The sequence below is a fragment of the Rhipicephalus microplus genome, chromosome 2 (assembly GCF_043290135.1).
Source record: "Rhipicephalus microplus isolate Deutch F79 chromosome 2, USDA_Rmic, whole genome shotgun sequence".
NCBI lineage: Eukaryota > Metazoa > Arthropoda > Arachnida > Ixodida > Ixodidae > Rhipicephalus > Rhipicephalus microplus.
Window position 1 is genome coordinate 66646117 of NC_134701.1, and position 256885 is coordinate 66903001.

Genomic DNA, 256885 nt, shown 5'->3' on the forward strand with positions numbered 1-256885 from the left:
GGTGTATTCCCGTGAGCCCCTAAGGCAAGTATACCTATTTTACGTTGCTTAATTTCTAATCTTGCTTGAACTTCTGATCTCATGCACAAGACCGCATTGCCGAACGTCAAACCAGGAACCATGACCCCTTTCTATATTACTCTCACAACATCATACCTATTGTAATTCCACAGTACCCTATTTTTCATCACTGCTGCATTCCTGTTACCCTTATTCGTTACGTGTTTCGTGTTCCCTTAGGTACTCGCTCCCATTGCTTATCCATACGCCCAGATATTTGAATATATTTGTTACCTCTGGCGTGACCTCCTGTATTCTACCTCACTACCTTCATTATCATTAAAAATCATGACTGCTGATTTGCTTACTGAATCTGAAATCGGAATTATCTCCCTCATTACCGCAGTTGTCCATCAATCTCTGCATATCTTCCTCGTTGTCGGCCATTAGCACTATATCATCTGCGCACATGAATGCTGGTAGTGCCTGTTCAAAGAGTTTTCCTTGTTTGACGAAAGAGAGGTTGAAGCCAAGTCCACTTTCCTCTACTTCAGCCTCTAATCCTTGTAGGTATGAAATGGATAACAAGGGTGACAGAGGACACCCCTGCATAAGCCCCAGTTTTACCTCTGTGGGCTTAGATACCTGTTTTTTTTTTCCTTTCTAACTACCTTGTTACCTGTAGAGATACTCTTTAAAAGATCAGTGACTCCATCTTCCACACCTACTGTGTCCAGTACTCCCCACATGTCCTCTTGAACCACGCTATCGTACGTTCCCTTGATATCCAAAAATGCTAGCCACAGGAGCCTGTGTTTCTTTTCTGCTATTTCGATGCACTGCGTCAGTGAGAACAGATTGTCTTCCAACCTCCTGTGTTTCCGAAACCCATTCTGCAGTTCCCCCAGCACCCCCTCATCTTCTATCCATGCCTGCAGTCTTACCTTTATAATCTGCATCGCCAGCCTGTAGACCACTGATGTCACTGTTATAGGACGGTAGTTGTTTATGTCGGCTTTGTCCCCATTTCCTTCATAGATCATGCTAGTCCTGCTAAGTGTCCATCCATCGGGGACTTCACCATCGATTATTGTTTTGCTCACTGCCTTTCTCAAATTCTGCTTAGACGTCGGACCCATTGTCTTTATCAGCATAATTAGAATGCCATCTGGGCATGTTGATGTACCACTAAGAACCCTTTTCTCACCCTTTGCACTCTCCTTGTGAAAATGGAGCCATTGCGCCACTTGATCCATCTTTTTGTGGTGCATAGGGCACTTCTTCGATGAAATTTTTGTGTCACCCTTGTTCTCATATATGCTATATTGTCACGGGGTCGTGATGTGGCCAAAGACAGGATACTTTGTGTTGGGATTTAACTGTTTATTTCAGCGAACCTGTGACCGGTAAACGGAAAGTCCGATTACAATAGCAGTCTTGCACAGATAGCAGTGAACGGAGCGTCAGCCGACGATCAACTACTGACAAGCGGCGAAGTGCGTCGGCATTTATACTCTTGTCAATCGAATGTTATAACGTTATCGCTGGCGGTGGCGTAGGCTCCAGAATAATCTGTACAGTTCGCAGAATGGGCGTGATCTTATCGAAATGATCTACTACAGTCCCGAAGCTTCTCGAAAACTGCACTTTGCGCTGAGAATTGTGTAGTGTTTTGGGGCAATATCAAAACTTGGGAAACGGAACGTGGCATTGCCCCCTCTGAAAAAAAGGCCTCATCCCGATGCTTTAACTAAAGATGAAGGTACAACGATGATGCAAGAAAGTACAATGAATAAATTACGATACAATAATAATACAAAAAACACTGTTTCAATTTGTTAACGCGCATGAAACGGCTTGAGGCACGCGACATGGACGACTTCAGGTCGCGATCAGCGTCGTTGAGAGTTTGTGATGCCGTCGGGAACAACCTCGTAATCAAATGGGCCGAGACGTCAAACCACCCTGTACGGTCCGAAGTACCGTCGCAAAAGCCTTTCACTTAGTCCACGTCGGCGTATCGGCGTCCACACCCAAACACGTTCACCGGGCTGGTATTCCACGAAGCGTCGTCGAAGATTGTAACGGCGGCTGTCCGTCATCTGTTGATTCTTGATACGGAGACGCCCGAGTTCTCAGGCTTCTTCGGCTCGTTGAAGGTACTCACTCACATCGAGGTTTTCTCCGTCGATGACGTTGGGTAACATGGCATCGAGCGTCGTTGCCGGGCTCCTTCCGTAGACCAATTTGTAAGAAGATATCTGCGTCGTCTCCTGCACCACCGTGTTGTATGCGAAGGTCACGTACGGAATAATGGCGTCCCACGTCTTGTGTTCGACATCGAAGTACGTTGCCAGCATGTCGGCGATCGTCTTGTTTAGCCGCTTGGTGAGGCCATTGGTCTGTGGGTGGTACGCTGTCGTCTGGCGGTGGTTTGTCTGGCTGTATGCCAAGATCGCTTGAGTTAGGTCCGCAGTAAATGCCGTTCCTCTGTCGGTGATAAAGACCTCCGGGGCGCCGTGATGTAGGACAATATTTTCGACGAAGAACTTAGCTACCTCGGATGCACTGCGTTTTGGCAGGGTTTTGGTCTCGGCGTAGCGGGTGAGGTAGTCGGTAGCTACCACGATCCATCTGTTTCCGAAAGCCGACGTCGGGAACGGCACCAGAAGGTCCTTACCAATCTGCTGGAAAGGTCGGTGAGGTGGTTCAATTGGCTGCAGAAGTCCCGCTGGCCTTGTCGGTGGTGTCATGCGTCGCCGACAGTCCCGACATGTCCTCACATAACGAGTGGCGTCGGTGGTAAGACGTGGCCAATAGTACCTTTCTTGTATCCTCGCGAGCATGCAAGAAACACCGAGGTGCCCTGCTGCCGGATCGTCGTGCAGGGCCTGCAGGAGTTCTGGTCGCAGAGCTGAAGGCACCACAAGGAGGTATTTGGCTCGAAGCGGTGAAAAGTTTTTCTTTTGGAGAAGACCGTTTCGCAGGAAGAACGACGCAAGTGCGCACTTGAATACCTTCGGAACTTCGGCAGTCCTACCTTCGAGATATTCTATTAGCGCCTTAAGTTCCGGGTTGGGCCATTGTCGTTCAGAGAAGTCGTCGGTAGTTATCGTTCCCAAAAAGTAGTCGTCATCCGGGTCGTCGGGTGGTGGTTGGTCGACAGGCGCATGAGAGACACAGTCGGCGTCGTGCCGGACTTGTAAACGACGCTAATGTCATATTCTTGAAGTCTCAGGCTCTATCGTGCGAGGCGACCTGAAGGGTCCTTCAAGGTGGCTAGCCAAGACAAGGCGTGGTGGTCGCTCTCAACTTTGAAGGGCCTGCCGTAGAGGTAGGGGCGAAATTTCGACGCAGCCCAGATGATGGTGAAGCACTCTTTTTCTGTTGTGTAATAATTGGCTTCTGCTTTGGATAGCGATAGGCTGGCGTACCTCATAACCCTTTCAAGTCCATCAGCCCTCTGCACAAGAACGGCGCCAAGACCTACGCTGCTTGCGTCAGTGTGTATTTCTGTCTCGGCGAATTCGTCGAAATGAGCAAGTAACGGAGGCGTCTGGAGGCGATGTTTAAGCTCCTGGAAAGCGTGTTTCTGCGGCGTTTACCACTTGAACTCCACGTCGGCCTTGGTAAGGTTAGTGAGTGTATCGGCGATGTGGGCGAAGTGTTTCACGAACCGCCTATAATAGGCGCACAGGCCCAGAAATCGGCGCACCGCCTTCTTGTCAGTGGGCGGCAGGAAGTCGGCAATGGCGGCTGTTTTCCGTAGATCGGGACGAACTCTAGAATTGGTAATCACGATCCCCACAAACAAGAGCTCCTCGTACGCAAATCTGCACTTTTCTGGCTTCAGTGTGAGTCCGGACGTCTTGATGGCTTGAAGTACAGCTTCAAGGCGCCGAAGATGCTCGTCAAAACACGAGGAAAGCATGACGACGTCGTCCAAGTGCACAAGGCAAGTCTGCCACTTCAATCCTGCCAGTACTGTATCCATAACGCGTTGAAAACTTGCAGGCGCTGAGCGAAGGCCGAAGGGCATCACCTTAAACTCGAAGAGGCCGTCCGGTGTTATAAACGCCGTCTTGTCTCGGTCTCTTTCGTCGACTTCGATTTGCCAATAGCCAGTCTTGAGGTCCATTGACGAAAAGTATTTGGCGTTATGGATCCGATTGTCGTCTATTCGTGGGAGAGGATACACGTCCTTTTATGTGATTTTGTTCAGGCAACAATAATCGACGCATAAACGTAGGGTCCCATTCTTTTTCTTCACTAACACCACGGGGGATGCCCATGTACTCTTGGACGGCTGGATTATGTCATCCAGCAGCATTTCATCAACTTGTCTCTTCATGGCCTCACGTTCTCGCGTCGAAACCCTGTACGGACTCTGACGGAGTGGTCTGGCATTTTTTTCGGTTATGATGCGATGTCTCATGATTGGGGTCTGCCAAATTTTTGGTGACGATGAAAAGCAATCTTCGTATTGCAGGAGCAGGGCCTTGAGTTGTTCTTGCTTATGGTTCGGAAGTCTCGGATTGACGTCGAAAGGTCGAAAGCTGTGGGAGGGGCTTGATTCCTCTGAGCAGGTTCCGCAGAATCGGCGAGGGTGAAAGTACTGAAGGCGTCCACAATTTCTTCGATGTATGTGACCATTGTTCCTTTGTTCACATGTTTGTACTCATTGCTGAAATTCGTGAGCATAACCGTTGCTTTGCCTCCCCGCAGCTCTGCAATTCCTCTTGCGACACTAATATTTCAGGTGACCAACAGATGCTGACTGCCTTCAACGACGCCTTCCAAGTCAGATGATTTAGGAGTGCCGACTGAAATAATGACGCTGGAGCGAGGCGGAATGGTGACTTGTTCTTCCAGCACATTCAAAGCATGGTTCCCTGATGGCGTGCGCGGCGGTAGTGCTTCATCTGTGGATAACGTTATCGACTTTGTCCTTAGGTTGATGACAGCACCATGGAGGCATAAGAAGTTCATACCAAGGATGACATCTCTCGAGCAACGCTGTAGGACTACGAAGTCTGTAGGATAAATACGGCCGTTAATGGTGACGCTCGCTGTGCAGATTCCTGCAGGCATTACGAGATGACCTCCGGCTGTGTCGATTTCAGGACCTTCCCAAGCTGCCCTAACTTTCTTTAACTTCTCAGCGAACGACCCAGTGATGACGGAATAGTCGGCTCCAGTATCGACGAGAGCGGTCGCACTGTGGCCGTCGATAAGAGCGTCGAGGTCGCTAGTTCACCGTCTCGCATTACAGTTAGGGCGTGGCGTCGGGTCAAGTCGGATCACGGCTGCGTCGGCTTGTTCCGCTGCTTCCATGTTGCGTCATCAGGCCCCTTTCGGTAAGTAAGCTTTCACCGTGAGGGCTTTGCCTGGTTGGCGTTGTGTTTGGAAAGCTCCGTCGCGGCGTCGTCGTCGTCGGAGGATCTTCGGTAGTTCGTCGCACAGCAACCGCACCTCCATCGGTTGCTACCCTTAGTTTCCCGGATACGGGCTAGGAGACCAGCCCCGCGTTGGGCCAAAGTATTGCCGGTGGTGCGGTGACATGCAGCGGCTGGGCGACGGCGAAAGGGAAGGACTTCGTGGTGCCCATTGAGCTCCTGTCGGGTAGTCGGCGATGTCACGTGGCCGTTCTCCTGGCTGCGGACGCGGTGCATTGACGGCGAATCCACGCAGTCCCATCTGTCGGTACTGGCAACGGCAGTATGTGTGCCTGGCCTCGCCGCAGTGGTAGCAGAGCGGGCGGTTGTCAGGTGCACGCCAAACGTCCGTTTTCTTCGGCGCACTGCGCTGGTCCGCTGGCGAACGGTAGGACGTCAATGGGGGTGGTGGCGGCGGTGGCATCTGGCGACGGAAGTGTGACGGGGTGGTGTTTTGGCGTGGGCGGGAAGGAGCGTTGTGGCGCACTGCAGTGGCGTGGCTCTTTGTTTCTGGCTCGGGCAGCGGTGTTTGGGGAATTCGAAGCGATTGCTGAACTTCTTCTCGCACAATGTCGGCGATCGAATCCACTTGAGGCTGCGCCGAAAGCAACAGCTTGCGCAGCTTTTCCCGCACGATCGCTCGGATCGTTTCACGCAGGCCTTCCGAGTCACTGGCTTCAGCAGCACCGCATTCTGGAGTCAGGCGACGATTATACTGTCTGGTGTGCATGTCCAGGGTTTTTTCGATAGTGTTCGCCTCGGATACAAATTTTTGGACGGTGTTCGGTGGATTCCTCATAAGTCCCGCGAAGAGCTCCTGTTATACCCCTCGCATGAGAAAACGAGCTTTCTTCTCCTCAGACATGCCTGGGTCAGCGTGATGGAATAGGCGGGTCATCTCCTCTGTGAAAAGGACAACCTTTTCAATTGGTAGCTGAACTCGGGTCTCTAGTAGAGCAGCGGCCCTCTCTTTGCGAGCGACGCTCGCGAACGTTTGCAGGAAAACGCCACAGAAGACATCCCACGTTCGGAGCATGGACTCCCTATTCTCGAGCCAGGTCCTTGCGGTGTCTTCCAGGTAGAAGTACACACGACGGAGCTTTTCTTGGTTGTCCCAGTGGTTGAGGGCAGCCACACGGTCGTATGTTTCTAGCCAGGTTTCCGGGTCTTCAAACGATGACCCATGGAACGTTGGTGGTTCCCTAGGTTGATGAATGACGATCGCGTGCTGGGACGCTGCGGTTGTCATTTTCGCTGCAGTCGAGGTCATGGCCTTGGTCTTCCGCGCCTTGTCTTGTAGAAGCCCGTACTCCGGTGGGAGACCTTGCTGTCGGCGGCTTGTTCGCTGCTCGTGGTTGGCGTCGACGTCTTCTCCACGACGTGGGCTTGGTTCACGGCTTGACGGGGGCGTCCGGTACATGAACGAAGCAGCATTTCCATAAGATGTCACGGGGTCGTGATGTGGCCAAAGACAGGATACTTTGTGTTGGGATTTAACTGTTTATTTATGTGTACCTGTGCCCGGAAACCGGGAAGTCCAATTACAGTAGCAGTCTTGCACAGATAGCAGTGAACGGAGCATCGGCCGTCGATCAACTACTGACAAGCGGCGAAGTGCGTCCGCAATTATACTCTTGCCAATCGAATGTTCTAGCGTTATCGCTGGCGGTGGCGTAGGCTCCAGAATAATCTGTACAGTTCACAGAGTGGGCGTGATTTTATCGAAATGATCTACTAAAGGCAGGCAGCTTCTCGAAAACTGCGGGCGCGGTTTGCGCTGAGAATCGTGTAGTGTTTTGGGGCGATAGCAAAACTTGAAAAATGGAACGTGGCAATATCTTCGTTCCATTCTATCATAGCACCTTGAGCTGTAGCTCTAAACCACTGCTCTAGGCTTGTTTCATTTCTAATCGAGTTTAGATTGTTCCGAAATTTCGCAGCTGCCTTTCTATCCTTTTTATGTACTTCTGCCAACCAGTGAGCCCCCTTTCGTCTAATCTGTTCGTTGATCAGAAGAGATGTTTACCTTAGAAATGATACTTACCTTAGTTTAGAAAGGTTGCCCATTTTCTTTCAACATCATCTGTCGGTTTATCCCGCTGCTTAGCATGTCTGTGTTCCCTAGAGGCTTCCTGACGCTTTGCTATGGCTCTCTGAACTTCCTCATCCTACCAAGTCTTGGGTTTGTGTCTTCTTTTCCGGGGTGACTTGTCACGTGCCCTAGTAAGCACTAGCTCAGTCTAATTAAATTTGTGCATGGTCATACTGTTTCATTATTCTCCGTGATTACTTTCTCAATTTGTTTAGTAGCTATTTTTATTTGCCTTTCTGAATAAAAATTTTTCAGTAGCTGCTCATCTTGCCTGCTTCCCACTTTCACTGCTCTTCCAAAACTGAGCTTGATACGTTTGTTATGACTACCCAGACTTATCGGGCCACATTCACTTATGTGCATTGCCCTGAGCCTATTATAAATCCTATGTGACATCAGTGCATAATCTATCGTCAACTGCAGCCTTCCTACCTCCTATGTTATTTGCCCTTCACACTTCTCGGTACTGTTGCAAATGATCAAATCATGCCTTTAACACATATCCATGACTATTTTGCCTGTTGGGTCAGTATACCCATCTATATCTCCTATGTGCGCATTCATATCTACTAGTATAATTCCCTCGCAATCTCCTCCTAATTCCTCAATGTCCTTTGATTTACACTCCACCGTTGCCTGGTTTTTCTCTCTGGCATTTGCTTCCGTCAACAAGTACACCAAACTAAGGAGTGTCATCTGCCCAGCCACGCCCCTCTTTACCATAAATGTTCCTTGCATCCCTGCTTGACTCTTTGCCAACCCATACATTTATGTATTAATGCACCCATTCCACCCCCCTTTTTGCTGCCTTCTGTTCTATTGAAATATTCCCACACGTAGTCCAGATTGCAAGGTGGTTGCTCCTTGTGTCGCCACAATCCGATATACCATCAGCTCCTCCTGCTTCAACTGCTCTTCTATCTCTTCCCACTTCAACCTATTCTTGCCACTCTGCATGTTAATATAGTCTATGTCTGAGTTAGCTCGGCCCTAGTGCTTACGTCGATTTCTTCTCCTACAGGCTCCATGTGGCTGGAATATTTGTGCCCCTTTAGAACCACTTTTGGCTTCACTGTTGGTCTCAGGGCTCTGGGTCCCCCTAAAAAAGCTGTGGCTTGACGACCCATCCTATTACCAACCCTCCTTCCCATCGCACCACTGTACTGAATGTCATCCTGTGCAAAAGCGCGAGCGCTGGGCTCGTACACGTCTTGGTTCACCTCCATTACACTGTATCCGAGTTGCCGGCTCATACCCTTGATCACACAGTTGGCCTCCACTGCCCTCCTTTCAATCCCACGAGACTGCCCCCAGACCTTGGGGACTGTGCATACGGTCACATGCACGCTCTCAGAGGCTTCTCGGGGCCTACGCATCCCATCCTCTAACTGCCTCTGAAGGTTCTGATCCTTGCCCTTCAACACATCATTGAGCCCAGCATAAATAATGACGAGACTGATGCCCTCCATGCTGTCCTCTACTACCTCCTGAGCTTTAGCCAGTGCATCCACCATGCTCTTCCCTGACTGGGCCTCCACCCTCACTCTTTCATCTTCCTTCACTGTCGTGAAGATGTCATCCCTAACCCTGGCCACATTAGAGTCCCTCATCACTAGGACCCTTTTACGCTCCAATCGCTGGCTTCCTGTGTGTGATGGCACCCCTGTTTGCTTCACCTGTTTCTCTCTCTGCCGTCTGTCCTGTGTTCCCGCCCTGCTCGAAGACTGCCGCGCCACCGAGCTCTATGTTCTCGAAGCCTCCGTGCTGTGGCCCAACACTGCAGCCCCCTGACCTCACTTTTCGCCTGTTCCTTCCCGCCTGTCACCATCCACGCTCACCCACGCCTTCCATTTCACTCCGCTTGGGGCTGGGGCAAAGCGGCATTAGCTTCTTTACCAGCTGCTCGAGCTCGGTCCACCCTTCCCGTTCTTTTCGAAGGTCGCCCTTCATTTGCTCTGATAGGCTGGCGGTAGCGTCCTCCCGCTCACGCGACGCTCCGAGAGTTCTATCCTCTGCTCCCGTTCCACCCTAGGCTCCACCTGAAGCCCCTCGATGCTAGCCTCCATGCGCTGCACGATCGCCTTCAGTGCCTCGAACAGCCTGCACACGAAGCTCGCCGTCTGCGCGTCGGCCAAACTCGTTAATGCTGTCTCGTCCAAGTAGCACCAGCCCTTACCTTCTTCGCACTGCACCAGCTCACTCCCACCCGTGATTTTCTTAGCCTCCTTAGCCATCGCCTGCCAAACCATCGAACCGAGCTCCCTACAGCCCTAAGTTCTACCCTAATCCCGCTATCCAGCCGCCTCCGCTAACTCTCCGACCTCAATGACTGCTAGAAGCTGCCACCTACACCGCACACAGACACGAGTTGAATTTTGCTAGTAGCCTCTCACTAGGTCCCCTTCGTGTTCGGCTCTAGCTGTTTAACAACTAACCGGGCGCCCCGAACTTCTTCAAAACAGCCGCCTACCCCGTTCGCGTGGTCAACGTCACTGCAACGTTGCCCGCGTCCCACATCCACAGTACTCGCAGCGCAAGTTTTTGATTAGGAGAGAAAAATAGTAATGGTGTTCACAAACACAAAGAAATAAAGGAAACCTTATCTCTCGTTGCGCGCTGCTACTGCACCAACCAGCGCGCATGCCAAGCGCTGGTTGCGCAATCTTGTGGCGTCTACGTCATATGTCACACCCGCGCTCCCGCCCTGATACGACTACCCCCTTCTAGAACACTGTAGCTCATCACACTTCCCCCGGCTAGAGTGTACTAGAAGTGTTGAGTGGCATGACCGCGCCCTTCCGCCTGAGTCCTTCCGCGTTGCCCGTAGCGGCAGCGCTGCAGTCGAATAGTACTGAAAGAGCCGCGCGCAGCGTGCAGGAACTGCTATGCGCTTCGGCTCCTCCGTCGCACATTCTTGATGCAGATTTATTCGTACCTGCCCATCATTCATGTCTAGCACATGATGCCATAGCCCTTGAAGAATGACACTCCAATGTACTGAAATTGAGCTCCATAAAAGCCCTTGTGAAAGAACTAAAATAATTTAGAATTGGCGTGTCTTATACTAATTTCATCTGTCTTAACTCTTTCTTCGTTGGCTAGGCGTCTACAATATACAGAATAATTGAGCCGATTTATTGGAAGTTAGCTGCGCTCAGAAAGCTGTGAGATTGAAAGAAATACCCTTCCAAACACACGCAGAACCAGCAGGCCGCTAGTAGAGAGGAGAAAAAGAGACTGCCTGAACCCCCTACACCACAAATTTTTTTCATAATTTAGCTTTTTAGTTTATACTAAAATATTCACAAGCATTCACAGCAACCACCAATTTCCAAAGTTAGTCGTTCCGCTGCACCCCCCCCCCCCCGCCCCATCAAAAAAATTCTGGGTGCTAGCCTTGCACCAAAGGTTTACAGTTCTCTGTACAAATGCGCCCTGTAAATTTAACTTTTTTTCTTTTCGACAGTATGACGTCCTACAGCTAGTGTAACGTAGTCGGACGAGAGATGTACTGGCTTAAAACAGTCCCTCTGCCTCTGCTTAGGGACATTGTATGGATATTGTTAATGGAGCGATAACGTGTGTCTTAAATGCGCATCCTTGTGGATGTATATATATATATATATATATATATATATATATATATATATATATATATATATATATATATATATATATATATATATATATATATATATATATATATATATATATATATATATATATATATATATATAAGAAAGCAAGCAGTTCCTGTATCGATTTACGTTTCGGCCGTGGCATGACCTTCGTCAGAAGAAGACCCTGCCACGGCCGAAACGTAAATCGATACAGGAACTGCTTGCTTTCTTGTACCGGCCGTCGATCAACAACTCACAAGCGGCGAAGTGCGTCGGCATTTATATTCTTACCATCGAATGTTCTAGCGTTATCGCCGGTGGTGACGAGTGTTCCAGAATAATCTCTACAGTTCGCGGAGTGCGCGTGATCTTATCGGAATGATCTACTACAGTCCCGAAGCTTCTCGAAAACTGCAGGTGCGGTTTGCACTGATAATTGTGTAGTGTATTGGGGCGATAACAAAGCTTGAGGAATGAAACGTGGCAATATATATATATATATATATATATATATATATTGTTACGGGAGAATAACTTTACTTTATAAAACGAGGAATAAACTCGGTGGTGGACAAGATGGCGCCCAGTTGGCTCACAGATCTGACAACATCGTCCTCTTCTTTGTCTTCTTCGTCGTTCTCATCCTACCGTTACATGATTTCCCCGGCGGCTGGAGCACCGACCCGGTGCTAATCAGGAGGCACTGGAGTAATACGGTTTGAGTCGCGTAACATGCACTACGTCAGTGTGAGGGTGAAGGATGGCGGGGTCCGTAGGGGTGATTTCGTATGTGACGTCAGTTACTTGGCGTAAGATACGGTAGGGACCTGAATAGCGTGGGAGTAACTTCTCCGAAAGTCCAACGCGGCGCGAGGGGAACCATAACAGAACGAGATCTCCGGGTGTGAAGTGGACGTCACGATGGCGGGCGTCGTATACGCTCTTCTGATTGTCCTGGGAGTCCAGTAAGCGTCGTCGAGCAACTTGGCGTGCCGCTTGGGCCTTCATTATTGCATCACGAGCGTACTGAGACTTGTCATTTAGTCCGGCCGGCAGGAGGGTGTCGAAAGGTAGCGCAGGGTCACGGCCGAACAACAGAAAAAAAGGAGAGAACCCAGCGGTGTCGTGTCTGGAAGAATTGTACGCGAATGTTACAAACGGTAACGTAGTGTCCCAGTCGCGGTGATCGGCGGAGACATACATGGAGAGCATGTCGGTGAGAGTGCGATTGAGGCGCTCCGTTAGACCATTTGTTTGTGGATGGTAAGCAGTCGAGAGCTTGTGTTTAGTGGCGCAGGAGCGGAGGAGGTCATCAACCACTTTGGAAAGGAAGTAGCTGCCTCGGTCGGTAAGGAGTTGTCGAGGGGCGCCATGATGTAAGATGACGTCCTCCAAAAGGAAATCGGCCACGTCAGTTGCACAGCTGGTTGGAAGGGCCCGTGTGATCGCGTATCGGGTAGCATAATCGGTTGCTACTGCAATCCACCGATTACCCGCAGCTGACGTAGGAAAAGGGCCAAGCAGGTCCACGCCAACACGGTAGAATGGGTCTTGTGGGATGTGCAGTGGCTGAAGACGTCCGGCCGGAGGGGCATTTGGTTTTTTCCGTCGTTGACAAGGGTCGCAGGCTGCAATATAACGGCAGACGTCGCGGTACATGCCAGGCCAGAAGAAGCGCCGGCGAACTCTGTCGTAGGTCCGTGACACGCCGAGGTGACCCGCTGTAGGTGCATCATGAAGCTGGGCGAGAACAGTGTGACGCAATTGAATGGGAACGACGAGTAGTCTTTCGGGGCCGTCAGGACGCATATTGCAACGGTACAATACACCATCATGTATTTCAAACATTCGAAGGGAAGGGTCGGGCCTCACCGATGTGAGCCTTCGGATAATACCGTCCAAGAAAGTATCTCGTCGCTGCTCGATTCCAATGTCATGAAACGCGGATAGAGAGAAAACGTCGATAGGAAGGGTGGTTTTAGAGGAGTCGCCGTCTGGAGGGTCGACAGGATACCGGGACAAGCAGTCCGCATCTTGATGCAGGCGGCCGGTTTTATACAGGACTGAGTAATCAAATTCTTGAAGGCGCAGCGCCCAACGGCCAAGACGGCCTGAAGGGTCTTTAAGGGACGAAAGCCAGCACAAGGCGTGGTGATCTGTGATTACTGTGAATGGCCGGCCGTACAAATAGGGACGAAATTTACCGACTGCCCAAACAAGTGCCAAACATTCCCGTTCGGTTATTGAATATTTTCTTTCAGCAGGCGAAAGAAGGCGGCTGGCATAAGCAACAACACGGTCTCGTCCTTGTTGTTTCTGGGCGAGGACTGCACCGATGCCATAGCCACTTGCGTCTGTACGAACTTCTGTTGGAGATGAAATATCAAAGTGGGCGAGGATAGGCGGAGACGTAAGCAGACACACTAGATTTTGAAACGCATCTGCTTGCTCAGGGCCCCAGATGAAGCCAGCGTCTTTTTTGAGAAGTTGAGTGAGAGGGCGTGCTACGTCGGCGAAGTTTTTAACAAAGCGGCGGAAGTAAGAACAGAGGCCAACGAAACTGCGAACGTCTTTGGTACAGGTTGGTACAGGGAAATCTCTTACTGCGCGTATTTTATCTTGATCAGGGCGAACCCCCACGGAATCAACGAGGTGTCCGAGGACAGAAATTTCACGACGGCCGAAGTGGCACTTTGCCGAATTGAGTTGCAGGCCCGCCTTACGAAAGACAGATAAGATTTTCGATAGCCTTTCAAGGTGCGTCGCAAAAGAAGGCGAAAAAACGATAACGTCGTCCAGGTAGCACAGGCAGATGGACCACTTGAAGCCGTGCAACAGAGCGTCCATCATACGTTCGAATGTGGCGGGCGCATTACATAAACCGAATGGCATCACTTTAAACTCGTAAAGGCCGTCGGGAGTGATAAACGCCGTCTTCTCACGGTCCATGTCATCAACGGCAATCTGCCAGTACCCAGAGCGGAGGTCAATGGAGGAAAAATATTTTGCGCCGTGAAGGCAATCCAGGGCATCGTCTATGCGTGGTAAAGGGTAGACGTCCTTCTTCGTTATTTTGTTTAAATGGCGATAATCGACGCAAAATCTCCAGCTGTTGTCCTTCTTCTTTACAAGTACAACAGGGGACGCCCAGGGACTGCATGAAGGCTCGATGATATTCCGAGAAAGCATTTTGTCGACCTCCTGTTGGATGATGCGCCGCTCTGCATGGGAAACACGGTAGGGTCTCCGATGGATTGGACTCGTATCGCCTGTATCAATCCGGTGCTTAACAACGGACGTCTGGCCGAGTGGGCGGTCGCCAAGGTCGAAGATGTCCCAAAAAGATGCAAGCAGGGAACGCAGGTCGTTAGCTTGTTCTTTCGGCAAGTCGGGGGCAATCATCTTGGTTAACACACTTTGGTCTGATGGAGGAGTAGACGAAGTTTTTTCGGCACTCGGGATGCTGTCATAACTTAGAGTGCAAATATGGCACTCTGCCGCCGGCACGATCTCGGCTAGAGATATACCACGAGGGAGGACTTGTGTACATAGTGAAAAATTCACTAAGGGTAGGCAGGATGCATTGGCCGTAATAGTGATGACGGTGTGAGGAAACGCAACGTTGTGCGAAAGCAGGACGTCAACATTGGGGGACACAATATAAACACCGTCTGGGACAGGTGGAACAGGGGAGACGCCTATGTAAGCTACTGTTCGTTGAGGGAGACGCAGGTGTTCTGTAGAACAAAGCCGACTTGGAGGGCAACTTGGAGGATCAACAACATTAGGTAGAGCGAGTTGCACTATACCGGCAGAGCAGTCTATCAAGGCCGAATGTTCAGACAAAAAGTCTTGGCCCAAAATTATGTCATTAGGGCAGTGTTCTAAAACATAAAACAGAACTGATGTGTGGTGTCCGGCGACGCTGACGCGAGCTGAGCACACACCAATTACGGCGACTTTTCCACCATCGGCCGTTCGGACCACAGGAGTTGGGCCAGGAGTAAGGACTTTCTTCAGCCGTGCTCTAAGGTCAGCGTTCATGATAGACACGTGTGCGCCAGTGTCAATGAGGGCTGTAGTAGGTACACCGTCGACGTCAACATTGATAAGGTTCTGATGTGCGGGCAAGGTCAGTAGAGGATTTTGGGATCGGGTCGGTATAGCTTTCGGAGTTGGGGGAGGCTGACACGAGTGGAGCTGCGGCTTCTATTTCCCGACGGACAATACGGACAACGTCACCGGGACTTTCCGTAGAAGGCAGGCGAGGGTCTTCGCATGTGGACGTTGCAGCCGTGTTTGGAAGCCGGGCAAACTGGTGGAGAACACGGCGGCTCTTCGCTTCTTCAAAGCGCCGGCATTCAGAAATAATGTCGTGAACCGTAGATGAATTCTTGAACACAAGAAGGTGAAAGGCGTCATCTGCTATGCCCTTAATAATATGGCCAACCTTATCGGCTTCGGACATCTGCGAGTCTACCTTGCGGCACAAAGCGAGCACGTCCTGAATGTACGTGAGGTATGATTCGGTGCACGTCTGAACTCGACGTGCGAGCTCGTTTTGGGCGGCGCGTTGACTTGCCACAGGCCTGCCAAATAGCTCCCGGAGCTTTTGCTTGCATAACTCCCAGCTAGTCAGTTCTTCCTCGTGCGTCTCGTACCAGACCTTTGCGGTACCTCTGAGATAAAAAATCACGTTGGCCAGCATGAGCGTTGGATCCCATCGCATACGTACACCCACTCGTTCGTATGACTTCAGCCAGGCTTCTACGTCAATGCCATCAGTGCCAGAAAAGGTACCTGGATCTCTCGGGGGCTCCAAGATGAGGGTTGACGGTCCAGTTGGAGAAAGCACGGACGTAGTTGGAGAAGGCACGGTAGACGGGGAAGGGTCGGCATTGTTGACTGCAGTCGCCATGGGGGAGACCACTAGGCGCCCGCTACGAAGCTCCGTTTTGCGTGAAGTGAGTACCCCGCACCTCCACCAATGATGTTACGGGAGAATAACTTTACTTTATAAAACGAGGAATAAACTCGGTGGTGGACAAGATGGCGCCCAGTTGGCTCACAGATCTGACAACATCGTCCTCTTCTTTGTCTTCTTCGTCGTTCTCATCCTACCGTTACAATATATATATATATATATATATATATATATATATATATATATGTGTGTGTGTGTGTGTGTGTGTGTTTGTGTGTGTGTGTGTGTGTGTGTTCCCTGCACTTTTTACACTTCATAATAGAACAACACTTCTAATACAAAACATTGTCATAAATTTGATTGTTGCAATGCCGTTACGCCAATCGCTTATTTGGAAAGCAGCACAATTTAAGCTGTCGCCACAAAATGAGAACTGGTTACAATCAATTTAAGCAGATTAACACACTGGCTATATATATTGGTGACGCAAAGTGGTGCTAAGTGTACGGGCGCATGCGCTCTCTGCCCCGCACACAGAAGCGCCGCTTTGCGTCGCCACAGGACTCCCCCCCCCCCCCCCCCCCCCCATTGAGTGCGCCCACAACGGCCGCACTCAGATGACCCACTGCGGTTCATAAGTTCATGCGCACCGGGGGTCTGGTACAACGTTCACTCCACGAAAACGGTTCGAGGACTTGTTGGGACTGCACTACGTGGTCTGCCGGGGGTGCCTGCGAAAATGGAGCTCGAGGTGGTTCAGGTGTTTCGCTGTCGGAGTCCACGTCTGCTGGTTTTACGCGGTCTAGAGAAACCACGTCGTGACGACCACCTCTGTCGATTGTAATGTGCTTGTCTGCCCGTCGCAGCACCTTGAAAGGCCCGTTGTACGGGGGCCGGAGTGGACGCTGTACGGCGTCGTGCCTCACAAACACGTGAGAGCAGAAGGAGAGTTCCCGGTCCACGTAGACTGACCGGGCTGCGGGCGGACGCGGAGGAACAGCGCATAGCTTGCTCATCATGTCGCGTAGTCACACGGCGTAGTTCGCGTTTGCGTACACGTTCGCGTCCTTATTGGTGGCGAAAAACTCCCCTGGGAGGCGAAGCGTTGTTCCATACACCATTTCAGCAGAGCAGCATCCAATATCTGCTTTCAGAGCCCTCCTAACGCCCAACAGAACAAATGGCAGTGCCTCTACCCAACTGTGACTCGCAGTAGCCGTCAGGCTCGTCTTCTGATGGCGATGGAACCTTTCCAATGTACTGTTGCCTATCGGATGGTAGGCAATTTGTTCTGATGCGGGAAATACCCAAGAGCCGGATGACGCTGGAAAATAGGCCGGACTCAAACTGTGTTCCGCGATCCGGAGTCACGGTTGCCGGCACTCCGAAGCGGGCCACCCAGTGGAAGATAAATGCGCGGGTGACGGTATCAGCAGTCATGTCTGGAATGGGCACGACCTCCGGCCATCGCGTGAAGCGATCTATATCGGTTAGCAAGTAGCTTTGCTCCTGACACGACGGCAGGCAGTGGTCCCACAATGTCAACATGCACATGGGCAAATCGACAGTCCGGCAGAGGGAAGAATCCCAAGGGGTTCACAGTATGTCGCTGAACTTCGGAGCGCTAGTATGCGAGGCACTCTCGTGTCCAGTGTCGGACATCCCAGTTTATTCCTGGCCACATGAACTTCGCTGTGCATAGCCGTTCCGTGGCTCCAATGTCGGGGTGCGCCAGGCTGTGCAGCAAGTCAAAAATGCTGCAACGGAGGTTCGAGGGGACGAACGGTCGGGTCCTGCCTGTAGACATGTCGCAGCATATGGATCCTGTAGGTTCTGCCAACCATTGCAGCTTCAAGGCGCTGGTTGAAGACGTCAGTAGGCGCTTCAATTCTCTACCAATGCGTTGAGCCATCGTAAGTGTGGTGAAGTCCACGCCGCTCAGCAGGCTGATGGCATTCACTGGACTACGCGAAAGAGTTTCGACAGCAGCATTATCCGTGCCACTAACTTGGCGTTTATCTGTCGTGAATTTTCTGATGCACGACATTTGGCGCAGCTTCTGTACCACGTGCACACCCGAATCGGAGTTCACGCGCAATGCGTAGGTGAGTGGCTTGTAATCTGTGAGCAATTCTTGTCCTTCCACATAATGTCCGAAATGACGGATGGCGGGACTGGGTATGTGCGGGGGAAATGTGCGAGACTGGGTAACGGTGTGGCACGGTTAACCAGTTCAGCGCTCGATAGTTCCCGCAAGGTCACCAATCACCGTCTGTTGACCCGAGCCGGGTCAACGCCACATGGACGCGCACCAAGTGGCGATCGTCGGGGCCGAGTGGCCGCGCGTTCGACATGCAAGTAATGATGGACGGGGAGAGCATATCTCCCAATGAGTGTACCGAAAAGTACGGGTGGCAAGCAGCGCAGTTTTTAGGCGAATGTCGACCAAATCCGCTGCTAGCGGGTACTCAGCCGGAGCTGGGCCTAACATGCGCGCCGCGTCTAGAACATTTGAGAACGGCAATCAGGTCAAGAACAGAATCACCAGGGCATCCCGCATGCCCTAGCCCTACATGCTTAAGGATCACTTCAAGATCATCCTACGACCACGTGGCGGCATCAATATTAACAAGATGGGTTGCACCAAGGTAGGCAAAGCCATCATAGAAGCTACAGGTTTGGGCTTGGATCAGACGGCATCAGACATCATCTGCCCGAACGTCAGCGAGAACATAATGATGGCGAGTACACCGGAGCGGTAAAATGCTGAGAGGTACGTGAGAATAAGATCAATAGACCTGGGCGGTTGCAATTATGAGATCAACTCCTATGAGGCTGCACCAGACGATACGCGCAAAGGAGTGAAAAGAAACATCGACGTCGCCGATGGGCCGGTGGAGCTTGAGAGAATTATTGTCAACCCAAGAAACCTCTTGGCGTTCGCGGCTAAAAGAATTGAGAATACCGGCACGGTGATCATCGCCTTCGATGGTTACAAGGTTCCGAATTTTGTCAGGTATGATCCGATCCTGGTGAAGTGTCCACTCTAGAAGAAAAATGTCGATATATGTTATGCTTGTGGCCGGCTCGGTCACAGAGCTGACGTGTGCCCCACCCCGGAAGAGACCGTGTGTAGAGGATGTGGCGCAATAAACGTGATTAAGGAACACAGGTATCAACCCAGATGTGAATTTTGCGGTCATCCCACGGCGGACAAGATGTGCAGACAGCATTACACAATTCCATACGTTGTCAGAAGAAGTGAAAGAGCAATGGCAGCCAACGCTGAAAAGGAACAAGTCGACAATCCGCTGAACCTGCACTCATCCGAGCTGCACTCTATGGCATCAGCTCCAATGGACGACTCGAACCCAACAGCAGCATCTCGCGGCAGGTCAAGGTCTCTAAGTCGCTCCCGATTCAAAGGAAGGAGCGTATCTAGATCCAGAAGAAGTGCATCCAGGTCCAAATCCGTGGTGAGGTCTGGGAACCGGAGTGCATTGATCAACGCGGAATCCTAAGGAGGCATTGGTTCCACGTGGGCCGACAAAGTCAAGGGATTGGCAATGACGGACAAGACGCCAACTACCAGAGGACAATCTTCCGACAACAGATGACTTGCCTGGGCCGATGATGCGTGAACCGAACCGGTAAGTGTCATGCTTTGCGACCCACCCCCAGAGCAAAATAGAGAAATATAGAGGCTCAAGAAAGAAAATGAAGAACTATGGGAAATGAATGAAAATATACTTACAGAATTAGCAGCAATTAAAAAACTTTTAGGTGAAACCAAGCAGGCCGAGAACAAGAACACGCCAAAGGAAACGCCAGTTCCCGCGCCTGTGGGTGATGGAGCCATGTCGACCAAGCACAGAGCTGTCGAAAGTAAGCTCAAGAATACTGAAACGTACATTGAGAAAATGAAACAAACACTAGCCTCATTTACAGATAAAATGAAAACGATCATAGACAACGTCTCACAGTTGGAGATGAGTGTGGTACAAATGCAGAGTACATTAAATGATCCTAGAAAAGGGCTTAAGACATTTAGCGAAAGAGTGAAAACTCTTGAAATGATGAGTATGTCCGGCAACGACAGAGCGCAGTGTGGACAATTGTTCCTCACAGCCCCCATGATTCCCCAGGCAGGGGATACGAATATTTTATTTATTTATTTATTTATTTATTCAGAATACCCCTAAGGGCCCTCTCACAGGAGGGTATTACATAGGGGGGGGGGGGGGGGCTATAACACATACAGGTACATGAAATGATTAATAGAACCAGAAAACACGCAAACTAAACACCATACAGCTACTAAATACATTAGAATAAATATAAGGTCAATATTCTTACCGCGTAATCTTAAATAATCAGAAGAAATAATATGAGTCAAACAATAATAAAACTAAAAAAAATATCTTTAAATTGAACTACGCAAAGAAGGAAATAGAGTCACAAGAGTACAATAAAACGCAATCTAGCTTACTACAAACACACGCGCCATTAAGCATAAAGGAATGGCAACATCACCAAAAACACGTGTGAATAACTGAATTAGGCAAACACAGTAATAAATAACACGAACCATGAACATACGCAGTTTCTACAAAAAACACGGTTTGCAGAAAAAAAGAAAAAAAAAGGGGAAAGCCGAAAAGAGGGGGGAATATGGCCAACACTAAAAAAAGATTTTCGAGTGTGGCAATGGAATGGGGGGGGGGGGCAACAACAAACGTGCCACACTCCAGCAATATCTCAGATCACTACTATCTAAGCCGGATATAATAGCACTCCAAGAAACTGGGTACGGATACGTCACGCTCACTGGGTATAGAGCTATAGAGTGCGAAACCTATGGTAGAGGCCAGTAGGTGTTTGAAACCTATGGTAGAGGCCAGTAGGTGTTTGTAAATAAGCGGCTGACACACATCTCTCACGATCTGGGCATTTGGGACAAGAACTTTGAGTATCTCATGGTGGAGGTATTAGTGCAGGTCTCATACAAAAATCAAAGATGCAACTGCCTATTTGTCCTCAACATTTACAGTAACCCGAAGCAGTACAAGCAACAGTTCAAGATAATTTTCGAGAAAGCCACGAAACTCGCGGAAGCTGGGCCTCTAATCATATTAGGGGACTTCAACGCTGCTCATGAACTCTGGGGATATACTCCGACAAACCCCAAAGGCAGGAATTTGTGGCATCACGCTAACGAGCAAGACCTGGTATTGATTACGGATAAAGGGTATCCCACAGAATCGGCAACTCTGTCTGTAGAGACACCACACCCCACCTAACCTTTGTCAAGAACGTAGAGCATCAAATATGGACATATACCGGTCATAACTTCGGCAGTGATCACTATGTTCTAGAGGTTGAGCTGGAGGTTGAGAAAGGCCGCACTCGAGAGTTTGAGGTTGTTGATTGGGTTGCCTTTCGCAGAATTAGAACGCAAAGCAAACCAAATGCTGCCAAATCAAGCCTCAAAGAGTGGTGCGAATCCACCAGGAATGGTATCAAATCAGCCACCAGAAAGCTTCTCACTGACGCTAACGTGGAGGCCATGGATTCTAAGCTAGCACACTTAATTGAAGCAAAGCAGGCCATTACTAAAAATGGCGGACTCAATCGTAAACTAAGAAAGAAAATAGCAGAACAGAATAAACAAATCGAACTGTGCTGCACCAACCTAAGTAAGCTGCAGTGGGATGAATTTTGTAAAACGATTGATGAGCAGATCAGGAATGGCAAAGTATGGAAACTCATTAAGCATCTGCTAGACGAGCAAGGCACCAGGTCCGACCAGAGACACAGTCTTGCCCGGACCATACACACAGCACTTAAAAATCAAGACATTGAAACAGTTACTAAACAACTCATAAACCTACCTGTCGCTAAGGGGCCACAACGATTTCCACGATCGAAATACCGGGGACCCCCTCAGCCGGAGCTGGATCGACCCTTCACTTTACCTGAAATCAGAAGGGTGGTGAGTGCGTTAAACAGAAATTCTGCTCCTGGACCAGATGGCGTGACCAAGTCATTCAGGAATCTCGACGAGCCCTCTATTGAATCACTGACTCATTTTATTAACGAAGCATGAAATTCAGTTGGAGTTCCAGATGAACGAAAATTTTCTCAAGTCATGCTAACACCGAAACCGAGTAAACCTCCAAGTCTTGCGACCAATAATGCTAACATCACGTGTAAGAAAAGTTGCCGAGCATGCAATCCTCAACAGGCTTAAGGATTTCTTAGAGGACAACAACATATACACCTACAATATGTTAGGCTTCACATCCACACTATGTACTCAGGATGCTATGAAGCAGAATAAACACCACATTCTAGACGGATACTCTAGAGATAGCAAATCCATCCTCGGACTAGACATGGAGAAAGCATTCGACATTAGGCACAAATACATCCTTCAAACGATAGAGGAAATTGGACTTGGATCGAAAATGTATAATTACATAAAATCCTTTTAGGAGCACATACAGCAAGGTTAAGGGCAGGAGACACCAACTCAGACGTGGTTCAACTCGGTGATCGTGGAACCCCTAAAGGCTCGGTGATCTCTCCCATCCTCTTCAACCTGTGCATGATCTGCCTGTCCAGGAAACTGAGGAATATCAGCAACACTCACACACCATCTATGCTGATGACCTTACCATATGGTGTGGTGGTGGTAATGAAGGACTGGTACAAGATGCACTCACAGAAGCGGTGCAGACAATGGAAGAATACTTGAGTCCCACTGGTCTCAGGTGCTCCCCACGAAAATTGGAGTTATTACTTTACAGAAAAAAGAAAAGGGGAGACCTAAGGGCTGGAAGCCACTATCCGAAAGTGGCATACACATATTGACCAAAAACGGGGTAAATATACCCAGAGTTGACACGATGAGGGTACTGGGGTTTTTTATAGATTCAAATGGCAGTAATCACATGGCACTCAAGAAAATTATCTTTAAGACAGAGAACGCATACCGGATGATCAGACGACTTGCAGGGAGACAAAAAGGCATGAAAGAGGACAATCTTATCAGGTTGATCAACTCTTTCGTGCTATGTCATATTTCATATGTGGCTTCTATGCATAACTGGACACAATCCCAGTTAAAGAAACTCGACGCGGTGATCAAGAGAGTCATCAAGAGTGCACTGGGGTCTCCCGCTTCACACCAGCACTCAAATATTGCTCAAGTTAGGGGTACACAACAAGACTAGAGAAATTGCGGAGGCTCAAGAAAGGTCACAAATAGCACGACTCTCTACAACTTGTACGGGGAGATCGATCCTCGATAGATGCCTGATCAACCCTGTCATCGACCAGGACACGTACACCAAGATACCTCAGGACTTTGCTGAGAGCATCATCGTTGCCCCGTTGCCAAGAAATGTGCACCAAACCTTCAACGTCTCCAGAAGGGTAGCCCGGGCTAAGGCTTTATTGAAGAATTAAGTTGGATAAAGGAGGCAGGAGTGGGGGGGGGGGGCTTGCTTTTTCGACTCAGCCTCATATAAAGACCGAAATAAGTTCGCTGAAATAGTAGTTGACCACCAGGGCAGGTGTACCAACTGAGCCACGGTATATACTTCCAAACCGGAAGTCGCTGAACAGGTTGTCATCGCGTTGGCCCTGACGGATGATCGATACACCGAGATATACAGTGACTTAAAACCAGCCATCAAAGCCTTCAGCAGGGGCAGGATCACACCACAAGCAGTTCAAATTATCAATAGTAAACAGGTCATTGATACACATTACATATATTGTTTCCCAGCGCACCTTGGATCACTCGATGACATTCCCATGAATCCGAATGAATCGGCCAACAGCATTGCCCGCAAACTTACGGACTGGAGCGCTTTTACACATGGCTTTGATTTTGCTGGATTCAAAAATCTATAGCGGGATACGCCCATGACATATAATGAAATTACTAAACATTACTGCCTGGGGAGGAGAGAGTTTGCATCCCTTCAAAGTAGACTAAGCAGAGCATAAGCGGTCACACTTAGACAATTACAGACACAGTCTTATTACTCACCAGCACAGGTAAAATAATGGTACGATATAAAAGATATGGATATCGTTTGCAAGGCATGTAAGAAAGACGTATGCACGCTTGAGCATACGTCTTTCTTACAGTAACCTGGAAATGTGGGTCGCTTGGCCGTGGCATTTCCCGGAAACGGTTTACAGGAATGATAACGTCTCACGACCATGTCCCCCCATGTCCTGGCTGTCCAGTACGCCCATGACAGGGCTAGGAGGCTTGACCTCCCAGTCCCAACGAGGGATTAGCCAGGCAGGTGGCTACACCCTGTACAGGACGTTTAAATAAAGTTATTTCCATCCATCCTCAAGCATCTTTTGAAGTTCGTTTAGAGGCTGTTGCGCTTGCACGGCAGCCATGGGTGTGGGCGGGGTCATTGCTACCAGTTTGTCAGCAAGTTCGGCGGCTGCGGTTAAATCCGAGTGCTCTGAGGCCTCGACGACCATGCGGACGCCTGAAGGCAACTTTTTCAAAAAAAGTTCTCGGAGGAATGCTCCATCTGTCGTGGTTGATGTCTCGCCGAGCAACTGTTGCATGTGCCGCAAAAGCTGTCTAGAAGTACGGTCACCGAGTTCCATGCCACGAAGCAATTGCTGCAGTCGTTGTGGTTCGGAAGACGTAACTCGGCGAACAAGGGTTTCTTTTAGCATTGCGTATGCGTTTTCGACAGGTGGTGCGAGCAACAGATCCCTGATTTCACTGGCTATGGCGGGCGGCAGACAGCTGACTACGTAGTGGTAGTTCGTAAGGTCTGCGGTGATTCGCCTGGCTGCGAACAGAGATTCCACTTGTATGAACCAAAGTGCGGGGTCCGCAGTCCAAAAAAGGGGCAGTTTACTGTGGACTGAGGAGACTGTCGGAGGGGCGTCGGTCGTGTACGTTGAATTCATATTGTGGCTGGTTCGACACTCCGGTCGCTGTGTCTGTATTCCGGGTCACCAATGTTGAGACGCGGCGCTCGCCAGAGCAGCGCAAGTGAACAACTCGCGTCCCAAACAACAACTGACTTTTTTTATCACCCTTCATCTCGAAGATAACTTTCTCGTACAGGCGCATGCGCTCTCTGCCCCGCACACAGAAGCGCCGCTTTGCGTCGCCACAATATACAATTGGCAATTTTTAATACGTTTGTGTGTTGTTTTTAGTATGGTCCATAAGCCTTTCAGAAAGCAAAAATTATTATCTTCAGCAAAACTGGCATGATAAAACTGAGTCGTCACCGATATAAATGTAGTAACGACGTTACTTATACTCGGGTTTCTCGTGAAACGATCGAGTGCATGTAGGCTTATATCAGGAACACTGTGTTCTGCCCATCGTAGAGACTGCCGACAAAACGAGCGTATGATTTAATCGCAGTTTTGATACTTCTCATATATTTGTAATTCGCCAGTAGCCACTAATGATGTAACGCAGCTCAAAGCGCTGCTTAGTGAGAAGCTAGGCGGATCCGTGCAAATTCCGACTGACTTTTTTTTTTCGGGGGAGGGGGGTGGCAGGATTTTGAAACTGTGAATGTATCGACGCGATTTCGGCGTGCCTGCATATTCACTCGTGCACCATGGCGGTTAGCAGGTCATTCCACTTATAAAGGCTCAGAAGCGCATTAAACGCGCTAAAAACGAGCAATTACACGCTTTCGCAAGTTACGGCACGCGCGCTCCTAATGCAGACGCTCTTAAGTACCATGGTACAACAGCGCCGCCGCTACTGTCACCCGCTGGAGAATCAGCCTAGATGCGGCGTGGCCGCCTCGTTCATTTCACTGCTCTCTTCAAGTACCACACTATACTTCTAGTACGCTGTACCCCGGCTATGTGGCTAGAATGAAAAGGTGTGAAAAGCGAGCCCTGTTTCCATTGCCGAGCGGCGCCGTGGTGCGCGAGAGCTCCGCTAGGTCGTGATTTAGCGCGGCAATCGGAGGCGCTGCTGCTAGCGTGGCTACTAGCACGGCGGAGACGGGTGCAGGTGCAGTGTATGCCGGGGGAGGCTGCTGGTCACTCGCGGCAAGTGCTTCGCAGCATTGTTTGTGTTCCACGAGGTGCGACGACTTTGTTGCGTTTGCCCTTAAAAGACTAAAGAGCTTCTACAAACAAGAAAAAACGCTGCGGACTTGTTTTTTTTTTTTTTGCGTGGGTGCAACGCGGAATACAGATGGTGCGCTGAAAAATTTTCCCTTTTCTTCTGCGCTCTGGCATGCAAAGGCAGGTTAGCAAAAAGGGAGCGCACGATCGCGAAGTGCGGACAAGGTGCTCCAGAAAATACCGCCGTCAGCGAAAAAACATTTCGACGCATGGTAAATGTTTTGAATTTATTTAAGGGCAGAAAAGACTTGTGTGCATCTGTAGAAGGCATCTGCAAGTGAAGATATTGAACACTCTGTGCCGCTCTTAACACTTCGGCCATTGCTTTTCAGTAAATACACTTATTTACTTGAAAATTATGTCTTCTCACTTGGTTTTTAGATTTAGCGCGCAAGAATTCGTGCACAATGTGGAAGGACAGGAAGAATGCAGCATGACAAGACTACTTTTAGAGATGATGCTGTACCCACCTTATTTCCAAGCCTGCCCAAATATATATTAGAGAGTTTTCCAAAAGAACGAAAAAGACGAAATGCTGTTTCATCGGACTACATCCCAGCAAAGAAGTGACCCGATAACCCTAGCACGTTGGAGGATTGCCCAAATGACTCGAGGAGCTGCCAAGCCGGGCGACTAGAGATTAATCTAAGGGGACTTCTGTGTCCGTCAGAGTCTCTATAAAACCTGGTAAGGACTATGGAAACCAAGTTGACACATGTGTTTAGCAAAGTGCGCCTGCATTCGAATTTACTATCCAGTCTTCTACGATCTCTAGGCAGTTACGAGAAATTGGTTGTGTGAACATTGCAAATAGTTGAACAAAGCAGCGGTCAGATGATTTTGCGTGACGAGAGTTATTTTTAAGGGTCTGAACCAAGCAAAAAGCAAGAAAAAAGTCACGCGATTGAAGCCCTGTGTCACCTAAGAAAAATGTCTGTTAGTGACTTACTGTGATAAATTTTGTTGTAGCTATAAAACTAAGTGTTGTTTCAGTTTCTACACATGTTTCAGGATACTGCCTCAAGTGTAATACAATTCCAGCATTAAGAAGTTAGCACTGCGTAACTGCACTCGGTGAGTCGCACTGTCGAGGCAGATTTAGCAGCAAACGTCACAATCTATCGCGGGTTAGCACAAGCTAATGTTGGCAAACTATCGTCGTCAAAGATACCCCGCTCCACTAGAGCAAGCTTTTTTTTTTACTCCGTTAAGACGTAGTTCAATATTATAGAAAATAGAACCATTTTGGTTTCCCTAAGCATATAAAGAGTGGTGCTGTCGGAATGACGCTCCGTCAAAAACTTTGTTCTAATGAAATAATCTTTCAGCGAAAGATGCGAGTAATATTAATATTAGGTGAAATTGCTGTTTGATATTTACTTTGACAAAACTCTTGTACTGACGAAAAACTCGAAACGACCATCGCGGGTTAATTTCAACGGAGAAAGCTGGCAGTGCCTCCGACTACAGCGGCACCGCTGCAAGCTCGCGAGTGGGAGAAACTTTGGAGTGGCCGGTTTTCAGACTGTTCAATTCTAGCCGCCCTACCCCGGTCAACGTGAACTAGGTAGTTGCAGAGCTCCCCGCGTCAGACAACCTGTCACACGGCGCCTATAGACAACGCCTGGTTTGGTGGTGCAACAAGCTTCCGCTAGCAGACGAAAACGCGCAGCCGTCGTGGCACGACGCCGTGACGGCCATCCTGAAAGGGATTTTGCCAACAGTATATTATCGGGATTTTTCGTTGTGCTGCCACAGAAACGTAATACTGCGTAATATATAGCAGTGTAATGCAAATACAGTATAATTATGGCTTTATGAACTGCCCACAATAAAGGATGCTTGATAGCATATCATACAAGTCTGTCAGTTACTAGTTGGTGTACGTTGGCAATATTATTTAGGCGTGAAAAACTCAATTACAATGTCTTGCATCCTCTCTTGTGGCTGTGTTTTTTGCGCCTTAAAATAAATTATATCTATGTGGCGCAATCCCGTGGTTACTGTCTGGTTCTCTCGTCCACTTTTTTTTTTCTTTTTCATGTCACGGTCACATTGTTCCGCAACTTAGGCCGTCAAAAAACTGCGCGTGCGGCGCTTTTCTTAGGCATGTCTTCCCTCTGCTTCTTCTTGAGTTACTCTAATTAAACTTGTTAACATAGCTGAGGCCAAAGCTTCGAGCACATACCGCTCTTTAGCGTATCGGTGAGCACTTCGTAATCATTACTCACGAGGCTGCCTGCTGACGCATTGGGACAACACGAACCAACGCCTCCTAGATATCTTTTGCATGCCGGATGAGGGCGAAACGCCCGTCATCTATGGAGGCGCTGCCTACGTAGGAGTAGAAGTCTTTGTACATGGCCTTTGAAATTAGCAGTTTTGGCGGTTGCTACGTATTTTAGAGGCTATGCCTTGTATTGGAAAAGTTGCTTCCTGAATGACGGTGTTACTTACGTAAGGTTAATTATAATTCCATTTACGCTTTTTTAAAATATTTTAACTTTATTTATGTTGAATGTAAGCTTCAAAAACGTAAAAACCTTTTTGAAGGTACCCCTATTTGAGAAGCGCCACCACCATAGTTCCAACGACCACCGTTTTTTAAGTGACCACTGATAATCAGACAGGCAAGGGAGATCTAGGAGGCGTTGCACGAACACACGTTGAGCTTTTCTATGTCCTCCAGACGTTCGGGCAATCGTGTAATGGTATCTGCATTGCCGGGCGACTTGGCTAAGCGATGGTTATGGCTGCTAATGGTGACTGTTATGTCTTCTGCGACGACTACGCATTTCTCCACAAATAGCGCTCTTTTTTCTTCTTTGAGCACTAAAAACGCCACAGGACATCTTGTGTTGCTATTCTCAACAACTTTCCGCCAGCATGCAAACAAACGTTTTCTAAGTCTTGAAGCGAAATTATGACGCCACTCGTTGATGGCATGTTGGAACTTATTTCACCGTCTTCGAGCAGTGCTTCATGTAACGCACGTTACATATTCATGTAACGCACCCTTCGACGAGGTCCCACTTTCCTCTGGCGATTCATACCTTCTTACAATTGATGTTGTGAGGGAGAGTCTTCGGGATGTCTTCCTCATGAAAGTGCGTATCATACACACGTGATGTGCTGGGCATTTTCCTATCCGCATGAGGAATAGCGTGGTCCCATGCCTCTCGCTGCTCAGGTACACGCGCGCGGGGCACAAAATAAATATCGTGGTGTCTCTCATTGCCTGTAGCCACTCGTACAGTCGAGAGCGCAACATGTGAACATGATGAAAACACGCAACATATACAAAGCAGAACAGAGCACGCTGAAGCACAAAACTGTTCACGCAGAAAGAAGTCTCCACGACTAGCGACGCACTGCAACATGCACAGCAGATGGAGGTTACGAGAGTGACACGAGCGAGCATGCAATGAGGGTAGGGTGCCCATTCTAGCCACCCTAGTGAGGGAATCCGGATGCGACAGCAGCGCCACATTAGTGGCTGAAAGCGGCGGCACCGCACAACATTGCTCAGTTTTGCAACTTGCCTAGTTCTAGAAACGTTGAACCATGCAGTGAACAATGTTTTTAGATATTTGTGTGCCAACTCAAAAAACAACTCTCAAAACATAGTATTTTCTTGTTTGGTGTAGTAATTGTTACTTTTTGTAGGGCAATAGTTTGTACAAGCTTTGTGTAGTTAAGCATATTGTGTTTGAAAACGGAACCGAAACTAGGTTTTCAGGCCTTTTTATAATTTTTTTTTTTTGTCTTCACACGTCGAGCATCATTTCGCCCCCGTTGAACCGTTGAACTTTTGAGTATCGCGGTTGTTGTTGCACGCTTGCGTTTGTGTGCTCGCGTGAGATCCCACATCAGTGCATGTTGCTGCGGAAGCCTTGTATCCGGGCAAGAAGCTCTACAAGACGAAGACAACGAGCATGCAGTCGACCACTTACCTACAACATTCGCGTGAGGTGAGTTTGCGTTCCATTCTTCGAAAGCACAGTGACGAAGCCAGCGTTGCCTAACTCATCGCTGTGCCACTTATCATTCATGAGTGCCACGTGAGCTTCACTCTGTGTTCCCATTGAAACCATTCGCCGAACGCGTGTTTCGTTGTCGCAGTTTAGTTTATGACTAGCGTAAGCGCTGCGTTTGCTGTCGTTTGGGTTTTTCGGGTCCTGTCATGGGAGTTGACGCTACTTTTCGCGCCGGTGCTGCCCGCAGCTAGATTGCTGTGAGTTTCATTCGCACCGAACTGTGGACAAATTCTCTCGGGTCACTTTTAGGGTAACTATTTGCGAGGAGCACCTCAAAGGACGCTGTACTGCGCTAACCTAGTTCTTGCGAACGCTATTCGGAGCACTGGCAAGAGTAAAGCCGCATGGGTGACTTAACCGGTATATAAATGCACGTAGCGTGTGTTAAAATATATTCACGTCAAAATTGAAAACTTTGATGATACTTATGTGCACCATCTACGAAATTCTAAGTTGTGGCAGCGTTGTGTGATCGAATGTGTGTATCACAAGGTGCAATCTTCGAATTCGGAGGTTGCAGGTTTGGTCCCTGCCGGTGGCAAGCTATATGTTTGCGCCCACTTTACTTTCTTCGCATTTATATTATCATTGTTACAAATACCATCCCGTGTACTTTTCTTGGCATTATTGTATGTTCTCATAATGATCAAGTTCAGAAATATAGCATCTAAACCATGCTAGAGGAAAGTAACGCATGGTTCGATTACAAGTGTTTCCACAAATTTGTTCGATTTAATTGCTACCAACAACTTCAACAGATATTTTCGGGAAAATTGTAGTAATATTTTTTATTATTTTTTCGTAAAAGTTATTTCAGGTCTTGTGACTATGCTATTACCAGACTTATTAACTATTCCTTGCACATTAGTGGACTGTGGGACTTCTCAGAGAAAGCATGGTGTCTTTGCTGTGTTTCTTCATTGCAGCAACAGTTCATGTTTAGGAACTTGTAGAAGTGCTTTATGTCAAAAAATCATTATACGATTATTAATGTTTTAGGGAAGGGCTCTCGAAATTGCTACCATACTGGGTTCTTTTCCTCAGTCCAAGTATGTGAGCCTTAACCACTCTTCCTTTGAGATTGTGGCTGCCACAGCTGGGATTCCACCCCACAGCCTTTAAATCAGCTGTCAAGCACCCTGCACCACTATGGTGGGTAGCTTGTGGGATTCAAAAATACAAACTTGTTAAACAGCAAGTTCTATGGAGTACAAATTATATTCAGCAACGAAGGTTACATCACAAAAACAAGAAACTGTATTTGTACTTTGTCTTGGCGTGGGGACAAGTGGACTAAGGCTAACAAAGGTTGTATTTTTTCTAGCCACATTATGTAAGATTACCAGCTCCTCTTGAAGGAAGTCTGAGCAAAGGTAGAGGGGGGTACTACGTTTCTACAACAGCTAGTTTTTATTTTCTTATTCGCAGCCAGTCTCCTTAACTGTTTCAACCTCTCAAAGCTGTGCTTCAAGTGACTTCTCAAAGCCTCTGGAGCATGATCTTGCTTCAATATATGTTGTCATATAATTGTGATGTTGATGAAGGCAGTAGAATATGATCTAGCTTTTAGGAAAAGTTCTACTTCATGCAGCAAGTTCAGCTTTATCTCATCGGTTATACTGTAACGCTTCACTAAAAAGAACACCCCCTTAATATGAATGTTGCTGACGGACTGAAGATAAGACTTCAACTAGTTTCAAGAGGTTTGGCTGCAGCCTATGCCATGGCCCATGGTAAATGCACTTGGCACTACTATTTTCTGCAGAACACCCAGCATGCTTCAATACGGGACATATCATTGACCCAGTGTAAAAATGGGGACTCCACTCTAAAATGAGGGTCAGTCCTGCAAAATCCCTGATGGTAGGGACCCTAACCGATCACGTAGCACATAAATTTGACACAAAAGAAGGGACGATGATGAACGCTAGAGATAAAGCTCCTCTTCTTTCCTTCTCTAGTCTTGTGTAAAATTTATGTGCTACATGATCAAATATGCATTATCAACATGCCCAACTTCATACTCTCAAGAACTTAATTAGGGGGTTTTGGTGCATTTCTGCATGTTAAGGGGCTAGCTAGGCAGTGTCGAAAACACATCTCTTGGATGGTCAGTTTGTGTATCAGTCTCTGTCTCTTATACATCATACAAAGTATAGTTTATTTTCACAATCAAGATGCCCCTTTGGCACAAGTGGCTGATGCCTTATAGCAGGTTGAGGCAGTTCCGTACAGAATACCACACCCTACCACTAAATTTTCTAATGAGGAAACATAAATGACTAAGGAACATGCTTTAGAGCTGAATTATGAAATTAAAATTTTTTCAATTCTTGCCATGTGAAATGTTCACGCTTCAGAAAAATTTGCTCAGTCAATTTTTATGGGCGCGCTCAAGCTTTCTTCATGCTTCGAAGAATGCGTTCTCCACATGTGTCTTGAAGTGTGTTGCTGTTTTAGCTTACAGGCACACACAAAATGAATTCTACTCTGGAGATCGGCATTGTCTAAGTCAGGATTATATATAAGTGCAATTTAGAGTACTAAAAATGTACTTTGCAGTAGCTCTTTGATTAAGTGTTAAATACCTGTTCTCATGCTATGTAGTAGTATTTGATACACAAAAGCACGTGCCAAAGAGAACACTCTTTACTGACTTTATTTGACAGTCACCTTGACTGCTGCTGCCCACATCACTTTTAGTATCAGCTTAATCTTTCACGTTACCTGAATAAAGAAAACTATTTGGTACATGTTATTGTGACTGTTTTAACTGTAGTGTCTATTCAATAAAGTGGGGCTGCGACACTGCTTTGAGTATTTAGTAATCAAAGAGTGAACACATTAAAATAGTTTATTGCCTATGTAATCAACTGCCTTAAAATTGTTTAAAATCTCTTGAGTGCCCATGGTGTTGCAGGCATTTATTTCATGTTTTGAGTGCTTTTTTTTCTTTTGTTCCAGCAAGTGCGCTGAAAGCTGTGCAGGGAGGGGGACGACAAGGGGCAAGAAGCTATATCCGTTTGCTAGCACACATCGTGACCTTGAGTACTTTGGGGTTTTTTTTTTTTTGAATGCATTGCTTTTTTTCAATGTGACAGAAAGTGCACTAGACTATAGTGTAGTTCTATGCTGTACATGATTCTAGCGCTATAAATTGCATCCTGCGGCAGCCACGATACCTGTTGAGCTCACAATGCTCAAATCAACTTGTGACCGTGCACGTTGTGATGATGTGGTTGGCTTCGGGTTGATCATGGCTTTTTTGTATGCTTTTTTTCTCTGACTGTTGTTTCAGATCTACAGTTTTTCTTTGCAGATCAGTTTACAGATGCCGCATTTGCTGGTTATTTCCTTAGCAATTAAAGCATTTCCTCCTCTTCCAGTCACTCCCGTGGTATTGGCCAATCGGTCGAAGTCGACGCCAAAAGTATCCTGCGGAGTCGTTTAATGAAAAGTAATTCCAAGACAATGATTGTGTTTTACAGTTGTGTTGCCTAAATATACATTTACTACTTTACACACTCAGATGCTGTGCGTTCCATTGGCAACATGCTAATCAACAATCCTCAGAAGTTGGTAATATTTTTGCCAGCACCCATACATGGGAGTGGATACAATGCCAAATACAGGTAATCTGCAAAATCTCCCTCACCATTTTTAGATGTGAGGAGGAAAAGAGAAGGAGTGAAAGGCAGGGAGGCCTACCAAATGCGTGTCCAGTCAGTACATGTGATTATCATAACAACTTTGTGGGCTAGAGGAGCCCTGACACAAAATTTTGAAGGTGAGAAGATTAGATAAATTTATCTAGAGACAAATACAATAGCTATGAAATATCTAGGGCAAATGTAGCCTAGAACATGTCTAAAATCACTTTTAATGTGCATGCCGCACAACTGAGTGAGATGCGGTTGCTCTCGCAATGCCGACATCAATACTGCCTCAGCGTAAACAAACCTGCTTCATGAGTTTGTATTCGCTGTTTGCTCGGCACACACGTTACGCTTGTCCTACCTATGATTTATTTATCTGTCTCTGCGACTTTGCATGTGCTGGCTGTTCTGGACACCAGTGTTTCCCCTGCTTGCGCACGCTTTTGCGCGTGGTGCCCATGTTATAGTTTTGCATGGTTAAGTGGCGGGCTGTTACCTTGATAACGAAGCTGCTTTTGCCCAGCTCGGTGCTCACTGAAACCGAAACTGCTACTGGGGGCTCTTAAAAGGTGAAAGGTGTCCAGCCATAATAAGTGGGTCACGAGCTGCCTACTGCAACAACAAAAAAAGTTCTATATTTTTGTGTCAGTGCTCCTAGCCAGCCATCACGTTACCTGAGCTGAATCACGTTACCTAAGACGCACCCATTCCAAAAGGCACACACATTACTGACCCTGTTTGTTAACACTATGTAGCGGGTGCAAAGAAAGTTCGAGAACTTCTCGCGTTTGGCATTATTGGCATAATTGCTCGTGGTTTAAAGCATGCTACCTGCTATCACACAGGACGAAGCCACGTGCAAAAGCTTTACAGCCACTAGCCACCTACAACTTTATCGATTACACTGTAGTAATCTACAGTTTAAACTTCTTGACTAACATGACAGAATAAAAAGTATGTAGTAAGTGGTTAAAGTACGCACTAGGGACAGGATGTCGCTATCACATTCATCTCTTAAAGGCGAAGCTGAAGGGTCCCCCAATTTTTTTTAAAGCAGCCCTAACATAGTCGCCCAAGAGTTTGTGGTTTTCAGCAAAAAACTGGAAGTAGCTGGTCTATATTACTGTTATGGAAGGGGGTGGCATATGAATACTGGGCTGTAAAATAATTTTTAATTGCAGGAACAAACCATAGAGTTTGCCAGCCAAATCGGACCCAATGCTGATGAATGCTATTTTTCCATGGCGCATGTGATGTCGTGTGCAGAAATTTTAGAGCCATTTCCTTCTAATAAAGTTTCAGCTATTGCAAATCATTCAGTTTAGAGCCAACCTGAAAGAAGCTAAAATATTTCGTTTTCATTCACAGCTGACCCAGGAACAATATTGTTTGCTAGAAGGTAGACGTTTGCTCTGCTAGCTGCTTGCTACGTCAGGGTGCTAGTGTTGCCCAACCCTGAGACTTCTCGCGTTTTTGTGAAGATATTTAGTTATAAACGGAGTGCTCGACTAAATACCCTGAGATTCTGCCTGCTTATTTGTGAATGCACAAGAATTAATGCACATAATGCAGATTACGATAGAAAATTGGGTTTCATTGCTTTAACCTTGGATGCTTTCCCTTACCTTAAGAAATACGATTTAACTGTGTTTTGCATGTGTGACCTTATTACCCGTTACGCTGCACTTTAGTTAGCTTTAATGTTCACTCCATTGAACTGGTAGCTCAGGTGACGTCGCACCAAAAAGTTCCAATTTCAGTACTTTCCCTCCAAAAAAAAGCAGTCACCATCAACTTTTTGTATGACCAATAGATCTATTCATTTGACAGCTCAAAAGATTGTTAGAAATTTTTGCCCAAGCTATAATTAAAAAAAAAACATAGCGTTTTCTTTCGTATATCCACATGGGGTATGAGTTGTGCACATGCATCACTGGATAAAATTCATTTCTGTGGTTTGCACCCTTGTATTTCAAGATGTTTGAAAATCCACCCCCTGCTCTCTTTCATAATACTGTTCTCCCCTGTATTTTTTTTAAGGCTATTGTCAGCATCAAGTAGTGGACCCCAGGGAAATAATGCCGTGAAGCGTATTGCTGATAGTGTTGCACATGCCGATATCGCCGGCCTGCGGCCTTATCGTGGTCCAAGACGCACTGCGATTCATCTGTGAAGATCGTGGCCCGCACGTCGACCATTCGTTGATTACGAGATAGCCCCACATTCTACGACGACTGTTATACCTGCTTTTGGGGGGGGGGGGGGGGGGTATCTCGGATGGTGAACGCTCCTTGCAATTCAGTGGAGCATTCTGTCCCCTGACGGCCGTCGAACACGCTGTTCACTACCCGCTAAGCCGATGTGTATATTTTTCTTTAGTGGGAGCAAGTCCGCGAAATAAACGGATTCCGTTCGATTTCTACGAGCCTCCTAGTCTCCTGTCTTCGGGCTACCCTCACTCTTACGTGACATCTGGTGGAGGTGCTGGGTATGCACAAGAACCACCTTAAAACAGCCACTGCAGAGAACAAGGACGCTGAAGACACGGATACTCGAAGCAGCCGCTGCCTCCAAAGCCTGCCACCTGAGCTGGGACTGCTACCGCACCCCACGCGACCACGAAAGAACGCTTCCACAGCCATCATGAGCAACCCGCAATCACCCACCCCTGTAATTCTGCAGCAGTCGCCGGTGCCTCCAACTTTCTATGGTTATGCCGCTGAAGACCCAGAAGAATGGCTCGACCAATTCGAGCGCGTGGCTACCATAAAAAAATGAAGCTGCAATACGTTTACTTTTCCCTGGACAGCCCCGCCAGAACGTGGTATGAAAACCATAAGACGACGCTGACCGCCTGGAAATTTCTGAAGAATGAGGTGCTCAGCATCATGCGAAAGGAAAGGGCCCAGCTGTTGCTAGAATTGAGGGCCCAGCAGCCGAATGAGACCCTAAACGTGAACGTCGAACGAACGAAACATCTTTTTCGGCGAGCAGACCAAGACATGACCAAAGACAAACAGGTCGGATACCTAATGCGAGAAGTGAAGGAGTCGCTTTTCGCTGGCCTCATAAGAAACCCCCCAAAACAGTCGCCGAATTTACTGAAGAAGCGCACACCATAGAAAGGATCCTGGACACCCGGACTCGGCAATACACCCGCCCGTTTCAGCTCAGCTCGCTTTACTCGAAACCGATCAGAGGTGGGCTAACCACAAATGAAGCTATTCGAGAAGTGGTTAAAGAAGAACTACGTTTGATTGCTACCTTCTTCCCCCCAGCACCCCCAGGCAGCATCTGTCTTGAACACAGTGCGTGATGAAGTCCAGCAGGTGCTTGGCTCTTCATCAGCGACGACGTCTTCACGACTTACGCCGCAACTGTGAACACTAGGCCACCCCGACGAAATGAGCCCAGTCCTTGACGGTACCCTGCAGCCCTAAGTAGTCGTCTGCCCTTCCCCGCCCATTCTACGTATGAGAGACTCCCGAGCCCAAGAAAATGCGACACCTGCAGAACTCCCTACGACCGTCCCCTATGCTTTCACTGCGGTGAGGCCGGCCACATTCTTCGACACTGCCCCTACAGGCGGATGGGACTGCATGGCTTCTCATCTCGGGCACCACGGCCACGCCCTGGACAACGACCTCCGGCAATCGAAGACTACTTGCGCCATACAGAGTACTTGTCCAGTCATTCTCCATCACCGCCATCTCCACGCTTTGCGTCACCGAACCGCAGCGACAACGAACGAAGAAGGTCCCCAAACCCCCCGTAGGGGAAACTAAAACCAGCAACCTTTGGAGGTGAGGTTGCTTCAAGAGGAAAAGCTGAAGACCCTCCACCGACGACCATATATGACGACAGCACATCATCTACGACGAATACAATGCACAACAACCCAAGCTGCGAGACGAAGCAAAACGAAGCAACAAGACGAAGTCGTGACCCGAACCCAAAACCAATGTGCAACTCCAGCCCACGTGTCACCGATTTTGAAGAATCTATTGACGGCCACCCGGTAACTGCCTTGATTGACACAGGGGCTCACTACTCGGTCATCAGCGGGCCATTGACAGCACAACTGAAGCAAGTTAAGACGGCTTGGGACGGCCCGCAGATCCGCACAGCGGGAGGCCACCTTGTCACCCCATCGGGGAGATGTACTGCAAGAGTGACATTCGGTGGTCACACATACCTTGCGACTTTCTTGGTGCTCCTACAGTGCTCCCGTGACGTCATTCTCGGCATGTACTTCTTGACTCGACATCATGCGGTTATCGACCTGACGTCCAGATCCATCAAACTTTCCTTAGATGAAGCCATAAATTCATACTCGGCACCACATAATCGCGCAGCGCTCCGTGTGCTCGAGAATGACGTGAGCGTCCCACCACGCTCAATCACCCTAATCACCGTAACCACTGGTACTGCCGAAAATGCTCATGGCGTCATCGAAGGTAACATACAGCTTTTGCTTGGCCGTGATATCGCAATCGCAAGAGGCATTGCGGTCTTCCGAAATGGACAGGGCCCAGTGCTGCTAACAAATTTCAGCCAAGAACACCGTCACAGGGCCAAAGGCACGACCATTGCCTTTCTCGATGAAATTGCTGAAGTCAGTGACACCCTCGCCCTTTCGAATCCAGCGATCATCACCCCACAGACCCACAACTCGCAGCTGTCATTATACATTAACCCTTCCTTGCCTCAATGCAAGGAGCAACTGCTCCAGAACCTTCTTCAACGTTATGACGACTGTTTCGCCACTTCTTCACAGGTCCGACCAACTTCTCTCGCAAAGCATCGAATCATAACACAAGAAGACATCCGCCCTCTCCATCAAAGCCCTTATCGTGTGTTGGCACGTGAACGCCAGGCCATCCGAGAGCAAGTTGAGGAAATGTTACAGGATGATGTAATTCAGCCATCGAAAAGCCCATGGGCAGCACCCGTCATCCTTGTCAAAAAGAAAGACTGAAGCCTTCGGTTTTGGTCGATTACCGATGGTTGAATAGTCTAACCAAGAAGGACGTGTACCCTTTACCAAGGATCGACGATAGTCTAGATCGTCTTAGTGATGCAAAGTACTTCTCGTCTATTGATCTGAAGACAGGGTATTGGCAAATTCAGTTGGATGAAAGAGACCGAGAAAAGACCGCCTTCATCACTCTGGATGGATTGTATCAGCTCAAAGTGATGCCATTGGGACTTTGTTCCGCTGAGGAACCTTCCAGCGTCTAATGGACACAGTACTGGCAGGCCTCAAGTGGCAAATATGTCTCGTCTACCTGGACGATCTGATCGTCTTCGCCTCCAACTTTAGCGACCACCTGAAAAGGCTCCGGACGGTACTGGACGCAATGGAGTCATCAGGGCTGACACTGAAGCAAAAAAAATGCCATTTTGCCTATGAAGAACTACAGTTCCTTGGCCATATTATAAGCAAAGATGGTGTACGACCAGATCCTGAAAAGACAGCCGCTATCGCACAGTTTCCTCAGCCCCAAGATAAGAGAGCAGTGCGCCGATTCTTAGGACTGTGCGCCTATTACCGGCGGTTCGTCAAGAATTTCTCACACATTGCTGACCCTTTGACACAGCTCACAAAGTTGGACGCCCCTTTCAAATGGGAAGCTGCGCAATGTGAGGCATTCAAAGAACTTCAACAATGTTTACAGTCGCCGCTGGGGCTGCGTCACTTTGAAGAAAATGCCGAAACTGAGATACATACAGGCGCCAGCAGCATTGCCTTAGGTGCCATTTTCTTTTGGAAGCACAAGGGCTGCGAGCGCGTCATCGCGTATGCAAGCCGCTCACTATCGAAAGCAAAAGTGAACTATTTCACGTCTGCCCCGTCTAGTGGCTAAGGTACTCGGATGCTGACCCGCAAGCCGCGGGATCAAATCCCGGCTGCAGCGGCTGCATTTCCGATGGAGGCGGAAAGTTGTAGGCCCGTGTACTCAGATTTTGGTGCACGTTAAAGAACCCCAGGTGGTCAAAATTTCCGGAGCCCTCCACTACGGCGTCTCTCATAATCATATGGTGGTTTTGGAACGTTAAACCCCACAAATCAATCAATCAACTATTTCACACCTGAGAAGGAGTGTCTTGTGATAGTATGGGCCACCTCGAAATTCCGCCCATACCTGTATGGCAGACCCTTTAAGGTTGTAACGGACCATCATGCGTGGTGCTGGTTGGCCAGTTTGAAAGACCCTTCTGGCCGCCTCGCTCGATAGAGCTTACGGCTTCAGTAGTTTGACGTGAAGGTGGTCTACACGTCTGGTCGTAAGCACTCCGACGCAGACTGCCTCTCAAGAGCCGCTATCGGCGCACGCCCAAGTCATGAAGACGACGATGCCTTTCTTCGGCCTATCAGCAGCAGCACCTTTGCATTACAGCAGCGCTCAGACCCGATCCTACAACAGTTGATCAACTACATCGAAGGAAAGGCCTCCATACTGCCGGCACTGTTCAAGCGTGGGTTATCCTCCTTTTGTGTACAAAACGGGGGTGGTCGTTGAAAAGAACTTCGCACGGAATAAGGCAGCTTACCTTCTTGTCGTCCCAAGCAGCCTCCGAGAAGAAATTTTACAAGCGTTACATGATGAACCCACTGCCGGCCACCTCGGTTTTACACGCACACTCCACAGAATCCAACAGCGTTACTACTGACCCCGCCTCTCCTCAGATGTTGCGCGGTATATCAAGAGTCGCCATGAATGTCAGCGCCGAAAGAGACCTCCAACAAAAGCAGCTGGATTGCTCAAGCCAATTGAACCCTCGTCGAGACTATTCCAACAGATTGGTATGGACCTGCTTGGACCTTTCCCCACGTCAACAACCGGTAACAAGTGGATCATAGTGGCCACTGATTACCTCACTTGATACGCTGAAGCTAAGGTCCTTCCGAACGCCACAGCCGTAGAAGTTGCCAAATTTTTTGTCGAATCCATTTTCCTCCGGCACAGCGCACATTAGGTACTAATAACAGACAGGGGAACGGCGTTTGCGGCTGATCTTACTCAGGCAACCTTACATTACAGTCATACAGATCACCGAAGAACAAGTGCGTTCCATCCACAGACAAACGGTCTCATGGAACGCTTGAACAAGACCATTGCCGATATGCTCGCTATGTACGTGGACACAGAACACAAGACCTGGGACTTAATTCTGCCTTACGTGGTCTTTGCCTACAACACTGCGGTGCAGGAGACCACCAAAATGACACCATTTAATCTCGTCCACGGGAGGGATGCTGTTACTACCCTGGACGTCATGCTGCCTAATGTCACCGATCAAAACAACCTAGACGTGGCCGCCTACCTTCAGCGCGCAGAAGCAGCCCGGCAGCTTGCTCGTCTGCGCATATAAGACCAACAGCGAAACGACGCAAGACGCTACCACCTGCGGAGACGTGATTTAACATACAGGCCAGGTGACAGAGTCTAGGTTTGGACGCTGATTCGCCGCCGCAGTTTAAGCGAAAAACTCATGTGTCGTTATTTCAGCCCATACAAAGTCATCCATCAAGTGGGTGAAGTGGACTATGAAGTGGTCCTTGATGGGGCTAGCTCATCGCAACGACGCCACGCACAACAAGAAGTGGTACACGTCGCCCGTTTAAAACCCTATCATGCGCGCTAAAGGACGCTCCCTGTTCGCATCTATTGTTTTGCTTATGTGCACGTGATTCGCGCTTATTTGCCATTTATGTTCGCACAGGCTGTCCTTTTGTTTTTGATTTATCGTAAACAAAGCATCGGGTCGATGCTTACATTGAGGAGGGGAGCAATGCGCGAAGCGGCCTTATCGTGGTTCAAGACGCACCGCGATTCATCTGCGAAGATCGTGGCCCGCACGTCGACCATTCGTTGATTACGAGATAGCCCCAGATTCTATGACGACTGTTATACCTGCTTTTGGGGGGGGGGGGGGGCGTATTTCAGATGGTGAACGCGCCTTGCAATCCAGTGGGGCATTCTGTCCCCCGACGACCGTTATATACAATGTTGTTTTATTGGTTGTCATAAGGCTCACCTTTGCGAGGGCCTTTTGCCGATGAGAGCGCTTTCACGATCGTTTTTCTCCATGGCAGAAAGGGAGTATGTCGTCTGAAATGGGCTTAACCTTCGTCATCAGCATAATCATCATCACGACCGACAGTTGACACAGCTCGACCCTACGCAGCTTCGCCCCTAAAATACAGGCCACAACAGTGACAGCAGTTAGCATCATGCTTAGCAATACGGCAGGTTGGCTTGGCAATGCGCTTATGGTAGGTAAATGCTACAAAAAACACAGGACATTGTTTAATGGAATGTGAGGTAGCAGATGGTGCTTCATGGGTTGAGAGTGGTCTAAAAGGCTGCAACAGTATGTGAAGCACGCTTAACGAATGTGTTGAGTAAAAGCAGGCAGCCTGGCATTTATAAATGGAGCTGGCATCTTACTAGGTTCAGATAGGATAGTGGGTTCAGCATTTCGAGAGACATAGCTACTCATACTGGTGGGCTTTAAAGGGACTCTGAAATGGTTTTTGCGATTTTGTACAAGCACATTAGGCTGGTAGACCAAGTTCTAAAGGTCTTTTACAGCCCAATTTAAGCTCTCTGCGTAAACTGTATAATTTATGACAACGCTCTGAAGCTGTGAATTGTTGCAGTCTGCTGTGACTCGGCCAAACGCATTTTCAACCGCTCATTCGCAGAACGACGTGCGCTGGTAATGTGACATCACCCAAGCTGCTGATATGATTGGCTGTTGAATGCACAGAAGATTGGCTGGTCCGGCGGCAGCACCTGTCGGAGCTGATATCAACCACTCCGCGAGCTTCATCTTTGTTGCCAGATTGTGTGTGTGCTGCCGGGCACACTGTGTCATAGCCTCCTGTGTTCAACCGGCCAGTGTGCAATCTTGGAAGTCTATAGTGGGCAAAGCTCAAATTGTTGAGTATGCTCATGCGAGCTCTGCAATCTCCAGCGTGTCTCTTGAGTTGAGGCAAGACGGAGCTGAAAAGGAGGGTGTGATATAATTGTCCATAGTGGCCTTGGTACACGGCATGTCGATAAGTTTGGGGTACGAATGGTTTGATGATGCTTTAGCCTTAACGCTGACAAAACTTGAAAAAAAAAACATTTTCTGGTCCTTTAAGATGGGAGCACTTCAGCAACTTGTTCAGAATGACTCAATGAAGTCCATTGCAGGGGGTGTTTTGATAACAAGTACTGAAAGAGCTGATGAGTCGCTCCATCGTAGATTCCCTGCTGAATAATGGCAGCACTGTGGTTTGTTCAGTGGCACTCCTTTTGTCTTCAAGTTTAAGAAGTATGCTGTTTTCACAATGATATGGAGGGCAGAAATGTTCAGTTAGCGCAGATAATTAAAACTTTGGCATTGCTCAATTAGACGATAGTTATGGCGCGAGAAGAGAACGACAACAAAGAGACAAGAAGGACATGAGCGTTCGTGTCCTTCTTGCTGTTTGTTGTCGTTCCGTTCTCGCGCAATAACTATCATCATGTCGTACCAACTAGCCCAAACTGCCACACTTCTATGGTCAATTAGGTTACATTCGAAGGGCTTTTGGCTACCAGCACATGGAAGGTAGTTTTCTGTCCAGGTGAAATGCAGGGTGCGTTGCTATGGAATCTCTAGCACGAACTAGAAGGCGCGCGTTACAATGTGTGTAAATATTTGTTCTTCCTGGTACCTCACGCGTATTCAGATGCCGCTGTTTCTACTTCGTCGGTCTGAACCTTGAACGCCTTCGTCTGGTCGGCTCAAACCCTACGCCAGCTTGCATTGAAGCGGTGTATAGTCAAGGTAGAATACAACGAGCACAGCGAGATGATTCGCTGTGTTCCTACCCACTTCCTCTTGCGAAAGTAGGTACCCACTTCCTCTTGCGGAACAGGTTCCTACCCACTTCCTCTTGCGGAAGATTTGTACTCGATGCTTTCATGTGGCAAAGTGTTTCATGTGTTATACTTATCCTCCACATACCAACTAGTGCCACTTAAAGAGAATGCAAAACCGCTGCTGACTGAATACACATCTTGGATTGTTTGAGTTCTAATCACTATTATTTTGAATTGCAAGTGCACCCACTATATTTGGAGCAACGGTGGATAAGGTGCTAGAATGGATCCCCCAAGTGGGGTGCTACATAGAAAATGTCATTGTCACTCAAAGCAGCACAGATAATTGCTGCAACACAGTGGCCAAGGGGGTCACTTCATCAACCTCACTGTTAGAAAGGTGAAATGCCAATTTCTTCACGAATCGATCACTTACTTAGGACACAAGGTCTCCGGAGATGGACTCTACCCGATATTGACCAAGATCAAGGCAACTCAAGATGCTCCGGAGCCGAGGAACCTTACAGAATTGAGAACACATTGAGGCTTCTCAATTTCTACAGGAAGTGTTTGGCCGACATAGCCATAGTGGCTGCACCTCGGCATGAGCTGTTTAAGAAAAAAAATAGAAGTGGCGCTGGGCAAAAGAACGCAAGCAAGCATTGGAAGCTACTAAGACTATAATCTGGGACAGTGAAATCCTCACATTTTACGACATCAGGAAGATGGGGCTCGGCTGTGATTCGTCAGCCCACGGTCTTGGAGCAGTGATTTTTCACGAAATGCCCGATGGCACCAAGAGACCAGTAGCATTTGCCTCTCGGACATTCACAAGGAGTGAACGCTATTACGCACAAAGGGAAAAAGAAGCTCTCCTCATCATTTTTGGCTTGCGACGTTTTCACTGGTACTTGTTTGGCTGGTGCTTGAACCTTGAACGGATCGTTAGCCTTCTAGCGCTGCTCGGATAAGATAAACCAGTACCGCTGCTTGCAGCATCGAAAATTTAAGGTGGGGCCATGATGCTCACCGCGTACCAATACAATCTGAACTATACCAGTGGAAATAACATGCAAGTAGCTAATGCCTTATTAAGATTGCTGCTGTTGGTGGAAACTCATGACAACAGACCTGAGTGCTTGGCCGTTTTGGATGCCACTCCACTCACTGTGACGCAGCAAATGAAACGATGAGTGACCTTGTTTTAAGTGTGGTAGTCAAATATATGCTCACAGGATGGTCAGCCAAGTACCCTAGTGAAATGCAAGCATTTTGGAGGTGCGGAGATGAACGGTCGATTAAACAGTACTACCATATGTGGGGTGATCCGGTCATGGTGCCCAAGAGCTTGCAACCTGATGTTCTGTCCCTACTGCACGACGAACACCCGTTTATGACACGGATGGAGATGCTAGCTCGATCCTATGTTTGATGGCTTTCCTGGACATTGACATTGAAGATACAGTACGAAACTGTCACATTTGTCAAAGTGTGCTCTGAACCTAAACAGCTGGACCATTGCAACCCTGACCTTATCCTACAAGAGTTTGGTAACGTGTTCATGTCAACTATGCCACAAGAAATGGCTGTAATCTGCTGCTGAGGTCGTCGCTATTCACAATTGATCGAAGTTGTCTTCCTGCCTACGACAACTAGTGCAAAAATAATGCACTGTTTAAACAACCTCTTTGCAGCATGTGGCTACCCAGAAGAATTGGTGACTGATAATGCTCTTCAGTTTACCTCAGACAAGTGTCAAGAGTTCCTGCGACAACGCAAAATTAAGCATGAGAGGAGCCTCCACACCATGCCGCATCCAACGGAGCTGTAGAAAAGCTTGTTAGTACCATCAAAAAACAGCACCTCTGAAGCAAGCACTGGCTGACGACGTTTCAGGATTACTGTGTACTATGCAAGAGTATCTCTGTCATTTCTTGTTATTACGCAGATAGACACCAAGTTCAGTTGGAGCAAAGAAGCCAGCTGAGCTCTTCTTGAAGTATTCGACCGGTTTCGTCCGGTGAAAGTTGTCTCTACTAAAGCCTAGTTACGTGGATAACATGTTGCAGCATCAGAAAAGGTAGGCTGAGTGACGCAACAATTAAAGAGGGTCGGCCGAGTACTTCTCAGTCAGTGACAAAGTGTATGTGAAGACGGTGAGAGGTAAAGTAGAATCTTAACAGGAAGGAATTATCGAGCAAGTAGTCAGCCTATCTACATATCTTGTGGAAAATCAGAGACCCCGTGTGGTTCACCCATGTTGACCACTTGCAGAAACAAGGGACTAGTGCGGCTATCAACCACCGCCCCCAACCGCAAGGTGCAGGAGCTTGTGAGGACTTGACTATCTACTAACTCTCGGACACCGAGCCATTTTCAGAAGGAAACAATCTAATTTTAACTAGGAGCTTCAAGGAGGGCTCTACGCTAGGGGTGTTTCAAGATTAATGGAACGTGCAAAGTCATGATGACGTTGACGAGGATGAAGATGTTCCTGAGGCAACACCAAGTGTGGCAGCGTTTACTTTGGGTAATGATATATGCGGTTGTTCTATCCAACCAGGGCACGAATTCAAGCCGGCGTGCGGTTCAAGCCGACCAGACGAAAACGTCCTGGAAGGCTTCATTCCGACACAGTAAATACAGGAGTGTCTGAACACTGGTCTGGTGCCAAGAAGAATGAATCTTTATTCACATCGAACACGCTCCTCTTAACTAGAGCTAGAGACGCCAAAACGATCTGTGCGCATTTTAATTGGACAGAACAGGTATCATTCTTCATGCCTTTTATATTGCGCCTTAGTTTGTCAACTTCTGCCATAGAAGCATTAGTCCGTTTACACGCATAACTTCGTAAACACATTCTCAAGCTACACTAGTAGCGTAGCTTGTGAAAACCTCATTGTTCTAATTAGCTCTTATATGGAGGCAGGGTTAGCCAACATTGAGGCTCAATTAGTTTAACACAGAACAAATTTTGGTTGCTGTGAAAGGCAGCTAAACAGTGAAATTTGCTGCATCGTTTTTGGGCCACAGGAGGTCCATGTAGATCACTTAAGATCTGCTAGCGCACACAGTCAGTTATTCGAATACCTTGCACACAGTCTGTTAAATGCGCTTACATGCTCATACTCTACCAGCCTGTATTTCACAGTGTGATTGTTCATGCCGTAGAATATTAGAGGATCTCATTGAATTACCACATCAGAATGCGGGGTTCGTTGCAGCTTCCGACGAGCTCGTGCCTTTTGTCACTGTTTTGATAGATAGTTAAACCTCTTTACAACCGACATGCGCTGGGGAGCCATTCTTGTCTTTATGAGATGTCTCTTATAAGCAAAGTACCGCATATGTGCTTTCTTATAAACACCCATTTCAGTGTCGGCACACTGGTGTCTCTTATACCCATTTGTTTGTTCCATCAGTGTCTCTTATAAAGCGGTTTAATTGTATTAGAATACAGCTGCCGAGCTTCACAACAATAAATTGGATCACGCCCCAGCACCTCCCCCAAATGCAGCAGGCCTGTTTTTCTTAAGAGCTTTGGCACGGTGCCTTAATAAGAGCCATTCAAGCGAGGCAGCTTTAACACAAGAACTTACTGAGCATGAACCATGAAATCGCCTTGGCCAACACAGCAAAGGCTTGGTTCTTAGCTGCTGGTATAGTCTGAGTGTGTGTGCTCAGGCACACCTCAGACATTCCTATCTGTGTGTATGTGTGTGCATGTGTATGTGTGCAAATACACATGCACACACACAGCCATTATATACGTATTTGCATCCTACATTTTACTTGTTTGTGTCATAATCTATGTATTATGGTATCTTCTGAACTATGTACAGCTCATTCTTGTCTTAGCTGAAGCACCAGCAGCCAGCATTTGCACTGTTCAATTTGTACGACCAGTTTAGACGCATAGTGCCTACTAACTTCATCTGTCCCTCTGCCCTTGAGCTTTCACTTCCTAAAAAGTTGGACAGCTTTGTCACCTGCACCAACAGCAATTGGCCAAGAAACGTTTTTCGAGCCAGTGTTCGAAGAACTCAGCGTCTTTTGTTTGACACATTCTGCCATTCTCTTTCGCAGGTTTGCTCATGGAGCAACAGGCCCCTAGCGCCTGTGTGGAAGAGCACCCGTGCCCTTGCTGCGAGCGAGTGTTCCCGACAGCTGAGCGGCTAGCAGTGCATGTCAAGGTGCACCGTGGAGGACCCAAGCGGCCACTGAAGTGCGAGCAATGCTGCTGCACGTTCCCGCGCATTGACAAGCTGCGGGCTCACCAGTTGGTCCACCGGGTTGGCAAGCCCCACAAGTGTGAAATCTGTGACAAGGCATTCACGCACAAGTGAGCTTTACTGCTTTCTCTGTGGCACGTTTTTGTGTCTTTAAAAACTTTTGTCAGAAGCTAGGGTGACATCTGTCCGTGTTTTAACCCCTTTGGGGCGAACTGTGAGACACCATTATGTATTCGTTTCTAATTTAACAATCCTACTGAACCCCGAGAGGCATTGTATGAGCAGAGATTACAGGGCTTAATAGAAGTAATGCTAACAAGAGGCCGTGAAATTGTATAAAATACTCACAAGAAACTACTTTTTGTTAGCCCAAGAGCTTCAAAATGGCGTCTAATTTATCTTGTCGGTATGTACACAGCTATTTCAAGCAGCACAGAAACGGGATGCAGCGCCTGCTTTCTGTTGTCTCATCTGTGTCCTGTTTCTGCGCTGTTTGAAATAATTGTAGCCCAAGAAACTCCTTAACAAGAGACAAAGGGAATTTCACGGACAGAAGCACTAATTTCACTTCTGCAAATGATGACGCCCAAGCTATTCTGCCAACAAGATAAAGCATCAAGTCCATTCAAAACTGAAAACCTGTGTAGAATATTTCCTCTGTCAATAACCCTTGGTACCCTTGGATAGCACAGTTCTTCCTTAAACAATAATGTATTATAAGGCACAGTAATGCACTGCCACGTGGGCATCAACCAGTTGGCACACATGATTGTGCAAGTAGTAGTGAGCGCAGGTCAAGAAACTCTTGCCAACTTATCGGCCTACCACTAAAATGGAGCTGGCGAGTCGTGACCGCAGCTGATTCCATTTGCTCAAAGTACGGTTGAGAAGAGCAGGATCGGAGCTTATGTATAGGATAGTCACGTGGGTTTTTTTTTTCTTTTTTTTGTGTTAAACAGGCCTTCTTTGCAGCTTGGAAATAAATCTTACGCATGAGACTTTCATTATTGCAAATGATGCAGTGGGAGTTTCTGGCGACTTTCTGGAACTTTGCAAATCCGATCTCTTGGTCAAAGTCAATACAGTCGAACCCCGCTACAACGAAAGTGACGCAACGCGGGAAAAAGTTCCGTTGAAGCGGAATTTTTATTGTAGTGAAATTGAAAAAGTATAGCTGATCTGAGCTAGCAAAACAAAGAAACCTTTGATTCCAAAATTCGAAAAGTGTAGACCGCTTCCTTTTCTTTCCCAGCAATATCACGACGCAATTCTCACCCATGCTGAGTGACACCATGGTGAAAAGCATGCTGAAACAACGGCCACAACGGCTTTCGTAAGCGAACCTAACAGTTGCACTAACACGCTAACACCAGTGTCCGTTGTCAAACTGTAGCCGACAATGCTGAGATAGAGGCATGATATCGTGGAGCGGTGACTTTTGCCTTATTCTATGCTATTCTTAGCATCCAACACTACCGGCTGGCTGGCTTTGTGATAATGTGGATGAACAGCCGTTCTGATTGGTTACCACACTGTCAAAGCCTGAACAGAACCAAAAGCATTGGCATCAGAAAAGGCAGTCGTTCCACGATCGCACCCAGAGCAGCTGCATGAAGGAAACCAACTGAGCGAGCAATCGAAACAACTGAGCTTGAGCCATCTCTAGCTTCAGATCGTCTGTGGCTGGGAAGCAAGTCAGTGGCTAAAGCAGAACAGTCTCGTTGCCATCGCTATCTAGCAGAGGCGGCCTCTGGGCTTGGTAAGCAGGGGCAGTTTCTGGTGGTGGTGCCAACGCGTGTATTAGAATTCGTTCACATATTTCCATGTTACAAAGATGCATGAAAATCTTATTATGTTTAATGCATGGCTATAAATATATGAGCCTGGAGGTACATGGTCAAATTTCGTTGAAGTGAAACGACAGAAGAAAAAAGGTTCATTTTGATGAGAGCATTTATGCATTGACTCCTATAGACTGCTGACGGGTAACCAAGAATTTTTCGCTGTAGTGGAAATATCGTTGAGGTGGCATTCACTTCAGCAGGGCTCAACTGTATTCAGCAATTTATTCAAATAATTTGATATAACTAACTAAAACAACAAATTGTAGTGCGCACGGTGGCTGTCAGCAACATGCAGCAGATTTCACTCGCCTGCCTCTACATCTACGTTTGCTAACCTTTGACGTAAGTTAGTTGGGGCACCCGGTCTAAGTGAGAATCGAAATCATGGAACAATCTTTAAAGTTAGCACAAGCAAAATTTACGCTGTGAACACTTCAAACATAAAAATCATAGTTTCAGATAGTGTAAGATAAGAGCCTTCATTTTTAACATATAAAATATGCAAAGAGAAGCATCACAGAATGCTTAAAAAGAACACTCCTAATGAAGAACAGTTAATTTAAGGGCTTTGGGATGATATGGATCGTTTGGCCACGAAAAAGGCAAAGATCCAACGACAGTTGTGCGCGGAGCTTTGGACGGGCAGAAGAAAAATGAAGAGAGAGTGCGGTGTGCGGCTTGAGCCTGTAGAGAACGGCATGATTCGAATTGCAGCTCGCTGATTAGGGATGACTATAGAGGATTTTATTTGTTGTAATTGTAATATAGTAAATGGTAAGAAAGGAAAATGGACAAAACGATAATGTATTGCTGGTGGATACCAGACCTGCAAATTTCGAATAACGCTTTCGAAGTTCTACCACTGAGAGAAGTTCTACCACAGTGGTGGTCATCCTCCGTTTACCTTGTAGGGTGTATGTACCTGTATTTAAACGTGGGAGCATCGGTCTCCGCCACCAGTAGCTGACAGCAAGTGTGGAAAACTCTTTTTGTCTGTTGACGTCGTGTAGCACGTGATGTCATTCAAAGCTGGCAGCTGACCAGCTTTGGTCCCTGCCAGTGCCATGTTATCCTTTCATTCTCTCTCTTCAAATTTAGATGACACATGATGTGGACATAATTTGAAATGCTCTTGGGACATACAGTACACTCCCACGAAAGTCTCTTAAGGGGGGAAACAGGTCTTGGTGACAAAAAAAAATGCCAAAAAAATAGATTTTTTATTTTGGTGATTTTCGTTATCTTCTTATCATCCCACACCTGCCCACAAAAAAGGAACTCGAAATGACGCATCGTTGAGCCAAAAAATGTCATGTTTATTCATCCCAGCACTTGGTCTCGCTTTTGAAATCGCCGAAAACAGCCCCTTTTTGCATTGCTCGGATCGCGCTAACCACTCATCGGATCGCGGCCATCTTAGTCTCGTTTGAAAGAGCTTCTGTTGAGCTCGCTTTCCCGCCAGGAACGAACCTTCAGTGCTGCAGCCAGTCTGCGCTACCAGGCAAAAACAAGCGATAATACCGTGCAGTATCATTGGTCCATAGCAGTAACGTGAGTGAACAGCGGCTTGTGATTGGAGCGTGGGGACTAACAACACTGGTGATTACGCACACGCGGTCGCAAACACGCGCGTTGTCACCGCCATTCCGGAAGTTTTGTAGTTTTGCGATCGAAATCGAGATGCCGAGCCGTGCTCGAAAGTTCCGCACACTTCACTAATTTGGCAAGCGACGGAAAAAACGTGCTTTGCAGCCCAAGGAGTCATTGCAGCCAGTGCGGGCTACGTCGGCAGAGCCGAGCAAGACAGAAGACCGGTAGTCGCCGCGATGCAGCAGTCCGACACAACACAACGGCAGCATTCGATCGCTACAACTTTTACCAGTGGCGACACACGCTCAGAGTGCCATAAATCATTGCAACTGCCGACGAAGATATCTGCTTATCTCGGCGGAAGAACGCAACAGATTCCGCGACAAAGCGGTGTTGCAACACAACCGATCTTGACGACGACTTTGGTGCCGGCGGAATCAGCTGATTACTGTGATACTTCAACAAGGCACCAGGAAACAACGCCGCCGCTTGTGATTAAGACAGCAGAGAATGCTGCTGCAGCAGATCTCGCAGCTGGAAAAAGCGTGGCGGCGACTGCGACCGCTTCCTGCAGTACGCGCGATTGAGCTGCGAGGATAGATGCGACATTTTTGACATCGGCTGACCGAGTACTAATCGAGCATCGCGCCCAGCAAGAAGCAGTTGAACTTTCCTCGGTCTCGCCAACCGAGCGCAAAATGTGTTCTCACGAGTGAGCGCGGCACCAAAAGTTCATTGGCCCCGACGTATACCATGGTTGACCTCGACATGGTGAACAGTTTACTAAATGAACATTCTGCTTGCCAAGTGTGCCGTGGTCAGTTGACCATGGAACGCGACACGCGCGAGTAGGCGTAGCCGTTAAGCTGTAGCTCCACTGCAGCAACTTCAGAGAAGTTGGTTCGAAATGGAGCTCGTGACGGGTTGGTGGCAGCAGTAACTGCAACCCATTCGAAATCAACGTTCGCACGGCACATGCGGTTCAGAGCACTGGGAATGGTCAGACAGCTCTGAATGACATCTTTGCTGCTATCGGTGTTTCACATCGGGGCCTTCACACGAAAACGTACCGAGAGTACTTAAAAATGAAGCTTTAGCCAGCAGCAAGGAGAGCTTGTGCAGAACATTTGACTAAGTGTGCCACAGTGGTAAAGTGCCTCTACAAGGACCTCAATTTCGGCAACCTCGGAAATATTGCCAACTTTTTTGATAAAAGCTGGCACACAAGACGACACGCCTCTCACATTGGAATAGTCACTGAGATAGAAGTTTTTTCAGGTTATGTGCTAGACTATGTTGTGCTTTCTAATTTTTGCCTCGGCTGCGAATGTGGACCGAAACACGAGAGCCCGGAATACTCTGAATGGAAAGCCAAACATTTATGCCAGAAGAATACCTCATGCAAGGCTGGCCTAGTGGAAGTAGAGGCAGCAATGATTTTATTTCAGCGCTCCCTTTCGCTTTCATGGCCTCAGGTACACCACCATGTTTTGTGATTGTGACAGCCGGTCATACAGTGCTGTCAAAGAAGCTAAGGTGTACGGCTTTATAAGTGTTGAAAAAGAAGACTGCTCGAATCATGTGCAGAAGCGCATGGAGACTGTGCTTCGGAACCTCTTGCAGAAGCACAAAGGGGCAGCAGCAAGCGCATCAGTGTCAAAGGCCCCCTCACGGGTGACCTCATCACAAAACTGATGAGTTATTACGGCTGGGCTTTGAAATCTCATTCTAGGAATGTGGATGAGATGCACAAGGCTGTGTGGGCTGCGTATCATCATGTGACATCCACTGACAAGAAATCAAACCACAGCTTCTGTTCACATGGCCCCGAGTCTTGGTGCAAGCATAATGCAGCCATGTCAAGGATTGAGCCCATCCCAAAAAGTAAGTACAATTTACCAGAGGCTCTGAGCAATGCACTGCGTCCTGTTTATGAACGCTTGTCCGACAAGAAGCTCCTGCAGAGATGCACCAGAGGGAAGACGCAGAATGCGAATGAGACCTTGCATTCCGTCATTCGGAGCCTCTCATCGAAGGACAAAAACGTGTCATTGTTTGCCGTTGAGACTGCCATGGCAGATGCTGTTATGCGTTTCAACTTAGGGAACAAGGAATCTAGTTCGCTTATTTTGCGTGAACTGCAGCTAGATCAAACATGCACAGGTAACCAGCGGACGGTTGAGAAAGACTATCGCCGTGCCGTCGGCTCGAAGAGGAAACGTGCATCTTCAGTGACGTTCCAGGCAGCCGCAAAGAAGAAGCACAATCAAAAGCCTGCTTCAGACTACTCCGCAGGGAATTTCTGAGTGATTGTGAATACAAGTGCTATGACTTTCGTGCATGAAATTTTTATTTTCACAATTTTTTCAGTTTTTGCATTTTTCTCAAATACAGATTTTTGCATGTTTTGAATTTTGGGATGAGCACTGTGTCGGTAACAATGATTGGATTTTCTTGATCTTTTTTTATTTGAATGCTAGGGTATTGAAGTGTGCAAGAAAGCCTTGATAAAATGTTTAAGGACATTGTAAAATTTTGAATTTTTCCAGAAATCACCTGTGAAAATTTAGAGCTAAGAGACTGCGACATGAAAACTTTATAACCTTGGGTAAAATTTAGATACTAGCATGAAATTGCATATTTGCTCTATTTGAATATTCAGCAATATACAGGTTCAATTATAGCTCTTTTGATGCATTACTTTTTATGTAAATCACATCCCAAATTCATAAAGTTATGTAAATCACATCCCAAATTCATAAAATAGGAAAAGTTGTAACTTTTTTTATTGATGTAAAGGAAATGTAATTCCATATTTTCAATTGGGGTGAAAAGCTGAATATTCCATAAAAAAATCATGTCTCTAGGCCTAATCATAATATATTTCACTATTGGGTCCCATGTCCTCCCTTAAATGAAATTGTTGCCTAAATGGAACAACTGCAACTAATAAGTTTAGTTTCCTACTTCAATATTGTACCTCTGTTTATCTCTCGGTAAACGAAACTTTTCTTGAAGGAAACACATTTTCTTAGTCCCTTCAGGTATCGTTCAAGAGGAATCTACTTTAATTTGAAAAGCTCCTCCATGTGAAACACGCCCCTTCCGAGAACACATTCTGTTGTTGGCTTCAGCAACCTACCATTTGCGTTCTTCATGCCTCATTGGCCGGTTCTTGCCTATTTCGTTGGTGTAAGCCACATCATAATCCTTGCATATAGTTCTTTGTTGGGTACACCCACTCTTATTGTCCTCAGGTGTGCAGTCCTTGGGTCATGCCACAACTTGTGCTGAGGTGTAGTGGGGCTTAAAAGTGGCCTGCATGACCAGGGGATGTGAAGCCCTCTGAACGGAGTTTGATACACCTTGAACATTGGGAATAGACTCAATGGTTGTCTAGAAGTACTTGTTACTGGGTGAGTTGGTACATGTTAACAAAAAGGGGATAACTGCGCTACACATGTATAAAACACACATATGCTCTGTTTTGCGACTGATTTTTATTTCACACAGTCCACCTATAATGTGCCTTTTGCATGACTCTACGGCTCTGGGAAACGATCTGTGGGGAGGCGCATGTTTTTCGCGATGGCATCGGTGGTGAGAGCGGTGTAGGTGGCACAACTAATGAATTTATCTATAAATATGGTTCGGTTATCGCGATGCTAGCAACTAGTGCAGCTCATAGATGCACTTCGCACGGGTGCCCAGCAGCAACATTCTTTTTTGTTTGTTTTTTCCCCGCTTTCTAAACGCCACAATCGGCACCTCGAAGCGTGCATCAGGGCCGTGAGGAACCACAATGAAGACGGCAGTTCGTCGCAGCCTTCGATTCTGCAAGACAGTGTGAAAAACAGTTCATTAAAGGTGTGTTCGTGTGCTAACTAAATGAATATGTCACTTTTCTTGCAGGGCGATTTGTTTGTCTCGTAGCTCAGCAGTGCAGTAGCCATGATGCTTGAGCTATGGCTTTTGTTTGCGCAATATGCTTTTTTTCTCCATTTGCTTTGGAATGATGTCAACAGCAAGGTGTAGTTGAGTGGGCGTTGGTGTCGGTCTCAATTGAACTATGCTGTTAATTTTGTGGTCTTCTAAATATCGGAAAAGAGTTGCTATAAATTGTTCGCTCGAGCATAATGAATGCGTGAAAGTAAACATTCGACAGAAGTCTGTCTGGTTGGGTATGAAACTGGGATATGAAAGGACCCAACGAACCAAACCCAGAGTCAGCTAAACAAGCTACTCGCGGAGACTTTCAAGCATTACCCGGATCTCAGAACACTTTACCTGCGACTAATCTGCCGTAACGGATGCTCATCGAGTTTTTATGGACTACCAAAAATTCACAAGCCTGGCGTCCCCCTCCGACTGATTGTAGACTTCACTTCCTCCCCATGCCGAGCCCTTTCAAATTTTCTACACCAAATCTTCACCCGACTAACTCGGAAGACATCAACTCGTGTCCGTGATGCCAGCTACTTCGTGCAGCTAGCGTCAAATGTCAGCATCGGCGATGACGAGAGCAAGTTTTCATTTGACGTCATTTCATTGTTCACCAACGTGCCAGTTCCCTTAGCTGTCTCTGCTGCCCGTGCTGCACTTGAGGAGGATGCAAGCCTGAGTGAAAGGACTCTGGCGGTTGACGAGCTCTGTCGTCTACTGGAGTTCTGCCTCTCCAGTACGTCCTTCTCCTACAAAGGAACTATTTTCAGGCACAACAGTGGAACCGCGATGGGAGCTTCTATCTCCGTCACGATGGCAAACCTGACCTTGGAGTACATTGGAGAGAAAGCACTCAGCTCTTTCTCGCCGTAACCCAAGCTTTTTCTGCGTTATATGGACGATTGCTTTTGCGTCATTAAGACGGCTGGAGTTGAAAACTTCAGACAACACCTAAATTCTGTTCCCCAGCCATACGATTCATGACCGTGTGTGAAAGCAACCACTGCCTGCCCTTTCTCGACGTCCAGGTGGCAAGAAAGCGCAACGGCCTGGAGTTCTCCGTTCATAGGAAGCCAACGCACACTGGTTGCTACCTTCAATTCGATTCTTCCCACCCCGCCTGCCACAAGGCTTTGGTTGTCACCACGCTACTCGAGAGAGCTACGAACTTATGCTCTAATGACACCAATCGAAAGAAAGAGGAGGCCCACGTAATTGGTGACCTCAGAAAAAACGGATACCCAAAAAACTTCATTCAAGCCAATACCTGCCGCCCAGAGCAACAGAGGATATGAAAACACCAGTCAACCTGAATTGGCAGCCCCCCCGAAACGCGTACCGATTCCATACATTTAGGGAACCAGCGAGATGTTAGCGCGGATCTTCAGGAAGGAAGGGGTTCGTATCACGCACGTGCCTTCGTGTACGCTGGGCCGCCTCCTTCCCCGCCTGGAAGACCGGCCAACAATGGACAGGCGCCCTGGTGTCATTTACAAAATTCCGTGTGCCGAGTGCCCCTCGTCGTATATCGGTGAGACGAAAAACCTACCGGAACGACTGAAGCAACAGGCCAACGATATACGGAAGTTTTGCAAAGAGTGCAACGCAGTCGTCGAACATGCTGAGTCGTTGGATCACAAAATAAATTTTGAAGCGACGGCCATCCTTGAAAGCGAGCCGAACTGGAGGAGAAGATTGTTACTCGAGTTGTGGCTCTCTCGGAACCCTTCCCTCAGTGTGTTCACACGGTCTGCGCTCCACGTCAAAATGAGAGAGAGAGAGAGGGGGTCATTAGCCACCCCGTGAGTGCTTTGAAGACGACGCTGCTACATAGCCTCCGCAGTCACTCCTGAGGAAGGAATCAAGTCGGTTCTGAAACGTCGGGTTTCTTCAAAATTTTTGGTTGGAGTCTAAATCATCTCCCTTTATGAATGCACAATAGAATAGTATTGTCACCTGTCATTCACAGACACTCTATGGTTCATTTCTGTTGTCAAAGCGCATTCGTTGTTCAGTGAAAAAGCAAAAAAAAATCTGCGTGTGTTGAGGTGAATGCAACATGTCAATTCATAAATCCTGCAGAATTTCAATGCGCATGTCTTTTTTTTTGTCGTCAATGTAGTGCTATGTTCATGGATATTGCAGGTTCATCGTCTAACTTACCCAGGCACCTCCATTTCGGTTAAACGACAGTGGAACGTGCATGTCTTGACAGGTGACGTGAGTTAGGCACGTCAAACACATCGAAGCACATCATTCACTAAAATCATTTCTACGCGCTCCCATAGTAAAAGTTTGTGCAACAGCACGCTAAAGCTGTGGCCCAGCAGTTCATATCATTAGTATGAATACAACAATAAAGAAAATGTGTTATATTCACCCAATGAGTCATTTGTAGGCCGATATGCCACCTGTAGTCTTTGCCACGAATGTATGCACTATGCACAATGTGGCCCTTCATTGACAGAAGGCAAATGCTACTCTGAAGTCTCCATGTGGGCCTGCAACTTATTGAACACGAGGTTGCACACGCACCTCTTATTGCAGAGTTTCGGCCCTTTTGTGGTTGGCAGGGTGAACCGGCTGTGAACCAGTTGCCGCGATGACGGCAGTCAACTGCTTCTTGTGCGGCATTTACATTGTTGCTGACCTATTCTTCCATCCGTTGGTCACAGAAAAGAAGCCGCTGGTCATGTAAATACTTCCAGGTGGCTCCATGTCACAAGACAACACTCAGACTGGGCAATTAGCAAATGCACCGCCGGCACCATCTCTGCTAAGCAGTGGCGGTGGTGGCAGAAGCTCACCACGATTCGTTTCCGGAAGTGTCCACGAAAGGGCACCACACAGACATGCAAAAGGCTGATTATGTTTCCCAGAAACCATCATCGCGTAAGCGCTTATCAGTAAGGTACCACTACGAAAATCTTAGCAATCTTAAGACGTCACTTTGACACCGTTCATCAATAAATCTCATCTGTATGTTATGCAAAAACGCTGATGACTCGGACACATTCATTTCTCTTCTTCCTAATTTAGTACACTTCGCAAATTTTCTTTGCTCTATTATCGCAGCAGCGGTTCAATATCTTTACATCTTTCAGTTTCGGTTCACACTTGTACTCTGAGCAGTGGGTGGGTAGGTGCCCAGTTGTATTGTTTTTTATTGAGAATTGATGTTCACGCATGTGCATGTTCACACATCTTCGGGTATGTCCTACATAACTCTTTTCACATAACAAAGGACTTTAATAGACCATGCCAACGTTGCACTGCGTATATAAATTCGCATGCCTTTTCCTGGTACTTGTATATGCTGTTTTAGCGGTCTCCTATACGCGCACACAGCCCTGCAAGCTTCTCACGAGCTGAAAACACGACTTTACTTCATGTAGCTTTCCTACCTTCTTGAGGTGGCGTGTTTGTGCACATAGGGTGCAACTACACATCTCTTTTCAACCTTCCTTTGAGGAGGAACGTTCGAGCTTTCAGCCTTGATTTTCTTCAGCATTGCCTTCGCTGCTGCAGTTATCACATATTGCAGGAAGCCAGCATCTTTTAATCTAACCATCTGCGCGGCAAGGCTTTGCTGCACTGCATGTATGCAAGATTTCTTCAATTCCAACATGACGCACTGTGATGCTATGGCCCGCTTCACTGTTTTTGAATGGCTTGAACCATAAGGTATCAACCTCTTTTGGGGCCTCGGGCTATATTTGCAACAAACATAGTCATCAAGGAAGGTTAGAGGCATGTCTAAAAATTGAATTTGGTCACCTTATGTTAATTAGCTCATGAGTGAATGATAACCTCTTTGCCGTGGCGCTGAGAAAGTTGAAGTACATTTTCAATGGAATCGTCATAAATGAAGGTGTCTCGCTTATTAAAAGGGCGAAGAAATCATCTATGCAATGATATACACACAAAGCATAGTCACGGTTGAACCCTTCGTTTACTGCTCTATCAAAACCCGATAAAACAATATTGCATAACAAGGGGGCAGCGCAAGACCCAATGCAGATGCCCTGCTTCTGTACCTAGCAAGTGTCTTCCTACTGTATGGTGGAGGTGGTGTACAAACATTATTTATTGTCCGGCAAATTAGTGGCCCGGGCTAAGGTCTCCCACGTCGGGACGTCAAGGCCTTGCCTCTCTGCCGCTTCACGGGCCTGCTGGACGTCCCAGAGTTGGTCGGCGAGCTTGGAGCTCTGCAGGGCGACTTCCCACCTCGCCAAAAGAACATCGGAAATAATATGCTTCGCTTTAGCCTCGCATTCCCAGAGCATGTGTATTAGAGTAGCTGTGTCTGTCTGGCAGACCTTACAGATGTTGGTGCTATAGATCTCGGGGTATATTCGGTGACATATCAGAAGATTAGGGTAAGTGCTCGTTTGCAACTGTCGCCAGGTAACTGCTTGGGCTCTGCATAAATTGGGATGAGGCATCGATGAGCATTGAATTGAGCATCGGCGGGTCAAGTAGAACTCCTTGGTCTATTCATTGTATCTTGTAAGTCGATCCCGGTCCAGATACTTTTCAAAAAGCCTATCGCCTTCTTCCAGGTTTGTTGCGTCGCATGCAGCGAAGTGCGCTACCTCGTTAAGGTTGGGAAAGGGCGAGTAGACTTCGCCCATATTGGCTGGGAACCAAATCAAGGTAGTCTGGGAAATCTGGCCGGCATGCACCAGTACGTGAAGGGCTTCAGTCGAAATCCGACCCTTAGCCGAATTCCGCACTGCTGAGCATCAGTCACTGAGCACAGTTTGAGTTTCAGGGTCAGTTATAGCCAGAGCAATGGCCATTTCTTCAGCTATATCCGGGTGTCGGGTCTTGATACTAGCTGCGTGCGTTGTCGTTTTGTCGGTGTAAATCACTAGGATAACAAGCCGCCGTCTGTCCAGATAGCACGCAGCGTTAGTGGGACGCGTGTTTTTATCGTTGCACTATGTTTTCAGTAGAATGTAGCTCTGGCTTTTCTACGACCTGGGCTGTAAATCGTGTTCATGTTTCTTGGAATCGGAACAACGTGTATTTTCTTTCTAATTCGCTTACGTATGTCCACCTTGTCACCATGCTGTCGGTGATATGTGATGCCCAGCTCTTGTAATATATGTCTTCCCGTGTTGGTGAGAGTAAGCCTTTCAAGGTGCGAGATTCGCTCTGCTTCCGCTATTTCATCCAAAGTGTTATGAATGCCCTGTTGGAGTAACCTCTCAGTGCTGGTAGATTCTTATTTGCAAGATGTTTCAGCGCGCGAACAAAGGAAAAAGGACAGGGTAGACAGAAAGAGCACTTATATTCTTGCCACTCTGTCAAATAAAGTTAGTTGGAAGTCAGCACTCTTGCTGTCTACCCTGTCCTTTTTCCTTTGTTCGCGCGCTGAAACATCTTGCAAATATGACTACGCACCAACTAGCCCAAGTTTCCACTCTTGTGGTAGATTCTGGTAGGCCAAGAGCGACTTTGTATGCCTTGCGGATGATAATAAACTTGTTCTTTTCACCTATATACCAGTTGTGCATTGACACTACGCATACGATGTGGCAGATGACAAAGCAGTGTACCAACCTAATGAGGCTGCTCTCCTTCAGTCCACCTCTTCTATTTGTGACTCGCTTGATAAGTCTGACCGTGTTGGTGACCTTGTTACAGAGCTTGTTTACAGTCTCACCATTCACCCCGCTGGATTCGATAATCATGCCAAGGACTCGGATGCATTTGACAATAGGCATGATGCCCCCACCTTTGGTGTGCGATTGGACCTCTTCATTTGCTCTTGTTTTGATGAAACTCTTGGGAGGCCTTCCCTACTGTATAAAAGTCTAGTAAACATAAAACTGCAACAATGCTAAAAAGCTGTCTACCGTCACCTGGCTGTGTTCTGGAATGCTAACTTGATATCAGATTCGATGCAGTTACAAACAGACTGGTACAATGATGAATGAGGAATAAAATAAAAGAAATTTTCCATGTCGATGGAGAAGCTGTCACCAATGGTGTTACTCGACTGCTACACCCTAATAATAATTTCTGATCTGCTCCAGTGTGTGTCTGCTTTATTCGTGTGTAACACAATTATCCTCTTCATGTCAATGGTTGTCGTCTTTGCTTTTTAAGCAGCGCTCATTCCTCTTCGCTGTTTTTTTTTTCTTTTTTTCATGACTAAGTAGGCTATTCTGTAGGTGATCATCCTAAGTATCCTAAGTTCTTGTAGAGACTTCATAGGGTGCCTGCCAATCACGAAGTTTCTCTTTTTTGCCAGGCTAGTGGTGAGAAACTCAGTTTTTGTCCTCAGTAATCATCTTTAAATCGCTGCCATCATTACTGACAAGCACTGTATTGCCTTGAAATTGTAGCTTGCCAAGATGTTGTGTGTTAATCTTTATTCCCATATTCTTCGATTCTAGGTGGTTCAACATTTCCAAACATGCAGTGAACATTGGAAACATCGTATCTCCTAGTCTCGCACCTTTCTTTATCATACTGCTCTTCTTGAGAAGATAAGTAGCTGTATAGTCTGTTTTGATGTTAGCTAATGTTTTTATATTCAAAACAGCCCTTGATTACATAATGCAGGCAAAACTGCTGGTGTTATTGAGTCAAATCACTTCTTTAAGTGTTGTCACGTCATCTACTTCGAAACTGTTTCGTTAGAGTTCACTGTTTTCTTTAAGGACTCGTACAGAATACTGCTCTAATTGCCATGAGGATACTATAGGCAATTTTTAAAGCAATTTGTGGTCTTTCTATACTTTCTATTTTTTGGGTCCTAATTATTCTTTTTACTGGATCTGTTTAGCAGTGATTGCATGCTTGAATCTGCGCATCCCATTTGGCAAATCAGTTTAGGAAAGCCTGCAAGGTGGAGTAAACTTCGTGAAAGAAAAAATTGTAATGCAGTAATTTTTACTGCAAAGCTGTGAATGAAAATATTATATATATTTCTCACAAAATAGCTTCGTATATATAAAAATTCAAACTTGTCCAGAATTTGAAGCAGCATGGCCATTCTCTCAGTTGAGCTTACCGGGAGTCCACCATATTGCTGTGAGAAGGCAGATTGATTGGCAACTCTGAGCATGAGGATGCAGAATGTACCAGGTTAAAATGTCTTTTGATACCCTCCGGTTTGAACAGGATATTGCCGTAAAATGTTGCGCATCAGAGCGAGCGCCCACATCAATTTCACAGCCAATTTTGAATTTCTGCGCTATGCTGGGAAAATGCCCGCCACATGCACACTCTCTCAGTAATTTCAACTTGCTGTGGGGTAGTGACTCGTTCTGAGTTTTACAGCCTAGAAGGGGTAGATGCTGTTCTTGAGAAATAGAAGGTTCAAACAAGCAAAGCATTCAGGACAATAAACAGCAGACATAACCTTTAAGGGCAGTCTTGAATCGTGATGCAATCACAGCGTGGGCCATAAAAGAGGAAGGAGATTCCACTTTGTTCTTCTAATGGGCAAAAAAAAAACGTTAAAAAGTTTGCGTAAAGGCGAAGGCTGAAGACAGGATCACATTTGAGAATATTTTGTAATAAGTTATTGTTTAAGTTATGTGTTTCGATCTGGGAGCATAGGAAAAAGGCACAGTTAGGAAGTTTTTCAGTGAAAGAGTTTGTTGGTAGGCGCAAAATAAGAAAGTGCTAGTTGTGCGTCATTAACTTTAATGGGTAAAGTGAGCTCACCTGTTGCAGATTGATTCTGCCAGAGCACACAAGGCGGATGATTGTTTGACAAGGAGGAGATTGTTATTCACCTATTCGTTTTGCAAAGCTGCAAATAAATGCCATCAGGGCAGTTGCTCTGTAAAGTTAAAAAGGAATTCCTGGACAATCTACACAATATACGCTCCTAGTAGCTAAAGCTGTCTGTCTGCGTAAAACTTTCATGACCAGGCCTATCCTCATTGATAGTGTGTCGTCGATATTTACAACTTCAATATTTGTCCCCCTCCGAGCGCTTGTGGCCATCTTATGCTGCCCAACGTGTAAAAGGAGGAGTATTTCACTATTTTCGCTTTTGTGTTTCTGATTTCACCTCATGGGAATCTTAAAGCGTGTTTCATTACGTGCAGGGGAGCGTGCGTAGTTTCAATAATAGGGTCGGCATTGGGTATGACTGCTTCAGGAAAACGGCGAATTTTGGAGGATTGTCATGCATATGGGCTGGACTCTTCAAATGATGACAACAGCACAGGCTCGGAAGACGACATCAACGCTTCTGATTTCAGCACAGACGACGATGCTTCGCCTAACCACCCCGGAACATCCTCGGTCGTCCGCTGATGAGAGTAGCTTCGCGCTCGAGCCACGTTATGCCCGGCGTGTGTCGGCGTAAGCTGATCCGATGTGTTCTGAATGTTAGGCGCTCTTATGTCCATGGTGTCCAGATCCTTCGGGCGGGACCACTTTCCAGTGACAGCAGAGAGAGTACAGTTTTGTACGCAAAGGCAGCCGGGAGTCAATCTGGAACTGTGCTCCGATGTGCCACGTGGTGCTTCGCGAGAGCTGCCTACTTTTCTCTTTGTTTTTTACTACTCAACTTATTGGAGAGAACACAAAACAAATGCATTTTGTGAAACATGCACACCAAACCTGTGTTTTAGCACATTGCGAAACTGCTTAGCACGATGGCATGAAAGATGCCACATGTAATGCTATTTGTTGTACACAAAAACTTTTGCATTTACATGCTTATATTTACAGGATATTTGTGTGTGTTTTTTGTGCTTAAACTGTGTATTTATGTTTTTTTCTTTATGCTTATTCTGTTCAGTGCAGTGCTGATAGTTTTATGAAATTCCTCCTTTCATGTTACAATTTTTGTTTGATAATTTTTTGCGTGCTATTGTTAATGAATTTGTGGTTTGAAACTGACTTTGAAAGATAACTCCTTGCTGTACATTTTGATACTATTGTAGAGAGGAAGAAGATTATGTGCCGCAGTGGGTCACGCCTTTAGCGAGAGGAGCCAAGCGCGAGCATTTGCCCCGAGTGCTGTGATTCCTGGGTCCGTTGCTGCCGTCCGCTTTCCGCATCAATAGACCTGCTGTGCAAGTACTACTTGCGCCAATAAACCCCGTTTCAGAGTGGTGGTGGTGCGTTGTAACTCAACCTGGAACTCCGCAACAGGAAACTACCTGCCATCCCAGAAATGGCTGAAGAAAACACCCAGCAAGGTACGACCCAGCCTCCGATGGTCATCGTGCCCACTGCGCTATGCGTGCGCGATCCACCTTTTTTCGACGGTACCGATGAGCAAGACGTAGAAGATTGGCTGTCGGCATTTGAAAAGGTAGACGCAAGCAACAAGTGGGACGACACATTGAAGCTGCAATATGTACCCTTCTACCTGAAAGAGGTAGCGAGTCTCTGGTTTAACAACCACCACTCGGAATTCGCAACTTGGGGTGCTTTTAAGCTACGCATTACCGATGTATTCGGTCGCCCCGAGGTACGCAAGCTCCGTGCCGAGCAGCGTCTACGGGGACGCGCACAGCTTCAGGGGGAAGGCTTCACAAGCTACATCGAGGATGTGCTCGACTTGTGCAAGCGCCTTGACCCTTCAATCGAAGCAGACAAGATCAAACACATTTTGAAGGGGATAGACGACGCCTTCCAGATGCTGCTGGCCAAGGGCCCCCGTATCGTGTCCGAACTCACCACTCTTTGCCAGAGCTTCGAGGAATTGCGCAAACAACGGGTCATGACATGGCGGCCAGCGGCTACCGACGAAACTCTCGCGGCATTGACCCTAGGTGGAGACCACAACACAGTCATGTCGGAAATCAAATGATATGTGCGCGAGGAGGTGTCTGTGTCTGTCGTATCAACCGGCAACGGAAGCCTCTTCTGAGCGTCTCCCGCCCGCCATCAGACAGGTAATACAGGCGCAGGTCTCTGAGGCACTGCCGCCCGTCTCTCAGACAACACCTGTCACCGCGCCATTGACTTACGCTGCTGTTGCTGCTACTCCACCACTCTGAAACGGTGTTTATTGGCGCAAATAGTACTTGCACAGCAGGTCTATTGATGCGGAAAGCAGGCGGCAGCAACGAACCCAGGAATAACAGCACTCGGGGCAAACGCTCGCGCTTGGCTCCTCTCGCTAAAGGCGTGACTCACTGCGGCACATAATCTTCTTCCTCTCTACACTATAAACATTATCATCACAAACTTTGGGCGGCATAAAAATCTTTTCTAGACTACCTAAAATGTTCGAATTTCTCAAGGTCACTAAAGTGTTAATAAGCCTACTTTTTGTATCTGTCACTACGACTGTACTGGGGGATAGCCAGCTTCAAAGTTATGCTAGTTGTACTTTTTAGAAAATGAGTGCAAAATTCCTTGTTTGAGGTCACCGGTGTTTGGAAACATCAGGCACTTCACACAGGTAATTTCATACTGCATGATATAGTAGTATTCTGCAGGCATGCATGCACACATACTGTATACTGATATTTATAGAAGGACTTTAAAGTGTTCCTCTATGCTACTTGTGTGCATAAGTGCGTGCTGATAATTGCTTGAAAAGGTAGATATGCTGCTCCAAGGTGAATTTGGTTGGTGCCAAAAGACATTGCGAGTTCTTTGGCACAGTTGCACGACTTTATGCTATCTAAGGTTCAAAGAAACGCTACTCTTGAGTATACACTCAGTATTTAACAGCACTTTTTAGTTTCCACATGCATTTATTCATAAATTGATTAATTAGGCTTTATTAGTGAAAATAGAAGCGGGTACTGAAAAAAATCATATACCTGCAAGGAATGTTCTATAATACATATAGATTATGGGTAGGTTGTCCTTGTTTCAGCTGTATTATGTACACATTTTGCATATGATTTTCTAATTGCCATGGCCATCTTTGTTGTCACTTTGCTCAATGTTACAGGTACTACTATTAAACTGTAGCTGGTGACATTCACACATTGCTGACTATCATTTATGTGAGGTTATACTTCATTTGGCATCATCAAATTCTATACAGTGGTGATCAGCTATGTTCCTGCACTGTGCCAACAGAAAAAGCTTTTTACTATGCCAGAACAGTTGCTTGTCATCAGGGGTGAGACAGCTGCACATATTTTCGATACCTTTCTGTTTTGTTGCCCCAAACTGGTCCAAAAGCATAAAAATCACGACAATTGCGCCGAACAGCACCAAAACAGCCTCGAAAGCATGAATTTTGATGTCAACTTCAGCTTCAGCAGGGGAAAAAAGCCGAGTTGACTAATAAGATGATGACTAATAAGATGATGAAATAAAAGATGCGTGTGTTTTTTTTTACTTTTCAATTTTCTGGTGATGAAAGCTCCCATGGTGCCGCCATAATCACCTCTAAATTGTTGAAAATATGTGTGATCCCCCAGAAATGTGCTCCCGTGCATCGAGTGTGCTGCTTCTACTGGCTACGTTGTGTGTTCTCGTGCCAATGTCACTTAGCGAAAACCACTGAGTCAAGTGGCAAGCATAGAAGGGTTGAATTTTCGGTTCTTGTGTGTAGCACGTTCGTCCAGTCGCTGCGGTTTTCATGTCGATGCTGCTGTGTGCGACCACTTATGCGTACGCGTTTTGCTGTGAACGAGTTACTGTAAACGTGGAGTCATTTCCCTGCATGCAACGCGTCTCCTGGATGCCCTGGTGTGTGCACGTGGGTTCTCAAAATGGGTTTCATGAGCAACAAAACGTGTGCAATGCATTCCCAGCTTACGTTCATTAGCTACTAATTTATTCATACAAGCGAGTTCTCATTGCATTTTGCATTGAAAAAAGCCATCGCACGCGAAATCCGCACATCGCTGTCTGCAGGTAGCGAGAGACAAACTTGGTTATTTCCGAAGCCATGGTGCAGAACGCGCGTTCAAACCATTAATCATTTCAAACGATATTGTTAACGGGCACCTCGGCGCTTTATTCATGACTCATGACTCGTGGCACGTTGCCGGTCACGTCGCACATTTTTCATGAACAGTGATTTGCCACTGCTTCGTTTTTCAATCAAAACTCGCAACAAGCACTTTAAAAGGCATCTCTGCATGCCAGCTCTGGGCTACACGAGCTTTTATAGTTCGGCTTTACGTTCGGTCGGTGTTTTGGTCTGCGGCAGTTCCGCAGTGTGACTGCCAAACTTCGTTTTCTTTCTTATCTTTTTTCGAAATAAAGCTGGCGTCTGTACATTTGACGATTCGTTCGCGTGGACACGAATTGCTTACCTGCACTGCCCGGTGTGACAGCATTAAGGCCTGGTCACACGTACACGTTGCAGCAAGTCAGCGCGTGGCTATGACGTGGCGTCGCACCCTCTTCTCATGAAAAGAGAGTGGACCACAGCTTCGCGTAGCTACGTACCCACTCCTCACAGAGAGTGGGCACGACACCTCATCAAAAAGCCGCCCGTTGACAAGTTCGAGTTGTCAGGCCTTTACGTGAGTCGTGGCGTGGGCGGCAATAGCAAGTCGACGTATTATCGGAAATTCCACATCGACCGTGATGACCTATGATATTGAAGAAAATAGAACAGGCCAGCTTGGGCAATAATAATACTGCATCGTTTGCTCGCATAAAAAGGCATTATCAGTACCATTTGCTTATGACTTAGTGCCATATGCACGCGCTTTATGGGACTGTCGATGCGGCGAGGTTTCTTGGCTCCCGCGCTGCACTCTTGAAGGTGGTCCTGCACGAGGTGGTTCTGAACGGTGGTGCAGCGCGCTTTTGTTGTCTGTTAAAATCTTGCAGTAAAATTGACACTATCATGTCAGGCTTTTTTTTTTAAGCGAAGGCCCGCTGTTATGTATATACAATTTTTTAGCAATCACAATTTTTTTATTTTCTTTTCGAGTGTAATGTGTTTTCAAATGTTTCTTGGAAACCTTTTTTTTCAACAAAACATTTTCTAAATAATTTAAATCTTCGGTAGAAGCGCTAGATAGGTAACATGGTATGTGAAAGGGTAGTGCAGTTCATACCTGGCGATAATCTGTTCAAAAACTTCCTTCAGTGTTAGGGTTCGTTCACACCCGCAACTAGCACCATTCCTATGATCATTTGCAGCTGGCGACCAAAAAGCGACTAATGTTCACACAAGCAGAGGCTGCATGCAAGCAACCGAAAGTCGCAAAGCCGGAAAGTCACGTCCGGATCTCGTTATGAGCGAGAATCCTGGAAACCGGCGCCAATCAGCTGATCAGGAGATCGCTGCCGGCAGTGAGCAGAGTGAACAGACGCGCCGCATTTATTGTTTTCGTCCACTCTCTCTCAGTGTTGCCAGCAGCGTCATGGATTTCGATTTGAGTGAAGAACAAGAGAATGGCATGGCGCTGATGTGCTATGCCGTGGTGTCAGTGCTTGCAGCACAGAGGCCTCCAAAGAAAAAAAAAAAAAGCCGGTGGTTGGTGCGACCGTTCCTTCGCTCTGGAGAGTCTGCCAGCCATGCAAGTCACCTACCTCCCGAGTTGCGCTCACAGGATGGGGAGCATTTCTGACAGTGACGTATTTAAAAACGCTCCTTGAATTGAACTCGACTTGCCACCGCCTCCAATGCAGCACAAACGCCTCTCAAATGCGCCGTCTTTAAGCGGTGCCAAGGCATGCAGCACAAACACCTTTGAAATGCACTGCATTTGAAGGTGGTGGCAAGCCAAGTTCCAGACAAAAAACGATTCGGAATACAGAGATAGTGCACAATTAATTTTTTTTTGTTCTGACAGTGTTTAACTTCTTGCGATTGTAGCCTCGTAAATTCAACACTTTGCCTGAGTTGCTGCACTCCGTCATCCCCAAGCCAAGTATTCCGTAGTGGCCATGGTGGCACAGATTCAGGGGAATGCTCTCATTTCTATCTGGTGGCAGGGGGTCAGTGCAATGACAAAAAAAAAAAGAACAGTGAGCCTGGATATAAAAAATGCTGGCGTCACTTCTGCGAATCGCTGATTGGTTCCAGCAGCTTTGCGTCTGCGGTCGGGCAACTGAAAGAGTTATTCAGGAATTGACTAGCCAAAGCAGTCGCTTTGCGACTGTTTGCGACTAGTCGCAAATGGTCGTGCGACCGCTACTAGTCGCCAGTGTGAACCAACCATTATGTGTATTTTTAGCCAAATAAAATATGCACTGGTTCCCCTACGTTGCTAAAAAATGCTAAAAATTTGTATTTTAAAGCTACCAGGACGAGATATTATTGCTGCTAACTACTCCGAAGCAAGGTTTTTCTGCTCAAAAATTGAAATTTTGGTGCTCTAAAACTGCTCCCAATTTAGGCTCGGCCGTCTCACCCTTGTGGCATACATCCAGTGCTAAGCAACAAAATCCTCTATTCACTGTGTTGTGCTAGCTTCTATGGAGTTCTGCCAACAATGTGGCCACATTACGGTGGGGACGAGGAGGGAAATTAAATTTTAAATTTTCTCATTCAAGAACCTTTGGGTTGCAAATGTTACTCTGGACATCTCTACTTACGCATAGCACATATTTATAATTCATGGCTATATAAAAAAAGAAAAAAGTTAAAGGGCCCTAGACCACCCCCATAAGTTTGTTTAATTCAAGCGAATGCATGCATTTAGTTCAGAGGGCCACTACAATCCGCAATGTCAAACATAGCTGCTCTATGAGCCATGCAGGCCCCAAATATTTCATGAAAAAATTCCTTTTTTTTCTCGACGCCTTCAGTAACCCTCACTGATCACCGTGTCAACATTCTCATCTGCCCATGCAGTCGACAAAAAGAACCTCTCTGCTCACAGATATGTGTGCTCGCTACTTTTCCTTTTTGCACGGTGAGGAGGAGCACTCATCTCTGGGGACAGATGAGCCAACCAATGAAACATACTGAAAAAAAGAGTGAACCAAGTAAAGACTTCTTTTTTAATCATGAAGTACTTCTAACTCTACCATTAGAGCACCGTTTCGAAAAATTGTGGAGGCTACATATGCATTCACACTTGTGCACGACTGCCACACTGCAGTAAGTTTTAACCTCTGGTTGGTTTAAAAGCCCTTTTAGTCTAACAAAATCTTGTGAAAGTTTATTTATAGCCCTGCATTTCTTACTCCTGCAGGCAGACACTTGTGGAACACCTGTTGCGGCACACAGGCGTGCGCCATCATGAATGTGATCTGTGCCCCAAGAGCTTCTACTTCCGTTTTGACCTTGCAAATCATCGACGCCGGCACACAGGAGAGCGGCCCTACAAGTGTAGCATCTGCCAGCGCCACTTTGTTGGCCGTGCCGATCTGCTGCGTCATGAACGGTCGCACAATGGTGACCGGCCCTACCGGTGCACAGTCTGCAAGCGTGGCTTTGGCCGCAACAGCATCCTCGAGCGTCACATGATGTGCCACACGGGCGAGCGGCCCTACAAATGCCATCTCTGCCCAAACACTTTCACACGTCTCTACCTGCTCCGGGAACACTGCAAGAACCACCCGCAGCCACAGCGCAACCTCGGTGGTCTAGTCCAGCGCAGGGAAACGAAAAAAAGATCAGGGCAATGTAGGACTGCAAATGCAGCTGCCACTGCCTCAGTGTCTGCAATACCAGGAGTGTCGCCCAGTTCAGCATCTCCACTGTCTGCTCAAGAATCAGTGGCTGGTAGAATACTTACCGTGCCAGAAGAGAAGCTTAAATTAGAATCTACTCAGGGCCCAGCTGCTATTCTAATGTTAATGGAGCAGCCAAAAAAAACACCTTCACCACATCAATGTGCTTTGTCATCAAAAGTCAAACGGGCCTTGAAAGCCAAGACAAAGAAAGGCAAAGAGAAGACTACACTCAAGCCAGGGAGAACCTTGTCGGGTGGTGGCACAACCCTTAATGCAAAACTGAGCAATCCACCTGGGCCATTCTTTACGTCTTCAGAGGATCAGAATTCTGACCTTCTAGGCCGTGCGCCAGGAAAAAAGCAAAAGTCTGCCCTTCACAATGTCATTTCACTCAAAATCTCAAAGAACAGACAGAAAAAGCAGTCACAGCTGATCAGTGTGGCTGCTGGAATTGCCTCTGCAGTGGTGGATAACGAGACACCTAACTCTCCTTCGTTTCCAGCTGCACCACTACTTGACACGCCCACGGTCAAGCAGGCCTCAAGAGCCGAGGACCTAGATCACCCAGATAGGATCAGTGCTTCTCCACTGTCACCAGAAACCCATTACACACAGCTGTCTGCAAAGGCACAACCGCTGCATAATACTGTTGGCACCTTCAAGATTCTGCAAGCTGGAAGTTGCCCGTCTGATTTGGGACAAATTATGTCTGGACCAGCGGTTCTATCTGCTGAAGACTCCTGCTTGTTCCTCAGTAATCCATTGTGGGAACAGCCACCACAGCATGTACCCGAAGCTCTGTCTTCCACACTACACTACCTTGACTTTCCATACAATCATGAGGCATTTAAGGCTGAGCCAGAAGCTGTACTCGGCCTTTCATGTCCACTGTGGGAAAGCCAGAATCTTCAAGAAACCAATGATGAACGTAGTACCGAGTTAAAGGAGGACCTTGATCTCATGCACTCTTTGTCTTCATGCCCAGTTGTCCCAGAAGGCATGCAAAGGCAGAGCAGGCTTCTGTCTGCAACACTTGATTTTGTCTCACCATGGTCAAGGGGTTGCATCCAACCTAAGGATGGTTCCTCTTGAAATGACACCAATGGCCAAGCATTTTCCTGCTTTTTTTGTTTGCCAGCTAGTCAAGTTTAAATGCAACCAAACAGAGCATTCAAGTCAAGTAGGATGTGGAGGAGCCAAGCACTCGCGCTGAAGATGGAACGAAACCCTGCGGTCACCAGTGCTAAGTTGTGTGCTCCGTTCAGGGTCATCTGTGTGTAGGGCCATTGTAATGGTGTGGCAAAACGGTGTTCTTTTGACGGTGTTTGTGCTTCACTGTGATATTGTTTTTTCCCATCATACTCCCTGCTTCTTTAGCTTTATTGTGCTAATTGCAGATCACTGTCAAGAAACATCAGTGCCACTAGCCAGTCTTTTTTACTGGCACAGAGATCATTAAGGTGCTCTGATTTTCCTCACCCTTTATGGGCTACTATTGCTACTGTGGCTTTCCTTACCTGCTTTATGGTGTGCTGAGTGCTGTTGTCATCATGAGACTGCCCTTGATGTGGCAATGCTCTTGTGATTTGCCAAATTTATTTGGAATGTGGTAAATTAAGAGGTTGCGGCTTGTGCCTGCCCGATAAGTTCCTGTTTTTTCACACAGTACCTGTCCAGTACTTCTTCATTGCGGTGTAACGAGTAGTCTGTTACACTGACATGGCTTCCTGGATGTACTGTTATTACTCTTACTGGTAGTGAATGTGGTCATTGCCACATGTTGTTCCTGTGCTTCTGCATGCCACTTTACGAACTGCCAGGAACCAGGATGCCAGGACACAAATGTTTGAATGCAAATGTAGCGTTCTTATCTTGGTTGTGTTGAAGATTATCTGTGATGCCTGTCGTGTGCTTGACATGATTTGCGAGTCATCTGCACTGTGTGATACACTGCACGCTTACACTGCACGTTCTCTGTGTCGTACGAGTTTTCTGATATGAGGAGCTTCACTTTCTAGTCTCCCGCTTGCTGGCAGTGTGCACCTGTCCAATTGATATATTAACTATTATAATACTTCTGTGCAGCAGTGTGATTCACTCATAATGGGCTTCATTATTGGATCTAGATATATTGCCGACCTATTGTAGCTTTTTGGTCCGCTGCAACTTTAGAAAATGAGCAGGGAAGGGACACTTCGATTAAGCTAGTACTTGAAAAAGACGCCCAGGTAATTGCTCTAGTCATGTGAATGAAATAGAATATATGAAGCTTTGTCAGGAACACCACAAGAATCCTATTGGAACCCTCACCTTCAAGTGCATTGAACTTTGTGCATGATTTGTTAATAAAGAGAATGTCGCATCTTTCTTTCCCATCTTCAGTGGGGCTGTAGAAAATTACATTATAATGCTGTTTTTTTTTTCCGTTCATTTCTTGCTTGCAGAACTTTTATTTGGGTCTTTCTTTCATTGTGCAGCTGCACACTTTTTGTCTAGTCCAAGTCGTTGCTTTTCCTGAGACTTGCTTGGAAACAAAGGCAAAAAATATTTCTACTCGTACTAGATATCTCCTAGTGGCATTTGCACGCTTGTGGTGTCACCAGTTGATAATAATGACTTGATTGTAATTAACAGCCAACATGACTCCCCCTTGTTAGTTGTGGGAACAAACTCCAGGAAAAGTTTTTTTTCTGTTTACTTCCTAGGGTCCTGCGGAATATCTGCTTTGAATACTGTAAAACTCGCATTTAGAAAGTAAAATTATGTAACCGGTAAGGCTATACTAATTTGTTGACTGAAAGGCTGTGGGACAGTGGACATACAGTCATCAGTAACTTTAAAGTAGTATTGACAGGGAAATTTTCACTTGTCGTTTTCTTGCTTCAAATGAAAAGTCAAGCCCTCAAGAGCCTAGAAATTTTAGTGCTAAGTATGAGTTCACCCTGAAAAAGTAATTAGAGTATGCTTTTAAAAGCCATGTTAAGTTGTTACTGTACCCAGACGTTAAAAGACGGTATAATACTGATTTCTCAGGATGTGCCTGCACAAGATAAATGACATTTCTACGACCACTCTGCATCGAGGCTCTATTGGCGACGCACGAACAGTCGTTTTTAATCTTTTGGTGATACACAAGCAGTCATCTTGGAAGTTTCGATACCCAAAGTCATCACAACTAGCCAGGCTTTAGCGACAAGTTACCAGGATTAGTACTGTAGCCTGACTGCAAGCTCGCACCGATGTTGGAAGGTGCACCATGGAAAAGTTTACTTTCACATTAGGATAAAATATGTTATCAGCATTTGCCAAGCTTCACACTTGTTCAGAGACATCACTATATACAGAAGATTTGTATGGCAGAGTATTATTTGCCTTTGAAGAAAGGTGTCGGTACCCTTTAACATGAATGCTTTGACACATGACCTAGACTAGTTCCACTGATGCTAGGTGTGAAGCGCTGGGTGCTTTTGCTGAGGTAATACCTTGGTATAGTTGGATAGAATGTCGGCGCGCATGGGTAAGATCATGGCAACAGAATCCAAAGCTATACAACGCTGGCACCAGTCAAACTCTTTCAGTACAAGCTACGCAGTGTTCATGTTAAGCTTGCCTCTAAATTTAGCAGCATAGGAATGTGCAATAATACTTGTTGCTAGGCTGTTTGGTGCGCGAGTACCTGTCTGAATGGAGGCTCTACAAAAGAAAAGGGGTGATGGAAGCAGTGTGAACAAGTGCATTGCCTGCGTTACTGCCATGTATGCCTTGTGTTTTTCTGCCCCACAGTTCTGGGTTCTAGCCTAGAAACAGTGGCACAGAAAAATCTGTCTGGAGTCGTCCTCATGTCCCAACATAACGACGACACTTTTCTCTCGCACTTACCTTCGAATTGATTTTATTTTTACGCATCACTGGTGTTCCTGCCAATTGTTCACTTTTGAACTCGAAACACAAGAACTAACTCAAGCTCGTCAAATCTCTAAGGGCATGTGTTTGCGTGCCAACTTTTTGTTTTGTGTGCCTCATCGCTGCATTGCCTTCTGGTCGTGTCCCTATGCATAGTATTTGCTACATGCTCTGTGAGGTCAGATCCACAATAATTCTCAAACATGTAATTCACCATAGTGCATTACTGATAAGTGGGTGTTACGGTAAATGTTGTCTAAGTAATAGTGCAAGGCAGTCATGACTGTTCTGACCAAACTGAACTGTTCAAATTTTGCATTTAGGTGTAACTTGGAGAACTCCTGACAGGGAAAACTCTGTTTGCAACTTTTTTACAGTAATTTGAAGCTTTCCATCTGGTAATGCTCAAAAGAAATCGTAAGCAGTCTAATGCATACAGTTATTACTGGCATCATTAATGCAGAACGATTTTGCAACAAATCAAAGTGCCCGCCTAAATACCATAAGAAACTAGTGCCCCACAGTGGGGCAGCGCCTGATACTACATGCGCTCAAGCTGCGGTGGCATTGAATGAGCCGCTTTCAAATACGGGAACCAGCGAACAGTGAAGAGTGAAACGATGTGGGTGCTTGGGGTGTCCCCCCCTTTGTAAAAAGAAAAGCATTCCTGGCTCAAGCAGCCAAAACCAGTTTGAAAGCTAACAGCAGAGCAAGAAGGGTGATGAACAGTTGTCCTCGCCGGGAGCCAATGGGGGATTATTGCGCACCCCGCAAACATTCTCTGACGTGCCACAATTCTCGCTTGACCTCTGCAACATCACGCAGGGGTCCTTGTCTATGTCAAACAGAAAATGTTTATTTAACCGTTATACTCGTTTGAGCTCTCACCCTCACTTTAAAACCAAATAAAAATATTTTATATTATAGTCGGGCTTGACACTAATGCTCAATCAGAAGTGCCCCCCCCCCCCCGCACCATACGCAGGACTCTCAAAACAACACAAGCATCTGGGGCTTTTAAACTTGGTGTTAGGGGTTCTTTAATGTGCATGCAGTGTAATAGCATCTTTGGATGCAGTATTCACTGCAAAAGACAATGGCAGGGGGATCCAACCCCCCCTGCCCCAAGACACACCAGTGTTTGCCTGTTTCCATTCGCCCCACTTCCACAGTTGAATGTTGTAAAAGGCCAAATTCACTGAGCCTATCTGGAATAAATTAGAGGGAAGTGTTGTGTGCAGCAGCACTGGGGAAAAAAAGTGATGACCTTGTTTCAGCAAAATGACGTTGCCATCATGCGTAAGGTGAACTACAACACTCAATGTCTTTGTTGTTACAGTGAGGCCCTTTATTCTAATGTTGGGAATCTGTAATTCTTGGCTGGAATTAACCAAGTTTCAGAAGCATGCATCTAGATACATCACTAGGTGGCTTGCATTGTGCAGTGCTGCCTTTTTGAGGAGTTTTAGTCATATTGAAACAACAGGGACTTGGGCAGTGAATTCATGTACAAATGTATGCTTATTTATGCATAAGCTGCAGTTTAGGTTGATTCTTGATGGCATTTCAGGGCATGCCCATTGGCACTAACATTAATCACAGTTGGTTGATACACATTTACTAGTAATTGCCAGGGTATTGAGTTCTATGTATCATGCTCCAGCGTATATTGATTGTAGCTGTACATCTATATTCAAGACACTAGTAGCGGGTAATAAGTCAATGTGTGCTGTTGCAACGATATTCTATTACCTCGAAGGACTTGTTTCATGCCATAGAATGCTAAATTTGTAAGGAAGTCATGCTATAGGGGTCTGCATACTGTTCATACAAGTAAAACTGACCACCTCCGAGAACGAGCTTGTGAGATAATAGCATTCGTCGACAGACATAGTATTGGAGCACAGCTAGCCCATCCTAACAAAAGTGGAACTTTTGGACGAGCCACATCATTGTCAAGGGTAATGTTAATCAAAGTGAGATATGCCTGTTGCAATTTATTCAGTCCTGTTGTGCACTGACGTGTGCTTGTTTTTTGTTTATGGGTAGTTTGAGTACTTGAGCTTAATTGTACTGGAGGCCTGCTATGTCATTGGGATAACGCACCGGAATGTCCCATTAGCGACTAGAATGGTGTCCTCTCTTTGCCTTAATTTTCTGGTTACTAAAGTGCTTATGGACTAAATATTCATCTTTTTGTTGTTTTGAAGCATTAAGCTTTCACTCTGACATAACATGTAATTTGCCTTTAGTGTCCCATTGATGTCGATGCTTAGGTCAGGCTGTGAACAAGTGTCCTAGTGTTGCTGGGGAGTTAAGGTGCAATGTCAATTCAGGCTGCTGTGAAAAAGAATAGGGTGGCAAAGTGTCTATGACAATATGCTGCTGAATTCACCTTTGGGCTTTATAAAGGGGCTCTGAAATACGTTTTGAAGTGGCCATGGAGTGGATTCATTAAAAGAGGTTATTGCCTCTTGAATTCAACATCACGAAAATGTTAAAAATTCGTCTAGTACAAGCGGAGTTACTAAGTTTTGTCGCACGCTGCAATCACATTCTCTCAACTCACTTCTCGATGAAGGCGCTGGAAGCTAAGCAGGGAGGTACGGCATGGGCAAAGAAAATAGGTCACGCATGCCTCATGATCTTGAGCACCTTTTCTTTTTTGATTCTTCTAATATGCAGCTTTATCAGCGTGATTGCACGTGCACACGTGGACAAGTCGCAGCCTTCCACGGCGATTCCTGTAATGATTGATTGCTGTGTTCAAATTGGCCTATAGCGGAGAGATGGCCTTCTATGAGTGATTTTTGAGCTTCTTTGTTATTTGTCGAGAGAGGAGAAAGAAATTTTCAGCTGACTTTGGTAATATATTAAAGACAATAGTCTTTCTTGGGGACCTTCGACGCAAAAACTTTGGTCTGTCTGTCTGTACATTTGTTTGTTTATCCACTCTTAACAGAATCAGGTACTTGAAACAGCCGACCCCAACCCTATCTGCAGCGCCTACCAATGTTGCTCAAGGTTCGGCGTTCATACTTGTGCAATTGTCCATTAAAAAGCAATTATTGCGCATGCCTGGGGCATCATAACAACACGTATATATTCTGCATGTGCCCCTTTTACTAGAAAAGGCATACATCAGTAGTTTTAAGGACCGTAGCGCTTATCACGCTGCGCTGGCCATGCAACGCTTGCACGAAAAGAAGAGTGTTTTCAACGCTTTACTAAAACGAGATAGTGGTGGCACCTACCCGTCGCCTTGCGTTCAACATTTTATCACCTTTGAGACGGACGCACACGCCCGTCTCAGAGCCACGCGCTATGTTTTCGAAAAAAAAAACTGCCGGATGGCGCTCATGTCTCCCGTGTGACGTGGCTTGATGCGCTCGTTCGCTTCCGCTGCACGCTCGAGGTACTCTAAGGCAGTTCCTCCAGAATACCGTTCACCGATTTTCTTGCGCAGAACATCAAATAAATGTTTTGTTCACTCTCATCACACGCAAGACTATCGTCTTTCGACGACATTTGCATATTAAATGCAGATACGGGGCCAATTTTTTTTTTTCGGTTAAATGCAGACCATTTGCCACGCTGTATTATTTGGCTCGTGTGATTGCTCGGAAGCCTTGACTATCGGTCGATGCCCTTTCTGACCTTGCTTATTCGCCTTCGAATTCGATTTAAAGAAAGGTGTCGGTACCTTTTAACATGAAAGCCTCAGTGCCTGCTTTTCGATGCATGTGAAATAATTCAACTCTTGTATACTGAATCTCAGGCACTTAATTATAAAATATTTAATGGTCATATTAAGCTGGGCTCTCCTCTGCAACATGCCTCGTGTCAAATTCAGAATTATAGCATGTAAAGCAACCAGAATTTATTCTAAGGCGCATTCTTGCGTAACGCCTGAACTGACACAGAAATGAAAAATGGCTAGCTGTGTCTCCTTTCACAGCAGCTTGTTCTTATGTATGAGGTTAAATTTTGACGCTTTTTGATTCCACCCATTCAAGTGGTCAGGAATTGTATTGAAATCTAGAAGCAGCAAAACATCTGCTCCACCAAGCTTTACAGACTGTTACAAACCAAGAGGGCTGTAATACATGATCTTTCAAAATTATTGCGATATTGCAAAAGTACCAGAATGACCATTCAGTGTAGGTGTAAGTTCAGCTCTAGAAAGCAAAATTCCCCGGTACTGAATGTTCATTGCCAAGTGAACCTTTAAGACGAGTTCGTTCATTTTAACTTATCATTTTTGTGGCCCTAGAAAAAGTCAATCATTTTGTAAATGTGGCTGATTTTTCAGAAATGGAAACGAGATCACTCGCAGTACACTATCCTAAAAATTCAAATTTCTCATGCCATGATTGCTTAGAACAGCGAACTGGGAGCGCAGAGAAAACACAAAGGACGAAGCGAGGAACCACACAACACGAGCGCTCAACACGAGCGCTTTTGAGCGCTCGTGTTGTGTGGTTCCTCGCTTCGTCCTTTGTGTTTTCTCTGCGCTCCCAGTTCGCTGTTCGAAGAAAATGAATTACCAACTGGCCCACTTTTTGATCCCATGATTGCTTAGCCTGTGTGGTGTTGTACTCCTAAGTGCAATAATAGGCTATTGGTTCTTGGCCTTGGCAGTCAAATCTTCATGGAGGCAGAATGCAACAAGACTTTTGTACTTGGATCTACAAGCGTGTCAAACGTCTCTATGCTAAAGAGTAAACTAGGAAGGTAGGGGCGACGTAGCCAAGTTAATGAGCAGTCCCTTTTCTATGATATGCCTTTTTAATCGTGTTGGGGTTTCAGCATGTAAAACATTGTTTCATGTTGAAGACTACAGTGATATATGCAGGGTGTGCCATAACATGTACCTTCTCCGTTAGCAGCTTGGTATAGTACTCTCGACAGCACTTGCAGCAAAAGGAGATGCAGAGAAAATCAGTGAATCTTGTTTGCTTTCTTGTTGTTGATCTCTCTTACAACAGAGGTGTGAATGGCAAACGTACTTGATTTCCTAGTGTCTGCATCTGTTCACGAACTTCAAAAATGCATGTAACCTCCCAAACACAGTGATGACGTGGCATAATAATGTCATCAACTGACATCGTGGATTCGTCGAAAGAGAGCCAAACTTGGAGGACCTTCAGCACAGAGTGATCTTCACAAAGCTTCACTAGAGCGCTACACCTCCCGCTCATGTTTTGCTGTGTCAGCAGTCGAGTCTAGGGGCTGCGCCAGTGTGATTGTGCATGAAATCGTGTGTCGACTGTGCATTGTGATAACGTCCCAGGGAGTAGCGCGCTTTTGAAGAACGCCCTCAAAAGCAGTAATGGAAGTGCGCCTGTCAGCTCCATTAGTTATCACCTCTCGCAAAAGTGCTCCAACTATTTGTAGTGATGAAACAACCTTTCAGCAGGAAATGTGACAAGTGGTCCTTCTCCTTCCAGGCTGGAATCGAATACTTTTGTGTTAGTGTATATGTGTATGCTTTGTGTACTCTCCCCCAACCACAAAGATACAGAAAGAGTATAAGTGTCTCTTTGCTCTAACATAGGAACCGTGTAGTGTGACGTATGAAGAACACTGTAGTAGTAATGTAAACATAGTCATTTAAAACACACTAGTGAGCAGCATTCATTGATTGTAAACTGTTGAATTTTCATCTTATTTGCATTTAGAGTATGAACACAAAGAGTGAGCACAGAAGTAGGACGTTTATTTTTCTTTAAATTTAGCAAACGAACTTCACTGCATGCAAGTTGGTGACGCGCTAAAAATTTCAAAGGACCTTCTGGCGCTTGAGCCAATAAAGTGCTGTAAAAACTTTCGAAGCTTTCTAAACTCAGTTCTTTCAGGAACACTAAAGGCAACTATTAAGTCAACGTTGATTGTTGAAATATCGGTGCAGAAACTTCATGGTGTTACTTTTGTGCCAGGGAAGGGCTTATTTTAAAATAAAATCACGTTTTAGTGGCCTGAATCTGGTTGGCGCACCTCATATTACCCGCCTCAAAAAGCAGACCGGCTCGGGTCACTCTTGCCGTGCATAACGTTGCCCGGCCTTACTGCGCGGTCACCGACACTAGTAGCCAGAACAAAAGCGGGAGCCACTGCAGCAAAAACGGCCATTGAACAATTTCTGTCATTGGCTCCAAGATGGCAGACATGTTTTGGTTCAGCTGCACTCTGCTTGATGGCACGACCTGTCCAGTGTAACCACGCAAAAATTGAATATTTGAACCACTTGTGTCATTTCCCATAGTAACGACCGGCGGTTCTTTTTTCCATGACTCAAACAGAAACAAACAAGCAGCATTTTATTGCTTCTCTTGATGCATAGAAGGTTCTTTATTTCGTGCAGCTAGATCGATTACTATTGATTATTTGTAGGCGTTTCATCTGATGTCACTGGCATATTTTTGAGAATGTTCTACTGTGGCGCATCTATTCTTGTGCATTTACCTTAATTTTTTGTTAAGTAGGGCACTGCTGTTGATAATATTGTCGTTTTAGATGTTCTCATACATTGAGCTTTCACTTTGACCTAAAATTATTATTTGGATTTAGTGTCCCTGACTGATTTATAAGGTATAGTTCATGCCAAAGAATGGTGTGACCACAGATCTACAAGCTTCATTATTTTCCAAATGTGCCACTAAAGAAAAATGACTGCAAACTGTAGGAAAGTAAAAAATAAAAAGATATTGCAGTATATTCTTGTGAGGCCAACTTATAGACTGGAGTTCATGTATAATGCACACCATATTTCTAGCTCTGGGCTTTTTTACATTTCGTGCGAGTTATATGTGAAAAAAAAATACTATGCACTAGTTTCGATATGTGTAAATGGCTTTTTATGCACTGATAATTTATGCACAGTAGCAGTGCAACCCTTTAGCACTTCAGATGTTAGATCAGTGGGTAGTGGCTGTCGGCTCATGTGTGCGTGGCTTTTGTAGGCACCCGAATATAGCGGCTGGAGCGCTTTGTAGCTTTTCCACTGACTTTTCGTGCACTTTGGATTCAGTTGCTTTTTGCAGGGACTGCTTTAATGATGGCAGTACTAGCTTTTTCTGAAGCCAGCCGAGCCACTCCGGTCATACAGGTGAAACGCCACACTGTACTGTTGCCACACTGTACTGAAATGCCACACTGTTGCCCAGATGGGGCTGTGCCATCATTTCGCATGAATTTTCGCCATGAAGGCGAGCTGCCTTGTAAGCTCAGCAGCATGTGTAATGCAGAACACATCACATAGAAGTGGCAAGAAACAGTTTTTCGTTGTGTGTTACCTTTATAGATGTCTTTCTTTTCGCTGATTTTTTGTCATTGTAAAGAGGCATCATTTTCTTGTTTCATTCTGGTTTCCTCATTGCTCACTTGCCATTTAAATCTTTACATATTTTTTGCAATGCTGCATGCTGCTGTCACGTTTCTTTTGCATGGCACATGCCAACTTGTCAACTTAGTTTAGTTTTTACGCAGTGCTTAACTCTTCAAAGGGACCCTGCGACAGTTTTTGAGCGTGGTCAGAAAACACTGCCGATCAGCAGTGGAGGCTCCTGAGTACGTGCGATCCAAAGATTTTAGCACAGCATGCAGCCTGAAATTTTCAATAAATTCTCAGTGTCAGCTAAAAATCGCTTTTTCTTCTCTCGACAAATGATGCATGTACACAAAAATCATTGCGTCACAGGCACAAGTTTGACACCTTAGCTGATTTGAGCATGGGGCTCTAGAGAGTTGCTGGGGCCGCCACGAAAAGCCACAACCAGTCTGTATGTGCACACGCGATTACACTGAAAAGTCAGGCATTCAAAGAAACGCACAAAGAAAGAAGGGCTCAAGATCGTGAGGTGCACGTGACATACCTTCTTCTCAGTACCATCCATCTCTGGTTAGTTTTCAGTGCTTTCAACAGAAAGAGAGAAAGCCATTGCAGCATGTAATGACATCTTTGTATCTCCGGTCGTATTGGATCGATTCTAAATACTTTTGCAGCAGTCAATTAGTGAGGCAATAAGCCCCTTTACTGAATCTGTTCTACGGCTATTTGCAAAATTGCCGCAGGGCCCCTTTAAGAGCATGAATGGTGGCATGCATTAAGTCAAGATGACGTAGGCTTCATGACGCCTTTAAGAATTTGTCATTTCCAAGCATATTGCATACTTCACGTAAATCTATTTGTAGTACAAATCTTAGCACTCTGCACATAACTGATCTTGGCAGGCGAATGCAAAAAAAGACGTTGAAACTCAAAGTTGAAAGTTTGCGCTTCAACTTAAAGCAGGGTGTATGCGAAAATGCCTATGTCAAGGGAACTTTGTTCACTATTCATACAAATCTCATTCCATTTGTTTTGTTGGGCTCTTTATGCTTGTAAAGTCCATCATGAAAAATCAGTCACAGGTTAGTTGTGTCTCTGGTTGATCCAGCTAAAGGGTCGGTAATAATGTGACTTTCTCATCAGCAGCTTTTAATTGGTATCTGTTCCGTGCTTCTGGTGAATCAAAAAGTATTACAAACGCTCTCGTGCATTACCTCAAGCTGTCTATTCTCTTAAGTCATGCCGAAAGCCCGCACATTTCAAATCATCTACCATCTTCCAGTGAGTTGTGACGAAACAGGTTTTTTCTTAAATCAAAGACAATTTTAAAGAAATTGACACTCCCTAAGCCTTTCTTATTGTACCCACTCATAGTTCACCATGTTTTGCATCATGGTTTCTTTGTAATTGTGCCATGTGATTCTTGACTGTTTAGGAATAGAAATTGCATGCAGCTGGCCTTTAAGTACAGAGTCTAAAAATAGCTGTAGCCAGACAAGTCACTTTTCTCTTCTCTTGCAGACCATATTCACTGCATCACCACACGTGCCACGTAAAGCTGAGAGTGTGACCACACTTTGGATATGCGTCAAGACATCAATAGCACATGTTGAATGCAACTGCTTTCATCTTTGTTCTTAGTAACGTGTTAACCCTTTGAGTGTTAAATTATTCTAAAAAAAACTTTCACGAGTGGTAAAACTACTTTATTGCCGCTTTTTAATGTATCAAAATGTGTAGAGCGGGAAAAAAATTGTAAAGAAAAATTAGAAATGATTTTTTTCTGTCGGCATCACTCGGAACAACAGAATGCTCACTAGTATTGCATTGCATGATAGTTCTTGAAGCACTGTCTGCACACAGCGCCTTATTGTCATTTACACACATGGCAGGCGTCTTCATTCTCTTCGTGGTGTCACAAGTTGTGCTGGCTGCCTTGGGCAGAATAAACTCGATAATCAAGGAGAACGAAAATGCCTCACGAGGGCCGGTGACAAATAAGCTTAGAGAAGCACCAAAAGAGATGGAAATCAACTTCTACCACCCCTGTAAGGGGGTGTAGATAAACATAAAGATAAATTTTCGTGCATCTTCGTTGCAATCACTCAATAAAACCAAACGAAGCAAGGGCATTTCCCATCTGCATTGCCGCACACCATGCAGTGCACTGGTGCTGGAAATCAGTTACAGCACAACAATTTTCGAAGCTTCTTCTAGGTCTTTGTAGTTGCAGCACCTCCCAGTAAGCATGCAATGTCATTGCAGCATGAAATTTCAAACAGAGGGTTAAAAACATACCTGTACAACAAAGACGCTGCGAGATGGGAAATTGCCACCGGTCGTGCAAGGCAGAAGCACTCAGAGGTTTCATTAGACATGTTCTTTTTTGCTGTATCAACCAAAGCTAACGTCAACTACAGGTTTTCCCTCTCACTTTGATCCATGTGCCAGCTTTAACAATCTACACGCTATTGAAATAATCTAAGCGCCAACTATTTAATCCATGCGCGATACATTTAATTCAATGCCAACTCAATTTGTCCGCGTACCAGCGAGTTTAATCCAAGTGCCACCATGTTTAATCCAATTGCCAACTGCTTTATTTCAGGTGCCAGTCAGTTTAGTCCATGCACCAGAAGCACATGGTTTGCCACTTTATACAGTCTAATTGTCGGGCTTATATTAACATAAAGCGACAGGAAAAACTTTTTGCTCGCTGTACTTGCTAGCGGTTATGAAATGAGGTGCAGTGCTATATTCCCCAAACGTTTTGGTGTCATAGCTTCAAATATAAAAAAAACTTCATATTAATTGTAATAAAGGGTACCTAATGTATTCGCTCATAGAGTCTATGTAAGTCTATATGCTTCATTGCTACTGCATTATTCCAGCTAATCCTTTAAACCATCACATATGCAGAGACTCATGTCCTCTGCTCAGCAGGCGGATTGGGCTGTCGATTCGCTGAGGCATTCGCAGTGGTCTACTCAGCCCGGTGAGAATGATGGTGGCCGACAGATCATATTCTTCCGTTCTTGAAATCAGAAATAACAATTTAAAACTTAACTTGTATTCATTTGTGTTTATGTGGAATTAGGTTTTTATAAATGCATCAAAGGAGATACTGCTGTTTTCATGTAACAGATGACACTAATGTTGCTGAAGTGTTTTTACTTGAAATATGTGTGTTTCATTGGATACACATAATTTTATTTGAATAAAAAGAGAACAGTTAATATGAATGTAAAATATGACTTCCGATGTCAACGTCAGGACCATAGGCTTATGTCCTATGGTCACTGCAAGAAGAAACCCTTGTCAAATTATCTGTAATTCTCGCTGCACCTTTGGGGGCCTCCTAATTTCTTGATTACGTACCTGCTTTTGACCCATTGCTGCCCACGGCCAGGTTTTCCATATCTTGGTATGCATTTCGGCACTCCAATAACCATTGTCTGTTTTTTGCATTTTATCGCCTGTCCCAGTAATGTAATACAAATCTAATTATGAGCTTCAGTGACGAGCACAAAATATTCCTTAACATGGTCCTGCTTTTTATTTTCTTGCCATTAAAATGATTTCACGCGGGCCAAGCACTCATATAAAAACTTGTACATAGCCAACACTGCTCACGCAAAAAACGGCAGTAATTTTTTTCACAAATACCAGCGGCTAATACAAATAATAGTGATTTATTATACTATGTGACCTTTATCTTATATATTGTAGGAACTGCATTTCGATCGTAATGCCGTAATTGCGCCCCGTATCATGCTTGTTGTGCATGGATTAAACTCACTGGCCCGCGGCCTAGTTGAGTTAGCGCTTAGATTAAATATGTTGGCACTTGGCTTAAATGTTTGGCACATAAATTAAATAGATTGGCACTCCGATTAGTCCAATGACAAGCAAATTTTTTAAGCTGGCACTTGGATTAAAGTGAGCGGGAAAATCTGTAGTATTCACAACGAAAGTAGCAAGTATTGTGTTTTTTCTCTTTGTGAGGAGTGTTTCTTTTTTCGGCTGCTATTTGTGTGAAATATAAAATTTTAACCTGTACTGTTTCCTGAAGGCATATTTTTCTCTCGCATTCATTCTTTTGAACTGCTTAAAATTTTTATAACAATGTTTATGAATTTCAACTAATGTTAGAATTACACGCATGTTTTGTCACAGTATACAATTAGAAATTAATTTGCATAAATTTCTAAGTCGGCTACATAAGTATTAATTCACTGAAGAAAACTGTGATGACATCAAAAACAGCATTGCTTCTAAGTTCATGCATGTTTTCGACCACTTATGTGCTCTACGCAACGGTTAGTAAATTGCATCGTTGTTGTGCATCTGTAAGGTGTTACTGCTCGTGAATTTCATATGTGTATCAGAAAAGGTGCATGTATTTAGTCAACTTTTCAAGGACTTTATTCATTCTCCTCACTTAATATTTCATTGCAAAGCCCCAAAGGGCAAGTGCTCGTTAGAAGTGTGAACACACTGCACCATTCGTGCCATGTTCCTGGTTGAATAGGGTCTTTTAGCAGTGCCAGTTCATCGTATATGAACTCTCTGACATTCTGGGTCTGCCCTTGTATGAGAAGCTTTGCATTGTTCAAAATTTGGTTCATACTTCCCCAGCATTTTAATTTGATGGTCCTATTGCTGAAATGTTCAACACGCTGTTGACAGATTGATGCATTTTTTCCATAACAATATTAAGAAAGTGTACGTTTTTCTACATACTTCTTAGCAATGACTTTTTTGCTTTTTATCTGGTTATGATCTTTGTAACCACAAACTTTAGTTTTCTGGACAGGGCATGCCATCTGATACTGAATAGTAACTAGGAATGCAATGTATAAGCAGGTCAAGGCATAGAGTTTCATACAACAATACTTAGTAGGGAATCTGGCGCTAATGTCTATGCGGGCTCCTTCAGCGGCGCTTGTTACCCCTATAGGAACTATGGGAAGTACAGGCTTCTGATCCACTTAAAATGGATTACGTTCTTGAGATTCGTGACGCTTCTTTTCGGATTGTAAAACAAAGTGATATAAACTCATATTTATTTGAAACTTGCTTCATTTATTTGTACTCAAACTTTATTTCTAAAAGCTTTCGTGTTGAGGCGGCAAAAGTGAAACCTGGGAAAATTTAAACCTGAGTATGCATTGCTCTGCCATTGCGTTCCAGATTTGGCATTAAGATTTAATTAATTATTTTTTACAACACATGAAAACAAGCATGATTGTTTTTCTCTTGAAAATACACATTATGTATTTATAGAAATAACAGTACAGTACGTGTCAATTGAGAAACGCTTAACGTTTCGTCTTATGAAATGTTACGTGCGTCTGTCCAAGCAACGCCTCCTAGGAGGCATTGGTGCAAGTGGTCTGCCCCCAGCGCACCTCTGGTTTTGTTGTGAAGTCGAGTCAGCGAAGCCTGACGGTGCGTCTGGCTAGCTTCGTTATCCTTTTGTAGTCGATTTATAACGAGTTTAGGCATGGCGTGCTTGTGAAAAAACATGAACTCGGTGTAATATTCTGCACTAGCATGAGACTCTACATTTATTCCCAGCGATGAGTGGACGACACCTCATTTAAACTGTCAAATACGACTTGTAAAGATTCAATGTCGTGGCAAACTTAAGATCTAGTGGTCTTAAGCCTTTTGGAACAACAATGATGCTGCTTCAGTGCTTTTCATCGCACCCCACTGCCCGTGCTGCGCGAAAAATGAAACTAAAACTGTGGAAAAAGTCTGTGGACAGTTCGCTAGCTAACCCTATTCATACCGAAGCCTGTACTTCCCATAATTCCCATGGAGATACTCGATATTAGCGCCAGGTTTCTCTCTAGGTATTATTTTATGAAACTCTATGGTTCGAGGTAATCAATCAAAATTCATTTGTAAGCAACCTGCTCAACAGTGTAACTTACAATTTTGCACAAGTGACTGAAGTTTACAAGGGAATGTATGCAGTGAATTTCAGTGAGATCCATACACGTAAAAAAAAGTCATCAGAGCTAACATTCAAGTAAGCATATAAAGTTTGTCCTATAAAGCCTTCAAGCAAATCACCCCTTGTTTTGTGCAAGAAGCACCTCCCCATCTGTTTTAACGTATTGTTATGTTAAAGAATTTGAGTGTGCTGTAATGTGGCTTACGACTGACAGTATTATTCTCACGTAACAATATCACTAGTGCACATAAGGAATTTCAGCACTGACAAATTCTTCGTTTATGCAAGCACATTTTCTTGTGAAAGCCCTTCAACAACAACAGTCCTCCTTAACCTTGAGCTCGTCCTGCTCATTTAATTTTCTTTTGTATACTCTAATTAAATGCCCTCTTGTATTTAATGTTTCAACCTTCCCAAAGTGGCCAATGCACTCTGCTAAGGGATTTCCCCTCCACCCCCACCACCTGTACTTGTCGTGCAGGTCTTCCTGAAAGCCCTGGTGCCCTTTCTCTGGGCACGCACAGGCGCTGCCAGCTGCTGCAGTGTAATTACTGCCCATTTGTGAGTCGCTTTGAGAGTGCCATCCGCAGGCACCAGCTACGGCACACCAAGGAGAGGCCCCACCGGTGCGAGTTCTGCCCAAAGAGCTTCCAGCGCAGGTCAGTCTTGTGATACCTAATGAAACAGGTTGTCTTCTCGAAGGCTCTTCAGTGCACACCTTTGTGCATGATACAAGACCATTTTTGCGGAGTGCCCGTGTCTACAGAGAGACTTTATAGCAGCCATGTATGGCACTAGCACCACCTAGCAGTCATCGCTGGGTTTGAGATAAATATGATACGAGCGATATGAGTGGATATGTGGTGTGGCCACTCAATTCATTAGTATTCTGTCAGCATGTAGATCCTTCATAGCCACATGATTTTCCTTTTTTCTCTCTTGGCGTGCTTCATGTGTATCATAGAATTCATAAACAACCATGCACTGCTTTGAATTAAGCAAATTCATGGGCTATCTTCAAAGCTGAATAAATTTTTCACCTCTTATTCAATAAACAGTGTGCCCATTTTTTAGCAGAGGCAGTTGCTGTACAGATCTTTGACGGAGCAGTGACACCAACTTTCGGACTCGAGATGTAGCATTCATTCGATTCCTTGGTATGCATGAGCTTTTTAGCGGAGTATGAATGACGTGCATTACGTAGAAGTTATTCTGTTTCAAGCTAAAAGTGTATCCAAAGGCTCAGGAGTGCTTTCCCGGCCATGAGACATAAACAGTATTGTGACGTATAGCAAGCTCCTAGGACATGTCTTAGGCAAGGAGTGATGATGAGCGAGTAGGGATGGCGTTGACAATTTTTGTGCTGTCATCACATTGTTGTTATGTCGTATCATCTGGGGGTGATGCCTAGCTGCCCAGCAATTGCTTCACTTGCTTCGTTTTGTTTGGTTAGTGCAGCGCATTCGTGTGAATCCAGTGTTTTCGTTGTGCCGCTTCGAGTGAAATATCCTGGAGTCATGAGCACAATTGTGATTATTTGAAGCTATGGTCATCATGACACACACACAGTGTTTGTACGTTTTACCATTTACCAGCCAGTGTGGATTCCAAGCATGCGTCTCAAGTTACCACGTGGTTACTCGGTCTAGCATTTGTTTAGGAATCACTGCTTAGAAGAGGATCGAATCGAAAACGATTCGGCATGCCGCTAATCCCCACGATTCCACATTTATCAGCGTTTTCATCGTCCCTTGTGGATGCTGATGACAGCAGTGACGACAATTGCGGTGGCTAGGACATGCCTATACTTGTGCACGCTGAGCAGATGAAATGCTTACTAAAACCTGTGTCACCATTTCGTGTGGCCACGAGATCAGATGGGGTGGGACCATAGGAGGGGACTGCTTGGCAGCGCTGGCATCGCTATGAATTTGCAGGTTTTGCTCCCGTTTTGAATTGGTTTCGATACTGCTAATACCAATCGATACTTCATATATTAATTCATCCTTATGTTGCATTATTAGTACCGAATTATTACTAGGGGATTGATAACTACATGTTGTCACAAAATAGTGACATGCATCAAGTTGATGTCACTGCTCCTTTAAGGGGACACTAAAGAGGATCAATCACTTAGTTAAGATTGACTAACTGCGCTCTGAGAACACTTATGATGTATGTTTCACTATCACAAGTTCATTATTAGTGAAGAAAAGCAAGGTCGAAGTTTCATTTTTATGTTTTGCACCAGGATCTGTGCGCGTGATGCAAGAAATCTCAAAATGTCTTTTTGATATTTTTGTGGCATTGGCTCGACGAAATTTTCTGAAACTTCGTATTCTATGTCATTTGGCACCCACAGATTACAATTTACTTCATTTTTATCAATTGGAAACTACATAGGACCCTGTAGACACCTTCAAAATTTCTTACATCACTGTGCTTGGTGTAAGAATTTCAAGTTGGTGTCGCGACACACTTTTTCTTTTATCGCCTTTTCTCGCTTACTAAGCGTCGTGTCGCAGTAAGAGAGGTGTTTTCAAAATCGTGAAACTATACTTTACCAATACACAAAAAAATATATTGCTTTTAGTGTTCCTTTAACTACCTACTATAAAGCACTATGGATGAACCACTGGCATTCACAGAAACGAAGGGTGTTTCGTATGGTCACCATTGGCCATGATGAGGCCTACAGGCCGAGGGAGCTAAGTTGCTATTTAGGCTGCAGGATTTTCACAGCATTTTCTCTAATCTTCTTTCTTCCCCCACACATGAAAATTTGTATAAGCTGTCTAGAGTAATCACAGATGCTGTTGAGCTCTGTCATGGCCTCTATCAGAACTTAAGTTTGAAGGAAGAAATGAACACCGTACTTTGCAAACAACTAGGAACATCATCAGTATATGTCAGGGTGTTTACTGTATTGCAACGTAACTTATTTCTGAAATTCTTACCCCTTCAAGTTAACTATAACCTCAAAAACAGAATACTAGGCTAATTAAAATGCTACAACGCACCCGGCTCGCACGGAATTTTTTTGTTTCATTGGTTTTGCAGTACACATTGGCAAAAGTGATGAATCGTAAGTCAAAAGTGCTTTTTTCTTTCTTGTTACCACGGTTCAGACATTCCTCCAGGTTGTTCTCATTGTACTAGTCGTCTTGTCTGTATGCTATGGTGACCTTGACCAAGAATCATTTTGACTAACCGTTCAATTAGGTCAGAAGATGATAAGGGGACATGGTGCAGCTTTTACTTTCAAGTGAATTTTCGTTGTACACAATGATAACATACACTGGACTCTCGATAAATAAAACCTGAAGGGACCAGGAAAGTGTGTTTTGTTTAACAGGAGTTTTGTTTACTGAGATCTTTACAGGGGTGCAGAATTCAAACATAACACAAGTACTTATCTAGGTACCCGCTATGGCATAAGCCACCGTAACTTTCAATAACTAAGGAAGCACCTAATATGCCACTGTATTCCTTATTCTGCAGATAAGTCAGGTACGTGCTACTCATGTAAGGCATTATGCCCTCTTTAGGATGTGGCTGATAACAATGAATCATGGCTGGGTTTTTTGTGATAGGTTGGAAGCATTTGAGCTACTTATCATGCAGTTCACATTGTGTGGCACCTGTTTTTATTTTGCTCTTCTACGACACTATATTACTTATGTTAACATGGTTCCTTGCCCGACGTGACACTGGTATAGAGTCTTTTTGTGAAGAAATTTATAGAACCAACATCTCTCTTAGATAGGATACTTGACGGCTACACAGAGGTCTCGGGTTCAAGTCAAATGCAGTCCTAGTGCCTTTTTTATTTTTTCTGACAGCTTAGTGGTTGTACGGACAACAGTGTTGGCAGTGAATTGATTGATTAGTGGGGTTTCACTCCTACTCACCCTCATCAGTACTCACTCACTCTACTCACCCTCATCAGTACTCACTCACGTTCATACTCACTCTTACTCACACTCATCAGTACTCACTCACGTTCATACTCACTTATATCCACACTAAGAGTACTCACTCATGTTCATACTCACTCTTACTCACACTCATGAGTACTCACTCACATTCAAACTCATACCTACTCACAATCTAGGCCCTCACTCACGTTCGTACTCATGACTACTCGCACTGATGAGTACTGACTCATCAGTACTCATACTCACACTCACCACGTTCAAATGAGTATGAGTGAGTCTGAGTGAGTGTACTCATGAGTGAGTATGCCGAGCTATGGAATAGTATACAAGGCTCTTAACCATCATCACTGTCACTTTAGTCATGGCCGAGAGTGCAGAGTGGCTGCTTATTGTTGGCAAGGTAGGTGGTAGGTGTCAATGCAGTATAACAGGCACCGCCGGTGATGTTGTTATGAGGTTTTTAAAAGAGGTTTATTTGTAAGAGCTGGACGGTGAGTGGTTGGTTGGTTAGTTATTCCTCAAAGTCCTGGCGCAACCCATTACGGGGGATCGGCCATGAAACAGGCGGTGCCTCATTGTGAGATCAAATTCGTTTACCAGGAGATAAGGCTGTTTAAACAAAGAACTGATTGGTAAACAATAGATTAGAAACAAAATAAGTTGAGGTAATAAAGAAATCAAGGAAGCTAATATGGTTTGAAGTAAAGTGAACTTATGCCTAAGCTTAAGATTTTATTCGTTTTGTCGCCTTTAGAAAATCGCACACGGCCTCGCAAACATTCCTGTTGCTAAATTCTTTTTCAGTTGCTCCAAAGGAAAGGACCATAGGTATCTACTGGGGAGATTTTTGTAATTATTAGGAAATATATTGTGAAATTCTATTTTCATTGTTTGAATTGGTGTTTTAAGTACCAGTACCTCATGAAGGTCAACTTGTAATGTTTCCAAGAGCTTCTGTACAACGATGACTTGTGGTTGCTTTAATCTAGACCACTGTTGGTTAAAAAAGGATGCCAGCTCATTAATGAAAATATGTTGCGACCTCCTCTGTGGGGATGTATATATTTATAGGAAGGTGCGAACTGCTAGTATTTGGAACCTAACACGAAGAGAAGGCAGGTGCGCTTTCTTATATAAAGTATTACTTGTGAGAAATTCAGGAAGTCCAAGACATAAACGTAACACTTCACATTCTAGTAGTACCAGCGGTCTATTTTGTAGGCGGGTGCTCCAGAAAATAAGGCACAGCCAAACTCCTATATTGGGCAAATATACATACAATATATCATGACCAGCACATCACGGCGTAAACGAAAACGTTTATTGCTGAGTCTACGAAGCACCCCAAGCACTCTGTGCTCCTCTGTTGTTGCTGCTACTTGTTCGCTATGGAATAGACCCACTGTAGCAATATTTTGAAAAGTGAAGCTGAGGGCCCAGAAATTTACCCGCTAGATTGATGCCCATGCTAGATTGATGGTAATAATGAGGAAGAGTGGCCAACATTTTTAGACATAGTCTTTTTTGTTCATTTTTTTTTTCACTTCTTGCGATAGTGGTTACGAACAGTGGTGGTGGCAGTGGACATCTACCCCACTGCCACTACCATTGTAAAACCATTGCCACTGCAAATACCAGGCATGGGGTGATTTAAGATTTTTATGCACTCTTAGACATGGAATATTTTATCCAGTAAAGCAATGGACGTCTAACTGACACCTTACAACCCTTTCTTATCTTTTATAAAAAGCACCTCTATAATTTCTGTGGATATTTTTACAGAGTTCCTGAAGAGTGCATATGTTTTATCAAAAAAAGGTTTTATCTATCAAGAGACCAGCAGGTTTTATCTAGCAAGCAGGTTTGATTTATCAATCGCTCGGTTAGCCAAGATGAACCTACATCAATGTGCTCAATATTCATCCTATCTGACCAAGCATTTGTGACTCCCTTTATTGGGGGTAGGATGGGAGTGGGCAATAATGGCGACACATCTGAGCCCAATGTGTATCAGCTGTGTGGTGCAGCCTCCCTCATGATATGCTTGTGTGCACATTTAAGAAGTGTTTGAGACGACTGACTTGTAGCTTTCCTGCCTCTTTTGAAGGTATCAGCTGACTCAGCACATGGCGATCCGTCATGGCACCAAGCCGCTACCAATTACTCGGCAAAAGGTGCAAGACTTTGGTGACCACATGGCCTCGCTCGATCCCGCTAATGACTTGTCTGAATTCCAAGTGGATATGAATGTAAACATGTTCCAATTCTAAAGGAGGGCGCAAAGAAATCGACCAAGCCGTGAGGTGTTCCAGACGGGCGGTTGTCAAGTCTTCCAAGGTTTTGAAATGCCGGTGAATTTTTGAATTCTGACTGTGAGACCTAATGCATTTGATGTTCCAAGAAGCTTTGTACGAAGCTAGTTAATGTAAATACATTGGGCTTGTACAGAGCTCATAAGTGTACATACATTGGGCTCCGTCCATACTGAATAAAAAGTCTTTTCGTTGAAAGCTTTGTTAAAGCACAAAGCATTGCAGCTGGCAATGCTGATTTGGTTTTAGTTTGGATAGTGCGAAATAGGGTCAAATTTGGCTTTACTTAATTTCTCACTGCACAATGTGTGTGCGTGTGCACGAAAGGCTACCAATAACTCTCTGCAGTCACAGTGTTTATAAGTGCTCACAATCGTGGCTTACTTTGCATCAGGTTGGTTCCTCACCATGCTCTAAACTGAGTAATAACCGAGCCATTATTTTAACTCTCACTTCAGTCACTTTTGCACGATTAACAGAGTTCGCTGTCTTTTCTTACCTTGTCAAGCACGAGTGGTTTGATAAGTGGCTACTTGACTACCACTTAGAACACTCCATGGAGTGCATACAGTTGTTGAAAAGCTGAGCAAATAAAATGCCAAAGGGTAGCTCGTTATTGTAACATAACAGTATTTTTGTCAAATAAAGTTCCTTGAACATATAAGGTTGACTACTTAGATATTTGGTAGACTGCTGCTGTTTTCACATGCTGCAACATCCAGCAAAGATTGAGGTAGTTTCGATGCCAGACATGTTCACAGAGTACCTGTATGTGACTAACCAGAAATCAATAGGTTTTTGAAATTATTTGAATGCTTTGAATTAAATTTAAGTTATTATAAATTTTCAAGTATTTGAAACGAACGAATAGATGATTATTAAGCTGTGTGGAATCCCTGTAAAGGTGGTTTAATTGCAGTGGAGGGGTGCTTACCCATGAAAGCACCTAGCCAGATGTCTATATTTAGTCGGCATGTAATTTTCTGTAAACGTGGTATTCACTCCTTGAATATATTTTCACGATGTTAAGCCATGAAAATGTAGTCTAGGGAGAATCTGCACTGGCACGAAGCTCCTCTTCAAGGTTAAATGAAGCGATCACCCTGACATCGATTTATTTTACAAGTTTAAAAACTTGTTCTACTGACTTATATGCTCTAAGTATAGCAAATTTTAAAACATAACATACTTTATAGGTTATCACTTGTATTCTACCAGAAGTCATGTATCCTGCTACAATTCAAAGTTGCCTCCACTTTCTTTGATGTAAAAATAATGACAATTACACAGGCCTTGTTTCAGTTTCAAAACTTATTGTGTATATTATTTAAGTGGATACTTAAATTAAGTGGATACTTTAAATTAAGTGGAACTAAAAATATGTCAATATTTCTTTATAATATAATATGCAATATGTGTAATGCTTGATTCGAATTTATTCGGCCAAAATCAGTATTTGCTTAGAACTTAAAATGCACTATTTGCACGAGCCTAAATCATTGTCAACATTCTTTTTCTTCTTTTCAAGCAAACTGGAACTGATAGTAGCCTGCTGTATGCAGTAGGGTAAATACTGCTGAAAAGTGCATTTCACAAAAAGTTGCCGCTTTGCCTGAAGGCAAGATATCGATAAGCGTCTAACAGTCATAAAAAGAGCTAGATTTATCGTCCCTGTACATGGCAGTGAGCATTTATGCACAAGTTAATTCACTCACTATGGTGTGAATATGTGCACAGGCAAACATGAGCACATTTCATCTTACAACTGTGAACTTTGATTTTCATATTGCTCGCACGGTGAGCCGTGCTAACAGAGGTGAGCAGAAAGTTGCAGCATTAGATGTGTAGAGGGATGCTGTAAGAGAAGAGGCTTGCATGAGGCCCTCAGGTTGCTCAACCCTTGGAACGAGCATAGATTACAATCGGATTGGGTGGGCACGCATTAGAAGAACATTTTTTTCGGAAAGCCTTTGCTAAAGTAGGGGGCATCATCATTTACATCATTGACATCGTTTAATGCTGGGCTGACTGAAAGAGGTACTCACGCGTCCAGCCCCCCACACCGCCCCGTCCCTGTCAAGACTGCATGCTCTTTCTCATGCTTTCTCTCAACTCTGTATAGTTGTGCATGTGAGATGCAGTGAAGTCTGTTTCACACTTTGACTGTAGCCTTGTAGTTACGCCATACGTACATGGCATATCACTCAGATTTAAAAAGGTTGTGGCCAGGATTAATGCCAAACTGGTCTGTTCTGCACTCAGCACGCTCACAGGTCGTGCTGAGTGCAGAACAGGGTTGTGCTGAAAGAGGGGTGTGCTGCTTGGCACAAAAAGGAGGATTTGCAACATAAAACATGTCAAGAAATACTGCACGTGTAACACATGTGCAGTGTATTGCGTACCTTTAAGTTGTGACAAGTTTTGCATTGGACAGTCTGGTTGATGTATCAATGATCAGTTGAGGGAACATGAAAATATTCTATTTTCAGGCACTGGCGTAACTTGCATTTGTATTGCAAGTTGTTTGGTTGAACGCCCCTGTTTGATAAGGTTACAATTTTAGGTAAGGCTAAGATGCAGCGAGAACGGGAAATTGTTAGGCATTCCATATCTGGAAACTTCATCCAAACAAATGTGTTAGTGCAGCTTCAGTTTTTCTCACCAGGAAAGAATGTTTCTTTCTAGCACAGAGGTGTTCTGCTTAGATTAGCTTGTTTTTTTATGCCTTGTTTTTTTTTTATCTCCACATGTGCTGTACGGACCTGGGAGGAAGGGTTTTTTTTCGAAATAAACGTCATTTGTTAGTGCCACATCTCTGCTCTGTGTGTCTGTTTCTGCTGCTCTGGATTTTTCCGATTTCAACGTTTCGTGGCTTCATTCGTAGTTAACTAAGTATATAACAACTTGCCCAACAAGCAACTCTCCTAAATGGGGAACTAGGGCTGGAGTTTACGCTGACATGTAGCGCCACCCTGTTGAGCATGGTCAGAAACATTCGGGCATACAAACAAATGCCAACATGAACCATGCCGCTGTGCATGATGATCGGACGAGGATATACGAGCTTCGAGACCAGTGTAATTGTATTCACGAATGCCACAACCAGAAAACGTTTTTATAAGAGCAAATAATGATCGACAGTACTCATAGTTGACAGCCTCCGGCGTCAACTTCCACCAATGCACATACATTAGCGCTATGGATAATATCACAAGCCTTTATGAAAACTTGCCTTGAAAACGTTGAAGGAAGCACTTGAAAACCTAGGTTGTGTAAGCACCGTGCTGTATATTACACACACCATATTTATTTGATTGTAACATGAGCACGATAGTAACGCGAGGGGTGACATTATAACAAAAATATGAAGAAAACGTCATGTCACATGCGAGTAAATAAGGTATTATATCTGACTGTCACGTGCACACCTCTAGACTGGTTTTAAGACAATGACTTGTAAAAAAACCATGATGACCTAGGCATGTTCTATTACTGATCATGCACTGCATGTCAACCACGGAACTATGACAAAGTCAATTACCGGTGGGTTGCTCAAAGACGTTTTTTCTAAGTATTCAGGCTAGACGACGGCCGGCCGCAAGCTTGCAAAGGGTCTGTGGACGAGGGCGAGTCGGCTGCGTTAAATCACAACCACTGCGCATGTTTGCACATCTGCTAACACCTCTAGTATCTGCTTTACACTAGCCTTTAATGTGTACGTTACCTAAGATATTCGTTTTACTATTGATGGTCTGCTTCAAAAACTTGTTTTTAAAGACTTCAATACGAAAATATTGTGGGTTCATGCTAGCCGTTAAACACGTAAAATAAAATGCGTGCCGAAACAGCTTTCATAGTACTATATAGTGCAAGAGCTGCGGCTGCCACTTATGTGAATGTGATGTCCTCGCTCAAAATGACTGTTGCTGGGCGGAATGTTACGTCAGTGCTGCCTGAGGCACTAATTTTATTTCAAAGCAAGCGTATAACGAGCGACCTGCACACGACGTCAAGCTTTGCAAACGCAATTTGAACACACTTGCCTGTAAGTTTACGACGTATATTGCTTGGCACTACGTAAAAAGGTCACACCGTTTATTTCGCATCATAGACGTACTTTACATCGGACAGCTTCCGTGCTTTCGACACCACAGTCTCGGGAACGTATCTGGTCACACTTGCCACATCACTGCTCACCTGCTTCAATGCAGTTTTCAACAAAGTGTCCAAATCTTCAGTGCTCTTGCGCATTCTAAAGTACCTGCAACACGACGCGCATCAGGAAAAGCTGGGGTAGTGCTGCACGGCATTCACCATGCGTTCCAGCGCGCACGACATGTACGAGGGCACTGCCCTTAGTACGCCTTGCTGTCCTTCTAGCTTGTTCGCAGCCAGTTTGCCAGGGCGGTGCATCGTGTGAATTTTAGGTAGGGTGCCTCAATGCCCATGCGCTCCGCTCAGGGTAAAGACAGGTGCATCGTCTGCTACGACGGCCGCCATTTTGCCTTCAACCACTGCTGGGTAGCATGCGAAACGTGCTACAGAATGCGCTTGCAGTGCGCTGATAGGTTTCGTAACAAGTGTACGGCAGCCCTTAGGGCTGTTTTTGGTTAAATTCTTGTTAAGGAGTAATGTACCCCCAAGAAAAAAACTAATGGGCTGTGCATACGATATGCCCCACAGATTCATGTATATATAACTTCGTTGTATTTAAAACAAATATTCTTTCTTTGGCCTCAAACGAGGGTTTTGCTAAACTGAAACGCTTAGTTTTTTTTTTTTTCATGAATTTCGCAGTCTACATACACCAAGAGTTAATTAAAGCAGTCATATACATGTCAGCAGCAGTGGTATACATATACCAACGCACAAGTTTCGATGTTGTGAAGCTACCCAAGAGTAGTCATGGTGGGTGTTCTTTTACCAAGTGTAATAGAAACATGTGTTTTTTAATGATTACAGGGCTTATCAGATATTTCCTTTAAGTGGTGTGTGTGTATATATATATATATATATATATATATATATATATATATATATATATATATATATATATATATATATATATATATATATATATATATATATATATATATATATATATATATGCACACACATACACTCAAAAAAATAAAACGAACTATGGCAGACTTTTCTTAGGACTGCCACTGTTTGCTTCACGGCAATCGTGAATCAGTTATGAGAAAACCAACTGCATACTGAAATAGTATTAGATGGGGAATGCAACAACGAAACACGAAAACAGTGAATGATAAAAAACGTTTTTGAGAGAGCACTAGCTTGATTGTCGTTCAAAAATTTCAACTTTTCAAGAAATTCATTGTCTCTCTTTCGAATTTTTCCACTTTTTTCTTGAGACTTTTAACTGTGTTCTTGGCAATGGTATCATGTTGCTGATGTTGAGCATACTTTCGCGTAACATTTGTAAGCTTTTTCTTAACATCAGCTTATACTGTAGTAGCATTTAATGTTTCATCAGCCGAATCTTTGACTTCTCTTGATTTGCATCACTAGCGTTTGTTGACAGTTTGCAAAGTGCGATGCGGACTTCCATGGCATGGTGTTTTTAAAGCATTGTTCCTTGTCGTGAAGATGTAGCTGGAGATTGACACAGCCCCAGAGCAGTCTTGATGGTCTCTTCACTGAATGGTGCGGACGCTGTTCTTTCCTTTATTGGTCTTGTTTCCTTAAGCAGTGCTGCAAGCATAAACGTATTCAAATAATGCCAATTTGTGTGAAGCCTGTTCTTAGGTTCATAATGTGAGAAATGCATCTGGTACTGGCATCGTCAATAGCACTATGCCACAGCTACTGCGGCGGGTCAGAAATGCCTAGAAACGTTGAAATTGACTAATACATTTTCGAAGTATGAATTAATTTGAGCACGTCCTGAAGTTGCATTGGTTTTAACCTTATAGAACTTTCAGATTTATACAATGCTTGTAATCGATACTGTTTTATGTCATTGAAAAGCTAAGTTGACTTTTATCATAAGCTTTCACTTACGCCTGAACCTGAACAAAGTTAGGACTGCATTCGGTTTCAACATTTTCCAGCCATCTGCACATATTTGTTCATAGTTGTTCAATTCGAAATGAACATGCAAAAAAAATTAAAATGGTATGTTGACAGCATGGTATGACAAAAAGGACTGCCTGTCATTGTGACTGAATCTGTACTAGTGTATGCGGTATGGTTTATGGCAAGAGCTATAGCAGTGACTTGGACAAAAGAATTAGGAGCTGAGTTCACGTCAGGCCCACAACCAGAAAATGTTTTTGTGGCAGGGGAAAGAGGGGTCTTTTGCTGAAGGCTTTGACTATTTTAGAAGCCCCCCCTTGTTATTTATTTTTGGTTAAACGCCCTTCTCTCAAAATATCGGCTGGCCGACGAAGGGCCAGGGCTTTTAGCACCTCATTCGCATTTGTGGGCTTGGCTCGTGTGTGCTTTCATGAGGTCATGAACCTAGTCAGATGCTATGATAACGCTTCGAAGTTTTGCAATGAAAGTTTGTGCAAATGAAAAGATATCAGACGAAGGACTAGGTTTGTGAAAGGCGACTATAAGGTGGTAGTTGCAAATTTTGTCAATCAAAAGCTTTGTAACTGAAGCTGTAATTTCTAATATTGCAGTTGACTTTTAGTTCTCTCATAAGAATAACACGACATAGTGCTTACTTTGTTAGCCAGGTAAAAGCCCTTGCTGCACAAATGTACAGATGGTGATACAAAAAAAAGCAGGCGCAGTACCAGCCTCGCAACATTACGCATTTTTTATATTTCACAGGAATGGCATAAGTATTGTATTCAATTGCAGTGACCTTGGTAGAGATTCTCAAATGTTGGTCGATTCAGGGGAACATGTGCACGAATAAATAAGCGCAGCAGCCAGGGCAAAACTTCTCCACCCAATGACACGGCTATGTAACACGTAGCAATACTTAAGAATGTATAAGTGTACTCGAAGCTCTTTGACCAATACAAAATGCCGACGGGAGTGCTTTTGTACCCCATAAATACACCAGCCTTCTTTCTGATGCATATTCTTAGAGCAAAGTCACTCCACCAAATGACCAATGTACTCTCAGAATGCTGTGGACAGTATGCTGCACGATGTTTGGCTACCCGACGTATGCCTACACTTTCAACTAAGAAATTTTACAGTGCCAGACAATATTGACTCATAAAATTATCATGCATTCTGACAAAAAACAGCAGCAAGTGCTTATTTATGCTGCAAATCTATCATGCGTTTGTCGGAGGCCACTTGTCACGCTTCACTTGTACCGCCCAAAGAAGTCGTCTTTTAGGGTCTCTGGGAAATCGGTACATCTTCCAATTATTCCTACAATGATTGCTGCACTGCGGCACGCAACGCCCGGCCATGGTGACGACAGCAAGTGAGCACTGAAAACACACACACGCTACGTACGAGTGACTGGTCTGAGGAGCCAAAATGGCGGCCACGCTGCCTGCCCTTTCAAAAGCTGATGCCACTCTAGCGGGGGTATTTGCATCGAGGTTCTCTAATTGGTAACCGGTAATACAGTGTACTATAATAGAAGGGGGCAGTGGAGTGAACGAGGCGCCCGCGCCGCATCTCGGCTGATTCTCCGGCGGGTGACAGTAGCGGCGGCGCTGTTGTCCCATGGTACTGAAGATCTCTGAAACATCTACATTGGGAGCGCGCGCGCCCGAGCATGCGAAAGCGTGTAATTGCTCGTTTTTAGCGCGTTTAATACGTATCTGAGCCTTTATCAGTGGAAGTACCTGCTACTCGCCATGGTGCACGAGTGAATATGCAGGCATGCCAAAATTGCCTCGATACATTCACTGTTTCAAAAACATGCCGATCCAAAGAAAAAAAAATGTCAATTATAATTTGCACGTATCTGCCTAGCTTCTTACTCAATCAGCACTTTGAGCTGCGCTACAGGCAAACTGTAGGAGAAGTATCAAAACCGTGATTAAGTCATATGCTTGTTTTGTCGGCAGTCTCTACAATATCCACAGCACAGTTTTCCTCTTATAGGCCTACATGCGCTCGATTGTTTCACGAGAAACCCGAGTATAAGCAACGTTGTCACAACATTTATATCAGTGATGACTCTAATTTATCATGCCAGTTTCACGGTAGATAATAATTATTGCTTTCCGAAAGACTTAATACATAATAAACTTATTAAAACAATACACAAACATATTAAAAAGGCCAATTGTATATATAGCCAGTCTGTTAATCTGCATAAATGCATTGTAACCAGTTCTCATTTTGTATTGACAGCTTAAATTGTGCTGCTTTCCAAATATTTTATTGGCGTAACACCATTGCAAGTGAGCAAATTTATGACGATGTTTTGTATTATAGCGTTGTTCTAATATTAGGTATCAAAAGTGTAGGCAGGCAGTGTTGCATCTTGTTTTGAGAAATTTACCTTCTTTATATATGTAAACAGTAAACACACACACATCATATATATGTATATATATATATATATATATTCATGCAATGTCCCTAATTAGTACAGTTACTATTTCTAGGCGGTGCATTCCTCGTCTGACTACGTTAGACTTTAACTAGTTTTGAGACCTCATACTGTGGAAAAGGTGAAATGTACAATATACAGTGCGCATTTGTTTATAGAGACACGCTATATTAAGCTTTGCCAACTGTAAACTATTGGCGCAGGGCTACCCATGGCAGATTTCTTTTTATTCATTTGTTGGGGTGGGGTGTGCAGCAGAATGCCTAACTTAGGCACTTGGTGGTCACTGTGAATGCGAGTAAATATTTTAGTATACCCTGAAAAATTAAATTACGAAAACATTTCCTAGTGTAGGGGGTTCAGATTCTCTTCCTCTCCCCTCTTTACTTATGACTTTCTGGTTATCCGTGCGTGTGACACAGTATTTGTTTTTTAATCTCACAGCTTTCTGAGCACAGCTTACTTCCAATAAATCGGCTCAGTTATTCTGAATATTGTAGTCGCCTAACCAACGAAGAAAGAGTTGAGAGAGAAGAAATCAATATAAGACTCATCCTTTCTGAATTATTTTTGATCTCTCACAAGGGCTTTTATGGAGCACGAATTCAGTAGATCGGCATGTTATACTTCAAAGGCTATGGCATCATGTGATATACATGAATGATGGGCAGGTAATGAGAAATCCGCATCAAGAAAGCGCGACGGAGGAGGCAAAGCGCTTAGCAGTTCCTGCACGCGACGCGCAGCTCTTTCAATACTATTCGACTGCAGCGCCGCTGCTGCGGGCTACGCGGAAGGGATCAGGCGGCGAGGTGCGGTCATGCCACTCAACACTTCTAGTACACTTTACCGGTAATATGGGCAATCGCAGGGAACTGTGGGATATGACAGCTTTCGGTTCGACGCACCACGCGGATTAGCAGGAGCACGCGCACATTTTTGTGCTGCTCCGTTGAAAAAAGCACCTGTCCGTGCAATGTCAGTGCCTTGGAAGTTGGTTTTTTGTTTATGCTAACCGTGACTGTGACGATGACAAGCTGCAAAAGGGATGAATGACAAGGAAACTTTTTTATCGCACTAAAATGATCTGCAATGCTTTAATGCTTCTCCGGGGTATACTGTCAGTTCGGCCAGCACATCAGTCGATACAGAAAACAGTTTTCATTGTATGATACGTTACTGCAAATAAAAGTCACCATTTTAAAAATCTCAGGGGATGGGGATGACTGTAGCAGTGCGCTGAGTTCATTTCGGCATCACTGCTTCGGCCAACATCGTTGGTCGATCGGCATGTAGCGCTGCACTTATTGAGCACGTTGAGATATCTTTTTTTGCCTAGCCTTCAGTGCGCTATAAGATGCATTTCTTAGTCGAAGCCACATGCTTATTTTAACGCTGATATTGATGAAGCTGCCCAGCACGGCGGCACATAAACAACACAGTCAGACATAGACGGTGCCAAATAATAGAAACCCTGTGCTTTTTTAACGCACTTCTTTCTTTGGGTGCTATCCTAGCGCACAGTTTGTCTAAAATAAACGTTAATGAACTCGCCCAATGCTTCGTGGAAACTTACTCTTGAGTGAAGCTTTCGCGTTTTTTTTTTTGTCACATATATGGGTACCGGCGCTCATCATATGGCACGTAGATTTGGCGCCATCGTAGGTGGGGCCTTCAGATGGTACCCCCTGACGGGGGCATTCTCGTCTTCTCGGGACTAAATAAAGTTCCTTGACTGACTGACTGACAGATTTCGCCCATGCGTTCCCATAATATCATTGCTAGGTGATGGTTTATTTCTCAATATAATTTATTTCTCATATATTATTCGCACCAAACTCATGCGTAACCTTTTTTAGTGTGGAATACACATGTACCTGCGATCAAATGTCTTTCGCACACTATGGCTTCCTCAAAGGCTAACTGTCGCTGTGGCTCTCTCCACAGCTGCGGCACAACTAATGTTTTTTTTCTTCCTTCCATGGGAATCGATACCTGCGTTTGCCTTTCACGCTCGAGTTGGAGCTGCCAACGGCTGAACAACCGACTATGCTTTATCAAGACGAAAATATACGGGCGACCACGCGCGCGAACGCCGAATGATCTGAGGCTTGCGGCGAAGTGGTTCGCCGTCGTCTGTATACTCTTATCGAACCGGAAGCCGGTAGCAGATGGTGCATCCCACAATCCCTCGCTCTTTTACTGGTCACATATTTCAGGCCCACCACCTGCTCAGTGCAGGACACTAGACGGCGCACATCGCTGACATCGTAGCCAGAGAAGAGTGCGAGTCCGTGGGACCGTGAAAAACATGTTTTCTCCGTTTTTCACTGGACGGCGCAAATCGCTGACATCGTAGCAAGAGAAGAGAGCGAGTCCGTGTGACAGTGAAAAACATGTTTTCCCCGTTTTTCACAGCGCATCTCCGAACAGCTTGTGGTAAAGCCCCTAAAACTTCGCAAAGTAGCAACGTATGTAATTAAAGTGGCACCTTCTTTCTCCTCCCTCTCCTGACTTTTCCACGGCTGGCTCCGCGTCGGTATTGGCCAGATGATGTCATGAAGGACCGTTCGGAGCATTTGTTCGTTTACAGTCGCTCTCGACTCTGCTTTTGAAGCGCGGGTAGGGTGGCTAGAATGGGGAGGTGTGATGAGCGCATTTTGCTTGCCGGAGAAGGTACTACCAGAGTCCTTTAATACTCCGGTACTACTTCGGCGCGGTGATGGCAGTGGCGGGGGTAGTAAGCGACGCGCTTTGCAGGGTCTCTTACAGGTGCGCTGCTTTTTTTTTCACAGGAGGTAGCTGTTTTACAAGTACTTCACCAATCGGTGCTTGCGCTGGATTTCTCGGAAATGCGTGAAGATGTCGACGCCAAAAAAAGAAGACCTAGCGTTGCTGCATTGAGCCTGGCCGTAAAACTGCTTCAGCTTGGCTTCTTAAAGAGTTCCAAGGGTGGCAATGTGGATGACTTAGTGGAGGAGTCTCTTCTCTTTGTGGGAAAAAAGGTGCGTAAGACGGAATATGACGAGAAAGACTACGAAAGACTGCCATCTGATTCACTAGCAGTGCCTGTCGTTCATGAATCGTATACTATCTGAGCGGCGGATGGTGACCCTGTATATTATGTGGCAAGCTATGTTGCGAGAAACGGGATGAGTGCAAGAACGCCTGTTTTGTTCCCAGTGTTGGCGGTAACGCGTTACAAGTAACATCGTTACTGGGATAGCATGTATGTTACTTCGGTAATTCAGTAATTAAGGCACTGGTTGCCATGTATATGGCTGTTGCTTAAATTCTGGAAGTTTTTTTCAGCAAGTCATTCCTGCAACACGGTCGCGCTGTTTATCAGTTATGTTTTAAAAATAAAATTTGCTTCTGCTGATTGTATAGATCAGGGAACATTTGTTGGATACCTGGGAAAGCAAGGTTCACCTCGAACGCCTATGCAAAAACAGAAGCAATTTTTGTGGGCCCTGTGTTGCTAAAAGGGCAAAAATTATTTACACTCCAGAAATCCTTTTCCGTGGGGCTAAATATTTTAGACATTTCTCTCTTCGTAGAACACCTGCGCTTATGGCCTACTAGCAGAGGCAAGCTGACAGAATTCTTTGTAAATTTGTTGAGATCAATGATGATTTTTTTTTTCGGAGAGGGTTTATGGCGAAATATTATTTCTGGTTTCTGGGACAATGAGAAATTGATTTATGCGTGCCACGACGGTGTATGCCATCACATGCGACTCTCCGGTGCACACTAGGCCACTGTATTATATTTCCGTTATTTTGTGTAAAGTTTCCTATTTATATCAGTAATTCACCCAAGGTAGCTAGTTGTTTTGGTCACTGACTTTTTTCTTTCAGTAGGAGCACAGTACTAAGAGCTCGAGGGATTCACATCCCGTCACAAGTTGGCAAAGCAGCAATATACAACAGACATTTATACACGTAGAATACAAAATAAACTATACAAGTATAACATGACATCAAGTGTGTAATACAAAAGTTACGAAACAGAGTGCCACAAATAGAGATCGAGGGAATACATAAGTATGATCATGACGTCGCATGAACATGAAAAGCAAAAATCAATATGAAGAGTGACCGATACTCCGGGAGATGTACCATTCGGGAAAATAACAGAGCTGGGCGAAGAATCTAATGTAACAATTTTGATTAGACGAAGGATAAAAATTTCTTTGGTTTGAAATAGAGTAGGTGAGGTAGCCTGTAGACAATGATTGTTCATCTTAAACAGTTCTAGGGGTAGGTAAAATCCACATTTCTTCATGAGTTTAGTGAGACGTTTAGCTAACTTATAGTACTGGAACCATTTGTACCGAATTATTTATTACATGTCAAATAGAAATACGAGGTTTATTAAAATGCTGTTCTGGCTCCCGCAGCGAGGGCCCACTCATCGTAACTTCTGATCTTAGAGTATAATCGAAAAATACGTGCGTCATTTTTACTTTGGTAACGGAAACGCGTTGTCTTTCCCGTAGGCAACATAGGGTGGTAACGCGATTCTTTATTATTAGCGTAGCGAGTAACCATCTTGCGCTGCTATAGTGCGCTGCTTGGCAAGCAAGTGCTCTCTCCGCGACAAGGCGTCTGCTACGCAGGAGCAAGGCAGGGACGCCACGTTCGAAAAGAGAGTGCGAACGGGAGGAGACCAAGGAGAAGCGAAAGCGGAGGAGCAGAGCGTTGCTACTTTGCGAAGTTCTAGGGGCATTAGTTGTCACTTGGCATGAAGCATCCCATGTGAGAAATGAAATGTCGAACGCACATGAAACAATGCACTTGCAGAGATCAAGAAGCCGGAGCCAAGTACAAAAGTATGTCGTCACCGTTGGCACGTTTTCTTTTTTTTCCCAATTATTTGCAAGACGTTCGTTCTCCTTTCTCAATACTTTTGCCGAAGAGCCTTTGCGACTCGCAAATAAGCAGCACATGCCATTCTTTCTGTAACCACAGTTCACAGTTCAGGTTTGACGTTGCACTGTGAAAAAAAAAAACTGTGATTCTGGCAGCGTAGGACTTAAAAAGAAAGGTACTGCATCGTCTTCGGCAAAGGATATCTGCTCTAGATTTCAGTGGGAAATAGCGGTGCGTATTGACAAAGCACAGGTGGCTGGCGACTGTCCCACAGTCCTGAGTGTGTCGTATACGTGCGTGTTGCTACCATAGTCATGTGAATTTGAAGATTGGAGTAATCATGATTGCCGCTCAACTCGCCCTGACGACGCAAAGAGGTAAGCGCATGTTACGCTTAGAACTTGAGATTTCATATCGTGTCCGTGGGAATGCCTTTTTTGTTTTTCCAAGTTCAAGAAGACTTGAAACTTCACTAATAATTTTACTGCAGCATTCAAGCTACCAGGCGCTACAGTAATCAGACAATTATGTCCTGCGATTTGTCGTCATGGACCAGTTCAGAACAGTAGAGCGTACCTTTCTGCCGTCCCTTTACGAGGAAGTTGAAATACGAACAGTGCGATAATCTGCACTGAGACTTGGAGAAGCTGCCAATGGCCAATGAGGTAAATACAAGTGATAAGGTGCATGCCTCTGATAACTGCCATGTCTTCTTCGAATGCTCATGGTTACTGGTCAGGAACCCATACCTAAATGTTTCTACTGGTGTGGAAATTGATGTCCGTGCTCGGAAACCTAGCCAGAACTCGCTGAACCGTGCTTGCCCTGTGTCCCCACAGGCTAAATAAATAAATAAAAAAGAGTCTGGCTAGTACATTTTTGAAGGGGAGTATTTCGAAGAAAGTTGTCTCCACAACAATTTCATCATCATATTAGCATCTCTGAAAATTTTAAAGTGGAATCATCATTTGATACTTGTTAAAATTACTGAACTACAATTGTCAGTTCACAGCTAAATCCTGATTTGTGGCATGCGTGTTCGTTGCTGACTTGAATGTAAACATTCGACAGAAGTCTCAGAAGTCTGTATGGTTGGGTATGAAACTCGGCTTTCTTCAAAACCAAAAGTTTTGAAGAAACCCGACGTTTCGAAACCGGCTTAGTTTCTTACTCAGGGGTGACTGCGGAGACTACGTATCAGCGGCGTCTTCAAAGCACTCCCGGGGTGGATAATGACCCCCCCACCCTTTCTCTCTCTCTCTCTCTCTCTCTATCTATCTATCTATCTATCTATCTATCTATCTATCTATCTATCTATCTCTTTCTCTCGTTTTGCCGTGGAGCACAGTAAGGGTTCCGAAAGAGCGGTTAATGTTATGGGCTGTCCTCTGTGTGTGCCATCACTCGAGCAATAACCTTCTCCTCCAGTTCAGCTTGTTTTTATCTGGGTATCCATCGGCGATCCGGTGATCCATCGTCTCAGCATGCTCGGCGAGTGCGCTGCGCTCTTTGTAGAACTTCCGCACATCGTTGGCGTGTTGCTTCAGTCGTTACAGTAGGTTTTTCGTCTCGCCTATATACGAAGAGGGGCACTCGGCGCACGGAATTTTGTAAACGACACCGGGGGCGCTGTCCATTGTTGGCCGGAAATGAGACCGGCCTAGAGCAGAGGTTTATAACTACAGCTCAAGGTGCTAGGCTAGAAGGGGACGAAGCTATATATAAGAACAAGGGTGACAGAAAAATTTCAACACAGAAGTGCTTTATGCACCACAATAGACAAGGATGAATCAAGTGGCGCAATGGCTCCATTTTCACAACAAGAGTGGGAAAGGGCTGAGAAAAGGGTTCCTAGTAGTACATCAACAGGCCCAGATGGCATTCCAATTGTGCTGATAAAGACATTAGGTCCGAAGTCTAAGCAGGCTTTGAGAGAGGCAGTGAGCAAAATAATAATCGATGGTGAAGTTCCCGATGGATGGAAACTTAGCAGGATGAGCATGATCTATAAAGGAAAGGGGGACAAAGCTGACATAAACAACTACCGTCCTATAACAGTGACATCAGTGGTCTACAGGCTGGCGATGCAGAATATAAAGGAAAGACTGCAGGCATGGATAGAGGATAATGGGTGCTGGGGGAACTGCAGAATGGGTTTCGGAAACACAAGAGGTTGGAAGACAATCTTTTCTCACTGACGCAGTGCATCGAAATAGCAAAAAAGGAACACAGACCACTATGACTAGCATATTTGGATATCAAGGGAGCGTACGATAGCGTGGTTCAAAAGTAATTGTGGGGAATACTGGACACACTAGGCGTGGAAAATGTAGTCACTAATTTTTTAAAGGAGATCTATAAAAGTAACAATTAGGTAGTTATAAAGTGAAAAAAACACGTATCTAAGCCCACAGAGGTGAAACGGGGGCTTAGGCAGGGGTGCCCTCTTTCACCCTTGTTATTCATGATGTACCTACAAGGATTAGAGGCCAAATTAATGGGAAGTGGACTGGGCTTCAACCTCTCTTTCGTCAAACAAGGAACACTCATTGAACAGGCACTACCAGCATTGATGTATGCAGATGATATAGTGCTAATGGCCGACAACAAGGACGATTTGCAGAGATTGCTGGACATCTGCGGTAATGAGGGAGATAGGTTAGGTTTCAGATTCAGTAAGAAAAAATCAGCAGTCATGATTTTTAATGACAATGAAGGTAGTGAGCTTAGAATACAGGAGGTCATGCTAGAGATAACAGATAAATACAAATATCGGGGCGTATGGATAAGCAATGGGGCCGAGTACCTAAGGGAACACGAAATATACGTGTCGACTAAAGGTAACAGGAATGCAGCGGTAATGAAAAACAGGGCACTGTGGATTTACAATAGGTATGATGTTGTGAGAGGAATATGGAAAAGGGTCATGGTTCCTGGTCTGACGTTTGGCAATGCGGTCTTGTGCATGAGATCAGAAGTTCAAGCAAGATTAGAAATTAAGCAACGTGGAATAGGTAGGCTTGCCTTAGGAGCTCACGCGAATACACCAAATCAGGGAGTACAAGGTGATATGGGATGGACATCATTTGAGGGCAGGGAAGCTAGCAGCAAGATAAAATTTGAGAAGTGATTGAGAGAAATGGGGGAGGAGCGTTGGGCTAGGAATGTATTCAGCTACTTGTACACGAAGAATGTTGATACAAAATGGTGGAAGCGAACCAGAAAATTGACTGGTAAATACTTGGAAAACAGGAGGGGGCCAAACCAAAAAGAATTATCGGTTAAGAAGAAGGTGAAGGAAGCCGAGACCGATATGTGAAGAATCGGCATGATTAAGAAGTCCGCACTAGAGATCTATCGAACTTTTAACCAGGAAATAGCTAAGGAAAGGATCTATGATAATACTCGGGGTAGTTCTCTACTGTTTGAGGCCAGGACGGGAGTATTGCGAACAAAGACATATATCGGGCCAAATACGAAGGGGTAGACACGGTATGCAGTGCGTGTGGAGAGGAAGAAGAAACTGCCGAACACTTGATGATGTTCTGTAACGGGCTTCACCCTGTAGTTCAGGTTGATGGCGCAGAGTCTGTCAAAGCACTGGGGTTTAGGGACAGTGAGGGCAAAATCGACTTTAAGAGGGTAGAAGTAACGAGAAGAAGGTTATCTGATTGGTGGCTAAAGTCAAGGCACGAGTGAAGATTGAACCCTTTGCTGCAAAGTACGAACCCTCAACCTCACTATATAAAGAAAAAAAAATCTAGTTTTTGGTTCATTATGTGAGGTGGAGGCTAGGTGGCGCTAACCACCGCCCGATCTAAAGGGTACAGCCATATCCATCCACCCATCCATCCATCGGTCTTTCGGGCGGGAGAGGAGGCGGCCCAGCGTACACGAAGGCACGTGCGCGATGCGAACCCCTTCCTTTTTGAAGATCCGCGCTAACATCTCGCTGGTTCCCTGAACGTATGGAACCGGTACGCGTTTCGGGGGGGCTGCCAATTGAGGTTAATTAGGGTTTTCGTAATCTCTGTTTCTCTGCGTTGCGCGTAGCGGCTCGAATAAAGTTTTTTGTGTATCTGTTTTTTCTAAGGTGCGCGATTACGCGGGCCTCTTCTTTCTTTCGCTATGTGCCATTGGAGCATAAGTTCTTAGCTCTCTCGAGTAGCGTGGTCACAACCGAGGCCTTATGGCAGGCGGGTTGGAAAGAATCGAATTGAAGGTAGTGGTTAGTGTGCGTTGGCTTCCTATGAACGAAGAATTCCAGGCCTTTGCGCTTTCTTGCCACCTAGACATCGAGAAAGGGCAGGCAGTGGTCGCTTTCACACTCGGTCGTGAATTGTATGGTTGGGTGCAAGGAATTTAGATGTTGTCTTAAGTTTTCAATTTCAGACGTCTTCATGACGCAAAAGCAATTGTTCATATAACGCAGAAAAACCTTGGGTCACAACGAGAAGGAGCTGAGTGCTTTCTCTTCTATGTTCTCCATGGTCAGGTTTGCCACTGTGACGGAGATGGAAGCTCCCATCGCGGCTCCACTGTTCGGCCTGAAAATAGTTCCTTTGTAGGAGAAGTACGTACTGGACAAGCAGAACTCCAGTAGACGGCAGAGCTCGTCAACCGCCAAAGGAGTCCTTTCACTCAGGCTTGCGTCCCCCTCAAGCGCAGAACGGGCAGCAGAGACAGCTAAGGGAACTGGCACGTTGGTGAACAATGAAACGACGTCAAATGAGATCATGCTCTCGTCATAGCCGATGCTCGCATCTGACGCTAGATGCACGAAGTGGCTGGAGTCACGGACATGAGTTGGTGTCTTCCGGGTTAGTGGGGTGAAGATTCGGAATAGAAAATTTGAAAGGGCTTGATATGGGGAGGAAGTGAAGTCTACAATGGGTCGAAGGGGGACGTCAGGCTTTTGAATTTTGGTAGTCCATAGAAACTCTGTGCGGATCGTTACGGCAGATTACCCAAGAAATACGGAACGTCGTATAAACTTCTCGAAACGTCTAGAAAGGTATGCGGACATCTAGGTATAGTATTTGACGTTGAATAAACGTTTTTCAAAGGAAGTTTTTTAGAAGACGTTGAGGAAACGTTCTTTACAAGAAGTCTTTTTCAGAACGTTTACTAAAAGTTATTCTCTAGAACGTTGGTATAATTCGCGGTTGAGGTCTCAGGGGTGTTTTCTGCGTCTTTTTCTTTTTTTGAACCAAAATAATATTCGCTTTACATATGTATGTAGTATATATTTTTACATATTTTTTACATATCTAAATGTAATAATTGAGTTCTCTAGTCAGCATTAAGAAATTAAGATGCGCCAATGCGGCGTGCGCCTGCGCGGCTAGAACAATTTTACTTGTCTGGGCGTGTTTACCGGCCGCTCAGTCGCCTCTCGAAGAAGCGGGTTTGAGTCCATTACTCTCGTGTTTTGAAAGTGTACTTGCGCTTTGTGTTCATGTTTGTGTTCTGCTTCTGTTTTCTTTTTCAATTTCATGACATCGTAGATCTCGTAAATATAGCAAACACATCCTTAAGCATGCTACAAAATTGGAGGATTTAAATTCATTACCAATTAATGCCAAAAAACTAAGGCTATCTTGTTCACACCACCGCAAAAACATGTAATCTGCAGCAGTGCTCTTTACCTAGGCGCAGATAAGACAGGATTAGTTGACAACGTAAAAACATTAGGCGTTATTTTTAACAATCAATTAAACTAGGATGTACATGTTGAACATATTGCATCTAAACTAGCTAGAGCCTGTGGTGTTATCTGCCGATTACGATACATGCTTCCTACCAAAATAAAACTTATGTTTTATAACAGTCTGTTCATATCGCTTGTCAATTACTGTAATCTAGTGTGGGGCACATCAAGAACAAACATTCATAGCTTATAAACTTTACAAAAAAACTATGCGGCATATTGTCACTGCTCCATTTGATGCAATACCAAAGAAAGATTCCATACTCTCAATGTACTGCTTATTGAACACTTTTACGAATACAATCTTGTTTTGAAAATAAAGAAGCATTTCAGGGGCAACAATGCGATATTTTTAAACTTGTGTAACCTAGTTGTATCACAGGAACCATTATAGGAATTCAGAAAACGAAATCATTGGGTTTCGCCATTATAAAGAACAAATTACGGCTCATGTCAGTTGCAGTACCAAGTGCCTTGGGCACTAAATGTGTTTCATTCCTCAAAAACCGAGTTGAGCACTCTTACAAAAAAGGCGCTAAATTAAACTTACTAAATAAGGGTACAATTATATAAACATTAATTGCCGATCTCAAATTCATGTTTTTTGTCTTTTTTTTCTATGCTGAATTACATGTATGTATCAAAACTGTTGTGTGTGAATAGATGTAGATATGTTGTGTCAATATATAATAGGGAAAGTGTTCAGACATTGCGAAGACGGAACGCAGCAGCTCGGGTCTGATGGAGTTTGAGACAGTATCCGAAGCCATCGAAGCATTAATCATGTCCAACCACACTCCAATCAACAACACCAACGGCAAGTTTCCTTACATTCTCAAGCTGTGCTTCTCGTCATCGGGACCGAGGTACTAAAGAGCCGGTCGGCCGCTGCAGCTTCGAAGAGCCCCCCTGTCTACTGTCTTCGCAGCTGGGGTTCAGACATCGTCACAATTGCTTCTTCTTCAGCACGAGAGACAACACGGGGGGAAGGGAAGACACTTTAAACAAGATGACCTAACTCAAAATAGAGTACAGAAGACTTACAAAAACAAATAAAAAAGACACACAACACATGCTCCAGAAACTCCACCCCAACTACTACTATCACTACAAAAATAAAAACGCAGCAAGCAAAGACAAGACACAATGTGCAAATTACAACTTTCACACTTTATTGTTCTTCGTGTGTATAGAAAGTGACAAAAACAAAGCATACAACATAGAAGATATTGCTAACATAAAAGAGTGTGTATATTTATTGCTCTCTCTCTCTCTCTCTCTCTCTCTCTCTCTCTATATATATATATATATATATATATATATATATATATATATATATATATATATATATATATATATATATAGTCTAGTAGATCCTCCGTGAGTGGTCACAACGTGGTTTATTTCGACGTTTCGGCCTAGAGTCTGGCCTTCATCAGGAATAAAGATACAGTTTGTCGGTGCTCAGCTTTATACAATCTCAAATAAGAGGGCAAGGTAAGAGGAAAAAAAGAAAAGAAAAAAAAAGAATAGAAAAGAAAAGGAAAGAAAAAAAAGAAAAAAGAGAAAAATATTATACGGTGAACGCCCCTCGGGTGCCCCCCTTCCACTTTTCCCTCCACTCCCCCCCATCTCTCTCCCCCCTCTCCCCTTCACCTTTCTGATGTCAGCGGTCTGTGTATGTTTCCGTTCACTAGCGCATTCCTCCCGATCAGACGGTCCCACTGGCGGTTCGGTGTGGGGCAAAAAAGAGCTTTTCAGGAAGTCCTAAGCCTTTAACTGCTCGGGGTCCCGTAAACAATTCGTCGTAGAAGGACGGGGGCCGCGTATTGTGGCAGAGGCTGGTCAGCGGGCATTTTAGGAAGTTCTAAGCCTTTAACTACTCCGCGCCCTGTCAACATTTCGTCGTAAAAATAGGGGTGCCCCGTATTGCGGTAGGCTGTGCAAGCGCGTGCAATGCGAATTCCTGGCCCGCTTCTAAATTACGCGTGTCGTGGGGGCCTCCCGGCTGTGCACATGGTTGCTGTTGGGCATGTCGTGCATGGCACAATTGATTGGGTAGTAAAATAAAAAATAAAACTGTTTTCTGTTTTATTTTACTACCCAATCAATTGTGCCATGCACGACATGCCCAACAGCAACCATGTGCACAGCCGGGAGGCCCCCACGACACGCGTAATTTAGAAGCGGGCCAGGAATTCGCATTGCACGCGCTTGCACAGCCTACCGCAATACGGGGCACCCCTATTTTTACGACGAAATGTTGACAGGGCGCGGAGTAGTTAAAGGCTTAGAACTTCCTAAAATGCCCGCTGACCAGCCTCTGCCACAATACGCGGCCCCCGTCCTTCTACGACGAATTGTTTACGGGACCCCGAGCAGTTAAAGGCTTAGGACTTCCTGAAAAGCTCTTTTTTGCCCCACACCGAACCGCCAGTGCCAGGAGGGACCGTCTGATCGGGAGGAATGCGCTAGTGAACGGAAACATACACAGACCGCTGACATCAGAAAGGTGAAGGGGAGAGGGGGGAGAGAGATGGGGGGGAGTGGAGGGAAAAGTGGAAGGGGGGCACCCGAGGGGCGTTCACCGTATAATATTTTTCTCTTTTTTCTTTTTTTTCTTTCCTTTTCTTTTCTATTCTTTTTTTTCTTTTCTTTTTTTCCTCTTACCTTGCCCTCTTATTTGAGATTGTATAAAGCTGAGCACCGACAAACTGTATCTTTATTCCTGATGAAGGCCAGACTCTAGGCTGAAACGTCGAAATAAACCACGTTGTGACCACTCACGGAGGATCTACTAGACTATATGCAACGCTACGGCCACTCAACCACCATGCCTGCCTATATATATATATATATATATATATATATATATATATATATATATATATATATATATATATATATATATATATATATATATATATATATATATATATATATATATATATATATATATATATATATATATATATGCGACATGAGACTTTTCAAATAAACAAAAAAATTTTGCACGCTCGTAAGTCTCTCTGATTGTATTTGTTGTATAATATTAGTCATCGAGCTCAAAATAGAAACAAAGTTTTTCTTGTGCATTGCGTGTTGCCCAATTGTACAATGAATATTATCGAGCGCCGCATTCCGCCAACACGCTCCAGCTCGACCAGTGAAGCGAAATGGTTAGAGCAATTAAAGGTGCAGTTGCGACTACAGTCCACGCCTCTCTGCTAACTTCTCCTGCATTGCACCGGTACCGTGTGAACGACGTTGTTTGTTGTTCGACAAATTTTCACAATTCCGACGTTACGAAAAGCGTACGTGTGTATTCGTCTCGATATGTTTGCTGTGATCGCGCTGATGGAACCTGCAACATCCGACTGCAGCGAATTGCGCACTGTTAGAGTCTGTGACACAAGCGCCACTTAACAGAAAGTTAATGCTCGTGTTCCGTTGAAGGAGCAACTCCATAGTGCTTACAGTGCAAGTAATAATGATGGTGTAATATATTTGTAAACCATCGGTACGTTAAACATTCGGTCCCGTGCCGCCGCGACGGCACGCTACTCGCTAGTAACCCACTACTGCGGCAAATCCGTCAGACACGCAAGGCACAAATTATCTCGGAGTACCATTCAGTTTATACGTCCATTTGAGTTCACGCAGTTTTCTGTATCCCGCGCAGGATTCCGCGAGGCGTCCATGATGCACGGTCGATCAGCTGACACCATCACCCTTTGCAATGCGCCTAGAAATGAGGTTGCGAATATTTAGTAATTTCTATCGTTCATGAAGGTACTTTGGTACTACATTAGCCGCCAGGGCCACCACTAGAAAGGCGAGGGCTGCGATTGTTTTGACGTCACAGATAGCATGCGTGTGCTCGCCTTGCTCGTATCGTCCCCAATGGCTGCACTTGCATCGTCTCCATGGCTGCACCTATAGGCGTATCAACTGGTGGGGCAAGGGGGACGCCAGCCTCCCCACTAAGAAAAGTTGGGGGAGGGGGGGCTGAGCTTCTGTGAAGAATTTTCTTGTGGGCTCTTTGCGGTGCAGGTCGCCTATGCGACGCCTTTGCGTCTTGTGCTGTAGTACTGCAGAGCTGGTAAGCGCTGGAAAGAGGCCCTGTAATATTACATCAGTTGTTCATGCTTTTATTCTGCTTTCACTTCTTGATGACGTTGTGGATGGGAAGGAGCATACTTCTTAAAGAGCGGTCGAAGTATTTGCTGCTTCCGGAAAACAATTTTTCTTCAAAAAGTATATATCGTCATCGCTGCTTTGTCGAAACTGTTGCGAGCCGATGGGTGTGACGAATCGTTTTGGACGCGGAAATCGGGCTAATGGCGCCATTTCTCAGTTAAAATGTGATTGAACTTCCTGGTACCTAAGAAAGCGAGTCGTGTCACCTCTGCGTACGCAAATTCATATCAAAGTGCGAGCGCATCAATGAAGTTATATATCAGGATTTCTCAGGATATATATATATATATATATATATATATATATATATATATATATATATATATATATATATATATATGTATATATATATATTGAGTTAACTTGCAGATAGCACATAAGAAAAGGATCGTATTTACTAACGTTTCGGCCGTGGCACGGCCTTCGTCAGAGTAAGTAGGTATGATACAATGCAGCCGTTTTTATAGGCTCACGTGATGAACTCTCGGTATAGCAGCTAGGACAATCAAAGTAAAAAAATGGTAATCTGTGAGAACCTCTTGTTGATATGACTGACATGTGACGGGTGCATGAATATACAAGTCTCAAATTTCCTTGCGCATCGACACGCGGGGCACAGTATGCTTGGCAGGACATGCAAAAGAGCTTTGAAGTAATGAAACCACGGTTGACTAATATACATTCTAATATACACTAAAATATTTTACTAATCTAAGAAGTCGTGTTGTTATAGTGCGAGGCAGGTGAGCTTTCCTACGTTTTCATTGATACCTGAACGAATGGTGTTAAATTTATGGATCAAGAAGGATTCCCTCACTTCCCTATCGTGATTTGTCTTGAAACCGGACTGAATAATAGTGGCCCTAATTTTGTCGAAACCATGGCCAGGCATACTGACGTGCTTCGACAGCGGTAGATTAGGGAGGCTTACGGCATGTGCACAGTGATTATTAAAACGAATTCTGAAACTTGTCTCTGTTTGACCTATGTACTGAGCTCCGCATGTTGAACACTCGAGAAGATAGATGACGTTTATACTATCACACGTGTAGTTCCCATTTATCTTTACAGAAAAACTGGACGATGTACTTAAAACTGTTTTAGATGTCGTCATGTGCGCGCACACTTTGCAACGTGGTTTGTTGCAGGGATGACAGCCTTCATGATGTGAACACGTGGTTTTAGATGAGGTTAGTAAATCACGAAGGTTCCGCGACCGCCGGTAGACCACGCGTGGTTGTTCTGTAAAGATTCCTTTGAGCCGCTCGCTCTGTATTAAAATGTTAAAATGTTTCTTTAGGATATGGTTCACATTTGGAGCTGAGGCCGCATGCGTCAAAATTAGATTAGTCCGCGAACAATCTTTGGGTCTTTTGTTAGTACTCAGCAGGTCTAAACGGTCAAGCTCTTCGGCACGTTTGATGGCGTCTGTGATTATGCTGGCCGGATAACTCTGTTTTTCGAGCGCGCTCCGAAGTTGTTCGCAGTGGCGGGAAAATTCGCTGCTATCAGAGCATATTCTTTTAAAACGGACTGCTTGGTTGTAGGGAAGACTAGTTTTGTTGTGTTTCACGTGACTACTACTAAAGTGAAGATATTGCTGCCTATCCGTGGGTTTCCTGTAAAGATTAGTTATCAGCTTCCCGTTACGTAGAGGGACCATGACATCAAGGAAGTTTATGTTCACAGGTGAATATGAGTGCGAAAAAGAAATCGCCGGATGGGCGTTGTTAAGATCTGCTATGAAAGAAAGAAGTTGCGATTCAATATGGTGCCAGATTAGGAAAATGTCGTCAATGAACCGCTTATAGTAAAATGGCTTATGTACACAATTTGCAAGAAATTTGTTTTCAAGGAGTCCCATAAATATGTTAGCGTAGTTTGGTCCGATTCTTGTGCCCATAGATGTACCACTGATATATATATATATATATATATATATATATATATATATATATATATATATATATCAGTGGTACATCTATGGGCACAAGAAAATGTCGTCAATGAACCGCTTATAGTAAAATGGCTTATGTACACAATTTGCAAGAAATTTGTTTTCAAGGAGTCCCATAAATATGTTAGCGTAGCTTGGTCCGATTCTTGTGCCCATAGATGTACCACTGATATATATATATATATATATATATATATATATATATATATATATATATATATATATATATATATATATATATATATATATATATATATATATATATATATATATATATATATATATCTCAGGATTTCATCAGGATTTCTTTATGCACATCAGCACACTCTTTATGAGCCAAAGAGTGTGCTACATTCGCCGCCATGGTTACTAGTGGCGCTGACTGACACTCCCACGTTTACATTCACATATATACCCAATAAAGTGGCAGGGTGGGTAGCTCCGTGGTAGAGCATCGAACGCGTACGTTATTCGAAGGTCGCAGGTCCGGTTCCTGCCCACGGCAAGTTATCTTTTCACCCACTTTTCTTTGTTCATATTTACATTACAATTCGGTCTTATAACTTCCCCTATACTTTCCTTGGCATCTTTGTCTGTTAGATCTCATTATATTGTGTCAAAACACGGAAACGCGAGCCCTTAGGTATACACTTCTTTCCCTTACACACATATATATCCCAGCGGAGGAGTGAGGTAAGTTTGCCCCTCTCCCCCCCCCCCCCCCCACTCGCGAAAGCGTTGGTAGCCACTGGCTGCACCGGTTCTTAGTCACGATTTCACGATGCAAATTAGACACGAGAGTGCCACCGGGGCACCGATTCGCAGTTTTCATGCCGCTTCTTTAGGCACTAAGCTTCAAAACCAAGGGAAGCATGCACGGTGTCCACAGAAAAAGCGCAGGAAATGCAATGTCCTAGCAGATAGCACAACCAGGCTATGAGTGACGTCACCACGTAGGTGGCGCGATGGTATGTCCTCGAGGCCAACACATTCATTCAACGATCTAGAGTTCATCCAGCGAAAGGGGCACGGGGCGTACGTTCGTGCGTCCTATCTTTTCCTATGCGGGTTCACGGGTTGGCCATCCTGCCACAGCCATCTTGGATTGCACGGCTCGCCTCCTATAGCCCGTGGGCAACGCGAATACTTTTGTCATCCATTCACGTCCTCTGATACCAAATTTGGTACATGTGGAGCTAGCGAAGCGACCGCGAACGCATCATGAGCCTGTTATGTAGTCATGACTTACATGGCACGCATGTCATGATTTGCGCGTCAGGGTCTGTCACTTATGTTCGCAGTGCAGTAATGTCATACCATACCAGTTTTTTAACATGTTAACGAAACCACTGCAATACCAACAAGACCAATAAATGTAGAGCATGACATTCATGACATACATGTCATAATTTTCATGTTATGACTAGTCATTTGTGCTTGTAGTACAGTCATGTTATACCATACCAAGTTTGGTATTGATACCAGTATCGAAACGACCAGGAGAGCTAAATGTCGTCGGCGGCTAGACAGACAGACAGACAGACAGACAGACAGACAGACAGACAGACAGACAGACAGACAGACAGACAGACAGACAGACAGACAGACAGACAGAAATGCTCAAAGTTACCAAAGTTTGTTAAGAAATGCTTCGCATTTAAAACTTCTGCGATTGTACTTTGGAGCAAACAGGGTAGTTCAACGTCGCGGCACACTCAACTACGAGGTTGTCTCCGACGGCATCACGAACTCTCAACGACGCCGATCGCAACCTGAAGTCGTCCATGTCGGGCGCCTCAAGCCGTTTCATGCGCATTAACGAACTGAGGGGAACGTGTTTGTTGTTGTTGTTATAGCTGTATCGTAATTTCTGGCTTGTACTTTCTCGCATTATTACTGTACTTATCTTCTGTTAACGCATCGGCACGATGCCTTTTTCAGAGGGAAACGATGCCACGATCTTTCTTCAAGTTCTCTTATCGCCCCGTTACATACACGTGTTTCTCAGCGCATACCACGCCTGCAGTGTTCGAGAAGGTTCGGTACGGTAGTAAATTTTCGTAAAAATTACGCCCACTTCGCAAACATTACAGATTATTGTGGAACCTACGTGGCTGCTAGCGCCCCACCGTGGTGGTCTAGTGCCTAAGATACACGGCTGCGGACCCACAGGTCGCGGGATCGAATACCTGCTGCTGAGGCTGCATTGTCGATGGAGGTGAAATTGCTGTAGGCCCTTGTGGTCTGGTTTGGGTGCACGTTAAAGAACCTCAGGTAGTCAAAATTTCCGGAGCCCTCCCCTACGGCGTCTCTCATAATCATATGGTGGTTTTGGGACACTCAACCCTATATATCTATCGACTTAACAAACTTATGGCCCGAAAAAAAAACACGAGAAAAGGCACTTGACTTCTCCCATGTTTTCTTTTTTTCGAGCCATAAGCTCATTAAAAATGAACTAACTCACCCAACAAGTCACTCTGCTGAATCTATCTACGTTGCCGCTAGCGATGACGCTAGAACATTCGATGGCACGTGTATAAATGACAACGCACTTCGATACCTGTCAGTTGATCGACGGTCAGCGCTCAGACGACCGCTAATGGTGCCTCTGTCTATCGCTGTAATTTGTCTTTTCGTTGACGGCGACAAGTTCCGCCGAAGAAACAGTTTAATCTTCGACCTACAGTCTGTTCCGTTCTAAAGTTACTGTATATTGTAGCGATGCTGAGGCAGATAGGCCAAAAAAACAAGCAACTTTATTAGGGCGAACTTGTGCCCACAGGTCTAATGACTATGGTCGTCGAGTCCAAGTAGCTGAGAGGCACAGAGTCCACTAACTTCCTCTTTCTCGTTGTTGGAGCGCACGAACGCGTGACGCATGCCAGCCGGGTCTTGCTGGTGCTCTTGCCATGATGATTGCGGCGGCTACTTGAACGTGGCCAACCTGTCGCGGCATTATCCCCCCCCCTCAGACGCATCATCCCGATGCTTGAGAGAGTAAAATGATACATGCGCCTTCTCACTCGTTTTCCGACGATCTGTCATGATAGGGCTTCATGCGGACTACGTGTACCACTTCCGTGGTATTGCGGCGTCTTGAGCTCACGTGTCCCGCGGATCTGACTTCATAAGTGACGTCGCTGATACGGTTGAGTACTTCATAAGGGCCGAAGTATCGACAAAGAAGCTTTTCAGAGAGTCCGCGGCGGCGCACTGGGATCCATATCCACACTTTGTCACCGGGATGATAAAGTGCCTCACTGCGTCGCTTGTTGTACCGACTAGAGTCGACGCGCTGTTGACGGCGTATTCGGTATCTTGCCATTTGTCGTGCTTCTTCGGCTCGTTGCAAGAAGTCATCTAAGTCAGGTGGATAGCTGTTTTCGTCCTGTAGCGGTAACATGGCATCCAGTGGGGTGGTCACTCTTCGACCGAATACTAGTTCGAAAGGGGCAACTTGGGTTGTTTCTTGAACGGCTGTATTGTATGCGAATGTTACGTAGGGTAATATTTCATCCCACTGTTTATGTTCAACATCGACATACATTCACAGCATGTCGGTCAGAGTTCTGTTGAGGCGTTCGGTTAAGCCATTTGACTGAGGGTGATACGCCGTTGTTCTTCTGTGATCGGTATTTGTCATGCGCATCAGACATTGCATAAGGTCTGCAGTAAATGCTGTGCCGCGATCCGTAATAACGACGATGGGCGCACCATGTCTGAGCACTATGTTGTTCACAAAGAACTTGGCGACTTCGGCAGCTGTCGCACTGTACAGAGAGTCAGTCTCAGCATAACGGGTCAGATAGTCTGTAGCTACGACAATGCATTTCTTGCCTGCACATGATGTCGGGAAAGGTCCTAGGAAGTCCATGCCTACTTGTTCGAATGGGGCATCCGGAGGGTCTATTGGATGGAGAAGGCCGGCTGATTTTACGGCTGGAGTTTTGCGCCGTTGACATTGACGACACGTTTTCACGTAGCGCTGCACTGATGCGAGCAACTTAGGCCAATAGTACTTCAGGCGAATCCTGGCGAATGTTCGGCTCACACCCATGTGGCCGGACGTTGGCTCATCGTGGCATGCATGCAGAATTTCCTGTCGCATGGCTGTGGGCACGACTAGTAAAAACGTTTCGCCATTAGGTTCAAAGTTCCTCCTGTAAAGGACACTTCCTCGAAGGCAGAACGTGGAGAGCCCTCTGGAGAATATGCGAGGTACTTGAACGTCGAGACCCTGCAGGTGTTGTATAAGCGCCAGCAAATCCGGGTCATCTCGTTGTTGTTGAGCGATTTCGGATGTGTCGACAACGCCTAGAAACGGAAAGTCTTCCTCATCAGGTACACTTGGATCGACGGGAGAGCGTGACAAGCAGTCGGCATCACTGTGTTTCCTTACAGATTTGTATACGACCGTAATGTCATACTCCTGCAGCCTAAGGCTCCATCTGGCTAGTCGTCCTGACGGATCCTTGAGATTTGCTAGCCAGCATAGAGCATGGTGGTCACTGACAGCTCTGAATGGTCTACCATAAAGGTAGGGTCGAAACTTATTTATTGCCCAGATGACTGCGAGGCACTCTTTTTCAGTAGCAGAGTAGTTTGCCTCAGCTTTTGAGAGTTTGCGGCTGGCATAGGCTAACACTTTCTCTTGACCATTTTGCCACTGGACCAGGATGGCGCCGAGGCCGACATTGCTGGCATCGGTGTGGACTTCAGTGTCGGCTGTCTCATCAAAATGGGCAAGTATTGGTGAACCCTGTAGCCGTTTTCTTAATTCGTCAAAAGCTTTCTGTTGTTCATTTTTCCATGTGAAGGGCACGTCGTCTTTCGTTAGTTTTGTAAGAGGTTCCGCAATCGTTGAAAAGTTTTCCACAAATCGCCTATAGTAGGCACATAAACCCAAAAATCGGCGCACTGACTTTTTGTCTTTGGGTGTAGGGAACCTCTGAACAGCGGCTGTCTTTTCTGGATCTGGGCGAACACCGTCAGAACTAATGACATGTCCAAGGAATCTCAGCTCTTCGAAGCAGAAGTGGCATTTTTCGGGTTTGATTGTCAACTTTGCTGACCGGATGGCTTGTAATACAAGGCGCAGTCGCTCTAGATGTTTGTCGAACGTTGCAGAGAATACCACCACGTCATCCAAATACACCAGGCATGACTGCCATTTCAATCCGGCGAGGACAGTGTCCATCATTCGCTGGAACGCCGAATGGAAGCGCTTTGAATTCGTAGAGGCCATCTGGTGTTACGAATGCCGTTTTTTCACGGTCCCGCTCGTCTACCTCTATTTGCCAATATCCGCTTTTCAGATCCAAGGAGGAGAAAAACTTTGCGGATCGCAGCCGATCTAGTGTATCGTCAATACGTGGCAAGGGGTATACATCTCGTTTAGTTACACTGTTGAGTTTTCGGTAGTCGACACAGAATCTAAGCGTGTTGTCTTTCTTCTTAACGAGCACTACGGGGGACGCCCATGGACTATTTGAAGGCTGGATGACATCATCCGAAAGCATTTCCTCCACTTGCTTCTTAATGATTTCCCGTTCTTTCTGTGACACTCGATATGGATGCTGGCATATAGGCCTCGTGTCGTCTTGCGTTATAATTCTGTGTTTCGTAATTGACGTGCGCTGGACCTTCGAGGCAATTGAAAAGCAATCAGAGAATTCTTTTACTAAGGCGTCAATCTGTTTCTTTTGACTGTCCGGAAGGCTCTGGTTGACGGTCACGGATGTGTCGATGTTGCAGGCCACTGGTCGAGTGGTTGACGTGGTTAAGCTGCATAGTTCTGTCGCCATACAGAAGTCGTGTAAATAGGCAATAGCCGTGCCTTGAGCGATGTGTTGAAGTTCATTGGAAAAATTCGTAAGTAGGACATCTGCACGGCCATTCGTCAAGTGAACAAGACCCCGAGCTACGCAGACACCTTTTTTCAAAAACAGCCCTACATTTGTATCCGCTATGCCTTCGCGGTTGTAAGATGCGTCATTCTCTACGAGCACCATTATGCTGCAGCGTGGTGGCACAGTTACGTCATCATGAACAACGCGTAGAGCAGTTAGGCGTCCCTCAGATTCCTCTACAGGTACAGCTCGTTCAGTCGAAAACGACACGCTGGACCTACGCAGGTTAATTACGGCGCCATTAGCTCGCAAAAAATCCATTCCTATAATGAGGTCTCTTGAACATTCTGGTAGCACAATGAAATCGGCAACGTAAATAAAGCCCCGTATTTCAAGTCTTGCGGTGCATCTGCCAAGGGGCGTAATAGTGTGACCACCTGCCGTGCGTATCTGCGATCCACTCCACTGTGTCACAACTTTGTTTAGCTTCTTCACCATCTTGTGACTTATCACTGAATAATCGGCACCGGTGTCGACTAAGGCATTCAGCTCCCATCCTTCTATTCTCAACCGCAAATCTGAAGTAACACTTTCGTGGTTGCACCCATTTACCGGAAATACACCGTCGTCGCCCTCAAGCCATATTGGAGGATCTTCGTAATTGATGTTATCAGCGGCCTCACCTCCACAGGTCGCTTGCTTCAGTTTTCCGGGAGTGGACTTGGAGAGCGATGACCAGGCTGCCTTGAAGGTGCACGTGGGCTGGATGACCGGTAGCGCATAGGCGATGGTGACCGTGACCGACGTTGGCGTAGAGGTGGCGAGTTCTGGCGCGTAGACAAGTACTCCTCAATTTCCGCTGGTCGTTCGCCGTTTCGGGGGCACGGTGCATACGACGGGAAGCCTCTTAATCCAGCCTGTCGGTAAGGGCAGAATCTGTACAAATGACCTGCTTCGCCACAATGGAAACAAAGAGGCCTGCGCTCGTGATCACGCCAGACGTCACTTTTTCTGGGCCTAGGCTCCGCATAGCGATGCGTGCTACGTGCTCCTGGGGGCAGATAGGTAGCCGTTGGTTCCCGTGGACGAGGTACGCTGCGTGCTGTAGATGGGAGAGGAGTCGTCGCCATCGCAACTGCTGCATTGCTGTGTACCGTTGGTTGTCGGAGAACTTCAGAGTACGTTCGGATAGGTCGAACTGGCTGCAGCTCCCGCTCTGGTTCTCGTATGACCTGCCTCAGTTCGTCACGAACAACGTCTGTAACAGATAGTGCAGTTGAAGTCTGGGGCATTTGCAGTCTGCTCAGTTCTTCCCGAATAACTGATCTAATGAGCTCTCGCAGGGCTTCAACGTCGTTTCGCACGCCTCCAGAGAATAGCTGTGCAGATGCGCAGTTAACATTCCGGTTGTACTGCCGAGCGCGCTGTTCTAGTGTTTTTTCGATGGCCGTCGCTTCCGAATAAAACTCAGCAACAGTGCTTGGAGGGTTGCGGACGAGAACGGCGAACAGCTCTTGCTTCACTCCGCGCATTAGATGGCGCACCTTCTTATCTTCAGCCATGTTGTGATCCGCACGCTTGAACAGACGGACCATGTCCTCGATGTACATGGCAGCAGTCTCGTTTGTGAGCTGGTTCCTGGATTGAAGAGCAGCTTCCGCTTTTTCCTGTCGGTCTACGTTCGCGAACGTAGCCACTGCTTGTCGTCGAAATACCTCCCAGGTAGACAACGAGGTTTCATGGTTCTCAAACCATGTCTTTGCGAAGTCGTCCAGGGCGAAGTATACGCGACGGAGCTTCTCTCTTTCGTCCCAACCATTCAAGCGCGCCACTCTCTCGAACAGGTCCAGCCAATCTTCAACATCCTCGTACGAGTCGCCGTGGAATACTGGCGGCTGGTGCGGTTGGCTTATGAACACTTGTGCCGGTGTTACCTGGGTAGTCATAGTGGTGGCATCCATAGTTTGATTCCCCTTGGTGTGGAGTGAAGAGGACCGAACTCAGGTGAGTCACCTCGAAGACGGCGACTTGCCCTCTGGTGTACAGGAGTCACTTCCACGGGGTTGATACGCTGGTCGTCGGGGCTACGCTGTCTTGAGCTCGCGGGGCTTCGATTCATAACCCAGCAACTCCACCAGAAATGTAGCGATGCTGAGGCAGATAGGCCAAAAAAAACAAGCAACTTTATTAGGGCGAACTTGTGCCCACAAGTCTAATGACTATGGTCGTCGAGTCCAAGTAGCTGAGAGGCACAGAGTCCACTAACTTCCTCTTTCTCATTGTTGGAGCGCACGAACGCGTGACGCATGCCAGCCGGGTCTTGCTGGTGCTCTTGCCATGATGATTGCGGCGGCTACTTGAACGTGGCCAACCTGTCGCGGCAATATGCTGTTTTGAGGTCGCATATATGGTAGCATATATACAGTAACTCTATTTCCTTTGTCGACAGCAGGACAGCGTGATAATGTTAAAACAAAGAACTTGGCCAACAACGTTTTAAGAAAGTGTTTATTACACAGACACGAACAGTTCGTTCTAAAATTAAACGATCTACAAACCAGCAACAATACGTAAAGAAAATATGCGTTGCTGTAGTCAGAGCTGTGGGAAGTAGAAAGGTCAGCTGGAGTAATGGCAGCGTGTGCTAGAAATGTACTGAGTTATACATGACACTTATCTGGAAGAGAAAGGATTTTTTTGTGGGACGCAGTGGACTTGGCCGTGAATTATGTTACAGGCGTTGAGTAAGAACTGCTTGTGCAACATTTTTCGCTCTGGTGGGCGAAATCGACCATAAAAGTAGTAAGGGCATGAGCAAGCCTGCGTAAACTAGCGATTAATGTTCAAAGATGACACCTTGGTTTCCATCGCTATCCCTGCTCAAGTGTGATGCCCTGTACAGTCAGTTTTAAAGAGCGAAAAAACAACAAGGGAACAAACGCATGTAGTGATGAGATTCCGGGGCAAGCATAAATAAAGCAACCGTACTGGTGTTAGCAATGTGGTGTGGCATGCAAGGCAAGGCTATGATAGTGAATGATTAGGAGAGACCGTTTGTTCCGGGATGAGAATGGCAGTGGCAGATAACAAACCGTTTCGAAGACCGCGATCTCTCTGGTAAAATGCAGCACAGATCTTGAGTTCCTCCCGATGTTTTTGATCGCAGCAGTAGGATTCGTTGCTCCCAGGTCAAACGGACCAAAAAAAAAATCTGGTGTACTTCATTGAGACTGAAGAAATGAGGGACAGGGGGCAGAAATGAGAAGTAGTTGACGTCAGCACTCCAATAAAGTTCTCTAAGCGTACCGTTCACACATCGCAGTTCTGTTACTACGTGCGCTTTGCGCGTTTATGAATGCTTCGTCCAGGCACAGACCAAAATTCATTGTCTCGCTGCGGCTGCTGACTTACTGCGGTCTTTCACGTCAGCGGACTACTCTGGCAGATGAATATTTCCGCAAGAAAAATTTGATTAGGTGCAAGGACCTACCTAAAATTATATCTCCCATCTTCTTACACAACGACTTATGATGCATCATGGGCGATACTGCAGTCTCCGAATTCACCATGTATTGGGCACACTAGTAGCGACACGTTGAGGGGACAAGAGGGTTATTTTTATAATGTTTGTGGAAAGCGTAGACATTAGAATACTCGCCAATAATTCACAAATCATGCAGGTGTCGAGGCATTTTCCTGAGTTGCGATAGTTGCGAGAGCTCCTCGAAATGGCGAGTGCGTAAATTGTGTTAGTAGAAATTCCTTCACCACCTGTGCACCTGATAACTTCAACAGATTACTTGTGAATATTCAATCAGTGAAGAAACAATAGCAAAATTGAACATACTGAAAGCAACTTTCACGAAAAAGTTCGCGCTATTTTACAGCAGTTATTTCACTCAACGCTTCTGCTGAAGATGCTCTCTTCGACGCACCCGTTATACCACTGGATGGTAGAGCACCGATTTTAAGCGATAATGCAAAGTGCTGAGGTCCTTGAATAGAAATGTCCTCGACTAGGGCTCTTGTCGCAAGTTCTTAGTTAGTCAGGCAGCGATCAAAACTCACTACATAAGCAGGTGTCTACTGTATACATGATTACGAGTAACGCTGGATTTGTGTATAATGCGTCGCTTCTGCTGACGCATCCGGTCAGTGTAAACACGTTGTTCTCTTAGAACATGTGGAAGCTCTCGGCAAAGCTTGTGGTTAAATCGAAGCGGTGTGCCCCGTCGGCGTGCTGGTGCTCGATGTGCGTCGCCACAGTTTCTAATGGAGGCGGAGGCTTCGCCCAAGGTTGCAGTTCAGCTGAGCCAAACACAAGAAAGGCCAGCGCTCCCAGCAAAAAGATTCCACTTGTTAGGTAGAAAACCGTGGCCCAGTTGTCCAGAGTCGGCTGCAAAAGTGTAAGAAAGTAAGCTTTAGCACTGGGGTAGTCGTCTGGAAGACGTAAATGAGCATGCAACGTTTGAGGAGCTTCTGATGGTGTGTTACTTGACCATGGTTCGCTGTACGAAAACTTGCAGCAATATGGGCGTTGTGCGCTCCTATGCACTACATTATCATGAGCTTGACTATGATCACTGCAGGGCAAAGGACTGTCCCATCTTTCGCCAGCCAAACCGGTTTTGTGTTTGATGCATTCGCGTGATTCCTATAGGCTACTCCCCTAATTTTGCGACTATGAAGGAATATTGCACGTGCTAGCGAGCTGCAACCACATGTGCAATAGTATAACTGTGAAATGTGAGGGTGTTAGCCTTGTAAATGAACGCTATTTTTACAACTAAAATTGTGTGAGACCATCGAGTGAGTACTCTGTACAAATGAAAATCAAAGAAAAAACTGATGTCATGTTCAGTTTGTCGAAACCTAATTTAATCAGGGAACATGCACAAATGCAGTGTAATGCAAACGAGAGAAAGAACCACGTCATTAGTTTATGACGACAATTTCAAAATTTTGATGTGTTATGTTGTGATAGCTTTAGACGATTGGCTCAGAGTCTAGTCAGAAAAAAAAAAAGAATGGGAAGAGGGGAGTTTGCAGGCCAAGCGGCAATCAAATGGTTCGCTGGCTGCAGACGCCTTGCGGGACCTGTGTTTGTGACCTCTGGTTTCGAGAAACTAACCCACACGCGTTACCGATTTATATGTGTACGATGCGCACGCAGGATTCTAGCGAATTAATGGCTACACATATGGTTATAGATTTTTCACGACACACCCTTGCTGACCAAAATCATATCAAGGGGGAAGTCAAGACAGTGCATAACGTGGCGCAGCCAATCACGGCGAGCAAACGCTCTTTGAAGCCACTTGTGCTCTTTACACAGGAACTCGGTCGTCGCCGAGCAGCTGTCTGCGCTGCGGTTGCCTTGCCTCGTCTCGCCCTGCCTGTCTTGAAGGCGCGTGCCAGATGGTGATCATGTTTGGGGCGACTATCTTTTTTGTTTTGTTTTATTTTTGTTGCGCTGTCTCCCAATGTTTACTTTCCCATGATCCGTATGGACATCTTCGTCTAAATGACAATGCGTGGCTGTCAGTCAACGATGAAGCGAGGCAGCCGTATCACAACGTGTCAATAAAGGTTGGTCCATCTCTTTCAGCATTGCTTTACACGCAACTTTATGCGTAGTTGTAGTTATTGATGCGTTATTTCATTTCAAGAAAGTGTAGTGACATTTTTATGTCACTGCTCCATGGGGGCACATAAAATAGGCATGTGAGTAAACCTGACTGCTGCAGGCCGATACAGACTGAGCCTCAATCTATTGAGGCTGATACACTTAACAGTATTCATCATTCGAACAAGTAGAGTGGGTGAATCAAATGTGAGGAAGAATCGGAGCCCTGTGATCTCTGGCTTCTACGTTATCGACAAAACAGCCCTATAGTGTCGCGGAATGGCCACAGGTTGCCAACAAACTCGGTTATCGATGCAATTGCTCACACACAGCGTCTTTAAATACATCTTGTTGGAGGTTATTCATACAATAAATAGCGTCTGTAACGTTAAAAAATGTTCAGTGCTAGGTAATGTTAACGACAAACTTGACCCCGTTTGCAAGCAAATACAAGTTATAAAAACTTGGAACTTATTTGCGCAGCATGAAATGTACAGTACTGATGTCGCGTGAAATTTTCATTTGTGTATGAGATCTGGAAAACAGAAAATCCAGCGCGAAGCTTACAGTATTGATGACTGAAGGCATTTCAAATTACACTAAGGCAATTACGGTGGTTTGAAGCGAATGACATTTGCAAACAATGCACGGCTAAATTACAGAAGAAAAAACTATTGTTGTAATGACACAAAAAAAAACCATGTGTGTGTTGCGTGATGTCAAAAATAAAGCTCGCGTAAAGGTAAAAGCTGGGTTAAAACAGGGCACTAAACGTAACCAATGCACTTAAACTGATTTATATTTATCAGTTATTTTGTAGCGCGATCGACCTGTGATAATAAAAACATGCTTTATACAATAAGCAGGAACTTCTGCTCTGACCTAAAGGAAGCATTTACTAACGAACCACAATATCATAAATTGTTTGATGAGAATGTTTCTGCGTTGAACCTGCTATTGAATGCACGTGAATATGTGTTGTTGCATGGCTAGACGTAAGCAGTTAAACATTAGAACCAAAAATTCGTCCTTACCATTGGTGAAGTGACCATTCCAACAACCATGGGAGCCAGGAACCCGGACGCGTTGGATACAGTTCCCGCGATGCCGTAAAGAATACCTGTGAAGTGGGAGAAAAAAAAAAGGCTGTTATTTTGGCCTTCGTCAAAGCAATATTGTCAACATGCTATGTGTCCACTATCTTCTCATTCATCGCCTTCTGCATCACCTTCTCATTCGCTTGCCACGCTTCGGCTCTTCGCGGTGGGCACCTCAGCCATGCTAGATGGAAGGGAACTGATTTTATTCCTATGCGGGGTCTAACGACCAAAATCACCATATGGTTATGAAAGACGCCGTAGTAGAGTGCTCCGGTAATTTCAGCCGCCTGACGTTCTTTAACGAATACCCAAATTTGAGCACACGGGCCTACAGCAATTTGGTCGCCAACGAAAATGCAGCCGCCGCAAAGGGGATTCGATCCCGAGACCTGCGGGTCAGCAGCCGAGTACCTCAGCCACAAGACTACAACGGCGGGGCAGAGGGAAAGGAGCGTCTGTGTGCGTAAAGTGTGCCGTTTGATTATCCTCGATTGCCTACTGCAATTACAGTTGTGAAACGCCCAGTATGCTATATTTTATTATTTGATGAATTAGCAAAAGAGGTACTACGTGTCCGCAATACAACATGCGCACCTACGCAGATATGCGCTTTGTTATTGCTGTGGGCGAAGATGATGATGATGATGGTGGGGACAACCACGGTTGCAAGTTCAATACTGTAAAAATGCATCAAAAGAATAGCAAACAAAAACCACCAGGCCTGCGCAGAATGTGCAGCACTGTTGCAGCAAAGCTGGAAGAGCGTCCTTTCAGAGCCTTTTTTCAACATTCTTTGGGTAGCTGCTGCAAGCACATTTACTGGGCGACGCCATGGATCAGGTATCGGCCCGCCACGGTGGTCTAGTGGCTAAGGTACTCGGCTGCTGACCCGCAGGTCGCGGGATCAAATCCCGGCTGCGGTGACTGCATTTCCTACGGAGGCGGAAATGTTGTAGGCCCGTGTGCTCAGAATTGGGTGCACGTGAAAAAACCCGAGGTGGTAAAAATTTCGGAGCCCTCCACTACGACGTCTATCATAATCATATAGAAGTTTTGGGACGTTAAACACCCTTCTGTCTATCAGGAGGCAGGCATTCACTATTCCATTGCTCGTCATTCGTCGGAAAGACGTGGTGCTTGCAAAGAACTTGGTGCATTTTTTTCGTTCTCTGGCTGACGACGAAGAAGAATTATGCCAGAAAATTTTGTAGTCCCCACTTTTGTTGGAGGCTTTGTTCCGAGGATTCGGTGACGGAAAAGTTGGCGATGCTTTGCAAGAGTTTACTGAAGCTTCAAAGAGATTAAGAGTGTAGAACATATTAGTAGTTCTAAATTAATTTCAAGTTGCTTTATTCATTCATTTATTGTTGTTGCTGAAACTATCTACATCGCTTTATATATCCGTAATTTCTAATTGGCCATTCCTCACAATTATTTTTCCCTTAATCCCTCTTACCAGTTTAAAAGACGGGAGCTAACAAATTAACAGTATTTCGTTAGAAGTACCCGGTTCTTGGCTAATCCCCGAGCGTGGGTGTGCGCCACAGTTTTCAGGCTATTCCTTGCTTCCTTCACAATCCCCCACAGTGGGTATGCACCACAGTTAAAAGAGTAACAAGATCAAGCTTTTGTGAAGAGTTGGAGCTTTGGACGACCCACTCGTTGCGCAGGTAGCATTATGCGACACTTGATTGCACCTTTACTGTTTTGAAACACCCAATTACTCGCATCAGCGCGAGTCCTTTTCTAACATCAAGCCAGCCAAGGGCTAATTTGCGAGGAACTTCCAAGCACCGGTGTGGCTCAGCGGTCAAATAGTGGGTTTGCACGCAGAATACTCGGGTTCTAGTCCCACTATGGTCTTGGTGTTTTATTGACTAATTTATTTCTTATTTCGTGCGATACTGGCCACGGACACCGGCGGCGGAAACCTACGGCGCGCACGCGGCCCGTGTTGTGATCTCGAAACAGCTTTAGCTGTAGAAAAGTAGTGAACTTCACCCAAGGACAACAAATGTAGTCAAAATCACGCATAAATGTGTGAAAAAAATGTCGGCATTCTCATTTAAACCAATAAATGCTAAAACTGTTGGGTTGAAATGCAAATAGCAACAACTTGAACAGTCGGTAGCAATTTCACGCAGAATGACTAGGTTTCTTGCGCTGTTACAAAATGAAACTCTGTTCACGTGTCTTGCATAAGTTTTCCTAAATTGACTAGACGTAATAGTCTTCTGGGGAAAACAAAACTGAATACTGCACGAATGTGCTTAAAATTAGTTTCTTTGATTGAGTAGAAAATATTTTTAGTTTTGCAATAATTTCTTGCGTGGTTTCAGCATTTTATATGTTTTAGTGACAGAATCAAATTCTGGAAAATTTCTAGGTAGCTCTTTTCAAATCCAACTTCTAATATCAAATAATGCATAATGTCTTGAATGCGGAAAACCTGCGGGTATCCTGTTCAATTGAAATTGCTGTTTTGTTAAGTCCCATTCATCATTGGATGGTCTTCAAATTAATGCTCCAAGCAAAAGTCCTCAAGCCTCAGCCATGTAATCAAGCCCCGCCGCAATGGTCTAGTGGCTAAAGTACTTGGCTACTGACCCGCCAGTCGCGGGATTGAATCCCAGCTACCGTGGCTGCATTTTCGATAGAGGCAAAAATGCTGTAGGCCCATGTGGTCAGATTTGGGTGCACGGTAAAAACCCCCAGGTGGTCGCAATTTCTCGAGCCCTTCACTACGGCGTTTTTCAGAATCATAAGGTAGTTTTGGAACGCTAAACCTCACATATCTTATAATCGAGCCTTGTATTCAGAAACCTTTCATTGTGTATACAACGCAAAAGCGAAATTAGATTTTCGGAGCTGAAAAAACGCCTGCGCTGCAATGTTTTGTTACCGCATGCTCAGAAGGCAGCAGCTACAATGTTAGACTAAAATTGGGAGAACAAGGCACATCATGCAACTGGAATGGAAGGTGCAGTTCAAGTGTAATATGTTTCCTCCGTTTTGGTAATAGTTTACAGGAGACATCAAAACTGGAACTGTTGAAGTTCTTCAGTCGCCGTCCCAATGTTATCGCATATCACCATCCTATGCTCTACGTCAATTGTCTTCAAGGTTGCCCCTAAGAAAACCCACTAGGCACTGATATAAGCAGCCTTCAAATGTAAGCTGCTCGTATTTACTTTTTGTGTGACATGTCGGGCATGTCTCTACAGTGTGATACTTTCGTCCTGTGATTAAAGACTTGTTTCATGTGCTCATGGCTTTACATATATAAATACCGTAACCCCATTTGAACTGAAGTTGCCAACTATTGGATCATGCGGTCGAAATGAAAGCACTCACTTTGGACTGAGGACTACGATGAATTAGCTTCAAAAGATTTAAAGTGTGGTGGCCGGTGGCCTAAATATCTACTAAACTTGCTACATACTATTAGCTACACACATTTCTGTCTAATTTTTTCAGTAGCCAGTGAAGGTCGCCAAAATGTGGACAAGTAGCAAAGCCAAATTTTTGCAGCAGCATAGAAGTGTTGTAAGCATCACATCTTGAGCATTGTGGCACAAGTCCGTGGCTGAAAGCTGTTAACTCACAACAAAAGGCTGGGCTATATTTGGTCATCCTAATATTCACCATCGATAAAGTGTCGAGCTACGAAGGTCCGTCTTGCCTTACAGAGACTTTCTTCATTAGTTCCTAAAGTGATGATGTTACGGCGTAGTGGGCACTTCACGAAAACTGTGCGCACAGTAGACATTCTAGGAGAGTTTCAAACAACCACTGTTACCCTCACCAGTCTTCTCGCCACTCGGTTGAGGCGTCCATCGAGCAAAGAGGCTTGACAAGCGAATGTGACGGCGATGTCAATGGGGCCCGATTACGTGGTAAGAGGACTGAAACATGAGCTTGTTGGTCGTACTTCATTACGCTATCGCGTTCCATCCTTGAAGGCGAAGCTCAAGACTCTTTCTTCCATGTTTTCTTGCAGAAGTTTATTGATTCATTAAACACTCACACAGCAGAAATGTAATCGATTTAGATACAAACCACTGGGTTGTCTTAGCGTCATCTGAGGAAAAGATTACGCTGTCCTTGGCCATTACAAAGTTTCCAGAATATTTTTATCTTTTAGACTGTTTCATGTAAAGCCAGGCATAAACAATCTAAAGACTAGCATTTGTTAGCCTGAACACTGCGCGTCGCAAAACATAAAACGAAATACAATTTATACGAAACCGATGAAATCCGCTGTGAAACATTTTTAGAGCTCTAGAAGTGGCATTAGTAGGGTCACTCGAAACTGGGCGATAAATATTAATAAGTTCAACACAGACTACTACATACACCGGGGAAAACCTAGACAAATTGTGACGCAGTGACAAAATATTGTAATGCAAAACGGCTGAAACGTATACAGGTACGTTGGACTTCTGTTATACTAGTACATGGCTGTACCTGCCTGCGTTTGTGTGACTTCGCGCTAAGTCTTTCTTCAGAGTTCATGAAGCAACTAGCCTACGAAAACGGTTTACCACACTTATTTTATATCACTGACCCTACCTTAAAAAAAAGTACGCAGAACGGACGCTCACTTTCAGCTGTTTATTAATTGGAGATCAAAGCCACAGAAAGGTAGACGTAAAAACACTTGCGTGGCGTGCATGTCTTCTCATATTAATTTATAGTGAGGAAAAAAGAAACTTCCCAGGTTGGTTACAAGTTAACATATTTATCGATGCGTTGCGCAATCTTTACTCATATTGTTATTAAAAAGCACTGGTAAGATATGTTCTGTAGAAAATAATTTGTTATTTTGAGGGTTCATATGCTTACCTATATGTAATTTATAGCCTGTATATTCAAGGAATGGACAGTTGAAGGTTAGCGCGCATCCTGTGGACGCGATTCTCGTAGTGGTCTTTTTAAAAGTACAAGTTGATTAGGAGATGTTGACGCAGTTATATCTCGCCATCGGCACGCTTTCATATGTAAATCGATAAATGAAAATTAATGGCGATAAAAAATATAGATGAAATCGCATCTAAGACAGCTAGTCGGTCAAGGCATACTAGTTCACACAAACACGATGTATATTCACAAAGTGAAATTACCAACTACACACAACACAGGTCGGTCTCATAACACTTTTGTTGTTGGGTCTGCAATTGATACTGAGCGTGCACCAACTGACCCAACAGCAAGCACTGCACCACCTACCAGCGTGTGCAGGCGCCATGTCTACGAGAGCGGGTGTGGCTCCTCCCGCGGCCAAGCCGTAAACTCCCAAGGCGAGCACCAGGAGGCATGTGACAGTCAGCTGATTGCATCCGGCCGACGGCACCAACGCCAGCAGAAGGCCCGCACCAGTCAGGGCTACATCAGGTAATTAGGTGAGCACAAGGTGCCACGCGCGCTTTCTCTACGCAAAGAAGTTTCGTTCACTGATCTTGCAAGATGTATAGTGCCCACAATTGTTTGCAAGATCTTGCAAGATGTATAGAGCTCACATCTTTGTCCAAGTACATCACAGGCTCCTATTTGGAACAATATGTGAGGGGGGTCTTACATCACAATTCCAACAGCACGGATTGGAACTTCCTGAATAGAGAAACAGGTGAGTTCTACAAAGTGAATACTAAATACAAATCTTTCAATACACTGAACATATTAGTAGTAATAAAGCTGAATGTGACAGGAATAATGCGCAATAAAATATACTTCAGCCGACAATACGAATTAAACAAGAGTGAGCATCCTCTGCGCAAGCCGAAAGTCAAGGCTATGCCAAAGAAAAAGCACAAGCATAACAAAAAGCTATGAGAACGTAATGTGTAGTTCTTTTTTGAAAGCTTCAGGGTCAAGTATGCTATCATTTTTATCTGGAAGATATTCTACGGCACGAGTCTGAGCCCCCTTTATTTCTTCATTGCCCGTGCAAACTCGCACTTCCCAACGGTATCCGTCTTCTGCCTTAATTCAGAGAGTGGTTGTTATGCGGTGCTACGTGAGAGGTAGCGCTGCTCGCGTCACACGGGCTTCTGAGCGCTTTTTCTCGGAGATGCGGTAGACATGTTTCCCACTCCAATATCATACGTCAGTCAGATTTGCTCCTTCTTGCTACTTCTTTGTGGCTCGAAGCAACGCTGCCATCGCATCACAGCACAGTGCGTGTGCAGTAGCGCTGCAATGACGCTTCCCCATTGGTGGCCCGTATAGCGCCACGAACAGCGACGCGCTATCTCAAAACACCGTATCTTTTACAGAGCCAGCATGATCGCCAACATTGTTAACACGAGGAATGGAAGGTGCCGCCCCACGGATGTGTACACAACTGAACCAAAAATTACTTCATATGATTTCTACGAGGCACTGCATGAGGGTCTTCTCCCCCATGACCACAAAGCACTCGCGAAGGCTAGCCAATGGGACTGGTTGATTTATATGTGAAGTGTAACGACCCAAAACCAACCTATGATTATGAGAGACGCCGCAGTGGAGGGCTCCGGAAATTTCGACCCCCTCGGGTTCTTTAACGTGCACCGAAATCTGAGCACACGGGCCTACAATATTCCCGCCTTCATCAGAAATGCAGCTGCCGCAGCCGGGGTTCGATCCCGCGACCTGTGGGGCAGCAGCCGAGTACCTTAGCCACTAGACCACTAGAGCGAGGTGAAACACTAAAGCGTACACTTGTTTGAATATAACCTAGCTGTAAAGATCAGTGGGGCATCGTTTTATAAAGCACCCTGAAAGATATTTTAGGTTTATTTAAACGTGCACTCCATTCTAGAACTACGTCCTCCTCCTAGCTCTCTACTATTAACTAACGTTCACTATTGTACGTCAATAGTAGATGAAGAAGAGTTAGTCACACAGTAATAAGCACACTTGCTACTCTCTAAGCACGGAAAGCTGTCCTCGTAGATCAAGAAATCGCCAAGGAACGCCGAACACGGACAATCTCCACCTGAAGTGTGAATATTGTAAATAAATATATGAATAAAAAATGGGCAGATTCCACATACAGTGGGAATCGATGATATGCGAAGCATGAATGAGAAATGTTGATATGTCACTTTAAAATCCGCACAACGTGACGAGGGGGAGGTAAATGACGCCTTACTTGACTTCCGTATCATGATTATCACGTTTGGATGTGTCCTTTACCTTCGTCACGTATTCACGTCACGTAATACCAAAGTTAGCATATGTGAAGCTAGCGAAACGGCCGCGAGCACGCTGAACGTGGTATATTGTCATGTTTTTACATGACATGCGTGTCAGAATTATCATGTTTGCAACCAGTCTAATATTTCGTGATTCATTGACGTCACGTAAACGAAATTTGTTATATGCGGAACTATGGAAAAAGGGCCACGAGCGCATCATGAAGGGTCCAATATACCACGATGTAGCGTTGACGCGCGCGTACGCTGGGCACAGCAGCGCTACGTTAGCAAAACGCGTGCACTGTAGTCTGGCGCGAGACGCGACCAGCATTAGTTGGTGTGGCTCGACGGCAACCAGCGCGAAATGTAATATGCTGTATTTCGCTCCGATGCGTTACCCAGACAACACTGCATCTCTCTCTTTTCGTGACAGAGGGACGCCGGGCGCACTGAAACGCGCATGCGTCAAAGCACCCCAGCACGGCACGCGCCTGCGAGTATGTGGCAGCGTTGCCATGCCAGGTCCGGCACCTGGCATGACAACATTGGCGTGACACGATGAAATGAACGCCACTGAGCACGCGCACTGCGTTACGTCGAAATGTATTGGCGACTTAACTGTGGCATGTATTCATGATCTCACATGACACGCATTTTATGATTATGATGTTTGAACCGGTCACATACCTTCGTCATCCATTGGCTTAACATTATACCAAACTTGGCATATGTGAAGCCAGCGGAACAGCCGCGAGCGCCTCATCAGAGTGGCATGTAGTCATGTAGTTACATGACACGCATGACATGATTGTCATGTTTGGATATGTCATTTACCGATGTCATGCGTTCACGTCGCGTAATACTGAGTTTGGTAGATGAGAATAGCGAAACAGCCGCGAGCGCATCATGAGTGTGACATGTAGTCATGTTACATGACACGTAACTCATGATTATCATCTTTGCACCAGTCACACACCTTCGTCATTCATTGACGTACCGTAATACCAAATTTGGTACATGTTACGCTAGCGAAACGGCCGCGAGCGTATCATGAGCGTGGCGTGTAGTCTTGTTGTCACATGACACGCATGTCATGATTTTCATGTTAGGGTTTGTCACTTATGTTCGACATGCAATCATGTCATACCATACCAATTTTGCAACATGTGATGTGAACGAATCTCCCGCAAGAGCTGCAGGACCATGACATTTAAATCATGACATGCATGACATTTATATCATGAACATTATGTTGTGACTAGTAAAATAAGTTCTTCATACAGTCATATTATACCATACCAAGTTTGGTATCTATGCTGTTATCGAAACGCCCAGGAGAGCTAAAAGTCGTAGGCGTTTAGATAGATAGATAGATAGATAGATAGATAGATAGATAGATAGATAGATAGATAGATACGCTCAAAGTCACCGAAGTTCACTAAGAAATATTTCGCATTTAAAAGCTAGAGCCCATCAGTTCAATAAAAATGAGCTAGACTTAGTCGGCTTAGTAGACTTGGCATCTCTAGGTTAATTGAGTGGTGAGATCCCCCAAGTATTTAGCCTCAAGGACGATTAGAAAGCTTGCAGCTTTAATTTATATATTTAGGTTACCCCTAGCATATACACACCTTCACACTGAAAGTTCACTTCTATGGTTCTATTTTCAAGTTCTACTGCTTATCAAGTCAAGCTTTTCCATGTTTTCTTGTCTTGTGACAATCGCGGGCCCGGCCACGATGGTCTAGTGGCTGAGGTACTCGGCTGCTGACCCGCAGGCCGCGGGATCGAATCCCAACCGCGGCGGCTGCATTTTCGATGGAGGCGAAATGAATCTAGACCCGTGGGCTCAGATTTGCGCGCACGTGAAAGAATCTCAGGCGGTCGAAATTTCCGGAGTCTTCTACTATGGCGTCTCTCATAATGACATGGTGGTTTTGGAACGGTAAACGCCACATAATAATCAATCAATTGTGACAAATGGATATTGTGACGGAAAAGAAGAGATGCCGTATCGACGAAGCTGGGGATAACATGTATTTAAAACCAGTGGTAATGGCGTGACCGGTTCACCAACGATCGAGTGGAGACAACCCTTTGTCTTCCTCTTCAGGATCATACGCGCGTCACCCCCTAGAATATCAATATGCATGCATGTAGCATACCCCCGGCGGCACAAGCACGGTCTCGGCGCATCTAAATGACAACGTCACTAGGAGTGTGGTAGGGCTTCAAGCGCAAGTTCACGATGGATCCTAACCAACTGGCCCAACTTACCGTCTTACTACAATATATGTAGCCTGTTGGGCACATGAAGGCGACGCGGCGGGAAGACCAATTTCATATGTTACAGGAGTAACCACACGAAGGACTCGGTATGGACCTGTGTAGCGAGTAAGCAGTTTTTCTGACAGGCCAACTTGACGGGTTGGAGACCAGAGCAGCACCAAAGAACTGGGTGAAAAATTAATGTCGCGGTGTCTTTGATCATACAAACGCTGTTGCTTCTCTTGAGAAGTCAGAAGGCGAGTACGGGTGATTTAGCGTGCGTGAGCGGCCCGCGTGATAGCGTCCATGGCATATTCACTGGTCGGTACTGCAGGGGACGGTGTGACGGTGTCTAGAGGCAATGTTGGTTCTCGGCCAAACAGCAGAAAAAATGGAGAGTAACCGGCCGTGTCATGGCGCGAAGAATCGTAGGCAAATATGACGTACGGCAACGCGAGATCCCAGTCGGTGTGGTTGGTAGAAACATACTTAGCGAGCATGTCTGTAAGAGTTCGATTTAGACGCTCCGTGAGTCCATTGATTTGCGGGTGGTATGACGTAGTCAGCTTGTGTCTCGTTTGACACGACTGCAAGATGTCGGCTATGACCTTGGACAAAAATGTGCAGTCACGGTCTGTAAGCAGCTGCCGTGGAGCTCCGTATTGCAAAATCACGTTCTTGAGGAGGAAGTCGGCGACGTCTCTGGCGCAGCTTGTTGGAAGAACACGTGTGATGGCATAACGCGTGGCGTAGTCGGTGGCCCCGGCTATCCACTTGTTACCTAATGAAGACAAAGGGAAAGGGCCAAGCAGGTCCAAGCTAACGCGGAAGAACGGTTCTGATGGAATGTCAAGTGGTTGAAGGCGTCTGGCGGGAAGTGTCGATGATGTTTTGCGGCGCTGACGTTTCTCACAAGCCGCAACGTATTTTCTGACTGAGCGTGCAAGCCCTGGCCAAAAAAGCGTCAGCGTATTCGGAAACCTTAATGCGTGACACACCGAGGTGACCAGCCGTCGGAAGGTCATGAAGTTCATGTAGAACTTGCGAGCGAAGATGTTCGGAATGCAAGCAGCAGGGTCGGTTCATCCGGCATAAAACTTTGGCAGTGTAATACACCATCGTGGAGCACGAATGAGCGATGGGACTAATTGGAACATGGTGATTTGAGGCACTCAATGATGCCATGCAAGGACGCATCATGGCACTGCTCGTCACCAATGCATGTCATTTGGGAGAGGGAAAAGACGCAAGTCTCCCTGTCGGTGTCAGGCATAGTGCTTGACTCAGCAACTGGGTAGCGGCGCAGGCAGTCTGCGTCCTGATGTAGGCGTGAGGACTTGTACGTTACCGTGTAGGTATACTCTTGCAGTCGCAGAGCCCAGCGCCCGAGCCTGCCAGTAGGATCCTTCAGTGACGTAAGCCAGCATAGTGCATGATGGTCAGTTATTACAGAGAAATTTGTGCCATATAAATATGGGTGGAACTTCGAGACTGCCCAAACTAGAGCAAGACATTCACGCCCTGTAATGAAAAACTTGCGCTCAGCAGCTCGCGTAGGCGACAATTCGGTCGCGTCCCCGTTGGCGTTGGGCTAGGACGGCTCCGATTCCGTGACCACTAGCATTGGTTCGGACTTTTGTCGGAGCGAATGGGTCAAAGAGAGCTAATATAGGTGGGGTCGTTGTTGCGTGATTAGGTGAGAAAAAGCAGCAGTTTGGTGAGTACCCCACGCAAATATGACGTCTTTCTTCAGAAGCTCAGTGAGGAGTCCAGCGATGGTTGCGAAATCTTTCACAAACCTTCTAAAAGAGGAACAAAGTCCTACGAAACTCCGGACGTCTTTCACTGACAGGGGTACAGGAAAACTGGTGACTGCACGAATTTTCTCGGGGTCCAGCTGCACACCAGAGGCGTCGACAAGGTGGCTCAACACTGTAACTTGCCGGCGTCCAAAGTGGCACTTCGATGAGTTTAGTCGAAGGCCTGCAGAGCGGAATATGTCGAGAATTGCTGACAAACGCTGAAGTTTGGTCTCAAATGTTGGGGAATATACAACAACATCGACAAGATAACAGACATGTTGACCATTTGAACCCTTGTAGCAGAGAGTTCATCATACGCTCGAACGTGGCTGGGGCGTGTCATAGCCCAAACGGCATAACCTTAAACTGATATAGGCCATCTGGAGTTACAAACGCAGTCTTCTCTTGGTCTTTTTCCTCGACAGCAATCTGCCAGTAGCCGGATCGTAGGTCTATCGAAGAAAAGCATCGGGCTCCATGGAGACAATCGGTAGCGTCATTGATGCGGGGTAAAAGGTAAGCGTCGTGTTTCGTGATTCTATTCAGATGGCGGTAATCCACGCAGAAGCGCCACGTGCTATCTTCATTTTTAAGGAGCACAACAGGGGACGCCCAATAGCTCGAAGAGGTTTCAATAATTCTTTTGGCTTGCATCTTGGTGACTTCTTGTTAAAATACTTTACGCTCGGTGGCAGACACCCAGTGTGGTCAACGATGAATGGGATGAGACTCACCTGTGTTAATGCGGTGCTTGATGAGTGAAGTCTGGCCGAGTGGACGGCTGTCGATGTCGAATATGTCGTGGTATGAAGCCATAATGTGGCATAGCGCGGCTGACTTCTCAGGTTGGAGGTTTGGGGCGATCATGGAGCGAAAAGTCACATTGAGGCACGTGGCATCCTACGAATGACGTGGGTGATCGGGACATACGTCTGCCGTAAAACAGGTGACGTGGTCGGTAATTAAGGGTCTTAGAGTGCCGACCGAAATTCTTTGGGATAGCAGTTGTTTCATGAAACGGAAATTGATAACAAGTAAATATGTTTGGTTATGGGCCATGGTTATGACGGTGTTTGAGACAGTAATGTCATGCGCCAGGAGAGCATCAGAAATTGGCGTCACGATATAATCACCGTCGAGCACAAGAGAGGGAGTGCCAATTCAACGAATGTGAGAGCTTCAGGTGGTATCCGGAAAAAGTAAGGGGTGCACAGAGTGTTCGGGAGTTCATGGTGAGAATCCCGGAGAAGAGGAAGTTCTAGGCAGAGAGTACCGGCGGCACAATTGATCAGGGCAGAATTAGACGATAGAAAGTCCATGCCGAAGATTAGGTCATAAGGGCAACTTTCAAGCGCCGTAAACAAAACAGGGACATGGTGGCCGGCAATGCTAACACGAGTGGTACACATTCCAGTGATGGCCACAGTTCCATCACAAGCGACACGGAGGGCTTTAGTCGCTGCAGGCGTGAGGACGTTTTTGAGTTGGTGACGCAGATGAGCACTCATTATGGACACTTGAGCTCCGGTATCAACTAACGTCGTCAAAGAAATACCGTCCACATACACCTTAATCAAGTTCGTATTAGTGGGGAGCTTCAACGAAGGATTCGGATCACTCGCAATTGATGCGGCACTACCTCCCGTAGCTGCATTGTCTAGTTTTCCGTCCGAGAGGATCCATTGTTGACCGGCGACTGATAGCGGCGTGGTTGGGGCGATGGGGAACGGTTGCGTTGAGGTGACGGCGAACGAGCGGTGGAGCGGCTGTGAGGGACGTCGGAACAAGGCTACAGATGACTGGGCGAATACCGACGGGAGTCCTCGTATAGGCGAGAAGAGGAAAATGGGCTCCAGTTGGAGGGCGTCCAAGTGCTGCGGCGACAGCGGAGATATGGCCAACTCGGTGGCAGCGGAATCAGATTGGTTTTTCGTCTGCAGTTCTCCATTCCGTCGGATTGCGGGATCGCGGAAGAAAATATGAGTTATGGCGTGGTGCATTTATTGTCATTGGTCTGGAGACGGGTCGGGAGACAGAGCAGGCCACAGGAAAACCGAGCTTTGCAATTTCCTGCTTCCTGACGGCTTAAATAACGGAGAACGCCGGAGGCGTTTGTGTCGCGCCATGGTCGAGTGGAAGTGGACGAAATAGTGCCGGACTTGACGCCTCAAGCTCCCGTTGAACTATACCGGTCACGCTGTCCTGCATGGGTGTTGCGGCACCGAGATCGGTGCAGGTTGATGTAACAGGCGTGCTTGGTAGCCGCGCAAATTGAGGCAGCACACGGCGGCTTTTGGCAATTTCGAAGCGGCGGCATTCGTTGATAATCATATCTACGATCGTGACGTCGGTATACAAGAGCAAGTTGAAGGCATCGTCCGTGATGCTCTTGAGTATGTGGCTCACCTTGTCACTCTGTCATTTGCTTGTCCACTTTCCGGCACAACGCGAGCACGTACTGTATGTACGAGACATACGACTCAGTTGAGGACTGCACATGAGGGGCGAGTTCTTTTCGCGCTTCTATTTGGCGACCGCACGGGTCCCCAAAGATGTCGCGTAGTCGCTCCTTGAAGATATCCCAGCTGGTGATTTCGGTCTCATGGGCGTCGAGCCAGAAACGTGGGGTGCGGTGCAAGTAAAATATTACGTAGGCGAGCATCATGGTAGGGTATTCACCACAAATTGATGGTCTACTGACAAAATATTGATATTGATGGTCTGACAAAATATTCACCACAAATTGATGGTCTACTAGTACAGAACCTTGTCGAATGTAAACGGATAAGTGTATTAGTGACTTCTTCTATACGGAGCTTTCAGGTATATTTCCGTTCTAATGCCACGGACTTGTTGCACACGCACTGCTTTTTGTTTCTGCAAAAGACGCTTTTCAGAGGCGAATTGCAGTCACCAAATCACAGCTCTGTGAATATTATGTGCCTACTCTGCTCAAAATTTCGTGAAAGTCACCATTACTTCAATACTGACAGGATTTTTTTATGACAGTAGGCTCTAAGCTGAAAGGGTTTTGAATTTTATATTCTACTGAAGTAAATGAAACTTGTTGTTCAAGTAGGTGGTAATTCGTCACAATGCAAGACATTTAGCGCACCTTTGTACTCCCTAAAACACTCACTTATTTACTAACTCATCCACCTGAGAAACACAAACCCTACACAGCGCTAAGTGCGCTGTGTGTGGTGTGTGTTTGCTAACAAAATAATACGCAGGTAAGGTTACAGTACACTTGGAAATCACTGATGAACTTGTCGCATGAAGAAAAATTCGACATTCGACGACGATGCTCGCTGAAGTGGCGATTCAAGCCTAACTTGCGTTACTGGGATTGTTTTTGTGGGTCAATAAATAACAATAATTTTAACTATTTTCTCGTAATCATTTGTTAGCGTGACAAGCACGTGGATTATGTTCCTGAAAGGACGAATGGTAAACAACCCTCACCAGCAGTCTGGAAGAGCTTTCTTATGAAAGTCGTCGAGAGGTGACCCTTTCTCCTTAGGCGGTCACTCAGGAGACCGCCTCCAAGCATGCCCACGCTCTGGGCAGCGAACATGCCTGCGTTGATCATGCCGCTCTGCGAAAGAAATGAAATGGCGAAACATGAAGAGAGTAATATCACACACACTCACGCAGAAACGAACAATGAACGTATCGATGGCACGGCAGACAATTCTCAATGGCTCAAACTGCTTTCGGCTTTTCTCACACAATTTTTTCGCAAGTTTTCGGCCAGTTTGGAAAGAAAACAAAGATATACATACCGGTCGAAGGTAAATGGGTCATACGCTCCTACCCTGTGCTGGCCAAATCTCTTGCGTCATTTCGCCAAATTATCGAATATGTTCCCTGAAATGCCTGCTGAAATATAATACGATAAAACTATGCCTGCTTTTAGCCTAACTCAGCTTCTATCTTTTAGTGATAACCGAATTGTACAATCTGAATTTTTTTGCAAGACTCGTTTTGAAGTAGTCTTTCGAAGCTCACCGTTTCATTGTGCTAGTTTTTAGTAATGGCTTTCGAGAAGGCTATTGGCATGTGACATCGCTCAGTAACCTTGGCAAGTGGCATGCGTAGCACGGCGGACAGGTAGGTGGGCAGGCCCGTGAGCACCGTGAACTGCCCCCAGAGACAAGCGAACCGAGATGCGGTCAGCGCCCACACGGGTGCAGAGGTCAGCAGTTGGAACCACGGTGTGTCGTGCTTCGAGCATTCCTTGGCGTTCAGGAGGTCCGAGCTACCAGCCTCGAGAGCTTTTGCCTGCAGCACAGAACGAAACTCCATGTCGAGTGGTGGTAAAAACTGCAATTTTCAGCTCTTATACCAGCATATATACAGTGAAGCCATCGAAAGCTGCATTTTGCTGACGGACCAGAAGAAAGTCAGTAAGTGCCCATTGAAGCTGTAACAATATTCAATATCCAAGGAATTCGCAGAACATATAAGGTTTCATATAACGACAAAATCAACATGCTGCTTGTCTTGCTATATATTGTAATGCGTTCACTATAACTGGCAGCACCAGAAACAAGGGAATGAATGAATGAATGAACAACTTTATTTATCCCTTGTTAAAGGGAAGGGGGCAACAGGAAAGGGTGTGGTGGGGATGAACTACTTGAAGTAGTCCTCCTCTACCCTCTCAGCCCACTCCAGGATGGCCTCCTGGATAGCGGGCCTCGAGCTGCGCAAGGCAGCCTCCCACTGCTCCTCACTAGAAATTAGGCGTTTCAGGAATGGGGGAAGAGGGTGCTTAGGGCAGCGCCACATGATGTGGTTCAAGTCTGCTGTGGAGGAGGCACAAAATTTACATGAGGGGGAAGGATAACAGGATGGATGAATGCGGTGTAGGAGGTAAGGCGAAAATTGACGGAAAATGAAGGTCATTCCAGGATCATTGCTATCGCCTACACAATCAGCACTCATCAATAGTGCACTAATTAAACCCCTTGTTTTCGTCTTTGTATTATCTTAATAGAGTAGAACCGATGTGTAACGATACCGGCTTTAATAACATATCGATCATAACAACGACAAGCTGAAGCACCGTGAAGTTTTGAATGTTTTCTATGGGAAAATAACCCGCCTACAGCATTTCCCGCATGCTGCATTATTAGTTATAACAAGGAATGTAGCTTTTCTGAGTCTGTTCCGAAAGCTAATGAAAACATTTATGAAAACAAAAGAACAAAACGAAAAATTCAAGCTGCTGAACCTTCGCTTACAACACCCAGCTCCTTCGTATTATTAGTATGCTTTTCTGCAGAGCACACTAACAATGCGGCGAAACGGACGTAATATACCCACGACGGTGTGGGAGAGCCAGAGAAAAATCTTAATTACATGTATATGCCCGGGGCAGGCGAGAAATGGCTCAGTGCAGGCCACCCGTCATAAACACTAGGTAGGCTTTTTCTTACAGATCCCCAAAGGCGACCAATGCGACTTGGGCTTGGTGGACCAGGGCCTTCTGGTTGGCCAGGAGAACAGCCGAGCAGGGCTGCTTGCCAATCCTCGCGAGTGGGGTTCGTGAAGGGGTTGATTAGCATGCCGACACCATTCAAAAGACGTTTGAAGACTTCTTCATGCAGTGCGAGACTTTTCCTGTAAGCGGTGGCTTCTATGGAAATATGGAATTATAGCAAAAAGTGGAGACTTCGAAGAGTTTCAGCATCTGAAACCTAAAACGTTGTTACACACTGGTTTTATAGGGCTTGAAGAGTTCCCATGAAAACATCCAAGTTTTCAAACATGTCCGAAAAATCGGTAACTCTGGAATCTTTGTGACAAAAGTTAGTCGTTTATCCCATCCTACGTTAGTTTTTTGGCAACAGCCTACCATACCAATATTTATCTCTTTTCTTCCACTTCATTTAAAGCATTTATCGGTTAAAACAATGAAATTTTTTTGGCAGTTGAGTAATGTTAAAAAAGGGATCAACTCACGTTCATTTCACGTTCAGCCAGCGCAGTGTAGCCAACCACTCTTGTGCTTAATCTCGCTGCCATTTGCCATTTCATTTTCTTCATTAATTCAGTGTATCTGTAAAGTCACCATGGGCTTGTAGACTCCTCTTAAATATATGTAGAACCCACGACGTAGCTTACCTTATACCTCCACCTAATTTACAATATGAAGTGTTGAATCCGGATATTCTGGCTGATTTCACTGTAAGTTTGATCAGATGATTTGTAAACCAATCGAGTCTTCGCGTGCAGTGCTCAGCTGCAAAGTTTCATGGCTTCAAAACCTTTGTCTCATTTGCGCTGTACCATACTGCACTTGCCCTAATAATCTACAAAGTATGCAGGGTGGTCGGCCTGGCACGTACCTGTAATGGTGGCAAAGGCCTAGCTGTGCGTCCGAGGGCGATGTAGTCGTACTCCGCATCGCTAATCCAAGGATCCTCCTCAGGCGTGCTGCGAACTCGCCACGCGTACAGCACAAAATAGGCGCATCCCACCAGGCCTGCGCAACGACGACATCGTCAGAGATAACAAGTGAAAGTTCAATTCCCTTCCCTTCAAATAAACTAAGGTGCCCGTTTTTGCAGCTAGGAGATGCATCACTTTGCTGTGGAAATATTGCTCAGACATGAAGCATTAAGCCTCACGGTGCCTCAGTTAATACTAAATTTTGTTGGACCTTGAAATACGCGGCTCCTACTATTTTGCTATATTGTTTTCTACAAAAGCCTAATGATACTTCAATATTAAACGCCAAACGGCTAAGAGAAACGCGAAAGAGCAGCCTTGCGAAAACACCTCCAATTATAAGTTTTTTTTTCCAGTGGCGCTGTTTCAAACGTGGATAACTATGATGTATTTACGTGTACGTCATTTGAACTACTACTGTACGGGTTTGTGTGGCCAATGCACGTCATCGAAGTTAATGCTCCAAAATTATCTTCTGAGACGCCAAATGTAACTTAACAAACAGATGACAGAACATGACTGCCATTTTTATTTCGAGAGGGGATACAACCTGAAGTAAATGTAAATGGCATTTATTTTTAGCACTACAAAGACCGCATTTAAGTAGTTTGGGGAATAACGCTCTTCTGCAGTGCACTCTTCACTATCGCTGGCCTGATTGTAACAGCAAGTGGACAAATGAATTTTTTTCTATTCGGTGATTTAGGTGAAGGGGGGGGGGGGAGGTGTTGGTCATGGTTGCAGTCGTCGTTTCCTAGATAATTTGATTTTTAAGGGGGAGAGAGAACCGGTAACGGAAATCATTAGAATAAGAATACGTCCTGCGACCAGCATGTTAGCTTTGACGTTCACTACCGACAACAGGTACGGTTAAGCGTTACTGTTAAACATGTGGGACAAGCATTCGCAACAATTGAATAAGAAATTTGAATTGAATTTGAACCTTATTTAGACAGTCATTGTATAGTTGGAAGGGGCGTAAGGCAAATACGACTGCCTGGCAAAGGCCCCTCTACCTATACTTTGCTCAAGGGTGGAAAACTGTCCTTGAGCAATGAATCAATTGTTGTTCATTCCAATTCAGAGCAGTCAGTATTTTCCACTATGGTTTGTGCACGCTAAAATAATCAGCATATATGTTCGAATAACCGCAGCTCTCCGAACAAGCAAGCACAACACATGATGACAAGTACGAGCGATTATTTGCGTAGAAAAATCAGTGGTTGTCATTGTATGATTAGAGCACTGCAGTAATCTGAAAATATGTACCAATCCGCCCGACTCGCCCCCTAATGAGCGTTCATAAATTCGAATATTTTCCGAATAATTTTTAGCTAGCTTATCTACTCAATTATTGCCCCGCCGCGGTGATCTAGTGGCTAAGGTACTCGGCTGCTGACCCGCATGTGGCGGGATCGAATCCCGGCTGCAGTGGCAGCATTTCAGATGGAGGCGGAAATATTGTAGGCCCGTGTGCTCAGATTTGGGTGAACGTTAAAGAACCCCAGGTGGTCGAAATTTCTGGAGCCCTCCACTACGGCGTCTCTCATAATCATATGGTGGATTCGGGATGTTAAACCTCACATATAAATCAATCTAGTCACTTATTAGGCCACACACCGAAGAGAAAAGGAGGATGCGCAAACTTTAATCACGTCACCTACAATACGCCTAAGGCAGCAGCTAGGGCAGGTTGCATCCTTCGGAGAGCGTGGCTTTTTATGCCAAAGTATGAGGACCTTGAGGCAGTTTCGCCTGCGCAGGAAGTTGGATAGCGCCAATCGTCTTGGACTATTCCCAGATGCACAATTATTGAAGTGTAGACAGCATTAAGTTTTGTTTCAAGATACGTGACAGCACAGCGCCACTACATACTATATCTAGAGGCAAAGTGATTATTGTTCACTCTGTCAGTGCCATATCTGTATCTTATTAAGCGAACGAAGCTGTGACCGGTGAATTTGCCGGGTACGCTTCTGTCTCCGTTCTTCATAAGCGCGTTGCTCCTGAGTCATGCTTACACTGAGCGATCGGCCTTTGCTTGCCATGCACGACCGCGTCAATTCCGCACGCCAACCCGACTGACGTGACGAAACACCAGTGGTGTCAACCTAAGACAACGTTTTATTCCTAGATTGGCTTTCGAAAATTCCTTAGATTACAAGAGTTAGGCCCAGATTATATTTTTTATGTCAATATTCAGGCTAATTGAATCTTAACAACATAGGTATTAACATAGTGCGCTGTGTGTCCAAGTTCTTCTGAGTCTTGTTTTATAAGTAAAAACGTGTAGAAAAGGCCTTTTAAGCCCCGGCACGGTGGTCTAGTTGCTAAGGTACTCAGCTGCTGACCCGTAGGTCGCGGGATGAAATCCCTGCTGTGGCAGATGCGTTTTCGATGGAGGCGAAAATGCTGCTGGCCCGTGTGCTCAAATTTAGGTGTACGTTAAGAAACCGCTGGTGGTCGAAGCTTCCGGAGCCCTCCACTATGCATGGCGTCTCAGTCATACGGTGGTTTTGGGGCATTAATTCTCACATATCATTCAATCAATTAAAATACGTTTCAAGGTGTTTCTTATAGACGCTATGTAGATTTGCATATAGAGTGCTTGCAAATAACACAAGTTGCCACAGAGACAGAGTTCCATATCAAGTTCACTGTGCGCACGCATTGAAGACATGGACGAGATCATTCAGGTATTTTACATGCAGTTTGTAAGCTCGTGGTTTATTCTTCATTTTACGGAGGCGAAAAGGCTGTAGTCCCGTGTGCTCAGATATGGGTGCACGTTAAAGAACTCTATGTGGTCGAAATTTATGGAGCCCTTCATTGCGACATCTATTATTATCATATGGCGGTTTTGGGAAGTTAAACCCCACTTATAAATCTATTATCTATAATTTTCCACACTTGCAATCGCTGTTGAAATATTTTGAATAGACGTACTATCGACGTCAAATGGAATGCGATCAGTGGAGCATGTGAATAAAGCACCAGCAAAGGTAGAATGAGCGCAGTCCAGCCATCACCATTGACAGGCGCACGCAACCGGTATGGCAGCAGTGCGCGACCCCGCTACCGTGAGATATTTTCACGTCTTTTCTATTTATGATATTCGAAACGAAGTGTTCAGCGTAAAATAAATAAAATAAAATAAAACAGAAGTGACCAAAGGCGTGGAGCATGAACACGCCGGTCAGCATTATCACTGTAGAAGAGCAGAAACACAGGCGAAAATAGTGGATTTGAATCGCGTAGTGCTGCATGAGCGCAACTACTTCCAGCCAATATAACGGGACGGCACGCGCATTAGTTGCGATAATGCTTGGTTCACGTGCTCCACTGTTGGCGTTTCATTGGTTGCCGATAGCACGTGGGTGATCAATTACTGGTTGATAGCTAAGTCTTTTCTCTTTACGTTTGGCTGGCCAAACGTATTCGTAACTTTTTTCCTCTCACGTAAAGGGCGCGACGGAAAGACTGAAACACTCGAACGGTATTCATACCTTTTTTCATCACACCATTTCCGCAATACTCAACCCTTGCCAGCTTACGAATTCTTCAGTCCTACCTTCACTCTGGTCCACTCTATTCTTCCTGGTTATTTACATGCAGACATAGCTCGGCGGAGGCACGCAGTGAACGTAAACTCGACATGTGTTTATGTGCCCTACAAGACATAATTTGTCTTTGTTTCACAGTCATAAAACCCCTCGGGAGCTCGTGATAGGTGCGTGCTTAGTTATTACTACTGCAAATATGATTAGTATTCAGCGTATATTAATCTCGCGTACTAGCACTGCTATTTGTGTCGCACAGCCCATCAGAACACAAAGATCATCTTAAAATGAAAAAAAAAAAGAGCCACGAAATAGCCAGAATTATCAATTTTTATAACTTTTCTAGTGAGAAGAAAATGATTACAGTGTAACATATTTAATAAGGTCGCGTAATGTGACATTTCCAGAGCCTTACGAAAATCTCCAAGTTTAATAAAGAAAGACACTAAATCTGTACGTCTAGGAATAAACCTCTAGCGATAGCATCACTGCGAAGCAAGTAAGAAAGGCGTGCCACCACGCCGAAGCTTTCTGCAACTGACGTGTTGCACCGCTCCCGAGATCAGCCCACCATTTTCCGATCGATGAAGTCACTCAGTAGTGTCATCATGCTACGAAGAGAAGGGAAAGTGGTACAAGAAAATTCGCACGTATGGGGTAAAGGCGGCTCGCGCAAAGCGGCTGTCATCGCATTGACGTGGACAACCTTTCGCATTGGTCAGCCGCGGTGCAGCAATGGCTAAGCTGCTAGGCTTAGCCATTGCTGCACCGGAGGTGAAAAGGCGAAAAAGCTGCTAGGCTGCTGACCCGAAGGTTGTGGGTTCGATCCCAGCCGTGGCGGTCGCAGAGCAATGTAGGCGAAATAGTGGCCCGTGTGCTGTGCGAAGTCAGCGTACGTTAAAGAACACCGCTTGGTCGAAATTCCGGGAGCCCGCCACTATGGCGTCTATGATAATGGTATCGTGGTTTCGGGACGTGAAACTCCAGATATTAGTATTACCATTACTAACAATACTGATTGTTCGCCTAGTTGGTACTTGCATGCTTTGTTGTACCCTGCATGTACCCTGTTGGCACTTGCAACAAGGTACATGCTTCGGCCGAAAATAACACGCACACAAAGTAAAGAAACACTCAACTGGATAGCGTAAGGCTGTGTGAAGACTGCGCATGTCTCTATGTTGTTACTTAAGTCTGGATTAGCGCCCGGTCTACTTCAGTTGGAAGTGCCACTTGTGCTTGTCGTTGAGTGTTTATCTACTTTGTGTGTGTGTTATTTGCGGCCAAAGCATACCATTGCTAACACTTTGCATTGGTGCGGACAAAGATAGGATGCTGATGATGACGTCTGAGACGGGGCTTTCAGCGCTCACCGAAGACGTAGAAGGCGGCCTCCCATCCGATGGTGTCGCACAACATGGCCGTCACGGGCATGGCCAAGATGGCACCGACGTTGGCTCCCACGTAGGCGACAGCCAGCAGAGACCCGCGCTCGTGCGGTGGTGCCCACTCGGCCACCATGCTGAACATGGCCGGGTACGTAACGCCCTGCAGCACCAGATTTACGTCGTCACCGAAAAGCAGAGAGTATAGTTACACGTCGCTTGTATTTCTAAGAATCACTCCACCTCATAAACTCCGTCTTAAGCACAAGGATCTCTATAAACGGCAGGTTTAGCTGATAATTCTAACAACCTTGCGTGGCTAGGTCATCAACTTGTGCAAAATTTATGATTTCCTCGCACTCCTGAATGACTGATTATTTTAACCATCTAAGTGAATCGAGCACACAAGGAGAGTCTCGGTATTTTCGCAGAACAATATCCTACATCTGCCTAGCTTGCGTTTTTTTTTTCATGAAAACTATGCACTCGCTCCATATTTTTTTTTCTTTTCAGAGTGGTATCCCACGCTTGCGAAATTCGAGAAATATCGTGGTTCATTGTGACAATGAAAGGAAAGCATACCACTTTCTAATAATAAATAAATGCGAGTATTCGGTTCGTACTTCTGCCATGAAACAGTTATCGTCCTTTGGCTTACTCGCGTTTCCAACCTGGAAAAGTATGCGCTCGCCACTTCCCTATCAAGAGTGCTGTCACGCCAATAACGCGCACGCCGTTTGTGATAGGAAAGTATACTGGAACCTTGGTCAAAATACAAGGAAAGAAAACAGGGTAAATCACGATTAGATAGTTGCGTGAAATTTTTCTTTTTGTGCGTTGAAGGCTTGCCCCTAAAGCACAATATTTCGCGTGATATGCTTGATACGTTTGCGCCGTTAGACTGGTGTTGCGTATGAAGCGAAACACTGTTTTGTGATATCGGTTCTCATGTATCTAGAGGTGATAGCTGGTTGCGTCACTGTAGCGAAGCCCGGCTTACAAAAGGTGACAGAGGGATCCCACTGCAACCTTTAGCCTGCTCGGGGGTTACAGATATCCTTGTGCTCGCAGCACTGGAATAGAGCAGCACGAACACGCAGCACTCGCTAGTGAATGCGACTAGTCCCGCGTAAGAGATGATTGTCAGTGTAAAGTCCACTCTGCCTGAAGTCTTCTGGGGCGAATGTTCTGCGCATAATTCCGCACAACCCCCACTTCGCTGCCATTTAGTTCGACGTGACACGCAGCAAGCGGCACTGCGTTCTCTTAAGCCAAACGTCACCTCAGCGTCACTTGAGGCAAACGTCACCGGCGGTGGCCATATGACATGTACCAGGCTGCTCGGAAGATTATTATTGGGATCCGCTACCCAGATGCACGTATACCGTCAGAATGCTCACCCGATGCTACTGAAGCTTAAGCTTTGATGTTGGGATTAATTCTTCCATCATCACAGCATGCCACATTTCTGATTGATTGATTGATTGATTTGTGGAGTTTAACGTCCCAAAACCACCATATGATTATGAGAGACGTTGTAGGGGAGGGCTCCGGAAATTTCGACCACTTGGGATTATTTAACGTGCACCCAAATCTGAGCACACGGGCCTACAACATTTCCGCCTCCATTGGAAATGCAGCCGCCGCAGCCGGGATTTGAACCCGCGACCTGCGGGTCAGCAGCCGAGTACCTTAGCCACTAGACCACCGCGGCGCGGCCATGCCACATTTCTAAGCACGACTTTATCCGCCCTAGTAAGAAGAAGGGGAGAAAGACAAATTTTTAAAAAGAAAAAGAAAAAGAGAGCTTCATCGCGGGTGAGGCCTTTCTTCCAAGGCTCCACTGTCTATAGCGGCTCGGTGGGCCTGACCCAGAGTCACCACTTGGCTTCCCAGGGTCCGTTCAGTGAGTCGCGCCGCCCCCAACCTTGTTTGTATTTTGCTTATTTATTTAACAATACTGTAGGCCTTTTTCAGACTCATACAGGAAGTGGGCATACATCATCACAGGTAACCAAGTAGATACGAAGTTCAGGAAATACAATACTTTCATGGACGATACGCACAACAGCGAAACACTTACAATAGCTGGAACAACAATACTACATTGGTTCTCTTCCCATATACGAGAAGACGAGAAAAAAATAATAAAAACCACGTGCGTATGTCTTATGTCGACTGTGACAGGTCACTCTGGACAGCTGTAGGTTATATGTGTTAGTGTAGGAGTATCTACGACACACGTACATTGGGATAAGAACTCGTGTATCGTGCTAAAGAATATTCGAGGAAGCATGGAGTAAGTTTAGGGTTGAGGTGAAAAGGAACTAAGTGGAGGATAAAGACAGTGTGCTTGCAGGTCACTAGAAATATTTGGAGGGCTGTCAATACAGCCTGAAATAAGTGTACTTTTACGTAATCAAACTCCCCAAATACTTATTATTTCTTACTGTGAATATAGATGACGGTTATCATTTTGTGAAGTAGGCTCCCGACACACATTTTATTATGGAAGTACTTTGCGTGGTAGGCAGAGATTTCGCTTTTCTGCGTGTCTCCCCATGCGGAAAAGCAAAATACTTCCGTGAATTCGTTCCAACTAGGTCAGCTAGCACTTTTTCTTGAGTACATTTCTTCTAGCTTCGTAGTATACGCTGCAATCGAACTCGTTACCTCGCCGAGTCCCTCGAGCACTCGCACTGCGACCAGGGCTGCGGCTCCGGCGTCGTGAGAGAATGAAGAGTGTGCACGTGCGGCGGCGGGCGTCACCAGTGACCCGAGTGCGGTGCCCAGTAGTCCGAGTCCGAAAGGCCACTTTCCCCCTACTCGTCCAGCCAGCCATCCTCCGGGCATCTGGGTGGCTGCGTAGCCGTAGAAGAAGGCACCCAGCACAACACCCTGCGTCCACGGGCTCCACGGGAACTCACCTTCGCTGGAAAGCTGAAAAAAGAGGCGCGAATGAAGAACAGAAAGATAGAACATATACTCTGCATTTGGTGGCATCCTGTCACTCTGCAAGAAGCTTAAAAAGTTGGAATACAAGGACATTTGGGTATACTTAGAATAATCTTCGATTCCTTGTTGAAATAAATGTCTTTGGCTGGCTTTGAACTAAATATAAATCCTCCAGTGCTCCAAGGCCGCCTTCTACAGGCTCTCGACGTACCTAGACTGACCTGACCTTATTTTAACATGCGTGACAAACGTTAGGTGGTTACGTGCGACGCACCAAAAAGTAGACAGCGTCCCGAGTTCAATCGCCATATAAGGACATGTTTTCCGTTGACAGCTCACGTGTGTCGACTTCCGGATGGTGAAAGAATACAGCGCGCAAACGAATGACAAGCTGACTCTCAATTGGTGATTCATTAAAATACACAAATTATTTAAGCACTTGCTATAAACCTTGTGAACATGCGCAGATGACTTGAGGAATCAGAGCAATGCAGTTAGAAAAATTACTCTCAGAAGACTGCGCAGGCGCAAAAGAGGAAGTCAAACGTATGCATGCTGCTGATTAGGTTTGGTTTTTTTTTTTGTCCTGCAGAGAAATTGTTGTTTGGCTGACGCATGACGCTTACTTTTTTACAATGTGGTAGGTTCTCTGCGCGGTGTGTCATTGTAAATTTAGTTCTGGTCTTCACGTTCCTTGCCTCGCTCCATTGAAGCCTGATTAGTAAATGCCGCTTGCAAGTGATTGCTTTACACGAAGTTATTAGATTGAAAGTGCCATTCAGTTTTCTACTTGACTGTCATTCACGAGCTCTTGTGCCTTGAACGTACAAAGGAAAAAATACTTATGCTCTAATTACATGAAAAAACGCTACTTCGTTAAAAACAATGGGCTAAGCATTGCGGTAAAACATTTGAATTAGTCGCAGTGCATTCGGTGTTAAAACATTTGAAAATTTACGGCCTCTTCATCCAGCGCGATGACCTACTAATGTATGGGTTCGAGCGAAATTAACGATTGTGATAAGAATTTTGAAAACTCACTAACCTTCGAGTAATATTGTTTAGGACAACACATCCTCTGAAATGTTGCATGTTTAATTAAAAAAGAATAAAATGCCCGCTGTTGTCTATATAAATAAATTAAAGCTATATTCGTCTAAAAAAGATTCTATCCCGCCGTTCTTCACACGAAGTCGGATACGCTAAACAAGAATACAACAAGGATATCAAAAGTACCTTGAGAGGTCTAAGTACAGCTCATTTCGTTTAGCGTTAAGGCATAGATGACTCTGACAACACAAGCGCACCCAAAATAGACAAAAACATGGAGACGATGACAGCTTCGTTCATGTCTGGCAGGTATGTTTGACTGCTGCGAGAACCAACTGTGGGTAATGAACACTTTCCTTTTTAGTGAAGCTTCCTACTTATTTGCAGAGTCTGATCGTGTAGACGTAGTCAACGTGGAAGTGGCTGCCTATTATTGTACTGATGAGAATAAATTTTAGTGACCGTCACCACCTAAATTGTTTCACATTGCCTCGAGCACGTGCCTATTCCAGCAATACAATTTCATCAGATTCACTTGTAAAGCGGAGAGTTACGGTGCTTCCAGAAAAGCATTCACGACCTCTTGTACTTCCACTAACTACCATTGTTAAACTGTGCCTCTGGTACAAAGTGAGATAAAGGAATTATAACTTATGCCAATATCGGACTGTTTAAAATTACTAAACTAAGGAAGACCGCAATGACATTTCTTCTTAGGATACACGCACTTTTGAACAGCAGCAAGAAAATGTGTCCGAAAAATAAAATACCGGAGGCACTCCTACGCTACACGCACTACCACTGAATGCCTCTTTTTAAAGACGATAGTATTTCTTGGGGACCTTCGACGCCAAAATTTTGGTCTGTCTGTACATTTGTCTATTTGTCTGTGATAACGATACCCCAAGCGGCATCAAACGATACCTCAAACGGCCAACCCCATCGGCAGCGCCCACCCATATTGCTCAAGTTTCAGCGTTCATACTTGTGCGATTGTCAATTAGGAAGGAATTATTGGGCATATCTGAGGCACCATAACAGCACGTCGATGTTTTGTATGTGTGCCTTTATACTAGAGAAGTCACATACAAGTAATTCTAAGGACCATAGCGTTTTTCACGCTGCACTGGCAGTGCAACGCGATGCTCAAAAAGGCAAGTGTTTCCAACGCGTATGCCCGTCTCTTTGCGTTCTACTCCGTAACTCCTCCAAGACACGCGAGGCGCACATCTTTCTCCGCGGGGGCGCACGCCTTCCTTCATTTTCGAAGATAACCGCCAGATAGCGCTCGTGTCGCACGTGCCTCGATGCGCTCATTCGCCTTCGCTGCACGGATCGAGACTCTCTAACGCAGCGCCTCCAGAATACAATGCACTAATTTTCTCGCGCCGAACATGAAATAAACATCAAATAGACGCAGGACTATCGTTTTCGACGACATTTGCAGTGAAACATGCCGATACGGGGCCAACTTCAAGTGCGAATGCACTTTATAAGCAACCCTGAATCCGCTGACTGTGGTGTGCACGGAGGAAAGAAAAAGGTAAGGAGAGGGCATGCCCAGCCGGCGCAGGGCGTAAAAAATGTGGCAGAAATGACATCATGGCGGCCATAATCAGTAGGCACAATGGCGGCGTTGTTATGGTTACGTGTTGCACAGTGAAGCTGGTCTAGCAGTGAGCGGCCGCGGCTGGCGGCGGAATGTGTGCCTCCCCAGGTCTCGTGCTGAGCCGTGGCGGACAATATCTGTGCTCTGCGCCGCGTTATTGGTTACGCAGTGTTCGTCTGGCTGTTACATTACTCTTAGCAACGTTTACAAATCTCGTTGTCCATCACGGTGTTTCAACAGTGCGTAGAACAAGTGCATATCCATGTGTCGTGCGGCGGATGACGCGGATGAAGCAGTTAGTGTTCAGCGAAATGGCGTTGGGCACCATGACGAAGCTGAATGACGACGAACGCCTTGCAGGTCAGTGACGGTTGAGCAGTGCTCCTGCTTGTGACAACGGACGACGTTGTTGAGCCCAGCAAGACGCCGTGAGGACCATGTGCACATACGTAGTTTCGTGTTGTGTGTGTACAGTAACAACTTGCATGTGCGTATTAAAACACCTTTTCTGTTCCGCTTGGTACACTCTCCACCAGCATTGCATGTAATCTCAACGTAATAGGAACCTCGTTCAAGTGTCACTTGCAACGTGCTCCAAGTTACCACGGTCGCAGAATGCTGACGCCGGTGAGTTTCACGCGGAACACGGACACAGTGCCAGGACGCTGCGTCGGCCGCGTGGCGGAATGCAACCGTAGAAGGCGCACGACCGATCGTGTTGTCTGTACAGTTGCTGAATTAATGACGTGAAAGCACTCGCCGTTGTCAGTGCATCTAGCGCGCGTTCTCTTGTAGTTGCTTCGAATTGTCGGCGAGCCGTTACTCCCTGTTATTACTCGGACGAAATGATTGCGCCGAAGGTGTCCCGCTGGCTCAGAGTGATGAGCGCCGTTCCATTAGTTTCGGATCGTCACGACACACGCGCTGCGCAGCCCACGTGCTTTCCGAGCCGGAGAGGGAGTCGCGCCTTCTGCTTCGCATTCATATGTAAACAAGAGAGGAGAATTTGCCTACTCAATATGGCCGACTTCCGGCTTCATTGCGGCTTCACAACGAGTGACGTCAGGGCCTCTCCTTACCATTTCCTTCCTCCGTGGTGGTGTGCCTCCTCCTCTCCCCTAGCAACAGAACGAGGAGCGGAGAGGAGCATCTGTACCAACAACGCAGCGACGTCACACACCACGTGATTGCACACGCTCCGCCCTCCACTTCGTGCCTGCGCGCGATCGCGCAGCCACGACTTGCTCGAGATCGGGAAGTCGTCATAGGTATGGATCCATCGCAGCCATCAACCTCGACTGCGATACCTCCAACAACGAGTACAACGCAATCGAATGCGAGCATTGCACGCGTCGTTGAAGATGTCACGCCGATTGAAGACAAGGCAGCGCGGCGAAGGGCCCGTGATGCCGAGCGCAAGCGGGCCGTGGACATAAACATCATTATAGTGTGAATTTACTCTCACATATACGCGTAAACTCACCAAGATTTCCCGAGCGGGTCTAATGGTTCCTGGGAATCGCAATGTGATCACACGGGGGAGTTTACGTTAACTCACTTGCGCATGCCAACGGATTTTAACTTCACTCCCCCTCATTGCATCACCCCGTGTATTCGCACTTAACCATGTTCACCCTCGGGGAAATGCTTGGGAGTTTTTTTCTTAAAAACGCGCCAAAGCTGTTCTGTACAGTCGCGCCAGATTAGCCCATATTTCCGCATAAGCCAATCATAGAAAATATGCCTGCCATCTTTTGTGTCTTCCGTGGTGAAACCACCCAGGTGAAAATTTCCTGTTGGTTTTCTGTTGGTTCCAGTATTGATGGTTTATTAGCACATTCCCCGTAGTTGATGGGACCAGTAGGTGATGGGACCAGTAGGTGATGGGACCAGTAGGTATTGGAACCAGTAGGTAATGGAACCAGTAGCTGATGGAACCAGTCACTGAAACCAGTATCCGAAACCAGCAGCTACTGGTTTCAGCTCAGGGTTGCATACATGCAACAAAATTGTTACTCACCGAGATGGAGGACGCCCCCAATCAACAAGGTGGTGCCCAAACGAACTCAAATGCATGTTTCTGCCCAATTTAGCAACTTTAGGGTTACAAGCACATAACTTTTATGGCTATCCAGATGGTTGTGCCATTCGATTAGTAAGTCAGTGCTTATTGTAACTTGCACGTTCTACATTCCTGTGCCAAGTTAACAGCATGCATTGGGCGTTAAACAAACAGCCTTAGTGTTTAAGAATTTATTGTGCTTGATCGTCAAACATCTGCTTGCGCACTTTCGATTTCAGGAGATCTTGGATCTTCTCAGCCAGGATCCTGGGCAGATTTTTTTCCGTGTCAGCAGTGTTGACGTCTTTCTGCTGTCCCCAGTGCTTGAGTGTTTCTACAAACAGACGAGTCGATTTTGAGCATTAGACAACAAAAAGTAGTGATTGCGGCAACGACAACTGCCACACCATAGAGGCAGAGCTTGGGTTTGAGCACTAAAGCTCCGACATCACTGGATTAGGAATGTGCATGACTTAGTTTCACAAGCTCCACAAAACCCAAGTTGTCCTGTTCGGCAGCTGATGGCAGTTAAATTTGGTGCACAGTTTCATGTGCAACAGATTGTCAGTTGAGCATAGGAGCCTACCATGCACCCCATCAAATTTAACCCAAACTCAGAGATATCTTTCCATATTTCCAGTACAAAGTGCAACTTCTGTTCACCCTATATACCAAAATTTTGTTTTGACAACTCGCAAAGCAAACAGCATGAATTTCACTCTTTCATTTTCGTTCATGCTGCCAGGCTGTGTAAAGATGACTTCCTGCATGCGCTGTGGAAAACTATTCATGCTAGTTGTACCTGACACAACAAGAAGTTTCTCCGGTGTCAGCGGCTGCTTGGGCTGCTCCCCCAATGCTCTCTTCCTGGAGCCAACGGTCCCTGTGACGCTCCTAGATGCAAGAACGTTGCTTCCCCATATAGCGTGGGCAGCATCCTTCACCACCAAGGTAGCCTTCTTGTTCCCAAATATTTTTTTTGCACACACACCACTTATTGTTACGCCTTTCGTCAAATGGAACTGTGAAAAAGCAAAATAATGGAGGAAAATCCCTACTGTAAGGAGCAATGAAACAAAAAATGCTGCATGTTACTTCTGCTAAACATACAACAAAACTAACAAATTGTTTAACCAATGCACCTGGCACAACACAACGATGTAGCACATGAATAGTATGTACAGTCTATCACACTTGTCTATGGTGCACAAGTGGTGTGCTGCAAATCAAATGCAGTAAAATGTTATTGGTTACTCTGTTAGAGACAATGCTTTTGAGCCTGTGCGGTTCATCTAGTATATTCAACTGCACATGAATGCAAGAAGTATCAGTGAAATTGAGTATCTGCTTTAGAATTTTGCCATATTTCATCCACACAGCACTGCTCAGGTGCTCAAGACAGGTGTGATCAGCACTGTACACCTTGCTATTGCTGATAATAAAAAAGAAAAACTGTGTGCTGGTCCCAACGGTATTCATACTTCTCTCAAAAAGTACACTGAGTAAAACTGAAGACTTGAGCATGCTAAAAAAATAAAAATGGTAAACATGCTGCAAGCAAGAAGCTTTAAGAAAGCTTTCGTAATTAACTATACCACCTAGATCTATAGAGTAGCTGTGACTACCAATAGAAAAAAAAACGGTTAAGCATGAAAAGCAGCTGCAGACAGTGACATTAAATTTCGAGCAAATTACTTACAGAGCCATCTTCCATATAAATGAAATCTCCATTTGGGCCTGCAAGAAAGATATCAGGTCCTTGTCATGGCACAAAAAAAAAAAAATTATTGTCAGAATATCTGAGGTGACATCTGAGCTGACCTGGATGTGTAGTGTTCTTTTCTCCACCAACAGTGCTTGTCCTTTCCTCTGGTTCTACAGCAGTAGATGAGCACGGTGCTACGCAACATTTAGAATTATTCAAAAATGGCTTATCTTGGTGCACAACTTGCTCTAATTGAAACAAAGTTTACTGTCTATGAAACCAGAGCTGTTACTTACGGAGAACACGTTCACTGCAGGCCATGTTGTCCATAATCAACAGATCTAAAGTTACAAAGATATAGTGACAGTAACTGTCACTCCAGTTTTGAAATGCAGGGAAGTATTATAAAAGAAGCAAAGTACTCACTTCCGACGAAGCTTTCTCCTTCATCTGTCTCAGAATGTGCTGTAATAAAAATGATTCAGGTGTAAAAGTTTAGATTTCAACCCCTCAAGCCTGTTAAATCTGGATGCTTTTGTTTAAAGCTTCATGCTAGTCAGAGCGTGCCTTAGAGCATTGGCTGCTTCTAAAAGCTACGATGAGGTGCACATCTCCAAGTCAATTCACTTCGGACTTTCAAACCAAAAATCACAATGTAACATAGCGATAAACCATACCAAGGAAAAATTTTGTTCGTTCGAGGTTTTCTCGATTGGCTACTCTGTTTTACAGTTCAAACTTTACTTTCATCTATCCACCTCCACTTTCAAAGAACCAACATCATTTCATTATCATGGCACTAGCATCTTCTATATTACATACTGACTGAAGCTGCCATCTTACTGCAGAACAGCTGAACTTACACTCCAAAGTTAATTCATGCTGTGTTTGGCGGGCACTTTTTCAAAACAAATAAAAAGTGCAGCACTCTTTGAACTCGTTCGGCAAGTTCATCAAGTAAAGCCAAATCTCTATAACCTTTACTTTGCACATACTACTGAGCGAGTTGCTTAGACAAAATATGAATAAATAAATAATAAAAAAGCTGACTTCATTAAACAGGTCAAAGTATGCTATATTACTGTCCCAGTGAAATATGGAACTGATGCATTTACTCAAGAGCATAGGTGTATGCAGTTCTTATGGGGAAACAAACCTGACAACATGCCCCGACTGCAAGGCACCCGGTCTTGTTCTACTGCAACTGCATGTACACAAAAAAAGGGTGCACAAGTTTTTATGTAGCACATGAGTTGTCATGTAATCATTATACATGGAGCTTTTGTCAAGTAAATAATGCAGAGCAAAAAGCATTCTTACGCTTGAAAAGCTTGCTTTCAAGGGATCTCTGCAGGCTTGCAACCTGCTGCTTTAGAAACTGGTTGTCGTGCTGCAGCTCCTCAGCACGCAATTTCCACATGTCTCTGTCCTTCTCAAGCTCTTTAACCACCAGCGCCTTCGTTCTCGCCTTCCACACGTCTTTCTTCTTCTTCATTTGAAGAATTTCACTTTTTGGGCACAATTCATCACTATCGGAGGACCCGCTGTCCGACGGAGTGTCTGTCCCTTTCCTTGGCTGAAATTTCATCATGCAAAAAATGACTTCATGAATTCACTAGGATGGCTTGGTGGGCTAGTTGGTATTGCATCTTGAAGGCTACTGTGCACAATAGACAGGAACAACAGAAGCAACACAAGTATCGGCGCTTCACTTTGTGCTTTCTTCTGTTGTCCCTGTCTATTTATTGTGCCCTAGCTGTAGCCTTCAAGGGTCTCATGAGGGTTTTGCTTTCAGTAAAAAAAAATGCTTCTTTTATAGTACAGTGCACTAATGAAGACCATGGCACACTTACCTGTGCTCTAGGTTTACGCCCAGAGTGCGCTTTTTCCAGATTCTTTTTAAGAATTTCGTCATACATGTTTTTTTTAGCATTTGCTCTGTCGTTCTTTTGTTTCTGAAAGAAGTCGAAAGCACAATTACAGATGATGATCAATGCAAGACCAGCAAGTTTTCAGCCGTTTCAAAATGTAGGCAGCATAAATAGCAACCTTTCTTTCAGCCTTTTTTCTTTTTGTTTGGGACTCCACGAGCTCATCAGGATCATCATCTGACGTCGTTTCTTGCATAGGTATTTTTGGTATCACCAACCTCTTGGCCCGCATTTTCGCGCGGGCGTCATCTTCGCTTTCTGTAAGAAATTACGACTATAAAATTGGAACCGTAACATTTCACATACCACACATACCTGCCAGCATCAAGACTTGCGTGTTGTACAAACCAGTGTTTGTGTCATCCACGGGGTCTCGCCAGTACGCGCTGTAAACAAAGCGGTTGTCGTAGTCGCTGGTGTCTTTGGGATCAAACTTCTCGATGTCATGCACGTGAATGACGTGTAACCGTTTGTCGTGATCGTCCAGGAAACGAACAACAGCGTACATGGTAGTACTGATGATTTAACAAAGCCTTAAATGGCATCACACACACACCAATCTCTGAAAAAAATGTAGCAGTCGCGTGTCGCGCACGTGTCGTGTCCATTAAAAATAACACCATAACAACTCCTAGCGGCAAGACTGGGCAATACCAATAACTGCGTGCGGAACAAAATAAATAAATAAATACACCTATAAACAAATAAAAAATGCTTTAAATAAGCTTATAAACAGGTGTAAAAACTGTTCATGTTATAAACAATGTATAAACTTACTAAGATATAATTAAATAGATATGTGTTTTTGAAATCCGGGTTGCAATCCAACTAATTCAACGCCGTACAAGCCAATCCAAGTCGTTTGATTGTGTGAGATCATGGAGAATGTGCGAGTCCGAGCGAACTATGAGCGAACTGTCGTGATTGTGCGCGTGAACACAACGTGTGGCTTCATTACTTAGAAGGTTTTCGGTGAGTTTGCAGTGCGATATTTGCGTGGATCCGCACTGAGGGAGTATGCCTCGTAGAAAGGAATACCTAATCCCAGGCAGCGCCTCCGCCATCCCGTATTCAACGAAAACATATCTCGAAAGATCAGCCTCGAGCGTGCAACAATCACGTCGTGGACTGCAGCAGGACACAAATGTCGCTGGCGGGTCGACTGCTCCGACAGCACTTCGCGTACTGACGCAACCTCCGCAGACTGATGTTGAAGGCGACTGTGACTCTGAATCGGCACATGAAGCGGCCCCAAGTGACGAGCCGCAGCCTTCCGTTGGCGCAGAAATGACAGACGAGCCACAGGGAGATTTAGGGAGCTTCTCTAGTGACGATTTGCTGGCACTGACTGTCAATTTTGTCCTCGAATTTGGCATCCCTTGGAAGGGAGTCGAAGCACTCCAAAAGTTGATAATGCACATACTTGAACGACATGATATACCAGTTACTAAATATCTTTTCAAGAAGAGTGTCGGGGCAGAAATAAAAGCCGCCCGGTTACACTTCTACTGTGAAAACTGTATGACGCTCCTTGCCGTAACAAGTGGCGACCTTGCAGCGCGGAATGCAGTGCGGGTAACGTGCACCGTATGCGGGCAACGTAACAGTGGGCCGCAGATGCTACGCGATGGCCACTTTTTCATAACCCTGCCCATCGCAAAGTTGCTGTCTTCGTTACTTGCCGAGAATGATGCGAGCACTGCACTCCACGAAAGACTGAATTCAATAAACGAGAGTATGTCTGTCGACAAAGATGAAATGACAGACATAATAGATGGCACCTTATACAGGGCACTTAGGCGCGAATTGACATCAAAAAATGATATCACTCTCACTGTTAACAGTGATGGAAGCGCCGTGTTCAAGTCATCGAAGTTTTCTGTGTGGCCCGTTCAAGTGATGGTGAATGAACTCCCAGTGTACATGAGGCAGAAAAATGTGCTTGTGTCTGCTCTGTGGTATGGCCAGAAACATCCCGACATGACTCTCCTACTGAACGCATTTGTTGAACAAATGGACGGTTTGTCGACCAGTGGGATCACATGGAAGGCAGGCAACGAAACTGTGCATTCCAAGGTAATTTTTTTTTAATTATTAAAGCTGCTTGAACAACACGACTTCAAGACATTCTAGTTGTAAATGCTGCACTGAGCTACAATGCATAGACGAGGCTACATTGTTGTGCCAGCTAATTTCTTCCAGTCATGATGAAATCCAGGCCACTTGGGCATAATGACACCATGGAGGATGGCACACTAGTTCATCTTTGTGTGTATTCTTTTCTAGTGCGACTTTATCTCTAAATACTGTCAATTATCTAAGTGTCAAAGTGGTATTTACTGCATTGTGTTTACTGTAACTGTTACAACTTACGGAGATCATGTCCCTTTATGCAAAAGCATGAAAAGTGCTTCTTCTGAATGGATTGTTATCAATTGAAAACTGTTAATAACATCACCCGATCTTTTCCTTGTCCTCAATGTCTACTGCAATAATTGACTTGTGTCTGGCAAAGAAAACAAGCCCTCTATCCATTTCCTTTTTGTTGTACTTCATTGCAGAGGGTAGTTAGGGCTAACAGCTTCCTTTTTTGTCCTTGCTCATGCAGGTGTACTGCTTCAGCTGCAGCGCTGATGCACCAGCACGGGCAGCCATGCAGCACCTAACCCAGTTTAATGGGTATTATGGCTGTGGATGGTGCTTGCATCCAGGGGCAGCTGTGAATGGTTAGTAAAGATGTCGCATTACTGCATAACATGGAGTCAGATTTCTGACTAGATATGTTGATCAGAGTTTCTCTCTTTTTTAGCAATTTTTATGTAAACATTCACCTTGTTTAATGTATCTGGGGTTGCCATTTCTCATCTCAGAGGCAAAAATGTGCTTTATGTCGTAGCGATTCTATGTTTCCAAATTCTGGCACATAGTATGTTTTTCTAAATGTGTTCTAGAAGTAAATTCTCAGAAATATCACTGAAAACAAGTGTGCCATTTACAATCAAGCTTAGCTGTGCGAGATTTTACAAACTTCTAAATTTGTGAGGTTCTCTGTTTTTTTTCTTACTATTGCCAAACAGGAACTGTCAAGTATCCTGTGGACACTGTTTCACCTGACAGGACAGCAGAAGGCACAAAGGAAATCATGGCCAAGGCTGCTGAAGCTGGAAGACCAGTACAGGGAGCAAAAGGCATCACGCCTTTGATTAATCTTCAGCACTTTAATATAATCTGGGGCTTTACTCCAGATTATATGCATTGTGTGCTTCTAGGTGTGGCACGGCAGATGACGGAGGACTGGCTCTCTAATGTAGGCGAGGAATATTACATTGGGGCACCACAAACTGTGGCAGTATTAGATCAACGTTTGTGCTCTATAAAGCCGCATAGCTGTATGCCACGACTTCCCCGCTCAGTTTCTCTGAGAAAGTATTGGAAAGCCTCGGAGTGGCAGCAATGGCTACTGTATTTTTCATTGCCTTGTCTGGAAGGCCTACTTCCACGGCAGTATCTTAAACATTTTGCATTGCTTGTGAAAGGTATTGCCCTTCTTCTGCAGGACACAGTGTCCCTCAGTGACATTTCTGTAAGCACAGACTGCTTGGTAAAGTTTGTTGTCGACATGCAGTTTCTCTATGGAGAAAAAAACATGACTTTCAATGTACATCAATTGTTGCACATGGCTCAGAGTGTTCTGAACCAAGGACCTCTTTGGGCACATTCATGTTTTGCTTTTGAGTCTAACATTGGCCAAATTAAGCAGCTGGTCACATCAGCAAAAGGTGCCCCACTGCAGATTGTAGAGCGCTTAATGATGGCCAGCAACTTCAGGTATCTAAAGGCTTCAGCTAGCCCTTGCACTCTGAAGTTTTTGACAAAAGCTGGCCCATCAAATAGTAAAGGTGGTTTACTGCTCAGCAAACCCCGAGCTGTGTCTGACCAGCTGCTTCACCTTGTGCAGGACCATGTTGGCAACATCGTTAGGGGCCGTGTCATGGAACATGACCGAGTGATTGTATCACCGGGTGTTCGGTTTCACAGTGAGCAGTACTCAAGGCCGAACAAAAGTGACAGCACTGTATTGCAAATATATTTGGGAACGTGCTTGAAGTTGAAGCACATTGTTTCTATTAGGGATTCGTCAGGAAATGTAAGGATTTTTGCACTGTCAAACAAATTCTTGTCACGTCGTGCATTTGGCACTGAGCACATAATGAAATCAGAGGATGCGAATTCCCAACAGCTAGTGGAGCTGTCTGCCAGTGTTGTCCCTTGCAACTATGTAGAGGTCAATAGAAAGTGTTTTTTTCAGAGAATTTCTTTGAAAATGCTCTCTGGTGGTTGTTAAAGGGACGCTTAAGAGCAACATTGAATTAGTTTCATCATTCTATAAAAAGGTCTCATCATATAAAAATCGCACCAATACCTTCTTATACCTACTTTTTGTACTTTTTGTCAGAAACACTTCACATCTGTAAAATTAGTTTTTTTTGTTCCTTGTGTGTTGTGGCTTTATTAATAATTCACTGCTCAAGCCACCTTCTAAATTACAATGATATGAGTAGAAACCTCAGATGTGTACACCGCATTGTCATTGCATGTCAAGCTGTTAAATGAATGGGCTGTTAAAAAGAACCTCCACATGTCAGTGAACTGCAGGTGTAGATGTTTGTGGATTGTGCAGTGAAACAGTTGTTTTTAGAGGAAGTGAGAAATGCCATTTTCAATTGATTTAGCTATTGCCAATTTGTGCAAATTCATGCTGTATACTGTCGAGTGCCTCTTGAATTACTAATAAACTTCATGATTGTGAGTATTGACAATTCTCATTGTTTAAGCCCAGCTTTAGCCCTGTCTCTGGGTGTAAACATTTTGTATTATAAAAAAAAGAAGAGAAAGTGTGCGCTGTTGTACAGTACAAGGTTTAATGTGCACTGGGTTGGTCAAATGTTCCCAGGCAGTGCTGTCATAAGATTACAAGCGTAGCAGCCTGGGAACGTTTGAGCACCCCTTTATATTTGAACACACCTTGTGTGTTCAGGGTGCATGCAACTCTTCAAAATTCCTCCCTTTTTTCTCTGTATCCTTTGTACATGTATGTTTCCAAATTAAATAACAATAAAACCATTGAAATAAAAAAGAACATATTCGAAGCCTAAAAGTCTAGGAATTTGTCTATGAGCTGCTTCTTTGTGCTTAGGCAGCAGTGTAGATTCACCAAACTTCATTTCAGCACCAATATGCTTTGTTCTTCAGGGCATTAAAAATATGAAACACTGTTAATGAAGCGATAGACACCTACTGTGGCTTAGGTGCTGGCTCCCTTCTGGTGTTGCACTGTTTTCTTCACGACATTTTTTATTGTTCATTTCCCCACCTGTACGTCAACCTTGTCGTACATTGTCTCTTTCTCGACTTATCTCTCTGCTTCACTATGTCTCGTGCATTTATGCCACAAAATTGGTTTCCCCATCATGTGAGCAGCATGTTAAGTTAGTATACTCCAACGAAGCAAAGCCTAGTTTATGCTTAAAAAGTCTCCGCAGCTAATCTGAACATTTTTTGTGTGTAGTGAACTACTTCTTGTGGAATAAAGGCTTCACTATCACAAGCACTATGTTCATTATAATATAAACTTATTAGAACTAGTCAGAATGTTGAAATGCAGAGCACCCACAAAAATATTCTTTGGATATCTTCTTTAGTCCTTCGAAAACCCAAGACACTGCCTTGAATTCCCTTGACTTTTGTTTTTTGAAACCTGTATAAACAGTCTCTACGTCATATTTCTCTATACTACATCTTAATTGCTCAATGTATTGGCACACCACTTTCAAGTACAGTAAAGTCTTAGTTATAATCAGAAGATACAAGCCTCATGATTGAATGTTTCGGCTAGTTAGAGTTCTCAGGAAACCACGAAGTGGACCACCACTATAATCAGTTCAAGCAGCTGAGAACCGTCCGGTATTGCCTAATGGTCCCAGCAGCATCCCAGGGTGAAACCAGTAGCCTGCTTGAACCAGTACAGAAAACCAGCAAGCATCCTGCTGGTACCAGTAGAGCCAGCAGACAGGGTACTGGTCCCAGTAAAGAACCAGTAGGCACCCCACTGGAACCAGCAGAAAACCAGTAGGCACACTGCTGGAACCAGTACAACCAGCAGGTAGCTTGCTGGGACCATCAGCAAACCAGTAAGAACCAGTAGGCACTTTGCTGGAACCAGCAGAAAACCAGTAGGCACCCTGCTGGAACCAGTACAACCAGCAAGAAACCAGCAGATTAACTGCTGGTTCCATCAAAAACCAACAACTCCCAACAGAAAACCAGCAGGAAATTTTCACCTGTAGTAAGTTTTTCCTGTTTTTTTTTGTGACGGAAAGAAAAAAAAGCCGCTATTTCTGCGTTTATGCGAGTGGGTCCCATATTGGAGCCCACCGCCGTCATTCAGGAGACTCTAGGTATTCTGTTCTGTTTATGATCAGGATAACTGAAGCTGGCCCAGGAGCAGCCTCTTTCTTTTCTTGTGCTTCCGAACCCACGGAGATATAGACAACTTCCGGTGAGCGCGCTTCTCAATGTCGCATCGCGTGCTGCCTCTCAGAAGAAGGCAGGAAAAGCTTCTCTTCCGGCAATCAATCATGAATGCGTCGTTTTTCCGGCTTCATATCGTCGACCGGCGAAACGAGCTCGCCGCCGATAGCGGTGGCGAGAACCAGTTTCTGAACGTTGCAACCGCTACGTATACTTCATACCGCAGGCGTCACGAAGGCTTGACCGAGAGGGCGTTATGCACGCTGTCTTAGGAAAGTCGAGCAATGGAAAGGAACAGGGGGTCGTCATAGATGAGAAGTCACTCGTGAAGGTGTTACGCCAGAGCCAACGAAAAAGAGCACACTTCATGACAATTTACGTCGGGCAGTTGGCGTTGGTTTGCATGTTGAACGAAATAAACAGCGCGAAACAATCAAGAAAACAACACATGTGCTTGTAATGTTTTTGCTGATGTTCATTTTTTCGCGTGGTTTACGTAATTGAAAATAAAAGAGTACACTTGCGGAGCCCTTCGAATGTCCTCCATCTTTGTGCGCAGATGTTCGAGCACTAAAAATGTCTGCACAAAACTGTATGTGCTTTCGAAACCTGCCGTAAAAGTTGAGAGTTGGCTACATGACCGCTCGCGATGGCGGTGGACGCGTTTCTACGGGAGCCATGGGCAACGAAAAAAAAAAACACCCTTACCTCTTGACAGCTATTCATTCAGATTTTCTAGGAACTTTCCTCTTATACAGATAATGGCGATTGAAGAATACGAAAGAAATACTGTATTGGTGCGTCAAACTAAAGTTAAAAGCTTTTGATGAATGAAAAATATTTTTGACATCATTTATGTTTTCAAATTCAGAAGAGTGAGGCCAGAACCATAGTGAGTGTTTCCGTACAGCAAAGCGAATAAATAATGTGAAGAGGCTAACGAATAATGTGTGCATCATCCATTCTGATGGGCGAAACTTTTTATAACGTGCAAGAGAAAAGCAGAAGCAATAAGTGCTTTTGGACTTGGTCACCGTACGGGGGTGATGCCCACGTAGTCATTCCCGCTGAACGCTGAATATCATTCGAATAAACGAGTTTTACACTACGGAGACGGCTGTCGTCATAAGCACTGCTGAGGTTTCCCGCTGGAGAGCCCCTATTTCATTCGGAGTATATATATATATATATATATATATATATATATATATATATATATATATATATATATATGAAAAATAAGTATACGCCTCTAAAAAACTGTTTATTGGTGACGTTTCGATCGGAGACCTATCTTCATGAGAGTCTGATGAAAATCGGTCTCCGATCGAAACGTCACCAGTAAACAGTTTTTCAGAGGCGTATACTTATTTTTCCTTAATTCTACGGCAACCGAAGCCGCCAGACTCTTTAAATCTACGTATATATATATATATATATAGATATATATATATATATATATATATATATATGTGTGTGTGTGTGTGTGTGTGTGTGTGTGTGTGTGTGTGTGTGTGTGTGTGTGTGTGTGTGTGTGTGTGTGTGTGTGTGGGTGTTTGAAGTATCGACCACACAGAGGTGCGGTTCAATGACTGGGATTAGATACCACGATCCTCGGGTTAGCATGCGGTGTTAAACGGTATAACCAAAAGAAAAGCATGGCGAAAAGGACACATTCTGCGTCGTTTGCAAACGACAGCTCGTTCGTTAGCGCGCTCGTTAAATGGATGTTGCCTGAAAAGAAATAATCAAACAAGCGCATTAAAGGGTGAGGACATGGCCGCTGCTCGAATGGGGTTTCCGGTTTTCTACTGCTATAAGCACGTTTAACACAGAAGTACGTATGGTCATAGAAGAATACAGAAGAGGATAATTCGCGTTTCAATCAACGTTAACGTGTACTGTGCACAACAAACAACATTGACGAAAGAATCAATGAGGTACTGTGCGCAAATTAAACAACAGAAACGCCACCTCAGGTTACATCCGGCCAGATCCAGTGCCACGTGTTGACGTCAAGCGTCGCGCGACCCCCGGTCTGCATTGTCTCGTGACCACATTCTCGGCAGACCACATCCACACGTGCGCAGGCCATCCCTCACGTGCATCAGAGATAGCAGTGTGTTGTGGCACTTTGCTTGCCTTGTTGCCAGGCAAAGCGACGTTTGTGAGAACGTCCCTCTGCAAGCACACACACACACAGACGTGTGTGCAGAGCAAACAAGACTGAGCCGGGAGAACAACAGGCAGTTCAGTGCTCGGAGGCAAAGTCGCTATCGCGTTGCACACGGCGACGTAGCCCAGAAGGCCACGCATTGGTATGCAGATGTGGTGATGACGGTGAATGTTTTCCTTTTTCCTTTCTTGTGTGGCTATGGCTAATGTCTGGTTTTCTTGATGCATCCTACTTTGCTTATCAATCGTGTTCGAAAACGTGGAGCGCATATCGAGTGGCCTCGGGTGTACAACAATAGTCGATATCAGTGAACGAAGAACAAAGACCAGGAAGAAAACAAGGGAGCTGGACTACGGCGACCTACAACGGCGTTTCGGAAGCTAAATTTTGATATAGAAACTCGCGCGATTACCCCACTGATTATTTGCTATAATAAGCAGGGAGACAGGTTGTCATTCATGGAAGCTGCTGCAAATATTGCTAGCAACTTGTGAAGGTGCATTGGAGGCAAATTTAAAAATCGTAAACCGATGAGCTAGGACTGTACTCACGTGAACCACAAAGTACATATATTGTAATATGGATGTAGTGGATGCATAGTGCTGAAGCCGGTAGCCCACCCGCAGCAGTTATTTTTAAGGGCGAAGCTCCTTATTGCGGCAGTCGTTCATCCCTCGTAGTATGTAACAGTATAACATTTTGACCTCCAAGGCGGTGCCGGTGAGAGACTTCTTCTGTGCGTTGTTGAACAATAAAAAATAGTGCCCAATGTAGATGTCGATGGCTGCTTATGGGGAATGAGAGACAGGAGCATTCGGCTTTTAGTTAACGCACAGGCTGCGATCACCATTAGCAGCCATTGGCATGTGCATTGAGCACTATCTGACAAGAAAGGGTTGCTACGTTATACTCGCTGGGTGTAACCTCCTTAGCTTTAGAAAGGTTTAGCGAGCGTTGAGCCACAGTGCCATGAATACAATGAACTTGTATATACCATGAATGAACTCGAGATGGTTAAAAATGGGAAGTTGATACGAAGCGCAAGCCGTAAGAAAGTAAAAGCCGAATTCTCCGCCTCTCACTTCCCATTAGCAGCCATTGGCATGTACATTGAGCCCTATCTGACTGAAAAAGTTTGCTACGTCATACTCGCTGGGCGTAACCTCCTTGGTTTTCGAAAGGTTTAGCGAGCGTTCGGCCGCAGTGCCATGAATACAGTGAACTAGTATATACCATGAACTCCAGGCGGTTAAAGGTGGGAAGTGGACCCGAAGCGCAAGCCGTAAGAAAGTGTGCGTGTGCCACCTCTCGTTTAGTCCTTGGAATGTGGTGCTTCTATATGGGGAATATATGATGAAAAGATGCGAGATGGTGGTACTTGGAGTGTTGAATAGATGGACGAACGAACAGATAGACAGATGCATGGATGGACGCATGAACGGACGGAAGGGCGGCTGCATGGACGAACACAGGGACGGACGCATGAACAGACGCACGCACGGACGGGCTGATGGACGCATGGACGGTCACACTGACGGACACATGGACGGACGGAAGCAAGAACGAATGGACGGACGAATTCTTCGCCCCACTCTCCATCATTCACTCCGTGGATATGGTGCCATTTTTTTTTTCAGACCTGGTCAGCAACATACTGAGCGTTCCTTTTTAAATTTAGAGGCAACTGCAGTATGAAACATTTTTCTATAACGAGTTCTGGGGTGTCACGCACAGAAACCTGGGTGTGATTATTAGGCTCCTGGTGTTGCAGGCCTAATTTAAACCACCTGGAGTTATTGACGTCCACAAGTATCTGCAGTATTACGGGTGTTCTTGCTTTTCTCCACCATAAAAATACAATCGCCGTGACTGGCAATTGAACTCAGGTTCCTAAGCTTACAAGCCATCCTGAGTAAATACTCGTAAAACGTTTCGAACGCAGCTTAAAAATTGTTTCTTTATTGACTGTAAGCCATAAGTTAGATGTTAGCGGTTTGTTACTATATCTTATAGTCAGTTGTACAATATTAGTTGGCATGATTACAAAGCAGCTCAAAGGTTTCGTGAAAAAATTATACAGAGAAGGCAAAAAAACTTCCTCTTCTGTCGGATCGGCTTTAACATCATCATACTGGTAAGCGTGTTAATTGTGATTGAAGTTGTGTCACGGGCTGCCGATCTGCGCAATGAAAATCTGATTCATAATCGGCTTCCACATTTATAACGCGATAGCGTTAGAGAGCTCGTGTAGCAGAAATTCCGCCGTCGGCGTCGGCACCGTTGGTTGTGAGCGAAAAATCGTTCGGGAGCGAAAAATAGAGAAAGAAGGAAATAAAATGAAGAATCAAATTTTTGGTCCCATAGAGGATCGAACCCGCGCCGCGCGGGTGTTAAGCAGATGTTCTACCACAAAATCAGATGTTACTTGCAACTGATTTGGGGAAAAACACTACATAAATTACTTAAGCGGAAGGATTCTCTTTAACACATTTTGTTCGACAGGTGTCACGACGAAAACGAGCCCAATCGGCGATTTGTAAGCGCATTTGGGAGGCCATCAATCAAACTACGTTGGAAAAGGCCGGGATACTGCAGCCATCGCCGCTAAGACACACACGGAAACTTTCAAACTGCTCTAAAAATGACCACTATGTCTGTCTAGCGGAAAACATGTCATGCCTTTCCAGAGGCGTTGATTAAGCAAACAATAAATGCTAGATAATGTGCTGCCATCTATGAGGCATTTTGAGACTCTTTATGACCCCCTAGATGACAAGAGCGTGGCGTGTATGTTGGAGGCCATGCGAGTCTTGCTTTAGATCAAAAACCTGTGCGCACCATTCATGCACGCGCACGCGCACGTTTGTGTGTGTGTGTGTGTGTGTGTGAGTGTGTGTGACAAAACACATTAATAAGCATGAACTTATCAGTTGGAAGGGAACACTAGGGGCCGGATTTCATTATCGTGTTCAACTCTTAAAGGCGAAGCTTAAGGGTCCCCCAATTTTTTTAGTAATTGTTGAAAACAGTATGGTGTCTATACGTTTTTTTGAGACACCACAACTAAAATTTTCAGAAATGAGCCGTATGGTTTTGTGAGGTTTAACGTCCCAAAACCACCATATGACTATGAGAGACGCCGTAGTGGAGGGCTCCGGAAATTTCGACCACCTGGGGTTCTTTAACGTGCATCAAAGTATGAGCACACGGCCCTACAACATTTCCGCCTCCATCGAAAATGCAGCCGCCGCAGCCGGGATTCGATCCCGCGACCTGCAGGTCAGCAGTCGAGTACCTTAGCCACTAGACCACCGCGGTGGGGCAAAGTACTGATAGTGAGCGTTCGTGGGTCTTCAAGATCATCTTAGTAATTATCGGGTGCTCTAAGTGGAGTCTGCCAGCGGGGACGCACGCAACACAGTAAAAGCAAAAGCTGGAGAAATGACCTTTTTGAGCCCTAACCTTCGCACGTAACTCTCTTGCGAGAACTGTACGGCAAGTGCTTTGCAGTGTACGCACTATAGGCCATGAAACATCATAAATATACGAACAAAGAAAAAGCACTTCATACTATTTGTCATCATCCTACAGAGCAATGAGGAATATGTTACGCGTCTTTAAGACATTATGTGCACACTTTCGCTATCTGGCAGCTTCATCATCCGAAAGGCAGACTAGAAGAAACGGACACACAGAAGCGCTGACTGGGAAGTGCCCGTATTTCTTTCACACATGTCAGGACACGCTCATATTGTTTGTTCTAGGGTGTCATTTAATTACGCTATTAGAAAAATTGCGCTCCCTAGTCACGCGGAGCGACAGAGCTGTCGCTTACGCAAGCACCTCGCTCCACATGCATGTAATAGGCTTCCACAGCATCGCGATTGATTTTGTTATTGCTCGAGTTTGTGGAACCCTACCACATGCATGCGCAGCAAGTTACGCCTGTAAACGACAACTTTATTTCCTTGCACCATAAATAAGTGCCATTTCTCAATGACGTAACCAAACGACACCACCTCACGATATACACGTGCCATTTGATTCTTTTTATGTGTGTTTTTTATTAACCACATAAGAAGCACTAAATAAAACCATCTGTCATCAATTAAGTGTTTTGGTGTGTTCAGTCATCACAAAGCTTAACTCGAAAGCTCTGCATCATAGCTTGCACTGGTGCCAGCCCCGAAGCACGGGGCGCTGTTGCTTGGCCATGCTTGGCGATTGTGTCGGCGAGCATTGGCAACTGAACCCAGGCGCGATCGAGTTGAGCTCTCTAACGACTGTACGTTCCTTTCAGTCCTTCAATCCACGAGCAGAAAAAGAGATTTAGGGACCCTGGCCAATGGTCTCGCATACGCGCAAGGCCACTCTTCTGCTTCTTGAGGGCGACCGAGCTTCACGAGCGTTTATGAACGAACTTCGTGAGACAGTGCTGTGTAGTCTCAAGATATTTACCCATCTTTTGTTTGTTTGTGGCGTGGAAACCGTGGCACATGCCCTTTTTGGGAGATTGGCCAAGAAGACATATAGTATTCATTGTGTGGTAACTGCACTATTGCTCACCAATAAATAATGTACAAGAAAGAATAAATTACAAAAACATAAACACAGAGTGAGAAAAAACAAAACAAAAAATAAGCACTGTTATAATAAACTTATCTAGAATTTTGGAGCCGACCAGATAGCTGAGCTTGCGAAGCCCGATTATTTTGAGATGTTTGACATATATTTATTAACATTTTACAAATCATTTCCCGGCTTCTTTTATTTGAGTATTTGTTAAATTGGGGATTATGTCAAAATATTTTCAGTGGCTTGAATGAAATTACACACTGCATCAAAGACGGCAAAGACGGCATACGGGAATGTTCTAAAAAGGAGGCAACAAAATTTTTAACAGTTTAGTAGTCTTTTCCTAATTACTGCATACTTACGACGTCATATACAATGTTGTTCAATATTTTTCGATATTTCGCAGAAAGGAAAAAAATGGGGATAGTGTAAGACCAGCTCTGTGTATATAAAAGCGTAATGGGGGGGGGGGGGTACATGGCACAGCAATCGGGAGACAATAACTCTAATCTTTTTTTTCGACTGACTTCTCTGAGGTTTGCATGGTAATTTGAGGTTGCGATATTCTATCAATTTTGTTATATTTTTTAACCTATCTGTAGAAATGACAAACTTTTGATATCTACTTCTTGCTAAGTATTCTAACTCTAGAAGTACCGAAATTAATGGTCCATGTAGTGATTCTCGCGCTAAAAAATCTGCCAGGTAATTCAATGGTAACCCACAGTGACACAAGATTATACATATTTCAGGAACTTTGACTGTGGCAGTACTAATGTGCCGAACGCAACTATTGGGCTCGAGATTGTTTTGAGGCTGTGAGAGCTGCACACATCGAAAGTGAATCTGTTATGATGATTGCACTGGTTTCGTTCGAAGGAACTTTTCGAAGCGCTATAGTGATAGCTATAAGCTCGGCTTCAAATATTGGAGAGAAATACAGAAGCCTCACCGAGAAATACCAGCTGAGGTAATAAAAGGCAATTCCTATGCCTGCCTTTTCATTGTTCACAGAAGCATATGTGGCTATTACATTAACTGTTCTTGCATGTACAAGAGAATATTTTAATGTATTGTTCAAAAATATAGGAGATTGCAATTTGGATGTCCTGGGGAAGATTTTATCATATTCTATCACAATGTTGCGGATTGAGGAATAAGTTTCGATTACTGTGTTAATGTCCACATTTATGCTATACAGTTTGTTTTTAACAAAAATTATCTGAGCTGCATGAAATCGTGTCCAATGAACAAAAACGAAGGAGTCTGGTTCATTGATAAATGCCTAATCTGATCTTCAGCCGGTAAACTGTAAAAATTAAAAAAAAAAGGTCTGAACCGTTTGGATGCGGAATCGACAAACGAGTGTTGGCAAGTGTGCTTCATTATAAATTACATTAATCGCCATGAACCTGGGATTCTCCGGCATATTCGCAGTGATTCTTGCTCTATGATTACTAGAGGTTTCATTTTATAAGCAGCACCGCCCGACAATTACGTGCGCCCAAATTTTAATTTCGGGTGCATGTACATTTTATATACCATTAGCATTGGCCTCTGCGCAACCCATATGTTCGGTTGCTTAGCCTGCGTAACAAACCTGACGCCCATTGTGCCTTTTCTGCTACATATTCCATGTGTGAACTTCAGTTACGTTTTTCATTGTAAATCATGCCTGAGTACTTGACTGAATCCACTTGTGGAATAGGCTCTTTATTATATAATACAGGAATTGAAATTGAATCTTCTAGGGGAAACACGAATAGCACACTTTTGCATATGTTTAATGACAATGAAATCAAGTGCAACCAAATTTGTAGAGTATTATTATATCTCCGCAATTTTTGATGCAGTCAGTAAATGTCGTTGTCTGCAGCGTAGAATGCTATATCGTCTGCATTCTACGCAGACAATATCCTCGTCTGCGTAGAATGCAGACATCCTCGTCAATCTGAATAGAGCTCATGAGTATATTGAATAGTACAGGATATAGGACCGCCCCTTTGGGAACTACTCGTTTCTATTTGAATTTGGGTGAACAATATTCATCCTTCACGCAATAAATCGTCTGGATTTTAAAAATTCTGCTTTCTACTGAATAATATAATGTAGAAAATTTAGGCTTTGCAGAGTGATCAGTAAAAGGAGTGCTAGAACTGTCATACGTTTTAGCTATGTCAAGGGTTACTAACGCAGCGTATTGTCTGCTCCGAGCAAGCTGTATTCAACTTTCTAAGATCAGCATGGGCAGATAAAATTGAGCATTCGTCATGTAATCAAGTGAACGGCATGCGTATTTAGCTTTCGATGGCACAACGAATCTCTATGGGATACATGCAATGGGCAGCACAATGCGCAACGTAGTAACCTCGTCTACTTTTAGTCTCGCCTGTAGAAGAGTATCAACGCAGTGCAAAAGTGCTAGCGCCTTTCGGAGAGGCCCGCTACTCCTGAGCAGTTGCCTCCTTCAACCTCGGCCTCGCTAGACAGGTTCTTCAACTTGAAGTAAATTTTGAAGGATGACCGAATGGTATATGGTGTTTATAACTTGCTTGCCGTTAGCTCTCCTGTCAACGTGCGCTTTGTGGCGTAGTGACTAGCGCAGCGCGATGCGGGTTGGGAGGTCGCCGTGAGACAAAATCGTTCATCCTGGTTCTTTTTTCTATGAGACTGGTTACTTATATATTTTACCATGTCATATGCGTGACAGCAATACATCAGCTGAGTCGTAGTGTAGCCCGGCATGAAACAGTTTCGCGTGGAAATTCACCTTTATATGTCACGCAGTCAGCGTTCGCAATCAAGCGTTCCGTGTGGCCGCTCCCTTGTGCATTTCACGGCGCTGCGCCTCAGAAACTCCGCACGTCACGCGAACCCCAACGCTTTGCCCGCTGAAAAGATTGGTGTTCTGGAAGAGAAACTTCAGTTTGAGCTGGACTAAATATTTATTACATGTTCGCTGTGTTCACTAAGTGAGGGCGTAAAAGACTTCAATGGTGCCGTCATAATTAACAGGAGACAGGGCAAGAAGCGTACTCTTGTTTCACCGGATGGTGCTTCTATAAAAGAGCCACTGACCCGCTTGGCGTACAATGAATGCGGAAGCCCGTTTGTCAGATGTAAGCAGCGCTTTCAAGTGGTGTGTGTGCAACAGGAGCTGTGTAATGTGATGCAACGCGAAATTTCACGACCACTTGGTCTCTGCACCTAGTTCGAGGCACTACAGTTCCAGTATCGTATAGAACGTGTAGATCTCTTGTTTCGTGTGTTCGTACCACTGCTTAGTTCGCACGAAGGGAGCCCCTTCCCGGCAGCGGGTCAGTGACACGCAAAGCCGGCGAGACGCATCTTGTGCTCTGGCTATTCAGATCAGCACGTATACCACCTTTCCTAGCCACCTCTGCGCTGTCCCCCGACTGACTGCGCATGGATGCTCGCTCAGTCCGCCGGCTATTACGCGCACTCATGACTTTGCGGAAACGCGGAAGCTGCGCATTCGAGTTCACACCCGCTTGCCGGACAGCCCTCGACTAGCGTAACAAGGTATTGAGCCCAACCGCATGCCGAACATTACCAGCTCAAGCACGATTGACACTGGTTGTACACTAGGCATTTTTAGCGCTCTTGACACACTTGTAACGTACGGATTCTTGAAATAGAGCAAACTAATACCAATTGGTTTGCTGTATAATTATACTGTTTCACATAAGGAAAAAAAAAGTGCTACAATTGAACACAATGTTAGAACTGGTTTTTCAGTTCGGAGAAACTTATTTGGATGTGTCGAAGAGTAAATGACTGCAAAAAAAAAAAACAATGTCACGATCACAATTGTGGTATCAGTTACCAAACAAATATCAAATACAGGCCTATATCAATTTTGTGTACTTCAGTGAAGCTGTTTGAACAAATTATATTCAAGCACATATCTGCCTTCGTTGAGAGCAATAATTTGATTGATGATCGGCATCACGGATTCCGTAGAGAGGTGTCTACAGTCACTCAACTAGTCTTAACAATACATGACCTTTCTTTAGCGTTAGACAGACATAATCATGTAGATATATTATTTTCAGATTTCAAAAAAGCCTTTGATTGGGTATCCCACTCTAAGCCTATAATAAAATAGAAGCCGATTCTCAAAAATGATCGCCTTGTGGCCTGGATTACTGCGTACCTCTCGTCAAGGCGGCAATGTGTAATCATTGATGGCACGACATCCCCTTTCGCTCTGGTGGCATCTAGTGTTCCTCAGGGCTCCGTTCTCTGTCCTTTATATTTCCTGCTGTTCATCAATTACATTGTCAGAACACACGCGTACAAATTCGGCTGTTCGCAGACGACTGCGTAATATACCAGGAAACATCTAGTCCTAATAATCAGGTGCTACTAAATGTTTTTATGTGCAATTTAATAACAAAAAAAGGTAGTATCCAGGTCTTATTACTTAAATTCCTGCGCAGTACAAAAGGTAGATCAAGTTAAGTATCTCGGCGTAACATTCACGGCAACACTAGATTGGACCAGTCACGTAGAACTAATCACAGCCAAGGCTTCGCGCTTAATTCATTTTTTCCAAAGAAATTTCAGCGACGCGCCGCGAACACTCAAGGAAACCCTGTATATTACAAATGTGCGCCCAATTTTAGAGTATGCTTGTGTTTCTTGGGACGCTTTCACGAATGTACTGAAAGAAAAGCTGGAGAGGGTGCAAAAAAGGGCTGCTAGGTTTGTTACAGGAAACTACGATTTTAGAATAAGGTCTTCTGGAATTCTTCAGGCCTTGGGATAGGAACCCTTTTGTGGACGACGGAAAGTTCAAAGACTTAAATTTTTTTATAATATATATCACGGTAAGACTGGGCTAAATAAAGAGGGGTATTTAAAGGCGCCTAGTTATATGTCCGAACGGAAAGATCACTTATATAAAATTAGAGAATATACCTGTCGATTGAATGTCCTTAAATACTCTTTCTTTCCAAATTCTATTATTGACTGGAATGCGCTAAAAATACCAATATTCTCTGATTCAAATTTCCTAACAGCCATTGAAACAGCATTTTGAGCTGCTGAAATAACCCATATATTTAACGTTGGCGTTGTACTTCCCTTGGTTGTTGATTTTTATATGTATAATTACTGCTTTCGTTGTATAATCCTGTGTTTTGTACTTTTGTTCTAATGCTGTACTACAAGGGTTGATTTCTCCTGTATACTGTAATGCACGATTTATTTGCTTTTAATTTTGCTGTTTTGTATTCTATTTTCTACTGTAATCCTACTACAACAATGCAGAATGGGCGATGTAGGTACTTGTAATAAATAAATAAATAAATAAATAAATAAATAAATAAACAAATAAAATAAATAGAGCATTAAGTACAGATGCGAACTGGTGTAGTACATGACAGATGACAGTTAATAGCAAAAAAAATAGCAGCAATGACCATAACCGGTAAGGAGCAACCACTCAAGTTCACGTATTTCTTCAATAACCAACCATTAGGCTTTGTGCACAGCTATAAGTATTTAGGACTAATCATAACCTCTGATTTGCGCTGGAATGAACATGTAGTGTTTACTGCTAAAAAAGCCTACAGACAATTAGAATAGCTCCGGCACATGCGGGTTCACCCAACACAAGAAATAAAATTATCAGCCTACAAGACATTTGTTCGGCCTATATTGGAGTATGCTGTGGCAGCCTCTAATAAACGAAAACGGGAGGGTGTCGAGAGAAAATCTGCTAGGTTTATTTACAACAGTTATAGTAAGGAAACATCCCGGTCGCACCTCCTACAGAAAGCAGGATTAGAGGATCTTGAAACAAGGCGCTATCATGACAGGATGAAGCTTATTTATTTTTTTTATTACAAGATCTTACGGACTTAATCATTTCAACTCATAGAACCCGCCGTTAGCCGCTTGACTTGGTCCCATCACACAAAAAAAAGTGTCTGAGCTGAAGTACAGAACGAACACTTTTCTCTACTCTTTCTTTCCAGGGACAATCGTCGAATAGAACGCCTTATACCTTCTTATGTGGTAGAACGGCACAACATTGATTATTTTATGCATGCGATAAAAGATATGGCTCCGTAGCTGCTACAGCGCTTGGTGGGCGTAATGTGACGTCATGCATTTCTTTGTTTTGCGATGTTCAAATTAATGCTGAAACTTTTTTTGGTGCTATGTGAGTACGGGATCAGTGCTTGTAGGGGCTCTATGCTGCTTGGGTTATTGTTGTATGGGTGGTTTGGGCTTTGTGAGTGCTTACTGCCACAAAGTTTATTTCATATTGTTGTTTTTGGATATTTATAATGTCACTATTTCACAATATATCACTTTATGTACTTCTTTTTTTCGAGCTTCAGTTGTACTTTTTCTTTATGCCCCACTCTTGCTTAAGGCCTTCATGGAAGGCCGGCAGTATGTAACAAAATATTATACTAACCACACTCGAAAACTTGTTGAATTCAACACGGAAGTTGTTTGCCATATTCTCTTTACTTCCAGTATGAGTTGCGCTGGGCAGATAAAAAATGTGTAGAAATAAGTAAATAAAAATACACAAGGGAGCACCGAGATGATAACTTTTAGCTAATCACGCACCCTGAAAACCTTGCAAAACTTGGGTCGTAGTTCAAACGAACGCCACTATTTAAATGAAGCGCTATTTTGTCATTAGTGCATCACAAAACTGAAAGAAAATCATGGATTCCTGAACAACTTGTCCTGGGACAGTGGTTGCATAATTTTTGTAAACACGTTGCTTATGGCGTAACGCTTTAAACATGAAGATGGGGCAGGGAAAGGAGAATGAAGAGTGCCAAGCTGCAACTGTTTATTGACAGCAAATGCCCCAAACCAGAAAAACTTGCATGTGCAGGAGCATGAAAGAGTGACGTCAAGCATGCCAGCATGAAATCTGCCCAGTAAGAAAATTGGCGGAGTATCTGCCTGTTAGACGGCAAATGGCGTTGAAAAACGATAGTATTTTGCCTTGAGGCGTTGCATCATATATGGGCGCCATGTGGCAGTAATGTAGAAAAACGAAAGCTTGTGTAGAACGAAGAGCCACTGGTACGGGGCAGCACCGTATCTTGTTAGTGAAGCGTACGAAACACACGCTTTTTTGCACATAGCGTCGCACTGTCAACGCAGCGTGAAAAACGCTAGGCTGGTCATATCTACGCATTTTCTGGTAAAAAAAAAAACACGCCACCTAATTTCTACGTATTGATTTTGCACCCAAGATATGCCTAATATTTGCTTTTTGATGGAAAAAGTGCACATGTATGAACGCAGCTACCAGATCAAGATGGCTGGGCGTTGAGCAAGAGCTTAAAATTTTTCCGGTTGGCTGAATCGAGTGAGAGATAAGCAAATAGAAAGACAGAGAGAGCGAATTTCCGCGTTTAAGAATCTCAATAAAGGCTGCCGCCTTTGAAAGGGTTTCTCAGACACAATTATCAGAAATAGCGTGTCACTGATTCAGGCTCACCCTTTCTAACTAAAGTTAAACACTTCTTATGATTGCCTCACCATCGGATCTCTGCTGTCACCAATAATCTTAGCTTGAGTGAATAGCGGCACACATGAGAGTGACTTAACATGCCTCGTATGATGCACACTATCACTTTTCTACCAATGCTCTCCGCATGCTTCCTCAGGCGGTTGTTAATACATCACCCCGTCTGTGCTATGTAGAACTTGCCACAGCTGAAGAGAATTTCGGAGGCGATACCTTCGGCAGAGTGCCTGTAAGGCTTCACATGCCTTTTTAGGTACCTTTGCGACTTAGCACGAGAGAACAGCAGCCTTTGCTTTCAACAAACAGTTGACAGTGTAGCTTTGTTCTGTCTCTCTTCCCTAACATATCTTCATGCTTTAAGCAGTGCGCCAGAAAGAACTTGTTAGGAACGAAGGAATTGTATATGATGACACAGATAAGTAACAATTAGCTGTTAGTGCTCGATATAAATATACGCCGGCAAGAATCTGTTTTTGCCTCTCTTCTAAAGAAACTGATTTCACGAAACGAAGTTAATCTTTAACCTAACCATGTTCAGACAATTGTTTTACCTTACCTCACGTATTTCTGACGCACTCTTGTGCTTATTATCTTTAGGAGGAACCTCCTTTAAGTGGAACAGCTGTTAGCTTATGCTCTAGGTATCAGGTGCTCCTAGATCATCCTAGTATAGGTTAACAGAGCGACTACCCAAGAAGAACACCCTAGATACCTTCCGCCAATTCCATCTCAGCACCATGCTCCCAACCCAGAGCACCTTTACTCCGAGGGTGCCCAAGCTCGGAGGGCGCCCATGACCTGATCACGTGACTACCACCTTTTTGTCTGTTTGCAACAGAAGGATGTGCAACCTCTGCCGGCTGCTGAGAGTTCTGGTGAGTGGCGGCACTTTGGCTCGAGCGGCCGTTCGCTCTCTTTCGGATTAAAAGCGGCTTCTGCATTGTTGCTTTCGGAGTCAGTGCTTGGCGGCATGCTCAGCTTAATGCACCGAATGAATACTATGCTTATGCTGAAGTGAAACTGGTAGTGCCACAGTCTGTTCGTGTTGCTGATGAACTTTACTGCGTCTGGCTCCCGAGAGAACACACCAAGCATACAACGTACAAGACTACATGAACTTGACCCTTCACTACAATTCTGGCCCCCACTCGACCTACGTCGACGTGAAGCTTCGCTTCTCTATCGTCTTTAGCTGGGAGTTGCTTTCACGAAAGCTTATACCCGTTAATCGGAATGACTGACAGTGCGGCATGCGATGTTTGCGGCACCGATGAAAATATTTAACACTTTCTGTGCCACTGTGCTCAATTTGCTACTTGCCAACGCAATGCGGCCACTGGATGATCGGCTTCTTTCTCTGCAGGTAGTATTACAGCACCGTCCACATCCCTTGGTAACCTACAAGGCAGTGAAAGCCCTCTTGTGTTTTTTGAGGATGACGGGTTTGTGTGAACGCCTCTGACTTGTGGTGGAGTTCTACACGCTGCAGTAAATTTACTGTCTATCGCTCCCTTTCTCGTTTCCCTCTCTTTCCTACTCCCTCTTTCTTATCCACTTAACGAAGTCACCAGTGTAGGGTAGCCAACCGGATGTCTTTCTGGTTAACCTTCCTGCCTTCTTTCTTTTCTTGCTTCCTTCCTTCCTCTGATAAAACAAAGAAATTACCTAAAGCATTGGACATCCTGCACTAACGACAGACGCCGACTAAAGAAAACAGGATGATGTCTGGTGCACAGCTGGAAATAATTCTTCTGAAATTATTGCATGCATCTTCAGACCATCTCACTAAAAACTAGATAAATATATTCTTTTCCTTGAAGCTCTGTGAATAAACATGAAGCACAGATGCTGGAAAGTTGTTAGAACATAATTGAGAGAGGAGAACAAAAGCTATCTTGGGCAAAAATAAATAAAAAATCATGCATTGTACTCGAGATCCGCAGGCAATGCAACATTTGTCCAAGCGTGGTGTTTCCGGTCCGCCACTTGTATGGACCACGCGGGGTGGATCACCAAAAGAAATGCCTGAGACCAGTTTCGTTTCTGTAGCTTACTCAAACAAATAGCTAATTTTTATATTAGGTGAGAAAGTACTGCGAGTACTGTTTAAAAATGTCACAAAACATTAGTTTGTGGGAAATCAGAGCCGCTAGCGAGAGTTACATAGGCCGAGTGTTTGATACCCTTGGCCTATAGGGTTCTTAACGTGCATCTGAATCACATATAGTGTACGGGACTCTATAATTTTGATTCCACTGAAATTTGGCATCCATGACCAGAATCAAACTCATGAATTTTGGGTCATCAACCAGGCAGCTCATCAACCTGGCAACACCACAGCAGCTTGCCTTTAAGAAAACGCAGCTGGTTAAATATAAGCTGGAGTCCTCCACTACAGCGTACGCTATGGTTACGTCGTGTGCTTGGCACGCACAGCCGCATAATGAATTTCACAGCTTTTATTACAATCCTTGGCATACAAAATAATGTCTAGTTACCATAGAACAGCGAGAATTGTGGAGCTCACTGACACTCTTAAAGTACATTTTGTACTTAGGGCTCTCTAGGCCTCAGACTCGGCATAATTTTCTGCAGAAGGACTCACTCGTATACACACTCAATTTTTTTTTGTCAACTGGTTTCACTGGGTCTCAAACTAACCAAGTCTTGCGCACCCCGAATCGCTCAGACTCTGACTCGTGGCTTTATCTTAGTCTGAGTGAGCCCCGTCGAGTGTTCTATTTCTTCAGCGAACTGAGATCACGGGAACACACAACAGATGGAGAAGAGTCACACAGCATGAGTCGCTCACTCGCGAATAAGTCTATGAGCGAGTTCACCGACCCGTGGAAGCTTCTCCAGCTTGCACCTTTATTATTGTGGTCATTTTCTACTACATCTGCTGTACGGCAATTATGATCGGGCTATTTTATATATTTATCGAACCATCTCTCGAGCAAGCTGACATGACTGAATGTGAATATATGGACCACGTAACCAATAAGTAGAAAGACGATGAAGTAGCCGTAAAGGGTTTCGAAATGGAATTAGGAGCTGTATCAGAGACAATTAGACAAACAGAGGTTGAAAAACGGAGCAAAATGAGTGACGTGACAAAGAAAACATATACAATTGCAAATGAACTTAACGTGCAAACTGTTCAAGTAAGATAGAGTTAAGTTTACCTTGATAAGATTTCTGTAAAAGTACTGGGACAAAGACTAATACACAAGGACATGTGCTTTATCCCAGTGCTCTTGCGTGAATATTGTCAAGGGAAATTTGTTACATTTAGGCCGACTCGCAGTGTTCATTCAGAGGGACCAAGCTGTTGAATATAGATTAACGAACGGAGAACGGCAATCTGCAATTCGCGCGTGGAATAAAAATTCGTCAGAATCCACGTACCGCGAAAATAAACGTTAAGCGAAGCGTGTGTAAGGAAAAACACTGTCTTGTAACTTTATTCTTTAGCGTTACGCAGTAACGCTGAAGAATAAAGTATCTTCAGCGTTACGCAGTAACGCTGAAGATACGCGAAAATTTCAGGAGCACAGACACATGTTGAACAGTTGAACATGTTCTATAGAGCCAGTTGTTTATAGTTACGCAACGATGCCAACAGGATCATAGCCATCGCCAACACCAGAAGTGGTAAGTTCATTGTCGCGCTTAGCGCCTGTGCCTTCGAGAATGGCAGCCTTGCTGGGGCTATGTAGACAAACGTTAACGCATGGTGCTTAAGCATACAGTTGACGTGAAACCAATGTGACACCTGTACCGTGGTGCATATTTCATGTTTTCAATAAAAATACCTAGCACTGCGACCAGTGTTGACGTTTCACCGATTGTATGCGCCTGCGTAGGCGCTTTTTTCAAACCAGTTTCGAAACCTGGAGTGACTATGCGGATACTTTATTGCCACGCGAAACTCTTGGCTTCTATTTCTGATGTAACCCTGAGATTTATTCTTTAAATTCATAAAGTCAACGTTGCCTATGTAAGTTTTTCGTATGCTTTCGCTTTTAAGTTATCAGAGCACGTTCTCACCGTTCGTGGGTAGATAAGATGCCTATCCCCTGTGGCACATATACCACGGCCCGGGGTATACCGTAATATACCTCACGTGTGTGGTGGAGAGTGATGACGTGTGCGACGATGTTTTCACGCTGTTCACGTGATGTTCAGGCAGTCGTTTATCTTCTCCGTCTCTACTAATTTTCGTCTTCCCCAAGTTAAAGAGCTGATTGGGAGCACCCAGACATAGGCGGTGCGATAAATAGATAGATAGATAGATAGATAGATAGATAGATAGATAAAAAGTTGGTATTGGCATTACCGTTATAAATCCCCATTCATATGACTATATAGCCCTAAACAGAGATCTTAGCACTGGTAGACTGACAAGTGACAATGACCGTTCTGCGGAAAAAAGTGCAATTTTTTATAACTGCACATTTGGGTAACGTTGTACGAGACAGACCACTAAAGCACAATGAACTTCCATTGTTTTGTCTTCCGTGTCTCGCCATTTACTCCTCGCCACTGTGGACTGTCCAATCAGGCAAAGTCCTGGTTAACCTCCCTGCAACTCACCTATTGTTTTCCTTTAGTCTACTATGTTTGAGCGATATTTTTTGATTTATACATCGCGACTGTGCTGATAGGGGCGTAGTTATTTCCAAATAATCGCTCAAAGTTCATACGAGCCAGCATTATACAGAATGAACATCATGTAATAAAGGCAACTCGAAAACAGGCATGATAACCAAGCTGCCTCCTTTTCTTTGTATCAAAATGAAAATGTGCGAACCATGTTATCACGCTCAACTTCTGGAAAGAACTGAAGATCCTGTAACATAATCGTAAAACTGCAAAAGATACGTGTGCGTATATGTAACCAATTAATCGATAGAACACAGCATAATAAACAATCGTCTTGATGGACACCCCAGAACAGCCCATAATTGAATGAAACACATGAAAAGCTTCATTAACGCCAAGAATACCAATGTTTTCAATCAAATTAAAAATAATAATAATAATAAAGCGCACTTTTTCAGCATTACCAGTTATTCACGTTACCAGTTACCAGTTATCCACGTTACCAGTTATCTCTTTATCTGGTTGGTATGCAGTCTGATTTCATTCAATTCGACTTATCTTTGCGCCCTGGTTTGTGGTCATGGGGTGTGAGTTCTTAGTTAACCGGAATTAATTAACGTGAACATGCACGGTGCTGGTCTTTTGTTGTATTCAGTTGTTTTTTAGTTTATTTATGATATACATTGTCTGTACACGGGTATAATAACGGTCGGCTAGCAATAAATTAGCGAGAGTGAGCTCTCTAGCTACTTATACCGACAGCTTTTTATCGTGTTTTTTTTTCGAGTCTTTTAAAACTATGGTCTGTGTGCTCTCATGGGCCGACAAACTCGGCCCTCCGCTATGAAAATTGTGGCCCCCAAAAAACAGAACATCTGCGAAGCGCCGAAGCGCAATTTTTTCTTGTGCGTTGAACAACCCGGTCACTGCACACGCCCCTTTTCTTTCTTTCTTTCTTTCTTTCTTTCTTTCTTTCTTTCTTTCTTTCTTTCTTTCTTTCTTTCTTTCTTTCTTTCTTTCTTTCTTTCTTTCTTTCTTTCTTTCTTTCTTTCTTTCTTTCTTTCTTTCGATCTTTATTTATTTATTTATTCATTCATTTATTTCGCCAGTTTTTCAAGCATTTATGCGTTCTGTCCCAATTCTCACGCATGTCCAGAGAAATTTGGCGTTATTATTCACGCTCACGTGAACACGCCATTAGCTATATGATATATAAGAAGGCGTGTTTGGGAAGCACCGAGAGCCCACTTGTTGGGAGAAGAAGGAAGCTGCTGCGGCCCCTAAGGACTTCACGAACGCCTGCTATGAGTGGAGGAATTACCCTAACTAAATGCCTCACAGAGTGAAATTTGGATACACGAAAAATACGAGTGTCTGAAGAAGCTGGTCTCTTTATCCACGCGAATAAAGGTTAGTCTTTCAATAACTGACTCAGAGAGTGATTAGTAGGCAATATTTGATATCTGCATTTCAAGCTCATCACCGAGTACCTTTTTCAAGGATGAAATTGATGTATCGAGCTCTATAACTTTCAAGTATTTGGCTGGTTCTGTTGAAGCATCATATACAAAAAGGTTCAGACCTAAGATATCTTAGCTTTATAACTTTAGTACAGTGAGAAAATTGTGAAAAATAACACTGTTGGATACACTGATTTACCCCTAATGAAGGGTCTGTACAAAATGGCTGAAAGAACAGGTGCCAAAATAGGAAAGTAGGTTAACTGGGTGTCAAAAGTAATTCATCGTTGAAGGTGTGATTGGAATTTGCCAAGTTCTACATGAGCAAAACGCAATTCGCGCAGCACACCTAAAGTTTAGAAGACTGAACGAAAAAAAAACAATGAGACAGGTTGAAGCTGTTCTAGCAGCACGCAAGGAAAATTACCGAATATTGTATATCACCGCCTCAAAGTGAGTACACTTTTTTTGGTATCCAATGCTGCCACGGCAACTTTCCAGGTGTGTACTAGTACCAACAAATACGACAGCTAGGCTAGTATTGAATCACATACTCGTGCCAGGTAATAAGTGCTACCTGTACTCGGCTGTTCGTACCTGACAGTTCCTTGCGGCTGAGTTGGTGTCTTCAGCCAACGAGAGCTGCGTGCAGTCTCGGGCACTACGAGACTGCCAGTGAAGAACTAGAGAAGAGACCCAGTGTTCTCAATTGAACAACAATGAGATGTTTCTGGTATAAGATGAACGAGAACAGTGATACCTACGGGCAAAAAAACTTGCAATAAAACTACTGACTCTTTATTTGATTGTTGCTTGGAGCTACGAACACCACAGTGTTTTGTTTTTCAAGCAGCAAATCTTTTTAGGGGCATTCTAGGACTATTGACGGCATAAGAAATGTGTTAGTGTTTACTTGAGTTATGCGTGACCAAGATATTTAGTCATTCGTACTTGCCAGTTATCCTGGGCATGCAGCAAAGCGCCTTGAATATCTTGTGCACTGACGAGCGATGAAGGAGACGGTTCGATTAACTTCTGAACCGGCAGCGGTTGATACTTCATTCTTCGCAAAGCACTGAAGTGACATACTGCCTTTCTGATCTCAATCAAGAATTGAGGCACAAAGAAATACTTGATGTTCTTTGCTCCAAAGGACGTCACACGCCGAGCGTCAATGGTTGTGTAAGTGGGTGAAAGAACTTTCTGCCTTTTTTTTTAAGCTTGAAAAAGCATGGCTGTTCAAATATTTAGAAAGCATAAGTGGAGTATATAATAACACATACACAGATACGCCCCAGCCACAGGACAGCCACAGCCACAGGAATTCAAATGAATGATCAATGAACGATTACAGCACTACCTAAGTGATTTGCACAAGAACATCTCATTTAAAATTCTCAGATGACACCAACGCTATTCATTGAGGCAATTCGCTGGAAAAGCGGTGAAAGGCGGACTATTTAGTGCATAAGTTAAAACTTGAATAAAGAAAAAAAACAGCGCAAGGACAGGATGATGAAAGATGACACGAAGACGGGTGCCGCTGACAACTGAAATTCTATATCTACGAAACCAAGAATATATAGATACGCGAAAGAATGCAAATTGATTAGAGTCACGTTTACCAAGTGAAACAGCTGACTTCATTTTCAAGCATATGAAGCGACGGAACATCGATCACCCATTCGGCGGAAAGTACTCGTGTAACCTTCCTTCGTCCTGTATTGCCCTCCTATTTGAAGACATCTCACCTTGTGGGAATCTTGAGGCGGGACAGGTGCGAGACACTGGCCGTAGCCGCCGTCTCGGGAGAAATTGGGAGCTGCTGTGGTGGTGATCACGGGGACGTCCGTGGCGGTGCCTGTGTCGTTAGCGGGCGGCGCGTCCATGGGCTCAGCCGCAGCTGCAGAGATGGTGGTGGCAGATGTTGGCTGGATGGCGAACACGGGCCCAAGATCATGCGCATTCGCCGTCTGGTTCACCATGGCGACCAGCGCGACGCTCAGGGAGAAGCGCAGAGCGTAGGCAAGCAGCAGACCACTGAACAGAAAGGCCGTGAGAACCCAGCGGCAGGGCACTGCAGGAAGACGGTGAAAGCATGTAGGGACAATGCGGCAGATTGCGAGCATGAGAAATAGCATATCTATCATTCAAATCTGGGAAGACATTCTCAGGATATCTTTTATGGACCTGTTTACGCGTGCATTAAGTGAATTACAGTTGAAATGTTTACTTCTTGGTATAGAATTTTTTATTTTATTGTTGTGCAGATGAATGAGGACCCAAGAAGGGCACAGAAAGCGTCGTGTGCGCTTATTTTTGTCCTTATTAATTTCCACAATAATAAGTCGACTTTGGAAGCATAGCAGCCAGTTACATGAAAACATTTTTTAGACAAGTGGCAGGCCCATTACTAAATGCTTCAGAAGTACTTGTGTACATACCACCCTTCCCAGGCTGGCTGACCCACAATTATTGCAGGTACCAACAATAGCAGACAGTAGAGCCAAGTTTTCCTCGAGTACATTCTGTAGAAAGCTCTACTACTTCGCTTGCGTTCCCTCAAAGATCTGCCCTGAGCTTGTATATTATTAGTAAAACTCTGAGGAAAGGCCCTGGAAGCCTGACCTAGCAGGAGAGTGGCCCCGATAGTCAACAAGTCCTCGTGAAGTTCTTGAAGGCAACGCATTTGAAAGCCCACCTGGTATATGCTGCAGTGGCTGCGTGAGTTGCGAAACGTGTACACTGGTGGTTTTCTGTCTCTCTTTTGCTCCCTCATTTTCTTTCCCATAGCGTAGCAAACTGGACGTAGAATAGTTAACTTCCATACTTTTCTGTGTTCCTTCTTTCTCGTCTGCGATGTAACGAAACCTAATTTAGCGATGGTCCTAATCTAATGAAGAATTATCCAGCAGATTCTCATGGGTTTCAATGTTGTCTACCATCCGAACTAGTAAGGCTCCCTTGGCCACCCCACCCAATTTAACCATATTTTCTCTGATATATATGCTTGAGAAAACTGACGACTTCGATATAATTTCGACACAGTCTGGTTGCTCTTCGAGCACATGGTCTAACGTTGTCACGTTGAAACATGAGACGCCCTTGCCAAAGTGCTATAGCTTCATTTTGACGAATGTATGTGAGGACGGCCTTAGCAGCCGTGATTATTTTGAGGTAGCATATGTCGTTAGGGCCAGCCGCTGTTGGTGCCACTATTTCATGCTATATGCGTAGGACTGTGTGTTTTCGGAGTTTACCTTTCTTGAAATTTTGAGGCTGCTTTTCTGAGTTATTCGTTTTAGAGGAAGCTAGGCATTTATGGAGTGTACTTCTCGTACATCTGGAGTTCTCTGAAATTCAGTGTTTAAATATGCATGATAACTTGTTGCAATATCATAATAAATTTATTTCTAATAAAATGTATTTCGCTATCGCTAATAAGCCTCTCTTCTATCTCTTTTACTTCTTCTCACTTTTTGTTCATTTGCCTCCTCGCTCTCATCTTTTTACTCACCTTTCCCATTTCCCTTGCGTAGGGTACACAACCGGGCAAGTGCCTGGTTAATCTCCCTTTTGTTTCTCTTGTTGCTCTTCCTTCCCCTCTTTCTTTTATCCTTGTTAATAAAGCTGTCAATGTGCGTTGCCCTAAACTAACCAAAGTGGGCCTTTTGAGAAAGCACCAGCCAGTCAAGCTGCTTCTCAGCTTTTTGTCAACGCCTCCCTCATGTTCTTGATAAAAGTAGAGGCAGTGTAATTGCTGTCATCCCCAGTACGCCGAAATCTTATACAGAATGATGTCTGAACACGAAAACATATGGACGCACGGAGTGTATATACTTAAGATGTCTGGAAGGTTTTAACGTGCAAACACATATACATATACAACACCCGACGTGGTGGTCTAGTGGCTAAAATACTTGGCTGTTGACCCGCAGGTTTTGGGATTGATTCGCCGCTAGGGTGGGTGCATTTTCGATGGAGGCGAAAGTGTTGCAGGCCCAGTTGCTAAGATTTGGTTGCACGTTAAAGAATCCCAGGTGGTCGAAATTTCCGGAGCCGTTTTCCATGGAGTCACTCATAATCATATGATGTTTTTGGGAAGGTAAAACTACACATACCAATCAATCAATCAGTCAATCAATCAATCAATCAATCAATTAGTTAGTCAGTCAACCTGTCAATCAATCAACATATACATAAAAGCACAAATAGTTGCATACAAAGTGCCTATGTTCGTTCGTATTGCAACCGTAAACATGATCGAAGAATACTGCGTGGTAGAAAATAAGGGCGGGAAAAGCAACAAAAAGCACAGACTATCAATTGAAGGTTTATTAATCGTGAACTGCATTTACATATGACAAACAAGAAAGAGAAGAAAGGGAGACAAGTTAGCCTTTCAACAAAGGACAACTTTGATACACCCGAAGCACGAGGCGGAATATCAGATTCCTTACATGCATGCGCCTTATGCAAGATTAATTTGCCATTTTCAAGTCAATGTGCCATTCCGTGTCATTGTTACAGAGAAGGGCTTTTGGCAAAAAACCCTAAGGTTGTTTTTTGCAAAAAAAAAATTGACACTTCCCGCATTTAATAATCCCTTTCTAGTCAGGAGTTCATGCCAGGTCAAGAAGTGTTTCTAATACCCTTACCAAAATTTGAGTGCATTTCTCATAGACATCAAAGATTGGTATCCCCTTCCTCGTAACGCTTCGTATTCGTGTTTAAAATGATGTGTTCATATGCTGGGTGACATAATGTTCCAAAATGCAACTAGTGTCAGTGCCAGCAGTTATCTTGATCTTCTTGTTAAGTATCCGACCTGTACCTATGTAGAGTGGAATGATGATGCCTATGAGAATAGTGGTGTGTCCAAAGGATCAAAGGATCTTCATTTTCGCCGATTCTGAGCGATATGTCGCTACGTAAGTTCCACAGGGACTTCAAAGAAGGGCTTCACTGGGAACATGTCGTGAGGCTTCAGGCTCTTCGAAGACTACCTGGTAGTTTTCAAGTGCGACTCGGCCAGCATAACTAAAATTTTATCTGTACTTGTAGTCAGTGATCGAGTACACTCGTCCTGATACACGAACTGCCAGCGAATGGTTCTATTCGCTTCTTAGGCATAAAACTCATGTTAAGCTCAAACCACGCATGCTGAATGTACGAACCTAGAGCTACAAAAGCACTTTTGCCTTTTAAACTGGCACACAGTAAGCTGGTCAAAAGAGATATAGTGAACTCTTGCTTCACCAACGCCCTATACAAATCCCGCTTTCATATGATGAACACAAGCTTCCAGAATCAAGTGGATTGTCTAAAAGAAGCTGGCTATGCAGATTTGCTTCTCGTTTCTGTGGCATAAAACATAAAAAAGAAAAAGCCCAGTCGTGGACGTAGTTCTTATCGCAGGGACAAGGGCAAACGCGACAAAATTGCAATGATGCCTTACATGCACCAGCTATCACACTGTATGAAAAATGTCAGCCAACGAACAGGCGTTCAGTTTTTTTTTTGCACCTACCAAAAATTTCCAGCTTGCCAAACTAACATGTCCAAGCTTTAGGCGTAAACACGTCCTTCATTGTCAAGCCCGAATTCCAGTTTGTCTGATGTGACATGAATGTAGTACACAGAGTTCCGCTATCTTGTGGTGCGTAACATATCGGGCAGGCAGGGAGCTGCCTCAATGAGTGCCTGCGTCAACACGAACGTAATGTTTGTAATGACAATGAAGGCTTCTTGGCTCAGCATGCCAGGAAGCGTGGCTGCAATGCGCAGTATGAAAATACAGCTCTATTGCATAAGCACAAAGATGATCACACACGCATGATTATTGAAGCAGAGAAAATGGCGTAAGAACCTGGTAACTACGTGAGCAATACATCGGCTGCCCTCCTACAGATGAAACACTTCAGTATCTGGCAAACGGCGCATGTGTATAATGAATCTGATATTGTGCTTTGTGTTTAGGGTGTAAGACTTTCGTCGTTTGTTTAAATGCTAAGATTTGTTTCTTTCTTCTTTTTCCTGTTTGTCATATATAATGCAGTACGAGATGAATAAATCTTGAGTTGATAGTCAGTGCTTGTCTTTGTCTGTTCCCATCCGTGTTTTATACCACGCAGTATACTTCGCTGACATAATAACAACTGACCTATTCATCCCCTTGGGCAACCTTAAAGCTTGTTGTAATCTGCGCAAGCATATTTTGTGACTTTGTGCCACTGATAGAGGTATGGTTCTTTCAATTCATGATTGTCAGTTTTAAAAGTGCCCTTTGAATCTCTAAAATGCCCTTTTAAATTGAAGCTTATCGAATAAATCGAAATTGTCAAACTTTTTCGCCCACTGTTAGAGTTCTTCGATGTTATCCAAAAACACGGAGCACTATTTATGTGATACGTGGTAGTGATCGTGAGGTCACAAGTTTCTTGTTAGGGCTTCTCACACAATCACGGCATTCATTTACGGTGTTTTTGTGTATCGGCAGCCTGTTCGTTTCATGGGAACGCCCACCTGGGCTGCATTGACTTCTCATGTCCAGGTCACTCCAGTGGCAGCATTACACGTCCAGGTTTGAACTCCACTGTAGATTTGGCACGTCTATACATAGAATATTTGATTTCGTAGGACCGAAAAATTCTGTTCTCGATTTCAGAAACTTCCTGATGTAACACAATAGTTACAAATTGGTCATCTTTTTGCTAAATTGAGGTTGAACTGTATTACAAAAATGCATTGGAAAATAGAACGATCACCTGAAAATAATATTTTACGTATTCACCATATAACTATCAGCGTATTTATTTCATGATCATTGCGATAAGCTGAGGTCAAATAAATTACTCTTCAGATCAGATCAAATGCGAATTGCATAAGCACAGCCACGGGATATGACCGGAGTCTTACGTGAAAACAATAAAGTATGGCGATTCGCAGTGGAATATTCCTCTCTAATTCATCGCTAAGAAGGGCGACATGCTGGTTCCCCACGAAACGTCGTGATTGCGTGGCAGCTTGGGTTAGTTGGTATGACATGACGATAATTAAAGCGCGAGAACAGAACGACGGCAAAGAGACGAGAAGTCCTTCGTGTTCTTCTTGTCTCTTTGTCATCGTTTCGTTCTCGCGCTGTAATTATCGTCATGTCGTGATTGCACGAAGTTTCCTCACCTCCAGAATGAAGGTCGACGAGCGTATATCGTATACACTTCGGGACGTGGTTGATCAGAAAATCTTTGTATATCAGCGTGTTTTAACGTTTTCATCGCTCGCTGCACAAGTGGCCCCACAGAGTTTACATTAACAAAAATAGTGAAGTATGAATAAATTTCCACGTTGTATAAATAAAGCAGTATACATGAAATAAATGTTTCAGCGCAAAGGCGTGGGTACAATCCACTCTCAGCTCCCAATTTAGACAAGCCGTATTCAGTTTTCCGCATTGCCACAAAACTGCATTTCGACTACGTTGCTTAGGTTTTTGTAGGTCCCATCCAAAAACCCCCTCCACCTTGCACGAGTTACACGCATGCCTGCTTGGATGTGTGTGCACGCGTGTGCGAATAGGCTCAGTGCGCAGGTCATCGACTCTGCATGCTGGCTGGCCTCCAAGGCAGGCCACGGCTATTTCGTGCGCCGACAAGACTGCAGATGGCCGCATAGAGAGCATAAAGCTTTTCTAAACTGTCCTTTGTGCGAGCGCACGTTTTCCTGCCTGCTGCATGCGCCACAAGTGTGCCAACGTTGGTGCTGCTCACGCATCGCGGGCCTTCGGCCACATTCCGCATGCGCTGGACACCGTGAATGCAGGTATATTGTGCGAAACGAAAGAGATAAAAAAGAAATGCCAGGAAAGGGCTTACGAACACTATAAAGAGTTTAATTTTATTTTGTTATACAAGATTTGTTAAAAAAACACCAGACATGCGCGGTAGTCACAGCACATGCAAAGCGAAAGCTAAATGAGTGGCCTTTTAGAGCCTTTTCTAAACACTGTTTGGGTAACTGCTGCAAGCACACTTGCTTGATGCCCACTACGACCTCAATAATAAAAACTTTAGGGCAGTAGGCCGGTATTCACTATGCTATTTTTCATCATTCTTCGGAGAAGTGTGGTATCCGCTAAACTATTGCGACGAATTTTCTGCCAATTGTTCATGCAGTGGCTGACGACATTGAGGAATTATGCCTGAATGGGTATGCGCCACAGTTTATAGCTGAAGAAAAACAAGCTTTTGTAATGGCTTGGAGCATTGGACTACCCGCTCATTACGCTATTCGCATTGTGCGACGAGCGGTTGTTCTTTCGCTGTTTTAAAACGCTTTGTAAGTCATATTAACGCGGTTGATTTCCCAACAACAAGGCTGCCCAGAGCAACTTTGCCAAGAAGTTCTATACGCACCGGTGGGGCTCAGTGGCAGAATACTGGGCTGGCACACAGCGGACCCGGGTCCAAGCCCCACTGCGTCATTGGTACTAGGTATGTTTTTTTCTAGTTTCGTGCGATGTGGTTACAGACACCGACGGCAGTGGCCAACAACTACGGTGCCGCGCGTGACCCGAGTTTTCATTTCACAACAGCTTTCACTGTAAAAGAAGAGAAAATGCAAGACGAACGGCTATTGGTCCGTGTTTTAGGCCAAAGCTACATCGACTACCGGTCAGCATGGTCTTTGAGATGGAATGTGGGACACCGTGACAAGGATAATAAAAACAATCGTGCTTCTGGCATATTGGGATCTTTCTAGTTACCTTACCACCTTAATTTCGACTGCCACATTACAACTGAACGCTTGTTTGTGCTGAGGATGTTGCGTCGCTAATGTGGGAGATCTGGGTGTCAGAACGTTCCAGGAAATTTTTTAATTGAAGACGAAGTTCATAACGGTGAGCGTGCACAAAAACAATTAGCAATTTTCCACTTCTGACATGATTTTTTTCGTTTAATGCTGCAATGAATTTTCTTTAATGTAACATATATTTTACGAGGGCCCCGTGTGCTCAGATTTAGGTGCACGTAAAGAACTCCAGGTGGTCAAAATTTCCGGAGCCCTCCACTACGGTGTCTCTCATAATCATATGGTGGTTTTGGGACGTTAAACCCCACAAATCAATCAATATTTTACGGGCTCGTTAAAAAGCACGACCTCTGGCTGTGGTTATAATATTCTGATCGCTAGCACCTTTGGGGACAATACGTGATGCTTGATAGAAACAATATTCATAGATGTATCTTAGGCCTTAAACAGAGAGAGAGAGCTATCAGCGCACCTTGTGATAAGAAAGTTGTAGCGGAGAGCCCATAGTGCCGCTTATGTTCAAACTGCTTGAACGGATGCCTCAAATGTTCGTCGTGCGTTCATGTTTCAGGCGGAAAACTGCGAGCTTATAGCGTTCCCTAACACCGGCAGAGAAAGTCGTAATGTTTTGGCATGGTGACGATGCTGAAGTTTCAGTCCTTTTTAAGCTGTCCTTACAGTGCCGTGGAACAAAATTTGCTTCAGCATTGTGATACAGCCGTCGTGTCGGCACGCAAATTGAATTTTAAGAGTGCTTCACTACGCGCTACTTGCCTTCAACTACACCGGCCAGACAATAGTACTTCTTCTGAATATGTGTAGCGAGGTTCACATGCCTTTGATAGCGTACGGGCGAACGTTCGTTCGATAAGCACGAAAACAATTGAGGCTTCACTCCAACTATCAGCGAGCCATTGAAAGGAACACTGCACGAGGACAAAAGCAGCTCGTTTTGGCACTTCCTTCTCGCTTTGTCTTTTTCTGTCTCCTGTTCATAACCTTCTTTGTCTCTGCCAGAGTAGTGAATGGGCGCGTCGTAACGGCCGTCCACAGTGGTGGCCGGCCGCGTGTCTAGGGGTCATAAGGTGGCCGCGAGCAACTTTTGCTGAACACTCCCGAGTCACCGGCAGAGCCAACATCATCGTCTTTCTCAGATGGTCAGTAGCGCTAGCAGCTAACGACCCACTTTCCCCATGCTTGCCCCTGGGTTCCGTGCAGCAGTCAAGGCGTGGACGAGGAACCAGGAATTGATGCGCCGTCTCTAAGAACGCGCGGGCCATTCTCCTAATTGCGCAGACGACGGTGCACCCTTGGACGCGACCGCTGCTCTCACGCGCCCGCACTAGCCGTCAATTCGCAGCGAAGTGGTCGCTAGCGTGGAACGCGGAACCATCGTTTCACGTGCGTTTGACCTCAGAACAATAAGAAAGTGCACCAGTGGTAGCTCAAATGGGCTTGCTTTTTAGGATAAGTTTTCGAAATTCTGAAGAACGTCCATACCAATCTATATTCTGTAGTGGGGTATGATCTTTAACAAAACATTGGTAGAAATTGCCGTGAATTGATTGGTTGGTGTATAATTTACGTGTTGTGATTACTTAATTCACTTTTTGTAATCACGTGTGTTTAGTTAACTTGTTGTAATTGCCTTATATCTGTATAAATTTAGCCCCAGTAGTCGCCATCAGCGAATAATTACAAATACCAGCTTCAATTAGCGACAGCTATAGGCAATAGCAGGTGACTAACTGTAATTATTCCCAAACCAGGTCATATTGACTCTCATCAGGCATTAAAAATGCATCAATCATCAGGTGCTAATATTACCCAAAAGAAGCTATTGTGTTGCCGCCAATAAGCAACACTGGTTCACCTTACCAATTACTTGACCAACATTAGGAAAACTTTACCGGTATTAACCATTGCGAGTAAATGCTGCAGGCCAGTAAAGCAGATACTGTGCAAATAGTAACGGTAGTCCGATGCTTTCATTGCTGTCCATGATTTCGGGAATGTTGAGAACTCTCTAGCATGATCAGCTTCAGCTATAGTGTTCTATAAGCTACAACACATTTCATACCTGTTACGGCAGCTGCACTCGCCTGTCCTCTTTTTGAGATGACCACTTCATACAGATACTTGTTGCAGTATTTCTACTGTACAAATATGAAACACCTGTCCAACTTCGTCATGCCTCTGTGCGTGAACTCAGTAAGGCTGCTGTAAAGTTATCGATGTACGATGCTTACGAGAAGTAGCCTAAAGTTCATCTGCAGTGAAGGGGGGGGGGGGATTCTGACGGTAGCGCAGTTTAAATTTGTGCCTAACTGAAGGTTGGCTTGGAATACGATCTTCGCTTGCGTGATACAAGGCTGGCTCTTGGGTAGCGCTGGCTGGTGGAAAACGCTGGCTGATTTTGGCTACCTGCTGCTTTGCAGTAAGATTGTTTCAATAAAATAAAATGATCGGTTGTATTTATATATTGAGACAGAAGGAAGGCAAATTTAATGTGGCCAGCTACTGGACCGCTTATTTACAAGCGAAAACTTCCCATCGATTAAGCCAGCACATCATTAGAAGTCTAAAAAGACGCTTCTGAGTGCTACCCCGTTATCTGGCACAAGTCTTTTTGCGAAAAATTATGCGTTTTTAATTACTTGCACGTATTAAAGCACTGATGGCACAGTTCAAGAACTTTCAGCTTGATACAAAAGACATCTCCGGCAAGTGCGTAGCCGGCGGAAATTTTTTTTCGAGGGGGGGGGGCACCACCTTGATTTCGGGAGGGGCACACCCTTAAATGTATGCGGCGATGACGTAGTGGTTAGAGCATCCGCCTCGCATGCAAGAGGTTCGTGGTTCAAATCCCGGTACCGCGCAGTTCCCAACCGGATAAAAAAAACAAAAAAAAATCCGCGTGTTGATGGAACTGCATTAAGAGGCCTGGGGTGCGGCCTCACCGGCAAACACCGCCGAGAACGCACTCCCTCACCAGCGAAGGATTGGCCACCCTGGTGCAGTATCTGGCCACTACCTCCCACATGCTTACGTCAAATAACTCACGGCCCTCAGTCCCCAGCAGCTGCGAAGCAACTGACCACGGCGGCGGTCAGACCTGCAACGCAGCAGAGGGTGCTAAGAATCTCTGGATCCGGACAGGCCGCCATTGGAACCTGAACTTGGCAACGTTTAACGCTAGAACCTTATCTAGTGAGGGAAGTCTAGCTGTACTATTCGAGGAGCTAGAGGGTGTTAAATGGGATATAATAGGGCTCAGTGAGGTTAGGAGAACAGATGAGGCCTATACGGTGCTACAGAATGGGCACGTCCTTTGCTACAGGGGCTTGGCAGACAGAAGAGAACTGGGAGTGGGGTTCCTAATTCACAGAAACATAGCTGGCAACATAGAGGAATACTATAGCATTAATGAAAGGGTGGTAGGTATCGTAATTAAACTGAATAAAAGATACAAAATGAAGGTAGTACAGGCTTACGCGCCTACATCCAGCCATGATGACGCTTCAGTTGAAAGCTTCTATGAAGACGTGGAATCGGCAATGAGTAATGTAAAAACACAGTATACTATAGTGATGGGCGACTTTAATGCAAAGGTAGGGAAGAAGCAGGCTGGAGACCAGGCAGTAGGAGATTATGGCATCGGTACTAGAAGCGCCAGAGGAGAGCTACTAGTAGAATTCGCAGAACGCAATAATTTACGGATTTTGAATACCTTCTACCGAAAACGAGAAAACCGCAAGTGGACATGGAGGAGCCCTAATGGCAAAAATAAGAACGAAATCGACTTTATAACGACCGCACACCCAGGAATTGTGCAGGATGTGGAAGTGGTTGGCAAGGTACGATGCAGTGACCATAGAATGGTACGGTCTCGAATTCGCCTAGACTTGAAGAAGGAACGACAGAAGCTGATACGCAAGAGGCCAATCAATGAGCTAGCACTGAGAGGGAAAGTACAGGAATTCAGAGTGTCGCTGCGGAACAGGTACTCGGCTCTTAGTGAGGAAACCAACCTTAGCGTAGATACAATGAATGATAATCTGACGAGTATCATTACGGAGTGTGCAGTGGAAGTTGGAGGCAGGGTAGTTAGACAGGACACTGGCAAGCTTTCCCAGGAAACGAAGAACCTAATTAAGAAGCGTCAAATAATGAAAGTGTCAAGTACAACAGACAAAATAGAACTGGCAGAGCTTTCGAAGTTGATTAATAGACGTAAGGTATGCGATGTAAGAAGGTATAACCTGAAGAGAATTGAACACGCTCTGAAAAATGGAGGAAGCGTCAAAGCAGTGAAGAGGAAACTTGGGATAGACAAAAATCGGATGTATGCACTAAGGGACAAAGAAGGCAAAATAACTACCAATATGAATAGGATAGTTAAAATAGCGGAGGAGTTTTACAGAGATCTGTACAGTAGCTGGGAAAACCACGACTTTAATACTACAAGAACTAGCAGTATCTCAGATGACACCCCACCAGTAATGATAGACGAAGTCAGAAAAGCTTTGGAAAGCATGCAAAGAGGCAAAGCTGCTAGTGAGGATCAGGTAACATCAGATCTGCTGAAATATGGAGGACAAATTGTGTTAGAAAAACTAGCCACCTTGTTTACGAGGTGTCTCTTGACGGGAAAGGTACCAGAGTCCTGGAAGAACGCTAAAATCATCTTAATACTTAAGAAAGGAGATGAAAAGGGCTTGAAGAACTACAGGCCGATCAGCTTGCTCTCCGTTGTATACAAGCTATTTACAAAGGTAATTGCTAACAGAGTAAAGAAAACATTAGAATTCAATCAACCAAAGGAACAAGCAGGATTTCGAACAGGCTACTCAACAATTGACCACATTCATACTATCAATCAGGTAATAGAGAAATGCTCAGAGTATAACCAACCACTATACATAGCCTTCATAGATTACGAGAAGGCGTTTGATTCAGTAGAAATATCAGCCGTCATGCAAACACTGCGGAATCAGGGCGTAGATGAAGTATATATAAACATTCTGGAAGAAATCTACAGGGGATCAACTGCTACCATAGTGCTTCATAAAGAAAGCAACATAATACCAATCAAGAAGGGTGTAAGGCAGGGGGACACAATTTCCCCAATGCTATTTACCGCGTGCTTACAGGAGGTTTTCAGAAGCCTAGAATGGGAACAGTTAGGGATAAGAGTCAATGGAGAATACCTTAGTAACCTGCGCTTCGCCGATGACATTGCATTGCTGAGTAACTCGGGGGACGAATTGCAACTCATGATTACGGAGTTAGACAAGGAGAGCAGAAAGGTGGGTCTTGAAATTAATCTGCAGAAAACGAAAGTAATGTACAACAACCTCGGCAAGGAGCAGCGCTTCGAGATAGGTAATAGTGCACTTGAAGTTGTAAAAGACTATGTCTACTTAGGGCAGGTAATAACCGCAGAGCCGAACCACGAGAATGAAGCAACTAGAAGAATAAAAATGGGGTGGAGCACATTCGGCAAGCACTCTCAAATTATGACAGGTAGATTGCCACTATCCCTCAAGAGGAAGGTATATAACAGCTGTATCTTGCCGGTACTTAGCTACGGAGCAGAAACCTGGAGACTTACAAAGAGGGTTCAGCTTAAATTGAGGACGACGCAGCGAGCAATGGAAAGAAAAATGGTAGGTGTAACCTTAAGAGACAAGAAGAGAGCAGAGTGGATGAGGGAACAAACGGGGGTTAAGGATATCATAGCTGAAATCAAGAAGAAGAAATGGACATGGGCAGGGCATGTAGCGCGTAGACAGGATAACCGCTGGTCATTAAGGGTAACTGACTGGATTCCCAGAGAAGGGAAGCGGGTTAGGGGGAGACAGAAGGTTAGGTGGGCATATGAGATTAAGAAGTTTGCGGGTATAAATTGGCAGCAGCAAGCACAGGACCGGGTTAACTGGCGGAACATAGGAGAGGCCTTTGTCCTGCAGTGAACGTAGTCAGGCTGATGATGATGATGATGATGATAATGACACCCTTAAATGGCCATTTTTTCTCACTATGCTATGGCGAATATATATATATATATATATATATATATATATATATATATATATATATATATATATATATATATATATAAATATATATATATATATATATATATATATATATATAGAGAGAGAGAGAGAGAGAGCGCTTCGCTGTAGAACCTTGAGGAAATCTGTCTCCTTACTTAGCATGTACGATCTACGTTCGTCATTCCTTGTTCAGTTTAACTTGGCGAAGAAGTATGATAAGGTAAGTTTTCCGACGAGGCACGTTAAAACATCACGAAGCTCTGCTCAATGTTAGTCTTTATGAATTGTGCAATCACTATTGGCTTCAAACAAACTTTGAAGGTATCACAACGTACGCAAATACACTATTCTACTTTCACTACATGAAATTCTACATTATACAGCCATAACATTCATATAATAGTCCAAATCTCGACGAAAACTTGTCAGGCGAGGGTGGTTCATTGATGTACTAAAACAGGCAGACGCCGTGTAATAATAAATACAAATATATATCGACGCCTCAGGGCCACTACAGGTCCCTTGTTCACACTGAAGCGCTCTTCATTCTGAACAACGGACGTGTAGCGGTACCGAAAAGTCAAAATTTGTTTGTTTTACTTGTTTTGCTCCTTCAACGCACATGTACTTTCACATAACGTGTGAAACTCTGGAATACTTACAAAGTGAGTTGCCGCTTCGAGGTAGCATCGGCCTTTTTTCCATGTTCAGTGCTCGTCAATGAGTTTTCTTTGCACTCGGTGCTCGGCACAACACACCTCTGAGAGTTATTTGTTGGTGCTTGCTGTCAGGTTGCCTCTTTCAATTAGGTTTTTCATAACACTATATTCCGATATGCTTCACGGCCAATGATGTTCAGGTGAAAATCATGAGAGCTTACTCGAAACACTGGTTTCGTTGCTCAGGACCCTCTGAACGCGAAGCTTGAAAAAAATTTAAGTGGCAGTGCTTCAAGCACGCTCTTCGTGTAGACGCTGGCCCTCACTTGGAATATGGAAACGGCCACTAATCTCTATGCTCTCGTGAGTTGGGAGCGTTTCTTAGAGAAATACAGGTTTCCGGAGGAAAAGCCGGTTCAGTATTTCAGGGCTCAGTCCACAAGCCCCTATTCACGGTGAGATTCAATCAGACTCAAATATGGAGTCCTTGTTATGCGCGACTACCCCCCAGTTTCTCGCTTGCGGCTCCTCTCCCTGTTCTCGCCAGTGTCGTGAGGGGCCCTTTGCGGCTCCTGTCCGGTGTCTGCGCTGTTGCACTCGTCTTCACTCTGGTCCCCCGTAATGGCGGTTCCAAATGGCGTCGGTTTCGAGTGCGAACGAACCGTCTTGAGCCGAGGTGCTTCGCTTCGTGCGAAGCAACTTGCGTTTCCCCTTGAGACTCCCTCTAATGCAAGGCTTGTCTCTCTTGAAGGTGTTGCAACCAGCGTCTCTCAGTGCACCATCTGGACTCACTCTCAACTAAGTCTTCATACTATTGAACTGCCTAGCTGTAGCAGTGGGTAATGACGAAATAGTTGAAGGCTATCGAGTAAAAGATGAATCAATCAACTAAATACCAAAGTAGGATGGGAGTAGATATGAGATGAAAGCGAATGCGTGAGGAACGCTTCAACGTTGTTCTGCCTTACTGCGCTACAGTTGAACGAAGTGCCTTCGACACTGAATCTCGTTGAGAAAACTTGATCACTTCGCCGAAGAAATTCATCCGCTTTCTAGGAAATTTTCTGCTAACGAAAACTGGATACTTAGTAAATCCAACGAAGAAGGACAACCAGCCACTGTTGCGATAGGTGCTTGCAGCGTTGAAAGCCTTGGTTGACCAGGATCTCCGGAGAGAAGACGGATGAGTTACTCGAAAGTCCCGTTGGTTAGGCAACACTTTTGAGCAAGCAGCATGCACCAGACGTATGTGATTCAGTCACATCGAACAGCACTTCGCCCACACGAACAACGAAACACACTCGGGGACTCTCTGGCGACGTTTTGGCAGGTCGTCGGAACACGCAGCGTTAAATCAGACGTTGGTGCGGCGCTTGTCAGCTGCCAGGGCCGCGCCCATTCAGACTAGCGGGCCGAGGGGCGAGGAGATTGGCTTTGTTTTCTTGTTTTCACCATCGATAAGGATAACCTTGTTTTTCGTCACGTGCGTCACTGCTCTGCCGACATCCGGTCGGGCAGGCCACAGCTCGCTGGCGGAGCGTGTAGTGTGTGCCACGGCGGCGCGATGGCGGCAGGCGAAACCCACGCGCGGCACCCGCTCAAATAATGTGAAAGTCGTTGTTTGCACTTCGATGTGGCATGAAACGCTAGCGATAATGTTCTTTCCATGTCTGAACAGCTATCAAGTCTATGCTGCTATCGTCTCGACTCCTTTTGTCTCGTCACGAACCTCTTGAGCTGATGAGCGCCTAGGCACGTCCGCTATCGGGCGATCAATTCACTATAGGCTTGGAATCATACGTTTTTTATCTTGTGAACTTTGGATCTTTTTTTACGTCAAGTTTTACTGACATGGGAATACTTTCACTGCTGCTTACGTGTTAAATTTGCAAGCTATACTTCCTAATGGTGATTTCGTAATTTAAGTAACAGGTAAGAAGGAAGGAGCACAATAAACCCAGGGGCTGGTTTCTTTGCTAGCCGCATCATGATGAAGAGAAAAGCAAGGAAGCCATGCAAACCATAGCATACATTACGCCTAGTTTTTGAATGCAGTGTCGTAGCTATGACGCAAAGGGAAAATAATTGAAGTGCATTCAGACAGCTTGGTGCCGTTGGGGGTTCATCCCAGGACAGATGGCAGAACGAATATTGCAAAAAAGCTTTGTTTCACGTTCATTGTCAGAGCTACTAATGACGTTAGCTAAAAAATAAGAAAAAGAAGAATAAACTCCGAGCATGACATACTTTCAAATTTTCAGTAAAGAGTGATAACGGGACACCATTGCTGCCGTAGCTCAATTGGTGGAGCATCGCACGCATGATTCAGTCTTTGGCATTTTAGTCGCCGCGTCAAGTTGCCGTTTTGTCCACTTTAGGTCTTTCGATTGATGGGATAATAACTACACTGCAGCTAAAAAAACTTTAAATAAATTCTCCTCATTTTCAGCTTTCAGAGACACTTAGAGTTACTTTCTATGCTACCTTTAGGTAGCAGAGTTGCGCCACTGTTTTCTGGGCACTGCTCGCTCCGCATGCAGGAAATCAGCGCTCCTATTCGCCGAACGCCTTCACGTGGTCATAGGTGGTTCGATTGCACGGCGGAGAAGCCAACACAACGCAGATGACGCCGATGCTTCACAGATACCGGGTGGATCAAGCGTGGTTGACTTCGACTGTTGTAATTATTCGAGCCGCGCTACTTGGGTGCTGCTGCCACGTTGCCTGTTAGAGGCGAGAAATTCGGTCACTTTAGTAGCATTATTGTTTGTTCTTGCGCCCCTCCCCCCGCACCTCTTCCCGTGTTCCCAGCGCGAACATGTGTTTGCCGTGGGCAAGAAGAGCGTCGAAGCCGACACCGCCAGTGTTCTTGTCACTTTTATTTGGGGCGCTCTGAGCTTTCCTGTCATAATAAGCTTCTTTCTCTCTTATTTGGGGGGAGCAGATCAAAGGTTTGCGAGACTGGAGGTGACGTAAGCATCCAGCTGAGTTTGCTGATTGCATCGCCACATGTGGTGATAGCACTCAAAGGTTGCGGCCGCTGAGGAGGTAAGTCAAAGGCTCCATACTTGTAGGGAAGCTGCGAATGAAACGTCTAAAATAACAAAGTCGAAGGCACAGAAAACTGAAAATGCATTTCATTGCCAGTTTAGGAAACGCAGCAACAGCACGAAGTGTCGTGGGATTCAAAAGTATACCATCTTGGACAAAGACAGGGCCCAGAAGAAGCCGCTTTCGTGTGCCAAAGTAATGCCTCTTTTAAGTTCATTTCAACACCATTGGAGCAGAGCCAAGTGACAACAGCTTCAATCTTTTGTAGATGGGCCGCAAAGTTGTCTGAAGAGATCGCAGTACCATCGGGTAGCGAATTTATCTGCTACTTGAAGCCGCGAAAAATATCGATCATGCGTCCAAATGTTGCAAGTGCGTAGCATAGCCCAATCGCGTCTCAATTAATTCCTATAAGCTATCGGGTAAAACGAAGGCTGGTGTGGAGTCTTCAAGTTCAATCATCGGGACTGCTAGTAGTCGAAGCGCAGGTCCAACGAATAGAAGAAAAACTGTGATCCTTGCCGCTGGTTGCGACGTAGTCTATCTGAGGGTAGGGATGGATGTCACTACGAGCTTTAAGGTTCATAAAGCCGTACTTCACGCAAAAACTAGGTAATTAGGCCATTTTTTTCTTATTTCTTCTTTTCACTATTTTGAAAGGTGATGCCCATGGGCTGCTTGATTTCTGTATGACGCCGTGCTGGACCATGTTGTCACTTAATTGCGGCCTTAAATACATAAAATGACGTTTTGTTAAGAAAAAAATCGAATGACAATGCCTTTTTCTGTGATGTTCGAAACTTAATTCCTCAAACCTGGTGGCATCAAGGGAATTCGTTCGAGGTGAATCCGCTTTGCGATATCCTCAGCTATATTTTTCAAATGAAATTGGTGGTGATAATTTAATTATTTAGCAACAAAATTAATGAACTTTCGTTGATTAGCTGACTATACCTTTCAATTTACTGTGTTGGTAGTAATTTTCCCCTCATCACGTATACCAGTTCATGAACTAGAATTGTACAGTATCCCGACGTTAACGTTTAAATATCATTGAAAGTTTTTCCTGAACCATTGGTATTCTTGCTATTGTTGCACACATGTACCCCACTCCCCTCAAGAATGCCTAGGCACTTAAGTGCATGTGAGATCAATGAGAAGTTTGGCAGGTCAATAAAAAATTAGGCAGATCCCACGTACCTTCAGAATGAACGTTATGTAAAGCAAAAGGATAAAATGTGAATATATTGTAACTTCTTCATTGAGGGAACCATTACGATGCGACGCTAAAGATATTGTTACACGACATCTGGGACGATGTCGTGTAACATCAAACAGCCGCATATTTTCTATACAGGGTGTTTCAAAAACTGTGTCTATTATTGTTTAAAAATTTGCAAAAGACGCTATTTGCTCGCCGCCATAACAGTTGCTTTCTGTGTAGCAGTAGGCATTTTAAGAGGCTTGAATACATCATTAGGAAGAGTAATTGGGAAATTCAATATAACTAATTTTTATTTAGTGGAGTCAGGCTGTTAAATCACATGGGAGAATTGACCTTTTTCATGCGAAGAACCGATGGCCGTTTAGAGGTTTTCAAAAAGTGGCCTCTAGTTAAAACTGCGAATTAATAAAGTTATCCCCAATTCTATGGTAAAACCGATCATCAACCATCAGCCGACTTCGTTGTGTGGGTGTGTGGGCTTCGCTTGCAATTAGACCACGCGTGACGCACATGCGTTAAAGAACGAGAAAAAAAAGCGCCCATGTAACTACTGTTTTGAGCAGTGACGTCATTAGAGTCACCTCCTTGTTGCGCTCATCGGTACTTTGGTTTCGGTTTCACCACTGAATTTAGGAGAATTTTTTTTGTAGTTATTGATAGAGGCCACTTGTTCGAAATCTCAAAGAGGCAATGGGTTCTTCGCATCAAATACTTCAATTCTCTCATTTGACTCGAATGTGTATACCTACACTAATTAAAAATTGATTTAATATAACTTTCCTAATTACTGTTCCAAATGATGTCTTCAACTCCGTCAAAATGCCAGCCAAAAAAGAAACTGCGAAGACATCGAGCAAATACCGTTTTTGCTGATTTTTTTAACAATATTGAACATATTTATTTAAACACCCTGTGTATAACTTTTACTTAAGGTGGACATTTTTGCAAATTTTCGGACTAACAAAATTAAAGTTATTTAGTAACCTTTGCAATATTAACCTTTACTGAAAATTCACAAATTCACTTTTAAAGTAGACGCAACGGAAGGAACCTTTAGTACTCGTTCACAATATTGAGCACCCTAACGTAAAAGTGGACGTTAAATTGCACACTACACGGTGTATTGTTTACGAAAAACGAGCTTGCAGAAAATGTTATACAGCCGCCACTATGAGCCTCTTCTTCCCTTCACTCTTTTTTTTCTTCGACGCATTCCAGGAGGTCACGCACCTAGCATGCATTATCAGTCAGGTGCGCCACAGCAGCGGAAGCATGGTTGTCCACTCTTTCCCGCTTCTTGCTGTGCGTGCGTTGCATTTTTTTCGCCCTCCCTCATAAGATTTAATAGAAAGTCTGTGTACACAAGTATGCTTATAAATTCGTACCTTTGCGGAATACGTCAAACACAAGGCGCTTCTTCAAACACGCACTATTGCATATTGTCATATTTCAAGTGCATGGTTGCTTATTAAACGTCACAATTGCGGTGACCGAGGCGAAACGCGTCGCCTTCACTCATTACATGAAGAAGACAAGAAAGAACATTCGCATATTTGAGGCGACTTGGAGTTAACATGCTCTCGAGTAATTATGACTCAACCACAATTAATACGAAAGCACGGTCAACACTTCAGTATCAATAAAGACGTGAGATTTGGAACAGTATCATTGTATTCGTGCCAAGCTTTCCTCTTTTAGTCCCACTTTGAAGGAGCTGAAACATTACGTTGGCGTGATTATAAGACTTCAATATTTCCTTCTGCTCCTTCACTTTTATTGACTGTGCGATTTGTGCTTATTGCAATATTTATTTTGTGATAATAAATACCAGTTGACGAATTGTTACTAGACTATTTGTCATTTTGTTCACTCACTAATGTGGGATAAGCAATAAAAAACTCGGACACTGTCATAACGTGAACCGGACAAAGCAGAGAGAAGGTGCTAAAGGCGTTAAAGAACTGCGTGGAGAAATACCATTGCTCTTCGTGGCGAAGAGTTAACAAAGTAGACATACAAAACCAGTCGCCATACTCCACCGTAAGAAAGTTTTACGTCTGAATGTCTGAACTCATTGCGTAATAAGTAGACCTCTAATGTTTGTGAATATTTCTCTATATGCGAATATTTAATGCCGTTATCTAATAGTCACGCGGCAAACGCTATATGTGAGCGTGCACAAATACAATAATGCCCAAGTGCATATCAAGAGGAGGTATGCTGTTTTTTCGCGAGATGTGAAGTGTAGTGCTTAAACCTGCACGTAGCTGGATCAAGAGAAGATACTTGGTTTACACTCATGGCACATCACATAACTCAAAATAAAGTTCAATCACCTGTTGGTAATTATTGGTTTAGGGGTAAGACACGCTTGAAGGACGCGACGCTTGTGGTCTAAGGTCTGACAATATGGTGCATGCAGGCCCTAAGTCAACCACAAAATTTTGTATTTTTTGCGGTATGAGTGAAGCGTACATCTCTTGCCACAGACACCGCAAACGTCGCCCTCTAAGGAGCGATGTCCCAGAATTATTGCAATGCTACAACATGTATATTCAGAAAAAGACAGGACACACGATATCCTTCGTGAAAGTTCTCATCCCACGGCTTACATATTTGTACCCAGCACAATAAAACCCCAGAAATAAGCAGGAATGAATAAGCGTGTACTGAAAGAAACACCATAGGACGAGCCACGCTTCCGCTGCTGGGCGACACTTGTCTGCGCTGATCACGAACAAAAGAATGATCCGGAATGTTTCGCAGAGAGAATACCGAACAGAAAAAAAAAACAAGCACATACCCCACGTTCGGCGACGTTGGGTGTGTGCCACGGATTACAGGCTCTACTTCGATTTCTACCTACATTGGTGAAGACCAGTGAAAACGGTTATAGTGAGTGGAGCCCGTGCAAGTAAAAAAATCACAGCATATCCACGCAGTGCATGATGGGAAGTGGGGCGAGGCGTCTGTGAGTCCGTCCGCGCTTCCGTTTGTCTATGCGACCTACCGTGCATCCATCCGTCCCTGAGTTCATTCGTCTGTGCGTCCGTCTTTGCGTCCGTCTGTGCATCTGTCTGTCTGTCCGTCCTTCCGTAATTATAGTGAACACTCCAAAGTACCACCATCTCGCCTTTTCTCACCATATATTCATCATATAGAACTACCGCCAACCAGTGCACCTTCCAAGGACTAAACGAGAGGTGGCACGGCCGAACTAGAGGAGCGGCCCACGCACTTCCTTAAGGGCTGCGCTACGTGTCCAGTTCCCACCTTTCACCGTCACTATAGTTCACGAAACCGCGGCCCCACCCTCGCTAAACCTTGTGGACAAGGAGGTTACGCCCAGCGAGTTTAACATGACAACCTTTTCTCATCAGATTGTGCTCAAAAGTCGTCCTTCTGTTACCAGTTTTCTTTTAATAAGCATGAAAATGAGGGCAAATTTTACTAGAGATTGAGTCACTGACACTCGCATCTGTAGGTTATTTCATCAGAAACAAATCTTTTTATTTAGGATGAACGTGCGTGGGCTTCCTCCTCGATTCGGATGAGTGGCCTTTCTCTCTGCTCCAAAAGCAACGGGGGCTTCTACACATTGATCGACTAGCCCATGCGCCTGATGGGTGCCCCCTGCTTGCCCAGCTGCAATGTCGACCAGGATCTCGGATGGATGAGCTGCTGCAGATCTATCAAGCATCTGTGGGACTGGTGCCTCCAGCCGTCCATGTTCGCCCGCTAACAGAAAAAACACTGGCTATCAACACTTGTCTAAGAGGGCTCTTCAAGCGTCCCTCACCTATCTGCACACTCAAGCAGGCATCTGCCTCTACGATAGAGGAAGAGCTGGCTGGAAGGCTCATTGCGTGCACGGACGGCCCCATCATCCCAGACACAGGCTTGGCCACAGCTTCCTGCGTTATGCCAGCACTTGGTTGGGCGGCTTCCTGCCGTCTGCCTTTTGCGGCCTGCTCTACCGCTGCACAGAAGGCCGGTGTCTACCTAGCAGTCGGCCTCCTGGCAGCAAACCCCCCAACGTGCCCCGTGGCTGTCGCGTGCGACTCAAGAGCTGCGCTTCTGGCCTTGGCAAAGTCGGAATGGGCAGGATTCCCAACGCAGGTGCTCGTCACCAATCTGCATGCCCTCCTTGTCTGTGGCGTTGATGTTTCCCTGCACTGGGTCCCATCTCATGTGGAAATCCAGGGAAACAAGTAGGCTGACGCCCTGGCGAAAGAAGCACATCATTCCACCGTTCCTGTGTGCCGTACCGTGGTCGCCTCAAACTTTTTGAGGCTCACAGTGAAAAGGCGGCTGCTACGCTGCCACTCTAACGATCGTGTAACAAGGATGGAACTACCAACCCGGCTGCCTGACCGGGGTTTACCCGCTAGGAGAGGTTCCTGCTACTTCGCTTACCCATCGGCTGCTCCTGGCCTGCTGCCCGCAGTCATGGGCTTGGCAAAGCCTCGTTCGCTGCGTGAAAGGCATGTGGGGCAGATGAAACCATCGAGCACCTGTTGTGTGTTTGCCCCACGCCTCGCATACAACGTGGAGTCTTGCTCGCCGCACTTCGTCGCCGCGGTCTGCCCGCGACTACACAGAGGGACCTTCCCTTTCCTGCGGAGCACCACATCCTGATATTCAAGGTAGTTCGTCGCTTCCTCGAGGACACTGGACTTGACAACCGGCTATAGGAGCCGCCCATTACGTCCTTGGTCATTGACGCCATTTCTCCTCTTCTTTCTTCTTCTTCACATCTTTAATGCCCTCTTCCCCTCCCCCTACAGGCGCTGAGCTGCGCTCCCAATTAGGGCTGCTGAAGTTGAGTGTTTTCCTTTCCTGAACCTCTCTTTCTCTCTCTCTTCAAAAGAGTGCGCGCATGCCGCTCCTCTAGTCCGGTCGTAAAAGCGGCTACGGACTACTACTACGACGACGACTACTACTACTAGAGCATACAACGCGGACGCACGACCCACATCCTAAGAAGCTTCGTCCCTAAAAAGTTATCAGAATCACGCTCCTCCTTGGGTGCACCTATGTGGTCGACATACCATGCTGCTGGCACTTTGCGAAAAAGCAGGATGATGACACCCACGGGGCAGTCAATAAGAGGGTGATTGTCAGTCATTCACTTTTATTGCTCGGGTTGTGCATCAAATGCCTGCGTTTCTGGAATTATACCAACTAACCCTACCAACTAGCACATATATACGTGCAGCACATATAACAATACACGTGCAACTCCTTCGGCTTTCTGCTTTGAGGAAACCCAAGTGCACTTTTATATTTAATTGAAGTTCTATGCTTTCAACTCGACAGACACGATTTATTATAGGGAAGCCTCTGCCAATAATATCACTCGTAATTGCATTAAAATATTAGTTTTTTTCATGGGCGCCAAACAGAGTGTTGATAGCAATCACAACTTTTGCATTATAGGAGCACTGTCGGATTTTCCCGAGCATCCATCCTAGAACACGGCTTGTGAATGTGCTTAAACGAAAAGTCACGTTAAAGAAAATCAAAGAGGGGTCTAGTAATGTAAAAAAAGATTGTGTGCGCAAGGGAATGTCCGAAAAACAAAACCAAAGATTGTCAGCTACTTCGAAAGAATTCACATCTAATTGATTCCGTACTTTCAAAGCAGAAGTCGTAAAAGTTAGCGTGATGGTCATCAATACACACAAGTTTATTTATTTGCTTTATAAATAATAATCATGGAATGCCTAGATCATAGAGGGCCAGTGGTATTTTATCTTTTCTTTCAGCTGTGATTAGTAAAAACTTACGGATGCACGGGGTTGGGATATGGACAAACATCCTCTCTTGATGCACTCAGAGTCATACTTCGTCAGTCGATATGTCAGTTGCCGATTCCGCCCTCTCCTCGCTCTACAGAGGATCCTAAAAAGGAGGGGGCCGTCAGCCTACACTACAGCAACGGTTACTGGCACATTGCACGTGGCTGCTGAGAGCATACAACGTGGGGCACATGCTGGGCCCCCTCCCCCGTACACCAGACCAGGGAATTTTATTTATTTATTTGGTAACACTGCCACTCCTCACGGAGGGTCATAATAGAGACGACAAACACAAGAAAGGCACAATGTACATAAGGGTCCGTAATATTTCGACAATTCACAATGAAAGTTGGTATTCTCATAAATAACAATTCAGCATTTAAAAGAACAATTCTAGAAAAATTCAGAATTCACAGTGATTTTGCGAAATATTTGCTATGAACATGAAGTCGGTCACGTCCCTTGGCACTGAAAAAAATTGAATTCAACGACCACGTGAATGCGCCTCTACAGCATTTTCAAAGACAGTAACATCTAATAAAACAAAAATATCGTTCGGCAGTTTCTTCCACATTTCTATGCCATCTGGAAAAAAAAGAATATTGAAACATGCCAGTATTTGTTCGGTATAGATTTATGACGCAATCGTGGGTAGTTCGGGGATTTCTTTTGCCTAGAGCGTGTAAATATTCTAGTTTAAGTATCTTAAGTTGATCGTGCATTATTAGGAAGAATACTTTCAGGCTGTATTTATTCCTACGTAGCTCGAGAGAATCTAGCTTGCGTCTCCGTAACATCAGTCTGGCTGATTCCTACATTTGGCACGTCAAACAAATAAAGCACGCTGCTAGTCTCTGTATTCTTTCCAGCCTCTTCTTAAGAGTCACTTAATGGGGACTCCCAACAAAGGGTGAATATTTATACTGTCATAATGAAACTGGCGTATGTAATATGTTTTTCGTTCCACGATGCATTTTGCAATTTCTTCCTGAATAGATATAAATTTTGATAGGCTTTTGTCCGAACGTTATCGATATGCTCATTCCATATCATTTTTTGTGTAATTGTTACCCCGATGTACTTGAACTAGGTCGAATTTACCAACACCAATGATGTACATGTTTTCACCAATGATGTACAAAAAGGAATGAATTGTTTTCGTTGTGATGTGTGCACATGTAGATTTAGAATAATTTATTGCCATTTTTCATTTCATACACCAGTTACGTAAATTTTGCAAACAGTTGCGAATTTTGACCTGGTCGTCTAGTTCGACTATTGTGACATAGATTAAGCAGTCATCTGCGAAAAGATTAACATTAAGACCCTCTTCTTCGACGCTACTTATATCAATAATAAATGGGAGAAACAAAGTGGTCCCAACACAGAGCCTTGGGTCGCGCCTGAAAGCACAGCTACGGGTTGTGATAAGTGGCCGTCCCGTTTTACTATCTTCGTACAATTTGTTAAATATGCTTCAATTCATTTTATTACAAGTTCAATTATTCCTGCATGAAGTACTTTGAGGTATAATGGGTCATGGGGCACTTTATCAAACGCTTTTGTGAAATCCACTCAAATCACATCAAGCTGTTGTCTAATCTCTATAATAGCAGAACATCAAGAATTGCTTCTATTAACTGGGTACGAAAGCCATGTTGCTAATGGTACAGCAAAGCGTCCCTATTCAGAAACGTAAATATTTGTTTTCCTAATATGTGTTTGAACACTTTGCAAGCAATGGAAGGGAGTAATACTGGATGGTAGTTCGTTGTTAGTTTGTGATTGCCACCTTTGAATACAGGAATGATGAATGCAGTGCGCCAATCTCGTGGCAGTAACTGCGTTGCATAAGATTTTTGAAAGGTGATAGGTAATGTGACATTCATTCTGCATATTGCGTGAGAAATACAGTTGGTATATCACCAGGACCACTCGATTTTTTTTCTTGCTAATTCAAGTAGCTGCTGAAATAACCCTTCCCTAGCTATTTCAAATGTTTCTATCGGAACAGTAGGGCGAATTGATAAAACTTCTTATACGTGCTCGCTGCAGTTTATGGCAGGTGAAATACAGACTGAAAAGAATTGTTAAAATGATTTGCTATTACATTCTTTTCCTTTATAATGTCACTACCAACTTATATATCATCAGCTACTTCTTTTCTGCCGCTAAAATACCACCAGAATTTCTGAGACAAAGACCTAAGGAAATCAGTGAGGGGTTTTTTCAAAGAATGTTTTTTTATTTAGCCAAAGCATGCTTGACATCAGCCTTTAGATTTCTCAAAGCAACTGGTGACTTGCTCTTTTACGCAGTTTTTTCATTTTCCTTTTCATATGAATTATATCTTGGGTGATGCAAGTACTTCTCTGTTTTATTTTGTTTTTAAACTCGCGATGGAGCATATTTGTCTATGCAGTAGCTAATAACACATTTAAAGTCTTGCCATAACTCTTCTACTCATTTTGAACCAGAGGTGCTCTCGAAGCGTTCAAATTGGATCTCTAAATAGTCAAGAATTGAAGTATCGTCGGCCCTAACATAGTTTCTAACCTTTACTTGTGTATAGCTCTTCACATATCGCGATGCTCTAGCTGACAGTTTAAAACACATCAGCCTGTGATCTGATATGCGATCTTCCACTGTCACCTGTAATCATTTAATTTATTGTATAGGAACACCAAGTCTAGTATCGATGTGGATGTTGGTGTAATTCTGGTATCCTTAATTAGGCACTATGTGCTTCAGATTGTTGGTAGACATCATTTCTAGCGCTTTTACAGCGTTTACTAGTTCCCCACCACTGTATGAAAAATGTTTCCAATTCATATGTGGGATATTAAAATCTCCGCTCATTACCAACCCACTGTTTAAATTTACATGCTCTCATAAAAACTTGTTTAAACACTCCAGAAACTCAGCGGACCTTGAGTGTGGCCGATATACAACTCCAATAAGGAAAACAGTACTGTCACAAGTTATTCTACATCAGCATTTCTGGTACTTCACAATCAACCAATGAACCATTAAGAGAATTCTTATTAACTATTCCCACCCCAGCTCCACGTGAGTCTCTGTCTTTTATAAGTATACTGTAACTGGGAGTAACAACATAATCATTAGGCACATTTTCATCCAACCATGTTTCTGTTATTGTGGTTATGGGAGAATCATGTGAAAGCAATTTGTACTCAAAGTGCGTAGTCTTCTTCACTATACGGCGAGAAGGGAACGAGAGCAATCTTAGCTATTTTCTTGGTGTCTGGAAAGAGCTCCCCGGGCTATCAGGTCCGTTTGACTAGGTTGGTATGACGCGCTCACTTCGTTTCGTTTTATCAGTGTCACGTTTGCCACAGTGCAAATAGCGCTTGCCTCTGACGTCATTCCACGCGCATAAGTCACCGTTTATCCTATGTTTATCATACACGAGAACTACTTTCGCATCCGTCTCCCCATCCGAGGCGGCGCTTTGCCATAACTTCTTTCGTATCTGCACTGTTTCCTTCGCATAGTCGTTGCTTATTCTGATCAAAGTTCCCTTTAGTTTTGAGCAGCTTCGAAAGATGGTATCTTTCTTCTTGCTGTCGTAAAGTTTCAAGATCACTGGTCTTGGTTTGTACGGGTTTACTTTGCCGATCCGGGGAATGGCCTTCACCGACTTCTACACCAAGATATTTTTTTAAAAATGTCATTCACAACGCGTCTCTTTAACACTTGCGCAGACTCGTTCGCGTTCTCAGTGAGGCCAAAGACTAAGAAATTATTTTGTCTGCTTCTACTTTCATAATAGAATAATTTTTCGTTTTTCTCTTGAACAATGGTCTCCAGTTGATCTATTCTATCTTTCGTTTCATCAAACATAGATAGCAAACTTTGCATTTTTTTCTGTCTTAGCGCTTTATCAAAATCTTTTCTGATGTCGTCTGCTTTGCTGTCCAAATCATTTTGTTTTCGAGAATTTCCTGCAAAAGTTTGCCAATATTTGGGCCGGGGTTTTCGTCAACGTCACCTGCCATCAGCCGCAACAGTACAGACCAAAAATAATTCAAAATAGCACAACATTTTCGTGGACACAGCAGAACTAACACGCATCTAATTTCACTACGTTACGTAGAGCTGTAACTGACCTGCAATAGCAGCAACGGTGTTTTAGTAATCTCGCTCGTCAGCCAAGTGATGTGCCCTCAGAAGCCGATGTTTTCGTGCTGTCCTTTTCGTAGACTGGATGCTGGTGACGTCATGCCCATGGAGGCAAGTCCGGAAAGCGCGCACTCCAAGCTTGCACTCCCGTAGCATTGCGCATCGATGATGAAAGAGCAGCCTCCGTCGTCTTCCGCAGGCATATACCGATGAAAAACCATGGCAGCATCTACAATAGCAGCAATGGTGTTTTAGACATCTTGCTCATCAGACAAGTGCCGTGTCCTCTCAAACATGCGTGTTGTAAACAACATTTTTACAATAATATCTGGGATGTTGTGTTTGAAAAACACTATCAAAGACGCCGTACTGGAAGTTTCCGGAAAATGCGACTATCGAGTGTTCTTCGACGTGCGCTGATATAAAAGTACAGGAGCGTTCACCATTTTGCCTGCGTCGTGACCATCACGGCCGGGATCTAACTCGCAACCTTCGGATCAGCAGCCAAACACCATAACCACTACTACACTATGGCGGCCCAACAATTTTTTGAGTGACCATACTTAGTGTTTCGCATGGAGCTTGAAAATGTTCTTAACCAATTGTTTTTTTTCGAGGGGTATATTCACCATGACTGTTAACATTCTCGCCTGCACCGAACGTAAGTCATATCGGCGTTTGGAAGTTTTTAAGCTGCCTGATAGAAGACCTTCACAGCATGTTTTACGTGGGATGTATTCTGCAAACAGTTTCAACACAAAACACGTATTATGGTGAAAAAAAAATTCCTGCTCTCTACGTACTTTCGATCATTCTGTCCTTGACAGTCAGATTCCACATATACAGATTCAGATTTTTCAGCCGTGACACGTTGCTTTCATTCTATAAAAAAACAAACACAAAATAAATTTATCTTGCCACAATAGAGCAGATTAACAACTCCTAACTACATGATAAGCACATCGAAAGATATGGCAACGATACCGAACATGTGCCCTTTCGGACCCCTGCTTCGCACATTCGCTGGCATTCATGTTATCTATAAAATATGCCGTTGCATGTGCATGAGCATGTATTCAGGTAATCTGAAATTTGTATGACGTACACTGTGATCTGTATTAGTGAAACTAAGACACGAAAATGACTACAGAATGCATTTCTGGTAGGATTTGAAGTTAAAATGAGAACACACACACAAACACACAAACACACACACACACGCACACACAGACACACACACACACACGCACACGCCCACACACACAAACACGCACGCACGCACGCACGCACATGCACATATGCTCGAGGAAACACTCACCCACTCACATAGACACACGTAGAGACACCCTAACACATGTGCACACACCCTCAAACTCACACACACAAAGACGCGAGCACAGGCAAACACAGCAGTTTTCACCACGCCATAAGTGAAGCTGTGTTTTTGATATGTGTTAGAGAAATAGAGCACTGGAATTTCGAGCAACGCTGTGCCGTTAAGTTTTTGGGTTTAACTTGTGAATGCGTGACTATGACTTTTGAAAAGTTGAAACAAATATTCTTTATTCTTTACCAAGAGCACAAGATTCCCGCCGCCACAATTCAGTTTTGAAAGGTCTGCAAAACGTTGCAGATGACCCTCACTCTGAGAGACATTGCAGACAAGTGGATGCTTCATTGTGATAGTGCACCGTGTCACATGGCCCTTTCCATCATTGAATTTTCAACCCCAAAATGCGTTACTGTTGTTCCCAAATTCATATTCACGTGATTTGAGTGTTTGTGGCATTTTTTTCCTGATATTGAAACATATTATGAAATGGCGTCATTTTATAGCTTTGGAAAACATTCAAAGAATACGTATATATATATATATATATATATATATATATATATATATATATATATATATATATATATATATATATATATATATATATATATATGACCGACCAGTTAAAAGCACACCATTTGAAGACGTCCAGCTCTGCGACCAAGAGTGTGAACACCTACGCCGCTCAAGGGAACTGCATTGAAGGGAGCGACATTGTTGTTTAAAAAACTGAAAGCTTTGGACCGTACCAACTCTGTCTCAATACTTTTCCAACACACCTCGTTTATAATGGACTCAAGTGTACCGGAATTGTTAACCATATTACTATTGCGCGACATTATAGTTCCTACGCTTTCCGTATCACTGTAAATAATTATGCTGCTGTTGGCCAGTGATATTGTCAAAACATTTGCGATAGCGTACCGTAATGAATAATGAATCTGTTTAATTTGTGAACAGTATTTTTAATTAAATGATTTCCTCGGTGAAAACGCCAGAATATGTCGATAACAAGTCACAGTGAAAAATAACTCGTTTCATTCTAGAATTAAAAGAAAACTAAGTTTTTCATAGTTTTATGCCTGGACGTGAAACCACAAAAATTCCTACTTTTTAATGTTATTCAAAAAACAAAATGCAATATGAATTTCACGCCACACAGTTCCACCGTTTCAGCTACAGGTGAACAGTTAAACTTAATTACCATGAGTTAGCTAGGCATTCCGGTGAAGAAACATGAATGTGTCAAATTTCTCGCCCTTCAGCCCGCTTCACCATAAACCACGCACACGAGGGGAAAAATATGTGCTGCCGTGAGTTGACGTGATTTATTTTGTATGTAGACTATGAATAATGCTACCAGTAGTTGTCTGAATTTTTTTTGCCACGGATATTTCATAAGTGACTCAACTATGGCTAGTACCAATAGCGCTATCTACACTACAGAAACTACGGCAGATAATAATTCCGGTCACATGATAGCGTAACACATCAGTAAAAGCAAATGACTATAAAAAACATTTCCGTTACATCCCCCCACGGGTAACTTCATGCGGAGTTGCCGTGTCATACTGCTTGAATGCGTAGGTGCGTAGCCTCTAGCTCAATCCGTTGTACATTCTTTGCTTTCCGCCGTCCCTATCGTTTAGTGGCTTGATGGATGGCCACTCGCTGAAGTCAAAGAGATACATTATAGGCTCTTTCTGATGCCTGATGGCTATGGCGCCTTCGTGACCAGCCCAGGGAAGCTAGTGTTTTCTATAGTGGAGGCTTAAACAATAGCTGCACGCCTGCTTGCGTTGACAGGTATCATGAAAGAGGTGTGTGACATATGTAATGGCTGAAATAAGTGTATTGACGGTGGAGGCTCTCCCTTTATGTAATCCGTTACTATCGGCTCTGTTTTTAGACAACGTGCCTGTTGACGCCCTATCCCTAATACTGAAAAAAGTAATATACGCGTTATCTTTCCCAGAGCTTGGTGTGTAAAGTGCGCACTCTTCGATGAATATTATACGTTGTTAGTTTGCAAGAACAACGCCAAATGTCCATGCTGGACCTATGAGTGAAAATCCCTGATGAGGTCCTGGCAACTTGATGAACCATACAGCAAGCATCAGCCGAGCCAGCATCGTATAAATAAAATACGTTTCACGAGGTTCATAGGATTTTCTTGGGTTAAAGCCACATCGTGTGAATATTTCATTACCCATGTACGCTTTGAAAACAATATGCACTTCGAAAACAAGTCGTTATTGCTACTTACAAAAAGTTGTGCATGAAAAAACGTATTGGCGTAATTGGACAATTTACCATTTGAATATGGTTTGATGCAAGAAAGAAAATATTAAGGGCAGCGAAGTATACAAGCATAGTTCTATCCAAACGTCTATGAATTTAGCATAAGGTTAGTCGAGAGATGGGATGAATAAAGGTGGCGTTTATATTGCTCAGTTTTTAATATAAAGTCAAGTTACCTGCCCCCTCTCTCTTTCAACATTGTATTAGTTTACTGTAGGGTAGTAAATCAAAAGTCTTTCTTGTCACCTTCCTGTTTTCTCTTTTTTGGCTGTGGTCCACTTCTAGACAGCATTGTAGACAGTGTACGATGGCAGCTTAGAAGACAGCATCACGCTCGTGTTGTTCGAGAAATGCAATGCGTCTGGATGGCGTTTACGTGATGAGACGCTACCTATAGCGTCGAAAAGAGAAAGCTAAGATTAACAAACGACACTGTTAATTTTTTTTAATTTTTTTTGTGTACAGATGTACTAAAATTTGAACATTACTCTTAATGAGCGTCCGGAAAAGTGCCTGCTTCTATGCAGGCGACAATTCTGGCGAGAGCCGAGAAGTTCGTTGAGCTGCCATCTTGTTTGGACAGTAAAGTAGCGCACATCGTATTTGTCTACGCTGCTGTCTTCTCGAAGCTATTTATTTTGCAGGCTGCGTGAGAATTGGAATGGGACTTGAGATCTCCGCTGTCCACTAAGCGGTCTTTTTAACCGTCTACGGTCAGCATGGGAACCCACCCTTGGCTTCCTTCCTTCCTAGGTGTTTTCGATACTGATGATGGAAAGAAATTACCATATTGCCACTAATGCACATCTTACTGGATTAGAACGTACCAAACTTGGTTGTTCCACTAATTATTTTTTTTGTTAGCCAAACTTAATGTTTCGAAAGGTGTAGATAAGTTGATCCTTCTATTTTCTGAATGGTGAAATCTTGGACAGATAAATGGATGCCGTTCACAAACACTCAATTTGAGGTGTATCAAACATATACATACATAAGAGAAATGCGCGGGCCTAAAACCAACCCACGTGGTACTCCTTTTTTTTTTCACGGAAAATTCATATATATTCTGAGAAAGTGATATGATGACGATAAACAGCTTTTAAATAACTGATACAACTCCAGAAATTCAATGGCTGCCTGATTTGAAACTTTAACGTGACGGTCACTGAAACCGAATGTTTTACGCAAGGAAAGGGAGACTTAAGAAGAATGTTTTATTTATAGAAGTTTTGTTTGTGTGATGTTTACCGCTTCTTAGTGGCTCTTGCGTAGTTCATAGTGGAGAAATCTTGTTATATTGAATTACGGTTTTGGTAATATTTTCTGATGCACGTATTTATCCATTCTTCATTTGTCTTTACGAGATATGGGTGACAGGATATTGGACAATAACTATTTAAATCACCAATAATGCCGCTTCTGTGAGCTTGAAATTGCAGTCGCTGTTATTTATGCATTCACATGCTCCCTGCCATCTCGAATAATATTCGAACTGTTACATAGCTAGCCGGGCAGCCACGGCAAGCATACGCAGACAACCGCAGACTAGGGCAACGAGTGAACGTTTATTGTTTCGCGCAAGCTTCTTTTGTAGCTTCATCTACGAAGCAGGGAGAGGGGGAAAAGGGGGGCGGGAATGGCTATCGCTTCAGCCATCGACAGAAACACGAAGGGGGGAAAGGGGGGGACGTAGAAGTAGGAGAGTTCAGTTCGCAACACTTCTCTCTTCTTAAAAATGGAACCGTTGTACTGGCTTGCGTTGTCTGGTAGAACGCCGAAGCACTGGTTCCGCGCTTGGGGTCGCCGCTTGTGTAGGACCGGCCTGTGGCATGGTTGGCACTGGATGGTCGTGGGGGCTTGCGGTAGTGAGCGCTTCTGGAGGCAGCACGGTGGAGCTTGTAGTTGAGGGCCCCGGCGATCGTTTCGGCAGCATGGACATATTAGACTCTGATAAGGATGCAGAGCCCGGCGATGGGGACTGCGATGCTTGTCGAGGGCGCACTTGGTCAACGTGGCGTCTGACTACAGAATGAGGAGTTTGGACGGTCACCATTCGGGATCCTGCAGTGGACTGCACACGCCCTGGTGTCCACTTTTCTCCGACACCGTAGTTCCGCACGTACACGTTGCTTTCTATGGGGACCACCCAGTCATCTGATGCCGGCGGCGAGTCTGCAACAGTTGAGGGAAAACACGCATCCAATCGTGAACGTAACTGGAACCCTAGCAGCAATTCTGACGGAGATTTTCCCGTCTTCTGTGGTGTTCTCCTGTAGTTGAACAGGAGCCGCACAAGGTTGTCCTCCAAATTACCCTCCCTCATCTTCCGAAGTCCATCCTTTATTGTACGCACTGCTCGTTCTGCCGCTCCATTAGACTGTGGATGAAAGGGCGCCGTTTTCAGATGCATTATGTTGTTCTTTGCCACGAACGTAGCAAAATCCTGGCTAGAAAACTGTGTCCCATTATCCGAAACAATGGTTCGCGGGACGCCGAATCGACTGAACATGGCGCGCAGACAGGTGATTGTGCTTGTTGTGGTGGCATGCTTTACTGGCACGGCTTCTATCCACTTGGTATGGGCATCTACTGCAACTAGAATCATCTTGCCTGCTATGGGTCCGGCAAAATCGACATGTAGCCGCGACCATTTTTCATTGGTTTTCGGCCAGTTTACTGGTGGTGCCGCTGCCGGCATTGGCATGTTTTGGGCACAGTTCGTGCAGCCGGCTGAAAGCGCTTCAATATCGCGGTCTAGTCGGGGCCACCAAAATTTTGACCTTGCCACTGCTTTCATTCCTGACGAGCCTTGGTGGGTCTCGTGCAACAGTTTCAAAAGACGGTCCCGCGCTTTTTCCGGTATCACTACGCGATGCCCCCAATACACTAGACCATGGGCTACGGACAGTTCTAGTTTGCGGTCGAAAAACGGCCGCATCGTTTCCTCCAGCTGTTTTGCACTTTTGGGCCAGCCATGTAATATACAATTCTTTACCGCCGTTACTGCGGGGTCTGTGGCCGATAGCTGCTGTAGCTCCCGTGTTGTGATAACGCCATCGTCAAAATTATCCAGAGCGAGGACATATTCCGGTGGCTCACCCACGTCATCAGCCTCCGTAGACCGCAGTGGCAGCCTGCTCAGGGCGTCCGCGTTGAGCAACTGTTTTCCCGGCGTGTATTGCAGCTTGTAGCGGTAGCCACCCAAGTACAGTGCCCAGCGCTGGATACGTGCTGCAGCCAGGGGTGGCGTCGGGCGGTCGGATTGCAACAAGCTCAAGAGGGGCTGGTGGTCCGTCACGAGAGTGAATTGGCGACCTAAAAGGTAATCACGAAACTTAGTGACGCCAAACACTAAAGCCAGGGCCTCTCTTTCCAGCTGAGAGTAATTTTTCTCGGCGGCCGTCAGTGTACGGGACCGGAACCCAATGGGTTTTGGCATGCCGTTACTCGTGTGAAAAAGCGCCGCGCCCACACCGTAAGGGGAAGCATCACATTCGAGCTTCAACTCTTTCAACGGGTCAAATTGAACAAGAACCTGAGCTTGCATTAGGCTGTCTTTTGCTTTCTCAAAGGCAGCTTCTTGTTGCCGCCCCCACTGCCATACTGTGCCCTTCTCCAAAAGTTTGTTGAGCGGAGAAAGTAGAGTGGACATATTTGGAAGAAATTTGGCATAAAACGTCAGCATTCCTAAAAAGGAACGCAGCTCCGCCACGTTCTGTGGGCGAGGTGCCTGAGCGATCGCTTCCAAATTTTTCTCTGTGGGATGAAGACCCTCTCTGTCTATCCGATGGCCGAGATATGTGACAGAAGGCTGTCTAAAGCTGCACTTATCAGACCTTAGCTTAACTCCGTGTTCACGGAACCGTTGCAACACACTCTTCAGGCGTTCACTCCCATCGCCACGAGCCTCCGAAACCAGTACATCATCAAGGTAAGCCTGAACCCCTGGCAAACCTGACAGTATTGCATCCATTTTTCTTTGAAAAATAGCCGGAGCAGAGGATATTCCGAAGGGAAGCCTATTATACGAAAACAAGCCTCTGTGCGTGTTAATGACGCAGAGCTTCCTTGCGGCTTCATCCAAAGGAACTTGATTATAGGCATCTCGCAAATCAAGAATGCTAAAATACTCCCCGCCGTTTAGAGATGCAAACATGTCTTCAATCACTGGGAGAGGGTACTGCTCAACTGTACAGGCTGGATTTAGGGTGGCTTTGAAGTCACCACAAATTCTAACAGTTCCGTCTTTCTTAAGTACCGGCACGATGGGAGTGGCCCAATCGGAATGTTGGACTGGTGAAAGTACACCGATGGCTACCAGCCTGTCCAGTTCTTGCGTCACCCTGTCCCTTAGAGCGTAAGGTATGGATCTTGCCTTACAGAATTTCGGCACCGCTCCCTCTTTCAGCTGCAATGTGGCTGGAGGCCCCTTGATCAGGCCAAGATCCTTGGAGAAGACGTCGTGGTAGTCGTCGACAATGTTGTGAACTGCCCCAGCGGGTTCTGGCGTTGAGTGTAGCAAGTCTTGTGCCGACGGCTGCAAAACTGGAACCCCCGCTCTGTGGAGCAAGGAAATCAGATCCCGGCCACACAGGTTAGGTCCCGAGCAGTTCAGTACAATAAGACGGCAGTAAACTGAGACGGCCCTGTATTGCACACAAAGTTGCAATTCCCCCATCACTGGGAGTGGTCCAACGTAGCATGACAACTTCACCTGAGAAGGTTTAAGCGCTGGCCACTGTTCGCGATGCTTGTCAAACACGTTTTTGGAAATTACGCAGACAGGCGAGCCAGTATCTACTTCCATTGTAAGTTGTACGCCATTCCATGAAAAACTGCGCCTTATCGGCGGCTCGAGGCGGCTTTTTCGTGCAGAAAGTAAGGTCCATATATGTGTCTCGTCCTTATCGTCGTCTTCAGTTACGGCTTCTTCGAGAGTCAAAGCTCTTCCCTCCACTGCATGCGTTGCGACGCGGCTCTTACTGGCGGTTGTGCGGCACATCTTTGCGAGATGCCCATGACGTCCGCAGCGATAACACCTTGCTCTAATCCAACGACAGCTGTTGCCGTCGTGTTTGCTGCTTCCGCATCTATCACAATGCTGTGCCGCGTGCCGAGTCGGAGATGTTTTAACAGTGTTGGCCTCGGACGCGCGTAGCTTAAGCAAGGGCGTAGCTTCTGAGGTCATGCTTTCGGCACCATTTTCAGCTGCTTCGACAGACAGTGCCAATGCTTCGGCTTCTTCTAGCGTTAAATCCTTTTTTGCCAACATCTGTTTCCTCAGTGCCACGGAGCGTACGCCGCAGACAATGCGATCCCGAAGCATGCGGTCAAGAGACGTGCCGAAATTGCAGTTGTCTGCTATTCGGCGAATAGCAACGAGAAATGCGCTAACGCTTTCGCCTGGAAGTTGTGAGCGATTGAAGAACTTGTAGCTTTCCGTTATCTCGTGCTTCTTAGGGTCATAATACTCATTCAAGCTCTGAACGACTTCCTTGTATGTCAGTTCATTTGGTGCACGCGGGGCTACTCTGCCGGCTAGCACCTCGACCGTCTTACTAGACAACGCCGAAACTAGTAGTGCTCGCTTCTTAGCCGGGTCCGTTACACTGTTCGCCTCGAAATACGCTTCTGCTCTGACGAGGTAAGGCTTCCACTTATCTTTCGTTTCGTCGTAATCCGGCAACTGCAGGGAGGCCATCGTGGTCGGTCCTCGTTCGTCTGACGCCAGGACTCGTAGTCCGTCAGGTACCGTGGGTAGCGAAAACCGACTTCGTCGCCACTGTTACATAGCTAGCCGGGCAGCCACGGCAAGCATACGCAGACAACCGCAGACTAGGGCAACGAGTGAACGTTTATTGTTTCGCGCAAGCTTCTTTTGTAGCTTCATCTACGAAGCAGGGAGAGGGGGAAAAGGGGGGCGGGAATGGCTATCGCTTCAGCCATCGACAGAAACACGAAGGGGGGAAAGGGGGGGACGTAGAAGTAGGAGAGTTCAGTTCGCAACAGTTCACTTCTGTTGTTTCATGAGCATTGCATTCGGCTTTTCTCCAAGTTAAACTTTGCTTCGGTATTTTTGTATACGCTCTCATTTTATGCATCAAACTATGACTTCTTATTAGGTCATAATAGCCTTACTAGTGTCGGTATTCAGCTTGTTCAGAAATTTCTTGAATTCTGGTAGCATTATAATGTCGCTACAAGGAATATATGAGACAGCGTATTAACTCGATAGCGTTAAACAGCTGGCTTCGTCTCGATTCCGGCGTTAGCGTCGGCATCAGCGTCAGTGTCGATGTCGTTGTCTGTGAGCGAAACATTATATTGTGCGTAACCAGAAAGTCGAGAAAGACGCAGATAATGTTTAAAAACTTCTGGGTATGAGTGGGGATAGAGTCCAGCTCGTTTGCTTGACAAGTGGGTGCTCGACCCCACAGCCATGCATCTGCTTGTGCACACATCGAAAATAACTTCGTCGGCTTGGAAATGCAGTGAAAGTAACTCATTCTTTAAAATCAGATGCGTCTTGTATACATGCTTCACAATACAAGATAAAATATTGAATGCGTGGTACAAGCTTATATTGCCATCGGGTGTCAGAATATAGTAATTAGCGTCACAACTTAATCGTTTATTACCGGTCACTCACTACGAAAGGCGCAGCTTATAGTCCACCCCCATCGTAAAATAAATCTTAGGTCCGCTCTTGAAAGTTTTTCTACCTTTTCGCAACAGACCCTAATGAAATTATCAGCATTATTCGTAATGTTAGCGTAACCTCTCCTGGACTTGACGGAACTCACTCATACAACATTAAGCTAATCGCCAACCATATTGTCATACCTCCATCCCCTGTTATCGATCTATTTTCAAAACGGGTTCATTCCCATTGAAACTAAGGCAGGACAAAATAATACAAGTGCTGAAGAAAGGCGAGATAAGTTCTATATATAATTATTGCCCCATAGCTATCCTATCAGCTTTCAGTAAAATATTATAGAAGTGTATCGAGGAACGCATCACTAATTACGTGTCTAAATTTTACATTTTATCTCCTAATCAGTTTGGTTTCCTACCTCCTTTCTAGAGCAATCTCGCATTGTTAACTTTCACAGATAAGACTGAAAACTTATTGATTCTTGGTAAATTAGCTGGAGCATTGTTCATTAAGCTAACCGAAGTTTCTGCTCCCTCAACTAGAGCATTATGGAAAACAGTCACAGCTATTGGTATTGTTGGACCTGCCCTAGCACTCATTAAAAGTTACCTCTGCAACAGACTGCAGGCTGTTTATGTTCGCTCTACATTATTACATTCTTTCACTACTAATCAACGTGTCACTCGAGGGTCTATTCATGGCCCACTTTTATTTTTAATTTACATGAATCATCTTCCCCTTTAAGTTACTAAGTGTCAACCGTTTCTTTATGCCGATGACACTACGATACAAGCTAATGATAGATCAATTGACTCTAAACGCTAAAATTACAAAACAATTTAAATAGCACTTAAATTGGTGTCTTACTTACTCCCTCAGTATTAACCCTACGAAAACTAAGATCATGATATTTCAATCAAGCAACAATGATCTTCCCTCCAGGATTTCTACCAAACTAAATGACTTGCTCATTACTGCCCACAGTGAATGCTCTTTCTTAGGAGTCATTCTCGACTTCAACTCAAAGTACTCTAATCATGTTATGCACTTACGCAAGAAACTAGCATTTGGTATTAGGATTTTATTCAGAGGACGTACCTATTTTAACTTTGCAAGTGTAATCAAATTATGTCATGCTTTTATTCACTGCCATAATAAATACTACATCAGTACTTGGTGAAATAAATACCTAACCCAATTACCTCCAATTCAGCGCATTCAAAACCAAGCCCTTACACTGATAACTTTCAGTTATTATCGTTCTAGTGCATAATCACTACTTCGCAAATTCACGATACTTCCTACTGTGAGTTTATTTAAATAGCATCTTATTATCATGCTGTTCAAGTCACTGAACCATCTTGTACAATCAAGTGTCTTTTATTCTAATGCTTTGTCCAATTTTAACCATACTATTTTTGCTTCAAATGAAAATGGTTTACTACCTACTATCCGTACTGATTTTGGCCGCCACACTGAATATTTCTCAGCATGATCCTTATGGAATTTATCGCCACCTGGCATTAAACAATAGTCGATCATTAGTTTATTTAAAAAAAAAGAATTGTTTTTGTACTCGAATAATTACTACGTCTTTGTTCCTGTTATATTGTCAATGACGCTTTTTTTCTTTATTTGTTTCTTAGTAAGTGTTAGTTTTATCAATTTACTCATCTCTCCTTTTTTCACTGCTACTGCTAATCCAGTAACTTTTGTTATCAAACTTTGAACAAGAGGTTCCCCTGCAGCCTCGTGCTTTCGAAACTTCTCTTGTATTTATACTTTGTACGATGTTCCCTTTTCTGTACTAACAATTGAAATAAGCTTGAAACTCGAGACTTGAAACTTGAAGACATTACTGCACCCATTGCCTTAAGGTCACATAGCGGGTGCATATTAGGTTCGAAAAGATTTCATATAACAAGTAATTGAAGAACGCACTAGGAACAGGATGTCGCTATCTCGTTCAACTCTTAAAGGCGAAGCGTAAGGATTCTCTATTTTTTTTTAGATTTTACATGACTCCTTTCATGAGATGGCTGTATATACAATGGTTTCTATTATTACTACAGCTTTTATATTCTGATGTGCTGTATGCGTAGGCCAGCAAAAAAAATTAAAGCTCATTTAGACTCGCTTAACAATTATCTTGCATTGTATTTCATTCGGACTTACATTCATCATGATATTCCTACACTCGACTCACTCATACTTGGAATCACCAAAATTTTCATCAGCCGAACTCACTCGCCCAAGTACGAGTGAGTATGCGTGAGTCGACACATGAGTGAGTATGCCGGCCTATGTTTGTATCGTAAAAGCAGTGTAACACTCAGGAAAAGTGTCTAGGAAAGTGTCACGTGCATTAACTCATTGTGTTACACGCACAAAGGTGACATGTCAGCCTCTTCAACTAAATCGGTAAATATACGCAAATATTCCTGGGCTGTACTTCCATGTGCTTTACCTTGAGGCTGTGGGCTTGTGTGCTGATGTAAATTTGTAGGCGATCATTTAAGACTGCACGTAGTATACCAATACTATAATGGTGAATGAGACATAATTTAGGTACACACTTTTGAACAACCTGGTTTGTGCTGAATTTAGCTGTGACAGAGCCCTGTTTCGTCGTAAAAGACCGAAATTGAGACTGCACCTTGAGGATGATGAATGAACTGGAGAAGAAAAAATGAAGCAGTCACAACAAATTGAGGAAGAAAGAGACAATGTCGCTGTCGTCTTCCGCTCTGTTTTCTTCCGTGTTGCCGTCGTCTCAGTATTTGGGCGTCATACGCCAATGCACATGCGTGTTACGACGTGTTTCAAGTTACGCAACTCTTTTCCATGAATTTTACTGCTGTGGTGCTTTGTTCCGCTTCAGTAATGCACGGCCACCACCTTCGCTTTTCGAGTGGGGAGTGTGAACTCGTAAGAACATTCATAAGCGTACGCAGTGTTTACCCTTCAGTGGGTCGAAGGTTTATGGCAGCGGCCTGCGAATCAAGCAAATTCAGGTATTGATTGAATGCAGGGCACTATCTCGGGGCGAGGGCTGTATTATTTGGACGTAACTGAGACATAAGAATACGTAAGCTCAAGTCTTAAAGCAAATTAATTTTAGGGGCGAAGCTCCTTATAACGGCACCAGTTCGTCCCTCGTAGCCGTTGTAGTGTGTAAAAAGTATAACATTTTGACATTTTGACCACCAAGGTGGTGCCGGTGAGAGATTTCTTCTGTGTGTTCTTGAACAATAAAAAATAGTGTTCAATGTACATGCCAATGGCTGCTCATGGGGGATGAGAGACAGGAGCATTCGGCTTTTAGTTAACGCGCACGCTGCGATCCCCATTAGCAGCCATTGGCATGTACATTGAGCGCTATCTTGCGAGAAAGGGTTGCCACGTTATACTCGCTGGGTGTAACCTCCTTAGTTTTATAAAAGTTTAGCGAGCGTTGAGCCGCAGTGCCATGAATACAATGAACTATAGTATATACCATGAACTCGAGGTGGTTAAAGGTGGGAAGTAGACACGAAGCGCAAGCCGTATGAAAGTAAAAGCCGAATTCTCCTGTCTCTCATTTCCCATTAGCAGCCATTAGCATGTACATTGAGCACTATCTGACAGGAAAAGGTTGCTACGTTTTACTCGCTGGGCGTAACCTTTTTGGTTTTAGAAAGGTTTAGCGAGTGTTTGGCCGCGGTGCCATGAATACAGCGAACTAGTATATACCATGAACTCGAGGTGGTTAAAGATGGGAAAGAGACCCGAAGCTCAAGCTGTAAGAAAGTGTGCTTGTGCCACCCCTCGTTTAGTCCTTGGAATGTCCGACGGCGGTGCTTCTATATGGGGAATACATGATGAAAAGATGCGAGATGGTGATACTTGGAGTGTTGAATAGATGGATGAATGGACACACAGACAGTAGCATGGATGGACGCATGAACGGACGCAGGGGTGGATGCATGGACGAACGCAGGGTCGGACGCACGAACAGACGCACGCACGGACGGACGGATGGACGCATAGACGGTCACACAGACGGACGCATGGATGGACGGAAGCAAGAACGTATGAACGGACGAATGCTTCGCCCCACTCTTCATAATTGTCAATTTTTTTCTTACGCTGAACGGGGGTGCGTGAACTCTCTACTTTGCCGCTCTACGTAGGTATGGGTTCCATGAGGCTGTTTACTTGTGCTATAACTCGCTCTGAGCTTGTTCAAAAGCACATCTATCGTGACGCTGACTTCCGCCCCTCAAGTAAACAATTATGTACTCAGTTTCGGAAGAAAATGTAACTTATCTATTCGACATGAGACATCCAGGTTGGCTCATGTCAAGCTCCTGTATGTGGTACATGGGACCATATACAGTTACTCTAGTCGCCTGCTGCTTACAGCGCTTTAAACCTTTGGATGTCCTTGACAAGAACCTTCAGTTCTTAACCAGAAATTCGCATACTATTTGGTTAATTTAATTTACCACCACTACTCTTGTTCACATTCGGCGGTATAACACTTTCTTTTTATAAGAAAAACAAGCTCCCCTCCCTCCCCCTCAAAAAAATCAGAGGAATATTGAGCTTCTCTTGAAGAGTAGAACGCAATAGCGTAGTTCGGGTGCGTTCGCTAGCCACGCTTCGCTTCTAGGTCGGCACCTCAACTGTTTCGCGAAGAAACGTGGCTCTCGTAAGACTGGCCGTTTTTAATTGCCCTAGAATACATACTGCAAGTTCAGAAGTGCCAACTACGACAGAATTTATTGTTTTTCAAATTAGCGAAATACTTATGCTTTGCCTCCGTGAGGCAACACCCGAGCCTATGCTTCTGCACGCTTTTTGAATGCACTTCCTCTTGATAATGCTTCATGATGCCCATACGCATCGCAATCTGCCGCTCTTAGACCAGCCGCCCGTCGCGCAATTCATAATGCGTGACAGCTTGCCTTGTGTGATTTCAGTCTTCTACCAAGCAGTATTACACGGGTTAATGTGCCTCTTCGCATTTTAGGGCACCTTTACAGGGTCTTTTCCGGAACAGTTTCAAGCACTGACGTGGGTTGAAGCGTGTGATGTGCATGCCGGTGTGGTCTACGGTCAAAACTTTTTACCCACCTGCACACAAGAACATTGGCCATGAAGCCTCGGTTTCAAGAGATGGGTGTTTTACAGCAGATTTATCAGATTGAGGTTCACCGCATGTCATGCATTAGAAATTATCGTCATCACAAATCAGCCTACACTCTCTTCACCCCCTCCTTCATCGCCTTCCTCCACTTGAGCGGAACAAGTGCACCGATTTAAAGAGTGACGGCACGCGTACCTAGGAAGAGAAAGAAACAAACGTGAGGCTTGTGCAGAACGCGCAGCACAGTCACAGTGAAAGCTAGAAGAGTGGTCTTTCAGAGCCTTTTGTATACTCTTTGGAATGCTACAAGCACACTGCTGGGTACGCACTGCGCTATATTTGAACATTATTTTGTGTAGTAGGCCAGCATTCACTCTGCGATCCTTCGTCATTCGTTGGAGATGCGTGGTATCCGCTACACCCTGGTTGCAAATTTTGTGCAATTATTTTTATGCACTGGCTGACGATGATGAAGAAATATGTGCGAAGTGGGTATCCGCCGCAATTAATAGGTGATCAAGAACAACTTTTCTAATGGGTTCGAGCTTTGGACAACCCAGTAATTGCAGAATTCGCATGCTGTGACGGCTGGCAGCTCCTTTGATGTTCTAAAATGCTTTAATACTCATATTAACGTGATTCCTTTGCCGACATCAAACCTGTCTAAGGCCAGTTTAGAAACAAGGTTCCAGCACTAGCGTGGTTCAGTCATTCGTCGGCCAACGGCCAACGGCCGAGGATCATCGACTCCGTTTCATGATGAAGACTCAAGCTATAAAGTCGTCCTGCCGCGTCTTCCAACCGGTAACGATGTTTTGAATTCCGTTTTCCTTCATGCCGACTTCAGTGGTAGGCCGTACCGTGCCCCATACTTCCGTGACGCGCTGCTTAAAGTGGTGAGCACAGCGGACATTATTGGAGTTGGCCAGTATAAAATGAGCCATGTATGGATGGTTACGTGTGCAAACAGCATGGCGAAACAGAAACTCGTCACTTGTGGTGAGCTCCGTGTAAAAGGGCTGAAGTGCATGGTGCTAGATCCGGAGACCAAGAATATTAGGCTGAAATTACTTTGGCTTCCTCCTCATCTTGAATCGCGACGTGTTGAAGAGGCGTTCCAAGTTTACGGCGTTGTGAAGTCCGTTGAAAGAGAGGCATGGAGATGTGCAGGAATGGAACAATGGATGACAACAAATAGAGACGTTGCCTTGGAGCTCAAGGACGCCATCACTGTGAGCTCAATACCACACCTTATGTCAATCTATGGCCACCAATGCCTCGTACTTATTCCCGGTAGGCCTCCACTGTGTCTTCGGTGCAAGCGAGTGGGGCATGTACGACGACAGTGCAAAACACCGAGGTGCTTGCAATGCCAGCGTTTTGGTCACTCGTCGGATGCCTGCGCGTCGACTTATGCCAACAAACTCCGTTCTGGCCAAGGCACAGAAGACCAACGTCTCGATCATCTAATGGATATCACTGAGGTAGTTGATGCGACAGGAGAAGAAGCGGGAGGAGCAGAAGGTGCCTTAATGGAAGCGGAACACTTGTCCATGGATACCCTTGGCACGCAAAATAACACCGCTAACGACGCCAGTGAAAGCACAAATGAATGCAATGCTGCTGACGAACACCACTTGGAAGGCCTTAAGGACAAGCCTCCTGACAATGAGGAACAAGAAGGAATGGATTGCAGTCAGACAAGGAAGCATCAGGCACAGGTCACCGATGAAGCAACTACGAGTGCGCCAGACACGACAGAGCAAGTGTCTTCGTGTGGTCCACGTGTCACTTTCTTTGGGGACCAAGAGACGCGCCGCCTAAGCCAGCGTCCTGAGAAAAGTGCTCCTAAAAAGTGCAAAGGAGGTGAAGCCACAGGTTGGCCTGTGGCAAAAGGTGACCTACAAAAGTAGTAAGATATCAAAATGGGTACCGCGCTAACGTTTCCCATGTGTGTAGCGACACTCAACGTACGTGGCTTGAGGAATGGAAGGCGTAAGTGGCAGTTGCACCACGTGCTTGAGCAGTACAACATTGATGTACTGCAGTGCAAGAGACTAAGATTTCCGCTGCTCGTGACGCCGATCTTGCACTGGAAGTTTTCCGTGATTACAATTTATACATCAGCCCAGCACGTGGTGCATCCGCTCGATGCTTTTTATTAATTAGAAAGCACTTGAATCATATTTTGACGTCACTACATGTTGATGGGGAAGGACGCCTCATTTGTTGCGACTTATCTTTTCATTCCCATAATTGGAGGTTTATCTGTGTCTATGCTCCCTCCAAAGTGAATGAAAGGAATTCTTTTTTCCTTTCTTTAACTTCGCTACTAAACACTGACAGAACTTTCGTAGTTTTTGGAGACTTTAATTGTGTTTGTGACGCTAGAGATCATTCATATATAACAAATCGTTATGATGCAAGTGCAGCCTTATTGCAGAAACTATTGAATGACCACAGTTTAATAGATGTGGGAGCGCATGCACCTTCCTCGGTGAGGTTCACGCACTTTCAAGGCATCTCTCTTGCTCGGCTTGACCGTGTATATGTATCTCTGAGCTTACGGTCTCACATTCATAATTATGCTGTAAAGCCCATATTTTTTACAGACCATTGCTTTGTCACTGTTTCTTGGGGTCCTAAAAATTTTCGTAAAACCCCTCTAAACTGGGACCTATGGAAGCTTAACGTACAGTTGTTGCGCGAATCTATGGTGCCTCGCTCAACCAATGATTAATATCAACATACCTGGCGTCCAGAAAAAGGCCAATTTGTCGTCACCGGCTCTTAAACAGCTCACAATACTTCTCTTGTATGAGAAATATCAAGACTCCACACATATATACACTGACGGATCGGTTCAGCCGGACAGCTCTACGGGAGCAGTAGTGATACCAAGATTGGCCACGACAATTAAATTCAAGACATCTCACGCAACAACATCAACGGCAGCAGAATTGGCAGCACTTCGTGCCGCGTTGCAATTGGTAGTTGATCAACCTACACGCAAGTGGACTATTTTCTGCGACTCGAAGGCGGCACTGCAGTCTCTACTATCAGCCTTACGCCGTGGACCATACGAGCAGCTGGTACTAGAGATAGCAGAGGTTATACACCACCTGACTGAGAAAGGGCACAAAATTACATTTCAGTGGTTGCCCAGTCACTGCGGAACCATCGGCAATGAACGGGCCGATCAAGCTGCCCGCTCAGCCCATACAGAGGATCATAAACTGCGACTACCACTTTCTAGGACAGATGCTGCACGAAAGCTCCGCAGGCTTGCTCGCCAGCAAACCACATCACAATGGAATCAGCCACACTTCAAGCATGCCCGACTGTACTCGCTTGACCCTTCACTAAGTCTTCAAGTCCCGTCGAGGCTTTGCCGAGCAGACCAGACCCTGTTATGTAGGCTGTGGTTGGGCGTTGCGTTTACCAACGCCTACGCTTTCCGCATTGGGATGGCCGACACCGCAGCCTGTGGCCACTGTGGCAAAAAGGAAACAATTCAACATATTCTTTGTGAGTGCCTAGCGTATAGTAAACAACGACTATGACTTCGCAAGGAACTCAACAAATTAGATGATCAACCTCTGTCGGAGCAGGGAATTCTGCAGTATCGTCAGGATGCGACTTCACAGAAGAGGGCCCTGAAAGCGCTACTAAACTTTTTGTGATCGACCGGCCTTACTGAACGGTTGTAGCTAGGACGCCCTTCCTGTGTGTGTTTTCGTTTTTTTTATGAGTGTGCGTGCGTTTTTTTTCTCTCTATCTACCCCTCTTTCTTGCCCCTACTTCCCCGCCCCCAGTGCTGGGTAGCAAACCAGATGCTAATATCTGGTTAACCTCCCGGCCTTTCCTTTCTCATTCTCTCTCTCTCTCTCTGTTGCGCGAAGATTGTTTTGTTAAAATAGTAAAAGAATCGGTACAAGAGGTAACACAGTGTCAACAGCTACCAATTTTCGCTCAATAAGAAAGGTTCAAAGAAAGAGTCAAGTATCAGGCAATTAGTATTTCATGCGAAATAGCTTTTAAGAAAAAAAGCTGAAAAACGCTATCTTTATGAATTACTTCATAAGCTCCACACTTTTGAAAGTCAACTGCCGGGATTGTACGGGGACGAGATAAATATGATTCGAGCACAGATACAAAAAGATGATACAGATTTATACAGAGGAGCTAAGATTCGTTCCCGTGTTACCCATTTCACTGAAGAGGAGCCCACTAAAAAATCCCTCGGGGATGAAAAGAGGTATGCACTTTCTAAACAGATACTGCAAATTGAGTCGCGGGGTTCCCTTTGCACAGAGACATGTGAAATAAGAGCCGCATTCGAAGATTATTACAAATGTTTGTTCACCGCGGCTGAGCTTCAGGAGAATTTTGAGGAAGAAGCTAACCACTTCATTCCCCGTGTGCCCCAGTTACAAGATGATGATAGACTCCCTGTAGAGGGGCGAATAACCAGAGAGGAAATTAGATTTGCAATAACAACGTTGCAGAAAAACAAAACTCCTGGCCCAGATGGCCTTAGTGGCGAATTTTACGTAGCTTTTCAGGGACTTCTGATACCTTTCCTTGAGCAACTTTTTAAAGAGGCTTATGACCGTGGTGAACTTCCTCCTTCTTTCTATCAGAGCCATACAACATTAATCCCAAAAAGTGCTGATCCTAACGCATTAAAGGAAGTTAACGAATACAGGCCTATATCGTTATGTAACGTTGACTAGAAAATATTTGCTAAATTGTTGACAAATCGGCTACAGACAGGGATTACTAAATGTGTAGGTGTGGAATTCGTGGTCGCTCTATACAGACAAACATTCATATTGCACTTTCAGTTCTTGAGTGTATAGATGGTAGCATGGACCAAGTAGCCCTCCTTCAAATAGACCTTGCAAAAGCATTTGACAAGGTACAGCATGCTTTTTTGTTCCGGCTCCTAAGACACCTGCAGTTGGGTGATGTACTATACAATGGTATCTCACTCTGTTATAAGAAGTGTACAACCAGGCTAATTGTAAATCGCACACTTTCCAATATAATAGAGTTAAATTCATCTGTACGTCAGGGATGTCTGCTGTCACCTTTCCTTTTTGCAATTTATCTGGAACCATTATGTTTAAGTGTGCTTCTAAAGTCCGGCATAAGAGGCTACCGATATGATGCCGAGGAAGTTAAAGTTCTAGCTTATGCAGATGACATTGCCTTCTTTTGCGCTGATAAACCCAGCGTTCAAGAAGCAGTCAACACTACTTTACGTTTCTGTGAAGTCACTGGCGCCAGCATAAATTTTGATAAAAGTAGTGGATTCTGGCTAGGCATGTGGGCTACAACTCCTTCGGTCTTCGCAAATATTCATTGGAATGCGACTCCTATGAAATACCTTGGTGTGCCTCTCGATAACTATCGTAACAGCGGCCCACACTGGACCGCTGCGATAACTACGATCCGCCGAAAGGTGGCCACATGGCACGGACGGGAGCTTTTCATTTTTGCCAGAGCGAAAGCGTGCAATATATTCCTTGTATCGAAGCTTATTTATATTCTGCAGGTGTTGCATTGCTCTCGGGTACACATTCAAGCCTTTCATAGAATATTTGCCTGCTTTATTTGGAGCTTTTCCTGGGAACCCATGAGAAGAGACAATCTTTTTCTTCCACTCTAAAAGGGTGGCCTCGGCCTTGTGCATTTGTTCGTGCGACAGTTGGTGTTGCGATTTTTCTACCTCAAGGATGTGTGCCACCCATTTCAATTAGCGGTTCTTCGTAACCGTCTATGTTACCACCTTCCTTTTATTCATGTCACAACAAGCGTTGCTAAGGAATTGCCGTTGCGGCGATTCCTAAAAGAAATTGTTGATACTGTCAGTTTTTTGAGAGCCAGGTTTACCTTAGAGTATTTGTATACTATTGACAGAACAAATTTAACCGCCGCACTTGTGAATAATCTTTTCCCCGAACCTGTTTATCGAAAGCCACATTCGCTTCTGTCTGGTCACGATGTATTATTTCGTGTACGTAGAATGTGTATATCTGCTTCAGCGAAAACATTTTTTCTTTAAACTGCACACTTCCACGCTGCCAGTGAAAACGTGGCTGAATGAAAAATTAATATACGTACCCTGGACAGTGAATTGTAGACTCTGCAACCAACCTGAGACTATAGAGCATTGTTTTATTCATTGTCATGATGCTTATTATTTTTGGGACATTCTAAAAAGAACTTTAAAAAAAGAACTTCCAATCACAGCCCATGGTACTAGGTTCCTTCCGTTCAAAAAGAGTCTGACTGATAGTACTCCTTACGACCTGTTTGTGTTGTTAGGACTTTATTCATTATGGAAAAGTCGCATGATCGATAGACACGCCGAGCCCCCACGGTCGACGAGATCTGTCTTCCGAGAAGCAGCTGCTCAAGTGCGCAGTGTTGTCGAGACTTTTGATCCCGTTCCGGAGTGGCTTCCCGTTCTTGACACTTGTGTGTGTTTTCGTGACTTCTGATGAAGTATGTTCTGTGTACTTTACTGGTGATAATGTCATTCATTAAAAAAAAACAAAAAAAAACAGCGTGGCTCAGTCGTAGAATACTCGGCTCGCACGCAGCGGCCCAGGTTCAAATACCATTGTGTCATTGGTAATTTTTATTTGCTCATTTCCAAGCGTAAGTAACCATTCAGGCCAGTTACTATCTTATGAAGTTGTCGCTTTGTCGAAGGGAGAGCTGACGCCAAAAGTGTAGTTTGTATTGAACTCTCTCTTCAAGTTGGACATTGAAGGCTACTATTCTGCTCCGTTCGAAGAGACATCAGTTATAACTGGGGTTCCTAGCTGTACTTGTTTCGCGGATTACTTCTGACATTTTATCAGTGGCGATATTCACCACATGTCTCTTTTTCGTGGGTGGCTCCATACTTTGTACACGAGGTTCAACTGTTCCTTTCTTCGAGGAAATGGCGACACTGTCATGATCATTCGCTTATGTTCTTGGTAAGGCAACTTATTCACGGCCTATTTTAAAATTGATGGCTTTGTTGAACCCTCTAATATTGGTGTATTGCTTTGGCAATGTCTTTACTGTAATACGGCTGGTACCGAGATACGAAACCCATTGTGAAGAGTAAGAGAAATCCTCCTCCTCGTAGACATTTGTTCGCAGGACGCTAACATACTGTCCACCTTCCTTCTCGATGAAAGATGGTCCTCGGGGGTTCTACTCAATTTTTATATTTATGACAATTAACGCGCTTATCTGAGGCCCAGCAAACTTCGCTGTCATTTGACAATAGCTTGAACAACTGGTTTAATTCAATTGGAAGACTCACTCGCGGTTCGCAGGTGACGCTTGGAAAAACAACTGCATCCGCCAAAGATATACTTTCTGCAACGATGACTTCATGAACTTCATTCACCTTTGCGAATATTTAATGATGTCGCCACAGATGACAGGAACGACGACAGCTTCTATCGGCACTATTTGCGGCAGTAATTACAAAAATCAAAACAATTACTTTTCAAACAGTTGAAATAGCTGGTCAAGAAAAATCGGCCAAATAAAGTTCTTCCTACAAATAGTCTATAGCGTTTTGAAATTTCGGAAAGACGGTTATTGGTAATCACAGTGGAACGATGAAATATGGCTGATTTAGCTGGCGACACCAAAACAGACGCACCAAACAGCACATCTATAATTTACTTCGGAAACACCCTCAATGAAAAGTAAGTTGTTGTAAACAGTGAAAAAAAATATGTTTTATTTGTTTTAATATTGCCATAAATAACTTGTACACATAGAATGAAAAAAAAAACAACTCTATTTTTGTCCTGCAGGATGCACTTAGCGCGTAGCGGGTGTCTTCCACGTTGGGACCGACAAGGAGTACCTGGCGGCCGCTTCGTGAGCCTGCTGGACGGTCCATTGCTGGTCGGCGAGAAGTGAGCTCCTGAGGGACTGGGAGGACTGTTTCTACACTCCCAGAGTATGTAGACAAGTGTCGCCGTGTGTCCACACGAGGGGCACATGTCGCAGAGGTATGCATCAGGCTAATAAACCTGAAGCTTGGCAAGGTTTGGGTACGTGGGCGTCTGTATTAGGCGTAGGGTTAGCGCCTGCGGTCTGTTAAGTTTCGGGTGCGGGGGTGGGAAAATGCGGCGTTCAAGGTGAAAGTGTTCGGTGATGTCATTCTATGTATCCCGATTGGTCTCTAACTCAGCGAGATGGGGTCGCCCTGTGGCGGCACGGTCAGTAAGTGCGCGCGTTGCATCATGAGTGATCTCGTTGAGGTTGGGTGGGACACCCGGCGCCTGGCCTTGATGAGCGGGAAACCAGATGACAGTCTCGTCCTTCATGGCACTCGGGTCCGCACTGCGCAGAATACGACACACCTGGTCGGAGATGACGCCACCTTCGAAAGCTTTAGCAGAAAAATATTTTCTGCTGAAGAAAAATATGTTTTCTGCTTCGTAGAAAACATCTGAATATGTTTTCTACCAAAGTGAAGAGAACGCCGCAGGTAGCACGCAGATGATTCTTTTCTGCAATTATTAAGTAATATTGGACACAGCTTTTGAAACACCCCGTATATGAGAACCGGGCATACGGGCCTAACTCAAGCTTGACCTGAGGCCAAAGCTCATGTGCCCGACCCCAGCCCGGGCCCTATCTAACAATGAAGCTTGGCAACCAAGCCGGGGCAGGATATCGGTCTGGCCCGCGCCCGCGCAGTGCTCCAAGCCTGAGTAAAAAAAAAAAGATGAAAGGTGAGAGGATCGCAGCAGTACAGAAAGCTGAGCTAGTTGGTAATGCATTGTAATATAGTGCAAGAAAAAAGAAAAACACGCGGGCACAGCAAAAAGACGACATGAACGCCAAACTGGTTGTGTGCAGAGACTCTGTCCAACAACAGAAACATTGAACACACATAATCAGCCATTCTACTTCCTCTTTTTCACAGCCCTTACGCCAGCGCACCTTTTTTCTTGTCATACGCGGATAAAGATGGGTGGATTTTGCATTGATACCCTAAACTTGCAACACCAAAAAACTTCACCTACCTCTCTAGGTTCCTGTTCACCGTTTTTAAGTAGCACGGCAGCTCCCTGTATACGTACTATTTCTCGAAAAAATAAAAGTCAGTTGAAACAATAACACCCGTGTCGTCTTCTTGCAGCGTTTACGTGTTTTTGCGCTATTTTACAAGGTGAGAGAATGCCTAAAAGAAGAGACAGGGAAAGAGAAAAAAACGAAAGAAACAAAGACAAACAGAGACAAAAAGAAGGAAGACATAAAAAAAAGAAGACGAAGAAATATACCGACAAAGAGATAGAAAGACACGGGAAAAAACAAAGAAACATTATTAAAAAAAGGTAGCATAACCATGTGTGGCAGGGTGTGTGAAACGAAGAGGTGTGGAGGCAGAAGAGTAACCAAGCCAGGACTAACAAGCACCCACCTGCTCTGCTGAGACCCTTCCTTGCGTACCTTGCAGGCTGTGCTGCTTTTATTGTCGCTTGGCCCATCAGACGTTGAAAACAAAGAAAATTTAACAAATGTTTTTAGAATACTCAAGCTCCGTTTCCTCGAGTGACATTCTCAAACTAAAAAAAAAAAATGTGGCAGCTTCGCTTCGCGGTGCCAAGTCAGAACGAAGAGCGGAGCTGTAGGTTGCCTTTCCTTTCTCTCGTAGGTTTTCTTTTGTCATTTTTGCTCTATTTCTTATATCTCTTTTTCTGCATGTTTCTCCTCCTTCCTCCGACCGCTATGCATTTCTTTCTCGGTCATGGTCTTCATTTCTCCATTTCTTTTTCTTTCTCTCTCCATGCATCGCTCCTTTTCTTTGTTTCACTTAATTTCTCTCTTGTTTTCTTTGTCTGCCTTGGCGACGGGCAATTACAGCACTGCTATTGTGATCTCTTTCCAACTTTCCCTGCACTTGCAAATATTTTCAATGCCCGGAGTGCATTTTTGTCACTTGGTTGAAATGAAAGCCTCTTTCTAACGCAATAGGTGATTCAACGTTTTTGCAAGTGCTCTCAACTAGGCCACCAAATTCTAGAACATCACCATGATGACAGCGCCTTACACACTACTCCTTTTATCGACATGCAAATGAGGCCAAGCTGAATGTTTCCGTAGACATTGAGATCGAGGGAAGTTAGCGATAGCGAGCTTCCGCTGTTATTTGTCCCCTAAAAGCAACGGGAATCAGACGCGACAATCAACAAGGAGAAGGACAGGGAGCGGAGTCCATCCTTATCTCTGGCTCGCCACTATCAGTAGTGTGCTTAGAGAGTACACTGCCTCATTGTCTGTCGAAACATATTGAATCAGATTGCAACGGAAGTTTGCGTTGCTTTGGCGCAGCCAGAACAAGTCCCTTTCACTTTAGATCCATATACAGACCAATCGATACCACCTTGTTTTGAATGCAGCTCTCTTTTAAACGCGAATGTTCCGTTGAGACGAGGTGACAGACACATGTCCAGCTCCGATATGGAGTTTCCTGTCACGTACATGGGTTGCGCAAGGTAAATAATGTGTTCCTCGAGTAGTGAAACAGAGCCCGTCTTCGACAGAATCCTGAAGGCCACCCAGTGAAAGTTGTAAACGCTCTGTATGTCTGCCTTTGTGAGGGATGTTCATCGTGTGAGCTTTGCCTACACCGCGTTTGCGCAATAGGCTACCCTGTTAACCTTGCCTTGGGATATACATTAAAAAATCCTACTTACTGGTATTGGTAAGTAGGATTGGTCGTGATGGTCGGTGGGTGGATGTATGTTTCAAGACACTATTTCTCATTGGCAGTATTGCATTGGAAACAGTGCGAATTTCACACGGAGACAAAAGAAAATTACTCATGCAAGCGCTGCATAGGACACTACTGCATAACCAACTAGTTAAAAGCTTCACCTTACTCAGACAGATATGGAGGTGGTGTGAACAAAGTTATGCACTTATATTTTGCAATGGCCTCTTTAATTCTAAAAACTGGTACTGACCTTCACGGGTCAATGGCATATGTAACAGCGCAACTCCCTACATGCTGATTTGTTTTAAGAATTGTGACCATATAAAGATTAATATTTTTAGCAAGTCTTTCTAAACCTTAAGGTGCCCTCTGCGAAAGTTATGTCTGCGTCATGACGCATTGGCAAGAGCGTGAATCATTACAAATATAAGGTATATTGGTACATAGCCGTCATGCCTGTCACAATACAGCATGCACCTGTTACAGGACATATGAATGGTCATTGTGTCCGAAAGCGAGGCTATATATGGCGACTATATATTCGTGCTCACTAAAGGCCACGGAGGAAGGAATACTGATTAAAGGCCGCCGCGTGAAATTTTGTGAAGTCGGATGTTGGTAAGAATAGAGGAACTCTCCTAACAAGATTGGTCATGCTGCGGCGGCTCGTGCATGCGCAACTGGTGCCGGCGGAGGGAGGCGAGCCGCGCGCGAGCAGCTTTCGAATGCGCCGAACGGCCCTGCTGCCGCCATCTGAGAGATGAGCTGCAATATCAAAATTTTTGTGCTGATTGTGAGCAGACGTGCTGAAATAGTCGCTTGTAGAGTGCGTGTGTACTTCTCGCAGCCTCATTACAGCTCATATTGTGCATCTACAATAAACCTGCAGCTTTGCACTGCATGCTCAACCCGCTGAATGTAACAGAGCAATGGCGTAAACCTGCCGGATAAGCACCACGGGCAGGCTGTTTTCTTCTGTTCTGTCGACCTCCGAAAACAACTGCTTTTGACGGCAAGCAATATGAACTAACATATTCACTTATGGTGTAGTGGCGCAAATTCGACGAGGACACAGAGGACAAGAAGAAACAGAATACTCGTTACACTCGGAACTATGTCAAAATGATATCTCACCAACTAAGCCCAGCTCTCAACCCTACTGTTATGTACTAAACTCGCAACCGTAAAGACCAACGCTCACTGTAGGCTTTGAACACATTGCATCATCTTTGAAATGCAACAGCTGCATACAAATGCACATTTGGAACTCCAGCCGACCCTCAACAACGCCGTCATACGCGTGGTGATGCAGAGGACACTAGACGACAACGTAACCAAAGGATCCCACGATGCCCCTTCCCCTTCAAAAGCACATGACTTCCGCCACACTTTTTGCTGTGCAGTTCGGATAGCGAAGACCTCTCCTCAGGTTTCCTTCCCCCATGCGAAAGACAAAGCAGGCCTATCTATCTATCTATCTATCTATCTATCTATCTATCTATCTATCTATCTATCTATCTATCTATCTATCTATCTATCTATCTATCTATCTATCTATCTATCTATCTATCTATCTATCTATCTATCTATCTATCTATCTATCTATCTATCTATCTATCTATCTATCTATCTATCTATCTATCTATCTATCTATCTATCTATCTATCTATCTATCTATCTATCTATCTATCTATCTATCTATCTATCTATCTATCTATCTATTCGCCTACGTCTCGCTGCTCTCGTGATCACCCTCTTAACTTCGGGCAAACTAAAATTAGCATGGGAGGGGAAGATGGTTAGACGAATATCACTCGCTGGTCATGAAATGAATTATGTCACGATTCTGTCACGTATGCAGTCAAACCCTTTCTACCAGACGTGTGGCACATACCCACGGGTGAGTTTGTGCCACAAATATGTGGCTATGTGTACAGGTGATTGACAGTTAACATATAGCCAGGAAGGCTGACGACAAACACGCGCCATTTTAACGCATGAGGGTTAAGAAAAAGCGGACATCTGCAACGTTGACTCGATGAATGCAAAGAATGAATATAACGGTTCCAGCAGGAATCGAATCCACGCATTCTGCATGGCAACCAAGTATTCCACCACACAGCCACGCCAGGTATCGAAACTACATTTCAAATAGACCCTAATGTTCTTGAAACATCATTTTTGGTTGCAGGGAGGGGTATCTGAATTTACAAACATTACAGATGTACTAGTACTGTACTACCTTCTCGTGGGTTTAACGTGAATAATAGTTTGACGTCGTCCGCTAAAGCTGAATTATGCAACAGTGTCCAGGAATACCATTCTGGCGAGTACCAGTGCTTCATATCTGCTTTCCGCTTCTGGTATTGCCATTATCAATCTTGCTGTTGGCATGGTTACACAACTGCAAACTGGGTATATAACACATATGCGCCTGTTAACGTTTATCTGTGCGTGCATTTGTACCTAACTATAGTGCCACTTCGTAACGCTTGGGTCAATAAAAGAGTGCAAAACAGTCTCCTTTAATCCGCATGCTTCGTAATAACATCGATTCCTAAGGTACGTGGGATCTGCTTTTTTTTAACGTTCGGCACGTTGGAGCCTGCATAAGTGGCCCTATAAGAATCTGTGGCCTCTCCCCCTTGCACTTTTTCAGCAATCGTGTGATGGCGCCAGGGAATGAGATGCTTTAGACGCGCGATGAACCCACGTGCTGCCGTGTGGTGTGGTGATGAACCCGCGTGGCGTGCTCCAGTAAGAGTTCGGGAGAGAACAGCAATGGAAACTACAGTGAATTCATAGTGTGCTCCACTTGCAAGGACGCGGCAACATCGACCTCAGTACCCGTGATCAGCGAAACTTTAGATCGACCCATGCGCTGCTTCGCATGCTACTCATGGTTCCCTTTAGTAAGGAGTAGAGTAATTTTGTTAACGTGCTCAATGCGCTCCAGCTTGCAAAGCTGTAACCTCGCCATATGACTCTGATGTTTAAGTGTAAAAACTTCTTCAGTACGTAAAGAATGTGGCCTATGCAGACCGCCTCACAGGTTTCCATACATGTCCTTTCACGGGCGAAGCTCCTGAAGGCGTGGGTCGTGCGTCTCCTGTATGTAGTAACCACCTCTCGTTTTAGTCCTTGGAAATTCCGCTGAATTGAGGTACTTGCATATGATAAATATATGATTAAAAGATGTGAGATGGCGGTGCTTTGAGTGTTCACTAGATGGACGAGCGGACCGACGGACAGGCAGCAATACAGACAGAGGGACAGAGAGGCGTGCAAGCAGACAGTAGGATAGACGGACGGATGGATGGATGGATGGACAGACAGACAGGCAGGCAGGCAGGCAGGCAGGCAGACAGACAGACAGACAGACAGACAGACAGACAGACAGACAGACAGACAGACAGACAGACGGACGGACAGACAGACAGACGGACGGATGGACAGACAGACAGACAGATAGACGGACGGACGGACAGACGAACGGACGGACAAACAGACAGGCAGACAGACAGACAGGCAGAAAGACAGACAGACAGACAGACAGACGGACGGACGGACGGACGGACGGATGGATGAATGGACGTGGCCAGCGGATGTCACGTCTTGCGGATAAAACCCTTCGAAGCTTCGCCCCACTCATCATTCACTCCGTGAATATGCTGCGATTTTTTTTAGACAAACAGAAGTCGCACGGGGATAAACAAGTGACAGATTAGGGTTTAGAAAAGGCCGCATATTGTTACACGACATCAGCAACGAAAGAGCGTCATAGACGACGAAGACGATGAAAGCGACCGTGCTCGTGTTGTTGTTGCTGCTGTTCTTCCATCTTGGCTGCAGCTGTCTCTGACTCTCCGTGTATATTTTGTAAACATATTTATTTGATTCATTTCCTTACCCCTGTAACATTTGGTGGTGGTGCGGGGTACAACACAATATACCGGAGCTAACCATGGCAAACCATGGTGATATAACCATGGCAAACCAGGGACCGGCTCCCGCCGAGGCGACTACAACAAAAACTGTTGTCCTTCCGCAGCTAAAAGATCCTGGCACGTTCTGTGGCACGGATGATGTCGACATCGAAGAACGGTTGCCGTTGTACGAACGTACAATTAGGAATTACCACTGGGATGAAAATCTTATGTTAGCCAATATCCTGTTCTACTTGAAAGGAACAGCAAAAGTGTGGTTCGAGAACCACGAAGATGAAATTGGAAGCTGGGATGCGTGCAAAGAAAATGCGCGCCCTTTTCGGCAAGTCTGTTGGTAGAAAGGCAGCGGCCAAGAAGGAGTTGGCATCTCGTGCGCAAACGTCATCAGATTCCTACGTGACTTACATACAGGACGTGCTTGCCCTTTGCCGAAAAGCGGACAACGGTATGAAAGAAACCGAAAAAGTAGCTCACATATTAAAAGGCATTGTAGATGATGCATTCAACTTTCTCATATGCAAGGACTGCAACACGGTCGATGCCATCATCAAGGAGTGCCAGCGTTTGGAGGCCGCAAAAAGTCGACGTATCGCCCATAATTTCACTCGACTACCAAACACAGCTGCAACCTGGTCGTGCGAAGACAGGCCTGCGCTACAGACGCTGTTAACTGAAGAGCACGTGACCAAGATCATCAGGCGTGAACTTGAAGCTCTGTCACCTGCGTCCACGTGCTCCCATGCCTGTGACTCTAGCCCTCAGATGGTGCCACTGGTACATGCCATTGTGCGACAAGAGCTTTCCAATGCTGGACTGGCCTCCGAGTGCACTACAGCTCCCTCTCAGCCGATCTACCATCGTCGACCCCCTGTTTCGTATGCCCAAAGCCAAAACCTTCCGGCGCACCCTCGCAATCCAGCCGAGTGGAGGACTGCTGACGATCGCTCGATTTGTTCCAACTGCCACCGTATCGGATACGTGGCCCACCATTGTAACACTCGGTGGTATTGGCATCAGGCATCCTATGGGTACCCCCATCGGCCAGAGAGGAATCATGGACGCTTTCAAACTTACCGGCAGTCACCTCAGGCCACCAGTGGAGACGTTCCTTCTATGCCGCCATATCGTCGTCGCTCTCCATCTTCGCATGCTCACCAGTCCCGTTCACCGCTCTCCCGTCGCCCATCGTCTCGCTCGCCCCAATTTCGCCAACGAACGTCGCCGACTGACCACCTGCCGCGGGAAAACTAGATGATGCAGCTCCCGGAGGTGATGCTGCATCGACCACTTGCCCGCCAAATCCTCTGACCATGCTGCCGACTCGACGCAACCTTATTGACGTTGAAGTAGACGACACACCCGTTGTTGCACTTGTGGACACAGGGGCTCACATATCAGGGATGAAATCAGAACTTTATTGCCGCCTTCGGAAATTTTAACGCCACCCACAGTGCGACTCATCCAGGTCACCGACGGCGGCACGTTTCCCGTGCTTGGAATGTGCTCCGCGCGTAAAAGTGTGGCTGATCGCTCCATGACAGTGCTATTTGCTGTGCTCGAGAAATGTTCCCATGAACTTATCCTCGGCATAGACTTTTTACTCGCCCACTCTGCCCTTATTGATTGTGCAACTGGCATGCTTCAACTTGATTTACCGTGTTACCATGACGACCCAACACCAGCTCAACCCCGTCTGTGTTCTGCAGATCACGTTCGCCTAGCACCTCAAGCCGTTACTTACGTGAACCTGAAATCTGTTCCTTCTGTTTCCGATGGTGACTACATGTTGACACCTATTACTGATGTTCTGCAGGCCGAAAATGTTGCCGTGCCTCACACACTTTTGACAGTCACGAAAAATACAGCATCTCTTCCTATCCTAAACTTCAACTGGTGCTTTCAAGTTATCCCAGATGGTATGACTTTGGCAAAAGTTTTTTCTATAGATGCTGCCATTTCGGCGTTCGCTGCGAAATCTTCTTCGTTCTCTGCTCCGTTTTCATCCTCGAAGAGGGCAGCGGATGCCACCATCGACAAGATGATCGCTCCAGACCTTCTTCCAGCACAGACAGCTGACATCCGGCACCTGCTGAAATCCTACCGCAACATCTTTGATTTTGATGATCGCCCTTTGGGTAAGACATATTTTTTTGTACCTCGTAGGATTAACACTGGAGACGCCAGCCCCATCCGACGACGTCCTTATCGCGTGTCTAATGCTGAGCGACAAGTTATCCAGGACGAAGTTGAAGAAATGCTCACAAAAGACATCATCGAACCTTCCTGCAGCCCATGGGCATCGCCGGTCGTGCTAGTCAAGATGGCTGGGAGCTGGCGCTTCTGCGTAGACTACCGTCACTTAAACAAAGTAACACGTAAGGACGAGTGTCCGCTGCCGCGGATCGACGATGCTCTCGACTGCCTGCATGGGTCTGCCTACTTTTCATCTATCGACTTGCGATCAGGATACTGGCAGATTTCTGTCGATCATCGAGACCGTGAGAAAACCACATTCATCACACCGGATGGACTTTTCTAGTTCAAGGTTATGCCATTCGAATTGTGTAATGCGCCAGCTACATCTGAAAGGATGATGGACTCTCTCCTGTGTGGATACAAATGGACCACGTGCCTGTGATATCTCGATGACGTCATCGTATTTTCACCTACATTCCAAAGCCACCTTAGCCCCCTAACGGCGGTTTTTGAGGTTTTCCGGAAACCAGGACTTCAGCTCAACTCTTCCAAATGTCGCTTTGGCCGTCGGGAAATCACTGTGCTGGGCCACCTTGTCAGTGCTCGAGGCGTGCAGCCTGATCCCGACAAAATTCGAGTTGTCAAAGATTTTGCCATACCTCGTTCCGCAAAAGATTTACGGAGTTTTATTGGCCTTTGTTCTTACTTTCGACGTTTCGTGAAGAATTTTGCTGACATTGCCCGACCACTTACGGAGCTACTGAAGAAGGACATGCCTTTTTATTGGGGTACTGACCAAGCAACTGCCTTCAGCACCCTTACAACATTACTTACTTCCGCACCCATCTTAGCCCATTTTGACCCTTCAGCCCATACTGAAGTTCGTACCGATGCAAGCGGACATGGAATTGGTGCTGTTCTCGCCCAGCGGCAACGAGGACAGGATCGCGTCATTGCTTATGCCAGTCGCCTCCTTTCTCCTTCGGAGAGCAAGTTTTCCATTACAGAGCGTGAGTGCCTCGCACTAGTCTGGGCAGTCGAAAAAGTTCGACCATACTTGTTTGGCCGCACCTTTTCGGTAATTACAGATCACCATGCCTTGTGCTGGCTGTCGTCCCTTAAAGATCCAACAGGACGACTTGGCCGTTGGGCCTTAAAACTACAAGAATACAGCTTCGACGTTGCATACAAATCTGGCCTAATACACCAGGATGCCGACTGTCTATCCCGTCAACCCGTGGACCCACCTGACTTTTCAGCACATGATTCTGACCCTTGTGTCTTCGCCATGTCGGCTTTCACCGACATATGCAAGGAACAGCTCAGCGATGTCCGCTTGCGGTCTATCATGCAGAGTCTACGCTTGCCTCTCGTAGACCCGTCGCTACACTTGTTCGTTCTACGCGATGGTATTCTTTACCGACGCAACACCAGCACCGAAGGACCAGAGCTACTACTCGTAGTTCCTGCGACACTTCGTTCCGCTGTACTTGAAGAGCTTCACGACACCCCAACCGCGGGACATCTCGGGGTCACGTGCACGTACGATCGCGTGCGGCGTAGATTCTTCTGGCCAGGCCTTTACCGTTCTGTGCGCCGATACATTGCTGCGTGTGAGTCCTGCCAGCGCTCCAAACATTCCACCTTGCCACCAGCTGGTCCGCTCCAACCAATGGACATACCCACCGTTGCCTTCCACCGCGTCGGTCTTGATCTCGTTGGACCACTTCCTACTTCTCTCACTGGAAACAAGTGGATAG

At 45.0% G+C, this 256885-nt stretch overlaps 5 protein-coding genes and 1 long non-coding RNA gene across 7 annotated transcripts; 4 read left to right on the top strand and 2 right to left on the bottom strand.

The window, feature by feature from the left end:
- The first annotated feature begins 29918 nt into the window (after nt 1–29918).
- On the top strand, nt 29919–73333 carry LOC119170856 (uncharacterized). Its single transcript, XM_037422137.2, has 3 exons — nt 29919–30194; nt 47869–48124; nt 70450–73333. Exons 2-3 carry the CDS (start codon nt 47877–47879, stop codon nt 72023–72025), a joined length of 1824 nt encoding a protein of 607 aa, XP_037278034.2. The 5' UTR covers nt 29919–30194; nt 47869–47876; the 3' UTR covers nt 72026–73333.
- A 6029-nt stretch (nt 73334–79362) lies between these two features.
- Nucleotides 79363–97193, top strand: LOC119170855 (uncharacterized). The gene is made up of 2 exons (XR_005109759.2): nt 79363–88790; nt 94177–97193. It is a non-coding gene; the product is annotated as an uncharacterized LOC119170855 (long non-coding RNA).
- Nucleotides 97194–127970: 30777 nt separating this feature from the next.
- Nucleotides 127971–222898, bottom strand: LOC119169867 (sialin). Of its 2 annotated transcripts, none has more exons than XM_075886529.1 (10): nt 222794–222898; nt 194806–195131; nt 157535–157801; nt 154850–155024; nt 149814–149950; nt 147538–147741; nt 146923–147055; nt 137436–137591; nt 132141–132226; nt 127971–129876 (listed from the first exon to the last, which is right to left on the bottom strand). In XM_075886529.1, exons 2-10 carry the CDS (start codon nt 195037–195039, stop codon nt 129655–129657), a joined length of 1614 nt encoding a protein of 537 aa, XP_075742644.1. In that variant the 5' UTR covers nt 195040–195131; nt 222794–222898; the 3' UTR covers nt 127971–129654. The 2 variants fall into 2 exon arrangements, with proteins under 2 accessions (XP_075742644.1, XP_075742643.1); XM_075886528.1 differs by lacking the exon at nt 222794–222898 and adding an exon at nt 208590–210009.
- LOC119170854 (BEN domain-containing protein 5) lies at nt 162714–166681 on the bottom strand. The gene is made up of 11 exons (XM_037422136.2): nt 166489–166681; nt 166292–166431; nt 166096–166197; nt 165563–165818; nt 165399–165446; nt 164669–164707; nt 164539–164583; nt 164359–164436; nt 164237–164274; nt 163340–163559; nt 162714–162871 (listed from the first exon to the last, which is right to left on the bottom strand). Exons 1-11 carry the CDS (start codon nt 166679–166681, stop codon nt 162729–162731), a joined length of 1302 nt encoding a protein of 433 aa, XP_037278033.1. The 3' UTR covers nt 162714–162728.
- On the top strand, nt 167191–171781 carry LOC119170853 (uncharacterized). The gene is made up of 3 exons (XM_037422134.2): nt 167191–168249; nt 168782–168899; nt 169251–171781. Exons 1-3 carry the CDS (start codon nt 167191–167193, stop codon nt 170516–170518), a joined length of 2445 nt encoding a protein of 814 aa, XP_037278031.1. The 3' UTR covers nt 170519–171781.
- Nucleotides 222899–239118: 16220 nt separating the features above from the next.
- Nucleotides 239119–240142, top strand: LOC119169865 (uncharacterized). The gene has a single exon (XM_037420877.2). The coding sequence runs from the start codon at nt 239165–239167 to the stop codon at nt 240140–240142; it is 978 nt and encodes a 325-aa protein (XP_037276774.2). The 5' UTR covers nt 239119–239164.
- The last annotated feature ends 16743 nt before the right edge of the window (nt 240143–256885 follow it).

What these genes read in the sequence shown, in the direction of transcription:
- LOC119170853 (XM_037422134.2), top strand. Translation starts at nt 167,191, where the DNA reads ATGCCTCGTAGAAAGGAATACCTAATCCCAGGCAGCGCCTCCGCCATC. An exon ending in ACGAAACTGTGCATTCCAAG is followed by an intron (nt 168,250 to 168,781) that starts GTAATTTTTTTT and finishes TTGCTCATGCAG; the next exon opens with GTGTACTGCTTCAGCTGCAG. An exon ending in TCCAGGGGCAGCTGTGAATG is followed by an intron (nt 168,900 to 169,250) that starts GTTAGTAAAGAT and finishes ATTGCCAAACAG; the next exon opens with GAACTGTCAAGTATCCTGTG.
- LOC119170854 (XM_037422136.2), bottom strand. Translation starts at nt 166,681, where the DNA reads ATGTACGCTGTTGTTCGTTTCCTGGACGATCACGACAAACGGTTACAC. An exon ending in GGCGTAAACCTAGAGCACAG is followed by an intron (nt 165,819 to 166,095) that starts GTAAGTGTGCCA and finishes ATGAAATTTCAG; the next exon opens with CCAAGGAAAGGGACAGACAC. An exon ending in AGGAGAAAGCTTCGTCGGAA is followed by an intron (nt 164,584 to 164,668) that starts GTGAGTACTTTG and finishes TTGTAACTTTAG; the next exon opens with ATCTGTTGATTATGGACAAC.
- LOC119169865 (XM_037420877.2), top strand. Translation starts at nt 239,165, where the DNA reads ATGAGCCATGTATGGATGGTTACGTGTGCAAACAGCATGGCGAAACAG.
- LOC119170856 (XM_037422137.2), top strand. Translation starts at nt 47,877, where the DNA reads ATGGAGCAACAGGCCCCTAGCGCCTGTGTGGAAGAGCACCCGTGCCCT. An exon ending in GACAAGGCATTCACGCACAA is followed by an intron (nt 48,125 to 70,449) that starts GTGAGCTTTACT and finishes TTACTCCTGCAG; the next exon opens with GCAGACACTTGTGGAACACC.
- LOC119169867 (XM_075886528.1), bottom strand. Translation starts at nt 208,632, where the DNA reads ATGGAAAAAAGGCCGATGCTACCTCGAAGCGGCAACTCACTTT. An exon ending in CGCCTCAAGATTCCCACAAG is followed by an intron (nt 157,802 to 194,805) that starts GTGAGATGTCTT and finishes CTCTTTTTTCAG; the next exon opens with CTTTCCAGCGAAGGTGAGTT. An exon ending in GGCCTTTGCCACCATTACAG is followed by an intron (nt 147,742 to 149,813) that starts GTACGTGCCAGG and finishes TCTGTGCTGCAG; the next exon opens with GCAAAAGCTCTCGAGGCTGG.